The following is a 260,988-nucleotide window of genomic DNA, read 5'->3' on the forward strand; positions in this document are numbered from 1 at the left end:
GGAAAATTTTGACCACCTTTCATAAACAAATTCCACCTCAAATAGCTCTTCTAACATGTTGGAGTAGGGCTGCTTTAATAGTTGGTGACTGTTGGAAAACCCTGTTTTTCTTACACAGATGCATTCTTGCCCAATCTATATTAACCCAGTTACTGGTTCTGTTGTCTAGAATTATTGTTAACCTCTCAACTGCAGCAATTTCTAAACTGGGGTACCTCGGTCAGTCTTGGCAAGACAATTGTTAGTTCTTCAAATACATGTACATTATATGTTTCCCATGCCTTTTTTTTCTGACAGACCCAAAGGCATATGCAGTGTTGCAACCTGTATAAAGTATACAATTTTGTCTGGGCTGCTGAATTTTTTAATGGATTTGGTTGAGGTAAAACACTCATCAGAGATATTGATGTACCATTTTTTAGTGAACAGAGGGGGTGGTGGGGGTACACAGATTCATTGAATTCGAAGTCATAGTGGACCACCACTTTGTGAGGAAAGTGCATCGTGTTGTGACCCGATATGCTGTCAACGCGGCATAGGGGGTATGGGGATTTTGCACCCCCATCAGGAGAAAAAAAGAAAAGAAAAGAAAAAAAGAAAGAATGGACTGAAAGTCAATATTTGGCTTCACTTTTAACGTACTGTATATTGAAGTCTCCCCCCCCCCCCACGTTAAAAAGGATTTCCTTGACCCTTAAATGTTAAATGTTAGAGTTTGGTGCTACTATTGCGTGTTGTGTGTTTATAATTATTATAAGATGGAATTTTGGGAATTGTGTATTTATAATTATTAGATCACTCTGGAATTTAGATGTGCATGATAACATACACGTAGGTACATGTACACACGTTGAACCGTATTCGTGTGACAAGGAAAAGGACGTTAGCAGGCCAGGCACGCAAAAAGTGCTTTTGGAGATAATCGAGTTGAAAGTTTTTGTGCTGCCATTTCTTGATTCAAAATCACATAAGGTTGAAATTTTGACTGATGACTTTCGTTCATAATTAAATAATATTGGGCATTTTTTTTATGTCAAAATATTACTTAATTGTAAAGTTATTTCAATGCCAATGCCAACAACCTGTCACCGGGAACTTCCCAAGCCTTAAACGTACGCTTAAGCGGCATGTTTAATCCTTACGTCCTTTTGTCGGGAACAAAATTGGCTTTGCGTACCCACTTGGGTGGGATGTTAGCACGCTTTGAACATTTTTTGTTACATTAGTATTACATTTTAACATCCTTTTTGCCAGGCACAAAATCCCCCTTCCGTCTTTTGTTTACTGTTAATTACGTCAGAATGACGTCAAAAAGATATTTCCAAGCTCTTTTGATTATCCGAAAAATCTGAATTTAACCTTTTGACCCATTTTTTCGCCCGTACGACCTTCTTCCAGGCACCCGATTAACTAGTTAGCCTACTTACCCATGCTCTTTGGTGTAAGTCGTAGTGTTACCAAAATAATGTCATATAGGTTATGGGTTATGGGCCAATCACCATTATAAGCAATCAGCCACAAAATATAAAAATTGCAATTGTGGGCATAGTGAGTAGGCCCCTCACACCTCTAAAGGAAGGGTTTGCAGTGGCTCTACATCTGAATTTATTTTCCTTCACGAAGTCTGTGTGAACATTACTCATTTATGAAAGGTAGGCACAACTTTCCATGGTGGGCAAATGATAAGTAGCATCCCCCATTTTTTTTCAAATGGATGCCACACCTCTAAAAGAGTAAGTTTGTGATGGCTTCATATTAAAAAAAAAAGAATTCTCATGAATATATTGTCTGTGTGAGGTTTAATCCATTTATGAAAGGTAGGCACAGTTTTTTTTATAGGGGCATCATGACTACCCCCCTTATTTTAATATGGCTGCCGCGCCCCTAAAAGGGTGTGTTTGCGATGGCTTTATATCTGATTTTTTTTCTCATGAATATTAAAGTCTGTGGGAAGTTTCATTCATGTATGAGATGTGAGAATTTTTTTCCAAGGAAATAATGAGAATCCCGCCCCCTTTTTCAATATGGCTGCCACGCCCCTAAAGGATGTGTTCGCGATGGCTCCACATCTGCATTTTTTTCTCATGAATGTCAATGTCTGAGGGAAGTTTAATTTCTTTATGAATGTGGGAACAGTTTTTCCATGGTGGGCATATTGAAACCCCGCCCCCCCTTTTTTTTCTAATATGGTTGCCACGCCAGCATAGAGCTACAAACCCTATGTAGCTAGCCCAGGTTGGACGAAGTCTTCATTGCATTACGACTGACCGTAACATAGGGAGGAAAGGGAGTCCACCTGGGCTACCTATGTAGCTAGCTCTATGCACGGAGCTACGGCTACGAATTATTGTCAATGCGTCCCTGCGTATTTTCACTGGGCGTGAACGTGCTCTAGACAATTGATTCGGATGTGTAGCTTTCACTTTAAGCTTCACTGTACTGCGCCTTTAACGCATCTTGTATACATGTTACATGTAGTTCAGAGGTCAACCTTCGTGCATTCATTCATTCAGTGTCGTTTCGTTATCGTTCGTCTATACTAGTTTTCTGTCACACACACACGCAATTTTTACAGTGCATTTTCTATACTTTCGCTTGGAAGTTACAAGCTACCGTAGAATCAACACTATTCTTTACATGACTTAGTAAACATCGGCAGAGCTATTCCAGTGAGCAATCCAAGCTTCTCTCGTGGATGTTTGAGAGTGTTTATTGACCGAACTTTGTGTGCATATTCACCACGTGAGTTAAAACCAACTTGCCCTGCATTCACGGCGCGGGCAGTTGCCCCGTTCGCGTTGCGTTGTGCAGTTTTGGCTGTTTATATACTTCAACTTGGTGAGTCATTTAACTTGCAATAAACTCGGAGTTAAAGTAGGACAGTATAACCAATTCCTACAGATGCAACCTGTTTCATGTCAAAATGCAACTTTCCAGCCGTAAAAGCAAAAAAAAAAAAAAAAAAAGTCCCTGCCCCCCTCTAAAACTGATAATTTGAGAATAAGTTGAGAAATACAGGATTTTTTGGGGAAAATATGTTTTGCCCCCATCTAGAAAAAAAATCCTGGCAACGCCCATGTTTCCAGCTTTTGCACGAAACTTTACCCGAAACTGTTCATTTATTTAGCTCCACTGCGCATGTCTGTCATCACGCGAGGGGCCAGGCGCAAGTAAGCTGGGGGAAGTAATCGATCGCACTCTGTATAATTATGTCTTGGTGAAGTTTCCTGCTTTTGTGACAAGTGGGAACAACCGTTTTCACTGCAGGCATGATGAGTCCCGCCCCTTTTTTTAAATGGATGCCACACCCCTTAAAGAGTGAATTTGCGATGGCTCCACATCTTAAACGTTTTCTGGCATGAATATGAACATCTGTGCCAAGTTTCACGTTTTTATTTTTATGAAAAAGTGCACAATTCATCGATATTTTGTCACATATCCGCTGGACTAGTAGTTCCCATTTCCCCGAAAGTGGTATATGTAACCGATGTAACAGATTAACAGGTACCAGCAGGTTCAGTTGTACTTTGGGACCTGTGGCGATGATTTGGTGATTCTGACTGGACCTTACTTACATTGAATACATAAATAGCCAGCAGAACTGTTGGTGCTTGAAGAAAAAAATCCATTGGAGGTTGGAATCCCATGAACAAAATTGAAAGTGTAATTACCAGCATAGTCACTAATTGAGCACACAAAACATGGAACATGTTATCCCGAAACTTTAATATCAAAGAAATAGTGAGACCCATGAAAGCACTGTCTAATACCAAAAGGAATGAAAATACGTTGAAACCATGGAACAGCCCACATTTGACTGTGCGTTCCCAAAAGTTATTAATGGAGATTATTGACATGAAATTAACAAGCACCCCAAACAAGTAAAGTTTGGTGTTCTGAACATATATACTATCCTCAAATCCCTTGCCTTCCTTGAATATTTTTTCATTATAAATATTAGCTAATGATGAAATAAAGCATTGGAGAATCACCCACACATATCCCTGATATTTACCAATAATTGAAATACTGTCAATGTGATGCAATACATGCCATTTATTCTGCTTGGTGGAGCAGAGCTTTAAACTGCTGCAGTGATCAATCTGCGATGTATCAGTGACGCAGGTTACATGATGTGATGAAGGCAATTTAGTTGGATGTATCGCCTTCATGTTGTTTATTCCACTAGTTCTGTGACTTTCTGCTTCATGTGATTGATGGGATAGTGACATAATGGTTAAGAAGAGTATTACAAGAGAGGCCCACTGTACTTGACTCAGCTTTCTCCTGCATTAAAAGGACAACAAAATGAAGATGACATTAAAATACGCTGACACACATGTAAACACGTGTGGAACCAGAACCCCAAATGCATTTATTGTCACTGCAATGCATTGTGACTGTGAGCATTCTCAGTAGTAGTTGAGTGGTAAGACGCATTCTTAAGATGCTATTATACATTCTACGTTGCGCTTATGAAGTTTTGCTTTGTGTCTCAGTGAACTTAGCCAATCACAGACAATAATGGAGTCTCTGACTACTTGCTAAACATAGAAGTGAGTTCTAAAACCTACAGTAATAAGTTTCAAAAAGTGCTGATAACAACTGGAGGAAATGTAATTCTAAACATTTTGCTGGTACATGTACTTTGACGAGCAAAAATATCTGTAAGAATCCACTATATTTTATCATCTTATCAGTCTAAATCAGGTTAAAATTTTGTTGACTTTTCGATTGCAACTGGATCAGCTGAAACTTCAAATCCTGTGTAATGCTTTTAAACATTATTTTACTGCCCTGGATTCAATGGGAGTAGGGTTTCTCCAGCTTTAGTTGGGTTGTAGATTGACTGGTAAAAGAGGCAAGTCAGAGGGTTGCATGGAGTAGTTGTCCAGAGAGGGGAATTATATTTTTCTAAGCCTGTAGGATCATTCAGTGGGACACCCACCTTGATTTTCTATAAAATATAAATTTTCAATACTTGAAACAATATGGTGGCTGAAACATGGTTGCTGAAAGGCATGGTTGCTGATAATGACTATCCAATTCCTAGACGACAAAACCACTGCAGGCATTCAGCTTCACTCAACTTTGCCTATCATGAACTCTGTCACTTATTTAAATATCTATCCATCAGGGTAATGTCAATTCAATAACGGGTACATAGCTCTTAATCGACACAGTTTTTATAAACACTGTATACTCAGTGATGTCCCGAGTGACTGATATTTAAATATCAATGAAGCACTTCCATGTTTCTTTGAAATCAACAGGAAGAACAAAATTAACACTAGGTCCCAAAAAAACGCAATGGAAAAAAATGACTTCACCTGAAGCCCCCCCCCCCTCCAAATGGTTCTGCTTCCGGTTTCCCTACCTACTGTACCCTATTCTGACAGCCCCTACCCTATTTTTTAATGAGAAAATTGAGAAAAAAATACCCCAAAGCATCGAATTCTACCTTTTACCCTTGACTACACGTAGATGCCTCCCTATGATCGTACACAAAAATATTGCCCAAAACAAAACAATTCCCTACCTACCCTTTTTTCGAATGCCATGTAATCGGAAGCAGAACTCTTTTTTTTGGGGGGGGGGGGGTCTTATGTAAGTTTGCATCATTGGCAACATGATGCAGTATTCAAACTAGCCTTTAGTCAAGTCCCACGCGCCTATACCCGGACCATCTGAACACGTAACGCACCCCGGATGCAATGCACACGTGTACGTAGTTTTAGAGCCGTGGCAATCAAACTATAGAATGCGATCTCAGGACTATTAAACATCAATGCTTTGTTCCCATTTTCTGGTTTAGCAGTGAGTTAAAAGTATGCACTCCTTTATGCACTGACGACTCTGTCTGTCCATTTCATCTGTCTTTAGGGTCCAAAGTGTGACATTTTTTCTACCTCTGTTACCTAGAAACTTTGTCATTTGCCATTCAAGTGTTGTTAAAATAAATCCAAACTAATTTCTATTAGCTAAAAAGTGGACCCCAAATTTATAGAATGGGCCACATATTTTCTTTCAACAAATTTTTCAAATGTATTAAATGTGGATCTTTGAAAGTCCCTCTTAACTTTTGGTCAAACCACAGTAATCTCAAATGAAGAAATTATATGTAACCGACAAAAACACTAAAAACACAGCAACTACATACAGCGGCAGCAGAACAATTTTGAAAGGGGGGGGGGGGGGCAATTAACACCAAAGCACCACTGGTGCCAGCTGGATCTCCAACAGAATGTCTTGACCCAAGACTACCCCTCCCCACCCCCAGTCCCACTGCCATGTCAATTGCAGTGTAAATGTAAGAAGACCTTCCCGATGCTTGGAAGCGATCATTTGATCCTCTTATTTCCAGAAAAGGTCTGTTAACTACAGAACTTAATATTATTTTATGTCAATCCAGATCATACACTAATCTGGGACTTGCCAAGAGTGGCCGGGGTGGGGGGGAGGGGGGAGTGGAAAAAGTGGGGGCCCAGTTCAGCAGTCAGTGACTGCATGTATGTATAGCAGGAATCATAGCACACGTACCGGTATGTATGGCAGGAATCATAGTCAGCACCTATGCCCATGCACTTTAGATGTACATGTAGCTACATCTTATTCCACTCTTCAAAATTGATTCCAAAATGTTTAACCATACATTCATAAATACCTAAGACGGTTTACCTGTTCCCATTGGCTGAGAGCCCATCAAATGGCCAGTTTTAAATAAGGGAATAACAGTGTGAGGAGCCGGTCTTCACTGTGTGATAATGACCGGGTTTGGGGGTGACCGCTGTTAATGGACCGAGACGAAGTTTAACGAAATAAACAGTTAAAATGCTCCAATTTTGTGACTTTCTTTCGGCGATATTTCCAGACTTTTTTGTGTTCATGTTCATGGGCCATATTTTAACTTATGCGTGGTACCCTGTCTCTTCGATACGCGTTGTTATATACACCACAGCCGGGCCCAGGCTGTGCTGGACATTGCTGGACAATGTCTTCATTGCGAAGGCGCACGACGTCCAGGGTTTGGACTTCTGCTGCCGTAGCGAAACAAATTACAACAATGTTTTCATATTTTTACCTGATGGAGGAAGCTGAAATTTCGTTTACACCCTCCTTGTGTCCAGAATTACAAAGATGCTTGGTTTAGGAAAGGTAAATATGTCATTGGGCGAAGTGTTTAAAGAAAATAAATCGTAGATCTACCCTTTCGTCGTAAACATCCTCAGTATACTGCACTGCTGTATGTACGATGTCCAGTCGTTTTAAAACTTCCTTACGCGCGCGCGCACCCACAGCAACTGTGTTGCGTACGCTCGCGTCAGTCTCACGCGAAGGTGGTTGAGCGCATGTGCAGAGCTGTATTGTTACAAGCTGCCGTATGACTGTTTGGCCAATCATTGCCTTCCATGGGGCTGGATCAATTCTGGTTCAGGGGCCATTTTTTTCGCTTGTTCTTTGAAGCCGGTCTTTATATCACCGTTAATGCACGGCCACGTGATCGAGTCTCGACCAATCAGAAACCATCAACTCTCCAAGGTATTTATTAATGAGTGATAAGATCAGCTGGCTGGTCTTAAACACCTTTCCCAGTGTCACATGAAAATTTTGACTCCTTTGAAATCCGATGCCTTTTGGTTACAGTTTTATTGCTTGAACTTTCACAATAAAATAATAATAATAATAATAATCGGCATTTAAGAACGCTCTTATTAGTAAACTAAATCACAGCGCTTAAAGTATTATTATTACCTCTGATCATTGGGTCAATTAAACATTCCAAATACCATCTCAGCTCCCTGGGGAGTATATAGCTCGATGCTGCCTGTTAGGCGCAAGCAAGCTTATTCAATCACAATAACCATCTCTGCCCTCACAGGTACCCATTTACTCCTACATGTAGGTAGAAATGTGCATAACTACCAGTAAGTATGTGTGCCAATCTCCATGCAAGGAGTTGTTAACATGGATACTACCATAATATTGCAACAGGGGTGTTTCGAAAAACATGAAGTAAAAGTGCTGAAAACAAAATGTTGGAAATTTATAATTTTGACTTGTTTGGACTTTTGGACCGAAATGTTTTGATTTTTTTTTTTTACTGAAAAGGTATTTACATGTATGAATGGGAATAAATATGTGCTTGGCCGGCATTAAACACTCTGTTTAAGACAGCTTGAAATCTGGATGCTGATAATTTGGCTCGTGTAATTATCAGCATCCAGACTCATGCCGGTCTTTAAACAGAGTGTTTAAACCAGCCAAGCACACATTTATTCCCTTATTGTATGATAATGGTAAATAATAAAAACATGCTTACTTTAATATAAGTCTGAAGAGAAGAGCTGTAGATATGATGACAAAGTTGTTGAGCAACACAACCATTGCCTGAAAGACAATCAAGATAAAAGAAATGGTCAAATATAATATGACAACAGGCCTATACATGTTTGAACATACATGTAGGCCATTTGAAATAAGGCTATAGTGTAAATGTGCTTTGAAACCTTTCTTCAAAAGTAACTACATGCATAACAGTTACAGTTCACTTCTTCCTATTGGAGCCTGTCATTTGTACTTCATATACATGTACATTGTATATCATTATGTTAATTCCCTGACAAATCTGTAAACATATGTGCTTAGGTTGTTTAGGACAATACAGCAGGGAGTACATGTATGGCACATGTGGTTTGAGATGGTACACAGACTAACAGGTTCAACACAACTGAGATGTGCTTAAAACTGACAAGTAACAAATTTGACCCTTGAATCAGGAAAACAAATGTCTAGTAAGGGAAAAGCCTTTGGTTTTCTGGGGTTTTTTTGGGGGGGGGATGAGGGAGTTTCCTTTTTCTCATAGCTGCAGAAAACCTGTTTTTGTTCTGAAATGTTTCTGTTCTGATTTTTTTTTCTTTTCTTTTTATTCCACCCTAAATCCCATAAACTTTGAAAGCGGAAAAGCATTGTTTTTGTTCTGATTTTTTTTCTTTTTGCTTTTCCGCTTGAAAGTGGAAAAGCATTGTTTCTGTTCTGATTATTTTTCCTTTTTTTCTTTTTATTCCACCCCAAATCCAATAAACTTTGTACACGTTTTGTTCCCCGCGGCATTTTGGACCAAACTTGTATTCTTATGAAACTTGTCCCATGTAAAGACCCCATAGTGAGATAGTGTACCCAAGAGTGACATTACAATGACGTCATCATGAGTCACGTGATGTCATCTTCAATATGCAAACTTTAACACCCTATATTTTGAGAACTGTAAGTCCGATTGGGTTGAAACTTGATATGTAAGTAGACCGGGATGTGTTATAGATGAAAATTGAGGTGACGTCATCATGAAGTCATCATGTGGTTTTATATCGATTTTTGAAGTTTTGGACCTTTAAGCCATATCTCACGAACGCAATATGCTAAATTCAAAATTCTATTTGTATTATGTTTGTTAGGAAACAGGTACATACACAAAATTGTGAAAAATGTGTGACTTCATGATGACGTCATCAACAATAGGATTTTGTAAAACACATATAAGGGAATGAAACTTGGTAGGTGGGTAGATATTGTACTAGTACACAATATCTGAAATGACGTCATGATTACGACATCAGTAGATTTTTAACGATTTTTACATTACAATATTTACAATATTTACAATTTTATTCTGCTAAAAAATTTAACACTTTTATTCATCCGATTGGCTTCAAACTTGGCATAGACTAAAACCACAATGAAATAATGAGCACTGCCAAGTATTGTTACGATGACGTCGTCACGGGGCATGTCACGTCATCGTGAACGTACATTTTTGTAAGTTTCCTATTGAAAAAATATTTGACTGATTGGCTCAAAAGTCTGTATGAACGTAGTCCGACACGTGTTACGGAGGGAAATTAACCTAGAGTCAGGGTAAAATGATTTCTGCTCACTTTAACAGTTTCTGCCTGTTTGAACAACTTTGATCATGAACTTTACTAATAAAAGATGACACTGATTTCATACACAAGGGCTGGTTGGATAGTCATAAAACTTGGCGGGAAGTCAGATATTGTTATTAGTAGGCAAAATCCGAGGTGACCCCATCATGACGTAATCGGTTGATTTCTTTACAATTGTTTTTATGAATTTCCAAATATATTTCCTGAAGAGTGACGTCACGATGACATCATCATGGGTCACGTGACGTCATCTTAAATGTGCAAACTTTAAGACCTTACCAGTATATCTAGAGAACCGTAAGTTCGATTGGGTTGAAACTCGGTATGTAGGTAGACCGGGATGTGTTATAGACGAATTTGAGGTGACGTCATCATGACGTCATCGTGTCATTTTATATAGATTTTTGAAGTTTTGGACCTTTAAGCCATATCTCATGAACCCAATATGTGAAATTCAAAATTCTTTTTGTATTAGGTTTGTTAGGCAATAGGTATATGTACACAATTTTGAAAAATGTGTGACGTCATGATGACGTCCATCAAAAAGACGTTTTTTTGAAACACATACACGTATAAGAGAAAGTCCGACTGTCATGAAACTTGGTGGGTGGGTGGAAAATAACACTAGCATACAAAATCTTGAAGGATGTCATGATGACGTCATCAGTAGATTTTTGACGATTTTTTTAATATTGCCAATTTTATTCTGCTTACAAAATTTAACACTTTCATTAATCCGATTGTTTTCAAACTTGGTACAGACTAAAACCACAATAAAATAATGAGCACTGCCAAGTATTGTTATGATGACGCCATCATTAGACATGTGACGTCATCGTTAACGTGTATATTTTAAGCCCCTATATCTCATGAACAGTAAGTCAGATTGGGTTGAAACTTGGTATGGGGGTAGGCCGGGATGTGTTACAAATAAATATTGAGGTGACATCATCATGACGTCATCTTGTGATTATATATATATATTTTTTTTAATTTTGAAGACTTTTGCCGTGTCTAACAAACGCATTATTCCAAAATCAAAATTCTTTTTTAATTAGGTTTGTTAGACAAAAGGTAAATGCACACAGTTTTGCACAAAACAGAAAAACATGACCTCAATTTAAAAAAAAACATAATGCAGAAAAGCCCTATGTTCTGTTGGAAACAGACATAGACCTCTAGTTTTTTTTTTCTTTTTCTTTTTATTCCACCCCAAATCCCATTGACTTTGTACACGGTTATTCAGTGCGGCACTTTGGACCCAAAACACACTCGTATTCTAATGAAACTTAAAATATGACCCCATAGTGAGTTTGTGTCCCGAAGAGTGACGTCATGATTACGTCATCATGGGTCACATGACGTCATCTTATATGTGCAAACTTAAGACCCTATATCTTGAGAACTGTAAGTCCAATTGGGTTGAAACTAGGTATGTAAGTAGACCGGGATGTGTTATAGGTAAAAACTGAGGTGACGTCATCATGACGTCGTCGTGTGATTTTATATTGATTTTTGAAGTTTTGGACCTTTAAGCCATATCTCACGAACGCAATATGCTAAATTTAAAATTCTTTTTGTATTATGTTTGTTAGGTAACAGGTATATTCACAAAATTGTGAAAATTGTGTGACGTCATTATGACGTCATCAAAAATGTGATTTTTTAAAACACATATAAGGGAATGTCCAATCGTCATGAAACTTGGTGGTTGGGTAGATAATAGTACTACTAGTACACAAAATTTGAAATGACGTCACGATGACATAATCGGTCGATTTTTTACGATTTAAAAAAAATATTTACAATTTTATTCTGCTTACAAAATTAAACACTTTTATTCATCCAATTAGCTTCAACATGCTAAATTCAAAATTCTTTTTGTATTAGGTTTGTTATGTAATAGGTATCTGCACAATTTTTGTGGAAAATGTGTGACGTCTTGATGACGTCATCAAAAATGTGATTTTTAAAAACACTTTAATATAAGGGTAAGTCTGATTATCTTGAAATTTGGTGGGTAGGTACCCGGTAGATAGTGTTAATAGTATGCAAAATCTGAAGTAACGTCATGATGACGTCATCACCTAGTTTTTTTTATTAATTTATCAACTTTTTTACATTTTCTTCTGATACGAAAATTTGACAAAGTATTTTTTTGAAAGTATTTCTTTACACGTATTATTTTTAAAGTGCGGAAAAGACTGTGTCCTGTTCATCGAACAGGCATAGCTCTAGTTTCCTTTTTATTTCACTCCAAATCCCATAGACTTTGTACACGTTTATTCAGCACGGCATTTTCGACTTTAAACAAACTCGTATTCTAATGAAACCTAAGCTATGTAAAGACCCCATAGTGAGTTTGTGTCCCGAAGAGTGACGTCATGATTGCGTCATCATGGGTCACGTGACGTCATCTTAAATGTGCAAACGTTAAGACCCTATATCTACAGAACCGTAAGTCCCGATTGGGTTGAAACTTGGTATGTAGGTAGACTGAGATGTGTTATAGATAAAAATGGAGGTGACGTCATTATGACGTCATTATGTGATTTTATATAGATTTTTGAATTTTTGGACCTTTAAGCCATTTCTCATCAACAGAACAAGCTAATTTCCAAATTCCTTTTGTTAAAGTTATGTACATGTCAGGTCATACTTACATACATGTATGTGCGTACAAAAATGTAAGTGTGTGACTCATGATGACGTCATCAAAAAATTGAATTTTTGGCCCTTTAGCCACATATCATCAACAGAACAAGCTAATTTCAAAATTCTTGTAAGAGGTATGTAAGGTACCGGTAATATTTATGTGCACATCAATTGTTTAAGTGTGTGACGTCATGAAAACGTCATCAAAAATTGAATTTTTGGACCTTTCAGCCATATCTCATCAACAGAACAAGTTAATTTCAAAAATCTTTTAGTAATAGGTACTGATATGTAAGGTCATACTTATGTGCACAAAAAATGTATAAGTGTGTGATGTCATGATGATGTCATTAAAAATTCAATTTTTTAAATCACATATATGGCTCAGTCCTATCGTCTTGAAACTTGGTGGGTAGGTAGATATTATTATTAGTATTCAAAATCTGAAGTGTCGTAATGATGACGTCATCGACTGATGTACATGTATTAATGACATGTTCTTCTTATGCAAAAAATGGACAAAGAACATTTTTAAAAGTAATTTTTTTTACACATATATGCAGAAAAGCCTGTCTTCTGTTCATTGAACAGACATAGCTCTATTTCTTTTTCTTTTTGTTCCACCCCAAATCCAATAGATTTTGTACATGTTTCATTCAGCCCAACACTTTTGACGTAAAAGAAAGTCATATCCAAAGGAAACTTAACATCTTATTAAAGACCTTATAGGTAAGACCTACATGTATGTAGATGTTATGTGATGTCATAATGTCATCATCATGGGTCATGTGACGTCATCTTAAAGGTGCACTGTTTAATGGTCTGTATCTAGAGAACTAAAATTAAACAAGTCCGATTAGGTTGAGATTTTATATATTTTCCTTCCTGCATTACATGTACATATAATAAAGTATGTCTGTATGAAGTTTCACTTCTGTATGAAGAGTGTGAAATAAAGAATGCATTTATTGCCAAAAAAACCCCACTTTTTTGCTGTTTCGGCATCCGGTCGAAACAGCCATTGCTTTTGTTCTTTTATTGCGATTGTGAAGTTTAGGACACTTTCCCCGTGGCTGAACACATTCTACTTGTAAGTTGTTTGTTGTGCCACATTCTCAACGAACAGCCATGTCATAGATAAGATTGCGGCGATCGTATTAGTGAAGGGACCCTGTTTGGTTTTGATCAAATTAGAGTCAAAAATGTGTTTTACTGCTCAAAAATTACCTTTACAATCAAAAGCAGACTTTATCAATTCTAAGGACACCCGTTTTGCAAATTTGAACAGTTTTTTTGGGGGGTAGAAATCACGATTTTCTTGCACGGTTTGTGCCTTGCGATTCAGCGTGCCGTGCGTGCTCACGGTACATCGCTCGGTGATCGCCATCTTTATTTTTGGGTTGCGTGTTGTCGCCGCGCTGTCATCGTCATTTTACCCCCAAATTTCCATAAAAAAATCAAACCCTGCCCTCTATCTATGACATCCTGTTTATTGAGAATGTGGCCAACTAGTTTGGTCAGTCTAATAATTTTAAAGTGGATTTTGTTCCCTTATAGGCCTACAATAAACGATCACCCAGATTGCAGGCTTTTTGGGGGGAAATCTGAGGTTAACTGGTCAAGAAATATGAGATTGCACAATACCCCTTTATACACGTCAATGCGCCAACCAAAACTTAACCCGTGTAAGAAAATCGCATTTTCCACAAAAGCAGGATTCAGAGATGTCTACTAAAGGTCAGAATACTCCAGACAGTAATATGACCACAATGTAGTCAGCAATTCTAAACTACACAATAGCGTATATTTCCTTGCATTTCATGCTTTGAGTATAATTCTTTTTCAGTCATTTGCCCATAGCATTTGTACACGTTTTGTTGTCCAGGGCACTTTGGCCACTAAAATCAATCTGATTGCCTTCATACTTGGCACACACTTAGACCACCATCCACAGATGTGTGCCGAGCATTGACGTCATCATGACGTCATCACAAATCACGTGATGTCACAATATAGGCGCCTATTATAAAGACCTATATCTCCACAGCTACAGGTCCGATTGGGTTGAAGGTGGATATGAACCTAGACCGGGATGTGTTATACATGTAGATGAAAATTGAAGTGACGTCACGATGACATCATCATGGGTCACGTGACGTCACGTTATGGATTAATAGATTTAATATTTAAAAATCAATATAAAATCAACCATGAGAGACCTGAACTTGATTTTTGCGGGAATTGTTAGAATAATCCAGGGTCTTCATTTTTGATATTGCGTGCAAAATCAGGTGACCCTTCCTTCCGGTTGAAACCGGAAGTGCCTTGTAATTTAAAATTGATAAAAGATGTGAACTTGCTTTCAACGATGTATACTCTGGTTAAGTTATTTTCACAAAAACATTCACGGTGACATCATAAAATGTTAGAGCGCCCTCTAGCGGCAGGTTGAAAACTGTTTAAAATGAATAATTGGTTGATGAGTGTGGCAAGGTTTGCTGAAATCATTTTTAAAATTGATGTATACAACCAGCTTCATGCTAAGAACAAGTTTGGGGGATGGGGGGAGGAGATCCATGACATCACCAGACCGGAAGTTACAATAAAAATACCTTTAACCCTAAAAGGGCCGGGTTATTTTGACCCAGATCTCGGCTATCGAGTGACGAAAAATTTTGAAACTCAGTACATGCATAGAGCAACTCTTCCTAAACATACCCAAGAAATTTCATGACTATAGGTTAATAGGTTTTGCAATTATGGCTAATTAATTATTCATATGTCGAATGGCAATTCTGCTCGGTGTACATGACGCATATGGGAAAATTCAGTTTTCACGGCGCCTAGTGCCGGAAAATTTTTCGCTACGCGACAACCCGTGGCCCGATTTTTATGTTTTTGGTATCAAAAGATGCGCAAAGCTCAAGGCTAAAAAGTCATAACAGCTCGGGTTGCGAAATTTCTTTTTTTAGAGGCTATCGCGGAAAATGTTGAGGGGGGGGGTGAATTCCGCCCCCCCCGGCCCTTTAAGGGTTAAACCTTTAAAAATTGCTGAAAAATCAACCGCGAGAGATTTAATCCAGATCTTCGCTTCAAATCGCAGAGTTATCATACCGTAGCTCTCCAGCTTTCTGATAATGACGTCACCTTGACGTCATCAAGTATCAGATTACAAGCAACCAAAGATTTCTAGATTTAATCTTTGAAAATCAATATAATATCAACTGATCTGATTTTGCTTTTTACGGGAGTTGATAGAATAATCCAGGATCTTCATTTTTGATATTACGTGTAAAATCACGTGACCTTTCCTTCCAGTTGAAACCGAAAGTGCATTGTAATTTGAAATACAGGTCCGATTGGGTTCAAAGTTGGTATGTACCTAGACCGGGATGTAATATAGATGAAAATTGATGTGATGTCATGATGATGTCATCATGTGATATGTGACATCATAATTCAAAGTACTATGAGAATGTAATCACACAATATATAAGCCACAATTTATTATAAACAGAACGACACATCCCACAGTGGGCCAGTTCAAGGTCAAAATGGTCAAAAAGTGATTGTTTCAAAAATCAATACCCTCAATTTTTGTTAGTTCCCAATGGTCAAGGGTACTTTAAATGAATGAATTAGGAACAAAAATTGATTAAACATGGGCGATACTCTGACGTTTTCACTTAGAATTGTAACAATCCAAATTATAGCTGGTTAAACGTAATGCGTTATATAACTAGCTGTCTCGGTCGCTACGTAAAAGATATTGCCACGAAAATTTACTTGAATGTTGTTGATATCCTATATTTCATGGAAATAAAATTCATAATCCATCTAGTTTTGATTTACAGTTTCAAATAGCCTAAAAAAGTCATGTAAATCGTCTATTTAATGGTATTTTTTTATGCATAGGAAGAAAATATGTATTCCCGCCGTTTCCTGCTTCAGCTCTTGCAATTTTCAAAAGCCTGAACCTTAACAAAATTAAAAAAAAAAAATTGGCTGCGACTTTTTGCGACTTTTGGAGATATTCGATTTAAGCAGGTGCTTAAGCAGGCCTGTTTTGACTCAACCGCCCGTAACGACCTGTGCGTGTGACAGGTTTAAGCCTGCAAGTTTGCGGTTTTAAAATTATCCGTGTAACCGTATCTTTTGCAGTTACGGTTAACCGTAACCGACATTCAAAGAAAAACAAAGAAAAAAAATCTTATTTGTTACCACGTACGTGTGAACGTCGGGAATTGTTAAAACACCATCGCAAACGACGCAAATAAATGTACCAAGAACGGCCCCTGCCCCAGTACAATGCCGACAAACGATGTCAATGTGTACATGTACATTGTATTTACTCCTGATGAGCACCAAAAAAGTGATTGTTTACGGTGATTGCCTTGCCCTGTCACATCTCAGCCACCATCGTAGACTAGACAGTCCCGCCCCTAAATACAACCAATCATGATGCCCAGACAAGCACGTGGGAAGTATTTATCACGGTGATTACCCACTTCCTGATGCCCTATTGGCTCTCAGTCAACATCGTTGACAGCCCGTGCCCCCCCCCCCCAAAATAATTATCATCCAACCAATCACGATGTATTGCAAAAAGAGCCCAAACACGCGGGACAATAATGCTTTGTGTGTATTCTTATTGACGGCCCAGATCGATTTTTTTTCTGCGGTTGGGTTTTGTTATTAGGATGGCCACGGCGATGGGCGATATTGGAGGATTATTTTTATTATTATTTCGTTAGGCTTCGGGAGAAACATATACTGATGTCTGGGTCACATATGGTTTTAAACCACTGTGCTATGCCTATTAACTAATTTAAATTATGAATATTTGAAAGAAAGGGATAGCCATCATGATCGATTTTACTGTTCACAAGTAGACCCTCACCGGCAAAAAAAATATACACTTGGGGATGACCGAGCGACGCCCTCTTGCCTGCATTAATTATTTTGCCGCAAAGCACGTGCCACTGCACTGTGTACAACGTACATATACAAATCCCCTGGTGTACGTGCGTCACACACAAGAAACGGTGCGAGCGCGTCAACCAGCGAAAAGTACGCCCGCGTCGTTGCTAGGTAAAAGGGGGCCCTCTGTTGGTGGCGCACGGAGCCCATAATGCAGATTGTCCAGCGTGTGCACAATACACGCACATGGGGAACTTTTTCTGGGCCAGTACCATGCCAGTTCCGCCGTCAATTCTTTGATGTCTTATTCAGTAACAAGATGCCATCCACCCTAGTATAGTTGCAATTACAAAGACGGCATTTAAGGAGATGCGGCGACAAACGCCCGGCATTCTAAGTTCTATACGTGCGTCTGGCAATTGTCGGTTCACCCGCATTCTTGGTTGATTTTTCAAAAGATCGGATTTGTTTTGGTTTGTTTTCCCCAAATTGATCTTTTTTCTTCACAAACATGAAGTATTATTTCCTAATATTTCCATGAATTAAAAAACATACCCTGTTTATATTTTCCAGCGCGTGCAGCGGCGTGCACAATCACACAATGTTTTTTTTTTCTTGGCCAGTACCATGCTGGTTCGGCCGTCAATCCTTTGATGTCGGCATCCTTTGTCAGTCGCTTATCTCTGATAAAATGCCATCCATACTACAGTTGCTTCATAGAAAAGCAATTACATGTACAAAGACTTCACTTAAGGAGATGCGGCGATTACAAACACCAGTTGATCTAGCAAGGTCTGGCAACTGTCACCTCGTCTTCGCCGTCGATCTCCAAAAGATCGGGATTTTTTTGGTGCTCTCCCGCAACTTGATATTTTTTTAATTGGATTATGGTTAACAGAACCGAAAGAAAGCAAAGGTGTAACCGTTTGAGCGGTCGGTTAACCGTGTAACCGTTTCAAAGCTGCAGGCTTAGACAGGTTGTGTATTCCCATGAGGCTTCTACCACAGCAGCAAAGACAACGCTGCTCTGTTGACCTGGCTATCATTCACTTCAAGTTGTTTTAAGGTGGACAGAAAACCATATATTTGTAAATTACTTGGAGTCACCGCAAATACTAATTAAATAACAATAAAAAAATATCAACATATTACGTGCTTTATTTTCAATTATAGAGTAAATATGCATAACTCTGCTGCTTAACCGATTTGAAAATCCCCCCCCCCCCACAGTAGTGTGGTTGGGGTCTACGAGCGAATACTTACCTGTAGAGCAAATACTACCTATGCATTGTTCCCTATGCCGGCAGGCAATTTGCTAAGAGTTTTACACACAATAGCGCCCTCACGTGTCCTACCCACGACGCCTTGTGACATGCGCACTACGTTAGCGTCCTCTTTTTCTCAAGCGTTACCTGCGTAAGCACTCAAGGAATCGAGTATAGTGGGGAAGGAGGGAGGGGTGCTCTACAGGTAAGTATTCGCGCGTAGACCCCAACCACACTACTGTGGGGGGGGGGAACTCTACATCACTCTACTTACCTGTAGAGCGAATACTACCTATGCATAGACTCGCACCGAGTAAGGCGGTGGGTATACGCGAATTACCGTATGTCTACAGGGGTGTAGGACATGAGGCGTGTCCGAAGGCAAACAACACCAAACAAAAACCAAAAACCCCAGACGCTTTAGGCTTCACCTCGTAGGTGGAACCCAAAAAGCTCGTGTGCAAAAAGTCAGGGGGGGGTGTCACCATTATGGGGATAAACACATGATAGGTACACCTCATTAGACCTAATGCCCATAGAAATATATATTTATATGCTCACCCGTTAGTGCTTCTGTGAGGCTCGACTGGTCGCCTTCAGCACTTCTCTTCCAGCCTTGCCATCTGCCTGGAGGGCATTCGGAGAACGTGTTAGGGTTCTTCCAGCAGGCTGCCTTGACGATGTCACCTAGGGGGACACCCTTAAAAAAGGCCCACGAGGTGGACACTCCCCTGACTGCATGCGCTCGAATGGGGCCCTCGGTCGCTGGCCAGCCGCCCGGTACGGAACAGATGGCTGTCACGATCCAGCGGGTGATTGTATCGTGGGACGCCGGCCCATAGGGCGGGGTCGTTGTGATGAACAATTTTCCGTGTCCCATACGAAGTGACTTCGTTCGGTTGACATACCACTTAAGTGCTCGAACTGGGCTCCAAAGTTTGTCGTTTGTCTCGGTCGAAAAAGACTTGATGTCCGGGACAAAGATGTCTGGGGGCGTAAAGACTTCTGACTGGTTCTTTGCAAGAAAACCGGCCGTAGGGATCAGGCGGACACCCCCCGGTTCCCACCGGATGTGTCCTGTCTGTACCGATAATGAGTGTATTTCGCTACGTCGTTGGGACGTAGCGACAGCCAACAGAAAAGTTACTTTGATGGACAGTTGTAACAAAGTTGAGCAATCCATTGGTTCAAAAGGAGCCTTCGCCAGTGTGGATAGTACACTGAAGAGGTCCCAAGATGGGATTAATGTGCGTACTGGGGGACGAGTATTAAACATCCCCTTGATCAGTTGGCTAATTGCAGGGTTGCCGGAAACGGAAGAACCGTCCGGAAACCCCTAATGGATCGCGGCAACGGCCGATCAATAATTTTTGACCGTGGTCGTCGTGAGCCCACTGTTAAAAAGGTATAGGAGGAAATCCCCCACTTCCCCTACAGAAGTATTGGGGGGATGAATGGATTGCCGTCTACACCATTTAAAGAAATGGCGTAGTCAGCTATCGTACACCTTTCTGGTTGAGGCTCTGCGGGACTGGGCTGCAATTGTTGCAGCTCGTCGTGAAAGGCCTGCTGAGCAGAGGGATCGCGTGACAATACCCAGCACGTCAGGTGAAGATCCCCTGGAGCCTGGTGACTGATTCCCGAGCTGGGTTGATAAAGGAGATCGGCCCTCCTCGGTAGAATTACCGGGTGGTGAACCAAGAGACGGATGAGCCGGGGGAACCACGGCTGGCGGGGCCAAAACGGGGCTATGAGGAGGATTCGGCAATCCTCCTGCTCGATTTTGGTCAGCACTCGAGAAACGAGGGAGATGGGTGGGAAGGCGTAGGCCAGTAGGCCGTCCCACCGCACCGACAGTGCATCGGTCTGCCACGCGTTGGGATCTGGGCCCCTCGTGCAGTAGATCGGCAGCTGATTGTTCATTCGCGACGCGAATAGGTCCACATGAGGCCGGTCGATTAGTTGGAAGATCGACTGAGCCACCTGTGGGAGCAGTGACCACTCTGTCGGGGCGATCCAGCCTCTGGAGAGAGCGTGGGCTGTGACGTTCTCTTCGCCCGGGATGTGGACTGCCGACAGTGCTATCCCATGATGTATGCACCAGAGGGTGAGATCCCACGTTAGTGCACACAGATGGCCTGACCGAGTGCCCCCCTGGTGATTGATGTATGCCACCACTGTGGCGTTGTCGCATCGTACCAGGACTGCTTGCCCTCTGACGTCCGACTGGAAATGTTTTAGTGCGTTGGCGACTGCCAGCATTTCCAGGACGTTGATGTGGGGATGATTGATGTTCGGCGCCCCACACGCCCGCCACCTGTCGCGGGTGGAGGGTAGCCCCCAGCCGTACCCTGACGCGTCTGTCGTGAAAAGTACCGACGGGCGAGGCGGGCGGAAAACGCGGCCCTGCGTTATATGGGCCTCGACTAGCCACCAACGAAGGTGGGGGACTAGCAAAGACGTAGTGGGCACCAGATGGTCGATCGGGTGCCAACGAGGTTTGTAGAACGAAAGCAGGTGAAGTTGAATTGGTCTCATCCTCAACCTGCAAAAATCCACTGAGTCCACCAAACTGGCCATAAGGCCCAACAGCCTGAGCCAGGCTCGGGCCGGAGCCACTACCGTCGGGAGAAGGGGGACACGCACTGCCGAAGGTTCAGCAGGCGGTCCTCCGATGGGCGGGCCAGTCCCCTGCAAAGATCGAGGGATGCACCTAGAAAGGTGGGAACCTGCGAGGGGACTGGATGGGATTCTTGGTGTTGATGAGAAATTCGAGGTCGGAAGCAAGGTGCCACATTAGTTGGAGCGCCACATTAACCACCTCGTAAACTCGAGCGCGTAACCGCTGCTGATCGTTTCGAGGACCCACCGGTCGGAAGTCACCTGCTCCCAGGACCCCAAGAACTCCTGAAGGCTGCCTCCCACGGGTCCATCGGCGGGAGGCCGCTCGGAGACGCGTAAGTCACTTGCGCCACGCCCCGGTGTACTGGGGAGTGGGCACACGGAAACCGCGTCCCGACTGGGGACACTGTTGTCCGGTATGTGGCTGTGAAAAACACAGGCCGGCCGTCTTATCGGCGCGCCCACGAAATCCACCACGGGCCGCTCTGACCGGGGGGCGGCGCCGGGGAATGACAAAAGAGGGCTGCTTCTTTGTCTTATCCGCGGTTTTGGGCTCGGCCGGTTTCTTGAGATTTATTTTCTCAGTAGCCTTGAGGCGCTTTGCTTCGGCCTCCATGGACTCCTGGAACTTACCAGAAAATAAGTCTGGGCCTGAGAGCGGAAGGTCGTCGAGACGCTTACGTGCTCCAGGTGAAGGAAGGAAAAGCGCATCTAGCACATTGGCGCGGCGTGACGATGTTGCCAAGGTCGACACTCTAGCGAACTGGTCGAGAGCGGAGCATAGGCCGCAATCAAGGCAATGGAGAGCTGCCACCATCATGTCGGCTGGTATCACCGAGTCTTCTCCATACCCCAGGGCCAGGTACTCGGACAGGAGAAGAAGAAAAGACGTCGCACGCATACCCATGCGTGCCGACGAGTCCATTCGACGGGTGACATCCTCTAGCTTTCCACGGGTCTTGTCCGTAAAGGGAACCTTGGAGGAAGCGGTCCCTCAGTCAGCGGCGAGTTTGTCGATGGCCGAGTCCGGCAGGACTGGAGTTGAAATATATTTCTCAAAATCCCCTGGGGGAAAATGATAATAAGAGTCTACGCGCTTAGCGTAAGCACTCCATGTCTTTGCGTGCATTATCCCGTCTATGTGGTCAACGCACACACGGTCCAGCGGCATTGTGGGAAAAGCCCGAACCGGTTCTGCCGTCGGTCCCGATCTCTTCTTGAACGACTGACGCTCAGGAGGAGGAGGTTCAGTACCAGCAGGGAGATTCAGGACCCTGATCATATCCCCTTGAACCAAGCGGAGTTCGGTCTCAGCCACCGATAGGCGTTGCATGGTGCGGGTCAGTTCGCTCTCGTCCGCCGAGTTGTCAGAGTACAGGGGGCGAGTTGTCACCGGGGAATGGGAATCAGGCCTCGGGGGCGAAGCAGCGCCGTCACGGTGTCCCGGTATCGAGCCCCGCTCGGACTCTAGTGACGCCAATGGGTGTAAACTAATACCGGGCGGGGACGACGGTGCACGGCTCTCCGTGCGCGGCATTGTCCGCTGGTCTGTAGCCACCCCACCACGGCCGTGATGACTGGCGGGTGGGGGCTGTAATTCTGGAGGGGACTCCGGTGCACGGCTAACCGTGTGTGGTATGGCCCTTTGGCCCAGAGTCATCCAGCTGTGACCGTAGTGGCCAGTGTGTGAGTCAACTGGGCTGAATCCCAAGTCCCCCTGTCGGCCCGACAAGGAGGCCGCGAGGGAGTGAAAAGTCTCCAAAAATCATTGCGCGAAATTGGGTCGCCACCCTTGTGGCGTTTCCCACGGTGTGATCGACCGGATGACCCGCTAGAACTCGTCGAAGAACGGCGGGGACGGCGGTTCTTTTTCGCTTTTTTGTAGATCGGCTCCGAGTAATTTCCGAGGATTGCAGGGACACGGGGATGCCGAACAACGGATAAAATCCGATGTAGAGGCATGGCCCTCAGAGCGTAGCGTTAACGCTCCGGGGGAATCCCAGGGAGTCGGCTCTATGCGATCAATAGCCCGGGCGGCTGACAGCGCCCCCGCCCCGGTAACATAGGCGGGTGCTGCACGGTAGAGCCGGCCGTATAAAAGCCCATCAGCATCGTGGTAATCACGGGGCTGGGTGGGCCTGGGTGCACTGAGCCATGGAGGAGTACTTCCTCCGGCTGTGTGTGCCCCGTGGACGGGCCAGGGACGGGCATGGTGCGCCCCGTAGCGGAGCCACCTTTTGCCGCACGTCCCTTTTTGGGTACTGCCCCGGCTTCAGACAATTTCCTTGTCTTGCCGGTGCGTTTCCCCTTCAGCTGGGCGGACCCGTGAATATTGATCGAAGACGGTTGGGTTGTACGGCCCCCCGCTTGGTCAACGGGTCCGTCAGCTCCGACAGCCGGCAGTGGCTGAAGGGGCTGACTAGGGGACTGCTGCCGCGGTGACGTACCATCACGAGTGCAGTCCCCCTAGAACTCGGGCTTGTCTGGTGGGATGTACGTCCCTCCATTATCGACACACCCAGTCCTCCCCAACTTCCTTGATTTACTCATTTCCTACTTCACTTCACTTAGAATAACTCACTATAAACACTTTCTCTTTATTTCTTATAAATAGCTTTCTCACAGCAAAGAGGCATAAATAAAACAGTGAAATTCAGGTCGATTGAAATTTCACGATATACCTCGCCTGCGGCTAAGAGAAAAAGAGGACGCTAACGTAGTGCGCATGTCACAGGGCGTCGTGGGTAGGACACGTGAGGGCGCTATTGTGTGTAAAACTCTTAGCAAATTGCCTGCCAGCATAGGGAACAATGCATAGGTAGTATTCACTCTACAGGTAAGTAGAATGATGTAGACCCATTTTTTGACGCGCTCCTATATTGTTCAAGCATTTTTGTAAACTGTTAAATGGAAATAACAAACTGGCGTAAATAATTTACAGTAAATAAAACTGGAAAAAAAAAAGAAAAAAAAAAGAACTAGAGGTTTGCGTTTGTTGTTACAAAAGCAGGGTGGTCGGGCAGGCAATTCATCAGTTCATCAAAAACTGCCGAGTTGAGTTATGAAAATGGTTATGTAAGAACAAAGGAGCAGTACAATCAATTTTTTTTGTTTAAAAAAATGCATCTTTAACGGTGTGATAAATTTTAGTAAACATTCTACGTACACATACAAGTTATTCCTGGCTTGATGACGTCATTAATTCAAAAACGGGAAGTGAATACTGATTTAGTTCGGAGTGGATAAATGTTCGTTGTAAAGTTAAATAGCGTATGAAAATATGGAAAATATAACTGTATGTATTCATAACACCTAACTTCCGGTTTGAAGACGTCACAGTATTGGGAAGCAAAACGTGAACTTTGCAAGGGATATCGTTATTTGGGCTACGAAGATACACGACATGAATCAAATGATAGAATTAAGTTTAAATAAAATATTATCGTTTTCAAATTCTCATAGAAGTAACTTCCGGTCGGATGACATCATGAATTTGAAACCTTGCCAAATTATCTGTGGTTAATCAAAGAATATCAAGGGGCGATTTGGTGACATTTTAACAGATGGTTTTCAAATTAAAGAAAGCAAACACTATTTAATATGCCGCTAGGGGGCGCCCTTTCGAAAGATGACGTCATCACACTGTTTTGTGTATGGCAGTCCTCAATAAACACTTGCATAATATATGTGTGCAGTATTGCTTCCGCTTTTGAGTTATACTCGGTTTTTATTGCACTTCCGGTAACATCGGAAGTGAAGGTCAGGCGGTTTTGTGTCCGGGCACAAGACGTGTTTCTCACAGAATAGTTTACAACCTCACGAAAAAAACGAACATGATATTTTTGTCGTGTACGTGAACTCGCTTGACGTTTACTTCCGGGTCTACCGGAAGGTCACAGTTAGGTGAATTCAAAATGAAGACTTTAGCCTGAAATAAAAACAAAGCAGAATTTCTTCCAAACGGTTTGCGGTATGATCCAGAAACCTAGTGTGAACTTGTACCATGTTACGAAGATGTTATAAATGTTGTTATGTCATCATGACATCATCAGGTATCAAATTACAAGCGATTTCAGGGTAAATTCTTACAAAATAGTTTGCGCTATATCTTTCGAACTAAATTGAGTATCGTGTTCGTTTTTTTCGTGAGGTTGTAGACTCTGCCATGAGGAACATTTCTTGTCCCTGGGCATAAAACCGCTTGACCTTCACTTCCGGTGTTACCGAAAGTGCAATGAAAACCGAATATACATGTAATTCAAAGGCGGAAGCATTTTACTACACATATCATTTTGATAGTGTTTAGTGATGAATGCCAGACAAAAAACCCAGTGTGATGACGTCACCTTTCGAAAGGGCGCCCCCTAGCAACACATAAAACAGTGTTTGCTTTCTATAATTTGAAAATCATTCGTTCAAATTTTACTAAATCGCCCTTTGATATTCTTTCATGAACTGCAAATAAGTTGACAAGGTTTCAAATTCATGACGTCATGAGAATTTGAAAACAGCTAATTTTAAATTTAATTTATATCGATCCATGTCATATATCTTCGTAGCCCAAATAATGATATCCATTATAATGTTCACTTTTTGCTTCCAAATACTTTGACGTCATAAAACCGGAAGTTAGGTGTTATGAATGCAAACACTTATGTTTTCCATATTTTCATACGTTATTTAACTTCACAATGAACATTTATCCATTCCGAACTAAATCAGTATTCACTTCCGGATTTTGAATAATGTCGTCATCGAGCCAGAAATAACTTGTATGTGTACATAATTATAATGTTTACTGAATTTTATCTTTTGAACTAAAAAGAGTATCATGTTCGTTTTTTCGTGAGGTTGTAGACTATGCCGTGCCAAACATTCCTTGTTCCCAGCAGTGATGTAGTGCCTTGATGCTGGGCCTTGGCCTTAAGGCTGCCTTAAGGCTGGATTTTAGGGCCTTGGCCTTGGCCTCGAGGCTTGAGGGCAAAAGCCTTGGCCTTGGCCTTGAGGGTTCAGGGCCTTGCAATTTTGAGTCAAGGCTCTTCAAGGCCCATAGATTTTTGCATTTTCCAGATAAATCTGTTCGAAATTTTGCTGTTACCATATTAATCGTATTACCATGGAGGAGGGAAGCACCCTATAGATTTGTGTGTTGGGCACACTTCCACTTTTGTAGCATCACATTTTGTTACCATTGTAGTAGATTTGCTGCAAAAATATTCCGTACACTTGTGGGGCTAATGAGATGATCACTTTAATTGCATATAACTATGGAATATATCTGATTGGTTGTATATGTCTCCCTGATAAGTGCTAAAGATTTGCATGTATGTGTTTTAGATAATGCTGATATTTCTGACCATGTTGGGCCAGCAAATAAAAATTTCCCAAATCAGTTTCTTGGATCCCCCTTTTGTTACACTTGGGAGAATTGTGTGTCAATATAGAAGTAAATCATTATTTTGTTTAGTTAAACCATATTGAAGACCTAAACTTATACTTTAATAGATACAGTGCAGTCATAAAACGGTGTAGGCCTATGCGAGCATGTTGATTGCAATTAAAGAAATGTTGTTCTTCGTAACGAGCAATTCGTGATGATAAGGGCGGATCCAGGGGGGCCAAAAGGGGCCATGCCCCCCCCCCCCAAACGAAACCATTTTTTTTATTTGACGTCGTAATAAAGGCAGGAAATGAGTACACCACCATCTTTTCCTCAAAAAACATCGGTTAAAATGGTCAGAATTGCCTCAAATCGCACAACAGAGCATCTCGAATCCAATTTTTTTTCGGGGCCCTTAAGCGGGCCCCGAAGCCCAAGCCGTAATTTTTTGACCCACTTTTTTTTTGGGGGGGGACCAAAATTTCTTTGCCCCCCCCCCAAATTGTGTTCTGGATCTGCCCTTGCGTGATGATGTGTCACTCATGTGACTATAATTAGTTCTATATCAGTGGTCATTTCATAAAACAGGGCCTTGGCCTTGGCCTTGAGGGTTAAGCTTTGGCCTTGGCCCCGAGGCTTGAGGGTCAAAGCCTTGGCCTTGGCCTTAGCCTTGAGGGTCAAAGCCTTGGCCTTGGCCTTGGCCTTGAGGGTCAAAGCCTTTGCTCCAACACTGGTTCCCGGACACAAAACCACTTGACCTTCACTTCCGGTGTTACCGGAAGTGCAATTAAAACCGATTATAACTTAAAAGCGGAAGCATTTTATTACACACATATAAATTATGAAAGTGTTGAGTGAGGAATACCAAACACAAAAAAAGTGTGATGACGTCATCATCCGAAAGGGCGCCCCCTAGCGGCACATAATATAGCGTTTGCTATCTTTAATTTTAAAACCAGCCATCCACATATTACCAAATCACCCCTTGATAGTTTCTGGTAACCACAGATAACTTGGCAAGGTTTCAAATTCACGACGTCATCAGACCGGAAGTTACTTTAAGGAGAATTTGAAAAGTATCATATTTTTAATTTAATTCTATCATTTGATCCCTGTCATATCTTCGTAGTCCAAATAATGATATCCAATGTTCACCTTTGGATCTCTAATGCTGTGACGTCATTAAACCGTAAGTTAGGTGTTATTAATATGTCATCAAACCGGAAGTTAGGTGTTAATACATACAATTATATTTCCCATATTTTCATACATTATTTTAACTTCACAATGAAAATTTATCCTCTCCGAACTTTATTAGTATTCACTTACCGTTTTGACTGATGACGTCATCAAACCAGAAATAACTTTTTTGCGCACGAAGAATGTTAAAGATACATTTTTGTAACAAAATAATTGATTGTACTGGAAAGGATTTAATTTCGTGATTCTTTGTTCTACATAAACAAATAAAAGTGGGCAGTGTATAATCATGGAGGAAGGAATAGAATGAACAGCCTGTCCGCCCGACCACTCTGCGTTTGTAACTCAACAAACGCGAAGTGAAGACGGGAAACATCTTCCTGAATACTAATGGGCCAGCATGATCAGAAGCAGCAATGGGTAGGTTGTGTTCAATAGGAAAATCAACAAACATATTTTTTTTTATACCAATGTGTCCAAGCTGAAGCTGCTGAAGCTGCTGAAGCTGGTGAGTTTTGGTGTGTTTTTAACATTTTCTGCTGCCCGAGCATGTTCATCCGTTGCGATGTGCTTCTGGCAATCATTTCGGCCGGCGTGACTCACACAAAAATCCACATGACACAGCGTACAAATACCGAAATAATCTGAACATTTGCTGAATCAGAAGCAGAATTATTTTTTTGGCCTAATGTATGAAGGGCCCCCAATAGAAACCAGTTTTAAACTGTTTGAGCATACCCTGGGTAAAGAAATGGAATAAATATATGAAAAGAAATATAAACACTATACGTGCCATACAAAGTTTATTCTTATCAGAAAAAGTATCTTGAATGGAACCATGACAAATCACAAACATTACACTTTGTATAAATAAACAGATATTACATACTATATTAACTTACCGGTTCAAATGATGCAACAACGTAGAAGGCAATGAGGTTGTCAAGAAAGTACAACAGGCCTGGTATGCTCCACTTGAACAATCTCAAGACATCATAGACTGAGAATGCAAACACCCAACATTTCTTTAGCCTCTCTGTAACATGAATAGTAAAAGGACAGTTACTGCAACAATCATGCCAGCAAAAGTAGTGACCGCAATCAAGGGTAAAGGGTTAATTCAAACTCGCAATAGTCTTGAATTTTTTCTCTTTGTTTGGTTGGGATGTTAAATTTTTTGTTTCTGTGTAAAGGCATGCCTTCATACATGGTATATACATGTAGAGCTAATGCACAGACATTATTACAGCTTGGTACATGTACAATGAATATTCCTTGTAAGAATAGTTGGTCAATGTATTCTTATTTTCCACAGAGTTCCTTTTGAAATATCCAAGCATCAGTCAATTTTTTAATGCCAAGCGAGTACAAGGTTCTAAATAATTATGATTCAGAATTCAAATTTGTAGATTTTGGTTACATACTGTAACAAATAAAGGTCTTTTGTCAGTAGCCACTTGTTCAAATGATAAGTATTTTTCTTTGTGACAGTTTGGAATGTATTTCTTTTAAACTTTGTATGGGTTAAGCAAGGGCCAGCCTTGCTACCCCACCAAGGTTTTTGCAGTCATGTTGTTGCTAAGGCAAAACGTCTGCCATTGTTAAGCAAAGCTAATCCGATTCCGTACTTAGACGCTATAGCAGAGCAGTGAAATTCATGCACCACACAAAACATGGACTTTTGAACGTTGTATTTCTCAGAAAATATGCCGAGTATGATTGAAATGTTAAATTATAATAGATTAAAGGGAATATACATTATTTGCTTTTGCTGTAATTTTCAGAAATGGATGGAATTGGGGGTTGGAAATATATAGCAAATATAGTTACACTGACTTTTTTGAGGTTTTGGGTTCGAAAATGCTACAAAAACCAAGAAAAACAATCATTTTCCTGTAGTCTGGTTCCCTGACTCCATTTAAGAAGAAACAGAGCAGTTTACATAAATTGGGGAATTGTAAGGTCAGGGAACCAGTCTAGCTGGCTTGTACCCGTTCAGAGGTGTGTAATCGATTGCAAACAAGTGCGATGGTCAAATGGGGCCAGTATTTGAAAAAAGTTTTCTCCAACGCTGGTCGGCCGATCAGCGTTGGAAATTGATACAAAAATACCACTTTTCTTGAAAATGACAGTATACCAGGTGCCATGATTTTACAGGATGCTTTACAGTGTCATGCAAATGTTGTATTTTCCCTTTAAGAAATTCTAAACTTCATATCAGTGAAAAAATCGCCGTCATCGATGCCGAAACGGCAATACTGGTTACTGGTATTGCTGACCTTTAAGTCTGGAAGAAATCGTTCGAAAACTTCCCCAAATCTATGTATTTATATCAATTTCTAGGTATTTCTCCAAATTTTTATTTCACGATTAGTTGAACATTTATATCATCTAAGTATATTCCAAATTTCAGCTTAGTCTGTTGTTGCAAACGCTAGTATTCCACCTTGAACCATCTCTAAGGAGGATATTCTGCCAACCCAACCCACGTGCATTGTTGACGATTCCGGCCAAGCAACACAATAACGTATGATAGATTAGCATACTCATTAGCGTCACTGGGTGTGTTTTGGCGTGGATCTCGGTATCGACCAAAGAAGCAGGCAAAAAGGGTGATATTTATCAATTAATAACTCGTGAAGGAGGGTTTTCTCCAAATTTTCACTGCATACCATAATGGATAGGAACCTTATTAATATTCCTGAGGCTTGAAAAGATTGGCAGATATTGCCAACGCCGGTGTTGCAACTTCAATAAAAGCACGTAGCCAGGCCTATTTTCCAATTTCAACGAAAAGGGATGAACATATCACAACGATTTTTAGCACATACTTGGATCATTATAAGAGAAATAAATCCTGAAAGTTGCATGAAGAAACGGTCTTCCAAACTGGAGAAATTAATTATCAAAGATTTCACCTGCCAACGTGAACATGTCTGTGTACATGTACTTTCATTAAAAAAAAAGTTTTACGTAACCTTAAGAAATCGCCCTTCGCAACCACATGACTGTTTTGTATGCCTTAAGTTTGTATCTTAATTCCCGGGACATTCTTACTAAAGTCTTAACAAAGGATCTGTAGACTGCAGTCAGTGCTCAATGTAGGATCTGTAGACTGCAGTCAGTGCTCAATGCTTGAATGCATATAAACCTTTCTTGCAAAGTTGATCCTCGAAGACATTTCTTCAAAGCTGGATGTCAATCAGTATGGCAACGTCAAAGGCAGCGCCACTGTGCACTATCTCGTGGACATGCTTAACTTTGTGCATGAGGGACTTGATAGAACTGGTCATTTTGCTAACCTTTGTGCCATAGATTTTACGAAGGCTTTTGATCGGGTGAACCATAATATTGTTATTCGAAAGCTCATTCAACTTGGAGTTAGACATTCTATTGTTCCCACTGTCTGCAGTTTCCTCACTGAGCGTACCCATAATACTAAGCTCTGCGGTCATTTGTCAAAGACTCAGGGTATTTCTTGTGGGGTTCCCCAAGGCACCAAATTGGGTCCAATTCTGTTTCTGATTTTGGTTAATGATGCATCAGTTGAAAACTGCAGACATTGGAAATATGTTTATGATTTAACGATAGGTGAAGTAGTGAAGCATGGCCAAGCATCTCACATGCAAAGCTATCTTGATGACTTGTCGAGTTGGTGTTATGACAACAGTGTACTTCCGAAGCCATCTAAATGTCAGACCATGACAGTAAGTTTTTTGAAGCGTGACACACCTAGGTCCTCATTTAAACTTGATGACACAGCATTGAATTCTGTGACCTCTATGAAGTTACTCGGTGTTACTGTACAAAACGACCTGAAATGGGACATCCATACCACAGACATTGTCTCTCGGGCATCCCGTAGGTTGTACACTTTGTGTATTCTTAAGAAGGCTAATATACCCACCTCTCACATGGTTGCTGTGTACACTACATAAGGCCCATTTTAGAGTATGTAGTCAGGTTTGGCACAGCTCTATTAGTGTCCGCCAAAGTGATGCCATTGAAAACATACAGAAACGTGCAGTGCGTATCATTCTTGGCCATGGCTATGACTCCTACACCGCAGTACTCAGCGTGCTTGGTTTGCCTACTCTTAAATCTAGGAGGGAGGATCTGCTGCTTAAGTTTGGTAACAAACTGCTTAACTCTAATAGATTTAGAAACATGCTGCCACCACTTAGAGAAAGTGTGTGTAGCAGAGAGCTTAGATCATCCACCATCACTGGCATGCAGGTCCCTAAGTGTAGGTCTGTTAGATACAACAAGTCCACCATTCCATCATTAGTTAGCATATTAAATAGTATCAACTAGTGATTTAACTTGGGTATGTAGTACATGTACACGTGTATTTTAAAATATTGCAAATATTTCTAGTGATTTATATTATGGTTTTTGCCCTGCCTGCGAATATGTAGGGGGGGGGGGGGAGCTGTTCTGGGTTTGTTATTTGGCTTGCCGCTGTAGTCAGTTTTTTCTATTTGTGCTTTTGTTGGGTTATTGTATTGCTTGTTTGTTTGTTGCTTGCTTGTTTGTATTTTATCAATTTCTCTTTTTAAACCACTTGTATCTATATGGATCGTAAATGTAAACTTTGGTGTGTGTGAATAATTGTATGCCTTATATATCATGTCTGTTTGTTTGGTTCTCTCTTTTTAATTTAATTGTAACTGAAAGGACTTTTATGTAATGTTAAATGTGATGTGGGTAATGTTTATACACGTAATGCATGTCTGTTTGTTGTTTAGTTGTTTTTTGGGTGTGTTTGCTCGTTTGATGTTGGTGTTTTTTTTAGGGGGGGGGGTAAGGGTTGTGTTTGTGTTGGTGATCTAAATGGCTTGTGTGAAACTTTTTACCTTTTTTTTTTTTTTACAAAATCATCTGTTGTATGGAATGTAAATTTTCACCTTTGGTGTGTGAATTTTATGCTTTGTATCATGTCTGTTTGTTTGTTTCTCCCTTTTAAATTTTACTGTAAATGTGACGATATGAACTTTTAGACTTATTTTGTAAATATTGTAATTGTCAGCATTTATGCTGTTGTGTACAGTATATTTTGTTTTTAATAATAAACCAGAATAAATAAATAAATAAATAAAAATATAAAAGCCCATGGGCACTGGTTTGGGTGAGGCATTCCTTACATCAGAGTGGCTGGGGACACTTCGTTATCTTGGTGGGTGGCGGTTCTTTATTAGGTGTTGGGCCTAAGCCCAACACCTATTTAGTACGGCAGGAGAAATGGGTTCCCATGCACCCCCCCCAAAAAAAATAAAACTAAATTCCAAGATGATTTTTAGAATCCCTAGGACATCGGATTAAAGAATTTTGATGTTGCCAGCGAAAACAAATGTCCCATGATGCCCTAATTTGCATATTTCCAAGATGGCTGCCGTGCGAATAATTAAAGGGAATATACAACATTTGCAAACATCGAAAAATAAAACTACCAAGTTTTTACGAAATACCTTACTAGGATGTTGTTAAATGACAGTCAAAAGCATCCTGTAAAGTTTATATGGCACCTGGTGTGAAGTCATTTTCAAGAAAATGGTATTTTTGTATACGTTTCCAGCGCTGGTCGGCCGACCACCGTTGGAAAAACCTAACTATTTTGCAACTACTGCTCCAAATGTACCATTTTTTATTCAGTTCAAATTTTGTTTGCTATTGGTTACATATTCATGAACGGGTGCAGGCCAGCTAGACTTGTTCCCTTACCTTACAATTTTCCGGCATCTGGAAATTGATCCATTTTATCTTTAGTGGAGTCAGGGAACCAGACTACTTGAACATTTTTGTTTTTCTTGGTTTTTCCAGCATTTTCGAACAAAAACTTCAAACATGTCAGTGTAACAATATTTGATCTATTATACTCCCCCTTCAAATAGTTCATTTCTGAAAATTACAGCAAAAGCCAATGATGTACATTCCCTTTAAAATGCTAAGTGTCATATGTCAGTGACTGATGAGCCCATTTTGATGATCTTGGTGTCAAACTTATACATTTTTGGGGTGCTGAATCGATTTTTGAGGTTTCTAAAATAGCTGGAGGTCAAGGTCTCGTGATTCAGGCGAAAGTCAAGGTAATTTTGGTCAAAAATTCATCATATTCATTTTCCCACCGGAATTATTTTTTTACCTTGCTCCTACAGATAGAGGCCTACTTATTGCTTTACTAATTTCCCACATTATCCCAACTACCAAATCCATTTAATAAAAAAAAATGTTGCATTTTATTTTGGAGTTATTGCTCAATATTTGACCCCACCCCCTAAAGTTTTGTATATTGACCCAATATTATGGAAATCTTAGAATATAGCCGGTGGATAAAAAGCTTACCGTTTTTATTAATATTTTTATTAATAAAATGCAACATGTTTTTTTATTAAATGGATTTGGTAGTTGGGATAATGTGGGAAATTTGTAAAGCAATAAGTAGGCCTCTATCACCATGTCTATAGGAGCTAGGTAAAAAAGTAATTCCGGTGGGAAAAAGAAAATGAATTTTTGACCAAAATGACCTTGACTTTCGCCCGAATCACGAGACCTTGACCTCCAGCTATTTTAGAAACCTCAAAAATCGATTCAGCTCCCCAAAAATGTATAAGTTTGACACCAAGATCATCAAAATGGGCTTATTAGTCACTGACATATGACACTTAGCATTTTAATTATTAAAAAATCATCTTGGAATTTAGGGGTTTTTTTGGGGGGGGGGTGCATGGGAACCCATTTTTCCTGCCATACTAATTGTTATTCTACGAATTTACTATTATTCTCCTCAGCATTTTCAGCAAATTCTTCTCCAGAACTATTTGTCAAAATGAAAACATATATTAACTTCAATCAGTGGCGTAGCGCTGGGGGGAGGGGGGCTGGAACATTTCAGTGGGAGGGGGGGGCGCTGGAGGGGGCTGGAACATTTCATGGGGGGCGTCATGTAGATCAATGATAATTTTTTTAGAAACTCAAAATCTCAGTGGGGGGGCGACAAGGTTTCATGGGGGGCTGTCGCCCCCCCCCCCCCCCCCCCCCCCCGTGGCTATGCCACTGACTTCAATTGTCAATACATGAGTGCACAACCCACTGAAGATCTGCTTTTATAAGTAATCATTTTACAAGCAAATAAAGATTTCGTCATTTAATCTTTGAAAAGCAATATAAAAGCAACTGTTACAGATTTGATTTTTTTTTTTATTTATTGCAATCGATACAATATTGCAGAATCTTCATTTTTGGTATTATGTGCAAAATCACATGACCCTTCCTTCCGGTCGAAACTGGAAGTGCCTTATAATTTGAAATTGGCGAAAGATGCGAATTTGTTTTCAACGATGTGAGTCTATGCCTAGGCTGTACTTTACAATATATTACACGTGACGTCATACAATGTTAGAGCGCCCTCTAGCGGCATGTTGAAAAAGTCAAATATGCATTTTGAGTTGATGTGTGTGGCGAAGTATGCGGTAATCGCTTCAAACATGATAGCCCAACACCGTGTGTTTGTTCCTACAAACTCTAGTTTTGTATTTAGTACAAGCCGGACTGTAGCTACTTTTTATTTCTGTATAAATTTTTACCTGCCGTCCGTCGAGCTCCTCAACAGTTTATGTAAATGTACTTTTCTTTATATTTATTTGGTAAACTATGTCCGAGCGTCCTGGGCTCCTGGCCGAGCTGACTTTCCATTTACTATGGGCGTGGCCCTTTACATTTGTTTAATAATGCAACTATATTTTTTGTGGCTACATTTATTTGGGGCGTGTGATATCAATTTGTGATTGCCCAGAGAATTAATTATATTTTCCTGAGACCAAAATTTCTTGTCTCGTGTTTGATTTATTTTTGAGTTTGTGTTAATTCACTGGCGGGCGTGGACTCCATAAGGGGGTCCTGTTACAATATTGGTACCTTACATGTATTTCCTAATCACTAAACAAGCCTGCTTTTTTGGACCAGTTATCCTGGTATCAGTTATCAATGTGACTTAAAGATTTCAAAACTTAATTCAAAACATAACACATTAATGTGCATCTTTATATTTTAAGGATTAAAGACATGCATGATGATGTCATCATTTTAGTTAAATATTTTTTCTACATTAAATACATGTATGGCATGTGCCAAGTTTCAGTCACTATTTCAGTCCAGACATTGAAAACGCAGAAGCCATTATGACGTCACTTTGTACTTTTCATGAACAGAACATACATGTATTCTTCATGACAATCAGGCCCTTTATGATATTTAAAAAAATATCACCTTTTGATTATTATGTTATGACATTCAAACTTTCTCTCAATTTATGACATCTGTTTGACAAACCTAAGTTATTATAATACAAGGAAAGTAGCGATAAAAAATATAGATGCCCTGCATGTGATGTCATGATTACGTCATCATGGGTCACTTGACGTCATCTTAAATGTACAAACTTTAAAGGGAATGTTCAACATTTGCTGTTGCTGCAATTTTTAAAAAAAAATGGATTTGGAGGATCAGTATGTTAATATAGCAAATATTGTTAAACTGACTTGCTTCACGTTTTGGGTTCAGAGATGCTGGAAAATCCAAGAAAACCAACCATGTTGTTGTAGTCTGGTTCCCTGATCCCACTTAAGATAAAATGGAGCAATTTATAGCCTGGGGAATTGTAAGGTCAGAGAATCAGTCTAGCTCAGGCTTGTACCCCTTCACAAGTGTGTAATCAATCGCAAAGAAAATGCACAATAACCAAATATGAAAAATTAGTCGCAGTTTTTGAAAAAAGCCAGTTTTCTCCAATGCTGGTCGGCCAGCATTAAACCAGGATGTGTTATAGGTACAAATTAAGATGACGTTATCATGTGACTTTATATCGATATTTGAAGTTTTGAAGATTATCACCATATCTCTCGAACCCAACATGATAAGTTCAAAATTCTTTTGGTATTAGGTTTGTTAGGTAACAGGTCTTTGCACAACATTTTTGAAAAATGTTTGACGTTACGATGACGTCATCAAAAATGTGATTTTTCAAAACAATTGACTTGAAACTTAGCAGGTAGGTAGATACTACTGTTAATAGTAAGCAAAATCTGAAATGAATTCATGATGACGTCATCACCTATTTTTTATTAACTTATAATCTTTTTACATTTTTTTCTGAAATGCTTAATTATGCATTTTCAAATATATTTCTTGAATATACATATTTAAAAAAAATTGCAGAAAAGCCTATGTTCTGTTCATCAAACAGACAAAGCTCTAGTTTCTTCTTTTTGTTTCCTCAAAATCCCATAGACATTGTACATGTCTTTTCTGCCATTAACTTTTGCCATTTATCTTTGTCATGCATCATTCAAAGTCAGCATAGGCATACCGATGGTCCTTATAGCAAAATAGCATAGATGTGCCCTGATGACTGACTTCATGATGACTGACTTCATGATGACGTCATCGTTGGTCACATGAAGTCATCATGACAATATAAAATCAACCGTGACTAACTTGACTTTTGAAGGAATTGATAGAATCCAGGATCTTCATTGTTGTTACAGTGCAATCGAGAAACTTTGATTATTTTAACGTGTTCCGTGTGTTTATTGTGCCATGCGAGTTGAATGTTTTTTATGAGATGCCAAATGTATATGTTACACCCCGCATTGAATGGATCCGTCTTAAAGTTTTTAAATAATAATGTGTTATTCAATTCCCTCGTAGAGTTTTCGCAGCCACTTACAACCTAGGCGTAGTCGAGTCGTAAGAACGTTTTGTACATAGACCATGGTAATTGTGATGGAAAGCACATCTTAATTGCTGAACAAAACTGCACCAATTAGTAGATAAAAGATAGTATTGTATTGAACTGAATGCAGCGTTCAGGACCTTTTTTCTGTGGTTTGATGAAGTTAGTGTATTTTGTTGAGAGAGAGGGAAAAGACATTTGAGACCTGATCTAGAACAACAATCTAGAGTGAAGGTGGGAGAGTGATCATGTGTTTACAGAGACCAGTTTCAGCTTGCCCTGCACCTGAAATCTGATAACAGCAGATTCAGCTTCTGGATTAGTTTGATCCTGCGGGAAAACAGAAAGTTCAGTTTCGATTCCCAGAATTTGGCAAATCCAGGCCAAATTCCAGCGTCATAGTGTCCCAGTCATCTTGACATCTATAGCAACGTCCACCTCCCCAAGTATTAGCACAGTTAAATTACCATAAGTGTTGATCAAGTTATTATCATTGAGTTTTGCATAAATCTTTTTTGATACCCTCTGGCCACGAAATTGACTGATCTTTAAGACTGATGGTGACTATAAAGTTGATTTTGAAATGAAGATTTGATTGACCTTTAGAAGTTATTACAATGTATGTACCAGCATGATTTTGAAACGACCAAGAGAAGTCGGATCGTATTTCCATAGAATTTTGGATCATTAACACAAATCTTGAATTTGATGTTAAGAATTACTTTGAAGCCGAGAATTTTGATTGAAGATTTTAATAACAGAAAAGTCAGCTATTTTGATTAAGAATTTTGAAGTTAAAGATTTTAGTACATGAGATTTTTCTTGAGGATTTGGAAAGCAAACCAGATTTTGAAATTCATGTATTACGAGAAAACTCAAAAGGTTTTGGATCTTATTTTTATTTTGATGGTCTTCTTCATTGCTATTCAGTGATCCGTCGGCACTAACACCGACTGGAAAGGAGTCTACCATTGACTAGCAGCAGCCGAAGACAAAGCTTATCATGAAGCAGACTCATTGAAGCGTGGTACTGCGTATGAGTATGGAGATCAGTCCTGCAACCATGTGGGCAACTTGTGACCTCGCCTGCTATCATAGAGTTTGGAGAGTATTTAAAATAAGCTTTAATTAAATCTGTGAATCACATGAAATAAGTAAAACTGGTGGAGTTTGGAAAACTTAATGTAACACAGAACAGCAAGTTCTTCGTGTATTTTAAAATTATCCTGAGCAAAAAGACTATTGAAAAATTAGTTTGTGAATGAAGAAGAATATACCGGAGTGAAACCAAACGTTTAATCCTTAAATAATTGTTGGCAATAATAATTTTGAGTTGAAGTGAACTGAAGTGTAGATAAAAGTACAACTGACTTCAATTGAACTGAGAAGAATTGAATTGTAAGATATGTGTTGTATAAATGTAAAGAAGAAGATTGAAGTTTATTTTTAAATACAATTGAAGAAAGTTAGAAGTTGTTTAATTTCCGTCTTTTATTTTGTCTGTTGGTGTTTCCATAGGATCCAAGGTTGCCATTCCAGTTATAGGCTATTAAAGATATATAGCCAAATTCTGGAGTGGTGACAATTGTATCTTGTGTGAGCCAAATCACGTGACCCTTCCTTCTTGTCCAAATCAGAAGTGCTTTATAATCTAAAATTGGAAAAAGATATGAACTTGCTTTTAACGTTGATAGACTCTGGCTAGGTTCTAATTTCCAAAAAAAAATACCGATGATGTCATAAAATGTTAGAGTGCCCTCTAATGGCAGGTTGAAAATGTTGAAAATGAATTTTTAGTTGACGTCTGTGGTAATCACTTCAACTGAATATACAGTCGACTCTCGTTAATATGAGGTCCTTGGAACTTATGACATTATCTTGTATTATCCAACACCTCGTCTTAAGCAACAAGCATTTTTCGTGCACTCGCTGACATGCATCATAGATCATTTATGTAGCTATTGCATAGGTCACATGCTCTTGTTGAAATTGTAATGAATTTGCCTTCCAAAAGTTAAATCATGTTCTCCATGATATTGTGATGTATAAGGAATGAAGTCACAAAATCAAAAAACACAAATGCCCTGCAACCATGACTGTTTCCATGACATAACACCACTCTATTAACATCAACTTACCTGGGTCACATGGAACATTCTTTGGCATCGTTATTGTTTTCTTTAGGTTATATATGTAATGTATTGATGCCTATGATCCCAGAATAAATTTTTGTGTTTTTGCTTTTCTGTTGGGAAGTCATTGTACATGCATGTGATTTAAGCAAACTGACTGGATATTTTCAGTCCTAAGGGAGACTTTTCTCAAAGGTGAATCCTTTGACTTGAGCATACCGTATAATGCTTTGAGCATAAGGCCTACATGGAAATAAGAATTTTTAAATAATCAAAAGAAAATATGGTTATTTGAATAAGCTTGAGTTTATCATCATGACATCATTTCTTTTGTTTTTAATAATGAGAACACTTGGCCTATGGGATCCGAAAATGCCTATTGTCTGCCTAGTTCGTTCGGACGGCACGAGAGCCATCATAAAGAATCCCTCTGATAGCCCCAGAACCGCAAATGCCCATTGTCCGCTTTTAGCCCCATCATGCAGCGCGTGAAAACACAAACAATTGTGTGCTAGTGGTATAAAAAAATGCAGTGCTGAAGTTAGAAAGCATCATCACGGTGCCAATTAAAACTGATAAGGTTCATTGATTGACAAGTTGTTTTTCCAAATAAACTTGGAAATAGACAGATATATAACAATAAATCTGCACTTACCAGACCGCAAAAAGTGTTCGTCTTAACCGTCATCTCGTATCACCCAAGTTCATATTAAGCATTTTTTTCCTCATAGTCAAAAGCACACTTTGGTCGTGACTGGCGAAATATGCTCGTCTAAACCATAATGTCGTCTTAACCGTGCTCGTGTTAAGGAGTTTTGACTGTATATGACGACCTTTATGTAAACAATGTGTGGGGGAAAAAATCATGACGTCATCAGATTGGAAGTTATGATGAAAAAGATCTCTTCTTTTTTTTTAAATCAACCCTGACAGATATTATCTTGATTGTTGCTTTAAATGTCATCGTAAAAGTAGGTCTCGAGCTTCCCTGTGTCTCTTGGCAATCAGCTAAGTTGGACATGCACTGCACCCTCGAAATTTCAAGCTCAACACCCCCAGCCTTTAAAACGTTCTTTGCACAACATGTATGTGGATTGTATTGTGCATGTACAATGAAAGGGAAATTCCCTAGCATACTGCATGCCATCAAGGATTTCCCCTGACTCAGAGTTTATGCTTGCCAAAACTGAGAGGGCGGTACATAACTTTAATGGGTGTGCAATGTTTTCATAAGTGTTTACTAGTGTTTTGTACATGTTTATTTATAGTTTAGTCATATGAGACTCAGAAGTTGGGCTAGCAAAAGCGCCCAATTAACAATTTTAACAATTGGGCATTTTTTTTTTAAATATGTGCATTTGGGTAAATAGGGCGAGCCATACTTTGTATTGCGCTAATGGTGTGCGACCTTTACTTTAAGAGATATGATCTATTAAAAGTTGTTGTTTTTTACGATTGTACTTGATGAGTTTACAATACAGTAGCAAAGGCGTGCATATATGTTGAAACCACTTGATTAATCTTTGAAAATTAATATAAACTCAACCATGAGAGACCTGAACTTCACTTTTGTGGGAATTGATAGAATATTCCAGGATCTTCATTTTCTCTAGTGCCAAATCATGTGACCCTTCCTTCCGGTCCAAACCGGAAGTGCCCGTTAATTTGAAATCGGAAAAAGATGTGAACTTGCTTTCAATGATTACAAAAAAAAATTACCAGTGACGTCATAACATGTTGGAGTGCCCTCTAGCAGCAGGGTGGAAATGTTGAAAAGGACCGGAACAGTATATGGCCTGGCATAACAGGTTGAAATTGACATCGCGAAAATGGCATGCAAACATCGATGCAGAAGACCTCTGCTGCAAGTTTCTGTGTGGGCCTACTTGTATGTATTTTTCGTTTTCATATACTTATTTCAAGGTTGTAATGCTCGTACATGAAGCAATACATACACTGATACAGCCTAGCCTGTTTCCCCAAAAGTTTTCCGTCACCTGTTCAACCATGTAGAATGTACGTGGTTATTAAACTGCCCGCTACAAACTGCGCACACTACCATGTTGATATTCTTCTGGTATGTATCCAAGAGACTAAAACCAAACCCCAACGGGAATACCTCTTGCAGTCAGGACACAAATTCATGCTCATGTAAAAAAAAAAGGAAGCATCACACCGTGGACTTGGTTTTGTCATTGGCCTGAAGCTACCGGTACATGACCACATCATCATCACAAATACGTAAGTGACTGTGTAGCAAAACTCAACATCAGATGGAATTACTCAACATCGCTATCCCAACACGAAATGGAACACTAATAAACTGCCGATTCATCAATGCATACAGTCGCACTGCTGATGATCCATCCCTCCTGAACTCACTTTATGAAGAACTCAGTTCAACAGTTACAGTACCTGCAAGATGGCTGTACCTTTATATGTGGCGGCTTCAACACAAAACTGGGGAAACTATTACTCCAATGGAGATGCTCTATTGTCATTGTCTCCACCTAAGGATTCTTTGCCAGCAACACAGCTTTCAAACACCCAGTCAAGCATTGTACAACATGGACTGGTCATATAAAAGATCATACCCAAACATGACGAACCAGAACCAAAAGCCACTCGAACTGTATTCAGACAGATAGACTATGTGCTGTTAACATCCAGCTATCCCCCCCTCCCCCATCCCATTGATGAGAATGCTTGTCACGTCGCTGCTTTGTCAAGGGTAGTTCCTCCCACCTCTAAAACTGTAATTTCTTCTCATTGTCTTCTCTCCACAGGTTTCTTCAGGCTTGCGAGCTACAGTGCCTAGGGCGCTTTTGAGGAATCCTTGGTTTCATTACCAAAAATGATTAATAATAATAACAATAATAATGATAAAATAATTGTTGGTGTAGCATCCATCTTCAACCTCTTCAATGATCACAGACATATTAAATCAGAACTTAATTTTTTAAATACTTACATTGGTATATATTGTGAGGCATGGTCTGTGCATGTTTCAGTTATTTTTTTAAACCTTTTTTCCAAGGAAAGCTTTCCGGGTCAAAGTAAAGAATTTCACGCCAATAGTTATTTAATAAAATGTCCCACATGGTCTCAATCCAGTGGTTATGGTAAAATCACATTTATTTTTCATAAACAGAAGTCCACGAATTGGCTTGATGTAGCACCACCGCCCCCCCCCCCAAACACACACCCCATTCATCAAAACCCTGCCCCCAACAGTCTGAGTGTATATTTATTGTTCAAAAGATAAAATACACTTGTTGTTTTATCTTACTATAATTCCAGGAATCTCTGTCTGTCTGTCTGTCCGCCGATTATCTCCAGAACCGGGCACCGTATGAAGTTGAAAATCGGCGGGTATATTTTTCGGGACAACAGAATGTGCAGTGCAAAGTTTGAAGTTGTTTGGACCGGCGGTTCTCGAAAAAGCTGCAAAAAGCAGTATTTTCTGAGGCAAACGTGGCAGTATATAGCTTAGAACATGACACCCGCACGCACTGCCGTTCTTTTCAATTGTTTACGTCATGTTTAAGCTAAAGCGCGCGTGCTCAATATGACGTGCATTGCAGGGCGATATATAGTGTCCAGTATGAGTGAATACTAATGGATCAATGGGTGAATAGCACTGCATACTATGTTTTCGTATGTACACGGGCACATTATTTTTGCAGTCGACTGAGCGACCATTGTAGGTGGTCGAACTTCAAACTTGGCAAAAGTTTTGACGTAAGTGTGCGTTCAACCTGTGAAACCAACACCATTGAATCGCGTGCGTTGTTTGCATGGGCAGTTCTCCAAAAACTCTGCAAGTATGCAACCTATACCAGCGGCAAAGCAATTTGCGTTTCCTGAACATGCACATTTTAGACGGGCACTGCACTAGTTATATCAATGGACCAATGGGTAATGACAAATAATCCACAATGGCTCACAGTATTAAACTTTTGTTACTTGCTTGTTAACACAATGCAGCAAGCTGACAGAATCAGAGTCATCATTGCTGCCTGTGAAAATATTTTGGTCACCTGAATGACTACAGTACAATCACTTCGCTTTGTAAAATGATTCTACATGGTTCAAGATGAACGATGGTCCTCCCAAGTCTAGTTAGCCATTGCAATGTCACTTTAAGAACTTGCTCCATGCTAGGATTGAAGGATCAGTCAACTGTACCATAATTGTACTGAATCCCTTTCACAATGAGATATATATTTTTTGAAATCCATTGACCTATGGTTTTCCCAGTAACTTGGACATGGTCTGATTTGTAGTACTACTAGTAGTTACTTGGACTACTGTGGTTTACGCCTTTTTTCAGTACCACAAATTCTGAAATGCAATAGTCTACAAAACTTACAGTATTGTGGACATTCCCAAAGGCAGAATATTAGTATAATAGGGTGAAACCATTCCGACCTACCCCCATCATGTTTTGTCCACAGCGTTTTTGATCACTGATGATAACCCTAGTCTCCTGACATGACGGGGGAATTTCTTTTGTCAAAATAGCCTCATTTTCCACAGCTAGGGCTATTTCCTTATCACTACCCTCCAGTAAGTCTAGGGGCTAGACGTTGTTATTGTTTAATACGCGATAACCTGCCGCCGCGAGAGGGCGCTATCACGACCAACGAATATCACCCACAAACCCGTCAGAACGTCTAGGGAATCTGCTAATTTTTCCCCCTGAAAAATGGGGGAAACTAGTGCGCATGCACCAATTGTGTATGCACGAAACAGATCTGCGCAGTAGTCTGGTAGTGGTAGCTAAGAAGTTACGCTATTGGCTGGTGTACGACGGGGCCCGGCAGCTGCAGCGCTCGCGCTGCATCATCATCATTTGTATGTTTTGTATTCAGGAAATCTATGATTATCGGTATGGTGTTGCTTGGATTTTGGAAGATAAATTTCCGAACGGGCGGCAGGTTGACGAAACCGTTGTGGCCTCGAACTATCTGACGAAGAGCGGCTATTTGCTAATATTTCAGTTTTGATATACCCAACGTTTTTGCAGCGAATTCAACAGCCTCATCAAAAGCTGACTGTTCGGCCATTTATCAATCGCAGTATTTACACAGTACATACGTACATGTATGGTGTACATTCAATCATTCACCGTCAGTACGGTGTGGCGTGGTACAGGGGATTAGACCTATAAATATGTATGCATTTATGCAGGGCATATAAGGCGCGCTACATATATTAGGCAAAGCAGGTGTGTGGGCATAGCATGGCCAGAAGCAGATTCCCTAGACGTTGTTCTGACGGCTTCGTGGGTGATATTGGTTGGCCGTGATAGCGCCCTCTTGCGGCGGCTGGTTATCGCGTATCAAACAATAACAACGTCTAGCCCCTAGACTACCCTCCAGTTCCTTTCACTTCTGTCAATAAGTGGCAAATTTGCTCCATCTGCTTTTTGTAAAGTTGTCAATCCTACTTTTTTAAAGTCAACAACACGACACAGGCAGCCAGGGTGTCATGACACTGCCATGTTTACAAACTTGTGTGCAGAGATAAATTCCCTACGTGTGGCGTATGCACAGCGCGCGTTGACCCTGATCACGAGTTTGTGGCTGTTGTTTATCTCCTGCGCTGAGGGGGCTCAAATTTCGGGAATAGTCAGGGCCCAATTTCAGGGTGAGAATGCAACTTTTGAGTTGGGGAAAATCTAGGGTGGTGAAAGCTGTATACCGGTACAACCCAAAAATCAGGTTGCTTAAAATTTTTAAGTGGAACTTGAACGATACAGCCTTCAGCTGACGGCCTACTTTGCGTATACCAGAAGGTGATTTTACAATGACGTGTGGTTTGATTCTATTTATTTATTTTTACCTCTTGAAACTGACAATTTCCGGCGGTAAATTTGTGACTTTTTTTTATCTGATTTTTTCCCCCCAGCCTAACACTCACCTGCCGTCGGTGCAATACACGTTAAAGCCATCCTGCCTGCAGGCGAAGCCCAAATTATTTTGTGAACGAGTATTTCTGGCCAACCAGGTCTGCGATTTGGTGTGGCAAGCAAAATGAATATTCATTACTTACATATCCTGTACTAGATGCAAAAGCAGTGGTAACACATTATTATATCTCGTATATCGATCGTGAGATGTGTTCACACACGAGACACGTGGTCTGCCCACGTGCGTACTATTTTGGAAAATCACTGGTGTTACTTGGTCGTTATAAAAATGATGTACATTGTGCAATGGGACCAGCGAGTTTCCATTCTTTGTCCGTGTACTATAAATGCAGTGCATGCATGGCATACTAGCTGCTCTTGCTACAGCTATTTTGACGTTTTACATTTCTGAAATTGCCAGGAGCCATCCTGAAATTTGGACTTCGGTTTTGATTTACGTATGTATTGCTCCAAAATGAGGTGAACATTTTGCTGAAGTTGTGAAGTTATGACATCAGTGAAGTTGTGAGGAAACACGAAAGTATCGCCAATGTTTTTAAAGAATAGTGTGGGTTTAGTTTAAAATTGTCGATTTAAAAGCAATTCACCAATATCTTGATATTTTTCAAAACCGTTACGAATATCGTATCACCGCGACATTTTCGACCTATCGTCCAGCACCTCTGTATGATGTCACATGGCACAATGTTACATGATGAATTAATTAATGGGAAAAATTGATTCTTTTGATTGTTATCCGTCTTACTCTTTCAATAAGTTTTTAAGCTCTACAGTCATCTCCCATTGACTTGTGTGCAATTTCAAGCCGTAGCAGATATTTCGGACACGGCTTATAAGTAACTGATTTTTCAAAGTTTTGGTTCAGAAAATCACGGTATCTTATTTACAATGTAAACAATTTTGTGGAAATTCGAAACAAAAGGCAATAAATTTGTAATTTTGAAGACAGCTTGTATTTTCGTAATGATTCTGCTAAATTTGGAAAGGTTGCCAGGTATGTATAATGTACATTGGACTAATTCCCTAGTTATCATTCCAATTTAATCATTACTCATTTGTATACCTTTTGTGATGGTATTCAGTGAAAGCATACAGCAAACCAGGAGTTTGATGATCTCAGCACACAAGTTGACTGCAACGGGTAGGTAGTCAAACCCCCCATCTAACAGTGACACAGAGGAGAAAGAAAAAGATTTGCATTCAACTTTAGTGATACTATAAAATAAAAAAAAATAAAAATTAAATAAGAGTTACATGTAAATGATTTAAAAAAAAATATATTTTCCCATGAACTTTACTATAAAAAGCAATTGAGCTGTATAATTTCTGCCATCAGTAAAGGCCCTCAAACATGTCAAAGTAATTCATCAGTGGTTGATGCTTAGCCGCAATCTTTTAGCCACATGTAGTGTAAGTAACATTTCTAACTCAAGTTATTATCCGGAAACTAAGCTGCCCTGACGGACAGACATACGGCCCTACAGACATCCCAGCCAGAATGGGGGCTGCCCGATAGTCCGAAGGTCCGATAGTCCGAAGGTTCTTTAGTCCAAAGGTTAGATAGTCCGAATGCACAAAATTTCCATAAGAGGGGGCTCGTTAGTCCGAAAATGAAATAAGGTTCGTTAATCTGTACATTTGATGCAATAGTCCGAAGGTTCATTAATCCGAAGGTTCATTAGTCCGAAGGTTCATTTATCCGAAGGTTTGAAAGTCCGAATTTAGAATAAGGTTAATAAGTCCAAAGGTTCAATAGTCCTAAACGAAAATAAGGTTCATTAGTCCGAAGGTTCATTATTCCCAATTGACAATAAGGTTCGATAGTCCGAATCGACAATAAGGTCTGACAGTCCGAATCGACAATTAAGGTCCGATAGTCCGAAGTGTCATACTGACGAATCGTATTGCCCATTCGGACTATCGAACCTTATTCTCAATTCGGACTATCGAACCATATTGTCAATTCGGACTATCAAACCCTACAGTACATTCGGACTATCGAACCTTATCATCTATTCGGACTATCGAACCTTATCATCTATTCGGACTATCCAACCTTCGAATTAATTAACCTTATTCTATTTTCGGACTAATGGGCCCTTTGGACTATCGAACCTTCGGACTATTGAACCTTCGGACTAACAAACCTTTGGACTAATGACCCTTCGGACTAAAGAACCTTCTGACTATCAAACCTTCGGACTATCGGGCTGTAACTGCCAGACGGACGGACGACATAGGCGATGACAATACCCCTCGAGCCTCTCGGCTGAGGGGTAAAAACTAAACTAGCTGGAGTCATTAGTAATACAACTTTGGAGGGGATTTGGTGTCAACGAATCTGAATGTGATGTTATTTAAATGATTTGATGCAAGACGGAGGCCCTACGGGGTTGCCATATTTGAACAATCCTATATGGCTGCTACCCAGGTCAGAGGTCAATCGCAGTTTTAAAAATACTGCAAGTAAGACTTGCGCAATCCCCCTGGCATGCTAGCAGTTTGTTATTAAGTCAGTGTCCCTAACCAAAATGGAAGATATTTTTCTATTGTTTTAGCAATAGTGATCCTGACCTTTGACCTGTCGGCCCCAAAAGCAAAAGGCTTATTAAGACTACCAAGAACAACCGACAAAACCAAATTTCAAGTTCCCAAGTAAAGCATTTTTTTCAAGTTATCGCGTTGACAAGATTTTTATTATTTTAGCAATAGTGACCTTGACCTTTGACCTGTCTCCCCCAAAGCAACATGCTTCTTAAGACTAACAAGAACAACCCACAAACCAAATTTCAAGTTATTAAGTAAAGTAGGCCTATTTCTGAAGTTATCGCGTTGCCAAGATTTCTATTGTTTTTAGGGCAGTTTCACGGGAAAGGTTGCAAAATGAAAAATAGGAAATCGATGCTATATTTCATAGGAGACTTTGTTGGAATTTGCTGGTTTTTGTCTCACAAGGACCGTCATGTTGTAGCAGTCTCCAGAAAAAAATGTGCAGCTCTACGCATTACGGTTTTCAAATTATAAGCTCACATGGGTGCTAAAGCACAAGATTTGGAGTCTCATTCACATTTTCTAGAAACTGCAATTGATGAGAATTAAAAATAAATGCCATGGGAACCACCCAGACTTGCAAGGACATTGAAGTATGTCCCAACAATATGTACACCAAATTTCATTAAGATTGGCCAACTCGTTCTTTTGTAATGCCGTTTTGAGTGAGACATTGATGTGTTTGTTAAACGTTTTTTTCAAAATGTCCTTTCCTGAACATGGTATTTTTTTCCAGAATTAAAAGAAAGAATACACAACTTATTGCCTGTCAACATGATGCTACACACTCCAGTAATCAAGTATAAAAAGATAGGAATTGGATAATCACAAGTAAATTTGATACAGCAGCAGTCGCATATGCCATGCAAATGTTTGTTAAAAATGTCCTCTCCTGAACATGGCCCCCCTTTTTTTATAGGAAGTCAGAGATAAAACTTTTTTGACATAAACATGTACCTAGGGGTGTACTTACTAGATTTAACCAGGCGCGGTTCTAGAACCAATATTTTTGGGGGGCTAGCACGGTGGATCCAGAATTTTTTTCAGGGAGGCGTGCTGAAATGTTGACCGGTTATTTTTTCCAGACACTTAGGCCTTCTTTTTGCTAATGCAAATTTTTTTTACGGAATTTATTTTTTGGGGGGGGGGGGGGGGGCGCTAGACAAAATTTAGGGGGGGCTACAGCCCCCCCTAGCCCCCCCGTAGAACCGCGCCTGGATTTAACAGACTACAAAAAGAATCAGACTCAAACCTTGCTTGCTGTCATGACATTGTCGTTAAACTGCATTGTCCTCTCCTGAACATATAGTTTAACAGAGTGCTGGGCAAAACCATGGTTGCAGAAATTTGATGAAGTTTCTGCTTATATTGTCTGTAAAGTTTATGTTCTAAAATTAAAACCAACTAAATGGCAAGAAAGTGTTAATGTTTTGTTCTTACAGGTCATTTACTCACTCATGTTTACACACAATATGACTAAGCATATGCATATATACATTTATCTTTACAAGTCACACTTAAATCCAATATTTGTCAGGAATTGGCTAATTTACAGTTTAAAACCATCCCTTCCACAAAAAAACACACATGAGTTTGAGTAAATGTAATCAAAATTTACTGTTTTAGTCTAGTTTCTGTGTATTCAAGTGTTCAGGATAGGACTCTTTTTTTTTTAACAAGTTTAACAACATCTGTTATACATTGTACTGCACTGTTTTAACAACTCTCCTGTGTGCAGCCATTTCATTAGTTTAATTGCTATGAAAAATGGTACAGTCAAGCTTATCATGCACTGATCATGCACAACTTGTATGTTGATCCTTGTTAAAATGTGTGTCCTTTCCTGAACATGTTTGAAACATTTACGGTAACAAGGAACAAGTACAGATACACAAGAACCTTCCTCCGTGCATACATGCACTGTACGTGTGTACAAATTCTTTAAACTGTTTTGAGCTTGATGTGCCTACCGGTATTCCTTAGATCCCATTTTGTAAAAAGCACCATGCTGACTGAATTTTTTTTTTCACTGGATAGTACAGTGTAATTATCTAGGCATTTCTTTGTGGGGCATGTACATGTACATGTATATCTGTGTCTCAATACAAAATTATGTTTTCACCAGCAATAATTATAATCATTTGAATGGACATTACTTCAGACTAACTTTATTGTCATGCAGGAAATGCACGGTGCTACCAGTATGCTAAACATTGTTAAATAGTATGTCCTTTCCTGAACGTAAATTTAGTTAGGTGGAGCAATAACAAGGTACAAACTGATCTGCCTCACACATGTATAGCCTCCCAACTCTAGTTTTATGGTTATATTTCTTGTAATGTTGCTTCATAAGATCAGACTTGACTGAATGTAGTAATTGTTAAAATCGTTGTCCTTTCCTGAACAAAGTAAACCCTTTTCATAGCAATTATAAAGACCACGGTAACTCTATAACGCAGCACACTATAAACACAATTTCTTTGCCAATTGTTCTACCATGTATACAGCCCTTGGACAAAAGTGCAAATTAATAATCAGCAGGCTACATGGTTTTCTGTAAAACAGAAATGAAAGTTTGTGTTTCAAGGAAAAGAGAGCTATAAAATTGAATTTTTTGTCAGTATATGAAATAACGTGGTTTTTTCATAGCCTAGAGTGCATTAATATTCAAGACATGACTACTGTGATGACTGTCAATCATTTTAAAGCAACTCTAAGCATGTTTGAGATGTGGAATTAGTAGTTTATAATACCTACCTTTATTTGACAAATTTTATGGTCTGCAAAGTGTAAAGTGCCTTAAAATTGAAACGAAAAAATGTTTAAGCCTTGACTTTAACATTTTCTAATACCTTTATGTATGTACTTTCAACAAATAAACATGTTTTATGGATACAAGTTTCATTTTTGACCCCCCGTGAGACTTTTTTGCAACCTTTCCCGTGAAACTGCCCTTTAGCAATAGTGACCTTGACCTTTGAACTGTCACCCTAAAAGCAATATGCTTCTTAAGACTAACAAGAACAACCCACAAACCAAATTTCAAGTTCCTGAGTAAAGTATTTCTGAAGTTACTACATTCAAAAGATTTCTATTGTTTTAGCATTTTTATTGGGGGGGGGATTTAAAAATTTCTTTAAAAAGGGCACTTGCACATCCGTGGACAAATGTTTTTCTCCGGACACTTGGCCTCCATAAATCAAACAGTGGGGGGCTGGGGCTGTGGGGGGGGGGGGGGGGGGGACTGGGGCTGGTACTGTTTAACAACAACATGCACATGTACCAGTGATTCTGGCTCGCCCTCTATGATGCCAGAAATGAATACATGTACTGTACTCTACTGGGCATTTCCACGGTTACTCACATTACGTTTTTGATGTACTTTTGAGTTTCCTTGGGCTGTAATTAATATCGAAAAGGTTTAATAACTGTTATCCCCATGGTAGATAGAGTAGACCTAGACCTACATGTACCTAAGCACCAAAGATGACATCCAGAAAAATGTGTTATGTATGATAAACAAGACACACAAAATCGGTTACTCACGTTACATTTTCGGACATGCATAAAAACCAACCATGCTTTGATCAAAAAGTGTCCTCAAACAGGCAACCTGTGGCAATTTCTTTTAAATTGATAAAAGACCATGCCATGGAGCACACATAATAAGAGTAAAACAAATCCTCTAGAACCTTCCATTTTTTTGCAATCCACAAAAAAACATGGTTACTCACATTACGGTTACTCACGTTAAATTTTGTCCGACCCATCTCAGAATTTTATGGCATGATTTTTTTTGACTAAATTATCATAATTAGTATTTTTCTACCCAATAGGCATCAGAACTACTCAAAACTCTGACTTAAATTTGCATTTTGGATCTCCAATGGCAAGTACATGTACTCCAAGATAAAGGTTTTCATCTGATATTATTCTGATACTATTACAGTGCATACTGATCCCCTATCAGGAATTTGATGTTTCCTCTTAAGTCCAGCTGTAATTTAGGTGTTTTTTTTAACTAATGCTGAGCCATCAGAACAAACTTCCATTTTCTGAGAGTCTGCTAAAACTTAATGTATGCCGCTATAGCACAGAATATGGTGTGGAGAGTGGGTTCCAGCACCCGATTTCATCAAACTCTTCGTAACTTAAGATGCATCGCAGCGATGCGACGCGTCGTATCTCTACGATGCGTCGCAGCTGCGACGCGTCCTGCGATCCATTTCACAAAACACGTCGTAAGTGCAACGCGTCGTAGGTGTATTTATAGCACAACTCGGTGACTGTTTTATGTACACGTATTTAGTCAGCGTACAGTAAATAGTCGTCTGATATTCAGCAAAGAGTCGTCGGATCTCAGCTCGAAATCTGTTAAAACGTAAAACAAAATGGCGGCCGTGCGATGCAATTTTGAAGAAAAACAAGGTCTCATTGGACTGTATAGCTACTTTGAAATTTCAACTCATATTACGGTCTAATTCATAATTATTCAATGAATTTTCTATTTACAACTTTACACACATTGCCTCGGTATTATATTCTCGTTAATGTCATGTTTATGGCATAAAACTGCCTTAGAAATGACTCTTCTTATTTTGCGACGACCACTAGACACGTCGTAACTTGCGACGTGTTTTAAGCCGTTGTCAAGGAACTTACGACGCCTTTAACACATCGCAACTTTCGTGAAATGGAATTTCCCGCATCGCGAGTTGCGACGTGTTACACATCGTAACTCGAGTTGTGACGCGTCGCAGCGCTTCGTGAAATCGGGTGCAGGGCATACCACTGTACTGGTAGCTTAGTGTGAAGTGCCTACATGTAATGTAATTGAGCTTTTGTTGCAAACAAACATTTTAATTTCAATGTAAGGACGTACAGGTGTCTTCCTTATTCCATTAAACAATATTTACACTTGATAAAATACTGTAATTAGATTCAATTTCAAAATTATGCTGTCTCAAAGACCATTTTGCACCATAAACAGGATAAAATATCCTTAAAAGTATTTTTAATGCTTGAGGTTCTTTGGTTTTAGATGATCAGTTATCAACAAAATCAACATTATCCAGCAAAAGTCAGTTTGGGCATAGTTTGGGTGACTTGAGATAATAAACTTGGTTACTCACGTTACATTTTTGGTTACTCACATTACAAAAGTTACTCATGTTACCAAATTTAGTTGCCTTTTATTCTTAAATGCGTGTATTAGCGTCAACAAAACACTTATATTTATATCTATGTTCATGCACAGAATAATACATGTAATCCTAAATACCAAACTTTAATTCATTAGAAATGTTGGTGAGAAAAAACTTTTATATCTTTTTGGTTACTCACGCTACATTGACCCAAAAAAAAAGGCATAAAATGCTGCTTTTTGACATCTAAAAATGGATGACGGCTGTGAATTTACATATGTTTCAGAGATTAAGACTATCATACATGCTAGAAATAAGGTTATGATTGAAATATCTCTAATTGCATTAATAGCAATCAATTTTTAAACTTTACCAAATTTTTTGAGTTCTTTGTGGTAAAAAAATATTTTTCACTTTACGACATGATTTCTCAAAAAATGTGTGATAAAATTGGGTTTTCTTTGTTAATTTCTCATCCTTAAATGTATAATCTGTAATAAAAATGTGAAACTGGGTTTAAAATAAAAGTTTTTTTCTTTTTTCTTGTACAGGATCTTGCATATAGGACCCCAGTGCTTTGCATTTGCACATGTTTCCCTTGCATGAGGCAGCCTCAGTGCACGAGAATGGCACACGCCAATGACCCAACATTGAGAGTGTGGTCCATAGTGGTTACCATGTACTGGTACCATCTTTGTGCCAGCCCCACTCACTGAAGTCAGGAATTTCCTGCTGGACCGAGGTGGCCTAGTGGTTGCTTTACTTGTTGAAACAGCACAGCCAGTAGCTCGGATGCTTCCAGCAAGCTGCTTCCAGTAGTGAAGAGGCGATGTCTGGCCCCTTTGACACCTGCAGCTGCACCACACCCCTTGCTCTGCATGAGTATGGCGAAGCAAGTCGTGTCACACCCTGTTTAGGCTGTGGGACAGGGGTAGTGCCAAGGACTTTGTCGGACCGAGATTGGAGTAGATAATATGGACTAGTATGTCACTGTACTTTTTACCACTACCGAAACCCACCAAGTGCTCCAACAGGCTGAGGACCTTTAAACAAGCTTGAAATGATCTCGGAAGCTGCAGACAACAACTTTTTTTTGCATTTTGTGTGGACTGTGTACGTGCAGGCATTTGGCTGTTGTACCTTTGTCTATGAATGAGAGCTGCTATATAAAGCAGTGGTACACGGCTATTGCGGTACCACAGATTAATTATCGCCTTGAATTGAATGGTGGTTACCGCTATCAGCCAGCATTAAGGGCTACAATGTTTAATACCCATGCAACACCGAATGTTACTAACCAATAAACAGAGAAACACAGCGATTGAGCTTCTGTCCGCAGCTAAAAATGGATTGGCAAAACCACAACATCGCTGTCCACTGCGCGAACATACGCCATTGTAGGACCTTGCTCTACCGCAAATGCCAGATGCAGGAAGATCCTGTTGTCCGCCTCGGAATGGTTTCACGGCTGAGGTGTTGTGATGTCACAATGCTTGTTGGAGAGCACGGTCTCTAAGCAGGCACTCGATAAAGAGTTGCTTTCCGACCATGTCTTGGAGATCTGTGCTGCTGAATGAGAATAGCTCTTTTGTTTTCTTAGGAGGCCGCTGTTCCATTCATGCTTAGGGATTGGAGCTCTGCCATAGCCAACTCATTTTCTGTGGGCCATTCCCAGATTGTTGCTGCGTGCTAGTTTTGGGGTTATTTTTCTCAGGGTAATTATCCAAAAAAGTTGGGTACTACTTGTCATTTGGGCCTCCAGAAATGGTACAACGTTGAGCGACACATATCCATGTGGATAATTGCTGCCATAAATCACCACGACCGTGGTGTGTTTGGCAGCAGCTGTGCGGCCTCTGGGTGCATTGAGGCAGTGAAAATTGTTGAACTTCATCCCAGATCGCAGTGACTCTCAATCCTTCAGGCTCAGTGGCTCACATATCGAATGACTCCGGTGTGCCCATTACATTCTTGCAATGCTCTGAGTAGGAGGTCTATTTGACCAGGTAAAGTGACATGAGAGAGACTTAATGGGCGTACCTCATGCGGCTGATGTGATGCTCATTGAGTTCATACTGTGAGCGAATGTCAGGACCTCAGCCTTAGAAAGGACAGTGGCCCTCCTAGAGTGAGGCAGGTGCTTCCCTATTATATTGATGAATCTTGTCTTCAATGTGCAGCAAGCTGCACACCCATCATAAAGGAAAAAAACTTGTCTTCTCCTAAAAAATGGTGGTATTGAGAGTAGTTTGATGATATCATACAAGTGACTGAGTGACTGATCCAAAAATGCTGGTCTGGCCTGGGTTGAGGAATTCAGTGCCCTGCATCGTTACTAGTTCCATCGCGTGCATCGCGATCATTGAAGATGGGGATGCAGCCTTGTCTAGGAATAGGACGTAGATGCCGGTTTGGGAATGGGGCTTCGCCGACTCATTGTTCGCTAGCACTGAGTTTATTGTATTCCAACCAGGTGGATGATGTCACCATCTGCAAACGTGCCTTGCTTCAGCAAGCTGGTAGGCCTACATGTGCCATCCAAGCCTCATCCTTCCTTGACCTTGTTAACTCGCACATCAAGGGATGGTCTGACTTCGCTTGTCAAGTCTGGGTGCAAAAACGTGAGTTCAATTGGGGGAGGCTGGATCACGTACGAGTACGGTAGCTTTGGAGTCGATGTGTTGGAGGGGTCAAGCTTGATGGGAGCCCACTTCACTGCTGGGTTCTTATGCGAGAAATGGTAGTTTACGATCTGGTCATATAACTGGAACTCAGCAAGAGAGAAGTTGCCCTGTGCCTTGCTTATAAATCTGTTAACATCTTGGGTGGTGAAGACAATGAAACTGCCGTTGGCTGATAGGACCACCCATCCTCAGCATGGCGGGCACACCACACGCACCTATACATCCTCAAAATACGGTAACTTAAGACAATTTTCTCGCTCAAATTTAAGATTGTTTCTATGGGTATGTGTAGGGATATCAAACTTTGCAACATGTACCAGTACAGCTAATAATTGGAAAGGTTTTTCTATGGAATGACACACTGAGTTTGACCCAAATGACCTCGAGTAGTAAACTTGACCTCAAATCATTAAAGTAACATCAGAAGCAGATATTTCGACCTCAAAAACCCCTAAAGTTGTATTGTTTTAACTGCGAAGACCTCCAACCTGGGTGGCGGCCATATTGTTTTTTTTCTAACATGGTGGCCATATAGGGCACCCGTCTTGCCTCGAATCATTAAACTTACATCAGATTCAGATTCTGTTACCGAAAAAAAACATTTAAGGTGGTATTATTTATGATTTTAGCTTTTTAATTTTTTTAACTGTGATATGTGGCAAACATTTTGGATATTGCCAATATGGCCGTCCCTTGGGACATCTGTCTTGCCTCAAAACATTAAAATAACATCAGATTCAGATTGCTGGACCCCCAAAACACCTGAAAATTGGTATTATTTAAGATTCTAGCTCGTTTAGCTTGATTAACCTTTGACCTGGTTGGCGGTAACATTGGACTTTGCCAATTTGGCGGCCCTGTAGGGCATCCGTTTTGGCGCTTGTCCAAAATTTATGGTATGGACGACATGTGGGCTGAATGTGGTGCTTTTGTTAGAATCTGAACCAAAATATCCCTAACATGCCCGACTAAAAAAAATGTTGAAATTTGTACCTTATGTATTTTACATACGTGTACATGTGTAATTAATTAAGTAAAAACATGTTGTTCCTGTACATAGGGAAATGAGCTCTACTTTAAATCAGAAGTGAATAAATTCCAATTATCTTAAATGCAAGTATCAAAATGATCATGCCATCATTTCAACAAATTTCACTCCAGCCACATTTATTTTTGTCTGAGGAGTGCTTACAAAACAATTTTTTTTTAATGAACCATTTAAACTTTGACTCACTGTTACAGGGTTTCCTTTCAAGTCATTATCACAATAACCTCTTACTGAACAGTTGAGGGAAAAAAATCATACCTTGATTTGCAGACAGTTTGATGAGGAGCACACGAAATCCTGCAAGAGTAATAAAGATGGTTGCCAAGGCTACAGTGGTCAAAGTTTCCCAGCCGCCTGTCATTGCATTACGTATATCCTGCAGAAAAATCACAAACTGACATTATACTGTTTTGTCTAAGAAATGTTCTTGAGCAATGTCAAACCACAGATCTTGTTTGAGCATAAAGCCAGCAATGTCCTACTGTACATGTATTCTTTAGAAAGAACCTGTTCAGTGGTGGTTGCCAGACTGAAAGGCCTGTTGAAAGTCAACTTAGTTCCCATGGGTAAAAGTTTGCTGCACCAGATATTAAAAACTTAACTTTCAGTGCGGCACTTCTTAAGGCTGAACTACCGGTAAGCACCGTCGATATATCGATATTATCGATATTGGTTTGATATCGATATCGACGATGTTAGTTATGTGGTAATATCGATATATCGAAAAATATCGGATTTTGGAGAAATATTGAAAATATCGAAAATATCGAAACTTCCAAAACATCGATATTGAAAATATCCTATACCCAAGGTCCTTCCACTGTATCTCCCTCAGTCACTCTTCCTTACATAGGTCCAGCTTATCATCATCTGCAACGCATCCTCCGACAAGCTGGCGTCAAGGTGTACCACTCATCTGGCAACAAGCTCCAAGGCAGCCTCCATACTCACAAGGACAAGCAGGACTCCTCTTCCAAGGCGGGAGTCTACCGCATTCCATGTGAATGCGGCAAAGTCTACATCGGCGAAACCAGTCGGAACCTTCCCACTAGGCTCAAGGAACACAGAGCACATGGACGGCGAGGGGATTTTGACAAATCGGCCATTGTCAAACATTCCCACATCAACGACCACAAAGTTGATTGGGATGCGGCTGAACTCATCGTACCGATCCAGTTCTGGCATCCAAGACGCATACGGGAAGCCATCGAGATCCGCAAGCACAACACAGTTCCGCAAGACATCGGGTTTCACCTCAACGACATCTGGCTCCCACTTCTCCAGACTGATGGGTCTCCTATACCCTAGGTCCTCAGCTACCACCTTAGACTGATGGGTCTCCTATACCCTAGGTCCTCCCTCTACTGACACTGCAACCCTACTGTTCCACTTCAGTGGGCAATAAGCTTGTTCTAGGATCCTGTCTACTTGGCATCCTCCTGAAGACGGTCAGAGCATACTGACCGGAACGTCTAGTTTATACCTCTGGTTCTTTTCAGAACCATTCTCTTAGTTGAGAAATTATTCGCACATGGTGTTTCCGCAAACCTTTCATTATTTGTGAAAAACATATCGAAAATATCGCTACTGAGGAACGAACTTTATTAAAAAATACGAAAGTGCATCGTCACATTACCCTAATTTTGGATAAGCCACGGCTTACGTCGGTTCTCACACTGAGTGAAAAATGTCCCTGTAGCTTATATTCCAGGCGGCGTATACGGGGACATTTGAAGAATAAATTCAGTCACCTATCTCAGTCTCGCACTCAAAATTCGCGTACACTTTGCCTCGAAAATATCACCAAATTTATCCTCCAAAACAGAGAATTATTTGCTAACCAAACGTACGTACATGTAGACTAGCACCACGTGCTGATGATATCGCTATGCACGGCAGCGTGTATCCATCCCATGTAGGCAACCTACGTAATACGGACGCTAGAACATGTCGCCAAAGTGAATTGGATCACACCATTACGGTCTAGGGGTGTACCCTTAGAACAATTTACCAGCATTTCCACCATTTCGGAATTAAAATACCGAATCCCGGCGTCAGTTTTGTTTTTGATTGAGAATATATACGTTACGAAATGCCGAGCGGCAGAACTTTCTGTTGATATTTGCTGGAATTCACGGTCTCAAAGTAATGGAGTTGTGCTTTTGAAATCGTGAAGTTGTCAAATACATGTATTTTCCTGTTTTCTCATGTCAGTAATTTTTGGCTGTTGAAACTAAAGGCGGGTCAAGAAAAATACAGAGACTGGCATGGGAATTGCTTGGCCTAGATAATTTTCGGTGTTTGTCTTACTCGCTGCTTTTTCCCGGTGCCGTGATTGGTTGAAATAAAAGAAATCCAAAATTGGAATTAAAGAGTTAGAAAATTAATTAATGGTTTTTCTTTGAGTTGTTTGTTCGACATTTCCCCAACATTCTCATCAGCAAAACAAGGTGATAATAGTTGAACAATATAGAAACATGATCCTTTATTGTGAGGTTGGACTTCCCGAAAGACGAGAAATTTGGTTTACTTATATTTAGCAATTTGAAGAAGTTGCATCGTTTTGTATTTTCCCACACGCTCTCGCAGATTAAAATGAAGGTAGTGCCGCTTAGAAAATTGATATGGATGATGGCGTGGGAATTGATTTGCTTATATGTAGCGGTTTGAAGGAGTTCCGTTGTCTTGTATTTTCCCACGCTCTCGCCAGAAAAAAAATGCCCCATCAATCAGTAGCCCCTTTAAAATGCACTGTCACCATGGATATACAGTTGCCTAGCAACACCACGTCGGTAGGAAGTTTGTAGGCCCGCTTCATTGCCCTTCCCATACCAGTACTCAGAGCCCCTTGGTAATCAGTTGCAGTTAAATGTATTCTCCATTGACATCGGTCTGCAAACTCCACCCTTATTTGCATAATTATAAATATGCATTGGCTACTCTAAAAAAACATAATTCGTTGATAATATCTAAAATAACAATGATTGATTGAACATTTCAGACTTTATGTGTACAAAATTTAAGAAAGATAGTGCAGAACCACTATTTGACATCTGTTGCACTATCCTGGACATTTTGGTGCAAAAAATGAATTTCACTTTTTGTTATTGTGACTGGAAAGGTGTACTGTATGATATAGATTCCGAAACCACTCTAGCACAATTTAGCAGATGTCGTGAGATCTGTAAGTTAAGGGTCTGGTGTTGTCATTGACCACATCACCCGTCGTGTTTGGGGTTCACGACTTAATACGTCCCCACGCAGATTCGGTGTCAGCTATTTTTTTTAAGTGAGCGAAAAAGTAAATCCCGTGCACGTGCAATTCACGCCTGTTATAATAATTTGAAAATTAAAATGAATAAAATATCGATATATCGATAATATCGATAAAAAAACCCGATATATCAGTATCGGCCAAAATACGATATCGACGGTGCCTAGGCTGAACAAAAAAGTTCTGCTTCCGGTTACCCGACGTACCCTGATATGTGAGGTCCTAAGTGTGGTGCACTGTGAAACTGTGTGGTGCACTGTGAACCATCATGACCATATGTGTGTGCAGCGCCGTATGGCAGCTTTCACCACCAGTCTCTAGAAAAATCTCCATATTTTTCCTCAATGTTGGTATTTTTACCGGTCAGTTTCTACAAACGTGCCCAATTAGATCCATAGAGCACTATGAGGTCATCTGGATTCGACTACCAGCTACCAGTTGGAGGAATTTTAGGGTTGATGTTGGTATCCTGTTTGTACCAATACTCGAGTATACCTACATACACATCAGCCAGAGACACCAGTTCTCTATTGTCAGCTCATCCTTTTGTCTTGACATCTGTCATCCTATTGAAAGGCACGGATCTCCCCACTGTGAATCAGCCGGTCCAGTGCTTAACAATCATGAGGCATGATAATCTCCCCATCAAGACTACGCATCCGTCATCGACATTGGTTTTGCCACGTATTCAATATGCAGCCAGCTTTTTGCACGGATCGAGAACCAACTTCTCAAAATGTCCTCTTTCGGCTGAAAGCTGCCAGACTCTAGACTCCCTCAACCTTCTGCGTCAGCCATGCGAGACTCATCATTGTCAAGGTCAGATGTCTGCTAAGATCGGAAGACGAAAGCGATGGCGTCGTCGTGGAAAGCGAGGTGGAGTAAGTAGGCCCATAACTATCGATCACCGCAACCTCAGATATCTTGTTGGTTCGGCCCCACTAACTCAACAACAGAAATGTCAAAATACAAGGATTGACAGTAAAACACACCCCAGGAGAAATCCTCCGAACCTCATTCCACTGACAAGAGCCAAACCCCATACCAATCTGAATGTTCATACCTGGAATGCCAGCTCACTGCGCAATAAGACTGATATACTAGTTGATTATATCTTAGAGAACGATGTTGACATCATGTTCCTAACTGAAACTTGGCTTGCTGACAACAACACAGTCATTATTGGGGAATGTACTCCTCCAGGTTATGATTTCCTTCGCGTGCCCCGTGGAAAATCAAATTGTGGCGGCGGCATTGGTGTTCTTTTCAAAAGGCACTCAATCTGCTCATTACTCATACCAGCCTTGAAACCCCGAACTTTGAACACACTTGCATTACAAACAAGAGAAACTCCATTCAGTTTGTAGTCATCTATCGCCCTCCACCATCCCCTGCCAATGGCTTCAAGACTTCAGACTTCTTGGTAGAGTTTCAGAAATTCCTTGATGAACTTTCCATCCTCCCATGTCAGTTAGTGCTATTGGGAGACTTCAATTTGCATGTTGATAATCCGGATAAATGGGATGCAAAGCAATTTCTCTTGACTCTCCCTGCCTATGGTTTTCACCAACACATTACTGGTCCCACTCACAAATATGGCCATACTCTTGATTTATTGATCTCTCACTTCGATGACGACATAGTTCAAGAATGGCACACAAATCCAGTTCTGTACTCTGACCACCACATTATCAAGTGCATCTTAAGGTACATGAGACACCACCTCCCATGAAAGTAACAAAAACGTCTCGTGAATATGAACAGATCAACTTAGAGTTGTTCCAGAATCTTCTTGATGAGCGCCTCAAAGATACTGCGCAGACTGAAGATGATCCCAATCTTCTGTCTGAAACATACGAGTCCATCACAACATCTGTGCTTGATGAGATCTGCCCTGTCACAACCAGAGTTCGCACAGTCAAGTCCAGGCTACCGTGGTACGACAACACCATCCATGAAGAAAGACGAATCTGTAGACGGCTTGAGCGCAAATGGCGCAAAAGTCGTTTGGACACAGACTATGACGCGTTTCTAACTCAAAAGAATAATGTACAGCAGCTGATTGCTAGTGCCAAGAAAGCATACTACTCTGACAAATTCTGCAATGCCAGTTCCAAGGACATGTACACCACAATACGGGGTCTTCTGAACACCTGTCCTAAGACATTGCCAGTTTGTGACTCTGAAACTGAACTTGCAGATAGTTTTATGTCCTTCTTCAATGATAAAGTCGAGCAAATTAGGCCAAAGGTTGTACCTGAAACTTCACTATGTTCTGATACCGTTGTATGCGAGTCTCAGCTAGATCCTTGCATTAATCTACCCAATTTTAAGATGCTCAACAGACCCGACATTGAGAAACTCATTAGGCAATTCCCAAGCAAGTCCTGTTCACTAGACACGTTACCATCTTGGCTTGTAAAAAAATGCTTGCCTAGTTTGTTACCAATCATAACAAGAATTGTTAACGCCTCACTTGCATCTGGTGTTTTCCCTGAAACATTCAAACGGTCTATCATCAAACCAGGCAACTTGCAAGGGCACCAGACAAAAAGAATGATTCTGTGAAGGCCCGAGGCATAGACGGAAGAGTAAGGCAGTACTCCTTGGTCTATTGTACTAATAATCAACAAACCATCTCAACAGGCTGATGAATATAAACAGGCCAGCTGAGCAAGTTATTCAAGGGATAGATTATGAAGGAATCTGTAGAAGGAACGCTCATTCACAACATTCCCCAACACAATCGTATCTATAGGGAAGAAGCAGGGAAAGAATGCGGCATCCAGACACCAGTAAACGTTCGAGAACAAATCTATGGAGAGTCAAGACTTTTTTTTATCAATCTTGTAATGATATCAAACTAAAGTGGCATCACGTTGCAACATACTATCCAAAGGAAGCTGAGCGTAGATACATGTACATGTGAGCCTATAATATGAACATGCTCAATGGTACTAGTAGAAGACCAACCCACTGTCTAAGGATGAAAAAACTGAAAGCTTACCCTTAGCCGGTTGAGTGCTGCTAATGGAAAGGCCGTTAATGTCATCACATATTCACTGAATAAATCATATGGAATTAGAAGAGAAAACCCAGAAGGCAATCCCTGGGAGATGACACCAATGAGTAGTAAAGTAATCACAATCGAATTGGCCTGAACGTCCAAAGTCAATCCTCCGTCCCAGTCCAATTGAAATCGCGAGTTGAAACTGCGAACTGCGGTTAAGTTACCGAGTCATGTTAAGAAAAAAATCATGACGACGCATACATTGGATAAAAAATCCATGGTAGAATGGATATCTTTGTCTCGGAGTTAAAAAGGAACCCCAAAATCCTTCGAAGAATGTGGAGAAGTCAAACCTTATTATTTCTGAATTATGAAAATGATAAAATATATAAAATACATGTAGAAATCCACAAGGTGCTGATCGTGATGTAGAAAATCTTGGGGCTTGCTTGGAAAGCTTGATCATGGTGTGTACTTGCGAGTAGATATGATGGTGATGGCGGTGGTCAGGTGGTGCCCCGCCTCTGTGACCGGGCGGGCTGGTCGTTCAGGGACATACATTTATATGGTATCGAACGCCAAGCCTCACCTACCCGCAAGTACATGAGTGACGATCTCTGCTTCCTGGCATGTGCTCTGTCGAAGGCGGGATTTGTCGGGAATTTTGCAGTGACTCTCGCTGGAGAAGTGCCTGTTCCCGATGTATTTCCTACCATCAGACCCGGGATTAGACCCGGTTGTAGTGGTGGAAATACCGGTATCATGTTGGAGTCTTGGTTGGAGAGTGATTTTCCAGAAAAACCACTTGAGCTAGTAGTACTACATGTAGTAGTAGTAGTAACAGTTTCAGTTTCGTCTTGGCGTTTATGTTCGCCATTGTTACGAGCACAGCGATAACAATTTGTGTTTGTATGTAATTCACACGATGTTCACACTATGGTGTCCCTGAAAAAACTAAGAGGAGTCTTTGTGTAACAGGGCTATTTAAGGGACATGTACAATGTAGTGGGCGTGGAGGGTGAGGCTTGGGCGCTATTCTTTTCAGCGAATGTTTGAGCGCGCTGATATGCAAATGTAGGTAAACTAAGGTGAGATGTTTTCTGTAATGGAAATGTGGAATAACTACATATGAAAACATGAGAGGGTGAGAACGAAAATGATAACTACGTGAATAGTGAATACCTACCTACATCTGATGGATTCCAGATTATTCAGGCTTGTTTGGATCACGTTTTAATACAGTTCTTATCAACAGCCATTTTAGATTTGTTTGTAAATGAAAATATCCTTCAAGTTTGTTCCCAAAAAAATTGTCCGTTCCAAAATAAATTCTCCTGTTTAAGTTTAAGTTTTTACCCAATGACCACCACACAATCATTTCATAAATGTTCATGCTTGAACAAGAGATCGAGTTCCACGAGTCCACATGTAAGTTTTCGGAAGTGAAAGGTACGTGTAAGTTTTTGGCACGATATTTCTCTTTCATGTCATGCTATTTTTCAGTTTCCATTAAATGGAATGATTTCTTAAAAAATCAATGTACCAAAAATATTTCAAAAACTTTGACTTTTACACGTTGATTTTCCTTTTTGAGGGGCCCTGAAGCACGCCCCCAGGGGTCAACTTTCAGGCTCTACAACTTTTACATGTGCATATGCACATTGTTGTTTATGAGACACTGTATTTAAAAGAGAAAAGTTAAGGTTGAACCCTGGTCTTAGCTAAGATCAATCTTAGAATGGGGGCTTGTCTAAAGTCCTGAGATGAGTTTCAAGATAAGACAAGTTTTGTGAAATCGGCAAGTTACCGAAACAGTCATTGTTTTTCTGAAGATTTTGTTTAATATTTATTTTCTTTTGCTTTTTTATCCCCCAAACTTTTGGCTCCTTCATGATTGGTAGGGTCAGAATTATGAGCAGAAACCAGTTGAAGCTGCCTTAGTTCCGGACTCCCTATTGTCGTTCAATAATATCCAGATTGTAAGTAAACCTAAGTACCTCAATCTTAATTGCAGATCTCTACTTTTATTTCAGGTGGTGTATTTAGTAATTCTGTGGCTGTTTTGAAAATGAAATCTAATGTTTTTGTTTGCAAATGATTGGGTCGTAAATGATCGGGAACTATCGGTCCGATTTGGTTATAATGTAACTTGGTATTCACCTAGACTGGGATGTCTTAAATATGACAATTAAGGTGACATCATTGCTGCCTTTCCCATAAGCCTCGCAAATGCCTGGAGTACAGCGTTGTGTGCAAATCATGTGGTTCAAAAGGCCATTGGGCCAAGCTTTGCCGCAAATCCAAGTGTAGGCAGAATAGGGGCGAATCAAGAGGCATGGCACCGCAGCCTGTCTAGGGGAAAACCGCAAGCACGTAGCAAAAGCAACAAATCTCGGGCCCGCGGTGACCCCAAGCACGTGACCGGTGCCTCCTTGTCTGGTGACAGCACAGACTAGGAACCCCCTGAGAACCTGTTCTGTGGAATCCAGATTTCTGAAATCAGCATGACACCTATCAAGCAGTATAAAGATGATGAAGCCGTCACTGTCTTTGATGTCATGTGTCCCAACCTCCTGGGCGTGCACCATCTTAAGCTTAAGGTCGACACTGGCGCAGGTGCAAATACCTTACCTACCCGCACCGTCTAGCAAATAAATGGCGCCAATTGGAAACGTGTCACCAAAGAAATGTGTCACCAAACCAGTCAGAATTAAGCTCACGGCATGTAATGGCTCGGACATGTGTGGGCTACTTGTATGTCCAAATCATGTGCCGTTACAAAGATTCTCCCTGGTCTCGACAGCCGTTTTATATCATGCAGGTACTACGCCCAGCTATAGCCGGCCTGCCCCTCTTCTTGGTTGGAAATACTCCACGTGGAGTTTATACAGGAGGCCAGAAACACCGAGGCAAACCCCTTCTCTTAGCGATAAGTGTTTCCTGGGTTCTTTTACGTGCATTTATACAATACACAGCCCCTCTGCCAGCAGCTGAAAATCGTCACAATCCACAGCATTGGTCCCTGCCCAAACATGGCTGAAGTAAAGCCTGATTTGTCACGCCCTCCAGCCTCATCGGGAGCCACAGCTGACCAACCGGAGAAATCTCACACCAAACAGCTTCCAACACCTACCGGTAGCCCACCGATCAACTCTGTGATAATCTCAAGCGTCGCTTTCCAAAGCAATTCGACATGCTTTAAAACTTCCATGTGAAGGCCCACTTCTAAGATGCTAAGCCCAGATGCCAAGCCCAGCATTGATGCACCCTGTTAGTGCAGTATACACTTGAGCCCTACTTGAAGGCGCAGCTTGACAGCATGGAACAAACAGATGATATTCATCTAGTCGAATACCACACACACTGATGCAGTTCCGTAACAACCAGCATCAAAAAAGATGGCTCACCTCGACTTAGCCTTAGCCTCAAGCGATGCCCACATAAAATCCTGATGTTGGAAGAACTCAACCCGGAGTTTAAGCAACTCAACCCAGAGTTCTTCCGCTCTGTGAATTCTGACATGCATCCCACCGGATCCTGCACGTATAGAAGACATCCATGTGATTCCCACCTACATGTATGTGATTTGGCATGCCACAAATAAACAGAGTCCAACTGTTTATGATCAAAGTTTACAAGTGGTGTTGGGATTTGCAAGATTGAAGTACAGTAAACTCCGGCTAAACCGACATCGTATAAACCGTCATATCGCTTAAATCGGCCGTCTGACGAAAGTCACGATTGTCTCTAATGCATTTCCATTGAAATTTTCATTTCTAAGCCGGCCTTTGTAAGCCGCCATTTCGCCTAAATCGGCGTGTTCAGTCCCATTTCCTCAAAACCACACAAATTCCTCTGTATAAGTCGGCATCGTGCTCTGCGGTTTGCAAGAAGTGTCGAGTGAAAAGTCCCACTCACTGCTAACTGACATGCACAGCCCGTGATTGATGCATCGGCCAGCCTGTTCGTGTACACTGTTTCATGCACAGTCTGTACATGTGTGCATCGTTAACAGTAGATGCACACATATAGCACATCAATAACAGTACCCCCTCTCGACTGCACGCATGCGCTCTGTTCATTTTGGGGGTCCCCTTATTGTACCAGTACAATGCACACATTTAAGTTGTGACTGTACACGTACGCACGTGCTCAATGTACACTACATGGACGTACAGTATGCAAGCGATCTGTATATCGTACCACTGTTAACGCTTGCCGGCAACGCTATCCTTGCTTCGTACGTACGTACATGTATGACTTTTGGTGATCAATACCACAGCCTGTTTGTGATGATAAACATTGAGGATATATTTGCTGGAATCAACCATGGATGTAGAAAAAAACCGGGGTAAATCAAAGCCTTTGAATTTTAGCCATGAATCTTGTTTGCATGATCCAGATACAGATGCGCATAGGCCATTAATTCAATCTACATTTTTTTTTCACTCCGTGATTCAATTTGTGTATTTGTGTAAGTCGGCAAAAGACATTCCGACATTCGCGTTAAGGTTTGAAAAAATCCTGGGGAGAACCCTGGGACAGTACGAATTAATTTGGAATGAAATGTATCGATTGAGTATCTTGAATGCTTGAATAATGTTTTTATACAAATATTTTTGCGAAAGAACACGCAGGAGCCTGCAGAACTGAAATAAAAAAAATATTACAAAATAAAATTATTTCCCTACCTACCTACCTGGATTTTTCTCAGACCGTTACTGTAAACACACCATTTTTTTTGTTTGGCCTTATCAAACAAAATAAATGGCTAGGCTATACAATTTAATCAATTAATCATTCTTTAAGTATCAGTATAATTAAAAGATTACCAATCAATCTTAATTTGTCTTTTAGGAAAGTTTGATGGTGCCCAGCACAGGCCTGTTAAACATGCTGAACGATACATGTACATGACAATATAATTACTCTGAATATGTAATTTATGCAAATTTACTGATAACATTCCCTCATTAACTCTCAAATTTGCTCTAACTGTTTGTACATCAACATTAGATTGATTGTACACAATGTAATTTTATGCAGTAGGAATGAGAAAATCTGGGATAAAAAACCCTGAAAATTCTGCATGAGAAAAAACATCAGAAACATTCTCCTCTATTGACACAGTCAGAAACCTTTTCGCACGCAATGATTCGCTCGTACCCCCGCCCTGCAAACAGAACGAAACGCAATGAGTGCTTGCCAGATGATACTTCTTTCAAGTTTCACATTACCGGTACATGCATATTCTAGATTTTTGTTATTATTTCTCATCAGGATGCCAAACCTTTTTCATTACTTTTGTCCAACTTGAAATGTTTAAGTTTTAAGATCGAATGTTATGTATTAACTACATTAAAATATATATAGTTAAACCGTAGCCCAGATGAGAATCTCATTATAAGTTGAAGTGTCTTATTACAAAACCACAAAATCTCAAGTTCATGTACTAAGTTGATTTTAGTTTTGATTACACTTAAAAAAAATGACTCAAAAAAAAAAATAAAGATGACAATAACTGCAAATACTGTTTTGGTATGTTCTTATATTTTAGGAGCAATGTGGTTCAAGTATTCACAAAAAGAAATACAAATTTATTTAATACAAGCTGGTTTACCCGATCATAGATCGGGTAGGGCGTATAGTGTTGGGGATGAAAATGCGGGGAATTAAATGTAAATGGGGGATATAGTTGGGGAGACATGCAGTTAAAGAATAGCAATTTCTGTGGTGTGATCTGAGGCAATTTTTGATCACTAAAACCAATTTGAGCAAAAGATCATCTGTGAAAGTTTGGAGTTTTGAGTAATTGAATCAGCTACATGTATTCTGAGCAATAGAATCATTATTGTAGGCTACAATATTTTTATTCGGGGAAGAAAAAGTGTGTGTGGGGGGGGGAGACCAAACAATGTCCCCCCTCAAAATGTGTGTGTGTGTGTGTGGGGGGGGGGGGGGGAGGGGGGGTTCCCCTGTCCCCCGTTGATTTACGCACATGATAATTATGTACCATGGCAACTGTCTGTAAATGTTGCCGTTGGTCTGTTAAATTGGCTTTTTGTGAGGCAGTCGCATTTGGAAAACGTAGTGAAAAGGTTACTGTAGTACACAGGCGAAGGCTGGTTGTACAGTTTGACAATAAATCATAATGCAATAAAACGTGAAGGTGTCATTTAAAATGAAAATGTTGTTACCAAAAAATTGGAATCATGGAGGAAGGTCATAATTAAGTTTCAGTATTGGACTCTTCAACAAACGTAAACTTGAACTTCTTACAATTTGCGAGACCGTCTGCGATTCAACTTTTATTCAACTTCAAGTTGGTTCAACCATCTATATATAAGAGCAAGTTTTACTCGGCCTCCGAGAAATGTTTGCTTCTGAAAGGATCCGAAACCGCGGCTTCACGTCCGTGTAAAAATTGTGGGTGTCTTCCGCCGGGTCGGACACTTTTTCGTCGATTTTTTTTGTGACTTCGTTGAAGATCGCGATATTTGAAGCAATGCATCGATCCTTCGTTGACCCCAAACAGGCCCCGAAATTATAACGCGACACTGAACGCTCAGCCTTGGTGGTGGTGGAAGCATGGAGCTGTAAATACATTATGGAAGCAACAGCACTCTATCACGCGACGTCACATGCTTGCGCTTCAAATAGCGAGCACCGTAGACCCAACCGCGTTTCCAGGGTGTGGAGCAGGCTGCAGTACGCGTTGCCATCGACAGTTTTGCATAGCCCGGAAATACTACGCAGTGTAGACTTTCGATTGGTCAAACCGCGCAAGGCATACTTAATGTGTAGTCCTTCTGAGTATTCGTTGCACTCGGCGCAGGGGCGGCAAGCGAAGCATATGAAAGAATAGGGGCACTCGGTGGCCACGCACCATGGAGAAAAAATATTTTACCAAGGTCACCCCATCCACAATTTGGTGAACGCTTTTGCAGAACGGCTGAGTAGAACACGTAAACGAAACCCCTACGTTGACCTCGCTGACCTCGCACAGTCTAGACACGCAGAAAAAGCCAGCACAGGGGGCGGCCAGGCAGTCAACGTGAAAGCGCACACGACGGCAAATTCCTGCGCAAAATGCAGTCACGAAAAATAGACGAAAAGGATCGCCGGTCCGTACGGGAAAATCAGGACGACCCGAAGTGTCCGACCCGGCGGTAGACACCCTCCGTATTTTTCCACGGACGTGGAGCGATTTTGGCGCAGCGGGAGCCCGCGGTCTCGGATCCTTTCATGAGCAAACATCGTCTCGGAGGCCGAGTTAAACTCTCTCTTATATATATAGATAATCTAATTGTATTTCATTTATTTATTTTTTATTTTTTTTGGGGGGGGGGGCAATTTTAACCTTCACAGTTTTTTTCCCACACAAGTGTGTTTTAATCTGTACTGAATGTAGTTAATACTAGTTTATTTTCAACTGACAAAACGAGTTATGTGAGCACCTGTGTACATCACAGGCCGATTACATAATTGTTGTAACATGCATCAAAAGTCTCATCAAATTGAAGGACCCACTTTTTGTTTGCAAACTTTTTGAAGAAGAGAGCTTTGAGTGGTAGCATAACAACTGCAATTTATTTCAGTGGAAACCGTCTTACCCTTATTTTTTGAATATTGTTTTAAGAACCGATTCATATTTTGTTGTTGCTCCATCCATTCTGTAAGAACCACCAATAAACCCCAACGGCTCACCCGCTTCCTTTTTTTAGGCTGCATCAAAATTAATGTGCATTACTTCTTTTTTTTTAATTTCAGGCATAACATTTTTCATCAGAAGTTCAGATGCTCCACCAGATGCCACACACTTCTATTATTATTGAAAACATGTTACCCTGCGATAAGAGTTCTGGGGTTTATGTCGCCCGACTGCATCTGGCCGTACAGTACTATCGCAGGCTCTGTAGTACGGCCAGACGCCCAATGCCCCCCTAAACGCTGAACTCTGATGTAGCGATTTTACTACCGATTTTGATCAAGATTATCTTCTCATCCAGGACAGAAATTTCCAAAGTTAAGGTTTCTAGTCGTAAAGGAACTCATACCTTTGCGAAAATAAAACATTTTTTTATCTAAAAATCTTCATCCATCTGACCAAAAAATGACTTTCAATCATCATCTCCCACGAATATCATCCCAAAAATGTTCCTCCATGCGATTTCAAAATAGCGGCCGCATTGTAATGTTTGCATTATGCGGGCGCGCTTGAGCAAGGTTATGAATATGCATTATCAGTTCATGACCTCGTGTTTGTATTGCCAGCCGCCCCGCGCGCCTGGCAAATGTCATGAACTGAATGCATATTCATAATCTTGCCCAAGTGTGTCCACAAAATGCATACATTACAACGCGGCCGCCATTTTGAAATTGCATGGAGGGATATTTTCGAGACGATATTCGTGGGAGATGATGATTGAAAGTCGTATTTTGGCCAGATGGATGAAGATTTTTAGATAAAAGAAAGTTTTTTCGAAAAGGTATGAGTTCCTTTACGACTAGGAACCTTAACTTTGGAAATTTCTGTCCTGGATGAGAAGATAATCTCGATCAAAATCCGTAGCAAAATCGCTACATCAGAGTTCAGCGTTTAGGGGGGCATTGGGCGTCTGGCCGTACTACAGAGCTTGCGATAGTACTGTACGGCCAGATGCAGTCGGGCTAGGGTTTATCATACCAATCGATGTTTATGTGGCTAATACATTCAATCTTAAATTTAAAACTTGATCATTTCATGTTCGGGAAAACTGTAATGAAGATAGTTTGGCATCCCGATGAGAAATTACAAAAAAATCTAGAATATAATATGAAAGAAATATCATCTAGCAACTTGAGCAAGCACTCATTGGCCGATTTCGCGCGGGTCTTGTTCTTGACACAGGTATAATCCCGACGGATAGGTGGTGTGAGATCATGTTCCGAGTGCAGTATTCCTGAGTCGTGTTCCCGCCAACCCGAACAATTAAATACCCGCGTCACGCCAAGAACAGACCGCCCGAACCGGACAGCCGTTGTGTGAGAAAAGGTTTCGGTAATCCTTACTTTTAGGACCCTGTTCCTATATAGGAAGGGAAAGACTCACCAAAACAGTTGACTAAATGACACTCAAAATTGACATTCTGATACTTCTTGGCACATCTGAACAATTGGCAATGACACCTTCTTGAATATCAGCAGGTTTAATTTTGTGGAAAGAGGGCAGGGCTTTGATTTATGAGGGAAATTCAGGGGTAAAAGACGACGATGACAACCAGAAAACAGACTCAAAATCCAAGATGGCAAACGTGAAAGCTTGATGCGATGAAAGCTCGATGCTGATTGGCTGATAAAAAAAACCATCTTATTTATTTTTAGTCTGGTTCCCAGACCGCGTAATTTTTATTCCTAGGAGGGTTAGGGGCAATGTCATGAATAATTCATGTTTATCCATGAGAACGGACAATGACATCAACAGCATTGTTGTTAGTTACTCAACTAGTTACAATACATTAAAGCATTTTAAAGAACGGTTGTCGTCGAGCTATCACACAGTAGCCTAGTGGATAGCGAGATGAGCTATGGGTACAAAGATCCCTGGTTCGAATCCACGTCGTCGCTGCTCATTTTCATCAGCTATTTTTCTTCTCCAAATTTATCACTGAGATAATTTTAAATTAAGGGGAAAATAGAACGAGAACCTAAGTCTTGCAATGATTCAAAGGAAAAACTGAATTATTCATGACATTGCCCCTAACCCTCCTAGGAAAAAAAATTACGCTCCCAGACCAAAAGATTCAGGAATAGTCAGAATCTTTTGGTCTGAGAACCAGACTAACTTATTTATTTTTAGTCTGGTTCCCAGACCAAAAGATTCAGGAGTAGTCAGAATCTTTTGGTCTGGGAACCAGACTAATTAATTTTTTAGCAGCCAATCAGCATCGGGCTTTCATTATGTAGGGCTTTCACGCGTGTGAGAACTACAACATGCACGTCTGACTGCGCAAAAAGATAGGAAAGTCACATTTTCTTCGAAAGTGCTTTCAAAACTACAACTATCATGAGTTTATAATTATATGAAGAAACTAGAACGGCGAAGCCGCCATGGCTCGCTGTCCAAGGCAGGAAGGGAGGCTGAAGGTAGGGTTGGGGATGGGCATGATGGAAGGGGATCAGGATTCTTGTTGATGTGCCTATGTGTAGGGGTCAGTTTTTAAATGTCAACATAAAAAGTCAACAGATTACCTAATAAATACATGTGTATATAGGTTAGCCGTCACTGTATTATGGGGGAGTTTTCCATTGTTAGGGTAATTAGGACCCAGTTGTGGATTTTTGCAGCCCCAACAGTGTCTTCTGGTCCCCATACTTGTATTACCATGGGAAAACTCTTGTGTAGTCGCCACAAATGCAGAACAAGAATGGGTATACATGTACATGTAGACACAGCACCATCACCACCTCCCCCAAACCTTACCCCATCCCAAAACCTTACCTCCTCCCCCACCCAACCCCCAACCCACACCCATTCCATCCTCCCCTAACCATCCCCACCCAACCCCCAACCCACACCCATTCCATCCTCCCCTAACCATCCCCACCCTATCACCTACACATCCCAACCCCACCCAAACTCCAATCCCTATCTCCTTCCCCCTCCCCTGACCCGTACCCTCCCCTACCCCAACCCCTACACCCACCTACCCTATCTTCCCTTATCTGTCCTTACCCACCCTACACATCCCCATCCTAACCCTTACTCGAATTCCAATATCCCGCCCACCCCATTCCCCCACCCATACATCCCCACCTGACCCCATGCAACCCTACTCTGATCCCTATATACTGCCCCCTCCCCTTATCCAACCCCTACTACAACCCATCCCTACCCATCCCCAACCCAACCCCTACTCCGATCCTATATCCCGCCCCCTGCCCAACCTCCTCCTAACCCAACCCCTACATCCATGCCCATCCTCTCCCTACCTGTCTCCCCCTACCTGTCTCTCCCTACCTGTTCCCACCCCACCCCTACAAATCCCCACCCCACCCAAACCCAGTATTCCAACCCCTCTCCCCACCCCACCCCACCTCAACCCACCCCGCCCCACCCATCCTAGCTCCCCTACTCATCCTACTCACACAAACCCTAACTCCAACCCTATCCCCCAACCCACCCCACCCCACCCTCCCCTACCCCATCCCTACTCCAACCCCACAAACCAGAAGCTCATGCACATCCCCAAAATGCATAGTGTACATGTACATGTTATACCGGTATACACACACGTACATGTTATACCAGTATACATGTACATGTAACAATTAAAAACTTTAACATATCCTTGAATTAAAGTTCCTCAATAAGGCAAAGTAAAAAAAAAAACAAGTTTCTCGTCCCCGCCCGCTTCCTTTTTGGAGGCCGCCTGGATTTTTTTATTATTTTTTATTTTTGAAAAATGCAGTAAAAACACTGAAAAAGTCCACAAATTCATCGGAAAATAAATACTTGCGAAATATGGGAGTCGAAGTTTTCAGTATAGACTCTGTCGGTCACTTTGTACACCACATAATATCGACGTGTGATCGCTACCCCTGTGACAGTGCGAGCATGGCGAGTTCACAACAAAACTCACCCACTTGGTTCCCAGACCAAAAGATTCTGACTATCAGATGAATCTACGCGCCCATAGAGTCGAGGCTGAGACGTGAGCGTCAGGAATAATTGTCACGTCTAGGGAACCAGACTACGTACATGTCTATTGATAGTTTTAGACTACAGTCGTTTGAAAATTCCACCGGAATCTGTCTGCCGTACTGTATGCGGTAAATGCTGACTTCGAAGCCAGAATGCAACCGGTGTGAGACTAGCTCACGCTGGAGCATGTGTTTAAAGAATTCGCTCGCGCGGCCGATGTTTTCTGTCACTAGCGCTAGTAGTACTATAGTAGCAGTCACTCAGTGCATTCCATGCATTCATCAACAAGAAATTAAAGCCCGAATCTTAATTTTGTTTTGTTCGATTTCATCACAATGGTTTTCGTTTGCGTTTCCATATGAACCAAAATTAAAGTTATAAAACCGTGGTATGCACGGACAGTACTTGATGGCAAGACAACACTAGGTGATCTTTTCGCTGCATTCGCAGGTAAAGTCTGTGTAGTAGAATTAATATAGACTTGCAAAAATAAACTGACCAATTATATAGAATAAAAACATTGCCTCAAATATTTGCAAGCAATCTCCATATGTTTATGAGAAAAAAAACCCCAAACCCACATTCTTAATAGCTTGGCGTTTACTCTTTTAGGTTTTGAGAGTTGACATTTGGTGCTTGATTTTATCTGTAAAATCACTCATCCAAAATGAATCATGACTTTTGGTGGTTAAAGCAAATGCATCTAAAACTGTTCTTGGTAGACCAATACAACTCTAAAGGACACTGTAAATATCGTCACCGACACCACGAAGTAACACTCTACCGTGTTAAAGTTAACCATATTTTTTTCGATTTTCAGTTTTTTTTATTTTTAAACATTATTCATCAAGGCCTACCATTGCACGAAGTTTCAAAGCTTCCAGAGCTTTACTTTAATAATTACGCTAAGTATCCATGGCAACTTTTGTGTAAAAGTGACAATTTTTGTTTTCACGAAGTAACACTCAAGTTCCATTTACCATTGAAATGCATGGCGCGCACTCTGCTCATAAGTGAGCAAAAATGTTTTCACGAAGTAACACTCTTCTTGTAACAAGTTGTATGAGTGCGCGCGCGCTGACCTGAAGTTGCACTTTCCCCGTGTTGAATACATTGAAGAGTGTTACTTCGTGAAAATGAAAATTTACAGTTTCGCAGCCTTTTCGGTTTCACGAACTAACACTCATCTTTTTTCTCTTATTTCTTGTTTATTTAATACACAAACGGGTGAAAAACAGCAGATTTAATAAATTCAATTCATCAAGTGTCCACAACGAGAAACCCAACTGAAAATACTCTGTCGTTTTGACGCAAAGTGTTGTTTTAGAAGGCGTTCAACTTTAGTTGCCGTTTTATCCGATTGCTAGTTTTTACTGGTATGTAGATGGGTGTTACTTCGTGGTGTCGGTGACGATATGTTCAGTTCTCTTGTCCAACTTGTCTTTCATTTTAAAAGTGTCTTTGATCAGTGGAAACACCAACGGTTGCAGGAAATTTTAAAATGGCGGCCATCTTGAAAAAAATAAGAAATAAAAAATAAAAAGCCCCTCTTCCTCCTATTTTTCAAAAACCCGGACGAGAAACTTTTTTTTTTTTTTACTCTGCCTAAAATCTTAAAATTTACTGCAATGATATGAACCTAACTGAAGTTATAGAGATGATACATGACAACTGCATTTATTTTTTTCCCCATGTTAACTAGAACCAAAAACTTCAACATTTTTAACTGAACGCGGACGGCCGGACGTCCGTCCGTCTGTCCGTCCGGACGTACGGACGGACGCCCGGACAGACGGACGGAAATTGGTATTACATAGGCTCGCATCTGCTTCGCAGCTCGCCAAAAAAGACTGCTTTAGCCTGCAAAAGTCACTTTGGTACTGCTACTGCACAGTTATCTGCAAAAGTCAGTTTTGAACAGAACTTGTAAAAAATAGAGGTGTCCTAAAAGTAAGGATTACCAAGGTTTCTGACTATGTCAATAGAGGGCGCTGTTTTTACATTTTGTTATCATGTAGAATCGTCGGCGATTTTATCCCAGATTTTCTCATCCTCAAACAAACTGTGGATCGGAGAAGAAAGTTTTTTCGATATGGTACACGATAATCTACACGCCTATGTGAAGTTTTATAAAATTTGGTGAACCAGACCGCGTGGCGAGCGAAAAAAAGCCCTCGCCCCAAGGACTAGGCCTAATTGACTTTTAGAGATATTCTCACCCAAAGAAGACAACCTCTATTTTCCCCACGCACGCTTCTTGATCACTGACGTCTTCGGCCAAGACTATCCAGGTCCCAGTCTGATCTCACTAACACTAGTCACTACACTCTACAGTAACACTTCAGTCATGTCAGTCATGTGTCAGTGCATTTGCAACATACAATCCTCAACTTGTAAGAAACAAGCTAAGATTAGCTAGCCACACATTCAGCGGTTGAACCTATTGAAGTTTATACGAGTCAGTACTGTACGGCAGTGCGCGTTTTACTCCAGCCTGTCCTAGCTGGACGGTCCACTGAAAAAAAAAAATGAATCGGGCCGAAAGAAGTAAGTTTGCACAAATGGCATGAATGGACGGCGGTGCAATTTATACAAACACAGGGTGACCGTAAGGTCATGGCCAACTTCTGCTAAATGCGCTTCAAAAATCGGTCAGATTTATCAAAAATCTGCCAAATTCCCCAGAATTACTCAAAACATGGAGGAATTCCTCCATGCTCAAAATACACTCTAAACACTTAAAATCACATGCAGATTTGTAGTTTTGCCTTAATTAAGATTCAAATTACATTATAAACAAACATAAAGATGTTATGAAATTTTATGCAAATTTCATGCAAAACACAGTTGCGTCACAACATGGAGGAATAAGAACACATGTCACAACTATACTATGTCAGGTTCCCAGTGAACCTTAGCACCTAGACCAGCCAACCTGTCCCATTATGCATGGGCTTGTTTTAAAAAGATTGAAGCTTAATGTACAATATTTTTTCAAATTTGTGTTTCTGTCAAACAACTATTTATGCAGAATTCTGCTAAAAATCTGCCAAATACAATTCATTCCCTCAAATTTCTGTCAAACTCGTTTAACAAAAAAATCTGTCAAAGTTAGCCGAAAATCGGCTAAAACGGTCACCATGTGAATGACGAGCACTTGGGGAAGGGCGCCGCTAACGGCAGATTGGTAAACGCGCATGACGCATCTGCCGCGCCTGCTTTCTTTCGAGCGCAGGCGGTGAGGTACGCGAGCGAACAATATGGAGACGTATGGGGCGAACTCTTCGCTTCGCTCGTACCCCCCGCCCTGCAAACAGGACGCTGGGATACTCTGATGAGCTTCACAGAATCTTGTGAAGGAAGTGGCCTATTACCTATGTATAAAGCATCTGGCTGCAGCTGTTCAAGACCGCATGCAGTTAGACATGGTCAATGCTCTCGTCGTTATTCGTCCCGTACGCGGTCAATTGTCGGCATATATCCTCACGCGCTATGCACGTGCATGTACATAAAAATACAGCGCGAACAGCGACCTCACGCGGCCATTATTTTTATATGCAAATCAGTTGGGGACGATCGAGAGCCTTGGTTCAATCGTCCATGTGAGGTTTGGAGGTGTTGCTCATTATGTTAATAGCCTTAGCTGACCTTAAATGTCGTTTTCTTATTGGTCGATCGTTGCGTGGAAACTTGCATAGTGAAACGTGGCACCGTACGTAATCCATACACGTTGTGTGTCTCTGCACTCGGCACCAATGCACAAAAACTGTGGTTCCTGTCACGTCCGCAAAAGGCGAATAGCTGCAAATAATTTGATGACGTCCGGATTTACCAAGGTGTGATTGGACACTCCACATATTAGCACCGCCTACACTTATCTGTATTCGCATACGAGGTCGTGCGCTAGAAATCCAGCGCAAAATAAAGAAAAACATTTATAAACTTTTGCCGACGATTGAACCAAGGCTCTCGATCGTCCCCAACTGATTTGCATAAACAAAATAAAATAGTGGCCGCATGAGGTCGCTGTTCGCGCTGTATTTTTACATGCATGTGCATAGCGCGTGAGGATATACATGTATGCCGACGATTGACCGCGTGCGGGACGAATAACGACGAGAGCATTGACCAAGGCTAAGTTAGACAATGTGCGCAAATGCTATCCGAAATCTTCACATAGAAATTGCGAATTCCATGCCGGATGTGATTTCTGTTTCATTGCGCGCGGCCCATGTGGACAAACTTTTGAGCGTCGCATAACGCAATCCGACCGTTCGTGATTCGAAACGGAGCCTGAGCAAGTGACGGGAATTGTAAATTTACAACACAGATAAGTTTTAAAGAATTTCCTACATTATTACGCTTTTTCAACCAAAAAAAACACCTCTAAACTGAAATAAAAGGGTAATGAATCAGTCTTAACGGCCGTTTCAAACCTTGAAGCGTCATGACCGTGATGACGCGCAGGTCACAGGTCGCGCAAAATCCAACCAATCAGAGCGAGAATTCATCAGAGTATCCCAGCGTCCTGTTTGCAGGGCGGGCGGGGGGTACGAGCGAAACTCTTCGCTCGTACGAACGAAACTGCCAGCTAGCTATTTCCACACCAGGATCATGGTGGCGCCCTTCCCAATAACACATTGCACATTTTGATCATAGTGACCGTTTTAGCCGCTTTTCGGCTAACTTTGACAGATTTTTTGTTAAAAAACGAGTTTGACCGAAAATTTGACAGAATGGATTTTTTGGGCAGATTTCTAGCAGATTTCTGCAAAAAGGGTTATTTGACAGAAAAAACACCAAATTTGCAAAAAAATGGTACATTTGTTTTTACAAAAGTTTCAGTCTTTTCAAACCGAACCCTTGCAAAATAGGACAGGTTGCCTGGTCTAAGTGCTGAGGTTCACATGGGAACCGGATTTCGCCGTGACCCAACCACGTTTTGCCTGAAATTTGCGCAATTTATTATTATTATTATTATTATTATTATTTATTCGGCCAAATTACAAGGTACAACAAGCAATCCACAAAAGTAAACAAAACTAAACAAAAACAATCCAATCCAAGCTGGCCAGGATTGACAAAAGTATAATAAAACACTGTGACTCGAAAGCCTGTCAATCCTAACTTGAATGGTACATGTAACATACAAAATATATTAAAAATTAGGTATTAAATTCAATGAAAAATAAGACCGCCTTAAAAATAATACTTAAAAACGATAATTAGATTTAAAAGATTAACAGTTACAACAGTTTTCTCAAAGGCAAGAATAGCTGGCATAAAAACCTAAAAACTGCAGATTATACAAGACTGGGGAAAAACACTACAGACAAGCAAGCCAAAACAAAACTAACAAAAAAAAACAAACAAACAAACAAACAAACACCCCAACACCCCAACAAACAAAGAAACAAAACAAGACAGGATAAGACTAAACAAAATGAAACAAAACAAGTCAAGATAAGAGACAAGACAAGAGACAAGACAAGACGAAACAAACAAACAAACAAACAAACAAGACAAGACAAGACGAGACAATTAAGACAAGACAAGACAACAACAACCACACAACAACATAAAAACACGGAACGAAAGATTGATACAGTAGGCCTATCTTTATGTGACAATATATAGTTTATAATGTAATTTGAACATTAATTAAGGCAATATTAGAACATATACATGTGATTTAAATTGTTTATAGTGTATCTCGAGTAATTCTGGGGAATTTGGCAGATTTTTGATAAATCTGACAGATTTTTGAAGTGCATTTAGCAGAATTTAGTCATGACCTGTACGGTCACCCTGATTTTGATTGAGCTGGTTGCAACTTGCAATTAAGGGTTAAGGTTGCTGACAGAAAATGGATGTTGCAATCGGAAACGTCGGTGAGAAACTATTTTCTTCAGCCCCATACTGTTATGACTTTGGCTTGTGTTGTAATCAGGACTTTTTTTTTCACGGTGCCAGTGGCTATCGTGAAAGGGAAATTCATAGAGCTATATTAAATTGCTAGAGCACTAACTCCTCATTCTTGCGCGTACTCCTAGAAATAGTACTAGACTGAGGCTCCACGTAGTGTAGCCCCATAAATGTGGCCTATTTACTGGACTGCCTCCGTAAACATAGGCCACACATCCACATGTACAAAAACGTGTCGCATTTTGCCAAATTTTGATTTTCACATTTAGGCTTAGTTTGTAGGTTTTTTTTGCTTTAGAAGTATACTCGCCCTCTTTATAGGATAATCAGAAAGTGCTGCCTTTTTCAGGTGTCTATTTTTCGTGAAATTTCCAGATTCATTTGCACACGTTTGCGTATCAAAATTTCAACATAAAATTTCACAAAAATTAGACATCTGAAAAAGGCAGCACTTTCTAATTAGCCTATAAAGAGGGTGAGTATGCTTCTAAAGCAAAAAAACCCTACAAACTAAGCCAAAATGTGAAAATCAAAATTTGGATTTGGCTAAGTGTGACACGTTTTTGTACATGTGGATGTGTGGCCTATGTTTACGGAGGAAGTCCAGTAAACTGGCCACATTTATGGGGCTACACGTAGTGGAGCCTCATAGTCAGATAGTCATAGATTAAGAACCCCGCAAAATCGTTTTCAGCACAAAACACTAATTAAGTACAAAAACGTCCATCAAAATGCAGACATAAATTTTCCCACAGAACCGCTGCACAGTTTGCCCCCAAACTCCGTACTACACCACTGTACACCTCATGACATACTCACGTAATATGCGCAGAACAAACATCGCTGGATTTTGTCATTTTTTTTGGCCAAAATGATTAAAAATATGCCCTTTCCGCACTGAGCCAACCTGACACTTGAAACGTGCATGCATATGATCCAGCGATGATTTTCGGTTCGCTCGGAGCGCGCCGTGGGGGGTACGGTTCTTGTGCGTGTTTGTAGAACACAATCAAAATAGATGGATTGAATTTTAAAGTGTACAGTACTCTAAATGCAACGCGCAATTATAAGATACGCACACAACTTAAGCGCGTCATGACGCATCTGCAGCGGAGAGACGCGCACACACGTTGCGCTTTTTGCGCCGTAGAGCAAAATGAAACACTCATTTGCTGATCGTGTGTTTCGGTTTTGGGCGTATCGGCTTTGATGACGCACCGATGATGGAATACAAACGCAGATATGCAAATAGCCGTACAAAAGCCGTACAAAATTTCGAGTTTTCCATAGGTTTGTGCACAAACATGGATGCGCCCATCAGGCACTACTTTGTACGTCGAGTTAGCGCTCTAGTAATTTAATATAGTTCTATGGGGAAATTACAACATTTGCAATGGGTCATTCCACGAAGTTGAGATACATGTACAATTTATAGTGCCCAGGGTCAAATTTTCAAATTGCTTGTACTGTAGGCCTAGGCCTACAAGTTTTGTTTATGCATTTTTTGATAGCCCATACATTTGTGGTTTAACAATTCATTCAAATTTAAGTCACATGATTTTGGAAAGTTGGTAAATTTGTACACAATATATATTTACATGTAATGACTATGGAGAAGTTGTGGATATAACCGGACGCCACGTCCTGTTACATCCAAACCTTGTTTTTTCATAAATAATAGGCCCCCTAGGCTAGGTAAAAGGGGGCGTATTCGACCACTTAAGGAAAACCGGCACTGCTTTGTGTAAATGAGAATGTGGGATCTTATCCATAATTACTCATGACATGATCATGTACCGCTTCAAATTCACACCAAACTTGAATTTATCATCAAAAAGCTTTATTTAATAATATCCATACTTAGGCCTACATACTTTTAAAGACTGCTAAAATTGTTATTTCCAACCCCCCCCCAAAAAAACTGTTGTTTGTGTTTAGAAATGTAGTCCCCAAATCTCTGTTTCAAGGGCAATTGCAGATTACAGGTCCTGATTTTCATACTTATTTTAGGCATGACCATGTCAACCAGTTGTGGATGTATTATAAAACACGGGACACCATGTGCCCACAGGCATAAGATTTTCTTCATATTTGGCCAAAACATTTATTTGCATAGACTACAATCACATTATTTTACAAATAGCAGTTCAATCATGAAATATTGGGGTCAATCCGACCTAAATTGCTGCAAAAAAAAAACTTTACACAAGCCAGTTGTGGATGTAACATAATATGAAACATGGGACACCATATGTTACATCCACAATCCATTTTAAATTGTGCATGCCATTTTGGCAAAACATTTTAAAATCTGATATATATTTTTTCAATAAAAAGGGTACATCTTCTCACTATAATTTGTGTAAACCTCAACTCCAGTCCACTTGTTTTCTTTACAAAATGAGTTATTTTTGAACTGTAGGTTTCTTTGTCACCCTTTTTTCACATTTTTTTATGCCGGACGACATAACATTTACAGAATTTGGGTACGAAAAATATTTTTGAATATCATCGAGCATGGTATCATTTAAAAGCTTATAGCCTTATTGTCAAATGACATTTGTTATAGAAATAACCATTCCATAACAAAGAAAAAACAACTGTTTTATAATCAGACCTCAGAAAATTATGGCCTGTTCCTCAACTTCATGGAATGACCCAATTGCAACCATCAAAAAAGAAAACTACCAAATTATTTTGAAATAGTCTGAGCACCGGTCGGCCTAGGACTCTACGAATCACCTTTTTTTAAGGCAAACCTTTAGTAAACGTTAGCTTGCCAGATATGCACTAAACAGGAAATTGCTGGTTTTTTTTGTACTTTGACAAATTTTAGTCTGGCTCCATGCCAACATTAGGCCTATCGTTGTAACTTCGTATTCAGCTTTTTTTTCAAATACTGGCCCCAATTATTTTTGCCGCAATATCAGGTGTTTCACGGTCATATGTGCCATCTTGCCTGCAGGGCAATTTTACACGCGTTGCTGTGTACACATCGTCAGTGGAAAACTTTGGCGCTTCCAAGTCATTATGCAGTCATTCCAAAATGCGCCCGCGTCTAGCAACGCGTGTTCTTTTTGCCCCGTGAATAAGATGGCGCATATTATCATGAAACACCTTATTGACTAGGCCCACTTTTGTGACCTCAGTATTGCTGTGCTACAGCGCAGCAATACTGAGGCCACACAAGTGGGGCTACTCATTGACCATTTAGTTAGGCCTAGTCCGCATTTTTGTTTGCAATTGATTACACACCTATGAATGGGTATTCCTAGTCGAACTATGGACCTATGGCTGCTTCGCGTAGCAGAGCCCCATAGACAACATCACCAACGGATTTATTGACTACTACTACGAAACTAACTTGAGTAACTCAAGTTAGTTTCAACTAAAAGAACTACATATATTTCGAGGCACAACTAAAATTTAACTACATCGTAAGAGTCCCGAAATTCAGGACGGTATCCCAGTGCTTAACAAAAACGGTCCATTTTCCCTCTATTATCCCAACCCAGATTCCACAATCCATACGTCATACCATGCAGCAGTCATTCATGAAGCTAATGATCGATTTCAAACAGAACAAGACAAACTAGAGGTCTATGTCTGTTTCCAACAGAACATAGGGCTTTTCCGCATTATGTTTTTTTAAAAGTAAGGTCATGCAAAACTGTGTGCATTTACCTTTTGTCTAACAAACCTAATTTAAAAAGAATTTTGATTTTGGAACAATGCGTTTGTGAGAAACGGCAAAAGTCTTCACAATTTAAAAAAAAATAATATAAATATATAATCACAAGATGACGTCAATCATGACGTCACCTCAATATTTATTTGTAACACATCCTGGCCTACCCCCATACCAAGTTTCAACCCAATCTGACTTACTGTTCATGAGATATAGGGGCTTAAAATATACAAGTTAACGATGACGTCACATGTCTAATGATGACGTCATCGTAACAATACTTGGCAGTGCTCATTATTTTATTGTATTTTAATAAAAGTGTAAAATTTTGTAGGCAGAATAAAATTGGCAATATTAAAAAAAAAAAAATATTGCAAAAAATTTACCGATGACATCATCGTGACGTCATTCAAGATTTTGAGTACTAGTGTTATTATCTACCCACCCACTAAGTTTCATGACGATCGAACATTTCCTTATATGTGTTTCAAAAAAGCGCATTTTTGATGACGTCATCATGACGTCACACAAAAATTCCAAATTTTGTACACACCTATTGCATAACATAGCTAATGCAAAAAGAATTTTGAATTTAACATCTTGGGTTCGTGAGATATGGCTTAAAGGTCCAGAAATTCAAAAATCTATATAAAATCACTCAAAGACGTAATGATGACGTCACCTCAATTTGCATCTATAACACATCCCGGTCTACCTACACACCGAGTTTCAACCCAATCGGACTTAAGGTTCTCTAGATATAGGGTCTTAAAGTTTGCACATTTAAGATGATGTCACGTGACCCACAATGACGTCATCGTGACGTCACTCTTCGGGACACAATGTCACTATGGGGTCTTTACATGGGACAAGTTTCATTAAAATACGAGTTTGTTTTAGGTCCAAAATGCCGCAGTGAATAAACGTGTACAAAGTCTATGGGATTTGGGGGTGGAACAAAAAGAAAAAAAAGAAAAACTAGAGTTTGTGGAAACAAACACACGGTGTTGGGCCATTGTTGATTTTGACGTTGATTGTTGATTGTTGATGTTGATGTTAATTTTGATTGTTGATGTTGATGTTGAGGGTTGAGGGTTGAACAATAGCGCATGTAGTACGACGAAACAACATCAGAACGATCCAACGATTATAACTACAGCGATAAGTGAATTATTTGCAAATATTTAAGCGACGTAAAAGCAACCAGTGCAAAACCAAAATGGCACTTCTTACACAACCAATCAAAGTGATCTTACTCAGCTGATAGTAGAGACAATTACCAGTTCAGTTTGTGGCCTCAAACTACTACAGTTCTCCCAAAATGAAGTGATTTCGATCAATAATTCTCTACAAAATAACAGCCGTCATGTTGATTTTCACTTAGTGTTCATTACTTGGTTACTGGAAGAGCGCCCTCCATCGGCACTTGCAAGGATTGTAAACAAACGTTCATTCATAAATTTTTCTGTCCGAAATGTTTCAAGATGAAGGCGTTGTCAACTTCACATTTCAAGGGGGCTGCAGGAAATCTCAAAGTTCACTTAATACCACGAAACATGGGGAAGTTTTAGATCTATTTCTAAACTGCCAGTTAACCGACAAATCGAGATTAAATCCCTCATAAACTGCCAGTTAACCGACAAATCGAGATTAAATCCCTCAGGGTTGATTTCCCAGAAATTTTCAGAATTTTTTGCGCTCAGGTCTTTTTTGCATTGAGTTCATCATGTATATTCATTTTGAGGCGATTGCTGCAAATTTTGGCACAGACACCCACTGAAAATGCGGTTTTGACATTTTTGAACCTGCCGCTAGAGGGAGCTCGAACACTTGATGGCGTCACCGATCATTTTTATGAAAAGCCCAACCTACTCAGAGACTAACATCGTTAAAAGCAAGTTCATATCTTTTTCCACTTTCAAATTATTAGGCACTTCCGGTTTCGACCAGAAGGAAGGGTCACGTGATTTTACGCGCACAAGATAAAATAAAGAGCATGTATTATTATGTGGATTCCCGCAAAATTCAAGTTCCGGTCTCTAACAGTTGATTTTATATTGAATTTCAAAGATTAAATTTGTTATTTTCGCAGGTGACGTCACGTGACCCGTGATGACGTCATGATGACGTAACTGCAAAAAAGCACCTCTTCAGTGGATTGTGCATTCATGTATCGACAATTGAAGTTCATATATTTTTTTCATTTCGACAAACAATTCCGGAGATGAATTTGCAAATTTTTGCATAGGAGAATAGTCAACAAACCCCAAAATACACTAGAGGTTGTAGGAACAACCACACGGTGTTGGGCCATTGTAGATGTTGACGTTGATTGTTGATTGTTGATGTTGATGTTAATGTTGATTGTTGATTGTTGATGTTGATGTTAATGTTGATTGTTGATTGTTGATGTTGATGTCGATGTTGAGGGTTGAGGGTTGGAAAATAGCGCGTGTAGTCATGGTAGTAATTGTACAGAGGATAGTTTAAAAATGAGTCAGATGATGATCTGCAAGCGCGTATGCTGCTGTACTGTAAACTTATCAAGTACAATCGTTACAAAACCCATTAAATAGCTCATATCTCTAAAAGTAAAGGTCGCACACCATTAGCGCAATACAAAATATTGCTCGCCATACCCTCTTAACCCCATTGCACATGTTTTTAGAAAAAGCGCCCAATTTAAAAAAGCGCCCAATTGGGCGCTTTGTCCAGCCCAATTTTTGAGTATTATATGGCGTCATCAGAAGTCAAAAATTACTTGCATTAAGAAGTTGTCATATAAACGTGTACAAAACACTTGTAAACAAATAAATTGGTCCATCAAACAGCCGTTGCATGTAGCTCAATAGTTAACATACAACAGTCTTGAAACCAGACACTCAAGAAGTGAGCACGGGGAATTCCTTTTTGTACGCAATCATAGCACACTGTTTTCAGGATTTTCCCTTTTGTACGCAATCATCCCCGTTTCCTGTACGCACAATGTACGTGGCATTAAATGAGCGTTTCAAGGCGTAGGTGTGTTCAACTTCAAATTTCAAGGGGACTGCAGGGCATCTTCTAGTTAACGTATTGTAACGTAACCTTGGGAAGTTTTAGACCTATTTAAAGCGCCATGTAAAGCACAAAACTTGATTATATCTCTGACGGTTGATTTTTTAGCAATTTTCAAAAGAAAAGAGGTATTTTCTTTGTAACTTTCGGTTCGTTCGTTCGTGTCTCCTCCATAGATCATATAATGTCCCTCCATCTCTGGATGCTTGTGATGGCCATCTCAGTGACAAGGGTCAGGTCCTTGTCCGTGCAGTTTATTCCGCCGCACTCCAGAACATGGTCCATCGTTTGGATCTGTCCGCAGTCACAGAGGGTATCTTCTTTATCGGTATACCCCCATCTTGCCATGTTGGCCCTGCACCGCCCCATTCTGGTCCACAGCCGGTTCAGACATTGCCACTCTGGCCACTTCAAGTTGAGTCCTCTGATGGGTAGAGGCTTGACTGGTGGTGGGGGATTCTGCTCAGGTGGTAGGACAGAATCCAGAAAGCTGTGCCGGTGTCACATGAAAATCTGACTCCTATGAAAATTGGACCCCTTTTTCCCTTTTATTGGTTAATCCCTCGCACGTGACAGGTCACTCTCCCCAAACGATCCTAAAAATAGCGTAGTATCGTACTCACGCGTGCGCACTACTACCAATGAGTCCACATTTCATGGAGTCGGATATTCACGCTACACCGGGACAAAGCGCTTGTGAGGCGGTTGGTGTCCGTACAGCATGTGCCTGCCATCTGTGCACTGTTTCAGTCGTTCCTTTAGGCAGATGTTAGTGCGCCTTTGGTCTGGAGATCCGACCCCAGAGAGATGGTATATCTTCTCAACTTTTGTTGGTCTCAGGCAGCCTGTTATCTTTCGGTATGTGTTGTTGAGTGTGGTGTCAAGCTTTTTCACATGAGCTGATCTGCTCCATACGGGACAAGCGTATTCTGCGGATGACATACAGAGGGCAACAGCTGCTGTTTGTACGGTTTTGGGGTCAGCACCATAGTGTGATGTTGCGAGCTTCCCGATGATGGCATTTCGAGATCCCACTTTACCTATTGTCTTCTGGATGTGCTGCTTATAGGATAAGGTGCGATCGAGTTGCACGCCTAGGTACACTGGATGTTCGCAGTGTTTTAGCTGCACATTGTTCCATTCTATCTTCAGTTCCCTCTTGGCCTCCCTGTTCTTGAGGTGGATTACGTAATCAATTTTTTTTCGCGCACAGGTCTTGTCTGCATTAAGGTCATCATGTATATTAATTTTGAAGCAATGACCACAAAGTTCGCCACAGACATCAACTGAAAATGCGTTTTGGACATGTTTTAATCTGCCGCTAGAGGGCGCTCGAACACTTGATGGCGTCATCGATAATTTTTTTGGAAAGATCAACCCACCCACAGGCTAACATCAGTGAAAGCAAGTTCATATCTTTTTCCACTTTTAAATTATTAGGAACTTCCGGTTTCGACCGGAAGGAAGGGTCATGTGATTTGACGCGCACAAGATAAAATGAAGAGCATGTTTATGTCGTTATCATGTCGATTTCCGCAAAATTCAAGTTCCGGTCTCTCACGGTTGATTTTATATTGAATTTCAAAGATTAAATTTGTTATTTTCGCAGGTGACATCACGTGACCCGTGACGACGTCATTATGACGTAATTGCAAAAAAGCACATCTTCAGTGGGTTGTGCATTCATGTATTGACAATTGAAGTTCATATATGTTTTCAGTTTGACAAACAGTTCCAGAGAAGAATGTGTCTAGAAGAATAATAAAAAAACTAGAGTTTGAGGACAAACACACGGTGTTGGGCTAGAGGTTTGGCTTTTTTCGCATTGTTGATTATTGTTGTTGATTGTTGATGTTGGTTGTTGATGTTGATGTTGATGTTGATGTTGATTGTTGATGTTGATTGTTTATTGTTGATGTTAATGTTGATTGTTGATTGTTGATGTTTATTGTTGATGTTACTGTTGATTGTTGATGTTGGTGTTGATTGTTTATGTTGATTGTTGATGTTAATGTTGATTGTTGATGTTGCTGTTGATTGTTGATGTTGATGCTGATGGTTGATGTTGATTGTTGATGTTGATGTTGATTGTTGATGTTGATTGTTGATGTTGCTGTTGATTGTTGATGTTGATGTTGATTGTTGATGTTAATGTTAATGTTTATTGTTGATTGTTGATGTTGATTGTTGATGTTGATGTTGAGGGTTGAGGGTTGAAAAATAGCGCGTGTAGTAATTATACAGAGGATAGTTAAAAAGAGTCGGTGAGGATCTGCACGCGCGTATGCTGCTGTACTGTACACTCAGGCCCAACACCTAACTAGAGGTTGTAGGAACAACCACACGGTGTTGGGCCATGGATTACCGCATGTTTTGCCACACACATCTACTAAAAATGCATGTTTAAATCCATGTTTGACTTTTTCAACATACCGCCAGAGGGCGCTCTAACATTTGATGACGTACAATTTTCGGTACAGTACTGCCTAGGCAGACACTCACATCGTTGAAAGCAAGTTCGCATCTTCTGCCAATTTCAAATAATAAGGCACTTCCGGTTTCGACCGGAAGGAAGGGTCACGTGATTTTGCACTTAATACCAAAAATGAAGACCCTGCAATATTGTATCGATTGCCATAAAAAAACAAAATCAAATCTGTAGCAGTTGATTTTATATTGATTTTCAAAGATTAAATCTAGAAATCTTTGATTGCTTGTAATATGATACTTGATGACATCATTGTGACGTTATTACCAGAAAGTTCAAGAGCTATTTTAACTGTGCTATATTTAGCCAAATCTTGATTATATCTATCACGGTTGATTTTTTAGCAATTTTTGAAGGTTTAAAGGTCTTTCTATTGTAACTTCCGATCTGATGACGTAATCAATTTTTTTTTTGCGCATAGGCATGATAGGTGTTGTCTGCATTAAGGTCATCATGTACTTTAATTTTGAAGCGAATACCGCAAACCCTTCCTTGACGCGCACAGGATCAAAGGAAGAGCATGTATTATCATATCGATTCCTGCAAAATTCAAGTTCCGGTCTCTCACGGTTGATTTCTTATTGATTTTCAAAGATTAAATTTGTTATTTTTTGAAGTGACGTCACGTGACCCATGATGACGTCATGATGACGTAATTACAAAAAAGCACATCTTCAGTGGGTTGGGCATTCATGTATTGACGATTAAAATTCATATATGTTTTCATTTTGACAGACAGTTCTGGAAACGAATGTGTCTTGGAGAATAATAACAACAAGAATATTGAACTCATAGAATAACAGTAGGTGTTGGGCTCAAGCCCCAACACCTAATAATAGTAAATTCTTACAATAACAATAGGTGTTGGGCTTAAGGTCCAACACCTAACTAGAGGTCTATGCCTGTTTGATGAACAGGACATAGGCCTATGCTTTTCCGCATTTCTTTTTTTAAATATTTATATTCAAGAAATATATTTGGAAATGCAGCAAAGCATTAGGCCTATAGAAGAAAATGTTAAAAATTATAAATATAATAAAAAAAACTTTGATGATGACGTCATCATGAATTTATTTCAGATTTTGCTACTATTAACAGTATCTACCTACCCACCAAGTTTCAAGTCAATCAGATGTGTTTTGAAAAATCGGATTTTTGATGATGTCATCGTGACGTCACACATTTTTCCAAAAAAATGTGCAGATACCTATTACATAACAAACTTAATACAAAAAGAATTTTGAATTTAGCATGTTTGAAGCCATTCGGACGAATAAAAGTGTTGAAGTTTGTAAGCAGAATAAAATTGTAAATATTAAAAAAAATCGTAGAAAATCTACCGATGACGTCACGATGACGTCATTTCAGATTTTTAGTACTAGTACTATTATTTACCCACCCACCGAGTTTCATGACAATTGGACATTCCCTTATGTGTTTTTAAACATAGCATTTTTGATGACGTCATAATGACGGCACATTATTTTCACAATTTTGTGAGTATACCTGTCACCTAACAAACATAATACAAAAAGAATTTTGAATTTAGCATATTGCGTTTGTTAGATATGCCTTAAAGGTCCAAAAGTTCAAAAATCGATGTAAAATCACACAATGACATCATGATGACATCATTTCAATTTTCATCTATAACACATCCCCGTCTACCTACATACCCAGTTTCAAATCAAGTTTGCATATTGAAGATGACGTCACGTGACCCATGATGACGTCATCGTGACGTCACTCTTTGGTACTCAATGGCACTATGAGGTCTTTACATGGGACAAGTTTCATTACAATACAAGTTTGTTTTAGGTCCAAAATGCCGCGGGGAACAAAACGTGTATAAAGTCTATGGGATTTGGGATAGAACAAAAAGAGAAAAAAAGAAATAGGAAAAAAGCTTTTAAGCGGAAAAGCAACTAAATTATGAAAATTTTGGACGATTTTGGTGGGGATTCTCCAGAAAAATCGGTTGCAACGGCTGTCGTGCATGTCTTCTGTACGTATCATGAATAACCATGATGCGCATCATGCGATCACCGTAGATTTTCGGAATCTGGGTTGGGATAATAGAGGGAAAAAGGTTTTAATTGGTCGTTAACTTAGACTGATTCATTACTCTTTTATTCCTATTCGTAAATGCTCTTTTTCGTTGAAAAGCGTACTAGGAAAATCTGTTAACCTATCTGTGCTGTAAATTTTCAATTTCTGTCACTTGCTGAGGCTCCATTTCAAATTCATGAAGGGTCAATGATTGCATTATGCGACGCTCAAAATTTGTCCACACGGTCTGCGGTCTTTGAACAGCTGCAGCCAGATGCTTTATGCATAGGTCATGATAAATTACCCAGAATGCCATCCCCACTTCCTTCACAAGATTCTATGAAGCTCATCAACCCTTCCCAGCTTCCTGGTGGGTACGAGCGAACGGAGGAGTTTGTCCAAAAAAATTGCAAATTCTTTTACATACGGTTGCATTCTATGATGTCTCAGCTTCTTTCCTCCGGGTTGTTAAGTCGTCCTTATCAACATTTTTGAGAAATTTAGGCATCTTTCTGGAACCCATATGCACCCGAAAATTGTCTTTTAATGACAGCTATTTTGAATGTAAGACGTATTGACCCCAAAGCTGTGACGTTAAATTGATGCAAATCAATCTTGTCACTCAGGCCCGAGAATTGTGATACGACGGCTGTTTCATGTACAAATGGATTCGCTCAGACTGTATGGTTGCGCACTATTATATTGTACTATTATGCCATGGGACAAAATCTGTATTCCCCCATGGCCAGGGGTTGGAGGAACGCGCACGTGCCCATGGAGGTGAGGCTGGTACGCAATGGCAGCTATGCGTCACGATCGCCCTCATGTGATATAGTTACATTGGGAAAACAGTCCCCTTTATTTCTAATTCATAATACAGTTTACCTATTCCTATTGTTTCGAGAGCCTGTCACGTGGCCAGTTTTAAACAGATGATAAAGACATAGCTGGCTGGTCTCAAACAATTTTCCAGTGTCACATGAACATTGGACTCCTGAAATTCAGGGCCTTGTACCAATTTAATGGTTGAACGTTCACAGTCCTCACGTTGTCATGTGTAATACACCAGTGAGTCAGTATTTAATTGTTCTAAATTCACAACACACTCATATCACCAGAGCTGCATCTGTGCGTCGTCGCGCAGTACGCGCGCACCAAAAAAAGGAGTTGTTTGTGTCTTACTTGCGAGCTTGACAGTCCATTAAATAACAAGAGGGGTGTTTCAAAAAACGGAAAGTTGAATTGTTGAACAAAATCGTTGGAAAGTTTTAACTTCTGACTTTTGGACCGAAAAGTTTTGATTTGTTGACCGAAAAGATATGTATGAATGGAAATAAATATGTGCTTGGTCGGTATTAAACACTATTATTAAACAGCATTCCAGACTCCAACCAGTCTAAAACATAGAGTTTAACACCTCCCAAGCTTACATTTATTCCCGTAGTGAAATAATGCTCTTGTCTTGGTTACAAGTAGCCCAGGTGGACTCCCTTTCCTCCCTACGTAATGCAATGAAGACTTCGTCCAACCTGGGCTAGGTTACAAGTTGTTCGAAATGATTTGAAAAAATATGTCACTGGAGGTTACATTTTGCTTATGAAAAAAGCTTAATGACATACGAGTACATGTACATTAATTTTAGTTTGATGTTTTGACAGGATTGAACCAGTCTGCCTCATGGGAAAAAGAAATTGCATGTATCTAATTAATAACTTCATTGTTATTCTTGGGTAAACTACATGTTTGAGGCAATGACACATAACAATAAATGTATGGAAATATAAAAAAATGCCATGTAAGTCAAGAAAGTGTCATTTTGGGGGGAACAAATCATGACTTCAAAAACTCTGGAAAAAAAAGGTGCTTTTTAACCCTCCTGCTATTTAAACAGTCACAGAGAGTCAAAATTCACTTCCATTTCTCCTGCTATACTTTTACCAAAGGCTAGTCACCAGCAGTCAGATCATATGTCAAGCAAGCACTGTGACTAGTCAAACTGGGTCAATAGACAAAGCAAGCAAGTTGTCGTCACAGCTGTTTTATCACTCACCGGGAGTCAATTAAAGCACAGCTGTATCAAGCTACTTAACCAGCCCAGCCAGACATTCCTGCTTTATGTATGCTGGGAATTCTTAACTGTTGAAAACAGTCACTTGTTTGTTTGATTTTGACTGAATGTTTACATAGAAGGGGTTAATGGGTGATCACATTTTTATGAGGATCACTACTCTCGTTGCAGTTGTGTCTGGGAAGTATAGGTTTAGAGTCTTCGTCTTTGAGATTCTTGTTTTGGGTACTGAGTATAGCCTTGGTCAATGCTCTCGTCGTTATTCGTCCCGTACGCGGTCAATCGTCGGCATAATCACACGCTATGCACATGCATGTAAAAATACAGCGCGAACAGCGACCTCACGCGGCCACTATTTTTATATGCAAATCAGTTGGGGACGATCGAGAGCCTTGGTTCAATCGTCCATGTGAGGTTTTGGGGGTGGTGCTCATTATGTTAATATCCTTAGCTGACCTTAAATGTCGTTTTCTTATTGGTCGATCGTTGCGTGGAAACTTGCATAGTGAAACGTGGCACCGTACATAATCCATACACGTACACGTTGTGTGTCTCTGCACACGACACCAATGCACAAAAACCAGAGTTGTAACGAGTCACTGATTTTTGTGACTCGAGTCGAGTCGAGTCATTTTTAAGAAGTGACTCGAGTCGAGTCGAGTCATTAGGTCAACAAGGTCGAGTCGAGTCGAGTCGAGTCACAGAGTGTGGTCGAGTCGAGTCGAGTCGAGTCAAGTATTTAGCTCGAGTCAATTCGAGTCACAAATATTTGAACACTAAATTACAATAAAAAGCAACAAACACAAGAGAGAAAGAATACAAGGCACCAGTCTATTACGGAAATCCAAAGATATAAAGTATGCTGTATGGTACCCAACCACAGTTTCCATTGCTAGCTCACGTCACAGATAAGAAGATGTGAAACTTCGGTCTTATAACCGGCTTGGCTTCGGATCTAGATTTTGTTGTTCGCTGATCGCTGACAACGTTAAAACCTAATTGCATTATACAAAACTGTTTCTGATTATTTAAAGGTGGGCCCGTCCGTATCCATTTTTTGTGTGAAATCGGGACATGAATTTAGCCAGCGTTCCACCAAGAACTTCAAAATCGCCCGAAACCAATGATGAAACCACGGATTGAGAAATGCGTTTTAAGTCTGGTTCCGGGTTTAGCATTACATGCTATAGAACCACAAGGTGGGAGTCCGCGACACGGTGTATGTTTGTTGTTTCATTATGGAGGAGGAAACAGACTGCCGCTGTATATAAACGTACATTATTAGCGAACATTAACGTGACGTGAACAAAAACTGGCAACGCGAACGGCGCAGCGTAAGTCATTGCAAATATTTTTCGCAAGTAAGTTTTGCTTTTATTTTGGGACTCGAGTCTTATTAGCCTTCCTCGAGTCGAGTCGAGTCATTCTGATGAGGGACTCGAGTCGAGTCGAGTCATTTGCTCGCAGTGACTCGAGTCGAGTCGAGTCATTTACCCGTCGGGACTCGAGTCGAGTCGAGTCGCCAAAAAATGTGACTCAAGTCGGACTCGAGTCGAGTCATTGACTCGAGTCATTACAACTCTGACAAAAACTGTGGTTCCTGTCACGTCCGCAAAAGGCGAATAGCTGCAAATAATTTGATGACGTCTGGATTTACCAAGGTGTGATTGGACACTCCACATATTAGCCCCGCCTACACTTATCTGTATTCGCATACGAGGTCGCGCGCTAGAAATCCAGCGCAAAATAAAGAAAAACATAAGCTTTTGCCGACGATTGAACCAAGGCTCTCGATCGTCCCCAACTGATTTGCATAAAAAAATAGTGGCGGCATGAGGTCGCTGTTCGCGCTGTATTTTTACATGCATGTGCATAGCGCGTGAGGATATATGCCGACGATTGACCGCGTACGGGACGAATAACGATGAGAGCATTGACCAAGGCTATACTGAGTAGAGCTGGTGGTGTTTGGAATTAGTAATGCAATACAAATTTTCTGGATATATAATGAAGAGGAAAAGTCACACATGGTTGTCTCAGAAGCATCAAGAATATCAAAAAGGTTTGGTCAACAAATGTGGAGTTATAATGAAAACAATGTCCCACAGAGATAATTCCTGGATATCAATTCTGTCAACTCTGTGCTGTTAGTCTATAAACTAATGTCAAAGCATATTCACAGAAGATCCCACAGAAATTACGTGACAAGACTACACAAAGGAGGCCAACAAAATAATCTTCTGAACGTTTGGCAATATGCTTTTAAAAAAGGACATGGCAACAACTTACAATGTACATACTTTACCTTTGACAGTTTCCTCATGCTGTTCACAATAGTGCTCTTTAGTGCTCTTAAATCATTAGGGTGCAAGTCATATGCTGCTATAACAATAATTTCAAAAAATATCAAATCAAGCAAGAAATATCTACAGGGATATCTTAAGGTAACTCACGTTAGAGTTTGCATGGTTTGTCTGCCCATCTTTGGTGCAAGTTTAAACATACATATAAGAATCAAATGACCCAACCAAAAATCTTTTGGCTTAAAAATTAACATTTCTCTGCCTTAAAAAAAGAAACTTACAATCACAGATTGCATTTTGCCTGTACAAACAAGGTGCCAAAGTGACTCTGAAAATAAAAGGTTGTGTTATCCCCTTTAATGTGATACCACATTTGAAGTTGTGAAGCTTGTAGTTCTGAAGAATTCACAAATGTTCAACTTTTTAGCCATGTCCACTTTTTCGTGGCATTGCCCATCCAAATATTCTACACTACGTTATTTTCCCAACCCTTTTGTTCTTGCCCGTCAATTCTTGCAACATGAATGTTTTCCTCTCATAATGAACAAACTTGTAGCATGTCACAAATTTGTGATATACATGTAAAACATGGTCATAAAATATAGTTTGACGTCAATTTGGTATCTTTAATTTTCAGTGATGGTTTTTATTCATTACAGCATGTGTTACGTATGAAAGTGGAATGGTGTCTATTGAAGATTTTCCAACTGACAAAGGCCCTGTATGGATCATGGGCAGGAAGTATGATATGAAGAGACAACGGATGGAGGCAAAAAGAGATGTACGCTCCAGACTGTGGATGACATATCGCAAAGGATTTCCCAATATAGGTACTACAAGTACTGGTACCTGTCATATCTTTGTGTTCTTGACTGACATGTTACCCTAACCCTGTCGGACACAACACAGTAATATGTCCATAAACAGCCACATGTGAATGGAATGCCAAAGGGGTTTTTAATGTGATCATCAAATTGCTGATAGACTTTCACGCCTGGTAATAAGCTTTGCACCGGTGAAGCAAATTCATGATCAGTGATGGACTTTTGCGACCGGTGATTAACTTTGCAGTCGGTGATGGACATTCGCAATCAGTGATCAACTTTGTAACCGGTGATGGACTTTTGCGATCGGTGATCAACATGTGTGTCGCAAGGGGGTTGTCCCCCCCCCCCCCCCCCCCCCCCCCCCCGCCCTGGAAAAGCAAACCAAAATAAAACCCCAAAAAAGGAGTTTAAAAAAAGGGGGGAAAAAGAAAGAGAAGTCATATTGCTGTTAATTTAATAGGGTGGGGGGGGGGCCAAATGTCCCTGCCCCCTCGAAAAATGAAAATCGAGAATATGCTGGGAAAAGTACAGGGATTTCGGGGAAAAAAGTGCTTCGCCCCCTCTAGGAATAATCCTGGCGACGCCCATGGTGATCAACGTTGTAATTGGTGATGGTCTTTTGTGATCTGTGATCAACTTTGCAATCGGTGATGGTCTTATTTATTGTTGATGAATATTCTTGATTGGTGATCAAATTGTTCAATGGTGATGGACTTCCACAGTCGATGATCAACTTTGCAATCAGTGGTGGACTTTCATAACCATTGATCAGTTTTGCAATCGGTTTTAGGCCAAAAACAAAATAGTCGGTCTCTGGTGTCGGACGAAAGTTCCGGAATTGATGCGGCGACACCTTTTTTTTTTTTTTTTTATTTTTTTTTTTAGTCGGCTTTTTTTTTCCAAGCTTGGATTGTACAGACAAGGTGGATACTATTTTGCTTTTGTTGTGTCTTCATATACTTTGGTGACCTCCATCATTTGCCTTTGTGCAATTTCACCATTCCTTGGTGCTCTTTGGTACAACAATTTGAGGTGGTGCGGCAATAGAGATCGTTGTTGTAGCTACCGCGGAAAATTTGAAACAAAAAAAATTGACCCGCATGATTAAAATCGACGCGCGCGCTGACCGGAGACCGACTATTTTTGGGGGCCTTAAATGTTGCTTTTAATTATTAGCACTCATCACACTGGTCATCCACTGATTTGTTAGAAATTATATATGCAATGAAGAGTCCATTTCTAAAACTTTGTATTAGTTGTCAATATTTGTTAAAGTAGTTATTGTTACCATTGAAAATGTGCCAACATTTATTTAGCGCTTCTTGTTTTTCATTCTTTTTGCTCAAGTATTATAACTGTTTTTAATTTCACTTCATAAATTGATAGTTGAAAAACCTGTGATTATTCTTTAGTTGATTTCAAAGTTTGGTTTTAGGGGATGATTAATTTACAGATTGATTTCTAAAAAAAAATTAAAAAAATATTTTTTTAAGTTGATGGGTGAAGTGCAGAAACGAATTCACAGAAAATATGCTCTGATAGCCTCCTTAAAATATATTGTAAATACATGTGATTCTGCATACTATAACCAGCTTAGCTTATCACCAGCAGCGGCAACCAGCAAGCAAAATCAACAAAAAGCCTAGAAAGACACCAGCCGCCCCCAAAATACCACAACAAATAAAGGAAAGGGTTTTTTTGATGGGGATATTTTCATCCACTATTTTTGTGAAAGTCCATCAGTGATAGCAAAGTTGATCATTGACTGTGAAAGCGCATCACCAATTGCAAAGTTGATCAGCGATTGCAAAAGACCATCACCGATTGCAAAGTTGATTAATGATTGCAGAAGTCCATCACCAATTTCACCGTTGATCAAGGGTCATGAAAGTCCATCACCGATTGCAAAGTTTATCATCGACTGTGAAAGTTCATCACCAATATGATCACCATCACCGAATAAAAAGACACTCACCAATTTTGAATATATGCATCACCGGTGCAAAGTTGATCACCAGTCGTGAAAGTCCATTACAGATGATGAATATGCATCACTGCTTGCTAAAGTGCATCACCGATTCGATGATCGCATTACATGCCTCTTTAGCATTCCATACACTAAGACAATGAAAGCTAATCCCATTTAACAATCAAACACTAATTGGATCATACTGCAGTTGGTGACCAAAACTCTGAGGAATTTTGGCCTAGAAGTTTTTGACCTGATGGATCTTGCTACACTGGGAAGGCTTGTCATTTTGACAAGTGTTGTCAGCATACCTTGTGCCCATGGGTATGATCGTGCTGTGCCATGTTGGTTCCTACCAGGCCTTGCGTGATCTTATTAGCCCTTGGTATTGTGGTCACAATTGTGTCCCATGCTTATGCCTACCGGTGGCATCAGCAAGTGTTAATGATATTGGCATTTGTGCCCCAATCATTGTTAATGGGCTATTAGGCATGAACCCTGGATTTGAATAAAACAAGAGAATGAAAGGTTAAGGTAATTACAGGGGGAAAAAGTTCAGAACTTTCCCCCGTTTATTGAGAATTAGTTGCTTATCAACTCCAATCAAAATAGAGGTATGTTTTTAGATATATACATTTGTGATCTCAATTTTGTGTTTGTACTGGTATGCATGCTGTATAACTCAGTCGTTGGATCTAAAATCTTGGCTTAGTGGGGCATTTGTGTTTGTCAACACATCATTCTTTCTTTGTTTTGAAGGTGGAACAGGCCCCACGACAGATCAGGGCTGGGGCTGTATGTTACGATGTGGCCAAATGATGCTAGCTCAAGCACTTATCTGCAGACATCTTGGGAGAGGTACGTTGGTACAAGTTGCAACAATAATACAATCCAACACTACCCTAGTTGGGAGTTATCCTCGCTGCATTTTGCCATCTTTTCATGTCCCAATATAAATGTCCAATCCCTGTGCGAAAGGAATAATTTAAGTATGCAAGAAAGTTTTGTAAGATTTTTAAAAGTTTGGCAATCAACAATATTTAGGATTGAATTGTACATAGATTTTGTTGACTTTACTATCTACAGAGAATTACGAATCCAATTTGGTTGAACTTTGTACGAATGCACAAGGTACATGTAGATGTGTACAGGTATGTAAAAAATGGTGGTGTATAGATTTTCTCGATCAATTTCAGCAAATTAGCAGCCAATTTAAGTTTTGCGCGTTTAAGTTAAAGTGATTTGCCTCTTCAGTTTTTACTGTTTTTCATATTCAGAATTCAATTTTGTTTTGAGGCATTCAAATTCCTTTACGAATGTGTTCAATTTTGTCATTCCTGTTTGTCACACACAATCATTCAATTTAGCAAAGTTGGTTGGACTGGAAATTTTGTCTGATTTATTTTTTTGTTTTTGTTTTTATCCCCCTGGCTGTAAGCTGGAGGGGGATATTGTGATAGCGTATTCCTTCTGTTTGTATGTCTGTGCGTATGTCTGCATTTGTTTGCGATGTAAATCGAGGACACACACGTGCAACATCATTGGTGAATTGAGGACAGGAACCAAATCGAGGACGACCTCAATTTAATAGAAACCGTGTACAAACCAATGAGAGCTGTTGCGAAAAAGTTAGGCGTACAAAGAAAAGGGAAGAGGAAAAAAAGAAAATCTTCGATTCACACCATAAACAAACATGGGTGTACATGTTCATCTTTTCAAACCGTGGACGAAAAATACCAGAGAAGCATACGTCTGCGATTGGGGTCGTGTACTAAACATATGGAAGTCTTCCTAAAATGTTGGTACAAACAAAAGAGGGACAATATAGGACGTCCACGATCGACGGTGAACACACGTTTGGGTGAACGTATAAACACTGCCTTATGGGGTGCCGGAACAATGGGAGGTACCCCACAAGGAATGCCCACCGACTTGCGGGGTACCGTTTTGGTACCCCACAAGTATTGATGTGCAAACCCGACCCGAAACCGAAACCGACCCGACCCGAAACCGACTTCGGGTCCCGAAACCGACTTCGGGTCGGGTCGGGTCGATTTGTCCATCTTTTCGGTCGGGTCGGGTCGGTTTCGGTTTTGCATTTTCATTTTCAGGTCGGGTCGGGTCGGTTTAGCCATCTTTTGAAAACCCCGAAATAAACCGAAATAAATCGAAACAGTTGAGAAATTTAGGTGATACAATATTATTGACAGTCACTGTGACCGCAGCCCATTGTGTGGTGTGGCCACCGAGTGCACTATCAAGTTCCCACTGTATTAATTTCTCCAGTCGGATGGGACTGACAGTGAAATAGATACATAGTAACAGTTTTCATGATACCGCGTGATGATACCATGCATTTGTTCAGTAAGCGGAGTTACTCTCGATCAACCCACTGAGTATGACAGAGAGCTCTGGAGAGACATGGTTTTGCAAACAAATTCATGCCACGTGGGTAAGGGCAGGCACAAAAAAAAGGGATCACTTTGTCAAAGCAAGGGTATTCGGGGGTTTTTTCGGGTCGGGTCGGTTCGGGTCGGTTTTACCTTATTTTTTGTCGGGTCGGGTTAGGTCGGTTTGAGGGAGTAAAGATCGGTTTTGGTTTGGATTCGGTTTATAATCTCTAATGTTTCGGGTCGGTTTGGCCTCGTCCACATCATTACCCACAAGTTTTTCACAAAATGGATATATGGATTTTACTCAAAAACTAGGAATTTCCAAGGTGGGTTGATCCATTGTAAATGGAAGAGTTTTAGAAAAAGGGATATAAGTCCGAATTGCAGCCCAGGAAATTCATTCTTGTTAAAATAATAACATTTTGAAATAAGTGTGCGACATTGCAAAATTCTATGCCTGTGCAAGGGTGTGTGAGTGCGTGTGTGTGTGTTATGTATTGGTTAGGTTAACTCTTGTCAGCACGATAACTTGAGAAATACTTTACTTAGGCCAAACAAAAAAAATGGTGTGTTTACGGTAACGGTCTGAAAAAAATCCAGGTAGGTAGGGAAATAATTTTATTTTGTATTTTTTTTTTTTTTATTTCAGTTCTGCAGGCTCATGCGTGTTCTTTCGCTACTCAATCGATACATTTCATTCCAAATTAATTCGTACCGTCCCAGGGTTCTCCCCAGGATTTTTTCAAACCTGTGGGGGAAGTTTTGCTGTGATTCAACAACCTGCGAAGCCATGGCGTGGGGTTCGGGGCCCGCTTTTTAAAAGTCCTGAAAATTTTTGATAGAAGATCTTGTAGACCCCTATTTTTGTAATTAAAGAAAAAAATCAAAATTACATTAAAAAGTAAGTTTCAAATTAAGAAATTAAGGTGAAGAAAAAAATCATTTTGCTTCCGATTACATGCCTTTCAAAATAGCGTCAATAGGTCGGAAAAATTATTTCGCCAATTTTTTTGGGGTGCTGATTAATGGAGCATCATAGAGCAAGGAATCATGTTTATTTTGTGCCTGGATTATTTTCATTTGCGCCACGAAAATTGTCAAGACTGGCCATCAAAAGTGATTAAAACTTGCCTCACCTAATAAAAAATATTTTTAAAGGTGGGTGATTCCACTTTATGCTTAACATACATCACGGCCGCTGGCGCCGCCGACATTCAGTCTGGCCGGCCGTACATCGCGCCATGCACACGGCGCAGTGTCAGTGTGCATTACTGCACTGTGTACGGCCCATCCCACGTGGCCGAAAATCTTGCACTACTGCAGAAACACGTTACGATGTTACGCCACAAGTTCGAGCTTTGCAATCTCGTCATTTTAATGGAAAACACATACATAGAAAATAAAGATCACGTTCTGTGAATTAATTCGCAGAAATTCTCTTTCTCCACCGATGTTTGTTTGGTATTTTACGATCCAACTTCAGCCGACGGCTCAACATCATTGTGCTACAATGTTTGTACAGGCAGTAGTCACTGGTTCCGGTCCTTCATTATAGTATTGATTCCGTTAGTACGCGAAGGGACCAGTGTACCATGCTGTATGCGCTGCATGCCTGTCAGCTGGCGGTCGACAGAACCCGTCATCGTGTGCATTTTGATCACACATGCATCAGAAAAACAGGATTTTTGTCAAGATTTTGCATGTCAAGATGAAATAATTGGGTATGTAACAATTATATTGTGCATTTTAATGGCGTGAATAATAATTATATTGTGCGTAACGGGGGCTGAAAAATGTGATCGGCATTTTTGTCGGGCCGATTCGCAGTACGCACGTTTGTACGTGGGGAGAACCATGCCATCCGTCGGCCAGGCGCACCAGTTCACCCCGATGCGTTTGTGCAAAGATAATCGTACTTCATGTAGTTTGAGAATTCAAGTTTTGAGATCGTCGCGATTTTCGCACGTTTAACACAGGTATCTTTGTGTCAAATCATGGTCAGTTTCAAGTGTGGAAAATGGTCTATGTTCATGGCAAATAATTAAAAGTACTTGAAATTTTTGAAATTTGTTCATTAAAAATGATCAATATCAACCTTCAAAATGGCAATAAAGAGTTTGAGGTCGGCAATTTGGCCGAAAAAATTCCAGGTCGGTCGGGTTACCGTAAACACACCATTTTTTTTGTTTGGCCTTAGGAATGTAAAGTTTGGTTTGTGGGTTGTTCTTGATAGTCTTAACAAGCCTATAGATTTTGGGGCCATCAAGTCAAAGGTGAAGGGCACTATTGCTAACACAATAGAAATCTTGTCAACGTGATAACTTGAGAAATACTTTACTTTAAAAGGAACTTGAAATTTGGTTTGTGGGTTGTTCTTGGTAGTCTTAAGAAACCTATGGAGTACCAAAGTGTGACGTCATTTAGAACCAAAAGTGTAGTGCAAACAAATGGTGTACGCACGCATGTTGGTTCACGGGCTGAATCACGCGCTAATGTCTTTTACACACATTTTGTGCGCGTGACGTATTCACTTCGGAACTCCAAATGGAAATTTGGTTGATGGGTTGTTGATAGTCTTTAGAAACCTATTGATTTTGGGGCCGACAGGTCAAAGGTCAAGGTCACTATTGCTGAAACAATAGAAAACTTGTCAATGCAATGACTTGAGAAATACTTTACTTAGGGAATAGAAATTTGGTTTGAGGGTTGTTGAAAGTCTTAAGGGGCCTATTGATTTTGGGACCGACAGGTCAAGGGTCAAGGTCACTATTCTAAAACAATAGACATCTTCCATTTTGGTTAGGGACACTGATTTTATTTTTAAAAAAACTGCCAGCATAGCAGGGGCATTGCGCAAGTCTCACTTGCAGTATTTTTGTAATAGTTGCAGAAAAACCTTTCGTTTTGTCTCACTTGTGCTGATATTTGGCTTTTCTGCATTGTTGGCTATGTTGTACTTCACACAAAAAAATACCGATGATGTAATTACAGGTAAGAGCCCCCTCTAGCGGCAGGTTGAAAAACGTTTAAAACCAATAATGATTTTTTGTGTCTGGGGAAGTTTTCTGAAATCACTTTATAGTGATGTACATTGTACATGTATATAAGCAGCTTCATGCTAAGTAAAGTTGAGTGGGAGAAAGATTGATGACGTCACCAGACCGGAAGCTTTTTGTTTTTTGTTTGTTTGTTTGTTTTGTTTTTTTTTATACCCGTATAACACTGACATGTGTGTGCTTTTTGTAATTTGTATTCTTTGTATTTTGACCACACCAGGCGCGGTTCTCCGGGGGGGGGGGGGGGGGGGGGGGGGGGGGGGGGGGGGGGGGGGGGGGGGGGGGGGGGTGGGGGGGGGGGGGGGGGGGGGGGTCTAGCCCCCCAAATAAATTCTGTAAAAAGATTTTTGCTTTAGCAAAAAGAAGATTGTGATGTACATGCGAAAGACTCCCCCTAAAGAAATAGTCCTGACAAGGTTGCATTTGTAGTTAATAAAGTGTGAATGATTTTAGGATTTCATTGGTGCTCCCCATTGAAAATAGCATTTGTAGTTCAAATAGTGTGCCCCCCCCCCCCCCCCCCCCCCCCCCCCACCTATTGATTTTCGGAGCCTAAGTGTCTGGAGAAAATTACCGTCTACATTTCAGCACGCCTCCCTGAAAAAAATTCTGGATCCACCCTGCTAGCCCCCCAAAAATATTGGTTCTAGAACCGCGCCTGGACCACACTGCCGAATTCTCACACAGTGAGAATTGGCAGCTGGGCTGGCAGGTTGGCAGGAATAAATCGGCAGTCATTGAGGCAAGGAAGCTAACTATTCTCAAAGCGTCACCAGACCGGAAGTTAAAATAACAAGACCTTTGAACATTACAAAATTACTGAAAATCAACGGCGAGAGATGTAATCCAGATTTTTTCTTCAAATAGCACAGTTAATTGAACTCTCAAGCTTTCTGTGAATGACGTCATGATGATGTCATCAAAAATCGGATTACAAGCAATCAAAGATTTCTAGATTTTATCTTTGAAAATTAACTAAGACATCTGATTACAATAATCCAGTGTCTTAATTTTTTATATTACGTGTGTTCACGACCATTATGTCCGTTTGGTCGATAACGTCCGACAACAGATTTTGACGAGCGATGCCCGATTGTGTCCGACCCATTATGTCCGACAGCCGATTATGTCCGACCCATTGTGTCCGACAGCCGATTATGTCCAAACCATTATGTCCGACAACCGATTATGTCCGACCCATTATGCCCGACAGCCGATTATGTCCGACCCATTGTGTCTGAAGGCCGATTATGTCCGACCCATTGTGTCCGACAGCCGATTATGTCCGACCCATTATGTCCGACAACCGATTATGTCCGACCCATTATGCCCGACGGCCGATTATGTCCGACCCATTGTGTCTGAAGGCTGATTATGTCCGACCCATTGTGTCCGACAGCCGATTATGTCTGACCCATTGTGTCTGATGGACGATTATGTCCGACCCACATGTCCGACGGTCGATCAAGGATTTTGTTTAATTTGCATGTAGGTCTACATTGCTGATAATGTGGAAGACAAATCTTATCTTTACCCCGTAATGTGACAATGCGGCCGTATGTAGAAGCACTCACTCATAAAAGTGATTTTCCATGACCCAATTTTGTCCGGTAAACTCTGAAAGCTTGTTGTCATAATATGTCCTCTATTTTGGGCTCTAATTACTCTCATAAGTGTTTTTTTTTCAATGTTCTTATTTTGTTTTGCATTCTATGAAGGAATCTCTGCATACAGTGCAATTGCCTCACTGAGTGCAATTGCAACAATTATCGGAATCAGGACCCTGTTAATGTTATAAAGGGCGGTGGGTAAAAGTGAAAAAAAAATCCAGTGAAGCAACGCTCGAATGAGGGCGCCCTATCCCCAGGGCGTGCCGAGGACTGCAGGGTACACTACACGCCTGTAAATAGGCAAAAAATCCGTCCGCCGAGCTCATCAATACAAGTTATACCCTCAAAATATTCTATATTAGAGAGTTTTGAGAGCCATAAAATTGGGGAATTAAAGAGATATGGTAATGAACCTCTGGCCCGGACTTAGGGCTTCCAATTCTGAGCATTTTGGATGCTATTGGGCTCGAAAGTGGCGTTCTTTTGCCATGTTGTGGAGGGATCGTTTTTCAAGATGGCTACTTTTCCGCTTTGGAGAAAATAGGGGTCGTGTCCTTTGGGTGAGAATATCTCGAAAAGTCAATGGTCAACCCTCCAAAAAATGAAAAGAAAACAAAGATGACACATTGATCATCATTTTTCTGTGAGAGTTCTGAGTATTTTTAAAAGAATTTTGAAGCATGCGCATTTAGCACAAGTGTCTATGGGATTTTAACCAGAGGCAAGCTTTTTATACCACAAAGTCGGTCCTACATGGATAATTGCATTGTATGGCGCAATACATGTGCATTATGATGAATAACACAACTCAGTGGAAGGAGTCATTGATCTAGTCTACAAGATACTACATGAAATGTCATTGCTTTTCTTTTCATTCAATATTTGTGTAATTTTGTTCCCTTAAATAGGTTTTTACAGTAATTTAGGGAATTTTTCTTTTGTAGTATGGAAATGTTGTTTTGAAAATTTTGTTTCTCAAAGGAAAAAAAAATATCGATGAAGGTAATATCACTTCAATTGTGCATAATAGTAGTAAAGATCTGGCGATTTTTCCTTTAAACGGAGGGGCACAATTTTCAAAGTGAGAGACCTTAAATTAGAGATAATCTTTAAAAATGATAAGGGTACAATAAAAAAAATTTACGTATTGTAAGGTTGTGCGTTAACCTTTTTTTTTTAATGGATATGACCTTTTATCAGGAGTGAGGATTTGTATTGGAATATACAGAGGTGAAGGGAAACTATAGTGGCGAAAATGTGTAGGTACACGTTGACCTTTGGGCTATTTTTGCCCTGCTGGTAGCTACTTCGGGGCAACCTTATGACCCAAAATTAATATGGACAGTCCCACTCAAAATATTAAAGCTACTGACGACTTTGGGTATTCTGAATATTGATAACAGTAGTAATTGTATTTTAAATATTGATAACAGAAATAATAAAACGCAATTGACACATTTTTAAATTAAATCGGCTTTTTAATCCTTGCCAATAAGATCAAGAGTAAATATACAAATCATTCACTATAAATATCACTATCATCAACATCCACATTATCATCGCTGTATCATAATCGGGGTAGGGTACACGTCACAAAATGGCAGAAATCAGTCGTCCACTTTGCACAAAAAAACCCGATTTCTTTTTTGAATCGTACGTGGTGCTGGTTCCGACGCGGCGAAGCTAAAAGAAAGTTGTTTAATAAGTACGCGATCGCCTGCCGCAAGAGGGCGCTGCCTACGGCACGCAAAAAAAAAATCCAAATTATCACCAAACACAGAGGGCTACAACGCTATGTCAATAGAGATATTTGTTGTCTAATATTCTAAAAGAGATGTCTCTATCTCGCAAATAGAGGTCTTTTTTGTTTCTGGTCTCCGATGCTGTTTCAAGTGTACATCATTTGACACGTCTGGAAATAGATAGTTTATTAAAAAAAATGAGATATTATTATTAGATGATTTGATTTCGGGTATTGCATTTTACATTTGCGCGTCATCATGTCAAGATGAATCACTTTTACCCACGAACTGTGGGGAAAACAAGTGGGTAGAAATGAGGGGCAGACAGACAATTCAGGCAATTTGGATGATTCAGCTAATTTGTTATAGATTTGGGCACAGCTTTCCGCCGCCTTTACAAAGAACATAACACCATAAAAAAAAAGGGCAAACATATACTCGAATCATACGCAATACAAAACTACTGACCAGACAAACTAACAATTTCAAATGTCTCGCGCTGCAAATTTGTCCACAATCTCCCACAATGCATTAAGCAAAATGAATTCTCTGTGGCAAACTCTTCGTGGCGCCCTGCAATGTGAATCGCCCGATTGACCTATTGCCGTTTGCAAGTTAGCCACGCCCCTTAAACAACCCTATGGAATTTTGTACGTCAACTTTTGTTTGACTCAGATTCTGCGTGGGGATATTTTCAGAATTTTTCACGGTAATTTTGCGCGCGCACTGCAGTAACAATCCAAAGATAACTTAATAATGTCAGTACACAACCGAATGAATCCGGAGTAATCGACCATCTAAATACAATAGGTTGGACGTATCCCATCGTCGGACACAATGGGTCGGACATAATCGCCGTCGGACATAATGGGTCGGCAATAATCGGCCGTCGGACAATGGGTCGGACATAATCGACCGTCGGACACAATGGGTCGGACAAAATCGGCCGGTCAGACACAATGGGTCGGACATAATCGGCCATCGAACACAATGGGTCGGACATAATCGGTTGTCGGACATAATGGGTCGAACATAATCGGCCATCGAACACAATGGGTCGGACATAATCGGTTGTCAGACACAATGGGTCGGACATAATCGGCCATCGAACACAATGGGTCGAACATAATCGGCTGTCGGACACAATGGGTCGGACACAATCAGCTATCGGACACAATGGGTCGGACATAATCGGCTGTCGGACACAATGGGTTGGACATAATCGGCTGTCGGACATAATGGGTTGGACACAATCGGGCGTCGCTCGTCAAAATCTGTTGTCGGACGTTATCGACCAAACGGACATAATGGTCATGAACATACGTGTAAAGTCATGTGACCCTTCCTTCCAGTCCAAACCGGAAGTGCTTTATAATTTAAAATTGTAAAAAGACTTACATTCAATGATGTCAGTCTGTGGCCAGGGTGGGCTTTTCAAAAATGTGATCAGTGACGTCATGCATTTTTCCCACACACTCTGTTGGCAGGTGGTCTTGTGACGTAGTCTTAAAGGTGCATATTTTAAAAATACACATCTAAAGAAAAATAGGTCCGATTCGATTGCAGCGTTGTACATGCAAAGTCAGGGACGTGTTGTTGATAAAAAATAATCATATTGCGGAAAAACCTTACGTTCTGTTTAGTCCAGTGCTAGTGGCGAATAAGGAAAACATTGTGACTCGGGATTAAAGCACCAAATTTGGTACACTTACTGTATAGGTCCCAAGAAGTCATTCTAGAAGGGGTGCCCCGTTTTGGCGGCCTGGGTCAAGGCCAGGCCAAGGTCAAAGTTCACATGGTGCATTATATTGTACATAGTTGTAAATTTCCACAAAAGTCTGAAATTTTAAATTCTGAATATCTTAATTACAATTTTAGTTTGATTTAAAGCTGATTATGTCTGCACATGTATGTATTGAATCACATTTAACTCACAAGGCATGAAAGAATATGGTAAGTTTCTGGTATTCCATTCTGTTTTTCTTCTGAAAATCTATTGGTTGTTCAAGCTCACATGGGACACAGACGCACTACATTTTCCGTGTTCCGCGAGCGCGAGCGCGATAACGAATTTATCTTCAAGCAAACTTGACGTACAGTAAAGTTGGAACACGCAAGCTGTGTGACCTACGCGCAACTTTTGAATTCACAGTGAATTGTGCAGCACTAATCGCATCACGTAGGTTTAGAATAGCGCAATACGCGGAGTGCGGTATGGACCGTGGCCGTGCGGTATGGTTATATGTAGCACGGCTTGTTGCCATGGATTGACCGATCAGGATCGAGGAATCAAGTTTGCTTGAACATAAATATAAATATATATATAAGTATATATGAACTCAACAACTTTTTGGACTGGAGCCAATTGCTGGAGAAAAGCCAACTAATCTGTAGGTTGCTGAGATTTATGATGACATAAAGCTATTGATGAGGAATGATTGTAATCGTGCAGTGCGTTCTCTTGAGTTTAAAGGCCAGAGAATTATGAATATAATGTTAATCAGAAAATAAACCCTTATGAAAAGAACATGACAGTTTAAGAGCTTAGTATGCAGTAATGACATTTCTTGACATCCAAATAAATGCATTTATCTTCAAGTAAACTTGAATGCTCGATCCTGATTGGTCGATCTATGGCAACAAGCTGTGCTATATATAACCATGTAGCACAGCCACGGTCCATACCACACTCAGCGTGTTGCGCTATTCCAAGATGTGCGCGCCATTCCGTACAAACACGCACATGTATATGATAAGCGCTGAAGTTTGTGTATGTACAGCGTGCGTTTCATCTTTATTGTGCGTCCAGTTTGCTTGAAGATAAATTCATTATCACGCTCGCGCTCGTGGAACACGGAAAATGGTAACAGTTTTCATTGTAACCTATAGTATACCTTCCACACTGATATTCAAACACAGGTAACTACCGGTAGTAGCAATAGGACCAAGCTATTAAATACGTACTGGACCAAGATTAGAATACTGGAAACTGATTGTACGCCTTCATGCCTTGTGAGTTAAATGTGATGGGAATACATTCATACACGTTATGCAGACATAATGACAACTTTAAAACCATCATTTGAAGCAAACTGAGGCTTAATTAAGATAATTAATAAACCATAACTAATAAATAAAAGAATGGAAGAGCATTATTTATACTTTTAATTATTCACGTTCAAATGAAATAATGAAAAAATAACAAAGCTTTTTTTTTCTATCACATTAACATAACGGAAGGCAAACTTTCTAAAAAGTGCTTGACTCAGCAATTTTGGAAATGGCATGAAGTCACTGTTTTGTAGGGCCAAGATGTTTTTGATGGAACTTTTTCTGAAATGTTAGGTCTTATAGACCTAATTGTCAGACATCCTTTTATGCTATTCCAAATTTAAAATTTCAGACTTTTGTGGAAATTTACCACAACTATATATAATATATAATACACCGTGTGACCTTTGACCTTGGCCTGGCCTTGACCTAGGCCGCCAAAACCGGGCACCCCCTCTAGAATGACTTCTTGGGACCTATACAGTATGTGTACCAAATTAGCTCTAAGCCACCGGACTAGTTGCAAACGGTCATACCGGTAGATCTCCAGTTTTTCTTTCTTTCTTCTCTTTGTGCCACAAATCCCATAGTAGTGGGGCAGCTACATTGTAAGGTCCACAATTTGAAGATTTTTTGCACTTTTTGATAAAAGCATGAAATTTCACCAATGTTTCTATGTACCATGGGCTTTGATATTTGATGTGGGGACAAGTTATATCTGACCTCTGATGACCTCTAGAGGTCAATGAACTTTTTCAACAGATTTTTCTCAATATGGACTGATTTTTCACTGAATGTAATGATAAATTCCTCTGGTAACACTTCATTTAAAGTGGAATCGCACCACAATACATTTTTGATAATTGCACTTGACCTTCAATTACCTTTATCCCTACAGGGGGCGGGGTAAGTCGCCCTTTTTTCTTTGCTATCATCAGAGTAGATTGTTCACACACGACAAAACTCCTCAACGTTCATGCACTGATAGCAATCTTTTATTCCAGAATTGCACCACATTGCATTTCATATCATTACACTTGACCTTTGATGACCTATCCCCATTGGGGGTGGGGCAAGCCCCCCATTTTTCTCTTCTGTTATCACAACCCAGTTTGTCCCATATACCATAACAATTATGATGGATCCAGACTAAAGTAAACCCAGTTGGTCAACACGCTTTAAGGTGGCAGCTCTGCCAGTCGACTATCCAGTTGAGGGCTAACAACGACACCAACAAGACGAACAAATAACCGGACTGACCAAAATCAGAATCTTATGAACATTTGGACATCTTTGACCATGAGAAATGGACTTCATATCAAGAGGTACAGTGGAACGCCGCTATATCAAACACCGCTATAACGAACATTCGGCTGTACCGAACATCATCCTTGGCTCCCAATTTTTGTGTACAAAACCTACCAAACATTGTTGTTGAAAAAATTCAGCAGGTTTAAAAAAAAACGAAAAACCTACCGGTTACAATGTATATTAAATGCTGTTTGGGCCATTTTTTTTATTTCGAACGTCATAAACATTGTGTTTGAATGTTGAAGGGAAAAGCTGCCAGTTTTGTAACGACTCGGCGTGCAGCTGCGGGGTGTGAGAAATGCCAGTTCACTATTTGTCAAAAGAGGGCGCCGCTGATGTGAAATCCTGTGGTGAAAACCACCATAGTAGGGTTTTGTGCTCAAAGGTTCGATTTTGAAAAATAAAGTAAAAATAAAAACAAAAAATAGAAAACATTCCTTCATCCCAGCCAATCTGCTACCTTTTCCCGACTCCTCTCTTTTTCTTCGTGTTGTTTTGTTTATTGTGCAGATTTGATTAAGTTCTCCATTTGTAATTTTACTTAATACAACTTTCCAACCACAATCTTCAAAAATAAAGCCTTATATAATTATAAATAAACAACTTTTTATAATAATGAAAATATTACTTAAAATTAAATTTAAAAGTAAAGTTTAAGAAACAGTTTCGTACATCGAAACGGCAAAAAAGGGGGAAATGAATAAACACTTAACAAATCTAGTAAAAGCGGCGTTCCACTGTATTTAATAAATCTGCGGAAGGGTTTCCGCATCGCTATGTGGAATGTACAAACTCTTCTTCGTCCTATCTCAGCTACCCTCCTGTCACGGGAGTTGGCATCCTTCAATAATAGTTTGGCTGGTCTCTGTGAGTCACGCTGCCCAGACAATGTTGAAACCACTGCGGGCGACCACTAGTTTCATCAGGAGTGGCCCAAAATGATAGGTGAGGCTTATACGATGTTACCCTGGCCATACTCAAGACCATTCATTTAAGTCGCTTATCTGCTGGACTCCAATAAGTGACCGACTGCTCACTGCATGCCCGCTTTTTTCATCGTCACAGCAAGCTGACAGTCATTGTAGCCTATGCACCAACCAATGTTGCAGATGAAACATCAAAGACACCTTCTTCGATCAACTCCATGCTCTTGCCCAGCAAGCTCCACCACATGACATCACAGTAATTCTCACAGATGCTAATACCACCATCTCCTCCACCTCCCGTGACCCTACCATGACCACCACTGTTACTAGCACAACCTTCATTGACTCTACCACCAATGACAATGGTGACCTTCTACTACCCTTTTGTAGATCCATCAACCTCTACATTGCGGAAACCTGATTTGCATCGAAAGCAAATCCACCACTGGACATGGTATAGCCCTGATGGTTTGACATGGAAGGCTATTGATTATCATTATCTCCCGCCTTTGGCGATCTCTTAATTATTACAAAGTGTCATGTCTACAAGGGTGCACAGCTCAGCAGCACAGAGTACCACCTGCTAGCTGCACAGCTTACCCTGAAACTGAATTCTGACTTATCTGCAAAGAATCAGCCCCGCTTAGACCCATCTTGCTTCCTTGACCTTGAACTCAGATCTGTATTCTCCAGTGTTGTCTCCAACCAATTCAGTTTCTTATATAAGATTTTAGGCTTTGCATGGTGGGGTATCGGTATCGTTTTGGTTTGCGGTAACACCTTGTGGTAATAACTACTGCTTAGAAGATATTTAGTTCTGAAAAGAACTTGTCCTGCTTATTATCAACTTTCGCCAAGTAGTTTTAGTTCTGATAAAAACAGTCCTGCTTTAAGTTCTAAAAGAACTTGTCTTTGGTCTTTGTTCATTTTCTTGACGGAAGAAAACTTCACCAACTGGTAGCACTTCAAATAGGAAATCTGCAAGACAGCCACAGATACCATAGGACGCCCATGATCGCTCCCTAAAAAAAACATGGATCTTGCAAACATCGCTCTAGATCATTGAGCTCGCCATCGTGGCGACCTAGAAGAGAACCGCCACCTAGACGGCATACAAAATGAAATAAATCTATTGTAGATGACCGAGAGAAGTACTGGGAAGAGGAAGCCAGACATCGAAAAACAGCTGCACGGAACCACAGTCAAAGCTGGACCACAGCACAAGAACTCATAAATCAAGGACAGCAATGGATCCATCCTCTCCAGTGAAGCTGACTGTCTGGAGCGCTGGAAGGAGCATTTCAGCTCCTGAACCATACTCCAGTACCCCCAGACCCAACATTGACTACCACAGCAGACAGCACAATGTCATCGAATCCTGACTGCATCACCACCCCTGTTACCGCATATGAGGTCAAGGCTGCTTTGAAACTTCTGAAGAACGGTATTAGGCCCCTGGAATGAATCTGCTCTGTCACTGGAGAGATGAAGGCTGGTGGGGACTCTTTCTTCAAGTCGCCCACACGTATCATCAACCAAGTGTGGGTTCGAGAGCAGCTACCTGTAGACTGGACAATAGGAATAATCCTCACCTTCTGGAAGTATAAAGGTGACCAGCTTGTCTGTAGTAATCATAGAGGCATCACACTCTTGTCCATACTGGGCAAAATATTCACCTGTGTTCTACTAACTGGAGCCCTAGCATCAGAAGCAAAAGGCGTCTTCAGCAGGCAAGTTTCATGCCTGGCCGCTCCACTGTTGACCACATCCCGCCCTTTGTCTCATCAATGAGGAAACCTGTGAGTTCCGTAAGGACCACCACCTGTTTTTTTTGCTTTCATCGATCTCAAGGCCACCTTTGTTATAGTGGACCATGCTTCCCTGTGGAAGGTCCTGAAGATCCTTGGTGTCCTTCCTAAAATCTCCGCTCTTCTCCAGAGGCTCTACAGCACTGCCGGGAGCTGTGTCCATGTCAACGGTAAGACCTCCTGGTGGTTGTCCATCAATAGTGGAGTTAGACAAGGCTGTCAAGTAATATGCACCATTAGGGATAAGGGTCAATATATGTTAGAAGTTTGTACCATGTACTGTTTAGGAGAAAACTCGTGGAGAAGTATTGTCCTGAAAAATATTAAACAAAGAGTAATCCGAACAATTTTACCAACCACTCAAATAGGGTACAAAGTTCATTGACCTCTCAAAGGTCACCAGAGGTCAGATACTAAATGCCATTCTTTTCATGGTACGAAGAACCAAAAGTTAGACTTGGGTCATGAAAAAGAATGGTTTTGGTCAGATGTGAAAATGCCTGCACATCTGAAAATTGTCTTCATAACATGAAGACCTAACACGCGAAGTTTCATGCTTTATTCAAAAAGTGCCCAATTGCATCACATAATGACCTCAACAGCCCTACTGTTAGGCTTGAAATCAAGTTGGTAATTGGCTGGATTTAGTTTGCCTTCCACATTACAGACGGTGTAGATGTTGTTTGAGGTCATGTACGGTAAATTACACCCCTGCAATGTAGTACTTGTACAATAAAAATCGATTTAAATGTAACAAAACGGCATTTTGGAACTAAGTCTTAAAAATCTTACATCATTTTGCAATGAATGGGGATGCCTTTTCCCCTCCAAAACAGAAATAGCAGCACTAAACTGAAGACCAAAACATGCCACTTTTACACATCCTAATGACTTTTTCAATGGCTTAAATGTTTAGTAACTAAAATTAAAAATCAGCCGACAGTCTCTTTGTCTGTGAAATTGTGAAGAGTATGGCTTGTACATGCATACATGTATTTCAAGGATAATCCACTTCATGCCATTTTTTCACCCCTCGAACAGATCTGCCAAACAAGTAGACTGGTTGTGGGTCCCTTCGTTTTCAATATTTGAGAGAGGGCGAAAATCAGTGTAGCATGCAAGATATTTATTATTGTATGGCCCCCTCCCGGCCACCCCAAGCCATTGGAAATGTATAAGTTACATAACTTTAAGTGACCATGATTAACGAGTTTAACAGAAATTGGTCAATCCCCCCCCCCCACTGGCTACACGTCACAGCTAACAGGAATCATACTTGGATGATAAAAGTTGTAATATTTTTTTAACATGGTTTTGGAGATCTTAAGTGGTGTTCATGGAATTTTTTTATGGATGATATGGTTTGAGGTCGGAATTTGGGATAAAATGTGCTTGTAAGAACTGCAAATTTGTATCTTTCATAGTGTTATAAAGTGCATATCAAAAAGCATTTAACATGAAATATTTTATATGTATTGTAGACTGGAGATGGAATCCTGCACAACCAGAAGAGAACTATATAAGAACGTTAAAAATGTTCTTAGACAGAAAAGACAGCCCATACTCCATACAGCAAATTGGTAAGCACAAACACGTCTTTACTGCAAGACCATACTTGCATTGCATGGAAGAGTAGCTGATTTCTTACTGGTATACACGGAATTGAGGGAAAACCTCTAATACTACAATGTTCAAACATGTAACATATATACTCAACAGGGCCAGATTCAAGAGGTGTGGGGGGGGGGGGGGGGGGGCGGCGGCACGCCCCACACGCCCCTTTTTTTCTTCAGGAAAAAAGGTTTTTATACATTTTGTACGCTATTATTCATTTCACCTTTACATGCTAAATCTTGACGGAAATAGCCTGAATTTCTGATGCATGTGTCATCAAAATGCACATTCACGACATCAAAGCCATGCCGCTGTACGATGCTCCATACAGCGTGCAGTAGTGCTGTGCAGATTGTGCAATAGTCGTAGCCTTGTTGCCATTTTGTGATTGGTCAAAAGTTAAGATACTAATCAATGCACAAATATCTAAGGAATCATTGCAAAATGTTCTTTGGATAAAATCACTCCATATTACATTGAAATGTCAAGATCTACAGGTATGGGATTTGTAAAATGATCCCTCCGGTGTGTGTAACTTATACAAACAATTTATGTGCATACTAAACTACAAATCAAGTTCGAAATGATCTCAGAAACTAAAATGATGCAGTCCACTGCAGTCCACCGCATGCATTGTGTGTAAACCCTGGGTAACGAAGCACGCACTACCGCAGAAATTTCGCGGAAACAGGCAACGCTGTATCACTTAAGTTGGAGCAAAAAAACAAAAACAACCAGCCAGATAACTACATAAAAATGGAATATTACATATGATAATAATAGTGAGTATTTATAAAGCGTGCATATCCACCAGGACTGGTGCTCAAGGCGCCACATCATTGTTACCCCTGCTCATTGGGCACATGAAACATTCCAAATACCATCTCAGCTCCCTGGGGAGTAAACATGTACAGCTCGATGCTGCCTGTTAGGCGCAAGGAAGCCAATTCAATCACAACAACCATCTCTGCCCTCACAGGTACCCATTTACTCCTGGGTGGAGAGAAGCAATAAGTGACAAAGTGCCTTGTCCAAGGGCACACGCACCATGATCCCAGGCTGGACTCGAGCCCCCAACCTGCAGTTTGCCCGCAGACCACGAATCCAGTGCCCTGAATCACCATTGACCTCAGCACTCCACATACATGTACAGGATTGTTCATTATTGTGCGCGTGACCGACTTGAAACCATTTCGTGGTCGCTGATTGGTTTCCTAGGAGTGCCTAGATAATAAAGAAATAAACGACCAATACAGGATTCCCAAGACGTTAGTCAAGCAGGCGGGCTGGTGTAAGCATGCCATTAGATGGCGAACTACTGCCAAATAAACATGCAACGGGGCCGTATCATAAGTCCGACGCCTCATAGGTCCGACGCCTCATCAGTCCGAAATTTCGGACTTATGAAGCGTCGGACTTATGAGGCATAAAATTTATTTATTCCGCCTCATAGGTCCGAGGCCTCATAAGTCCGACGCCTCATAAGTCATACAACGGAAAAATGAGGCGTTTAATTTGTCGGACTTACGAAGCATCGGAGCTATGAGGCGTCGGACCTATGAGGCGTCGGACTTATGAGGCGTCGGACCTATGAGGCGTCGGACTTATGGGCCTTTATTTGGTTAGGGGATGCGATTCTGTCGGACCTATGAGGCGTCGGACCTATGAGGCGTCAGACTTATGAGTGGACCCCCATGCAACAATAGATACGATCAAGTACATGTACCTGTCACTAGCATCTTCGTCAAAGACTATAGCTGATAATTTAGTAAAACTAGCCCCCGTTTGTGATTCAGGGAGCCTTCATTTCCTTTGGGCAAAAAAAAATAATAATTCTGCTTCCAATGACATGGCATTTGAAAATAGGGTATGTAGGGGGAAAACAAGTTTTTGCAAATTTTTAATCAAGGGTAAAAGTGAAAAATTTGTGTTTGGGGTTTTTTAAAGCATTTTTCCCATCAAAAAAAATTAGGGTAGGGGCTGTCAGAGTAGGGTAGGTAGGGAAACCGGAAGCAGAACTCTTTTTTTTGGCCTTGGCTTTGCTTCAGGGGAAAAAAATAACCCGAAGAGGCTAGAATTCACCTCGACAGGCCCTAGAAGCAGTCAATTCTCATTTCATATCGGTATGATGTTAAAGTGACAGTTTATATTTGTTTCTCTGTCATTTCCTGTGTCAGCACAAATGGGTGTTGGTGAAGGCAAATCAGTAGGTATGTGGTTTGGACCCAATACTGTTGCTCAAGTACTCCGCAAGCTGGTTGCTTTCGACAGTTGGAGCAATATGGCAGTGCATGTGGCCCTTGATAACACTGTAGTGCAAGAAGACATAAGTAAGTAAAGTTTCATATTTTACACACATTTTGATGGCATGAATTTTGGGCATACATTTTTTTGAGACAATGAAATGTATGAAATATTTTATCAAAACTTGTGATTTATACAATGTAATAACAATTTTTCTAAAAAGTCAAAATTCAAAGTGGCTTAATATTGTATTTACAGGCACGCAGCTTTCCTCATAGCAGCTGATTTTGTCATTTTTGATTTCACACTTATGCCATTAAAAATTGAAAACACTGTACTGGCCTTATTATAAAAATGTGTATTTCTATCCACCATCTATTTTTGATCTATCTATTTTTATCCATCGCCGGTGATAGTTTCAACTTGTTGAATAACTGAATAATGCATGAGGTCAAACCCCATGCTGGGAAGTCATTAGCGCCATCGCTAGATGAAAGAAAGACACATTTCTATGGACCAGTGGTTTTTATTGAGCCCCCTCTAGACCTCAGACAGAAGAGTTAGGCATGGGCCATGGAGGGTTCACACTTCATCGGTTAATCAAAGAAACTTGTATTTCAATGGCCAGTGCTTTTCTATTGTAAACCAAGACCAGGGAAAGATGAGTTCCATGCAGTACTTGGAGAAGCGGGAGCATCTTTGTTGGAGATCACCTGTAGGTTTTAAATTACGTGATTGGAATGAAGTGGCTACGTATCAGTTTTGATTTTCATGTAGTGCTGCAGCTGAACTGCCGAACCGAACTAAAAATAGCCGCACTTGGCCTTCCGAACCGAACCCGAAGCAAACCGAACCCAAATGTTGGTTCGGAAGAGTTTGGCAAGTATTTGTTGATAGCACTAGGAATGCTAATGCTTGCAATGAAAGGGCAAAATTAACGTGCACGGATGATTGAATTTACCGTGTTGACAAGTCACTGTATTCATCAAAAAATCGTATGAACCTGCAATTCTCTCAATGAAAAGCGTGCTCTTTTCTTTTTACTTCCCTGTTGCGTGCCGGTACATGTATTTAAGGCTTGACGTGATAGAGTAAAGGTTTTTTTTATTGCATGAACATTAATTTAAATAATAAAAATTATTAAGACACATAAATAGAGAATATTTCATAACGCTTCACACAAGTGTTTGTATGCTTTTGTAACAGCCCAACATGCATAAGTGAAAATCATGGAAACCAAAAATAAGGATTCAAATGTACTACAAGTATTTGATGTTCAGAAGCCATGGGTGTATGGCTTCTGACTATGCAGTGCCCTTGAATAAAGTCATTTACAATCCAGGGAAATGTCTTCATATCGCTCAGTGGATAGATAGCTGAGTAGGTAGAGTACTGGTATGGTGTTCCAGGGGTAACAGGTTCAAACTCCCCTGCAATCAATTTCTTTGTTAAATTTTCTTATTTAGAATAATGATGTTCTTTATAAGGTAGTCTTGGTATTGCACCGAAACTTCTCACTAGTTTCATTTCAAATGATAATAAACAAATGTGCAGTGTATACAATACATTCAAAATTTAACAGTGTTTTCTCTACTCATGCTAATCGGATGTCGAAAGAATACATTTAATAAATATATTATAAAAAGTTATCAGAACTGAAGAAAAATAATGACCATTTGAATTGTTGGTTCTTCTTTCAGGAAAACTCTGTCGTGTGTCAACAGATGCACAGAATGGAAGATCCTCATCAACACAGCATCCACCAATGCATCTAACAAACAAATCGGCACATGGTACATGTAGTGGTGCATGTGCAGATGCAGTTTCACCAGACACGTGGAGACCTGTTTTGATATTTATACCTCTACGACTTGGACTGAATGAGATCAATGCAGTATACATAAGACGCTTGAAGAGATGTTTCACCTTACGTCAGTCTCTTGGTGTGATAGGAGGCAAGCCAAATCATGCCCATTATTTCATAGGCTTTGTTGGTGAGTCAAAATGTTCCACACTCCTTCCCCCCTGTCATGTGCCTGTCTCTTTTGTCACATAAATTGTCATGTAGACTGAAATTTCATATGTCTTGAACATAAATTCTCTTCACTAAATGTTCATGTATGACCATGCTCTTGCTTTGTTTTGAGGTAAAGTGAATTTAAAATGGTGGTGATGCCAGTTCACCAAAATATCCCTGGGTAAATATACATGTATCCCTTTGGTACAGACATTATGTGAAGCCCGGTTCATACTTCACGCGAATGCGAAGCGAATGTTACGTCATAAAACATTCGCTGTGCAATTCGCTCGAGTTCAAATGTAGTCAACTTTTACGAATTCGTAGCGCGAATACGTGCCACGACGTCACAAATTCACATTCGCTTTCACTTTCGCGCCGAGTATGAACTGGGCTTTACTGGTGTGAGTCTTCAGGTAGGATCAATTATTGGTTATCTGATTAAACGATTGAGTCAGGAACCACTGTGCAATGCCTGGTGAGATAAGGCTGTTGAAGGTAGCGTCCATCATTTGTAATTTGTGCATTATGTTTGTTTGAAGCAACAAAAGTAAGTCCAAATTCTCAAGAAGGGTTCTAAAAAACTAACCTGATGAAGTTTTAGCTCAGTATATTCCGACAAACAATATTTTAGGAACGCAATTTCAAATTAAAAGTTGCTGAGTCCTGTTTTGAATTGGGCAAGAATTCAGCGCTGAGATAAGTCTCAATGAGGTGATTGCAGCTACACAGTGTCACGCACTGAACCAACAAATTAAACAACTGAGCGTCGTGTCAGTGCTTGTGCACGCTTCACCAAATTAAAAACGAACTACTAACCTGTATTGTAGTCGAATACTTTTTTCCGAACACTTAGTTCTGCCGAGAACCTAGGTTACTGAGTACGAGTACTTGTACAAGAACAAGTACTTGTACTTTCGAGTACAAGAACAGGTCTCCGAGTACGAGTCCTTCTACTTCTGAGTACGAGTATGAGTACTTGTACTTCGAAGTACAAGTACAAGTACTTCTGAGTCAAGTACAAGTACTTCCATACAGCAAATGGCTCATTGTGTGTAATGAATGGTACTCGTACTCGGGCAGCAAAGTACTTGTACTTGATCATCAAGGCACGGATACTCAAATATCCATACCCGAAGAAAAAAAATGGTATAGCTTGACTCACCATGCCTTACTTTATCGATACTTTCAGTTTGAAATTGTAGATTGGCTTGCAGAGAAAAGCTTCCCGACTGTCATCTGGGCACGTCCGGACAAACACAATTACCAGCTAGCCGTGAGTGGGTCTGTATATCAGTCTGACTGGGCCTGGGCAGGCCAATTAGGCACAATGACCCATTTGCCATATGTGGGCACAATGGCCAAACATTTACGTGAAACGCCGAGGTTTTCCTCAAAATGGTCGTTCGATTAACTTTGGCAAGGCTGTTTTCCGAACCCCCTGTTTCGGCTCCTATCCGGGTCCAGCCCCATTGCCAACCTGCACGAATGGAGAAAGAGATGGAGCTGAAGCCGGGGTGGGGAAAACGGCCCCTTGTCTGGTTCCAGCATCAAGCCCACCGACACAAACACAGGCCTAGGCAAACACAGGCCTAGGATGGTCATGTCTTGGAAGCAGACTATGCGTAGTACATGTACATGTACGTTACCACGAATCTGCCACGTTGCACGTATTGATATCAGTATTGATATTCGAGTACACGAATCTATCACGTTGCACGTTGCACCGTCCAGGTTCACTTGTTAAAAAGTGTCGGCCTGTGAAGAATTTGTGGCACTTTTGTAACTTGTTCATGATAAAAATCATGAAATACGTCATCTGTATCCCCTGTCGTGCAGTTTGGCTTCAGAGATCACAAAGAATTTATGCAATATGGTATGAAACGCCACAACGCAGCTCACATGTTTTGTGCTGCTCGCATCACTGAAAAGTTTGGCACAACATTGGGACTGCTAAATAAAATAATAATTTCAAATAAATGCTACAAAGACGATTCCTAGTTTGTATCACAAGTGATTAACAGTGCACATAATTTTTCGGCTGTATTCGGAAATATAAGTTCTCTTGTACTCGTACTCGGAAGTACAAGTACTCGTACTCGGCAACCTAAGTACTCGGCAGTACTCAGTACTTCGAAAAAAAATACTTGACCACAACACCGCTACTAACAGATATTTCCAACATTGCGTCTCTAGGCGCATCTTTGGAAATTGCCTTCTTTCATTGATTTCTTCAAAATGACAGGATGTCAGAAAAAATAATTTCACAGGGAGTTTAATCCCATTACTATCTTGGCGGAACCAAGTGTGCTTTTCAACAATAATTGTGTCAGTTACTTGGATAGCTGCAAATGATGGACTGTAGCTTTAACCTGCATGGTTGCTAATTTTGTAGTATATACCTGTACCACTACAAACATATATTCAATGCATTTTAACATGCCAAAGGTGTGGCAACATTTAAATTACTGTACATACAAAGCAATGTCTTGCAGATAGCAGGGTTCTCCCCAGGATTTTTTTAAACCCATGGGGGAAGTTTTGCCATGGTTCAGCAACTTGCAAAGCAACAATGTGGTAAGCGGACCCCGAAAGTTTAACACTTGATTTCAGAAACTCTCTGTGCATTTTATAACAAATCTGGGGGTCTTTAAGATAGATTTTTCCTTAAAATTCACATAAGATTTATAATAGTTTTCAATAAAAAAGAATCAAAATTTCACAAACATTACAACTTCCTAAACTGGAAAAGTATGGATTGATAGGAAGTTTCAAATTCAGAAATAAGGACAAGAACAAAATTGCTTTTGCTTTTGATTACATGCTTTTCATAATAGGGTTGGTAAAGTCGGAAATTTGTGGTCTCCAGTATAATGCAAAACCTCAACAGAAGCTGCCTGTTTTTGGCTTGGAGCATCCGTCCAGCGCAAATTTTCGTACATTCTCTCGTCGGTAACACCCGGCACTTGATGAAACTAACTGATCAAGGGACAAGCAATGTGCTTTGGAAAAAGGCGTGGGAATTGATTTGTTTATTTTTTTTGGTGGTTTGAAGAAGTTCCATTGTCTGATGTTCCATGTTCCCATATATTTCTCGCCGGGTATTCCCCCACCCATCGGCGGTTCCTTTATGTGCACCGTCACCATGGATATACAAATGCCTAGCAACAGCATGACAGTGGGTAGGTGAGGGCACACTTCTGCGCCCACCTTAATGTGGTGGAAGAGCTCCAAGAAGGAGCCACATCCTCCCTGGAGCTCATGTATAAAGCAATACGGTGGTTTGAAATGCGACTAGTAGAAACTATTTGTTTTTCAGGCATGCATTCGCGGAATGGTTCAGTGTAAGACTCAATAGAGACCTTCTTAGGCACTTTGCAAGCGATGCCATTGTTCCTAGTAACTCCCTTGAATGGCTCGTCACCAGGGATATACATGGGTTTGGGTGGACCAGCCGTGCTCGCGCCTGGCTGGCTCACAATGCGCGTTTTTTTCATGGCGGCCAGCTTGGCAAGAGACGCAACAAACCACATCTAAAAATAAACCTGAAAATACATGAAAGGAACAGAAATATAGGCGGTGAGCATGATTAAACTAAGCCTATATACAATAAATAATACAAAGGTAAAGAAACAAGGACCTATTAGGTGTACCGGTATATTAATGCAAAAATGTAAGGACTTACTCAGGGCTCGAAGAAACCCCCGTCCACTAAATATGAAAAAAAGAAGTAAACCTTGTCCTTATCAGACTGGAATCGCAGATACATGAATTTTGTCCTGCATGACAAAATGTGAATTACAGCCTGTGGTGCCCTTCTTCTTGATGCCCAGACAGGATTCTCTTGTGCTCTTAACTGGAAAAAGAACTGCGTTCTGTTGTCACCTCAGTGTCAACAACGATGGAATTAGAAAAGCTCATCCAAAGTGGATTGGGATGATTGGATCTGTGGTAACTCTAACGTTTACTATTGCCCAGTATTAAACCTTACACAGATGTTTTCATGCACAGAGCTATGTCATACCCACGAAGAATGGTGTGTTGACATGAATCCTACCAGTTGGGAACTCAATCCAAGCACTACCATATAGGAGGACACAATGCTTGCAGTGACCCGTCACCTGCTGTGCTGAAACCACATCTTGGCATCCTACCATTCCTCACTTTTCTTTGAGCAACTTCTTAATGGGTAACTGAGCTCGAGAATGCCCTTGAGAATCTTGGGCATTGTGTCCCTGTGGTATCTAACATCAATGGTCCAGCTTTCTTCAATGCTTTCTCCAACTCCAGTGGGAAATGTTTTAGTATTACTCCAAAGAGAAACGAATGCTGCTAGAGGAGATAGACTCGTGGAATTTGCAGAGGTTAATCAACTCAAGATAACATTCAGTTAAATATCTGGGCATAACACTCGATCAGAGTCTAACTGGTGAGAACATTGCAAATTCTGTGATCAAGACATTAAGTGATGCGTGACGAGTAAGGTTGTGTACTATCCGCTCTCCCTCTTTTTACATACATTTTGCGTCATTTTGGAAGAAATATTGCCACTACTGTTTACAGTCATCTTAGAAAAACACATCTTACCATGACCGACAAGGATCCAGCAACGAAAGCACCTCGGAGTCGCGGAAAACCCAGCTCAAAAAAAGATCTCCCGAGCCCGAATGACAGCGACCAAGATGGCGGCTGTGTTGCGTCATGCGTATGCAGTGACAAGCTATCGATCATTGACGACAAGCTTGACAAGGTTCTGGCGTCAATCACCAACATCGAATCACGACTGAGCTCCCTAGAGCTTAAGCACCAACAGACCCACCAGCAGGTGTCTTCAAATGCCACAGACATCGCTAAACTCAAAACATCTGTAACGTTTGTCCAGGAAAGTCATGATGCCATCAAAACACTGATCAACACAAAAACCGAGTACAACCTGCAGATTATCAGGAACCTAGAAGACAAGATTGATGACATCCACAATCGAAGTCACCATAACAACGTTGTCATCCACAGCATTCCTGAGAGATCTGAGGCCGGATCGGAATCGTGCGAGGACTTCGTCCATGAGCTCTTGACCAGTCATCTGAAGCTCCAGGGTGCCGACGAGATTGAGATCGACCGGGCACATCGCACGGGTCCACCACCCGGTACAGGCTCAGCTGCAGCACTCGGCTCACCACGCCCAAGACCAATTCACTGCCGGCTTCTTCCATACAGCGATCGCCAATTCATCTTAAAGAATGCAGCAAAACATCTGAAGAACAACAAGTTCAAGGGCAACAACATCTTCATAACGGACGACGTCACACCCAAAGTCAGGGCCCAACGCAAGCAGCTGAGGGAAATGCACCTGCGACGCATTCAAAGAGAGGAGTGGGTCTACTTTGCGTACATTCCTTGGTCAGTACCAGCCATGATCAGGTACAAGATCCAAGATGGCCCGTTCAGATCATTCCGTCTTGAGGGAGACGCCTGAAGTCAATGATGCATCACAATGTACACTTACATTTAATCTTCACTGCTCTATTCATGTCCTTTGTTTTGTGTATTTATGTGTGTGTATTTGTGCCTCAGTGTGAGACAAGCCGACGTCACAAGTTTATCCTGCTTATTCTGGTGAGTTATATTTCGTGCTTGATATGTGTTTTTTTTTTTTTTTAATTAACCAATAAACATATCCTATCGAATGACTTCTGATATAGATCCAGATACAAATTTTGATATTCCCGAAAAAAATTGCTATTACTACGACCAGGATGAATTCAGTGATCATTTCATTACGAACACCGATATTAAATTATTACATTTCAATGCTCGTAGCTTACGAAAAAACGTATCAAGCATTAATCAGTATATTAACTTACTACGGAAGGATTTTGCGGTTATTGGAATATCGGAAACCTGGTTAAATGATATTCATGACCCTCTAATACAAATCCCAAACTATGTCATTGAGGGAACCTGTAGACAAAACAAGAGGGGTGGTGGGGTTGCACTCTATATACAAGGGGATTTGGTATATAAAGTTCGCAACGACTTATCAATTAAGAATTCTGATATTGAATCATGTTTTATTGAAGTTATAAATACAGGTAAAGCGAATGTTATTATTGGAACTGTCTATAAACCCCCCTGTGTTTTAACCAACAACTTTACAGAATGCTTTAGTACTGTTTTGTCACTTATATGTAGTGAAAATATAAAATGTTATATAATGGGTGACTATAATATCAACTTACTAGAGTATGATATTGACAATAGTATGCAGACCTTTATGAATACTATTTTATCTCAATCATTTTATCCGACTATTGACAAACCAACAAGGATCACTGCCGATAGTGCAACTCTTATTGATAACATTCTAACCAATGACCTTGCGAATCTTTCCTCTGGTGTTTTGATGACTGACGTCACAGACCATCTCCCCGTATTCTTAGTTACTTTTAATGCCAGTAATGTTGAAAACTTTATTTATGATCTAAATATGATTGATTGGGATTCTGTAATATCAATTAACGATATACATCGTATGTATAATGATTTCCTATCAAATGTCCAACAACTTCATAATAAAAAGTTTCCTTTACAAAATGTTAAATGCCGATACAATAAATGTAAATCCCCATGGTTATCTGATGGTATTTACATTTCTATCAGACGAAAAAATCATTTGTACCGAAAATTTACAAGGAACCCGACTGCGACTAATAAATCTGTTTATACTCTGTATAAAAACAAAAATGAATTCTTTAATCAAATTAGCCAAAGAAGAATATTTAATCACAAAATTTAGCGAAGTGCAAGGTAATATTAAGGGTACTTGGAAAGTTATTAATTCCTTACTTAACAAGCGCAAGCAAAATGTAAACACATCTTACTTCTTTCAGGATGGTAACGAAATTAACAATGACAAGGAAATTGCAGAAGCATTTAATGACTACTTTGTTAACATCGGCAGTGGCCTCTCCAGTGAGCTCCCGTTATGTAACACTTCCTTTGATTCATTTCTAAGCAACAAATGTCCAAATTCACTGTTTCTTACACCTATTACCAAGGAAGAGGTTGTTGATTATCTTAACAAAATACCTTCTGGGAAGGCCCCTGGATTTGATGGTTTAAGTTCTTCTGTCATCAAACAAGCACAGTATTCTTTATCTAAGCCTTTGTCTGACATCTTTAACAAGCGTTTGGCAGCTGGAGTTTTTCCCGATGATCTAAAAATAGCCCAAGTAACACCGATATATAAAAAAGGTTGTAAACATAACATTACCAACTATAGACCCATATCAGTCCTATGTACATTTTCAAAACTATTTGAAAAGCTTATTTATAAACGATTAGTGTAGATCTTTTATCACTAAAAATAATATTCTTTCTGAGTCTCAATTTGGATTTAGACAAAATCGTTCAACTGAAATAGCGATATCTTATGTAGTTAATAAATTATGTAATGCAATTGATCAAACTATCTTCTCCATAGGCATTTTCTTAGACTTATCAAAAGCATTTGATACTGTAAATCACGATATTCTTATAAGTAAATTAGATCATTATGGAGTGCGGGGAACAGCTTTGGACCTTCTGAAAAGTTATCTGTGTAACAGAAACCATTATGTATCGTTTCAATCTGTAACTTCAACTAGCCGATTCATTACGTGTGGGGTACCTCAGGGTTCCGTATTGGGTCCTCTACTATTTCTTCTTTATATTAATGATATATGTAATACTTCAGACACTGTAAAATTTTGTTTATTTGCAGATGATACAAGTTTGTTGTACACTCACGATAATGTAGATGAAGCAATTAGTAACCTAAATATGGAACTTGAAAAGATCAGTACATGGCTTCTCGCAAATAAATTATCTATTAATGTCGTCAAGTCAAATTATATGATTTTTTGTGCCAATCAGTACAAGTACACACAATCTGTTCCTCTGAATTTGAATAACTCAAGGCTTAATCAGGTTAAGATAACTAAATTCCTGGGTGTAACTATTGATGAAAATCTCACTTGGAAACATCATATTGATGAAGTAGCGACAAAAATATCAAAGAACGTTGGAATAATGAATCGTTTGAAATTGAGTAAGATTTTATTAACATTGTATAATTCATTTGTTTTACCATACTTAAATTACTCAATCTTGACCTGGGGCAGTTTGCCATCTAAGTGTAACAAATTACTTACTTTACAGAAGCGAGCAGTTCGTGTAACTTCAAATGCTGGCCACGTGATCATTCTGCTCCATTATTTGCTAAATTAAATGTATTAAAATGTAATGACTTATATTACCTTAATTTAGGAAAATTAATGTTTAAATTTAAGCATAATCTACTCCCGTCCTGTTTTGATTCTTGTTTTACCTTAGCATCTAACGTTCATGTATATAACACTCGAAGTAGTGCTAAGGGAAAATTGTTTGTCCAATTTAACAGAACGTCAATGTCAAAAAACAGTGTGATTCATCAAGGCACCTTGTACTGGAATAGTTTAGATGGCTCTCTTAAACTGTTACCCTCACTATCTGTCTTTGTCAAAAATTTAAAAACTCATTTTATCGAATCATATTCATAAATTGAAATGTTATATGTGCATTAATATTTAGGCCTTGTCTCACACACTTGTCCTGTCTGTCTACCGTTGTGTTTTGTTTGTCCCTTATTACAGTACTTTGGTTCTTGTTTGTCCATAGGTAAGGGCACAAAAGCGTCTGCTTAACCTTATACCTAACTGTTGTCATTTAATCTTACACTTTATTAGTAATCACTGTGTACATAACTGTCATATATATTACTACTGACCTTTCTTAATTTATACATGATTGTACATAATTGTAATGAATGACATCATTGAAATAAATGTTTCCAAACCAAAAAGGCCCCAATGCCTTGCCCATAAAAAAGATTGCCATTCCAGGTGTGTGTTCCCAGCTCCATGATTTGACGTACAAATGATTAAGTCGTCCGACCGGTCGAGATCAACGGTCGAGTTGTCCCGGTACTAGATTGCAATTTCTTTACAGACATGCTAACTGTTTGAATGAGAGATCCCGCAAAACACTTTGTTCTTCTCTAATACAATGTCATTTTGACTATTGTTGTTCATCCGGCCCTGTACTCTGACTTGTTGGTAAAATTGAAGAAAAGGCTCCAAATTACCCAAAATGTATTAGTCTGGTATTTATTAAACATGGATTCCAGATCACATTATTGGTCAAACTGAACTGAACAAGCTGGGCATGGGCAAGTGTCAATGACCGTGTTACACAACTCAAGCTGAATCGTGTTTATACAATTTTTCATGAAATGGCACCAGACTTCCCCTGTAATTAATTAAGGAAGGTTTCATATACATAATTATTCTACCAGGGGCAGTTCAACCAATTTTGTTTTTCCAAGAATAAAAGGGCCAGAATGCAATACATATTTTTATACCGGAATTCATGAATGGAATTTACTTCCCAACAGCATCAAATATTCCAACAATCATCCTCAATTTAAAATGGCAGTGAAAGAGCATCTCTCTTCTCAGTCATTTTTTTAAACAGCCATGTTTTTAATGATCATTTTTTAATGATCATTCTTTGCAATTTGCTATGTAATTTTTTTGAACTTTTTATAATGTACTTGTATGTTTGTTTGTTTTCTATGGACCCCAGTGGCAATAATCCGTCTTATAAACAGTTATTCTTGGCTTTGTATTTACATGTAACACGTTCATATTTTATGTACCACTGTATGTTTGTATTTGCCAAAATAATAAATAATTAAAGCACACACTTTTTTCAAGAAGAAAGACAGTCGCAAATGGACATGAAAAATCTAAATGGGTTGTGCACCGATGAAATAGACTACATAGTGAGTGTCAGTAACAGATTTAATACAGATAGTGAACACGATGGAGCAGGTGCAAAGCCAAATTCAACATCAGCAAAGAGAGGAAGAAAATCATGACAAAGAAAAGCAGATCACATGTAGATCTGAATCGACTAGAAACAAGAAAATTGACTTCAAGTTTAATAGAACTAGAAATGAAACACTCGAAGAAGAGGTATGTTTGGACAAACACCAGCTGTTTCGGCTGTTTGAAATGACCCTGTGACGTCATGATGACGTCACTTCAAATTCCATCTATAACACATCCCGGTTTAGATACATGTATACCAAGTTACAGTGAAATTGGACTTGCATGTACTTGTGTAGTTTCTAGATAAACACCATAGAAAAATGACCCTTTAAAGGGATATTTTGTCCTGGAAAATGCCTAAATGGGCTACAAATTGTGTTTTAAATGAAAGGATAATTGAAAATGAGCATTAAAAGTAGGATGTTAACGTCCACACAACTATCCTAAAACTGGTCCTTTTTGTGCATCACATTCTGCGGAGATTCAAGAACCAACACTTGTGGATTGGTGCTGTACCGGTATGTGTATTATGTGACACACACACAACATGTATGCCACAGTATATTGAATAGACATGGCTTGAAATGTTTTAGTCTGAATTTCAAGCCATGTCTATGGAGCCCTATTTCCGGTTGAATGTCTGATATATCTAGGAATGCAATTTTATGTCATGCCGTGTGCCAGCCAACCAGTATCGACGTTACTAGTTTGTGACAGTTCATTTTATTCCAAAATCAGGACTAAAACTGTGATTAGTCGATTCATATGCAGTGTTTTTGAAATACTAATCTACAAAACCTAGCCATGAGCGTGATTGGTCGGCTCTAATATTGCGGGCATATTGCGTAACATATCTTTACAGAACGTGTGACTGCAGACTTTTTTGCTCAGTTCACAGCATGTATAGGTATTATTTATAGATGTTCATGACAAGACCTGATATAGAAAGTGCCCGGTGAATGGTCGAAATCTAGAGGTCAAGAGATGGTTGTCTTGCATAATTAATCAGCAAATCAGTTCACTTTGTCAGCAACTTACTTTTCTAATTTTTAAAAAATGGCATGATAAACTTTATTACGTTAACTTTATAATGGGTACATATACCTAAACTCAAGATTTATGAAAGCGACTGCTTAAAGCTTGATGAAATTACGCTAGATCCTGTGAAATTTGAGGTGAATATAATAGCAATGTTAATACAGGTGAAAAATCAAGGTACGCCATGTTAGGGGATGCGTCACATTAGAAAATATCAAGCAGGAATTATTGCAAAACATGTTGCTGGCATACACTCGATGCACCTGTACTGGTACACCTGTATGTATACTGCAATATAGTCCCATAACAAGGCCATTGGTGGGCCCTTATGAAGAGGTGTCTCTGCCATGCTGCGTGGCGATATAAATAATAATTATGATCTTCATGTAGAACTGAGATCACAAAAATGCTTAGCCCTAAACACGAAACTTGTTTCCGTATTCTTTTCCTAAAAACAACCTTAAAAAAAGGGTTTTTTTTAGAACAATTTAGCATTAGGCATGTGAGTTACGGTTGTCCTACGTGCATGTGTGTGAATTGACTCAGAGGCGTGTGACACACGCCAAATACGTGAGACTTGGTGGGTCTGCATGACATGTACTAAGGCCATATCCAAATTACCTGGCTACAAAAGTATGTGAAGCAGATAAAGCATTACATTTAACACCTTGACTAGGAAGAGTTTTTTTTTATGATTGTCACAGGAGATGAACTTATTTATCTGGACCCTCACACCACCCAGCCAGCACTTACTACCGACAAATGGGGATTCCTGCAAGATGAAAGCTACCATTGCGATCATGCATGCCGTATGAATACCCATAATCTGGATCCTTCTATCGCACTGGTAAAATCATTTCTTTTGATTGCTAGCATTAACTCGTAAATGTATGTAGATCTTTACACTTTGATTCACCAATCTTCTGTTTTGGAATAAAAGCCTGTTTCATACTTAACACCAGGTGTGGATCCAGGTTTTTTTTTTAGAAAAGGGGGATCTGTGTTGAGGCATTTGCTCTGAGAACTAATGCAAGCGCAGAGGAATCCCTTTACGACATGAGGTCCAGGGCCAGCTGAACTCCAACTCCCTTGGCCTTTTTGCTAGGATATAGCCTCAATCCTGCAAAATTCTCCAACTGCCTCCTTGTAAAAATGGCATTTAGCCTCAATCCTGCAAATTCCTCCACTATTTCTTGAATATGGTCTGTGGAGGGTTGACCACTGCCTGAATCCTGTAAAATCCTGCGGCAGTGACTGTCAATATGTTGAGGCAGAGCCAGTGACATCCTGGAGCAGTACGGAGGATTTCAAGCATAATCCAGGCCTATATTGATGCATGGCTGAGCAAAAACAACACAAGGTCTGGCCCAAGTGCATCCTACGAAATCAGTAACGCACTTTTGCCATGTAACTTCAATCCTCCAAATTCCTCCACTTTGGCAAAGAGGATTTTGAAAGTTGGGAAAAAAATCACTCGGGTGGGACTCGAACCCACGACCTCCTGCTTTCTAGTGCAGACGTCGTACCACTCGACCACCGAGCTAATGGGATCGGTTGGCCGGTTCGGCCAACGAAACCGGCCAACTGATCCCGTTTTTTCCAACTTTCACTCGGGAGGTAACACACTGAGTATACAGTGAAGGGCAAAACCTAATTTGAAAGCAAACTTTCTTCCAAACGGTTTACAGTATGATCATTAAACCTAGTGTGAACTTCTACCATGTTACGAAGATGTTATACATTTTGTTACGTCATCATGATGTCATCAGGTATCAAATCACAAGCGATTTAAGGGCAAGTTGTGACAAACTAGTTTGCGTTATATCTTTTAACTATTAAATAGAGTATCATGTTTGGGTTTTTTTCGTGAGGTTGTAGACTATGCCGTGAGAAACGCGGCATATTAATTATGAAAGTGTTTAGAGAGGAATACCAGACTCAAAAAACAGTGTGATGACGTCATAATCCAAAAGGGCGCCCCCTAGCGGTACATAAAATAGTGTTTGTTTTCCTTAATTTTAAAACCACTGTTCAAATTTTCCAAATTGCCCCTTGTTTTTCTCTGATTAACCACAAATAACTTGGCAAGGTTTCAAATTTATGATGTCATCAGACCGGAAGTTACTTCAAGGAGAATTTGAAAATGATCATATTTCAAATTTTAATTCTTTCATTTGATCCATTGTTGTATACTTCGTAGCCCAAATAATGATATCCATTGCAATGTTGACCTTTGCTCCCAAATACTGTGATGTCATATAAACCGGAAGTTAGGTGTTATTAATACATACACTTACATTTTCCATATTTTCATACGTTATGTAACTTCACAATGAACATGTATCCACTCCAAACTATATCAGTATTCACTTCCCGTTTTTGACTATTGATGTCATCCAGCCAGAAATAGCATGTATGTGTACATAGAATTTTTTCTGAAATTTATCACACTGTTAAAGATACATTTTTTAAACAAAATAATTGATTGTACTAGAAAGGATTTGATTTTGTGATCCTTTGTTCTCACATAAACATATTCATAACTTAACTCAGCAGTGTTTATTGAAAAAATTGCCTGCCTGACCACTCCGTGTTTGTAACTCAACAAATGCAAACCTCTAGTTTTCCCTTTTTTTCTTTCTCAGACTCCTGCCCATAGCATTAGTACACATTGGTGCACTCTGGGCACTAAAATCAATCCAATTGCCTTTATACTTGGCACACACTTAAAGGGAATATACATCATTTGCTTTTGCTGTAATTTTCAGAAATGGATGGAATTGGGGGGTTGGAAATATAAAGCAAATATAGTTACACTGACTTTTTGGAGGTTTTGGGTTTGAAAATGCTATAAAAACCAAGAAAAACGATCATTTTCCTGTAGTCTGGTTCCCTGACTCCATATAAGAAGAAACAGAGCAGTTTACATACATTGGGGAATTGTAAGGTCAGGGAACCAGTCTAGCTGGCTCGTACCCGGTCATAGGTTTGTAATCGATTGCAAACAAGTGCAATGGTCAATTGGGGCCAGTATTTGAAAAAAGCCAGTTGTTTCCAACGCTGATCGGCCGATCAGCGTTGGAAATTGATACAAAAATACCACTTTTCTTGAAAATGACAGTATACCAGGTGCCATAATTTTACAGGATGCTTTAGACTGTCATTTACCAACATCCTATTAAGGTATTTCGCAAAAACTTGGTAGTTTTATTTTTCGATGTTTGCAAATGTTGTATATTCCCTTTAAACCTTCAGAGATGTGTGCTGCATATTGACTTCATCATGAGTCCTGTGACGTCACATTAACTGTGCATATTTTGAAGGCCCACATCTACAGAACTACAGGTCTGATTGGGTTGAACATTGGTACCCAGATCGGGATGTGTTATAGATGAAAATTGAAACGACGTCACAATGACTTCATCATGTGTCATGTGACGTCACATTAAATGTTCATTTTATATGGCCTATATCTACAGAATGACAGCTCCGATGGAGTTCAAAGTTGGTATGTACCTAGACAGGATATTAGATGAAAATTGAAGTGATGTCATGATGACGTCATCATGTGTCATGTGACGTCACTTTAAAATGCATATTTTGAAGGCCTATATCTGCAGAACTATAGATCGGACTGGGTTGTAACTTGGTATGTCCTAAAGGTGTCCCGATTACATCATCACATGACATGACGTCATATTTAAAGTGCATATCTTGAAGGCTTATATCTACAGAAGGACAGCTCCCATTGGGTTAAAATTTGGTATGTACCTAGACTGGGATGTGTTATAGATGAAGATTGACATTATTATTATTATTATTATTATTCTGGTTTATTAAAAATTTGAAACAGGCAGCCAGAAGGCTGACATTGCACAATTACATGGAGTGGAAAGGATAAATTCAAACAATTAGACCATACATTAACACACAAACAACAAATACACTTTTAAAGTAACATTGGAATGAACTAAAACATTTTGACCCATTATTTAAAAACAAACAACGGCATCTGGACAAACAACAGCATCTGGACGAAAAACTGAAAATGGACAAACACACAAACAACAGACCATGAGACAGACACATAAATAGCGATGAACAGAAAACAACCAACAAACAGGCAGAAACAAACAAACCGACTAACTGACCAATAAATAGACTGAGATAGACAAGCAGACCGACTGACCGAGACAAACAAGGACACAGCCCGCCTGACAAATAGATACAAGCAGATATATACATGTATGCAATGAAAACAAAACACATCCAATACTTAATCAAACTTTCAATAAAAAATCACAATATAAATTAATTTCAATGCTTATAAAAACTATTATGATAAACCAATCCAAATACTGAGATGTTAAACTGAACCCCGTATTCATCTGGTGCTTCCTACCCCCTCGACATTTAAGCTTCTTCTCATGGCAATTGTTTTAAAATGAACGTAAGTGCAGGAATTGTGGATCTCCTGTTCCTGGTGGTACGGCACTTTGGTATTTGGAGACCAGCAGTGGTGGTACTTCTCAAGTTCCTACTGCAAACACTGACTCTGTCAGGTGGGAGCATGCCCCTGAATCTAGTGGACCCCAGTAATTTGTCACCCAACTTAATCAGTAGCTCACTTCTCCTAGATTCCAGTGTTGGGAGATCTAGTGTGCTGAGTGCTGTGTATGAATCATGGCCTCACAGCGATGTCATCACATGAAATGTGACGAATATCATGAAAGAAGTTCATTAGGCTGGTGAAATTTCAACTTTGTAAATGAATGTTCTATAAACACAGCCAATTACTTACATAGTTTCATTTACGTTTCGACTAGTTTCACTAGTCATCCTCAGAACATAGCACCACCAGTCAGTTGGTGGCGCTGTTTCCTGTTGCTGCAACTAGATGGTGGTCTGGCTGCCGCTGTCCTCCCCCGGGATGGTACTTGGGGTATGAGGGGGTCCCATATTTGTGACAGTTCATACCCTCCCTCATTGCTCGTCATCTCCTTATCCATAGACTTTCCCGTATCCATGTCTAAATTTGTCGCCCTCACTGTGCAAGATTTCACTATCTGCCCAATTCATCACATGATTGTTGTCTCTAGCGCCACCAACCGACTGGTGGTGCTTCGTTCTGAGGATGACTAGTGAAACTAGTCGAAACGTAAACGAAACTACGTAAGTAATTGGCTGTGTTTATAGAAAATTCATTTACAAAGATGATATGTGACGTCATTTTAACCCAAAAAGTGGCCGGTTATTTTGACCATCTTTCAACTGGGACGGGGAGATCTTGTCCATCGAGTGACGAAAAATTTTGAAACTCGGTATATGCATAGAACAACTTAACCTGAACATAGCCAATAATATTCATGATTATAAACACAAATCCGGCAAGATTACTCAAACGCTTGAGGGTGCCCTACTAAAGGTCACTGCGGTGTATACCGCCCGTGATACCCCCCGGTTCGAATTCATTTATACTTGTTAAGTATGGAAGTCAACACAAAATTAGGAATTTTGACAGTTATATTTCTTCAAACTTATCATCTTGTAAACAAAATGGATACTTGGGTCGATGATGTACGTAAGTGGCCTTTCCTGACTGACGAAGGTATGTGCTTTCATTTGAGTTTTGACTTGCATAATTTGCATGACCTGATGATCGATCACCGATTAATAAAATTAAAACCACATATGATAATGGGGATTAAAGGGTGTGCATTGTGTTACTGTAGTCCAACGTTAATGTATATGTGCACCGTTTCATAAAGTTCATGAAAAATGATAGTTCTTTCACATGACAATCTAATAACTCCCTACCAACTTAACAAGTACATTAACATAATTTTGGGAACAAACATGACAAAAGAAATTATATGAGTTCTACCTTATTATTATATTTTCATAGGTATCCAAGACTACTTCCTGAACCATCTAGCATGTGAATCCCAACCAAATGCTAACTACCGGTCGCTCATAGAGGGCCAGAATTACCTGAGGTCTGGATGGGTCGGACGGCCGTACGACATTCACAGTCCATTGACTCCTCAATTGACAGTCCATCATTCTGTGGAGGTAACGCTACACAGACAGAATGCTGAAGTTGTTTGCATCAAGTGTGACTGCATGGCTAACCAGGGCAAATGTTGTAGTCATACAGCTGGTGTGCTCTACAAAGTGAACCAAGCTGCTATCAAAGGCTACACTGGTGTGTCATGTACTGATACAACATGTGTGTGGAACAACTCAACATCCCACAATGTTCTTCCTGACACAGTTGAGAACAAAGTGATCAGACATGAAAATGACTTTTTGCCCAAATACATGGCAACTATGCTGAAAAGCAACGCTACCTTTGCAGCGCTGTATTTGACAAATACGTGAAATGTGAAGAATAACACAGGGACAAGCTTGCTAGAGCAGCCAGGGACCAAAACTCTTCACTGTGGTGAGACCAGCGAAAAATCAAGATAACAAGCAGCGAGGCTTCAGATGTGCCAAAGAATCCAGACCCCAAAAAGTGGATTGACTGTAAGCTTAACAGCAGGTTTTTAGGCAACGCTGCCACAAGACATGGGCACAAGTGCAATTCCTTAGCTCGTAATTTCTGTGAACAAACATACCACAAGAAAGTAGAGACCACAGGACTTGTTGTCCACCCAGCAGAACAGTGGCTGGGTGCCAGCCTTGATGGAATCATTGATGATAACACTATCTTGGAAATGAAGTGTCCGACTTCCAAAAAACTGCAACCTAATGGTAATAGCCTAATCAGGATGATTGAATCAAATAAGTATGATGTTCGTAAGATTAATGGCAAGTATGTTCTTCACCAGACTGCTTCAGGGTTAGGTTACTTCTATCAAGTTCAAATCGCAATGCATTTGTGCCAACAAGGAGCTCTGTTAATTTCTTGTTTGGACAGCTGATGAGCATGTAATTGAAATGAAAATAGAAATGCGCTTAGATCATCTCAAAGTCGTGTACTTCCAACATTTGCTTCCTGCAGTCTCCACAAGAGTAGCTCATGGACATTTGAAAATTAAGCAACTGAAGTAGTACAGTACATGTAGTACTGTCGAAGGTTCCGACCAGAAGTAGATGTACTTGTAAGGCTTGAAATACCCCCTGGACTGACTCCAGTGTTGTATGTAAGTGCTGGTCTAGTGCTTGCTATGAGCAAACTAGACCGCTGGTCTCATGGGTTTTCACACAATTTCATTGAGCTGCCAAGTATGAAAAAATGCTGAGCAAAATGTTTTGGCTTTGAAAAAACAAGATTACCAGCCCAATTATCTTGTAATGTACATGTATATTGCCACTGACTGGTTCTCAGTTAAATATTGCTTAGCGAGTAAATTTAGTAAGCACCATTTTCTGCTAAGTAGCTGTATGAAATTGGGACCTGGTCATAATACATGTACATGTACTCTATTTCGAGTCCCATTCAAGTAAACTGTTTATCTTTATTCCGTTTTTAGTTCCCCATTTAACATTTTATAAGAATGAAAGAGAAAATCCTTATTACTTGGTTTTAACTTTCTCAAATAAACAGTTTTAAAATTCAAACCACATTATATTCCTTTTTTAAAATATTTTTTTGACACTAATCTCGTTGCAATAAACATCTGTTCTTGTACAATTTTTTTTGTGGTTTAGTAGATTTGTGCCTGAAATTCATGCCCTGATGTGTGTTTAATTAATATCATAAGGCGCTATGAATTGGAAAATGCAGGTCACCTGACTCTACACAGACCCTTTTCACTCGACAAAACTGCAACTGTTATCATTTTTATTTCAAAACAGAAAATATATAAAGAATAAAACATCTTCTGCCATGCTCTTGAACTGTGATGTTGTTTTCAAAATTCTTTATTTGATGTGTTGTACATGTACATTGTTTACTTGTAGATATACTGCACAAGGAATATGAGCAAATTCACCCCAAGCAAAGAAGCTACATGTAACTATTGCTACTTTTTACTACCAGAATGTTTGCCAAAAACAAACCTTGTAAAGCGTTTTCTGTGATTATTGTGTTTTAATTATCTGCACAACTTGACACTGGAATAAGACACAAACGTTTTCTGTTCCATACTGTAAACACAAGTGAAATTCTATTTGGTCTGAACTGAGCTTCAGACTGATTTTAGGTCATGGACATAATTTATGATTTACTAATTACTCTTCTACAATGTCCCACATGTATTGGGCAAATCCTTGTTCTTCTGTGTCTTCATGCACCTGTGTCTCCATTGGTTCTTCTTCATCTTCATGATTTTCCTCCTGTATCAGCTGTGGCTGTAAGTTGCACAATCCTGCACAGATTGTCACAATGTCATCCACATTTTGAACTCTACCGGGAATAACTGTACTCAAAATCTTGAAGCATTTTAAATGTCTAATTGCTCGCTCTACATGTACATGTATTCAAACATTAGCCAGGCGACGTGTTTCAGTAACAGCAAATTCAGGAAATTCTTCAAGACCTTTGGTAAATGCTGGGATGGCCAGCTTTACTCCATGAGGCAAAATATCATCCATTGTAAAACCGCCATCTGCTAAAACCTTGTCTCCCGGTAAAAGCTGGTCAATAAAGCCAGATTCTTTTGCAATAAAGACATCACTGGCTCTTCCTCCAAATCCATTTGGTGCAATACAGTATAAAGCCTATATGTATTGTGGCTTTCATAATTACTAAATGTTTGTGCTCTCTTTTTCAAGTTTTTGGCCTGTTGGACAAATACTTCTGTGCAATCAATGATGCACATTGCTCTTTGGTAATTTTTAGCAAAACTCTGAGGCCTAACCCTTTGAAGTTTGTCCCGTGGAAGCCATAAAATTATGTTAAGCTTCATGAACTTGGCCATCAATGGTATCCATGCAGCAAAAATGTCACATGCTGTAGTTCAACTCACAGCAAAGTGTTTGCCTAAGTCAGTGAACATTAAACCAAGACGCAGTCTCACCAACACTAGCAAACTTTGGTCAGGTACTGTCATTTTAAATGTCATAGGTAGTGGAATGAATGCCACAAGAGCACTAACCAAGCCCCAAAATACTACTTTGCTTTATTAGCATAGTTTTAGCATAACAAAGGCATATTGTCATGCGATGCAAATGACCTGGAGAGCTCGATGTTTACTCCTAACTTGGGATCAAAATTAATTCGCGAACCTTCGCTGACTTCGCGAACAGTCAATTTTGAAGCCTGCCCTTAGTCCTGTGAAGAACTTGCTGTCCCTATCATCCATGTCATGGGCAGGCATAGCTGGTGCTGGATCAGTCTGGGTTGCAGAGGTCTTTGTTCTGGTATTACTCTCATACATGTAGGTGTGGTCTGCAATATCTGGCCACTGGGTGCCAGCCTCGACTTTCTGAGGTGGCATATCTTGAGACGTACGTTGTTTCTCTTCAGGTGCGATGTACGGATTATCCTCAGCTGTAGTTTGTTCTGCTGCCTCAAGGTCGTGTGCTTGGTTTTTTGTCTCAGGTTTTCGATACTGAAGATCATCTCCTCTTTTGAGGAGCTCTGCCAACCGAAAGAGATTTCTAAGTAATGTAAAAGTAAAAATGGACTACAGGTTACATAGATTTGTGAAAGGGAAACTGAAAGAGCTCAGGAGGGTAACTTCAATATTTACACTTGTCTTTCTTTCATGCTTCCTTACTTACAGCAGTATGTTCAACCATAATACTACTACTAAAAAGCACTGATATTTTCATTTTCTTTCAGAGATGAAAGAAGACAAACAATATAAAGACAGTTAACCTTCATAGTACATCTGAGCCATACTCACATGAGGAGTGTATCCCAGGTTCAAAATAGGGTACGGGTGTTCTTTCGTAGGCATTCCATCTGGAAAGTGGATTCCACAAACCAAAATGAAAGAATGAAAGAATATAACATCAAGGCACAGAAGATTGTGGAAATACAATTCAAATAAGAGCCTAACTTTAGGCTCACTAGCACAAGGGGGGGGGGGGGAACCAAACATTTAGCCAACTGTACATGTAAGCATATAAAGGTACATGTAGGCCTACATTAAGGGGGTTAGACAAGTTGACCGTTGAGATAACTCGACTCGGGACAACTCGACTGTTGAGACAACTCGACCGTTGAGACAACTCGACCGTTGAGACAACTCAACCGTATGTGCGTTAAATGGAAAGACAAGTTGTCTGTTGAGACAAGTTGCCATACTGTGCATGGTGACTTCGAGTCGAGTTGTCTCAACGGTCGAGTTGTCCCGAGGTCGAGTTGTCTCAACGGTTGAGTTGTCTCAACGGTCGAGATGTCTTGAGTCGAGTTGTCTCAACGGGTGTTGTCTGACATTTCTTGCATTCTACACTAACATGTATATACATGTATGCAGGTCAACTTGGTCCCAAACCAACTCGGTTCTAGGTCAACTCGGTCCCAAGTCAACTTGGTCCCAAGTCAAATCTGTCCCAAGTCAGCTCAGTCCCAACGGAGAAAATTAATGTACCTCTCTTGTAAGTTGTAATATTGATGAATGCAATATGATTTTCGCCCCTAGTGCCTTGGTAGAGAATTGTTTCCATAAATTTCAAAGTTCACTCTTGGGACTGAGTTGACTAGGGACCGAGTTGACCTGGGGCCAAGTTGACCTGGGACCGAGTTGACTTGGACCGAGTTGGTTTGGGACCGAGTTGACTTTAAACCTATATGTTTAGCATGTTAAGTGCAAGTGCCTTTTTGTTCTCTTACTCTTACTAGTTTAGTCTTGTGGAACGGGGTCCTAGTATTTAAACTACACAATAACCAGTGCTTTGGGCCTTTGTTTGCAATTGCACGTTTTATTTTAGCATGTTTTGTTAGACTTTGGTCATGTTATTGTTAGTATAAATTTATATATAACTTATTTTTTATAACACGAACAATATGTAAAACAATTAACACATACCACACAATGTTTCTTGGGAACAAAGTGCTTTAGAGACATGTTTTGCATCCACTGCCGACAAATTTCTGCCTGATCTTCACGGTTAGGAAATCTGTGCAACGAAAACGGCTTCGTGCATGTACACTCGCTGTGTATCAAAGGCGGGTGAACATCACACCGAGTTTTTTCCAAATTTGGATCTTTTTACTGCTATTTGAGCAGTTGTAGACAGCACAGTTTCTTCCTGAGTGTCCCTTCTTACTTGCCTTGGCAATTTTAGTTCATGTGGTCATCCAGATTAATTCAAGAAATTAGGAGTAGGGCAAAATTTGTAATTTTGTGTTGACTTCAACATTATGACAAATAGGCCTTCACCGTCGCTCATCATGACCGTGTTTATATTATGAACTCGATGTACACAGCAGGGACCTGGTAGTAGGGCGCCCTCAAGCATTTTAGTAATCTGGCTGGAGTCGTGTATAGGTCAAAGGGTTTTGGAATTATTGCTAATTAATTATTCATATGCATGAATGGTAATTCTGCTTTGTGTACACTATGTATGGCATGCTGCGCCAGAAATTTTTTCGCTGCGCAGCAAGCCGTGGTCCAAATTTTATGTTTTTGTTATCAAAAAAGATGCGCAAGCCTCGAGGCTGAAAAGTCAGATTAGCTCAGGTTGTGAAACAGTTTTTTTCAAGGGTATTGCGGAAAAAGTTGAGGGGGTGGGGTGGAAATCCCCCCCCCCCCCCTTAGGGTTAATTGTGCATTTTTATGAGCCTAAAGCTACCAAAATGTTGGCACTGATCACTATGCGACTTTGTACTGCACATCTCTGTCCTATTTGTCTATAAGATGACATAAACATACAACAAAACTTTACCAAAACAGCCACATGTTTATCCACAAACAGCTAGTTTCAAGTTGAAATTTTCAGTTGATCAATGAGAACGAACCAGTTGAAGGTGTAAATTGAATTCAAGTATGATCAAATTGAAACAGAGGAGCAATTAGGTCTCCATACACATTGTAATGTCACAGCTCAGTTTTATCTCATGACTACAAAAACAAGTAAATAAATGAATAAATAAATTGTATAAAACAATCATCGCAGTTCGTATACACGCGACTGGTCTCTTGCAGAAAATAGGCATCGTTGAAGAACTCATTTAAAGAAAAAAATATTTATTTTAAAAAATGTTGACATCTTTTTTAAAATGTTGACATATGTTTAAAAAAAGTTGTGATGTATTTCATAATGTTGGCAGTTGCCATGTAGGGTTGAATAAATTCCGCTTCGGCGTGCCATAGCCTACTTCAATGAATAAGCCAGTCAATGTTTAGTGATACATGTACATTTACAATGAATAACAATCCTGAAATGCAAAAGGGGGGCCTAAGATCTTGGTCATCGAGGGACGAAAAATTGTGAAACTGGGTACATGCATAGAACAACTTAACATGAACATACCCAAGAAACTTCATGACTATAGGTCAGATGGTTTTGGAATTATGGCTAAGTAATTATTCATATGCATGAATAGTAATTCGGCTTTGTGTACACTATGAATATGGGAGAATGAAGTTTTTTCATGGCACGTAGCGCCGTAATTTTTTCGCTGCATGACAACCCTTGGTCGGAATTCTATTTTTTTGGTATCAAAAGATGCGCAAGACTTGGCGAAAAAGTCAGAACAACTCGGGTCGCTAAACATTTTTTTCAAGGGTGTCACAGAAACTCCCCCCCCCCCCCCGGCCCTTTAAGGGTTAATTGTATATTCTTTTAGGTATATTTGTATATTCAGATCATAATATGATGCAAATGCTTTGTAAGATGGAACTTGAGGGCAGAATACTTTAAAAATGCCCAGTTTCTAAAGTGGGGTTCATTTAAACATTTTTGAAATTTTGCAATAAAGTGTTTTTTTTCACGTTTCACAGTTATTGTATACATTAAAGTATACCATTTTGATGTTGCCTTGTAATGATCCTAAGTAGTAAAGCTCAGTACACACTTCATGCAAATGCAAAGCCAATGTGCTCAACTTTGCGATTTTGCCGAGCAAAACATTAGTATGACATCACATTGGCGTTCCCTTTTGCAGTGAGTATGAATCAGCCTTCATATATTTTTTTTCCTTCAGGGATACTATTGTCAAGATGAGGCTGACTTTGAAGCCTGGTGCAGAGACATACAACAGGTACATGTACATGTATAAACATACAGTCATTGTCATCAGTGCGAGAACATTCAACACTTTTGAAGGTGGGAGGGTCAAAGCGCGGGGGTGGGGGGGGGGGGAATAAACCTCATTCGTCGATAGGGCACGCCCTTTTCCATGAGTACACTATTGTGTGACCTACCAACAGTGGGGGGGGGGGGGGGTGCCATTCCCCCTTTGGATAAAGTGGGGGAGGGAGAATCAGCGGCTTTTCACAAAAACATAAACACTAAGCAAACAATAAGATTTGTAATGATCAGTTATGTAAAACTTTAATAAGGAACTTAAACAGGTTGCTTTATTTTTTTTAAAGATTGAATATATCATCTAAAGCCATCTTACTTTATAAATTTACTTCATACCTTGCAGGATATGTTGACATCTTCTAATGAGCTAACCATCAACACATTTCACATCCAGGATTATTTTTATTTGCAGGTAATAAAGGAGCAGGATTTAAGTCCAATGTTTGAGTTGACTGAGGAACGACCATCCCATTGGCCACCATTTGACCCTGGCCAATCCAGTATGGACACCAGCTTTGGTATGTCATTATGTAGTTTGTTTATTCAAACAAGAAGCAAATCAATATTGCATCTAATTGTTGTGAAAACATTCCTATGACATGAAACTAAGTCGTCCACTGTTTACCTTGTGAAATGAGTCACTCTTCTGACAAGCATTAATTTAATTGTTCTCATATGTTCTTTGAGATGGTTTATTCATTTATTCTTTTGAAAATCATCAAATTTTGTTTTTGTTGTTGCATGACAACTACTATTAATTTTTGCGACCTTTAGGAGGTACATAAATGATTATTTTATTTTTGATGGATTTCATGTACTCTGAAAAGCCATTGGGAATTGTGCAATCAAAATTGAGCTGTTAGATACATGTATTTAATGGGAAGCTGCAGTTCCCAGCTAAATTACTTATAAACATATTTTGTTTGCTGCTGTCTAGTGGTTGTTCATTTAACTGACCCGTTTTTTAATCAAGTTTTCCCCCTTAAATCAGTACAGATTTAAATAGATTTACATTTTGTGGTGAATGTCAGTAACACCGTATCAAAAAATGAATGGCTATTACAAGATTGTTTTTTAAAAAAAGCTTTAGAAAATGTCAATAATTCCTGGCCAGTTACCACCAGAAAATAATTTAATTGCTTATCTTGGTGATTTGATTTGATTTTAAAATAATAACTGTTGTACATCAGTATTCAGTGATTCCAAACAGTCATTCAAACTCATTGAGCATTTACTCCACAAATGAGATCTTCAAATTCAAATAGTTTTACCACATAGATTACATTCTTTCAATTTCGTCAAAGCAAGGGGCAAGAAGTACATCAAAAATTCACTAATCCATTGGCAAACATCGATAGTTGAAAAATTAATGAAAGGGATATTTCCAAATAAGAAAAACATTATGTACACTTTGATAACTTAGTTGCACCAAGCTGTAATAGTCGAGTGTTTCGAGTAAATGATGATGGAAAAGCAAAGACAGGTTATGGCCAGCTTTGGTATGTTATTCAAAATTGGTTTATATCAAATGGATGATAACATCCAAGTTAATTATCCTTGAAAAGAATGTGCACTAAATTGTCTTTTCAGAAATAAGAGATGAGGTAGAGGAGGACCCTACGTATGATTCTGATGAGGAGTTTGAGCTTTTGTAAGCAACAGGAGAAGTGCCTTGCAAAGTCTTTTCACAGTGCTAATGTCTTCAACATCCCAACAATGGGAAGCTCTTGACAACCGTAACCTGTGATGCACTACTACATCCCTCATTAAATGGTTATTGCTGACAGAAACCATGAGATACATACTAGATCACACGTTTGAAAAGAACTGGCTTTGGATTTATTTGGTCTTAATCCGTTTTTGAGACTTTGTTTAGCATTCCTTAATAATGTGTTAAGAGCAGGCAGCAAACAAGTGTGCAAAATCTTTGTACTTGTATTATCAAGAGGCATTAATTCCTATGTAAACTGGTGATGTTTAGGCTCTCCCTCCCACAATCCTGCACAATCCTGTTATTGCGCAATTTGATTTATTGCTTCAAGCTTTTGGTGTTTATGACTGCTAAGCCTCAACCACCCATCTCAACCCCCCCCCCCCCCCCCCCCCCGATTATCTTGGGATTTTAACACCCAAGTTACTCCCCATCAAAAATCCTGCATCTACCACTGACTGTATATGGGTGAATAAGACATAAATGCATTACATTTTTGTATTCCATGAATGTAAGAATAATTTGTTCCTGTGTTATTCATACTTAAAACTATTAAGCTCGGTGGTCGAATGGCAAGACGTCTGCACTAGAAAGCAGGAGGTCGTGGGTTTGGGTCCAACCGGAGTGATTTTTTCCAACGTTCACTCGGGAGGTAGCACACTGAGTATATTTATACGTCGGTAAAGGGCAAGACCTTATATTGAAAACTATTTCTGTGATGCCACACTATTGTTTAAACTGTAGATTATATTGCATATCTATATATAGACAAATCTACAGTTGACAAATCACGATTCTACAGCAACTTATCACTTTCAATATGGCTTGGTAAATACTAATATTTTCGTTAAGGATAATACACGCGGAGCGCACCGCTCGTGGGTGAATGCCGCGCTACCGTGTGTATTAACCTACTTAACACCCTCCAAGAATTCCTCATTATTGCTTGAACGAAGGCCTTTGTACATCTTCAGTGTTGAATTTGATAAAATGGGAAAATCAATTTTGTTTATTTATGAGAAAAGAACAATGACGTCACATCATTGTTATTATTTAGTGAATATCATTTAAAAGAACGGCAGTCGTCAAGCTGCCACAGTAGCCTAATGGTAAACGAGATGAGCTATGGATGCAATGGTCCCTGGTTTGAATCCTGCTATGTCTATTATCCAGCGACCATTTTTTTTTAAATGAAGGGAAAAAGGAGAACGAAAATATAAGTGTCTTGCTGTGATTCTGTAAAATTACTGAATTATACATAAGTGGCTACGCCATTCGTCAGATGCCGAATGGCGCGCCGTGCTCCATTCGTGCAAAATAATGACGAGGAAAAAACAAGTATGACGTCACAGGAGGGTGTTAATATTTAAGACAACACCTAGCACTGGATTAACGATCTCAGGCAGATAATATGACCTTTAATATCAAATGACTTAATATAATTGAAGTGCTTTTATGGTGCTTTCCATTGTATCAACAATCTCAAAGCCCTTTACAATTATTCCCCCAGTCATCAGGCCACGAGACCACTCGGCTGAAATTCATTCATCTGTCCTCACAGGTACCCATTCATACTCCTGTGTGGAGAGAGGCAATTGCACACCATCATACTGGAGTCATACACCTTAACCACGGGACCATGGCGTTTTGTTCCATAATGTCCTCCAAGCTTAATTCCAAATTATAAGACATACCATTTTCTCAAAGATGATCATTACAATCTTGAAAACATTTCCATTAAGTTTTCAAATGTGGTAAACATTTGTTCAAGAATTCTATACATTATACTTGGTGAATGTTGGAGCATCCATGATAGTTCTCTTGTACAGACGCATAGTAGAAGATGGATGACTGGTTGTTTAGCAGATCACCTGCTGTCTTTGTTGCTACTGGCGTGAAGCTACAGAGTCTCAAAGCAAGCCGGCCAGCTTTGTCACAGATGCCGCCACACGTCGTCTGTTGGTTTTGCAAGGGGCCCGGGGATGCAAGTAGAACACTTTGAGGATGTTGATGGGTGACTGATATACTCCTCATAATTATAATCTCAGAATACATTTATCAGTCATCTCAAGATTTTCATAGGCATCCACAACTTTTGAGATAAAATAAAAAGACTATCGTGATCATTTAGAACTTCTTTTCGTAGTAGTTGCGATGTCCTTAAATTTAAATTCACGGCCGTTTGTAAGGGACAACACCAAGAACATTGTTCTCCATTGTCTAATCATTTCTAGGCGCGGATCCAACCCCCCCCCCCAGCTCTGTCCAAAAAAAAAATTATCATACACATTTTTAAAATATAAGTCGGAACCCCCCCCCCCCCCCCTGCTGTGACACCCAAATAAAATTATACTGGTATAATGTCCGCCTGTTCAAAATACGGTACCCATTCTGTAATCTAGTGTTAATAATCGTCGAATTTGAACAGTGCCCCTATTGAAAGAATATGGTACCAGCCCCCCCCCCCCCCCCCCCCCCCCCCCAGTTTTTTATTTTACGGAGGCCAAGTGCCTGGAGAAAAAACCTGTGTACATTTTCAGATTTTTTTGGCTGATGAACCCCCCCCCTGCGAAAATTCCTGGATCCGCCCCTGATTTCACAATTTGCAGTGTAGTGTAGATTGTATAAGCAATAGTTGTATACTTAACTCATCCCTAAGTAAGTTAACTTTAGTGTACATGTAGTTGATTAAAATGCGTGATATACCAGTGCGAGACTGTGGCACATTCTTGGGTTATACTTTCTACACGAGTTTAAATTAAAACCATAACTAGGAAATTATGAGAAAAGGCATTTGATTACTGAATGTTAAAAAGTCACTTAAAAATACATGTACTATTACGAGCTTCCTTTTCGGAACTCAATGCATAACTTCAATCTCAGTTATAACACTCTAAACCATTACCATTACATAATGTTTATAAATGATGCGCGATAAATTTGTTTAGGAGTACATCATTGCGCGAAGATGCAAACCACTTTTGCAACTTGAGCACTTGCATTGCAGAATGTAACGATACACAGCGTACACTCTCTCGTTGTTTCTGCATCGAAGACGAACGGCCTTCATGGCAGATGTTCCGTCTTGGCAGCTTATGCACCGATATTGGAACGGATGTCTCAAGACACTTCTGAAGCCAATCACTGGGTCTGCTGAAGACGTGCCTTCACAGAAGCCAGCACACCGTGACATCAACACAACCTGAGACAACGAAGAAGCCAGTTTATTATCCACTAACACTAGTACACAAATAGTTGTTACGCATTAGAAACGGCTGAACGTTACATATAATATTGTTTTCCCGGCCAATTTCCGAATTTTTCTGATCAGTTTCATTATTGGCCATTCAATTTCGCGTGATTTTGACACATCGGATCAAATTGGGTTTACTTTATTGTTAGGGCATTCAATTTCAAGTTTTGTTCCTAATGTTTGTTTTCTTTTTGGGGGGCATTCTATTTGGTGCTTTCAAGACTTTATTTGCAGCATTCTTACATTAATCTTTTGGTCTGAAAACCAGACTAGTCACCGCCCCGCTGTTCGCGAGCACGGTGCTGTATACAGACACATACAACGTCAACCAGTTTATCGTACATTGAAAACGACAGGGAAAACGTATTCGTACTCCGTCGTGTCTGATGTAAACAACCAGGTTTTTTTTCGTTTTTTCTCGGGAACGGTAAGACATTAGGTTGTTTTCCTTTCCACAAGATGTTTGAAAAAGTATATAAGTAGACAATCCAAAACATGACATTTTCGGGGATTTCAGGACCCACCATCGGGCCTACCTTTTCGCTGCAATGTTTCTTTGGATGCCGGATGGTTTCTACGTTAAAATATCTTGTGCACATTCCGTTGTCTTCGAAAGCTGTCGCTGCTGAAACAAAGAAACTTAACGCCAGTAGAAAGTTCAATGCAAAGCATAATTGCTGACATCCCGCCATGACAGTTTTTCAATGTAGCGTACATTTACCAGTAGTTGTTTCTGCTCATTGGCGAGTGTGAGCGTTATCCCGTTTCATATCATTTAGTTGAGCTGTGCGATCACATCTTTCACGGTTTCCAACCTCGTCCACAAATAAACCTTGTGATTTTCTTGATCAATAAATATGCGCCCCACAGCGGCTGCCACTTAGTTCATTATGTGGACTTTTTAAGAGCTTATGCGCACAAGCAATTATCATCGTGATGCTTGGAACAGGTGGATTCACTTTTTAAAACTGGGAAACCTGAATGGAGATGTGATATGCACCCAGGATGGTATTACCAACCTTTATACTGTGCTACAATCGAAATTTCCCGCATGATTAATGTCACAACCTATTTCAAGTCGTTACACTATGATGTCTTCCAGTACTATAGCAACTATTTTTTTAAAACCCCAACTGGGCTATATTTTGATCTTTTATAAGAAAGAATGGCAAAAAGAAATGGGAAATATGGAAGAATGGGCAATCGGGAGGATCGCCGGAGGGTAAAACACTGCGGGAGTATGAACCGAGAGGTCAAATGTAATAAGGGGAATTCAAAATAAAGACACAATCCTCAAGGAAAGGTCAAGCTACTTTAAAATGCCCATGCAATTATTTTTTTTTATAAATACTTAATACAATTCCTGAAAATCAACTTTTGTGTCCCATTTAACCTTATTTTCAATTACCGTTTTGCCATTTCAAGGGTATTCTAAAGTGCCTTGTTTACTTCTATGCTAAAAATGCAATTTCCATATTCATGAACCAAAGTGCGATGTCATTTCAGGCAGAAACCTCAATCTTACAGATATTTCAGCACCAAAAGTTGCCAGAAATTTGTATGTTTTGCTGCTGGCGTAAAGGTTTTATTTGGCGATTCACTATTGTTTCAGTACACGGCAGTTCAATGAGTACAATTTTATCACGGATGTTTTCATTGATCAAAATTTTGGGTGCACAATTTGAACTGAAAACCCCCAAATTGAACGGTGCCTTCCTGAATTGACATCACAGCAATAACGCCCTCAATTGTCCGGAAAGTGTGCATTTCAAAAAAACAAAAAAAAAATGTTTAAAGAATTGTACTTTCAATCAAATTAACCATAAGGGAACGTCAAGTAGCTTTCATACATTTAAGAGGAGTTAGAAAGTTGCATAAAATGCGTTCCTAAGAATTATTCATTTCATGAACGCTTTAAAGCATTAACATGGTTTTTCATTATGTCCACAGGTAACTCATAAACAAAAAACACGTTCATAAAGAAAATCGCTTGTATTGTACTACCTGATGACGTCACATGATAATATTTACTACTCTGTAGGATTGATGTTCAGTACAAGTTCCAAGTTATAATACACTGTATGAAGCGTTTTGAAGAAAGGTTGCGGAAAATATATCGTCCAAATCGCACCCAAAAGGGAGATTAACAGCCAGATCGCCAAAAATTGGGTTCATTTGAGCTTTTTTGAGCTCAAATAGGCCTACTAATTCGCCCGGGCGAAATATAGTAATAGTCTTGGGCGGAATAGCCCTTATTTACGGGTCGGCCTTATTAAATTGAAAGAGAGGTAAAATCTTCATTTTGGAACTTGCGAATGGAGATGAAAGCGATGAAATTAAAGTTAATAAGGGGAAAATGTGTGTTTGGGAGGTATCAAACACCCTGTTTAGTGGAGTCTGGATGAGTGATAATAATTACCTGAGGCGTCTCGGGTAATTATCACCAATCCAGACTCCAACCGGTCTTAAACAGAGTGTTTAATACCGACCAAGCACATATTTATTCTCATTCATAAATACCTTTTCGGTAAAAAAAAAATGAATATTTTCGGTCCAAAAATCTAAACAAGTAAAAAACTAGACGTTTGTTCAACAATTTTACTTCATGTTTTATGCAACACCCCTCTGACTATAATAATTATGTCCTTCTACAACTCCTTACATTATAAGGAGATTGGCGTGTGCGTCGCGTAGCTTGGCTGACGTAGTGTGAATTTTGGACTATGAAATGCTGATTCACTGGTAGTATTGCGCATGCCTACATGAGGAATGTGAACGTTCACCCAATGAATCGTTAAAGCTATATTCCATCATTTGCAGCTATCCGAAAAGTAACTGACGAATTAGTGTTGAACATACTTGGGTTGAAAGATAGTAAGGGGACTAAACTCCCTGTGAAATTTATTCTTTCTGGCATGCTGTCATTTTGAATAAATCAACGAAAGAAGGTTTTCCAACGGTGCGTCTTAAGCTTAAGAGGCATGATATCGTTGGACATTTTCCGTTTATAGTAGTTCGGGTTTTTTTATTCAGCGAAGCACGCGCAAGCTTTGGCACGACGCACACGTACGAGCGCGCGGTTGCTATAATTCGTCGGATCCAGTGCGCGACGTCGCGTAGCTGGTCAAGGCCCACGCGTCTTGATCCGGACACGTGACGCGCCCCGGATGCTGGCACGTCAACCTCGTTCCCCATGGGTACGATCTTGCTGCGCCATGTTGTTTCCCATCATGCCTTGCGCGATCTTAACCCCTGGAATTGTGTAATTTAAATTTGTCAAAATATGGCAAATTATAATTAGGCTGCAGTTTATCCGTTTTACGTGCCGACGCCATCTTTAAAATGTTAAAAGTTGTGATTTTGAAGAATCAATCCTTTCAAACATAACGTTTGGACGTTGCGTTATTTAGCAAAGATTTGTATTAAATGTACGTACCCATTTCGTGCCTTTACAACCACAGATACGGGTGTTTTTTTAGCGAAAAACGAGGCTGCCATAATCCATATCGTACAGGCATCGCGACTTTTGAATAACATTTTTTTTCGTACGTGACGTTACCATTACGTGCAAAGCACAAATGCGCGCGCAGTACGCTGTGAATGGCCAATCAGCGTCATTTACGTCATCATCACAGCCAGGGGTTAGTGTAGGAACGCGCACGCGCCCATGGAGTCGAGGCTGCTGGCACGTAAAAAGACTTTGCCGCTCACTGGATAGTCTTTTTACGCGCCAGCATCCGGGACGCGTCACGTGTCCGGATCAAGACGCGTGGGCCTTCACTAAAGGCTAGACATCGCGTAGCTGCAGTCAGCTCAGCGAGAACGTGTCTCTGACGTAGTCTGGTTCCCAGACCTGACAATTATTCCCGACTCTCACGTCTAAATTGTAGGTCAGGCAGCGTCCGTGGCTAAAAATATACAAGACGGCATTGACGGCCCTTTTTCAAAGCTCGGCTTCGTTTCCGAATTCGCTTTATCGCTTAAAGGTGTAGTCCATCATTTGTAATTTGTGCATTTTGTTCGTTTGAAGCAACAAAAGTGCTCAAGATCTAAAGAAGGGTGCTGAACAACTAACCTGATGAAGTTTCAGCTCAGCTTTAGCTGTATATTTCGAGAAAAATAACATTCAAGGATATATTATATTATATTATTTCGACATTTCTGTCGCGGGTTGTGAAAAAGGTTATATAACCCATATAAAGTCCACAATCGTGTTAAAATATTAAAACGGGAATATTTATTCATAATGTAACTAAAATCGGGTGGTGCAATAAAAAATATTGAGGTAGAATATAGTAAAAATGAACTAAAACATACTTCTAAAGAATAAAAACCACAAAAGAATACAAGAAAGAATTAAAAATTTATCTTAAAAATTAAACAGCAAATGTAATAAAAATTTGTAAATCAAAAGCTAGGAAAAATAATTAGCTAAAATATAAACTATAAAATAGTGAACAACGAGAACGGGTACACAATTTTTTTTTTAAATAAACGATAAAACAGTTTTGAAACCTGGAGTTAAGTTAAAAGATAATCCATCAGTGAAGACTTAAAAATACTTAAGGAGGCGCTTTGAGTGATATTACCTGGAGTGGCATTCCAATCATTGGCAGTGCGAACATGCAAAATATTAATTCATAAAATAGTCAGTTTTAGCGAAGGGAACCTGGACTTTCAATGCATGGTCATTTCGGGAAATTCTGTTAGGAGGACTGAATTTACAAAGGCTATTGGCATCAATAAGGTTGTTCATTATTTTATAGGCCATTGCAAGTCTCAAGTACTTTCGTCTGTTTTCCAGTGACGTCCATCCTAACTGTTGTAGTAAGACATTGTATCCGGATTCCCAGTCCCTGCAAACCATTCTGGCACAACGTTTTTGAACGCGCTCAAGCGTGACACAGTGGGAACTACTATAAGGGTCCAAAGCCACGCTACAAAAGTCATTACACTGGTCGTTCCAGTTTAATTGCTTGTTTATCATCACTCCCAGGTATTTTTTCACGATCTGTCTCCTGAAATTTTTGACCCTGTAGAAAGTAAACGTAATCAGTGGAGTTGCGGTTTTTTTCGACATCTTCATAATTTTGCACTTGGTGATGTTGAAATCAAGCAACCACTTTTTAGACCAATCGCCTAAGACTTCTAAATCATACTGTAGAACATTACAATCTTCCAGAGACTTAATTGGCCGATAAACAATGCAGTCATCTGCATATAATCTAATAGTAGATTGCACATCTTTAGTTATGTCGTTAATAAAACAATTAAAAATAATAGGACCAAGGATTTTCCCTTGGGGACACCTGATTTGACGACACTCCATTTGGAAAATTCACCATTAAGAATGACACTCTGCGTTCTAGCTTCAAGAAAATTCATAATCCAATTCAGGTTACGATCACCAAGACACAAACTTTTTATTTTCTCACGAAGGAGAATGTGTGAAACGGAATCGAAGCAACCTCGTCCCCAGTGCTTTCTTTATTTCTAACGTTGTTTCCAATAGTAAACCCTGGATAGGAAACTTCCTTCTGCATCCTAATTCGATACCGCAATTGGCTAGAAATGGATTTAAATCGTGTACTTGGTGTTGTTATTCACAACGTGCAGTACGTGTTTTCGCGATCATTCGTCCACGCCTTTTCGAAAATATTCATTTCCTTTCCAGTTTGTTAATATTAATATGAAATGTGATACTGCATGTTGTCTCGATAAGATCGTAACTGTTAATTGAAAATAAAATCATGTTTTCGTAACTCACACCTTGCTCGCGCTGCGACGAATTGATTCAGTTTTTACCCCAGACACCGCATACAAAAACAAACGCAAATGTAACGCACAGGCAGGCACCAGACTACTCCTAATTTGCATACGTGTTCAAAAATCTTGCACATGCAAATGATCCAATACCAGGGTGAGAGAGCTGGTAGTGGTGGGCGCGTACTGCTGGACACCCTGGGGACGAGGTTGGAATCGAAGGCCTTGGAAAAATCCAAAAAAGCAATGTGAACGCTGGAGCCAGATTCTAAGGTGCTACTCCAATCATGGATTGCGTCAAGTAGTTGAGTCTCACAGGAGCGTTTCTTTCTAAAGCCATGTTCACATGATTAGGCCTATCATTAAGGAGGTTATTGTCATTCAAAATAATGCTTGGTGAGGTGATTGGAGACGATTCTTTCCAGTAATTTGCTTGTGACTGATGTAAGGGAAATAGTGATTATATGTTGTGTCAGTACATGGCAGTAAGCCAATGACCAACTCTTTCCCACAAATATTTTCAATTATAGGTTTTCCCGGACAATTTCGGAAAATGTGCGTTTGAATTTGAAAATCATAAATTCAATTTGGCGCTGAGTTTGAGAACGACGTACATCCTGGTTTCATTTTCGCAATAACTAGCATTCGATTTCATTTTGCACCAATCAAATGAATGAATGTGCATAACGTTTCATTTAAGGGATTTCAAATACGTGATTAGGTTTTCGGATTGACGGATGCGTTGCCGATTATTACGAATGTGCAATCCAATTCGCAGAAAGTCGATTGTCTATTGTGACACGGGCTGAATTGAACATTCTTTTTCATTTGTTACAATTTAAATTCGCATTTTCTGCATTCAATTTAAATAAATTATACGGGCCTATACAAATCATGATACAACTTTGATTCATTAATTAATCAAGGTATGCCTTATTGATCATTAATGTTTTTTTTTCTTATAAACACAAAGGCCTATGCGAAATGTAGGCAAATGAAATGTGAAAATGATATAAATATGACCAATATGAAATCAATCAAAATTATCTTGTAGCCATTTTATTGAAACGATAAAGGGACACATCACGTGTCATGTTACATGGGATCTGCATGAGGACTATCTGTTGGTTCTTTACCTTAATTGTATTTTAATTTCTTTATGTATTTCTTAAGCTTCTCTCTCGTTTTATCAGTTCGATTGTCTATCCTTCAATGACCTGTCTACCAAGACATCGATGGAGATATGTCTGAGAATGGTTGCACCAGGCGGTGCATTTCGCAGGTGTCACCTCTCCAATGTTCAATGTTGAGTGCAGCCACCTCCTGGAGACGGAGGGATCTCCAGACTTGCAGGTTCACACCAGCTTGGACTCTTGCGTCTTGGTCTCCAAATCTGTCCTGCGATTCAGGAAGCACCAGCGTGCGCTTCACTCCCGCCTTGAAAGCTGAGTGCGCCATTTCCGTTGGATTTAAGAATGGCGAGTTTGGTGGCAGCAGCTTGATGGTGAAATTGCTGGCATCAGGGGGTAGTTGGGCTCGGATATGAGGACGAGCGTTGTCATATATCAGATATATGCGTTCGCCTGCCGGGAATAACATACCACATTCTTGTACAGTCGTCGCTAAGAACTCCTCAAAAGTCGCTCTCGTCACAGTCTCTGATGATATTCTGTGAGCCACAAGTCCAACCTCACCAGAAAAAAATGGCAAACGTGATGTTGACTTGCTTGCCTCTCTGGCCATGGACGACACGCCTGCTGGCTCTCTACGAGGAGCGCGACCATAAGACCGACGGGTCGATATGTTGTACCCGGTCTCGTCAATGTACACAGTGTGGCCAAGGACACCAACCTGAAGAAACCAATTTCCAAATATGACTCGTGCATCTAATATGCGTGGCTCATTCCTCTGTTCTGGAACATCTTCCGCTAGTTTAAGAGTTATAAGCATACCATCTAGAGTTCTAGCGATGGTACTAGTGGTCACGAAGGGCTATTGGGAAGATCAGCTCGCATGCAGTTGAGTATAGAGTTGACGCAAAGTTAGAAGGGGGTTGTCATCTAGATATCCTTGAAGGGCATCTCTCATGTCGTCGTCAACCGTCTGGTTTATGGGTCCTCCTTTCGGCAGCTTGTTACGACGACCATCCCGGAGATAAAGGCCTACGCCAACGATTGATCTGGCCGCTGAGTGCTTGATACCCAGCGTATCTGCTACCTGCAGATAGTCAGCGTCGTCAGCCTCAAAGGCATCGATGAGGCGATTTCGGTCAACGGGCAGCCATTATTGGATATTTTAGGACTATGTGAACTGAGACACTAGGCTATATGATGCGATTGTGGCAAATTCTGAGCAGAAAAAAATTGATTTTCTTCAGTTTTGGTTTTTATATAGGATTTATTACAATAGTTGGTTTGTTTCTACACCACTAGGTTTTAGCTCAATCATCATGAATATTCAAAAATGCAATCATTCAATCAACCATTCCTCAAATGTTACTTTAACACATAAATGAATTCCAATGCTTGACCAGGCATACGTTAAATAACACTGCTAGGGAAATCGGCTGCACATTTAGCGAAAAAGATTGATGATAAATTAAAAGGAAAATAGGATTGCGGATGTGCCTTCGATTTCGCGCTAAAATGAATTGTCAATACACTAAATGCAGTGCACATTCGGGAAATCGTACGCTGATTTTTACGACTGAATGCACCTTCACCGAAAAAGACTTATCATTTGTTAAATAGAAACAGAGATTTGGAATGTTCATTCTATTTCGCACGAAAACGAATGCTTTTTTTACAAATTCGTGTACACATTTTCCGAAATTGTCCGGGAAAACCTATATAGTACAGGTTTTCCCGGCCAATTTCACCAAGTTTTCATTCAATTTAACGCCTGGCTCATTCGATTTAGATTGAAATTGAAAGATCACGAAGATCGGCATTCGACAATCAAAAAGAATCATTCTATTTCACTATCCGAGCATTCTATCGCCTTTTAGCTTTACTCGTCCCTATCAAAGATGCATTCATATTAAAGTATCGCGTTGTTCATTCAATTTCGTCTAAACCATTAGTTAGGGGTTGATCGGGCATTCGTTTTCATTAATGGCAAACATATTTCACATGTTGTCAAACATCTTTTAAGACTTCATACGTGTACGTATTCCTTAGCGTAAAGCATGAATTTTTCTCAGGAATTCTTTTCGTGCAACTCTTTACTACTGTTAAATGTACGAAAACTACAAATTTGACAACATTTTTGGGTTAATCTTATTGGAAAAGTGCACTTCTTTAACCCTAAAGGGACCGGGGGCGGAATCTGCCCCCCGGTTGAGAGATGGTAAAAAAAACCGGCCCTTTTAGAGTTAAACATTTAAAAGTTTCCATGCTTTTCCGGAATACGTAATGAGCGCGCTGTTACTGTCATGTCATTTCAGGAAGACACTGTTCAGTTTTGGGGGTTTTCTTTCAAATAATTCATCCAAAATTTGCTAATTGAAAACATTTTTGGGAAAGGGTTGCTCACTGGCTTACTGCCATGCGTACTGACACATCAAAGAATCACCAAATAAAAGAAATTTATGACACTGAAATATCCAAAATTCTAGCAACTTTTTGTGCTTAAATAGCCATGTAACATGAATCATGCCCGGAATGCCATCACAGGTATTTTAATGAATATGAAACTTTGCATTAGCATAAAAACGGAGAAGGCACCAAAAATATCCTTCAAAAATGGAAAAATAAAACTTGCAAATAAGGTTAAATGTGACTCAAAGACTGTATATTGTAAGGTTTGTATTGGAAACTAACTGTGCATGGCCCTTTAAATACGGTCAGTGTTCGGTCAGACATACGCAAGAAAACATTTACGAAATAACACAAGAGAAGTGTTCCCGATGATACAACCATTGCCAAACGTACCGATGTCTTGCACTTCAAAAAGTCGTCAACATAAAGATGCCCCTTGCTCAAACATTTAAACAAGTAGAAGAGATCAACAGTGAAAAAGAAATTATCTTACCCTTTCAAGGGAATATACAACATTTGCAAACATCGAAAAATAAAACTACAAAGTTTTTGCGAAATACTTAAAGCTAAAGTCCATCATTTGCAGCCATCCGAAAAGTAACTGGCGTAATTATTGTTGAAAAACATACTTAGTTGAAAGATAGTAAGGGAACTAAACTCCTGTGAAATTATTCTTCTGGGAAGCTGTCATTTTGAAGTAATCAACGAACATTTCCAACGGTGATCTTAAGAAGCACCGTAGGAAATTTAAATTAGTAGTTCGTTTTGTTATTCAGCGCAGCGCGCGCAAGTATTGGAACGACGCACACGCGCGCGCGGTTGTTATAATTCGTCGGATCAGTGCGCGACGTCGCGTATAGCTGCAATTCAAAACATGATTCAGTAACTTTTGATTTGAAATTGAGATCTTTGAATGCTGGTTTTTCTCGGAATGTACAGCTGAAGTTTAGCTGAAACTTTATCAGGTTAGTTGCTTAGTATCCTTTATTAGATTTTGAACTCTTTTGTTGCTTCAAACGAACAAAATGCACAAATTACAAATGATGGACTATAGCTTTAATAGGATGTTGGTAAATGACAGTCTAAAGCATCCTGTAAAATTATGGCACCTGGTATACTGTTATTTCAAGAAAAGTGGTATTTTTGTATCAATTTCCAACGCTGATCGGCCGATCAGCGTTGGAAACAACTGGCTTTTTTTCAAATACTGGCCCCAATTGACCATTGCACTTGTTTGCAATCGATTACAAACCTATGAACGGGTACGAGCCAGCTAGACTGGTTCCCTGACCTTACAATTCCCCAATGTATGTAAACTGCTCTGTTTCTTCTTATATGGAGTCAGGGAACCAGACTACAGGAATATGTTCGTTTTTCTAGGTTTTTATAGCATTTTCGAACCCAAAACCTCCAAAAAGTCAGTGTAACTATATTTGCTTTATATTTCCAACCCCCCAATTCCATCCATTTCTGAAAATTACAGCAAAAGCAAATGATGTATATTCTCTTTAATTATTTCGTTACATCTTGCTTCCATCATATCAGTTAATATGTAACATTGTAAATGTTACAGTCATCAAGATTGGTTTTTTTTTGGGGGGGGGGGTTGAACCTCGGAGGAAACTAGGAAAATGTATCGATTAAAAAAAACTTACTAATTAAAATGACCAAACGATGAAAGCGATTGCCCATAAACGAAAAAGAAACGAAAGCATATAGTTATACGTTATAAGCGCACAGATGTTCGCTAATTTGAATGCGTCAACCGCCAAAAGGTTGCAAAGACTTAATTTAAGACTGCTACAAATTAAGTCTTGAATGCAGCAAAACGAAATAGGATGCTCGAAAATGAAAATGAACATTCAGAGCAAAATCTTGGCTGCCTAAAAATGAAATTGAATGAACCCAAAATGAAAAAGAAACCCCAATTTGACCACATGTGCCAAACTCACGCGAAATTAGACGGCTGATAATGAAACTGATTAGAAAAATACCGAAATTCGCCGGGAAAACCTATAAATTTTGGATCAATAATTTGAAACCCCTAAACTGAACAGTGTCTTCCTGAAATAACATCACAGTAACAGTGCGCTCATATGTAGTCTGGAAAAGCATGGGAAAAGGTTTAAAGAAGTGCACTTTTGCAGTAAGATTAACCAATTTTTTTGTCAAATGTGTAGTTTTCTTACATTTCACAGTAGTAAAGAGTTGCACAATAAGATTTCCTGAAAAAAAATCATTGCACATGCCCTTTAATTAAGAAAGAAAGGCATCTACGGATTGAAGTCATCAAATATGATTTACGCTAAGGAATACGGACACGTGTGAAGTCTTAAAGATGTTTGACTAAATGTGAAATATGTTTGCCCATTAATGAAAACGAATGCCCGATCAACCCCTTACTAATGGTTTAGACGAAATTGAATGAACAACGCGATACTTTTCAAATGAATGCATCTTTGATAGGGACGAGTGAAGCTCAAAGGCGATAGAATGCTCGGATAGTGAAATTGAATGATTCTTTTCGATTGTCGAATGCCGATCTGCGTGATCTTCAATTTCAATCTAAATTGAATGAGCCAGGCGTTAAATTGAATGAAAACTTAGTGAAATTGACCGGGAAAACCTATATTACTTACTTTGGCACGCTTGAATAATCTGTTTCGTTTCCTCATCAAGCCTCTGATTTCTCTATTCATCCATGGTAAATCATAGTGGTGTTTACAACTGGACTGTTTTGAGGGGAAAAGAAAGATGACATTGTTCTGTAACAGATGGTGGTTACCATTTTCCTAAATAATTAGTCATACCCCAGAAATCAACAAAATAAGCTCGGTTTCCTTTATTTTATGAAACACCCTTAAAATTTCGTTCGGAAAAGAAAATCAAACTTTAGGAAAAGCACGAAAACACCAACGTTAGCATATTTTTCTTTCCCATTTTGTTCATGTTTTATAAATGAACAAAAATAACGTTAAAAACCCCTATGATTGTAATACCTGATGACGTCAAAATGACGTCCCGGTAACATGTACTACATTGTGTCGGAATGTTCATTCCCAGCTTCAAGTTTATGATATGTACCGTTTTGAAGAAAAGTTGCAGAGAATAATAATAGTGTCCACCCCCCCCCAACTTTAAAAAGTGTCGCTTACAGCCCGAATACCCGACAAAAAAGTATTTAAAAATTTTGATTTATATTAATTCCAAAATTGGATTAATTTGAGCAATTTTTGAGCTAAAAAAAAAAAAAAGCTCAAAATGTAATCCGCTCGGGCGAAATCCCTAGTAATCCGCCCGGACGAAATAGTAATCCGCCCGGGCGAAATAGTACTCCGCCTGGGCGAAATAGTACTCCGCCCGGGCGAAATATAGGTTTTCCCGGCCAATTTCACCAAGTTTTCATTCAATTTACCGCCTGGCTCATTCGATTTAGATTGAAATTGAAAGATCACGAAGATCGGCATTCGACAATCAAAAAGAATCATTCTATTTCACTATCCGGGCATTCTATCGCCTTTCATCTTCACTCGTCTCTATCAAAGATGCATTCATATTAAAAGTATCGCGTTGTTCATTCAATTTCGTCTTAACCATTAGTAAGGGTTGATCGGGCATTCATGTTCATTAATGGGCAAACATATTTCACATTTTGTCAAACATCTTTTAAGACTTCATACGTGTCCGTATTCCTTAGCGTAAATCATATTTGATGTCTTCAATCCGTAGATGCCTTTTCCCCCTTAATTAAAGGGTATGTGCAATGAATTGTTCTCATGTATTCTTTTTGTGCAACTTTTATGTAAAAAAACTACACATTTGACAACATTTTTTGGTCAATCTTATTGCAAAAGTGCACTTTAAACATTTAAAAGTATCCATGCTTTTTCGGACTACCTATGAGCGCGCTGTCACTGTGATGTCATTTCAGGGAGACACTGTTCAGTTTGGGGGTTTTCTTTCAAATTATTCATCCAAAACTTGCTAATTGAAAACATTCGTGTGAAAGCATGCATTAGCATAAAAATGGAGAGGGCACCAAAAAAACACCCTTCAAAATGGAAAATAAAATTTGCGATTAAGGTTAAATGTTACACAAAGATGTATTTTCAAGGTTTGCGTTGAAAACTTACTTTTGCATGGGCCCTTTGAATACGGTAAGTGTTCGGTCAGACATACACAAGAAAACATAAATAACGCAAGAGAAGTGTTCCCGATGGTTGCCAAACACACGTGTCCCGATGTCTTGCGCGTCAAAAAAGTGCCAACGTAAAAATACCCCTTGATCAAACGTTTAAACAAGTAGACAAGATCAACAGTGAAAAATAAATTATCTTAGTCACTTTCAATTAATTATTTTGTTACATCTTGTTTCCCTCATATCAGTTAATTTGTAACATTGTAAATTTTACAGTCATCAAGATATTTCTTTTTTTGGGGGGGGGGGATGAACCTTGGAGGAAAATAAGAAAACATATCGATTAAAACATCTTATTAATTTGAATGACCATACGATGAAAGCGATTGCCCATAAACAATAAGAAACGAAAAGCACGGTTATACGTTATAAGCGCACAAATGTTCGCTAATTTGAATGCGTCAACCGTCAAAAGGTTGCAAAGACTTAAGTTAAGACTGCTATACAAATTAAGTGTTGAATGCATCAAAACGAAATAGCATGCCCGAAAACGAACACGAACATTCAGAGCAAAATCTTGGCTGCCTAAAAATGAAATTGAATGAACCCAAAATGAAAAAGAAACCCCAATTTGACCACATGTGCAAAACTCACGTGAAATTGAATGGCTGATAATGAAACTGATTAGGAAAATTCGGAAATTCGCCGGGAAAACCTATAGTAATCTGCCCGGGCGGAAATACTAATCGGCCCGGGCGAAATAGTGAGCCGAAAAATATTTTCGGTCATGTCCTACATACGCTTCCGTATAATTACGCTAGAATCTTCATTGCGGATAGTTATATTCTTCAAGGACCTGTGTAGTGGTTATGCCGGGCAAGGTTTGAGTGAGTCCCTGGTGGAATTAGTGTGTTACGGGGGCGAAGTGGCACATTTTCGAAAGCAATTTGAATATCTGCTAGTCCATGTTGTTGATTCCCTCCAGCCCTATATGAAAACCCAATGATAATATAGGGCTGGGGTAACTCAAGCTACACCTCAAGAAGTTACTTCACACAGGAAAACAGGGGGGGGGGTGTAAATTGGGCTAAAAATTAGGCGAAAGTTGCCTAACGTGGGGGACTTGAACAACTTCAAGGAAATCTTGGATTGTTACTATGTCGTCATAATCATTCAGTCACTTATATGCTTAAAGCCCGGTTCATACTCTGCGCGAAAGCGAACGCGAATTTGTGACATCGTGGCAAGTATTCGCGCTGCGAATTCGTAAAAGTTGAACATATTTCATCTCGGGCGAATTTCGCAGCGAACGTTTCATGAATTCGCTTCGCATTCGCATTCGCACGAAGTATGAACCGGGCTTAAGAAAATGTTATTGAAGTCAGGAAGTGTAAGTAGAATCACCAAAATAAACTTTTCAAAAAATAAAATAACCAAAAATATACCAAAATATGGGAACAAATATATTACAAGACAGGTATTAAATATTTATGCAAATTAGGCATATTTCCACTAAAAATCCAGCTTGGTAACCATCATATTCGGATTCAGCACCCCGAAATTAGGTAAAATAGCAGCAGCGAGTAGTCACCTTGCAAGCCACACGCATGCCATAGAAAACTCATCCCTAGATAGAATCATTGAGTGGTCGGGCACAACCCGACCACTGATTGGAGTTGTTGCGATTAATCATCTTTCTTTCTTTCTTTCTTTGAGTGGTCGGGAACAACCCGACCACTCTTTGGATCTGCTATACGATTAATCTTTCTTTCTTTGAGTGGTCTGGCACAACCCGACCACTCTCTATTATTGTTACGGGTCGATTAATCTTTCTTTTTTTCCGTACAGCACGTTTCCGAGAGTTTTCTCCTAAACGGTTTATGATATGAACTTGTAACTTTCAATATATCGTCACCGACACCACGAAGTAACACCATCTACATACCAGTAAAAACTAACAGTCAGAGAAAACGGCAACTAAAGTTGAACGCTTTCTAAAACAACACTTTGCGTCAAAACGACAGAGTATTTTCAGTTGGGTTTCTAGTTGTGGACACTTGATGAATTGAATTGATTAAATCTGCTGTTTTTCACTCGTTTGTGTATTAAATAAACAAGAAATAAGAGAAAAAAAATGAGTGTTAGTTCGTGAAACCGAAAAAGCTGCGAAACTGTAAATTTTCGTTTTCACGAAGTAACACTCTTCAATGTATTTAACACGAGGAAAGTGCAATTTCAGGTCAGCGCGCGCGCGCTCATCATACAACTTGTTACAAGAAGAGTGTTACTTCGTGAAAACGTTTTTGCTCACTTATGAGCAGAGTGCGCGCCATGCATTGCAATGGAAAATGGAACTTGATGTTACTTCGTGAAAACGAACATTGTCACTTTTGCGCAAAAGTTGCCATGGATACTTAGCGTAATTATTAAAGTAAAGCTTTTGAAGCTTTGAAACTTCGTGCAATGGTAGGCCTTGATGAATAATGTTTAAAAATCCAAAAAACTGAAAATCGAAAAAACTAGGCTTTAACACGGTAGAGTGTTACTTCGTGGTGTCGGTGACGAGATATCGACCCTCATTCTAAGTGGTGCATATTACTCTGACGTCATTATGACGTCATCGGGTGTCAAATTACAAGCGATTTTCGTTAAAAAAAATGACGATCTTCTGTCACCTATAACTCTTGAACAGAATGATCAATCATGTTCCAACCTTGTAATCAGATAGACCATTATTTGATAAACATTTTATGTCACGTACGTGAACTAGCTTGATCTTGTCTTCCGGTTCTACCGGAAGGTCAAATTTAGGTGAATTCAAAATGAAGACATTAGCCTGAAATCAAAACAAAGCACCGTTTCTTCCAAACGGTTTACGGTATGATCCTAAAACCTAGTGTGAACTTGTACCATGTTACGAAGATGTTATAAATTTTGTAACGTCATCATGACGTCATCAGGTATCAAATTACAAGCGATTCAAGGGCAAATTTTGACAAAATAGTTGGCGCTATATCTTTTGAAGTAAATAGAGAATCGTGTTCGTTTTTTCCTGTGGTTGAAGACTATGCCGTGAGAAACATGTCTTGTTCCCGGACACAAAACCGCTTGACCTTCACTTCCGGTGTTACCGGAAGTGCAATGAAAACTTAATATAACGCAAAAGCGGAAGCATTTTTAATACAGACATATATATTATGCAAGTGTTTAGTGAGAAGTGCAAGTCCTAACAGTGTGATGACGTCATCATCCGAAAGGGAATAATAATTTATTGTGATAGAAAGGATTTAATTTCGTGATCCTTTGTTGATACATAAAGATATTCATAACTTAACTCGGCAGTGTTTCATGAACAAATTGCCTCCCGACCATTCTGCGTTACTATGCCGTGCGAAACATTTCTTGTCCCCGGACACAAAACCGCTTGACCTCCACTTCCGGTGTTACCGGAAGTGCAATCAAAACTGAATGTAACTCAAAACGGAAGCATTTTACTACACACATATAAATTATGAAAGTGTTTAGTGAGGAATGCCAGTCACAAAAAAAAGTGTGATGACGTCATCTTTCAAAAGGGCGCCCCCTAGCGGCACATAAAATAGTGTTTGCTTTCTTTAATTTGAAAACCATCCGTTCAAATTTTACAAAATTGCCCCTTGATATTCTCTGATTAACCACAGGTAAATTGGCAAGGTTTCAAATTCATGACGTCATCAGACCGGAAGTTACTTTTAGGAGAATTTGAAAAGGATCCTATTTTAAATTAAATTCTATCATTTGATCCCTGTCGTATCTTCGTAGTCCAAAGAATGATATCCATTACAATGTTCACCTTTGGATCTCTAATGCTGTGACGTCATCAAACCGCAAGTAAGGTGTTATTAATACGTCATCAAACCGGAAGTTAGGTGTTATTACAAACAATTATATTTCCCATATTTTCATACGTTATTTTAACGTCACAATCAAAATGTATCCTCTCCGAAGTTTATCAGTATACCATTTTTCACAGATGACGTCATCAAACCAGAAATAACGTTTTTGCGGGTATACAATGTTTACTGAAATTTATCACACCTTTAAAGATACATTTTTGTAACAAAATAATTTATTGTACTGGAGGGTTTTAATTTCGTGATCCTTCGTTCCACTAACTTAACTGGGCAGTGTATAATGAAAAGGCTGTCTGCCCAACCACTCTGCGTTTGTAACTCAACAAAGGCGAACCTCTAGTTATAGGTTTTTTGGTATATTATTATAGTATATAGAATTTTTTTAATGGTATTCATTCCTTCTATTGGTTATTCACATTGTTAATTAAGCTTTTGTTAGTCATAAGTTCAATTTAGTGTTTGATATATTTGCAAATGTACAATATTGCAAATGGGGGCAGTATCATAAGTCCGACGCCTCATAGGTCCGACGTCTCATAAGTCCGAAATTTCGGACTTATGAGGCGTCGGACTTATGAGGCATAACATTTATTTATTCCGCCTCATAGGTCCGACGCCTCATAAGTCCGACGTCGGAAAAACGAGGCGTTTAATTTGTCGAGGCGTCGGAGCTATGAGGCGTCGGACTTATGAGGCGTTGGACCTATGAGGCGTCTGACTTATGGGCCTTTATTTGGTTAGGGGATGCGATTTTACCGAACTTATGAGGCGTCTCGGACCTATGAGGCGTCGGTATTATGAGCGGACAATTAAGTATGTATGTATAGTATTATATGTTTATATATAAGCAAATTTCCGCATGCTTATTGTGGACAATAAATTATCATATATCATATACGCGTCAAAAACGGGTTTTGCGTTTCACGAAGTCACACAAAATGTCACGTGATATGCACGACTCACTTCTGGCGTTTTCTCGAAGTAACGCTAAGCCTATAGCTTATACACTCGGGTGCTAGCGTCACTTCGTGAAAACTCGAACACATGCAGCGTTATCTGATTTTTGTAGTTTTCACGAAGTGGACTTATCATTGGTTACTTTTGATAACTCATTGAGAGAGTCTTTTTTTGTTCAATACAAACCATACATTAACGTGTCAATCAAGATCCCCTCTTTCAGACAATGCAGCAAAATCATAGGCGTAGCCAACCGGGGGGGGGGCAGTGGCGTCACCAGACTTTTCAGTCTGGGGGGGCACAGGGGGGGGGCACCAGCATTTGATGGGGGGGGGGGGGCACTTAGGTGGATACGGATCGCCGTCCTGGGGAAGGGGTCTAAGGGGAGGGGGTGGAAAATTTTCGCATACGGAGGATGGGCTTGATGCAAAATGGTGCCACATTTGATGCTAAATTCGATCTGAAGATATCTCAAGAAATTGCTATTTTTGAGGTAATGATTTTTACAACGCGCAGAATTTTGCAGAGGATAGGGGGGCACCAGCATTTGATGGGGGGGCACTCGGGGGGGGCACTAGGTTTTCCAGGGGGGGGGGACGTGCCTCCCCCTGGCCCCCCCCCCCCTTGGCGACGCCACTGGGGGGGGGGGGGCCCTAATACTTTGTAAAGACTGTCTCTTTCTCTATTCAAATTCCCTTTTTTTCACCAGCGCTTACCCCCCCCCCCCTATTTTGTAAAGAGTGCCCGTCTTTAAACAAGTGCCTTTTTTTCCGAACAAGTGCCATTTTAAAAAAGAACTTGCTCCCTTTTTTGTCCCATCGGCCGTACTGGGTGCCCTTTTCTTTTTAATTTCGCGCATGTATCTCTCTGAAAAGCACCATTGTTGTCCGTTAGTGTGCATAATCATCGGCTTTGAACAGCGCCCCCATCGACAGATGGTACTAGCCTGCCCCTTCTCCCCCCCCCCCCCTTGATTTAACGGAGGCAAAGTGTCCGGAGAAAAAAATGGATGTATGGATGTGCAAGTGCCCTTCTCAAGAAATGTTTATCCCCCAAATAAAAATGAGTGCGGGATTAAGGTTACTTCGTGGTGACGGTGAGTTTACATGCATTATTGTCCAAACAATAACTTCACTGATCAAATACTGAATAAAAGTGTCATAAAAGCATTTAATAGTCACACATACAATAAGTTACAAAGTTAGTCATTTGAGATTTTCCCGTTGTTTTAAAACTTGGTTGAGATTACTTCTAATGTGTGTGGCACTATGAGGAAGAAAAATATTCTTTTATTATAGGTTTTCCCGGCCAATTTCCTAAAATGTTCACTCACTTCTGAAAATCTGTCATTCATTTTCGTATGAATTTGAGAATCGCTCTGAACACGCGTTTAATTTTCGCTACCAGAACATTCGATTCCATTTCAGTTCAATCAATACGTGATTGAGCAGCACCTTTCGTTTATGTCCATGCAGATTCGTTTACAAGACATCTGTGTCGCATTTAAAGGGCGATTTCAAACATTTACCATTCTATTTCACTTTTAGTTTAACCTTGCGCAGCGTTTACAAAAAAACTTTACAACAACTCGTCAACTGCTGCCCTTTGGGCAGCAGGTACTTTCCCGCACTACGCAAGACCCCATTCATAGCAATACAACAAAAAGCCACGTGCCAGACAGTGTCCAGACAGTTGCCAGACAGTGCGCTGGAAAGATAATTGACTGGCGGCTGTGGTATGCAGTTATGAAGGGAGATGACAGTGTCAAGTTACAGCTCTTTGTTGATGTTACAATGAGACTTGGCAGGAGGCCTGGTCGAAAGTTGACACGGCCTGGGTGTAGCCCTGGCTGCAAAGTTCATTGAACCAGCTTATTTGGCAAGGGTCGAATGAGGATTAGATGGAAGGTGACCGTCATTGGCCCTCAGTTTATTTATTTTTCCAAAAAATTCGGTTACCTGGGGCCCAAAGGGCAGCAGGTCACTCTGCGCAAGGTTGCATTTTGGCACCAGATACAATTAGGGGTTTTCATTTTTTCATTAACCGTCAATCAAATTAGCTGTACCTGAAATCAATTTAGAAAAGGTATGCTTGCGTTAATGAATGCACAGGTAACGGAATTGGCCGTCTGTTTCTCAAAACCGAATGCACGGACAATGAAAACGATTGAACTGTCGTTGAATTGAAACCGATTTTCAGAAGTGAATGAACGTTTCGGGAAATTGGTCAGGAAAACCTAAATTCCAGAAACACAGTTAATTCGAATGAAACATTTTTGGTACCATTTGATATGAAAGTGGAATTCCTGAACTTAAATTTTGACATTAATCAGACATGATACCTATAAAAAATGTTCTGACTGCAACTAAATACAGATGTTTTTACTTAATACCAGCAATTTGTCATGACGTAACTCATTTTTAAAAACTAATAGTTATGAATAGGGCCTTGGATTTGGCCTTCCCATCGAGGGTCAAGCCTTGGCCTTGAGGGCCATAGCTTTGGCTATTGGTATTGAGGGTCGAAACCTTTGCTATTAGCCTTAAGGGTCAAAGCCTTGGCCTTGCCGGTCAAAGCCTTGGAGTTGGCCTTGTACATTATGACTGAGCCTTTGCTCCAAAATTTTCTTGAGCAGGGCTTGAGAGCAAAACATCAAGGGTTGCAGAAATCGAATAATAAGGAGTAGTTGACTAAATACTTCAGACCCGTGTATATATATATATATTACAATGCATAAACTATCTGTACTTAGAACACGACATCGACCTTGACATTAGGGATGTATTATAATATTTACAGTACTGTTTTCGGAGTTAACGCGGATAATCATCTGGGTTTATATATATATATTTTTATATTTCTTTGCACAAAAAACGCTTACTCTTCTTTGAACCTTTCAGTACAATCGAATTACTTGCCATACAATAACATAACTCAATAAACAACTAAAGACTATTACTAACATTTTGCTTCAATTTCATTCACACATTTTAAACAATATCTGTGTCTTGGAACATAAATTTGGATTGACTTCACTATAAACAAAGATCTTTTAGCGCACTTATGATATGCAATACATTAATATACAATTACGCAATTGTTAAAAATACGGATGCATGGATTGAGCCTGCTAACTATTGCTATTGTATAAGTCTACAATTACAAGTATAACTGAGAAATAATGACCCCATTCAAAATCCACAATTAACAGTCTTTTGAACTTAAAAAAAAAATGAATTCATCTGAGCAATAAAGTAATAAAGCTATATACATGTAGGCCCTACCATTCCTTTAGTATGGCATGTGTTTATGTGCACGGGCTTAGGTCTGGATTGACCTCGACGTGCCTGTCTGGTGCCAACAAAAAAGCGCCAAAATAGCTGGTCTGTGCGATGCTATCCTGGTAGTCAAGTGGCACACTTTGGCCCGGTAGAGGGCGTACACCAAGCCTATCATTTGCTGCCAGATAAAATACGCCTCCTGCGTAGCCTGTGTTCTCAAGATCGGGCTCAACAGCATCCGTTCTGCAGATAAGTATACATAGAAAACTTGAAGGTTAATGCTTTGGCAATTAATAATTTCGTAGGCCCATGATGTCATTGTAGAGAGAATTATTCGGCGGAATGGAAAGGGCGCCAAACAATGTCTGGTTCATATTTCGTGCAAATTTGAAGGAAATGTGATGTCCTATGTATCATTACTTTGTTGCGATTTCGCTGGAATCGAAATGTGTAATTTGAGTAAATTGGCAGCGCGACTTTCCCTGCGCAAGCGATCACCGTCCCACTGAAAATGAAAACTGACGAAATGTCAGTGTTTTGATGAGACAACGTAAAGAAAGGCAAGCGAAAGTTAGGTTCATGATTCTGCTGTTAATTTTTGTACCTTCGATACATTCCCTTCCAAAATCCCATTTTGCAACAGCATGCACGCATGCGGGCTATTGAGAAACTGCGTATAAATTTAATTTTCCAGAACTCCACTGAAATAGAAGGGTCTTTGACTATCTTTGCAAGTAAGTTTAATCTTTCGGGCTTCCCTGCTTATGTACTGACCATCATACCACATAACGAGAAATGGATATAAATTAAGCTCTTTTGCGGAGAAAACCATAAATCAAGTAAATGACAAAACAGTCACTCACCTTTGTGTTGACTTGACTCGAAGAATGTGGAACCTGTCACCATTACCACAGTCGGGCGACACAGCTACATCGTGGCCATAAGTATAAGAACCATCCACTTTATAACATATCTGGCTGTACACATAGTAGTATCCTGGCGTGAGTACCTGTTTGCAATATGTAGAACAACAATAAAATGAATGAAGGTCCCCTATAATGATTTTTATGACATTCATTTGCTTACTTGGCAACATATAAATGTAAGACGTTGGTTCAGATGAACCAGACGTTGGTTCAGTGTAAAACGAGTGTCACACTGCCTCCTTTATAGTAGAACTGTTTGCTTACCATTGCAAAGACATTGTTCCATGATGCCAGTGGCGAAGCCAGGAATTTTTCGCTGGGGGGGGGGGGGGGGGGGGGGGGGGGACTGGAACATTTCATGGGGGGGGGGGGCGTCATGTAGATCAATGATAATTTTTTTAGAAACTCAAAATCTCATGGAGGGGGGGGGGGGCGACTGGGGGGCGACAAGGTTTCATGGGGGTGTGTCGCCCCCCCCCCGGCTACGGCATGATGCTGATACAAACCATTCACAATGCTAGTGTTCTTACTGATCTTATACAAGTGATTAATAATGCGAACAACATTATCGAACTAATACATCAGCAGCATAATATAACCAGAATACAGTCATGTTCATGGGAACAAAACGATGTTCAAATATTGAAAATATACAAAACTTACCTCAAAGAATTTGTTGTGGACAAATTTAAGGTTCTCGTGAGAATATTTGGAATATCCATCATTCATGCTTGTGTGGAAGGTGAACCAGTTTCCTTTAAAAAACAAAACAACGACAAAACGAAACAAAACTGTGAGGAAAAGCGTTATTGGGCCAGCGTACATTTCTTGAAGTTACATATGCACCTATTTTGTCAAAGCGCGTATACTAAGCTTACATGTATGAACCCCGTATTATAAAGCTAATGGACATGCACTGGTTGCAAAAAAAGATGTGTTTGCCGTTTTAAGGAACAAGAAATACAAAAATATCTGAAGAAGGTTCTTAATAAACAAACCTGTCGAACTTACAGCTCAGTAGATATCATACAGTGAAAACTGTGACAATACATGCTTCCGTTGAAAGCCCTCCCTCTCCAAAATGTTCATTAAAACGTTTTGACGTGCATACTACTGTGGCATGATCCCCAATTTGTCACCAGAGACATTCACTTCTCATTCACGGATATGCAAACGATTCCAAAGTTAATTGGGGCAGTATTTCGAGAGAAAAAAAATCCGAGACACCATTTGGTCTTTACTATCGCAAAGAAATTGATAAATTCCCCTTTCTCGAAAATGAGAGCATTCAAGGCGTTAGGATTTCACAGGCTGCTTGATCCTTTAACGTACAATCAAGCAGGATATTTCGTAATATTCTGTCAGTTCGAATTTTGAATGTTTGCACAGGGTGTGTCCATTAGGCCCAAACAAAAAAAATAAGTCGGTCTCTGGTCAGCGCGCGCGTCGATTTTAATCATGCGCGTCGATCTTTTTTTTTTCAAAATGTTCCGCGGTAGCTCCAACAGCGCCCTCTATTTCCGCACCTCCTCAATTTTTTTTTACCAAAGAGCACCAAGGAATGGGAAATTGCACCAAGGCAAATGATCGAAAGCACCAAGGCAAATTATGGAGGTCACCAATGTACATGAGGACACCAAAAAAGCAAAATAGTACATACCTTGTCTGTACAATCCAAGCTTGAAGAAGAAAAAAAAAGCAAAAAAAAAAAAAAAAAGCCGAGTGGCCGTCAATTCCGGAACTTTGGTCTGACCAGAGACCGAATTTTTTTTTTTTGGCCTGACCTTAGATTATCCCTAAACTAACCACACACAACACACACACAAGTGTGTATTTGCCTGCAATCGAGGACCCCCTATTGTCCCTCTTTTGTTTGTACTCATTAGGAAGACCTCCCATATGTTTGTACACGATCGCCAAATTGGGGACCCATCTTCATAAACTAAAGTTTTCGACTTATGTAAATTTTCACGTGTCTATAATAACCTAGCATATCAGCATGCAAATTTGAATACTTTTTATAAAAATAAGCTTTTTGTTTTCAAGCTTCTCTTTTTTCAAAGTAGGTTTTTTTTGCTTGTGATCTTATACTTATTACCTTTTCATAAACTGAAGTTGTCGACTAATGAAAATTGTTACGTGTCTAAAAATAACGTATATTGTTTTCATGTACACAATTGGGAAGAAGAATTTCACTTTTAAAGACTTTTAATTGTGATGAAATAAAATATGTATTGCATTGTATCTTTGTAAACACCGGAAATCGTGGACCCCCTATTGTCCCTAATCCTCATTCCTTTCTAACTTTTAGCAACAGCTCTCATTGGGGCAGTCCCCCCCCCCGGAAATTTAGCAACCAGGGAAAAGCACAGCGTATGAGTTACCATGATTAGCTGGAAGAACCTAATGTCCCTTCCGCGATTTTGTGCGTATTTTTCACCAATTAACCCTTTCTTTTCGCGACTGGATGTTTATTTTAAATGTTCGTGGAACAGAGCTCCCATGGGAAGATGGTGTCCAGCCCCCCCCCCCCCCCCCCCCCCCACACACACACACACACACTATTTGATTTTACGGAAGTCGGGTGTCTGGTGAAAAAAAAATCTGTCTATACCTTTCAGTACAGATGTAACCTTAAGCCCCCCACACCCTCTAGGATGAGAACCCTGGCTACGCCGCTGGGTTTTGTACACGAATTTCACTTGTGGACTATCGGTCAATCGTGGACCCTTGGTTTGTGCCCTGACCCTTCTGTCCCTAGTCCACGATTACCCGTGTTTACATACTCACTTAAAGGGAATATACAACATCTGTTTTTGCAGTAATTTTCAGAAATTGATGGATTTGGGGGTTGGTATTTCATAAAAAAAATATAGTTTCACTGACAAGTTTTGTGGAACAACCAAGAAAAACAACCATGTTCATGTAGTCTGGTTCCCTCCCTAACCCCACTTAAGATGAAACGGAGCAATTTATAGACTTTAGGGAATTGTAAGGGCATGGAACTAGCTAGCTGGCTTGCACCTGTTCCCAGACGTGTAACCAATTGCAAACAACATGTGAACTGAATAAATAAGGTAAATTGGGGGAAGTAGTTGGAAAACAGTCAGGTTTTTTCCAACACTGGTCGGCCGACCAGCGTTGGAAATTGATACAAAAATACCACTTTTCTTGAAAATGACAGCAAACCAGGTGCCGTGATTTTACAGGATGCTTTCGACTGTCATTCGCTAACAGTTTAGTAAGGTATTTCATACTAATTCGGTAGTTTGTTTTTTTGATGTTGCAATTGTTGTATATTCCCTTTAAAGACCTTCTACGCGTGGTTAGTAAAACAAACCACGGGTTGCCAAACTAAAAATGTACACTACTTAATATTAAAAAAATTCCAAAATGTTATTTTAATGTGAAAAATATGAAACGGTCGACAAAGCTACACAGTAATTCCTAAACATGCCGTTTTCTACGTATTAAGGGCGTTATGATGCCTTTCCTGGAAAAATATGTTGCCAACCACGAATTCACAAACAATAGAAAGGTCTATACTTAGTTCAAATTCCGTAGCGTCTAGATAGAACCTATTGTTCCATTGTGTTCCCTACCCATAAGGAACCTACATGTTCACAACCACGTGTGCATCTTCAATCGTTACTCGATTTTACAAACATGCGCCAGCACTTGCCTCATATCTTGAATACATGTCAAGATCAAGCCATTTTTTCCAGATTCAAAATGTATATGCCTTTTAGAAATACTTTATCCGGTCAAAAACAAGAATAATGCTACTGTTTTGGAAGCAAACAGGGAAGTAATGTGCACTATGATTTAACAAATGGTTAGGCTGAGAGTTGCGTTTTGTTTCCTCCAAAACGAGTTGTTCAAAGCAAATATGGCTTACCGGATGTTATTTCGGGCTGCTGAACACCGGTGACATGAAATGATGGGAAACCATCGCAACCGTAACAACCATCGCAACAATCCTGCAGCAAATTAAAAGTAAAGATGAAATTACATCGGCTGACCTATTTTCTTGGGGTGGGGCCGTGGGGAGGGGAGGGGGTGGGGTGGTGGTGGTGGCTAACCAGCAGCTGGGGATATTCGAAAAACGGGGAGGGAGGAGGGAGGAGGGAGGAGGGAGGAGGGATTAATGCTGTCGGTAATATTATAATATACTGTTCATAAATTAAATGTAAAAAAACCTTGCCATTGTTATATCGCTTGTAATTTGATGTATTATGACGTCATAATGGCATGCATGATCTGGCTTGTTCGTTCAAATGTTTATTAAAGTACAACTTACGCCATCACCGTAGCTCGAGCTCATGCCTGCAAATAAAAAAACAAACAAACAGTTTATACCTCAGTAATGGAACCACGAATTTAAGAAACTAAACTCCTATACACAAATGGGGAACAATGTAGAAACTTCGATGACGTCCTTAGAAGTGGGCGGGGTGTCTATGGTCTCTGCGCGCAAGTACCCCCTCAACGGTTAAAAAGGGAGACTTGAGATACAACATGCAGTTCTTATCGCTTGACCGATCACCGCTTATCGTATTGTTCACATACGTCTTTCTCAACCCTAAAAAGTAGATAAATTCTCAAAGAAAAAAAACCCGAGACATTTTGACAATTTCAAAAGGCCTCGTGAGAGTTACTCGAGGTATAGCCTCCGCTACTCGGTGGATTGAACTCGGTGGATTGATTTCTCAGTTAATACATTTACTGAGAAATCAATCCACCGAGTTCAATCCACCGAGTAGGCCTAAAGGTCACGATGACTTTGTCGAAAGGCTAGTCAAGTAAAACAAAACATCGCACAAGATCTACAAGGCGAGTCCAAAAAAAACCCCGGTACCTCCAAAAACCCCAAAATAATAGCGATTGGAAAGCCAAGTTTAAAAGCTACTTTTAGATAAAAAAAAAAATCTGAAATTGCTCAATCCGTTCAAAGAATATCACCATTTTAACGCAATGACCCTAAAAAACCTGTCTCGTCCAAAAAAAACCTATTTATTGTGTGTTTTGCTGCTTGGAACAAAGAAAATGACACAGAATATTTGTTTCATCAATTATCACCAACTGTACACACAATATCTGTATTAACAACCTTGGTTAGGCAAACAATATGATTTATAAAATCTACTTTTTTTTTTTTAAAAGACGGGCCTTCAGAAGGACTTTGTTGAATAGTTTTAACGTTTGCAGTTTATTGCTGAGATTTTATTGCTGGTGATGTTTAAAGACAATTGTGACAACGATTCTTGAAATCTTTATTTTTTAAACGAGACAGGTTTAGGGTCATTGTATTTAAATGATGATATTGTTTGAAAGGATTGACCAATTTCAGTAATTTCTTTTTCATCTAAAAGTAGCTATTGAAATTGGCTTTCCATTCATCATTATTATTTTGGTGCTCAAATTTTTTTCAAATATGAAATATAATTTTGGGGTTTGGGTACTGCTTTTTTTTATTTTACTCGCCCTGTAGTATATACTATGGGGAATGTTATTCTGCCACTTCCTAAAACCAAATCTGGCAGGAAAACTTTCCAATATCGGGTTGTCCAAGCCTGGAATAACCTGCCAGCTAGGGTAAAAGATCCATTTCCCACAACTGTCCGGACCATTATCAACCATTTTGACTCCGAACTAGCTGGGCTATTGATGATTTGTTTAATTGATTTTCTTTAATTTTGATCATCAAATATGCAATAGTGATGTCTGAGGGGTTGAATAATGTGCCTTTTGTTGGGCACTAGCTGTTAGATGAGTTGACTTTTAATGTTTATGTTTATTTGTTAGGTGCAATTTCTAACGCTAAATTTAAGCAACTTTTATGATCTTCGTTTTTAAAATAACGTTTGTTTCATACTGTGCAATGTGAATATATAATACATACATGTACATGTACTTAGAATTTGATTTTATCAATTTTATTATTCAAATCATGTTTTATTGTATTATTACTCCTACTGGGACCCATGGGAGATCAGTTCTGATAAAAGGACTGAATGGGCCGCCCAGTATAAAGAAGAAATAAATACATAAACGGAGAGGGGGATGTTGTTAACACTCTAAGCTCGATGTGCGCAATAATTATGTTATACGATGATTGTCCCATTGCTCACATTAGGGGAGTCAGGTTGGTGTTGCAGTACTTTCCTCACCGCTGTGACCAGGAGTTCGAATCCCGCCTGGGCCAAAATGTGGATTGGGTTTTGTGTCCCCGTCTGATTCCGTGGGATTTCCCCACAATATTCTTCTGGGCCTTTCCCACCTCTAAAACTGTTATTTCTTCTCATTGTCTCGTGTCTACAGGTTTCTTTAGGCTTGCGAGCTACAGTGCATAGGGAGCTTTGAGGAATCCTTGGTTTCATAATCGGAAATATCTCGGAAGCTGCGGGCCAACGAATTCGTGTTCATGCATGAGTCACTTGATTGTGTCATGTAATTTTGGAAGGAGTAGTGTTCTGAGAAAAAAAAAATCAGGTTTTTGACCCTAGTGACCCCGTGATTACCTTTGACCCCAGTTTGGTCACATGACATGTTGGGGCTGCGCAACTGATACTTTTGACTAAGTTTGATTGAAATCGGTAAAAATATGTAGGAGCAATAGACAATGTCAACGTTTGTTACTAACCAGTGGCGTAGCCTAGGGGGGGGGGGGGGGGCTTCAGCCCCCCATGAAACCTTCAAGTCGCCCCCCAGTCGCCCCCCACTGAGATTTTGAGTTTCTTAAAAAAATTATCATTGATCTACATGACGCCCCAATGAAATGTTCCAGCCCCCCAGCGCCCCCCCCCCCCCCACTGAAAAATTCATGGCTACGCCACTGTTACTAACTAACTAACTAACTAACTAACTAACTAACGAAGAAACATGATGATTTGTTGAGCTGCTATCCCGCAGCTATTAAAAGAACTTATCGCAAAAGGATGTCAACATGAGTGGTAAACGTAGAGGATTGGGTTTAAATCGCAGCCCTTTTTGGTTGACAGATATTCTATGCAACGAAGAAATTCTGAGGGTTGTAACCCAAAGAGATAATACAGACTTACCCTGTGAATTCCCGTAGCCGGTTTGACGTCTGATCCGAGACCCTTCGCCAATATCGTGGGGTTTCGTCTGTTATAAGTAAACAAGTGATTATATACACAAAATCACACTAAATACAAATGAAACATTACGTGCAGATTACGATTATCGTAATGAGATCGCCCTACAGGTAATCCCCTGGATGAATGAAGCTGCAGTGTCCCTCCTGGGTCCATACATTAAAGAAACTGGTTTTTGTTTTGTGGGGTGGGAACCAGGCTTCCCCACGAGAATGGAATTATTGTCTGACAGCCAAAAATTCGAAATAGTAAAGTAATAACAAAAACATTGATAACTCCTTCAAAAGTGAATAAGTTTTGTAGTGCTATACAAACCTTTAAAAAATGGGGCAAAAAGGACTTTTTTCGAGATGAAACTCTAAACTAGCACGGGGAAAGCAACTTGAACCGTTTTCAAATATCCAGGCTTTTTTCTGACATCTAAACGTCGGTTTACGCTCGGCGGTAAAGCGAACGCGAACAGGAATACGTTAGGATTAGGGGAGCTAGCCTATATACGACGGGCCTTCAAAAGGACTTTGTTGAATATGTTTAACTTTTAAACTGAGGTTTTATCGCTGGTAATATTTGAAGACAATCGTGACGACTATTCTTGAAATCGCATTTTTGGACGAAAGAGGTTTTAGGTTCATTGTGTTTAAATGGTGATATACCTTGAACAGATCAATCAATTTAAGTATTTGTTTTTTAATCTAAAAGTAGTTTATGAAGTTTATGAAATGGACTTTCCAGTCATCATACTTTGGTGCTGCATATTTTGTTGAAATATGAAATATTTTTTGAGGTTTGGGTTCCGCTTTTTAAAAAAACTTACCCTGTAGTATAATAATACTATACAAAGCGTTCCACGTGCTATTTAACAAATTTCACTTTTTTTCTTTACATGAATTTCAACTTGTATTTCATATTCCAACAACATATACGTACGCCTGCGACCTTCTGATTGGTCGGTGCATTTATATCGATACTAATTGTTGGGCGGCAAACAGCCTACACCACTCGAATGGAATGACTGTCTGATGGCAGCAGTGGCGTAGCCAGAGGGGAGGGGGCACCTTGCCCTCACTGGCGGAATTTTTTTTTTTAGAGTTCTGTCATGGAAAAAGAAAGAAAACGGAGCTCCAAAACTTTTACAATGCGCCTTGAAAATTGGCATTTATCTGCCAGTATGCACGGTCTGTTTTGAAAAGTGCCCCCATTTTTGGAAGAAGGGTACCAAACGGCCCCCCCCCCACTTTTTAATTTTACGGAGGCCAAGTGTACGGAGAAAAACAACATGTCCACATAATTATTAGTGCGAATGTGCGAGTGCAGTTGCCCCCCTGACGTCAAAAGCTGGATACGCCACTGTCTGGCAGCCAATAATAAGAAAATGTAAACTTTAATTCAATATCTAAACATGGGACGATTTTGGTCAGTCGATGTCTCATTTAAAAGGCAACAAATTTTGTATTGCTACAAAAAATGCTCTTTAGAAAAGGAGTATATTTTCGGGATGAAAATCGAACTACCAGCAGCACGGGGAACGCTACTTTAATTGTGTTTTTATGAAACACTCATCTAAAGAGAAACTGATACCTGTACCGTTTAGTTTTTACTTCTATGAATTGGTTCTGTTTTTTTTTCTACGAAGTATAGGGCCGGTCGGTCAAAAAAAAATCTCAGCCGTAAAGAAGGTCATAATAATGCGTGCTCATGTAAACACGGGCACAGCAGCCTATATGAATACAGTTTAACATTATGCACAAAAAGTACCAACACTTTTATGTCCAATGTTAAAAGCATTAAATGACTATTAACTTTTTAAAAACCCATGTCAACCCGCTGGAGTAAATTTCTATTGTCGATTGACGCTGATAAGACCTCAGAAAATGGCTTAGCCTATCAGACCCTGAAAATAAAGGGGAAAATCCACACAGTCACAGAGTATAAATGGGATTTGAGGTTTGGATTGATTGAATCCGTTCTCTTCGTGTAGGGCCTGTGTCAATTGAACCTCCATGGTTAGTAAGAAATGAGGTTGGGTTTTGGAAATTGTTGTATTTTATATAAAATGGTAAAATGTTTCCTTATGCTTACCAACATTTGATGCATTGTAATATTTTGCAGCACTTGAACATTTCACTTTTTTTTACCCTAAAAACCCATACCCAAAACTATTTTTTTTTTTAGAATACAACACTGAAGTTTGGAAATACATGTAGTAGCACAATTTCCCGATTTTCCCAAAAATCTTTAAAACGCAAGGTGAAAATTTAGCAAGAAATTATGCAACTACAGACCTGCAAACTGGTCAATGCAGTTAGCGATGGTCCCCGGAAGAATTTTGACAAATGAGACGAATTTCTTCTAGGTATTGTAGTGTCTCATCCACGCAGCGTATAGCGCTATTTTTATGATCTTAATTTGCCAGAATCAAAGTAGCAAAGGGCTTAACCTAACCATGAAACTTTGTTTCTAGTTCCAGTCACAAAAACTGCCCAATATATATACTTGGAACAATTATTTAGCGTTATGCGTGAGATAATGAGTGTGCCGGCGTGAGAGCGTGTGAATTGACTCTGAGGTGTGTGACTCACGCCAAATGCGTGAGGCTTGGTAGGTCTGCATCTTTCTTACAACCCAAATCGCTCGGATATTATGTTAAATAGTCGTTTTGCTTATGTCAGTGAAAACAAATTGTTGTATATAGCTGTATTAACGCATCTCACACAAAATATCCAGTGAGTTCCGCAATTTCTCAACATATTTTCAATTTAATTATACATGGGTATAATGTAACTACTGCAAATTGAAATTCCAATGGCAATTCTAGTAGGCCTACGGATGGTTATTTTACAGGCATATCGCCTAAGCAATGGACCTAGATATTTTGTTTATGGTATAAACGAAAGGCATCTTTCAGACCAGTTCCCATAACAACCATCCCATCTAACAAAGATCACGTCTATAAAGTTTCCTTTTAATTGTGAACTTGACTACAGAATTCCATGGCGTTGGTTCCTCCGATTAGGGCTATCGGGGGTACTTATTAGAACTCAACGGGTAAATATATTCAGGTGTTCAGGCTACTCACGTGATTGATACTAATTGGGTCACTTGAGTTGCCCTCCATCATACCGGACTGGCGCAAACTGACGGTGCTGAGCTGAACTAGTTCCTTTTGAAGGTGTAGCACCTGAACCACAAGCCAAATGATTGTTGCAAACGAGACTATGTGCAGGACCAGCTGAATCAGGTGCCATGCTCCAGGATGATTTTTGGATGCAACGTCTAAATTGTCATCTTGGGTCTCTGCTGTCTTCTCACTGACTGGCTTAACGAGGCACGCTTCGATATTGCTGTAGGATAATGCCATGTTTCTGTGAAATGCGTTTGCTGAACGAAGATTGCTGAATGAAATGCTAGAAGGTCCTTCATGCACAGTTTAAATACTTTTTAGGGCGCCAGATTTTTATTAATTTCACTTAAGGTATAAAAATAGATGTTAGAATACAAGGAAATCTCACGGATTGGCGTTAGGAGTTCCTTTGGATGAAGCAATTTTCAATAAGCAAAGGAAAGCAAGCCAGTGTCGAACGCAAGACACACAGACGGGAAAGTACCGAAATGTAGTCGCGCCGGTAGTTAGGCAATCGATACTATGAGTGAAGCTCGCCTGAACTACGCAGGCCAACCCTGGCCAACACACCAACATTGATGAGAAATATAGCAGAAGTAAATGGCCCCGAACGATGAGTAAAAACCAAACCAACACAATATAAATCAAGGGATCTAAAAATTGATTCTTGGTACCAGCAAAGCACAGCCTGAAATTCAGCTGAAATATGTACTGAAACCTGCCAGTTATTTTAAAAAGGTATTTAGTGTGCACACAAATTGTTTAATCAGATCATTGAATCTGAAAATTTCTTAGAATGAAATTTCGAACAAAAGTCATAGTGTGAAACTGTTAATTAAACAAGCATGTTCATGTGAATGTAAGGAACTATTTCAATATTGTTCGTTCTCCGCTTCTAATTGGACTCCTAGGTTTACCAAAGTAGGATTCACATTTTCCTTGGATTGACAGAGTGCATGATGATGGGAGCGGGGCAACACTTGGGGACAACTTCAAGTATGGGTCAAGAGGATCAACTCGTGTAGGCCTAGGACCTACCTTATTTAAAATGCATTTCAAAAAGTGTCATGATGAAATAGATGACACCTTCATTGTCTTGATTAAATAATATTAAAAAAGCCTCATTTTAATCATAAGAATATTTCAAACATTTCGTAAAATCTCATTTATTGGCATTTCAGATACTTCTGATATACCCATGCGAAAAAGTACGCATGTATTGCATTATTGTAATGTAAATAAACTACGATGTATTTCCATATTATGCAGTATATTTATAACCATTCTCTTTCATTTTCATGACTATGTTTATCAAGGAAATAGAGAAGCTGCATGATGTACAGGATGTTGCGGTCTCTCGGTTTCTAAGATGGCTAATGACGGTGCCATCAATTAATTTGAACACAAATGGCAGTGAGAAATAATTTGATATTAATATAATTTATTGATTTTTGTGTATAATTATCAAGTTACGAAAAGATCATATCAATGAAAACCGAAAACACTGACTGACAGAATTCAGTTCGTAAACTGTAAGGTTTCAACGGAAGAAACACAGAAACCGTCTTGGCGTGGCCTACATAGTAAATATCCGGAGGATGGTTATTGCTTAATAACCAATACAATATTCCATTGTCCTGTATAGCTGTTCATGGTGCCAGCACACGTATGTAGCAATTTGGGAAGAAGCAATGATAACTATTTAATTTATCTAAATAACGGTAGCTTTTTGTCGCCTATACACTCGAGCTAAAAATCTGCGTTCAAAAAAGAACAGAGGCCAAATCGCAAAACTCAAAAGTAAATACACCAGTTAAAAGATCCAGCTGGTATTTGTGCAAGGAAACCAACTCCCGAATGCGATACACACATTTCAAAACCTGACTTTGACGATTTTGGCTTTTACGCATACAAATATTGTTTATGATAAGCAGTGTGAATATTTTGCTGTGACGCCAATACACCTTAGGACTAAATATTACAAATCAGATCTGATAATTGGGCAAGACTAAACAAACACCAAGTAGGATATACAATAGGCTCTTTGCATAATAAGGAAGTAAACGCGTATGGCTGTTTCCGTCAGATTATGTAATAACGTGTCATGGTAACCAATGTTATTACTATATATGACAACAAAAGTGAATGTGAAATATGTTACATGTGGTTCTTCTGTGATCTTTGAACGACGTACGAAAAAATATTTCCTCAAAGTTATTGTTTCACCGATAGATTAAACCATCGTTCAATTTGAATGTGTTGCAATATAACGACCTCCATACTATGATGACAGACGTTCTACACGAGGCCAGTGTTCTTCAAGCAGTGTAGTAATACCACGCAATCGTAGCGGATTAGTCTCGCTAGGCCTGCAGCTAGCAGACGATCGTACGAGAAGGCAATAACTACTGTTGTAAATCACTGCACTGACAAATAGCCTTTACGTTGACTACATGCTCAATATTCTCAGAGTTGAGTAAATACACATCATTCCTGGGGAACAGAAATCAAAAGCGGTATCAAGGGGGAGCCCCTATTACACACAAAAAGCTTTCACAGGGACGGCCCCCTTTACGACTGGATGATTGTGCACAATCGTGCAAACCGTTTGTTGCAATGGTCTGTGGCATAAATGGCATTCTCAAAATAGCAACAGACATGCTCAAAATAGCAACGGGTAAGGTCGTTTACAATGATTATACTAGGTACGTGTCAATGTAGTCGAGATCCACCCAATTTATTTTGTACAGCCTATTGACGAAGGAGATTTCGTGAATGCGAATGTGAAATATGTTACATGTGAAATATATTTGTTACAGAAGAATATATTTGATTTATTTACTAAATTAAAAGCAGCCAACAGGCAGAAAACATTCAAATTTGTCAAATTTTATTTATTTTTTATTTAAAAAGTATTAGCCACATGCACATCAAACCATGAAAAAGGATAACTACATCTACATTGTAATTCAAAAAATACAAACTTTGACATCATTAATCATTATCGTTATTACTAAAAATAGATAGATCGCCAAGATAGTGATGAGATTAAAACAACGATAGAAAAAAACGGGAAAGGTTAAGGGAGTGGGGAATGGAATGAAAATAAGGAAATAAAAAACAAAACCAAAAGGAAGGGGAAACAGTTGGGGGAGGGACACGAGGGGCAAGTACATTGACAAAAGCCTTCAACTCGGAGAAACACAGGTTTATTACTTCTAGCCGTGGTTTATACGGCTCTATTTCAGAATTCACACTACCCTGTGTGGCCATTTACATTGACTCGGACAGCTTCATAGTATGATTTGCTAGTGTTCTGTTAGAACAATATTTTGTGCCCACTGTTGCATTGAAACACACGCAAACTTGAATTTTCTGCAAAAGTTGGGATTCTCAGCAGATTCTAGCAATAATTCTTCATGGTTTGGACCAATCACAAACAAGAAATTTAACCAATCAGGGGAATGATCGAAGCACTAACTATTCGCAACTTGGGACCAATCAGGGACGGTAGCTTTGGAACCCTGTACTGACTAGGAGGGAATGCACATTATTCTGTCACAGCTGTTTGAGCAAGCAGGACGATTCTATCTACCCCAGCACCTGCTGAGCGTGCAGGTTAACAGGATTCCAATACATTGGATCGGTATCAGCCACTCCCTATTATGTACCTTGAAATAATATACATGAATATCATGATGTCCCTTTTTTAAAGTTCGGCTTCGTTTCCACTTTGGCTTTGTCATTAAAAGCTTTTAATGTTCCGATCAGATTACAAAAAAAATCACTTGCTTCATATCATACAGTTCGATATTTCTGTAAGAAAACATTAAGTAATGTTGAGCTGGAATCTTCAAGTTAGTAATCCAATTAGCAGGCGAATCCGAGAGGACGCCGAGTTTTGGAATACACCTAGGTAACCATCGTCAGATTCAAAATAAGCAAGTTCGCGCTCGTACGATCCGAGTGCACAGGGCCTACTTGATGCACAAAGTCGTCGTTGAATATCAATTTTTTTATGCAAGTAAGGAATATTAATTGTCAACCCATTTCTTAAATTTTTTAATAAGCATGGCAAGTAAATAAAAATATTAAACCCGGAAATACCCGGGCGATATCCAAAATTCTCGACGAAAAACGGGAGGCATTTCTCCCGTTTTAGTCACGTGCCGTGGCGGTTACCTGACCTTAGATTCATCAGCAATAGTCAGAAACTTTTGGTCTGGGAGTCAGACTAGTCTTGGCCGAGGCGTTGGATAGTCTATGCAATAGACTAGCCAACGCCTCTATAATATCTATGATATGCAAGCAGATTCGGCGATTAATTGTATAATTATGCAAAACAAGACTGCATCTTGACCTCAAGATATATTCTGACCATTCAGCGGGCGCCTTCTATCGGGTCTTCCGTAACCTGTTGCTATATTACAAAAACATGGCATAAAATTTACCAATCCACAGCTTAGTCCACATTTCTGATCGAAATGACGTCACAGCCTCTCGGCGTGGGGTCGCATAAAATGTACATGCTATGATGTATCAGACGTCCAGTTGAGGCTTTGCCCACGTGAATGTCTGATCCTCCGACCATGCGTCGGCTAGCTTTTATCACCGATTCCCTCTTTTAAGGGGTGGGGTGACAAAATCGCAGAGCTGACATACCGTTTGCATGCTATTCGTCAGTTTGTCGGATCATGGAGCTATTAAACACAGTGTTTAATAGCTCCATGGTCGGATCGTGCGCGCACGCGCGCGCAATCTGACAAACTGACAAATAACATTCGTTGGTACTTTGAACGCATACCTTAGATTAGCTGGTTACCAGCGCAATTCCGTATTCTTAACTCTGTCATATCATGGATTTGACTGTCAGTAGCCGTGTCACGCACACAGCCCTGTTTAACCTCAGTTTCTCGTCCCGAGGTCAAGCACGCATGGCCCAAAAGCGTACGCGAGATTTTACGAGATTTATTCGAGACTACAGAAAAACAAAAAAAGTGCCTCGATACATGCACTGTTTGGCCAAGATGGCTAAATAAGTGAAAAGTTGAAATCGTGTGCTTTATTTTGATAACAAAAATAACTGCTTTTGACAAATATAAAGTGTTGTTATGGCCTGTCAAACAAAATCATATTTTTTATCAACAAAATCGAGCGCAGATAGTTTAAAGGTGTACATTCGATTCTTAAAACAGGCCGAAGCAAATGGCAAGGATTAGTAGATAGAGGAAAGTATACGCTTCATTTTCATGTGAAACACGTGCAGGAGACTTCTAATGTTTGGTCCAAATCGCCGGTTGAAAAATGAAGACTTTTGCGAGATTTAATGATTTGCAATCGCAATGTACACGTGTAAACCGTACGCTGACGTACGTTAGCCTGAAAACATTGTGAACAGTACGCGCTATTCGCGCAATGAAAGACATGAATATTATGCATCCGTTCAAGACCGCAGTAAGAAAATGCGCGCAAATGCTATCCAAAAACGTTCTAATAGTAATGTACACAATCTTATAGTAATGTACACAATCCATACCGGATGTGATTTCTTTTTCATTGCGGACCACTGCATGTGGACACATTTTGAGCGTCACATAATCATGACCATTCGTGAATTTGAAACGGAGCCTGAGCAAGTGACGGGAATTGCAAATTTACAACACAGTTAAGTTTTACAGATTTTCCTACATATTATTGCGCTTTTGAACGAAATCAAAGTATCTATAAATTGGAATAAAAGAGTAATGAATCAGTCTTAGGCCCAAAAAAAGTCTCCGGTTTCATATGCGCGCGCGTCGCCGTAGCCATGCGCGTCGGCATAATGAAAACGTTTTTTCAATGAAAGATGATGTCTCAAAACCGCCAAACTCACTGGTTTGACTGGAATCCTGCTACTTCACAATTTTAACGTGTTTTTAGATGGGGTTATGATCGAGAATGAGCTTTATGTGGCCTCTCTGGACTCCCATATATTTGCACTAAGTTTACTAGGGCACCATTTGCAGTCATCAGCCGACATTTGAAGGGAAAAAAACAGGTAAAAAAGAAAGCCGCGTCGCCGCACCACTTTTTGGGCAAGCTCCATACCAGAAACCGGAGACTTTTTTGGTCTTAACGGCCGTGTAAAACATTGCAGAGTCATGGCCGTGATGACTTGCAGGTCACAGGTCACGCAAAATCCATCCAATGAGAGCATGAATTCATCAGCGTATCCCAGCGTCCTGTTTGCAGGGCGAAGGTACGAGCGAAGGTATTGTACGGTTGGAAATCTGGCCCGCGCCGCTTGGGTTGACGTACGGACAGCTGCAATACTTGTGTCTAATCGCGAAATTACCAGACACTCGCGCGGGGGTTGTGGTAAGCACAGACAGTTTACTGCGTGTGCCTCCCGCGAATAGAAACCAAGACACCTTGGACAAGGCTATACGGCGATGACTCATGAATACCCGCGTGAACTAGTATTACATAATCATCTGTCTGTCTGTTGTGACGCCACAGTATTGTTTCCGGTAAGATCTCCGCCACATCAAGTAAAAAAATACCCGTATGCAATAATGTGGTTGTTTGGCACACGACAATACCGTTTCACAACGATTATGATGACATATAACGCGCAGTGCAGACGGTATAGAAGGGAGGGAGGTTTGGGAAAAACCCCGATGACTCACGCGTGTATTGATGTGAATTGCATGCTTGCATCCCGAGTCTTGCCTACTACATGTATACTGCGTTCAATGAGAAGAGACGCATTTCTCTCAGGCCATCACCTCGAAGTTCGAACTCAGTCTATAGGTTTCCCAGTTATTATAACACTTATATCACACAAATTCCCCAGAACGATACTTAAATAGCCACTAATATATAGATTTCATTTAAGGTACAGTATAATTCAAATGTGTAGCATTCTAATTTGTCCAGAATTTGGTAAATTCGTCTCGTGTGGCGTTCGGCGTTAAAAAGCAAATTTGTCTTTTGTCATTCATGTTAATGCTGCTGTCATTACATTTCGTTCCGCTATAATCTAAAATGATAGGGTTAGAAAAATATTTCCGATCCTATTTTCAAGGAATAAGCGTATTTATGAAATTTGTAAATTTTCAAGGCGCTGCTGTTGTGTAGTTGACCCAAGGTTTCATCCAGTTTCTTGATATAATTTGAACGTATTCTCCCTCATCTTGGTAATGTATTGCTTCTGTTCAGTGACGAAAGTTAGTTTGATGATGCCACGAGTATGGCGCTTCAACCCGAGAGTGTCATTGCCAGTATTAACATGTAGTCAAAATATTCTCCTTCGGAGATGTCTATGATACGGTCACTGCATGTCCGCGTTTGCTATTCTATCAGCCTTTCAGAACTATAACATTGTCACTTTGTCAGCTATATCTCCGCATCAATAGAGTCTCAGAAAAAAGTAAAAGACAATGTAGAAATATCTAGAACTCTGAATGTAACTCTCTAGTCTGAATTCAAACAACCAAAGCGTTAAAATGAACGAAAAAAACCCCCCGAATTTGCTGTTTCAATTCTACGCCGATCGCCACATTGAGACGAATTTACCGAATTTAGAACGAATTAGAATGGTACCAATTTGAATTATAGTGCACCTTAAATGGCAGCTATTGGTTGCTTTTTGAAATTGAAATTGAGAATTGAGCTCGACGATGTTCGGGGACGAAATGAAAGGATTTGTTATAGGGAATGTGTGGGATGCAAGTGTTAAAAGAACTGGGAAAACCTATAATAGCTCGATAGATTGTCTGATAGAAACAGAGATATCACAAATGTCGACTTTGCACGCGCATAAATGCAGAAATCTATCAGAAGAATTACATAACTTTCTTTAAAAAGAAAACCGAGACAAAACGAATTTCCGTTTGAAGAGTGCGTCATAAGTTATCTAGAGAAATTAAATTTACAATATAGGTTTTACCGGTTATAGGCCTACATCACACGAATTCCCTATATCGATACTTTAATTTCGTCCCCGAACATCGCCAAGCTCAATTCTCAATTTGAATGTCAGAAAGCCACGATATATTTCATTCAGGGTTCGATATAATTCAATTTATTTAGCATACCGATTCGTCCTAAATTTGTGAAATTCGTCTCGTGTAGCAATCGGTGTTCAATTGAAAAAGCAAATTCGTTTTTGTCGTTAACTTTAACGTTTTGGTCATTTAAATTCTGATCGTGCATTCTTTTCAGTTTCTAGCCCATGCATGGAAGCTATTTCTGAGTTGTCTTGTCACTCGTTGTTAAGAATCGGTCTGGAAAAAAGATGGCTGCCAATGGAGGGCTTCAAAGAGGCCGATACAATAAGGTTTTAAACGCGGTCAGAGGTCGCATCATAGATGCCTTCGAAGGAGAAAAACTCGACCGACTGTTGCTGAAACTCTCGGCGTGAAGCGCAGAACAGAAGAAATGTTCTACCAAGAGGAGGGAGAAAACGTTCAAAAACGGATCAAGGAATGAATGATGGTCTTCAACATTACTAGATGAAATGGCCACGTATAGTCAAGAGTACACTAGCTTGGACTATAGACGGCATGCTGACAGTGGCGTAGCCAGGAATTTTTCAGTGGGGGGGGGGGGGGGGGGGGCGCTGGGGGGGGCTGGAACATTTCATGGGGGGCGTCATGTAGATCAATGATAATTTTTTTCGAAACTCAAAATCTCAGGGGGGGGGGGCGACAAGGTTTCATGGGGGGGGGTTGCCCCCCCCCCCACGCCCTCCCTTGGCTACGCCACTGCATGCTGATCACACACAAGCTAGCTCAGGATGTACCTCAAGCCCGCAATGCTGACTGACAGAGTGCTCCTACAGCGGCAATAATATGCCAACTAGTTCTTAAGACATGGCGTCGTTGGTCACTGCATCATTATCGATGAATGTGGATATAACATTTGGACGCGACGTAGAGAGCAGTTAGAGGAAAACCCGTTCGCACAGTGGTGAACAATCAACGTGGAAACAACTATAATGTTGAATTTGCCATATCTCCAGGAGTTGGACCTGCACACCATAACACGTGCGCCATTTGAACACTTTCTGCAGGAAACAGCTGAAGCCTGCATGGAAATGTTTCCTCAAGAAGAGAACTTGTACGACAAGGCCTCATGTTCGGTGGTGAACTGAACAGGAGCGGATCCGGCGGGGGGGGGGGGAGGGTTAAAAATAAACCCAGCGGTCCAAAAAATGTTTTCCTTGAAATTCATCAAAAATAATGCGACCCCCCCCCCGCTCTGACACCCCAACAAAATTATACTGGTATAATGTCTGCCTGTTCAAAATACGGACAGAGGCAGCTTAGATAGGGGGTATTTGTACACCATTCTGTAATCTAGTGTTACTAATTGTCGAATTTGAACAGCGCCCCTTACTGAAATATGGTACGAGCCCCCCCCCCCCCAGTTTTTGATTTTACGGAGGGCAAGTGTACGGACAAAAAAACTGTCTACATTTCAGAATTTTTTTTGCTGATGAACCCCACCCTGCAAAAAATTCCTGGATCCGCCCCTGCTATACCACCAGGGAATGCATACTCCTTCTTTAATGCTGGTATAAAAACACTCATAGGACTTCCCAAATGGCAAGTAAGGATATCTGACCACAGGCCTGCTGCAAGAGAAGGCTTGATCATGACACCCGACAGGTGCCAGAGATGTATACAACCACTCCCAGACATACCTTACAAGATGCATAGCCAGAGAGGAGACTGAAGCTATCGTTTAATGCCACGTTTCTAAGTTTCGTGTTTTAATACGAATACTGATAAAAAAGAACATTAAATTTTCCTTTGTCCCTATATCATTATATAATGAATAAAACCACAAAAGTTGGGTTTGTATATCAAAGAGCAACATTACAAAGGTGTTTGATCTTAATGCTTAATTTTCATAAGTAAAGAGAATATTGTGAAAGGTCCATTGCGGATTCTAATGTTAACTGTGAAACACAGAAAAGAAGATTCAAAACTTACAGCTAACTACTTTTATTTATACATACCAGGAAATATATGTTGAAAGTATAACTTATGCGCACAGGTCCAAAGTTTGGGCACATTTTCTAATCTTATAACGTTTTAAGCCAACAGAAACGAAATACATTGTAATGACAACAACATTAAAACAAATGACAAAAAAACCCCCGAATTTGCTTTTTCAATTTAACGCCGATTGCTACACCAGACTCATTTTTCACACATTTAGGACGAATAGGTATGCTAAATATTTGAATTATATCAAACCTTAAATGAAATCTAGTGGTAGCTTTTTGAAATTCAAATTACGTTAACGTAATCAATTGGACAGACATTTTTGATAATTCAGAGCATCTTCCGATTCCAGCAATTATGATCTATAGTTGCAATGATAAAACTAGCAGACGACAGTAGGCCTTTGTTTGTATATGTTTTAATGTCCCACCGCCACCACCAACCCAGTTAGATCTTATTCCCCAGAAACTAAATTGCCAGGGATTATTCCAGGTGAAACACCGCAGCGTTCGATTAGCTTCGTTTTGTGGCTTCCTCGAGTGTAAAACCCGTGTATACACGGTGTATTCATGGGAAGCTACTCGAACGCACCCTTTATAAAGTGATTTCAAATCACGACATATTTATTTAATCACGTGATATCTTCCACGTATGCGTATTAAGGCAAATGACTTTTACCAGCCTGAAGAAGAAACAAAGAATTGCAGCCAGTGCGGTATAAAACCATGTTGGATAACAAAAACTAGGTTTATCACTATCGGCCAAACAGAGGGCGGTAGATCAATTTCATTGTTCTACAAGTTACACTTGATTTCTAGCGCAGCATGGGGTTATAATTAGTGTTAAAGAGCACCACACCCAGGCGCCGCGAATTCCACCCGGAAATAGCGACAGAAATACATACAAATGGACATTATCCATGCACAAGAATCGTTTTCCTTAGCATCAATGTTATTTGAAAAACAATCAATTTATAAACCGAATTAATGACGTCATCAAACGAGCAGACGTACTTAAATTTGTATACTGATTTTTTAATTTTTCAATTACAACACTGGTTTTTAAATATAAATAGCATCTTTTTGAAGAATTGAAATCTGACGTAATGTGTTTAATTCCGAGTTGATATCCTGACCAACATCCTTGATCATAAAAATCGATCATTCCTGACAATTTGCTTTTGGAAAACATGTAAGTTAAAGTTAAGCCTCCGCCACCCCCCATGAAACTCACCTAACTGTAAAACATCTCTGCTATCAGCTCTCCGTATGTATTCCGCCCAAAAAAAATATCCCACTCGTTCGTATGCCGTCCGTTTACTGTTACATGTTGGCTCCCAAACTCCAAACACACAATACATGCATTGTATATACATGTACTTAGTGATAGGAATTCACCAGAGTGTGGGAATTCACATTATTAATACTTATAAGCTTCACAGGAGAGATCCAAATGTGTTGTAGACTGTGAGCAGAACCACTTTGCTTATTAGAATTGACGGGGCGTTCAACTTCGCATTTCTGTACATATGCAAAATGGGAATTCCCGTTCTGAGAAATGGCTTCCCGGAATGTTATGCGTCAGGTCAATAGGCTTTTGTTAGTCGCAAAAGAAATCAGGTCACATTTATTTGTTTGAGTTCATGACAACGGAATCACAGACATCGACATCATAACAAAACATTGCCCGGTTTTTCGATTCTATATGCATACTGCCAATCGTACAGATTTAGACTGTAAGCTACGGATCTGCTGCCAAATATCAATTGTCTATCCCTACTTTTCGGTTTTGTAAAGAAAAGGTAGTTTCTAGTAAATCACTACTATTAATTAGGCATGTTTTAATGTATGCATCTTATAATGTAAAGATAAATAATTACCGTAGGAGTCTACATTAATATAAATTGGGTGACATCATGGCTATTGTAGAAGCAATCTAAAGCGATATATAGGCTGTCCATTTTCGAATAATTTAGTATGCGATTATTGGAAACTGCAATTGACCAAATATTCGAATTTTCGAAACTCGCAGATCAAGTCTTTACACACGCCAGCTAGCTACCGAGCCGCCTTCTCTGGTACGTGGTCAAATGGGTTGAATTCAAAGCGCGCCGGTTACAATGTGCATGCGGCGATGGATATTAGGCCTATGGGCCGCTGGAGTGTCTTGCAGTAAGTACTGTATAACTGTCCAGGGACTTTACCCAGCTAAAAGAATGGCACCAATCAATTATAGGTGTCGACAAAAAAAAATTACCGTGGACAAAAACATGGCATCTGACAATAAAAAAACCCGCAACTTTATGATTAAAAATAACACCACAGTCGTGTGTGCACGCGCATAGTTTTTCTTTTCGAATATTCAAACTGGCAACAAGCTATTCGAATATTTGGTTGATGGTCGAATATTCGGGAGCAATTTCACATGCCCACAATCCTTTCCGTTTCTATTTTAATTTTCTAAATTTGTTTTACGACAAAGTAATAGAAAGCAGTTAAAAATTGGCTGTGGTCGAACACAAGAGACTAAGGCCTGCTATATGATTGGTTTATTTGATGCTAGTACAATTGTTTCCTTAATACAAAAGTAAGTCATCTGAGTACTGAAAATGTAAATGCCAAAGGCGGCTGTACAAATGAATCTTTTAAAGGGAATGTACATCATTTGCTTTTGCTGTAATTTTCAGAAATGAACTATTTGAGGGGTTAGTATAATAGATCAAATATTGTTACACTGACATTTTTGAAGTTTTGTGTACGAAAAGGTTGATAAAACCAAGAAAAACAAAAATGTTCAAGTAGTCTGGTTCCCTGACTCCACAAAAGATAAAATGGATCAATGTATAGATGATGGAAAATTGTAAGGCAAGGGAACCAGTCTAGCTGGCCTGCACCCGTTCATGAACACGTAATCAATAGCAAACAAAATTTGGACTGAAAAATGGTAAATTTGGAGCAGTAGTTGAAAAATAGTTAGGTTTTTCCAACGCTGGTCGGCCGACCACCGTTGGAAATGTATACAAAAATACAATTTTCTTGAAAATGACTTCACACCAGGTGCCATAATTTTACAAGATGCTTGAGACTGTCATTTACCAACATCCTAGTAAGGTATTTCGTAAAAACTTGGTAGTTTTATTTTTCGATGTTTGCAAATGTTGTATATTCCCTTTAAATACAATGTAAATAAACATACTTAAATGAAGAATATTTCATAGGGCCTTTTACAAAACAGTCTACCTGTACAATGTCAAATGGCGCTTATTAGGAACATGGATTCGTCATGCATTTTAACCATAACATGGCACTTGACTTTGCAAGTCTCCGTAAGACATTATTTTATGAAACTTTACATATAAATTCTTTGTTACAAAAATCTCAAGTATAAACATTGTTTTAATTTTTACAAAATATACACATGGTATTTTTAAATAATTTATCAGTGAACAATGAACAGGAGTTTCGTTTGACTTTTATTTATACGTCCTGGCTGTTTTTTGATACGTCATTACTGCATTAAGTCGCACCCCCTTCCCCCGACGATCAATTCAAATACGAGTTTGAAACTCACAACTGCATGTTCTTTTGAATCTACCAGCGTCTCATGAGGTGCATATCATCAGTGCCTACCGAAAGAATACGCACCTCATGAGGTGCATATCATCAGTGCCTATACTGAACCGGGAGGATACAACCTAATGAGGTGCATATCATCAGTGCCTACAATTTCAAATTCAATCCAAATCAAAGATTCCATATTACGAAAAGATAGCTCCATAGGGCCTACTTCTTCACAAGTTCCCTTGAAGCGTGTGTTATGGTTGAGAGGATTACTCTATTTTTGTTAGCCCCAAAGACCCAACCTAGTGTCTTTTTTATCTCACTGACTGACTCGCTCACTGACTGTCACTAAGCCTTGCAGTGCTATTGTATAAATCGTAACATTGAATTGGCTAAATCCGACCCATTCTGTAGACCACATGCACGAGAAAAACAATTCCAGTGATGAGCCATTCGGAATCAATTAAATACAATGTTTACACTCTGGGACCAGCTTTACTATTCTTACCTTGTTTTGTTATATTTTAAGAAAGTCTTATCATCCCGAAATGAGTGCTATCAGGGTTCAAGTTAATGACTCTATTTGCATATGACACTTTGACTCCAACTTTATCTCCTGGGTTGATCTGCACCACTCCGCCTATATAGCATGTGTTAAACTTACGATCACGATCTACAGTGCATTCAGTGCAGCTGAAGCGTTTCTGGCCACCGATGTACAAACTGTGGCCCATGAACACACTTGGGTCATAATACAGCATCTAAAAAAAAGAGTTAAATGGAATAAATCAACAATCGCAACAACGTAACGTAAAATTCCATCTCAAGAATAATCACAGCAACATCAGTGATTGAATAATATATCGCAATATAAAAGCGGGGGATTCTTCAGAGGGTTGGTTTACGGAGAGGGAGAGAGAGGCTGGGGACGACACCATGGACACTGACGGCGCTGCAGCGCGCTGTTACGTACATGTATATGGAAATAAGTGCATTTTAGGCACATGGATGAATTTAAGGTCCGGCTTCGGCAGCTACACTTGGGATTTGTCGCATCTGCATTCTTCACAAATCATGCGCATCTTAGGGAATAGGCCCTAAATAATTATGTGCTTGGCCGGTTTCAAAAAAAGTACGTAAACCGGCTAGTGGCCTGGATGCGGATAATGGCCCGAGTCGAAATAACTTTCGGTCAAAAAGTCAAAACAAGTAAAAAAATATCACAAATTTCCAACGATTTTTTTCAAAATTTTTACTTCATGTTTTGTGAACACCTCGCGATCTTAGTGCTATAAATCTCCACACTCTGGCGAACTGCGCGATGTGGCGCAGAACGTGTAGCGGTGTTTTACCGACGGTTTAAAACCACTTACTTCATCGAGATTTGAACCTCAAAATGGAAGGAGCGTACAGAGTTACTCGCCGGATATTACAGAAATCTGTACAAAGGTCGTAGCCCTGTGAAAAGGGGCCTTAGCAACCACCATACAATAGACAACTTACTACATGGGGTTTCCCCAAAATGAATTTCTAGCCATGGCTTGCTTAAATAATACAAACACAAATATTTGTTGGATGTGGATAATAAATAAATAAAAAAAATACATGTAGCGTACATACTCCAAAAAACAACAAACATGTAGGGGGGGGGGGGGGAATTCATTCTGTCTCTTCTTTCTCAGAAAAAAACAGAAGTCATCTTAAATCGGCTTTAGTAACTTAATGATAATGAACACTAAATGAAATGCCGAGGAGACAAATCAGTTTGTCACCTATAAGACTATGCTATATCCTGTTTCTACAGTAAAACTGAAAGGTAATGCAAGACTTTACCTGGCTGTAAACATAGTAGATTCCTCCCTCTATTACAGTGACATTGCCGCGGTAATCCAGATAAAACTTGTCCCTTGTTTCAGCATCCATCCATTGAGCATATCTCCAGTATGGAACCCAACCGCCTGTAAGCAAATATAAACTCATCTATGAGTCACAATCACCATAGAGCAAGGATCCAAGGAGTTCGAGCTCCAAGACTTCAAAAGTAAAAGGATGGTCGCCGCGCTCGAAAGCAACAATAAAAAGCACCTGGACCCAGCTTGCTCAGTTGCTCCGCGCTCTAATGCTAAAAGAAAGAGTTTGCATTGCTTTGTAGACAATAACATGGTAAATACCGTACCCACGCGCAGTTGTCATGGGGTCCGCTTAAAGTCCGACGCCTCATAGGTCCGACGCCGCATAAGTCTGACGCCTCATAGGTCCGACATCTCATAAGTCCGAAACAGCGTTTGTCCATTGTCGGACTTATGAGGCGTCCGACTTGTGAGGCGTCGGACTAATGAAACGGCCCCGTTGTAATATACATTGCCAAAAATGAATGATTTAGAAGTGTTTGTTCGCAGTTGGATAATACTGTATATCAATGTGGTCAACATCACTGAAACAATCATTTCATGACGAACAAAATGCTCTATACCCTCTATACTCAAATCAGCAGTGGAAGAAAACCAAATACCTTGCAAGCTGTCTGGATACCACAGAAGATATAAAACGCCGGAAAATCACTCACAGAAACAACCATCAAGCAACTCAAACCAATACTATACAACAAGAAAATCAATCCTCAACTGAGAATAAGAATTTTCAATGCATATGCTGGAAGCGTCTTCCTGTATACAACAGTGAACTTTGGACTCTAACAAAAACCTTGGATAACCAAATTGATGCTTTCCACAGACGTCATCTTAGATACATACTAGGAATTCGCTGGCCAGAAAAGATATCAAATGATATCAAAAAATATCAAATGATATCAAAAAAGCCGTGGAGTCAAACATCAAAAACAGAAGATTGAGCTGGCTCAGTCATCTACTGCGTCTGCCACAAGACGCACCAGCAAAGATTGCTCATGACGAAATACAAAGAAAAGTGAAAAGACCGGCAGGGGGGGGGGGGGGGGCAAACGAACATGGTTAGACACATATCTATCTAATATTATACTAGTGACTTTTTCTAATGTATACATGTTTGTACATAATTGTAATGAATGACATCATTGAAATAAATGTTACTACTACTACTACTACTACTACCTTTAGTATGAAAACTTGTGAAATTTCCCAAAAAATCACATTCCATAAATGATATATTGCCAATTAAAATGTCCGAAAAGACATAACTTATTTGAAAAAAAAAATCCAATTTATCTTCAACTTACAGGGACAGATAGCGCTTTCAAGGACCAACAACTGCATATCGATAAGAATTCATTTAATCAAATGCGCAGTTGTTAAAACCTATCTTGTCGCAAAATGTATTTTTCAAAAAAGAGCAGCGACGTGACATTTATGCAGCATATAGCATGTATATGGAGGTTGTTGGTTACCAACTAAAAATGTGGCGACGATGATCGTGTTCAAAGGCCTCTTGCAGTCGCGCAATGAATGGTCGAGGCTTGCGGTCACAGTGCTTAACTATGGGACATTCCCGAGGGATTGGAATGTTAATGGTCAAAATGTAAATCGCCCAAGAGGTCTGACTCCTTGGGTCCTAGCTCTATGCAATAACTTTCGACCGGAGTAGGCCTATACCGTGGTTAGAGATCATTGGAATTCACCGACGATTTTCGCTAATTATGGCAACTGGGGGCGCGAATTTCTTTTTGACAGGCGGGATGCTCCAAAGTCATGAATAATTCAAGAGCATCGTTGTTATTTATTTAACCATTATACCTTTAAAGCAAAAGTTTTAAAGTACAGACGTCGTCGAGCTACCACACAGTAGCATATGGATAGCATGATGAACTATGGATACAAAGATCCCAGTGGTTCGAATCCACGTCGTCACTGCTCATTTTCATCGACTGTTTTTCTTCTCTAAATTTATCGTTCAGATAATTTAATTTTAAGGGAAAAAAGAGAACGAGAACCTAAGTGTCTTGCAACGATTCCAAGGAAAACTGAATTGCTTTTGGAGCATCCCGCCTACGGAAAAAAAAATCGCACCGCGCGCGCGCGCGCGCGCGTGTGTGCGTCGTGAGAGCGTGCTTGCACCACTGATCTCTATATAAAGACTGGATAGCTAATAAAGAGCCACACAATGTACGAATTTGACGCCATATTGGTGAGACCGGCTGGTGATCTACAAAGGACAAGTTTCCGTCTTTATAGACAGCATGATTTCTTTTGTAATGTCGCGGTTCACCTGACTTATATTTTGACCACCACCACTGACCAACTGACCAAGGTTTACTACAATTTTTCTAACGTTGTGGTTACTTTTATAATGCCGCAAATCACTTTTTCGGCGTTTTTGAAATAACAATCACTACGGAAATGTGTCCCTTTTAGAACATCATAATATGTGTACGTGACCAAAATGCGCGTCAACTGTTGATACAACGCGCGCGTATTTACGCGTAGAACGTTCGTATTATGCGCGGCCATCTTCGTGAGACCGGGGGCGAATTGATCAATATGCAAAGTTTACTGTGTGAATGTTGTATGCATATCCGCTATCCAGTCTTTATAGAGATCAGTGGCTTGCACCCAATCACGGAGACGCCCATTACAAACACAGGCCTACTGCCAACGGAAATGTCCAAAAATGTTTCACTTGACGCATCTTTGGGAATGACCTTCTTTTATTGTTTTTTTTTTCAAAATGACATCACGCCAGAACGAATAATTTCACAGGGAGTTAGGGTCGGTATAGGCCCTATACTACCGATATATCTTGGAACCAATTAGCAAGCTTTTTAAACAATAATTTAGTCGATTACTTTTTTTTTGATAGATGCAAATGGTCTACTCTACCTTTAATACTGTAGTAAAGTTGCAAATATTTTTTTCATAAGGATTCCTGTTGGTCTTCCTTAAACAAAAATACTCAAACAAAATGTTACAGTTACGATAACGTGGTTAATCAGGAAATAGGGAGTTATTGGACGAATTAATACGATTCCTTTAATGTCTCTGTTAAGGTTTTGTTAAGTTTCAAACCGTGAAGCCAATGTCTAGTTGCTCATCTTAACTGTTCGATATTTTTTCTCCTTAAGAATTTTCAACTAGAATGTTAAAGTTCAGCCAAAACACATTTTTTTTTATTGGGCGTCTGCAACCATTGATCTCCATATAATATACATATGTAGCCTACATATGGAAATCAATGTCTGCAACCCTCTCAAACGGGCTTGTTTTTGCCTTGCGAGTAGACTGGTTCTCAGTCACGAAATATCGATTCTGACAGAGGGCGGGAACCAGTCTACCCTGTGTAGCGTAATATTCTATAAATAACTAAATGTGGGTCTCATTCAAACTTGAATGACTGTTATATTGCTGTTATAAGCAAAATAGCAATTTCAGAAATACTCTATTTTGGACGGTATATCTTTAAAAACAGAGTTGTTTTGTGGCACGATGATGTCGGCGCTATTCAGCAGAATACGTTGAGCAGTACCGGAGGTGTACATGTATGTGCGTACCACAGTACGCCTATTTATTGGTTCAGTATGATCAGCGATCAACGTTCAAGTACTCACAATGTAATGTCAGACAAAGGTTGTTGCAACGACTAAAATTACGTGCTGAGGGGAATCCCATGTACATGTACGTGTTTGTGTATGGGTCTTATCAGCATTGTTACACATTTGGACAGTGGTATTGTGTTTTGTATGGAGCTGCACACGCCAGAATAAATTCTTCAATCTAGAAGGGTAAACTTCACTTGTTACGGTAACTTAGGCCTAATTTTGGATATGGGACTCTTCAAGGTGGTAACAGGGTTCCTATACGCAAATTCGATAACGCACATAGGTATTGAGCTTGGGCTGCACACGCAGATTATTACGAACTGGAAAATACATACTTTAGCCTGCAACTGTGCGATATTTTCTGAAACAACATAAACCTATACGAATGCAGTAAACAAATTCAACTTCATTAATAATTTCGGGTTCAAAGTACAAAATCAGTGGGTCTTTGTGTTAGATGATTATGAACTCCCTCGGCTTTGCGTTGGGATGTAATATTCAGAATTAGTTATCAACAATAAGTCAGCTTGTATTGGACCATTAATTACCCACAACTTTCACTCAAACCATTGTGTTTGTATACACACCGGAGTCATTACCAAGGGACCATAAGGTGTGTTGATTGTACTTCACAGACGTGTACTGGGCTATACCATTCGACTTCCTTTAATAATCAATAATGTATGACGCATGTACCATAACTCAATATAGCCCTTGTATTTACTGAAATACCTCATGTACATCCTGCGTTTCATATCAGTTTTTCTTCATTCAACTTACTTTATCGTTTCCTTTCATTTTAGTAACTGTTAACAAATCAAACCGACAGAATCATTTCCTGAATGGGATTCCTTGACGAATGTTTTTAAATAAGACTACTATAGAAGAAGATGTTGCAGATACCATAATGAAACTACTAAGCCTACATAGACGAAGATGTTGCGTTTTAGGGGATTCTCAATTTCTCATTTTTTTTTTTTTACGCAAGTTGTCCGACAAGATACTTAGCAAACAAACATTCGGATGCTGTTAACATAAGAAGTGGAACTGTTAGGTCTAAGGCTAAAACATTACGCGTTTTATAATTTGTAATATTGTAATTTTAGAAAAGCATACTATAGAAAAGCAATATCTCACAAACTTTTGTGTGCAAAATTTTGGTAAGTTGTACGGATCAAAGAATAAGATCTCTTGTGACTTATAAACTTGAGTTTAATCAGGCTAGTTTCAAATTGTTGGATTTTAATAAATCAATTTTCAGCTAGAAAAAAATGATTTAGCATGAAATAATAAAATACGTTATATAGTTCTTGCCTTAAACAATCAAGTTATTGGTTAAAAGCAAGAAAAAGTTGATATGTAAAAGCAGCATACTTAATATAATCCATGACTTAGGTCCATCAGTCAGACAATAATAGATGCTAGACAAAAGTTGGCAATGTATACACACATTTTTTACGCATGGTGCAAAGACATTTGATTTAAACTATGTATAAGTCTAGAAAAGACAATGACAACATACCATTGATTGCACTTAAGTCGACATATCCCCTGTTTATCGGATCCCGCGCTACAAGTAAACGAAAAGAACATAATGCAATTAATGTCTGCACATTATACTGTCGTATAAATAGCGAAATAATTATCAATTGCATTTCATAATTTTGTTAGCAAAGGGACCATTTCAAGTACATGTATAATTATTTAACTTTCATTGGGCACATCAGGTTCAAAAAGAGACAGACCTATAAGAGATATCCATGTCAGGGGTTGGCTATCTGCCTTTGTTTGTTAGCTGATAAGTATTAAAAGCTATTACCGCTTCATCTACAACACCCATGCACGCTTTGGTGGGTAAAGCCATTATTCTTATTACTCTAAATAGTTCTTGTTTAGAAAAAGGGCAGTTGTAAGCGGTTTATTTTATCCCATGCACGAACAAAACTTTAATGTGTATTTCAATTAATCGTATAGTTGAAATTTTAAGCTTTCTTAATGCTATGAATAATTACACGCATTTGTTTGGATGTGATGACTTGTCAGTAACCTTGTCAGAAAACTTGCGTGCGTTGACAACCATTTCCAAAGTAATAACGGTGCCCTTGCCAGTGAGTACTTGCCAGTGAGTGTCTCACTATTTGTAATTATAGGCCAAAAATACCCTGTAGCGTTGCCCTCACATGAAAAATATCAGGAGGGTCGGTCGGTCGGTGATTTTTTGTTTTTAATGGCCACTTAATTGTTAGTTACCAGTTCCCCTCTACCAACGTACACAAAACGTTTAGCCTCGGCTATAGTACATGTGACTGCAAGCGCGAACTATGCTGTGTACATGTACACATGTAGGCCTATACATATTCACATGTATACATGCTCACATGTATACGATGTATGCAGTAAATCACACCACATGCTCCAGGCCTCGGCCTCAGTAACACCGTGGAGGAATAAGAACGAACACGTACAAAATACGACAAATTCGAACTGTACGTTTGTAACAAAACGCAAACTTATGGCATTACAAAGAAACGGTAATGGCAAGGTTTAAGATACTTAAGATACTATTTTTCAAGTGAAAAAAAAAAACCAATTGGATATATCCAGGTTTTGGGGTCGGTCGGGTAAGGGCAAAAACCAACTTATTTTTGGCTTTGTGTATTTGTCAAGCCATTCTTTTGTCGCATCTTTATTGTCTGAGACAGGACAATCTATTAAAAGTGGAAAAACAATCTTGAACCACTACGATTTGTTTGTTTAATAGTACATGTTCATAAATAAATTCTTGAGTCGCAGCACCAGAATTAGATTGTGTAAATGACGGCGAACGAAAAGGCTTGGATGTCATGGTAGTAGTTATGTTCCATTAACCAGGGCTACGGTGGATTTGAAGTCCTCAAAATAACTGGGAATTCCCAGCGCTGACGCAATATGCAAGCACGGAGGTCATGCGTATATGGATACACAGCCTCATGGCCAGTCGAGTGTGATATCAGAGAGCAATATGCACATGAACTCTTGATCCATGAAACACACAGTACATACACGTACATTGTGTACTATGTTATGTGAGTCCTGGTAAAATACTGACACTACTAAACACGCTAAATGTAATCAGTCAATCTTATAATTTAAGCACTTCCAACCGAAATGTAGGCCTATACCTAATTTTGAGTGAAGCTTGCACCTTTTAAGGTGTCAGCGTCGATGCATAATACTTTTTGACAATACCAGACTTACTTGCAATGGATGCTATTGATTCTACATCGCCTTCAAAATGTGCTGCAAGTATCATGGTGTACTGTATAGGGTTGATAACATTAAAACAACGAAAATTAGACAAAATTACTGGGATGCTGTGTGTCTATTATAAGGTCATCAATGCAAAAAAACCCGAAATATTCGGGGCAGAAAGAAGGCATTAACTTATTTATTATACGCTTAAAATATTAAAGGATTGAAACAGCCGGCAAATTGTCTATCCACGTCCTCCCTTCAATATGATGACCTTAATGGCACACAGCACCCCTCCTTTGACTTACTTTCACCAGTATTGATAGTTGCAAGTCTACCTCCCTCAAAATGTGCGGCAAGTAAAGCTGCTGGCCGTGCATCGGACCAATGAGGCACCCCGGGGCCCTATATAGAAGGGAGGACATGGATGTCATCCAGCTGAATTCATTGATATTGCTCACCAAAAACCATTTCGGTTTAATAAAAGTACACAATACGAGAAAAAATGAACAGTCACAGTCCAGCTATACTCTTGTATTTAAAATCGTTGTCGAGCAGTGTTTAAACATTATTGTAAAAAAAAAGCAGCTCAATACACCATTCATTTTTATTGAAGTTAAGTTCACTGCAAAGTTCTGATGCCATTGGAATGTGCTGCAATTAATTTTAAGGCATGTCATTTGCTAAAAGATGTATTGTTCGTGCTATTTTGGAGTTTTACCAAATAAATTGATAAATTGCTATTTTTTCTAGCGCATTACAAGACACATCGACCGAAAAAGGCCCGCTTTTAGTTGTACAATAAATATTACAAAATGTCCAAGTATTAGCAGCCCAACAATTGGCCCTATTTTTCTCAGGGCAGACTGGTTTCCGCCCCTTCTAGAATCGAAAAATGTGGGGACCGGGAACCAGTCTACTCGCAGGGAGGTTCTGTTTGTACACCCCTCCCCCCCCCAAAAAAAAAACCCATTCAATACATGTATTCAGTAGCAGATTTAAAAATTGGAATTTCTTTAATAGTACGGCCAGTATACCTGTAAGCCATGCATGCAATTGCCAAAAACAACTGATCGCGAAGTTTTTTTAAAATATTTTTTAAACCGCAATATTTTAGGCCTATGGTATCTTCAATACATTTTTACTTAAGGTCAAGCGATTCCATTTGCCCACTTTTATTTAAAAATTCGTGATAATCAGTCACGTTGAAACAAGGTCACATGAAAGACAAACTTTATATTGGCAAATCTCGTTGTTGAAATCTGATAAACATGCACATACAACTATAAGTCTGGAGTTTTTTAGTCTATGAGATTGGAAACGACTGAGTGATGAGGGTTGAGATCTCGGGGCAGAAAAGATGTTTGCACTGCCACTATACGTAAACCACCTACCATAAATATGGCATATTCCTAAGGAGCTTTTCATGGAACTACAATGTACCCTGTTTTACAGGTACAACACTATGGTTCAGTGGATACTTCACTTTCCGAAAAATAGTGAAAAATGATGTACACATGTACTTTTTTTCGTGTAAAATCCGTATACTATTTTGTTGAAGCAAACTGAGATTCCCTGCTTCAGAAGCTATACTGAAACGTAATGTCCCATATGCTCAGCAACTTTCACCAAGGACGAGTCTCGAATCATTATTCAATTCCGACTTACGAGTCGTGCATGCATGTAGGCCAATACATGCACAATGAAGGTGCATGGACATGAACACACACGTATAAAGCGACATAAATTATTAAGTGATGTGCTGTGGCATGCAGGAAATAGGAAGGGCGCATTAAAGTTTAATAACAAACATCATTATTTGCAACACTACACCAGGTCCTGTGTGGTACCACTAGTGTGGTATGGTTTCCGCCTCAACGTCCATGAGTTACTTTCAGAATATAAACATTGGGATCATGTTTTCCAAAGGCTATTTTTGGTGGTGAAATGTGACTGGAGTCATGCACAAGTCATGATCGAGTCCAAGTCTTTTGCCGATGTGATTCAGGTCGAGTCCGACTGTCCGAGTCCCCAAAACTGCGACTCGAGTCAAGGATTCGGGTCCGAGTCCTTGACTCGAGTCCCATAACACTGGGAATTGGGATTCAGCTTATTGAAACGGCAAACGTTTTGAAAGAAATCCACACAATTTGAGGTAAAATATTCAAATTTGTTCGTAAACCTCAAACTTGACAGTCTCACGAGCCAAGTAAAGCGTTTAATATAGGATATGATCATGTGATCATGTGTCATGAAATCTACTAGATTGTGGACCCGTTCAACTTAACGCACGTAAGAAGCTGGCGTTGCACTGTAAAGAGGGAAACGAGATTTTAAGGCAACACCTTTAGGGAGCATCGTGTGCGGTTTCAGCTCAAGTAAGCGTTTGAAGTCTGTTTCCAATCTCACAAGCACTTTGATAGTATGTATTACGTTCAGTGATTTGAAGTCGTTGAAGGGAAAACTGGTAAAACATATCACACAGTCGAAAGATCAAATAGAAATCTTGGACATGCCCACAAATACGCATAGGCCTTTACGCTTGGTTGGCAAACTGCCTTTTTGCCAACCACGGGTTGCAAAACTATAGGAGGTCCAACAATGCAAAAATGAAGAAGACTTAATTACAGATAACCAACATATTATTTGATTGTTGGAAATACAACATTGTCAACAAAGCTACAACATAATTCCTAATCAATATGCCTTTTTACTTTGTATTGAGGGCGTTATGAGGACTTTTTTTGGAAAAAACAATATGTTGCCAACCACGGCTTCAATTTATGCGCTTGCGGTAGCCCATATAAAATGGCGCCAATGTTTACAAACAAAAGAAAGGTCTATAGGTAATGCTTTGACCCATCTTCTCTTCATGTCAATGAGTCATTGATTTCTCATAAACATGAGCACAATTTGGCTAATATGAACGCACATCATAAAATGCTAGTATACAAAATTATTGACGTGTAAAACATTAATTGCGGTACAGCTATACGTTCATATTTCTCAAACAAATTGTGCTGCCTGAGATTTACACTGTGGGTTCCGCCACAAACTGTGCCAACCTAGGAGTCTGCTTTACCTGCGTGGTGGTTCTTGTGGTGGTTGCGTAGGTTGTTTCTGGATCCATTGTCGGCTGGTGACATTCACATTGTCCAGCTGGTCCTGAAGAGAATGAGAGATCATAAAAAGACTCGTAAACCTTAAATCGACGTATAACACGATACTGATTTAACACAATGGTAATTGAATTTTTTAGATTTATTTATACAGTGTTAAGGCAAGATCCTAACTATATACAGTGTTTATAAATATACGTCAGGTAATGGAAAAAATATTGAAATGATTTGATCCTGTTATTCCGCGCGTTACACGGTGGCAAAGAAAATGTTGTATACATGTACTGATATGTTTAGTCGTAAACGGGTTCAGGGTTTTAATAATAATTTTAGAAAGAACAAAACCAACGAGTGGTCCCAATCGCCAATGCTCGAGATAGCAACTACAGTGCCGAGAAAAGGTGGCGAGAAAACACAGAATTATAAGTACCCATTGAATAAACTACTTGAACAAATTGCCATTACTTTTTTGTCTACAAAGATGTCATTCTCTCGGGAATGCTAATGACTGTAAGTTCCAGATTCCGATGAACCCCGTAGCAATAACACACTGTGAAATTGCAGACATTATTGTTACATTACATCTCTTTATTTCAAAGAGTAAACATTCACTCTATATCAGTGAGAATTCACTGCACCTGGCGATTTAGAGTGACCGATGTATTTTGTTTTAATTTCAATAAAAAATTAAATTTGTAGTACTTTTGACTTGTATGCGTGGTGTCCCTAGTTTGAATCCTTGGAAATTAGACAGCACCTGCACCGGAATAAATGTTGACTCAATTTCGGGAACAGTTTGTTTTATCGTTTGCTGTTTTAACGTACCACTCTCTCCTCTCTGTCCCTTTTGACCACCATACATTGTCGGACTCACGTCACCCTTGTCACCTTTCTCACCTGTTGGGAAATCAACGATGAGATATTAAAACTAGCTGGGCCTAAACTAAGTGATGTTAGAGTTACTTGTTACCGTCATAGTTAATCATAAACATCCTACCTTTACATCGCCTTGAGCACTGTTTAGGTTCCCTTTCCGGTCTTTCTGTAAAATGCAGTTAATAACAGTTTTAATTAGCAATAAATGCAAATTCAAAGCACTCAATGTGTTTATGAAAGTAATTCGTGTGAATGTCGACCAGAAATTCAATCACTCTTTTTTTTAACCAAAAGATACACCTAATTCAGCAAGAAAATTAAGTATTTTACAAGACTGCAGGATTGTATGAGGAGTAAAGTCATGCTTCACACACCTCGTTTACGTGTTTTATGTTGTCTGGTTGAGCGCAACCAGCGCGCTTTGATGTTATCTTCATCTTGCTCCTTGTATGCCTGCATGTGTGATGAACATAATTAGAAAACGGTTATTGACAAGAAGCACTTAAGTCGACTTACACCCAGATTATCTTTTCTATGCTTCCAACTCACCATGCTCCGGCGCTGAACGCCACTTTCCTGCAAGATGCCATCATCACCATTTCTTTGATTTCGGTTTATCTCTTCTGCATTTTCCACAGCTGCCGCATTATGAACAAGAGGCGGATCACGAGGACCGTCGCTGGAATTATTAGTACGTTGGTCGGAGATATGAATGGCTACCTGCTCAAGCTTATACAGCCTTTCCTCTGTCTTCTCTAGCACCGACCCCATATCCATAATTTGCCTCTCAAGTTGCCTCATTCGCGTATCGCACTCTTGTAGTTTTGAGCTTAAAGTACCTGTCTCGATCGACGACTGATTGGCGACTACCAATACTATGCAAAGCATTACGGCCGTGACGCCGCTGCTAAATAAGCACGCAACAACTAAGCTAAATAGCCAACTTCGTTGCACTTGCATGTTGGACTTCGATATTATCATAGCTTATATCGAAGATTTTAAAGCTTGAAAGCACCGCGCGAGTACTATCCAACAAGGCACGACCGTATTTGATCATCGAGGAACTGGTCTTTCTTTGCAGCCATGTCTGGCCAGCCACCGTGAACAGCCAGGGCAGTATATGTACTCGAGTCCCTGGTTGCTGGATTCACAGAACAGCTACCGGGACGGTTCTAACTTCAACCGGTGAGAGCGCGCCGGGCATTTTGTACACGTGAGGTACTTTGTTATGCTGAGGTCGGGGCCACTACGTCACTCTGCATAATTTTGAGGGGGTGAGGTGCCAGCGTGACCATTGAATCGTATACACGATATTGACAACGCCAATCAAAGTGTGGGCGGGATGAGTTTTCAACTTACCTGGATGCAGCGACGTTGCGTGTACAGTGGAAAATCTCCGCGGTTCATCCAACCATGATCAAACCAATCGGGATTGAGTCTAGTGAAGTTATTTGCATATCAACACTGAACAAGTCGGTGTGACGTGTGATTACGAAAACCACGTACACACCGAACCGATCCAGACAGGATCGACTTCACAGAAGCCCAATTTCAAGTACGCTTTAAATATAGCTTCGTGCTTGGAACTTGGGCTGGAATTCACTGAACTGTAATTTTGTTCAGGCGTAACACACCCCCGGTTGGAGACTATTTCCTTTGTATAGGAAACTGAAAAATCTGATTCACGTGCTTCTAGTTAGTTTTAAATGTTGATGCTGGATCCTAGGAATGTGAAGAAAGGATTCAAATTTAGGAAAAGTAATTGCAGAATGAACCTAAAACTTCAGCTGTGACGTTACATGTGCAAGGTGATTGTTTTGGTTCGGAAAGCTTTTGTTCATTGTCGTTTTACTCGTTTGATGTTTGATCTAGCATGGAGGCAAGCCCCGTGGCTATCTATATGCTGACTGCATAAAAATGCAAGTGCAGTGGTTTACCAACTACTTGCATTTCAATGTATTCCCTTGTATCTATATCTTCAGCAACTTTCAGGCCAACAGCGTAAGCTTTACTGGAATGCATGAACTGCCGTGAAGGATTTCGGAAGTTTGCGAGCCAAAAGTTTTATTTGCAAATAAAATCGGTTCAAACCTTAATACCAGCGTTGCTCATGTCGTAATCTGCCTTTATGTTGGTTTATGTTAAAGGTGCAGTCGGCCAGATTTGACCAAAATTCATACGTTAGATTGTTGACAAAATGATTTTAAAAGTTTGGGTCACAGAAAATCCACGTTAAATATGTATATTACGGAGAAAAACACTGAAAAACCCATTATGTTCACATCGATTTTTGAGCAAAAACTATCAACAGACTGGTGCCATAGAAAACGTATGTGACAATTTACCTTGAGATATCAGGTCCAACTATAGCTTCAGAATTACACATGCCAGGCTTTCTTATAAGCTCACGTGTTTGACAACCAAATGAAAAAGAAACACATCCGTCTGAGTCGACGATTGTATAGCGTTCTTTTAACGACTCGACTGTTGAGGACCAGAATTTTGTACCCCGAAATCCCTTGAGGCGGTGATTAATACACGAACACAACAACTTTCCATGGTAGTACACTAGTCTTCAATTTTTGAGCATTCATATACTACTTTAAACATCTTTCCATTTATATTATTTTTAACATTTCGTAGGGAACGCGTGTTGGGGGCCTGGTAGAAAAGGGCATCTCGAAATCGCTCCTTTTAACACAACCCGATGATAGCAAACCACCCGTCCTTTCCTGAGATCAGACTGGCGAATCCGACAAGTCCGAATGCGGAAGGTGGATCGATTGAAACAGAACCACCGGCCTTCAGTAAACTGGCACGCTACCGTTCCGCTTCATTCGTTGTATAAATAAACACTTAACAAAAAAGAAGTAAACCCCGCATGCTATGAACTTCGTACCTTGGACGTTGTACCTTTCGATAATGAAATCTTCACTTCAGAGGTCACGCATCACCGGGTCACGCTATATTTAACCCTGGAAGGCAATTTCTATTAACAGCGTAAACATAATATTCTATTGAAAAAAAAGAAAAAAGGGGGGGGGGGGAAGGCGAAGCAGCTTGGGACTGGTTTGATCATAGAGCAAGGACAAGGTTCCACCTTGCTCTATTACTATTAGTCTATGGTTTGATTTTCCCAGGTCGTGTGCCCCGCCTGCCGGTCTGTACCCAGCCTGGTCTGTAATGTATTTATTTTAGTATGCATTAGTTTTAACACCATTGTCTTGTCTATGGAACGTACCATATCAGACACAGACATGTCGATTCGCGATTTCATTATTCAAATCCATGAACTGAAACCCCCACAAAAAAGTGTTAGGACCCCAAGGGGCGCATAATAGACGAATCCATGCACGTGATCACTCTCACCATCAGGCCCTTTCAGCCTGCGTGGTGGGTGCAGACCAGTACATTGGCCAAAAATTGCCTACGCGGCCAAATCACGATTTGTATGCCCTCATTTTTTGCTATTCGAACATTTTGTGGACTATGAACTTGAAGGTTTGTAAAATGGATGGGTGGCAGTCATGCACAGGACTGCGAGCTCGTATTTTCATGAAATTCGGATGAAATTGTGCCCTAAAATTGGTCTATTTTGCAATGGAGCGCAGGCATCACTTTTCAAAATGGCGATGGGCCACGAGGCTACTTTTGCTAAAAAAATTTCATCCAAGGAATATCACTCCAAATGTGATTGGAAAACCACCCACAATTCCACAAATTATAAATTTAAAGATGATGAAATAAGCTTTAATTTGATGCATGTTTCAAATACCTTGGAGAGTTGTGAGTATTTTAAATTAAGTTTGTAAGTGCGCGTAATTATCACTGAGGTCTACGACTACGAGAGTCGATTTACTGTTCTGCACCCTTAGTATGTGCAAGTACACATTATTCAACTGCCCTGTGCATGTGACAGTTCATCTGAAGTGGCTTGCCTATGCTTTTGCCATCGAAGGGCGGAAGGGGGCAATTGGATCGGTCTTTATAGCACTCGCGAAATAGAAGACACAAGCAACTTGTTTTTCTGGTCCATGACGTAAAGTTTACACTGAAACTCATTTTGTAAAAATATCAATTTCTTCGTATTGTATAGAATCGATTTATTTAATTTCACTGCTAAGATGCAGCCTCACTTACAGACAAAATGCACAATAAACTATGGAGCCAGACAAGACCTGTAGGCCTACACAGGACAGTAGCACACATTGCGAAATGCGAGCAATGATATTGGTTGCGAGACAACGACCATTTTTACTATACTTATCCCATAATGTGACTCAATAGTTCCTCCCTATTGTGATACGGAGGAAGTCCAGTATTTCCCAACACGGAGGAAGTCCAGTCACATATGTGGCTAGTCCAACGACTGGATCCGTTCTGCAGTATAGGTACTCGTTCGTATGCGACTCTTTCAACCAGGCCCTGATGGATACACTTACCGTGTGTTGGTCCGCAGTGATGACTAAACCACTCACCCAATGTTTTCGCAATATGAATAATTATGCATGATCATACTTACTAGACGCTGGACAAATTCGGCTCTATTTGCCTAGAAGATGTCTACCACTGCTCCCCATCTGCCATCTACACGTACATACAGTACACTACATGTACAGTGTGTTCAGCACTATTGCGATGCCTTGGTCGCGCATGCAGGGCGTGTTATAGCACGGACTCGACTGCTTTCGCAATTCGTCAAGCATGACTCATGGGGATTCCTCTTTGATGTGAGCGTGATTACGCAATGGCGTTGGGGATACCCCGTTCATAAATACGGCATATTACGTATAGAGCTGGATTACTACCTGCGCTGTATTACCGGTAACCTCGTTTCCATGGTGTCGAGTAATATGCTACCACAAGCGTTTTCCCACTTATATTGAATCAGTTTGTATTATTGTGATACAGGAATTATGATTAGGTGTGGAATATTGCTTGTGGCTTTCCAATAGTGTTATGTTTTTGCCGAGTTTTGTATATACCCTTCGAAGTTCCAACCTGCACTTAATAGTCAGGCAGCTTAGACAAGCTTTTGGAATGGATGTGGACATTCCGGACAAAAGCGCTAAATTGTCCATACATGCTCCTTATTGCCTTAGCTTTCAATTTTTGATAGGAACCAACTTATCCAATAACAATATGGCGGCCATCTTGGATTTTAAAGATGGCTGCCTTTGAAAACCTATTTTTACCCATATCTTATCTTCTAAGCCACTAAGGATTAAAGTTTTGGTGTCTAAACACACATTTTCAGGGTCAAGGAATGCAACTGTACCATTTGGTATAGTGTCAAATGGTTTGTTTGTCCAGATACAGTATTGTTGCCATCTTATTTTTGAAGATGGCCGCCGGCATTGAAAACGACATGTATTGCATCTTTAAGCCGGCCACTTAACATTGAAATCCTAGTGTCTAAACATATAATTTCAGGGTCAAAGAACACAACCGAACCATTTGGGTTAGTGCTCAATGATTAATTTTTCCAGATACATTACGGTGGCCATCTTGGATTTTAAAGATGGCCAGGAAAAACAACTCTTTTATTCAGAAGAGACCAAGATGATTTTAGTTATACAATGTACATACAAAATAGTCAAACTAAAGATAAAATCTCTAACAGAATACCGTTGATATATACTGCAGTCACCGAAAATACTGTATAAAGTATAAGTAAAACGACAGTATGTGAGAATAAAATAATGTCATCACTCACAAAAGTTTAAAGTTTAAAAGTGCTCGCCCTTATTCTCACAGTTGCAAGCGCACTCAGCACGGTGCTGCATGCACGTCTTGCAACGCATACACGTTGATTCTTGAAGCCACATTAACTAGTTCACTGCAGGCTTCGGAGGCCACAGGTAACATGGTCCAGACAGGAACCCATCACTGTTTTTGTTCATGTTCGAGTGCCTGATCCTAAACAGGCTTGTCCCCGTTGCTGAAACATCCCTTACCCCCCAGAAACCTGGATTGCGACATTGCAAGTCAACAATAAGCCAACTCTTAATCTGGCACAGCAAGCTGAGGATGGGTTTGGAAGTAGAGCTATTTTTGTGGATCTTTCGGTCACATGTAATACTGTAAACCACTGCCGCCTCCTGAAAATGATCTTGAAGTTGACCCAATACCTCGCATTTACGGATCATATCGGAGCCCTTCTCAAAGACTGATGCTTCTTTGTTGTTCAGAACAAAACAAAACTACGCTGTCGACGGCAAGAAAACGGCCCACCTCAAGGCGCTGTGCTAGCTCCGTTGCTGTATAACGTCTACACAAAACAAATCACAATTTAATTTAGACCAGGACATTGAGCGTTTCATCTACGCAGACGATCTTTGTGTTACATCTCAAAAGATTCCGTTCGAAGCCATAGAAGCAAAACTTACCTCAGCACTTAGCCGTATCTATACTATGAGCACAATCACCTCCGTGTCAATCTCGCTTAGACCCAAGTCTGCTCGTTCCATCTCAGGAACGTTAACCGCGAAGCCAACCGACCCCTTAACATCAACTGATCCGGAACACCATTGGCCCCTTGTAGCCATCCTGTCTACCTTAGAGTGACCCTCCATATCGCATCCTGTCATTCAAGTCATCCAAATTTAGTTCCCCGTAACAACATCATAAAGAAATTGAACAACCTCCGTCCGAAAGGGGAGCCAAACCACACACCCTAAGATGAACCGTTTTGGCTCCGCGCAATTCTTCAGCAGAGTATGCGTGCCCCTCTGGGAGAGATCAGCCCATACCATGAAACCTGACCCAGCCTTAAACAACATGCAGTTTGATCACTGGATGCTTGAAACCCACCAACACAAGTAATTTGCACCTCCTTGCTGGCATTTCCTCTTCGGATTTCCGAAGGGAAGTTGCCAGCCGAGCTAAGATGTACAAATATTTATAAATGACAAGTGTCGCCTCCTCCAGGGACGGCAAGTTTCGGCACAAAGGCTGAAGTCAAGAAAAGCTTCCTCAGCCATGTCCACTCTTTCACAACATCCAGGGAAGTGGCAAGACTCCAACCCTGGAAAAAACGACTGGGAGCAAACGCCCACCGATTGTCATGGTTAGACTATAAAAACGGCGGAAACCTCCCAACAGGTGCTACATCGACATGGGTTCAATGGAAAACAGCCGCTTGAGAACAAGGACTAGACGATCACAGACCCGTCTTAATCAAATGGAGCTACAAAAGTGGTTAGCTGCATGTAGTTGTGGAGAGGCAGAGTTGTATCACATCGTGGAGTGCTAGAGATTTCTACCTGCCTAGGTTCAAAGATGGCATTGACCCAGTTAACAGGACGGTATTGAGCCGATACCAGCTAATCATGGGTTTGTTGTGGCAGTACCATACAGTTTAAACGGTACAAGACCAGAAGTGGGCTATGCTGGCTCGATTGCGCCAAAACGGTTCCGTGTTGACGGTACAGACGACACCACTGAGTCGGAATTGGTCCAGTGCTCGCCCTATTAAGTGGCAAACGGTAATGGTAAGACCGTTCAGAGCCTGCATTGGACCAGTGCTGGTCTTTTTAAAGCAAACAATAACTGCAGCAAGACGGCGCACAGCCTGAACCGTGCCATTGCAGGTCCTCTTACGATAAACCATGAAAAAAAGACGGTAAAAGGCCTGAATCGGGCCAGTGTCGGTCCCTTTTTGGGAAACCATATAGGCAAGATGGTACTCAACCTGAATGGAACCGGTGCCGGCCCGTTCAAGTCAAACCATAATAGCAAAAAGGTACATAGTGTAACGGCGGTGCCGGGCCGCCGGCAGAGGGCGCCAGCACGGACCCACGGTGCCCCTGCTGGGCCAGGGAGACCCGTTGCCAGACTGCGCCGACTCAGTAGTGTGACTTTTGTATAGCGTTCCTTTTTGTTGTGAGTTGTATAAAGGGAGAGCCTCGTGTAAAGAAAGTGGCAAGAATAAATGGCCGTAGAGCCCCGTCTATGCGGTGTGAGAACCCCAGATTCGTTCTACGTTACATTAGCCTGAATCGGGCCAGTGTTGGTCCTTTTACGGCAAACCATATGGTCGCCGTATTAAGTAATAATAAAATAATATGAATACAAGCAAATTAGCATAACAACCTCAGAACAAAACTAATCAAGCAAAGTAAAGGGGAAAATGGCATATGAGGGACCTATAGAAATAAGAAAGAAAGAATATAATACATATTTTGTTTGTAATAGAAATACAGACTTGACAACACACCCGGACGGAGTATTCTAGCAGCCACGCACATTAGTCTCATCCCTTTGACTATACAGTGTATATGAACGTTCATTTTGTTCATGAGTTATACATGACAGAAAATAGTCATATTTTGAACAAAAATCACTTGTAATTTGATATCTGATGACATCATCATGACGTCAGAGTAATATGCATACCTCAGGATTAGGGTTAATATATGTTGAAAGTTCCACTGAGTTTATAACATTAACAGATTAGAAGAAAAGTCCCAGACAATTATTATCCAGAAAAAAAAAGAAATAAGGAGAGAAAGAAACAAAGGGAGAATGAAACACATCGACCATTTCAAAAGGGTGATGGGGTTTAGCCCGATCACCACCCAAAACATGCAATACTGTTGCTGAACCTGTTGTGGCTCATTCTGAGAATCAAGTCCACAAGTGAAGAGTTGGATTTATAGAGCACTACCATCCAGTTTCTTCACATTGAACGTCATAGTTAGTATAGCACCTGCAAAACAGAAGAATAAACACATTGTTTTGAAATGCCTACTCTTCCTAATTTTGTTCACAACATACGCAAATAGTCAGGACACCGACAAAGCTGGTGATTAGTAATCTAGTACTGAGTTCAGCAAAAAGGTTTTGTGTTCACTGCCCAGGTCAACAAATATTCATGGCAGAATCTGGGATAAGCAAAATACAAAGCTTACATGATTTCTTTTCGGAAATTGATTAAGATTCTGTGCATTCAGCTAAGAAAAGGTTATAAAACATGTGTCCATGTGAAGTGTTTACTCACCAATGAAAGAGAAACCAGCCATCATGGCAAACATGCCAAACCAGCCAACAGTGTCACTCGGTGTAGTGGACAGCAGTACACCCACTGGGCCAGTTAGAGCTTGAGATGTAAATAGCAGACCATAGTTCAAGCCAACGTAGCTTGTGCCAAATGATCTAAAAACAAATCATACAGAAGATTGTGCAATGTTATAGTCAAAACCTTTTTTTGAACATTGGTACATAAGCATTCCGTTGTTTATCTTTGACTTAGATCATACCATTCAAAATTAGTATCATTTATGATCATTTCCAATGTTCGGAAGGAAAACATATTAACATTATGGCCCTTATTCACAACTTAATTATTTTTTTTAATACTAATTTCAACATTTAAAACTAGATTTGCGTTTATTGAGTTACAAACGCCGGGTGATCGGGCTCAAAACTATTTCACAGGTCATTGCCTAGTTGTGAATATTTTTATGTCAGAACAGATAAAGGATCATACAAATTCAGCCTTTCCAGTAAAATCATCTGTTTTAACCCTAATTCCCTAGGGGGTGTGCAAAATTATATTGACATTTTAGGATTCAGGACTGTTAGGGTTTATTTTAAAAAAAATATGCATCTTTTAGTGTGTGAAAAATTTCAGTACATTTTATGTACACGTTACATGTTATTTCCGGTTGGACAACGTCAGCCATTAAAATGTGCAAACTGAATACTGATTGATTCAGAGAGGATACATGTTCATCACAGGGTGAAAAGAACTTCTAAATATATGGAAATTATAATAATGTTTAAGTATATGTATTAAAAACACCTAACTTCCGGTTTGAAGAAAACAAATTAAATATAGGTTTTTATTGGTTATATAACTTGCTCCAAAGTTGAAATGTTGAAATGTGTAGGTCTTTATAGGTTTGATAGGTCAAAAGGCTTGGCTGTGAGGCCTGACACTTTATACTCAGCGTTGTCCCCAGTGATTTTGAGAACAATTTACAAACCGTTCTGATTGGAGTTGAAAACACAACCCCCTGCTTACTAGAGGAGATGCCTTGGAAACATGAGGACAGGGTCGTGGGACAACACTGAGTATATATACCCAATATTAAAAATACATCATCCAGACAAAAAATCCATCTTGTGAAAAAAGACTATACTACACTTGCTTTAACAATATTGCACTTGTCTTCGACGCCTGCAATATTGTTATAGCTTGTGCAATGTAATCTTGTATCCCCTTAAGGCTGTACAACACCTGAGCAAATCCCTGTAATCTGATTGGTGGGTCGTTGATCACATGTCCTGCCTATGCATGGCCTGGCCACACAGCAAAAATAGAAGTTCTATTCTGTTTTGGTGGTGGCTGTGTCCAATCAGATGACGAGGATTTATTCAGTGTTGTATAAAACAAATAATGACGGTTTCACATTCATGCAATGGAAAGAATATTTTCATTCGGTGACCGGTGGAATGTACACTCCATCCGTCACCTCATAAAATGATTGTTACCGTTGCACTCATAAACGTTATTTGTATAATAAAACACTATACCTGGCAGTTGCTGTGGGAAAAAGCGAGAAACTGCCGGAGAAAGTGAAGAATATGAAACATATCCAGACAATGAAAGAACATTGCTTCTCCCCCGGCAGGTGTTCTTATAAAGCTGAGCATGAGTGCCGACATACAACAGCACAGTGATGTCATTGCAACCTATATAAAAGTAAACATTATACACATAGAATTTATATCATCTGCACTTATACCAATATGCTAATTATACTACATGTTTAGCCATGCTGTGTTTATAAGTTTACACTCATATTGCATACTTTACAGGGTGACCCAAAAAACTGCACCCCTGAAACATTCATTGCACATGGCCGATCGAGTGTGATACACGTGTGTCGACGGGGGATCCGTTATCGTCGGGTTTATCCCCATTTTATCTTGAATTCTTTGGAAGAATTTCTACTGGACTTTGTAAACATTTATTGTCTCCAGCTCCAGGACAATTTTTTATCTTCCTAGCTGTGTGATTGTGCTCTTTATCGTCACGTTTTGCACGATTGTGGGATTGTGCTTCGCGGCCATGTTTTGATGCACAGCACAACGTTATTGTCACTCAGCGCGTGCGTTGTACATGTACATACTGTACGTACACACATTGTGCATTAACTTGATCAACGCACGTATAAGCTTGATTCATCTTCACACACTCGCCGTCAAACTAGCCGATATTTAATACTTCCTTTAAACTAGGATCATTTCCTAACATGTATAAATTAGCCAAAGTTGTCCCTGTATTTAAAAAAGGTAATCCTCAGGATCCAGGCAATTATCGCCCTATTTCATTACTTAATACCTGCTCCAAAGTATTAGAAAAACTTATGCATAGTAGAATGTTGTCTTTTCTTGATTTTAAAAATTTGCTTTCTACTAATCAATATGGTTTTCGTGCAGGTTGATCATCTGTTCATGCATTATTAGATTTTTATAATAATCTCTCAGATTCTGTTAACAAAGATCCTTCTGATTTTTTCTCTTGCTGATTTTTTTAGACATAAAGAAAGCTTTCGACACTGTCAATCGCCACATTTTATTATGTAAAATGCACTATTATGGTATGCGTGGAATTGCACTTAACTGGTTCACAAGTTATTTAAATGATCGAAAACAATATGTTGTTTTAGATGGTGTCAAATCCTGTACTTGTAATATCTCATGTGGAATACCTCAGGCGTCAAATCTAGGGCCATTGTTATTTTTGATTTACGTTAATGATATGCTATGTGTTGCTCATTGTTAAAACCGGTTCTCTTTGCTGATGATACAACTCTTTTTGCCTCCGGACAGAATTTACAGATACTGGCTAATGCTGTCAATGATGAATTGAGGATTCTGCAGGATTGGTTTAGAGCCAATAAGTTGACAATTCATCCTGATAAAGCGCATTACATCTGTTATTCATTGAAGCAAAGAGAACGGTTTTTACCAGATGTGTCACTGTGTCTAGAAAATGTTATTCTTAAAAAGGTTTCTTCCCTTACGTTTCTTGGCATTGTAACTGATAAGAACATGCTCTGGAAGGAGCAAATTAACCTTGTATGTAACAAAGTCTCCAAAAGTGATTATATTATCAATAGAACTAAGAACACTTTGAGACTAAAAGACAGTTTGGCCATTTATAATACTTTAGTTAACCCATATCTTAGCTATGGCCTCCTGGTCTGGGGTGGCATGATAAAGGTGTATCCCTCATTATTCAAAAGAATTACCACTCTTCAAAAAAAATGTATTCGTAACGCTTGGCATGCCAAGTACAATGCACATACCACTCCTCTTTGTTCCAAATATACAATTTTGAAGCTGGAAGATATTTTTCATGTTCAAATTGCCATTCATTATTTTGAATATATTAACAATCTGCTCCCGGATAATTTAAATTCTCTCTTATATTTTCCTTTAAATCGGGATTTTCATTCTTTTACTACAAGACAAGATAATCTTACCCGTACTTCTGATATTTGTAGAGTGAATGTTGTCTCCTCCAATTATCGTAAACAACTGCCTAAAATTGTTAACTCCCTTCCTGGTAGTCTGAAAAATGAATTTACCAGTGTGTCCAGGAAGCTTTTACTTAGTCATCTTACAGAGTTTTATTTGGACAAGTATAAAGGTTTTCTTTGTACTAACTTAACATGTTATTCATGTTCTAACGCAGCAGGACATTAATGTCTTGTTTTTTGTTTTTTTTTAAACATTATTATTATTAGTTGATTTAGGGATAGCATATTATCTATTACAATGCATTTTCACATGCAATATAGTATTGTTTAATACAATGTATCAACTGCAGTTTGGGTACTCCACTACAGGAGGGTTGGACCTCCTCAGGATGTTACCCCCATTTGTACCTCATTACAATGTATTGAATTATTAACAAACAGGTATATAGTACAGATGGAAATAAAACAAACAAACAAACAAACAAACATTTACCTTGACGGGATCTGTTAATTTTTGTGTTTTGGATATCAGATTGAAGCTGAGAGTTTTTTCTTTGAAATACTGAAAAAAATCATGAAAGCAGCACATTGGGTTGCTGAGAAAATACCAATTATGTAAAAGGAGTTACTTTTCATCCTTCCCAGTGGCGCTTCAAACAGTGAAACATGTTAATACTGTAAGCCCATTGTGCAATTGTCTTTCATTTGTGCAATTTCTTTAATATTTTTACATATTTATGATGCTGAAAAGGTTTAAAATAGGACTAAAAAGGATAAGATAGCTGTTTATGTGGAAAATTAAAGGTATTTCCATCATATTCATTTGTACACTGTCACATTATGTGCCGTGTTGTTTGTAAGAACTTGTCCACAGCGGCATAGCCTTATACAGATGCCGCGGAATGGGAAGCAGACTAAATGCATAGGCACCAAGAAACACGATTTTTTTTCTGCTGGGTTTTTCGCATACATGTACCGTCGACATTCGCTTTTGCTTGCCTGTGTGGCACTTTTACCCAAATTGTATACGTTGTTCATGCAAAGAACCCCAAAATACATGTGTCATGTCGTCTGTGTCCACAAGTTTGGGTTCAAGGATCACAGGGAATTTGTCCAAAATGGCGTGAACGTCACAGTGCAGCGTGCATGCTTTGTGCTGTTCGCATATCAGAAACATATGGGACAACTTCGAACCTTATTCGAAACTTCGAAACTTCATCAAGCATAGGCAGAAGAAACACCCTCCTTTGTAGGAACACTAAAAACAGTGGTTGAGACTAAGTACAAATAAAGAAATCTTTTCTCAGCCATTTGAATGCTTGTTGTACTTGTGTTTTTTAAGTCTTGAGGAATCCAAGGACCTGAAAAAAAAAACAGGAATAATAATATAAATTAAATGCACAACAATGTAGATTAATTTTATTAAATGACAGTTGACCTAAACGTTCATGTCTGTATCTCAGCTGTGTAGCATTTCCTTGGAAATTACATTCATCATCAAGATTCATCAATCATCATGAGTCCTTGCTCTGCGATGTTCTAGGGTGTCAAGCTGCAGAGTAGCCAAGGCCTCGTCATAGGATGAATATTTTTTAGAGAGGATACAGCAACTTATACTCTTTTCTGAATCTTTTCAACCTGAGATACCTGCCCCTGGGTAAGGCCTCCATTCCACAGTGGACTTGAATACACAACAACTGGTCGATTGTACCCTTTGTATACTGTTAACATTCTTGGGCATTAAGACCAGCTTCTCTTAATTTCCTACTGGATTTAGTAATTATAGTGTCCACTTGCCCATCCCATTGTTGGATAGTAACTCCGAGCAACTTTACCTTTTCTACTACAGCCAGTTTTTTTGCCACAGATACTTAAATCCAACGTAGGGGTATTTTTTTCCATATTAGAGTACCCATGTTCTATATGGGTACCCATTGCTGTCCCATGCACCTGTAGGTAGTTGTGAATCTTAGGGACGAGATAAAATCTGGCTGTCCTATAGTCAGTAGGAGAAAGAAATTAATGAGCTTTCTTATCGTCAAGCACCTTTTGTGTCTCTTTAGAGGGTGTACCTGGGGGGGGGGGGGGGGTTTCCCAGGTACTTTTTACGCAGAAGGGTTCTTCGTCACATGGGTCAGAATCAAGGAGAAACAAATGGAGACAGATCCTAAGGTAGGAGGATATGAATATTTATATTACATCTGGCATTCTGCTTTACAACAAATGTGCAAAATGGTGCATATTCAACCGTTTTTCCCCGAGCTGAATCAACTTCTTATGAACCAAACCATAACACAGGGTTTCTGTGTTATGGTTTGGAAGAACCCTTCTGCGTAAAAAGTACCTGGGAAACCCCCCCCCCCCAAAAAAAAAATGTTGTATCATCACTTGAGAGTTATGTTGAAGTTGTCAGTTTACAAGTCACTAACTCTGATAATGATAACCCCGAGAGGAGCGCTTGACACTTAATGCCTTGCGCTTTCATACCGACATTATCATCAAGCCAGTATAGTCGTGTTCCCTAACCGTGGCGCACTTCGAAGCTTACCCAACTTTCCTCGTGTAGTGTTGCCAAACCTCTTTGTTGACAAACCTCAAATTTATGCAGTGAAATACTGGTACTTTTACCTTATTAATGCTTGCTATTTAACCTCCGTGAACAATTTCGGTTTCATGAAATTTAAGCCGAAATTAAAAAACGGTGGCGTCCGGAAATTGGGCACAAATTGGCGGAGTGTTCCCTAACGTGGCGCACTTAAATAAATCTCGGAAAATTCCAAATTAACATTTAAGAATTTCTGTAAACTTGATCAATTCTGATAAATCATTATTATTTCTACTTACATACCCAGCCAGATGTTTGTCAGAAAATTATTTTCTTATTTTTCGGGGCATTTTCAAAGGTTTCACTTTGCACTTGAAAATAAAATCGGAAAATCACGCCAAAATAATTTTTTCTTTTAACTTTGTAGCGGGTAAATAAACTCGCAATTTATGAACGGGAGTGTTTAGAACTTTATGAAATTTCACTTTCTGTGAAATTTCAGTTAAAACTTTTGCTCTAGCTAGGCGCTACAGGCGAAAAATCAAAGTGCGCCACGTTAGGGGCCGCGCCACGTTAGGGTACATCAACAATAGATAAAGTTTCAGCTGTGGTAAAATTCACGGATCATCAGCAGTACATCGATGAGGCCCACCACCAGCTGGATAATCGCACTAACTATACCTGCTTTGATTCTGACCCAACAGGTACACCCTCTAAAGAGACACAAAAGGTGCTTGACGATAAGAAAGCTCATTAATTTCTTTCTCCTACTGACTATAGGACAGCCAGATTTTATCTCGTCCCTAAGATTCACAACTACCTACATGTGCATGGGACAGCAATGGGTACCCATATAGAACATGGGTACTCTAATATGGAAAAAAATACCCCTACGTTGGATGTAAGTATCTGTGGCAAAAAAACTGGCTGTAGTAGAAAAGGTAAAGTTGCTCGGAGTTACTATCCAACAATGGGATGGGCAAGTGGACACTATAATTACTAAATCCAGTAGGAAATTAAGAGAAGCTGGTCTTAATGCCCAAGAATGTTAACAGTATACAAAGGGTACAATCGACCAGTTGTTGTGTATTCAAGTCCACTGTGGAATGGAGGCCTTACCCAGGGGCAGGTATCTCAGGTTGAAAAGATTCAGAAAAGAGTATAAGTTGCTGTATCCTCTCTAAAAAATATTCATCCTATGACGAGGCCTTGGCTACTCTGCAGCTTGACGCCCTAGAACATCGCAGAGCAAGGACTCATGATGATTGATGAATCTTGATGATGAATGTAATTTCCAAGGAAATGCTACACAGCTGAGATACAGACATGAACGTTTAGGTCAACTGTCATTTAATAAAATTAATCTACATTGTTGTGCATTTAATTTATATTATTATTCCTGTTTTTTTTTCAGGTCCTTGGATTCCTCAAGACTTAAAAAACACAAGTACAACAAGCATTCAAATGGCTGAGAAAAGATTTCTTTATTTGTACTTAGTCTCAACCACTGTTTTTAGTGTTCCTACAAAGGAGGGTGTTTCTTCTGCCTATGCTTGATGAAGTTTCGAAGTTTCGAATAAGGTTCGAAGTTGTCCCATATGTTTCTGATATGCGAACAGCACAAAGCATGCACGCTGCACTGTGACGTTCACGCCATTTTGGACAAATTCCCTGTGATCCTTGAACCCAAACTTGTGGACACAGACGACATGACACATGTATTTTGGGGTTCTTTGCATGAACAACGTATACAATTTGGGTAAAAGTGCCACACAGGCAAGCAAAAGCGAATGTCGACGGTACATGTATGCGAAAAACCCAGCAGAAAAAAAATCGTGTTTCTTGGTGCCTATGCATTTAGTCTGCTTCCCATTCCGCGGCATCTGTATAAGGCTATGCCGCTGTGGACAAGTTCTTACAAACAACACGGCACATAATGTGACAGTGTACAAATGAATATGATGGAAATACCTTTAATTTTCCACATAAACAGCTATCTTATCCTTTTTAGTCCTATTTTAAACCTTTTCAGCATCATAAATATGTAAAAATATTAAAGAAATTGCACAAATGAAAGACAATTGCACAATGGGCTTACAGTATTAACATGTTTCACTGTTTGAAGCGCCACTGGGAAGGATGAAAAGTAACTCCTTTTACATAATTGGTATTTTCTCAGCAACCCAATGTGCTGCTTTCATGATTTTTTTCAGTATTTCAAAGAAAAAACTCTCAGCTTCAATCTGATATCCAAAACACAAAAATTAACAGATCCCGTCAAGGTAAATGTTTGTTTGTTTGTTTGTTTGTTTTATTTCCATCTGTACTATATACCTGTTTGTTAATAATTCAATACATTGTAATGAGGTACAAATGGGGGTAACATCCTGAGGAGGTCCAACCCTCCTGTAGTGGAGTACCCAAACTGCAGTTGATACATTGTATTAAACAATACTATATTGCATGTGAAAATGCATTATAATAGATAATATGCTATCCCTAAATCAACTAATAATAATAATGTTTAAAAAAAAACAAAAAACAAGACATTAATGTCCTGCTGCGTTAGAACATGAATAACATGTTAAGTTAGTACAAAGAAAACCTTTATACTTGTCCAAATAAAACTCTGTAAGATGACTAAGTAAAAGCTTCCTGGACACACTGGTAAATTCATTTTTCAGACTACCAGGAAGGGAGTTAACAATTTTAGGCAGTTGTTTACGATAATTGGAGGAGACAACATTCACTCTACAAATATCAGAAGTACGGGTAAGATTATCTTGTCTTGTAGTAAAAGAATGAAAATCCCGATTTAAAGGAAAATATAAGAGAGAATTTAAATTATCCGGGAGCAGATTGTTAATATATTCAAAATAATGAATGGCAATTTGAACATGAAAAATATCTTCCAGCTTCAAAATTGTATATTTGGAACAAAGAGGAGTGGTATGTGCATTGTACTTGGCATGCCAAGCGTTACGAATACATTTTTTTTTGAAGAGTGGTAATTCTTTTGAATAATGAGGGATACACCTTTATCATGCCACCCCAGACCAGGAGGCCATAGCTAAGATATGGGTTAACTAAAGTATTATAAATGGCCAAACTGTCTTTTAGTCTCAAAGTGTTCTTAGTTCTATTGATAATATAATCACTTTTGGAGACTTTGTTACATACAAGGTTAATTTGCTCCTTCCAGAGCATGTTCTTATCAGTTACAATGCCAAGAAACGTAAGGGAAGAAACCTTTTTAAGAATAACATTTTCTAGACACAGTGACACATCTGGTAAAAACCGTTCTCTTTGCTTCAATGAATAACAGATGTAATGCGCTTTATCAGGATGAATTGTCAACTTATTGGCTCTAAACCAATCCTGCAGAATCCTCAATTCATCATTGACAGCATTAGCCAGTATCTGTAAATTCTGTCCGGAGGCAAAAAGAGTTGTATCATCAGCAAAGAGAACCGGTTTTAACAATGAGCAACACATAGCATATCATTAACGTAAATCAAAAATAACAATGGCCCTAGATTTGACGCCTGAGGTATTCCACATGAGATATTACAAGTACAGGATTTGACACCATCTAAAACAACATATTGTTTTCGATCATTTAAATAACTTGTGAACCAGTTAAGTGCAATTCCACGCATACCATAATAGTGCATTTTACATAATAAAATGTGGCGATTGACAGTGTCGAAAGCTTTCTTTATGTCTAAAAAAATCAGCAAGAGAAAAAATCAGAAGGATCTTTGTTAACAGAATCTGAGAGATTATTATAAAAATCTAATAATGCATGAACAGATGATCAACCTGCACGAAAACCATATTGATTAGTAGAAAGCAAATTTTTAAAATCAAGAAAAGACAACATTCTACTATGCATAAGTTTTTCTAATACTTTGGAGCAGGTATTAAGTAATGAAATAGGGCGATAATTGCCTGGATCCTGAGGATTACCTTTTTTAAATACAGGGACAACTTTGGCTAATTTATACATGTTAGGAAATGATCCTAGTTTAAAGGAAGTATTAAATATCGGCTAGTTTGACGGCGAGTGTGTGAAGATGAATCAAGCTTATACGTGCGTTGATCAAGTTAATGCACAATGTGTGTACGTACAGTATGTACATGTACAACGCACGCGCTGAGTGACAATAACGTTGTGCTGTGCATCAAAACATGGCCGCGAAGCACAATCCCACAATCGTGCAAAACGTGACGATAAAGAGCACAATCACACAGCTAGGAAGATAAAAAATTGTCCTGGAGCTGGAGACAATAAATGTTTACAAAGTCCAGTAGAAATTCTTCCAAAGAATTCAAGATAAAATGGGGATAAACCCGACGATAACGGATCCCCCGTCGACACACGTGTATCACACTCGATCGGCCATGTGCAATGAATGTTTCAGGGGTGCAGTTTTTTGGGTCACCCTGTAAAGTATGCAATATGAGTGTAAACTTATAAACACAGCATGGCTAAACATGTAGTATAATTAGCATATTGGTATAAGTGCAGATGATATAAATTCTATGTGTATAATGTTTACTTTTATATAGGTTGCAATGACATCACTGTGCTGTTGTATGTCGGCACTCATGCTCAGCTTTATAAGAACACCTGCCGGGGGAGAAGCAATGTTCTTTCATTGTCTGGATATGTTTCATATTCTTCACTTTCTCCGGCAGTTTCTCGCTTTTTCCCACAGCAACTGCCAGGTATAGTGTTTTATTATACAAATAACGTTTATGAGTGCAACGGTAACAATCATTTTATGAGGTGACGGATGGAGTGTACATTCCACCGGTCACCGAATGAAAATATTCTTTCCATTGCATGAATGTGAAACCGTCATTATTTGTTTTATACAACACTGAATAAATCCTCGTCATCTGATTGGACACAGCCACCACCAAAACAGAATAGAACTTCTATTTTTGCTGTGTGGCCAGGCCATGCATAGGCAGGACATGTGATCAACGACCCACCAATCAGATTACAGGGATTTGCTCAGGTGTTGTACAGCCTTAAGGGGATACAAGATTACATTGCACAAGCTATAACAATATTGCAGGCGTCGAAGACAAGTGCAATATTGTTAAAGCAAGTGTAGTATAGTCTTTTTTCACAAGATGGATTTTTTGTCTGGATGATGTATTTTTAATATTGGGTATATATACTCAGTGTTGTCCCACGACCCTGTCCTCATGTTTCCAAGGCATCTCCTCTAGTAAGCAGGGGGTTGTGTTTTCAACTCCAATCAGAACGGTTTGTAAATTGTTCTCAAAATCACTGGGGACAACGCTGAGTATAAAGTGTCAGGCCTCACAGCCAAGCCTTTTGACCTATCAAACCTATAAAGACCTACACATTTCAACATTTCAACTTTGGAGCAAGTTATATAACCAATAAAAACCTATATTTAATTTGTTTTCTTCAAACCGGAAGTTAGGTGTTTTTAATACATATACTTAAACATTATTATAATTTCCATATATTTAGAAGTTCTTTTCACCCTGTGATGAACATGTATCCTCTCTGAATCAATCAGTATTCAGTTTGCACATTTTAATGGCTGACGTTGTCCAACCGGAAATAACATGTAACGTGTACATAAAATGTACTGAAATTTTTCACACACTAAAAGATGCATATTTTTTTTAAAATAAACCCTAACAGTCCTGAATCCTAAAATGTCAATATAATTTTGCACACCCCCTAGGGAATTAGGGTTAAAACAGATGATTTTACTGGAAAGGCTGAATTTGTATGATCCTTTATCTGTTCTGACATAAAAATATTCACAACTAGGCAATGACCTGTGAAATAGTTTTGAGCCCGATCACCCGGCGTTTGTAACTCAATAAACGCAAATCTAGTTTTAAATGTTGAAATTAGTATTAAAAAAAATAATTAAGTTGTGAATAAGGGCCATAATGTTAATATGTTTTCCTTCCGAACATTGGAAATGATCATAAATGATACTAATTTTGAATGGTATGATCTAAGTCAAAGATAAACAACGGAATGCTTATGTACCAATGTTCAAAAAAAGGTTTTGACTATAACATTGCACAATCTTCTGTATGATTTGTTTTTAGATCATTTGGCACAAGCTACGTTGGCTTGAACTATGGTCTGCTATTTACATCTCAAGCTCTAACTGGCCCAGTGGGTGTACTGCTGTCCACTACACCGAGTGACACTGTTGGCTGGTTTGGCATGTTTGCCATGATGGCTGGTTTCTCTTTCATTGGTGAGTAAACACTTCACATGGACACATGTTTTATAACCTTTTCTTAGCTGAATGCACAGAATCTTAATCAATTTCCGAAAAGAAATCATGTAAGCTTTGTATTTTGCTTATCCCAGATTCTGCCATGAATATTTGTTGACCTGGGCAGTGAACACAAAACCTTTTTGCTGAACTCAGTACTAGATTACTAATCACCAGCTTTGTCGGTGTCCTGACTATTTGCGTATGTTGTGAACAAAATTAGGAAGAGTAGGCATTTCAAAACAATGTGTTTATTCTTCTGTTTTGCAGGTGCTATACTAACTATGACGTTCAATGTGAAGAAACTGGATGGTAGTGCTCTATAAATCCAACTCTTCACTTGTGGACTTGATTCTCAGAATGAGCCACAACAGGTTCAGCAACAGTATTGCATGTTTTGGGTGGTGATCGGGCTAAACCCCATCACCCTTTTGAAATGGTCGATGTGTTTCATTCTCCCTTTGTTTCTTTCTCTCCTTATTTCTTTTTTTTTCTGGATAATAATTGTCTGGGACTTTTCTTCTAATCTGTTAATGTTATAAACTCAGTGGAACTTTCAACATATATTAACCCTAATCCTGAGGTATGCATATTACTCTGACGTCATGATGATGTCATCAGATATCAAATTACAAGTGATTTTTGTTCAAAATATGACTATTTTCTGTCATGTATAACTCATGAACAAAATGAACGTTCATATACACTGTATAGTCAAAGGGATGAGACTAATGTGCGTGGCTGCTAGAATACTCCGTCCGGGTGTGTTGTCAAGTCTGTATTTCTATTACAAACAAAATATGTATTATATTCTTTCTTTCTTATTTCTATAGGTCCCTCATATGCCATTTTCCCCTTTACTTTGCTTGATTAGTTTTGTTCTGAGGTTGTTATGCTAATTTGCTTGTATTCATATTATTTTATTATTACTTAATACGGCGACCATATGGTTTGCCGCAACTGTGTCTGCTTTTTGTGCCTGAACTTACCCGTTTCGCATGAAAATCGTCGTCTCCGAGTAATTAAACCATATAGACTGAGAGCTGGATAGGGTTTAATCAAAATTTTGAGAACAAATCACGTGATTGTGTCCAAATGTCCAAATGTTAACATTTCCTATTAAAACGTGCATGCACATAAAAGCGTGCATCTGAGTGCCGACTAACAGATCGAATAGAAGCTGTGCAAATGTACTTCAAATTAAAAATGGGAAAATGAAACAATTTTTATTGATGCCTTGGCACATGAGGAACATGAAAATATAACTTAAGAGTGATTTTTGGTCAGACTAATTAACTTAAAAGCGGTGCAAAGAGCACGGAGGGGGCGGGGCCGCAACCCCCTCCATGTACATTTTAGCTCCTATCGTCGCAATGCAATTTTTCAATTCTACCAAGTTTCTCTGATAGTTGTTCTGATGTCTTGCAGTTATTTTGACACCATGTTTATGGCAGTAGGGCATACCTTCGTCACAAAATGTCCAAATACCAAAACAGGTGTAAGCTTAAATGCTAACTTGTCCATTACATTGAGCATGTATAATGTCCATCAGAGGGCGCATGCATATGAGAGTGCCGACTTTAACTGACCACTATAACAAAACGTTTTAACAGGTTCAATTGAAACTTCACAGATGTACTACACATATTCTGGTGTCCATTTAAATAATGACCGATGTGGGAAGAGCATATCAGACCTCCGTTGCCTTCAGCTGGGACAGGTCAATTACTTTGTATACCTTGGTTAACTTCTCGCGAATATATTTTTTACTCTTGAAAACGCAACATTTTTCGTGAACCAAGCCACAACTATAAAGTGAACAAGAACGGCATTGCAACTATTATTCTATACTCATGTTATAAATTCAGACCCAAAAGACAATGGGGTGACCTCTGACCTCTATTTGTCTTTTTCTAGTGTTTTAATGTTTGTCCGGCTTGCCTCTTAAAATTCTATTTTGTTGCGCCTGCATGGGCATGAAAACAGGGGATCAGATGCTCTGAAGAAACAAAATCATCTCTGGATCTGAATTCATGACATCATGTGTAGAACAGTAGAGTAAACAATATTTCTATTCATTATTTAGACTTGGGACATGAACAGTTGGCATTTTAAAGTAATAGTGGAAAATGGTATACATAAGCTCGCTGACCTTTAAAACTTCACCATGGGTCAGATATGAACTTTCCCTACAAATGAAACTTATGTAATGGCAAGAACTCACATCGAGAGTTTAGATTTGGGTCGTGGAAAAGTAGGGTTAGAATAATACATCTTTAAAATATCAATAAACAGGGTATGCACAGTTAATAGACCCTTCACCAGAGGGCAAATGTGAAATTTTCTCACATCCGATCATTATATTCACTGTATGAAGAACCAACGTAAGAAGTTTTATGCTTTTATAGGCTCAAAGTGCCCAACTGGTTACGATATTTGACCTTAACAGCCCTGTCAGCCCACCCACTGCCCCTTAAGATTCAATTCTATAACTAGCTTCAAACCCGAAAACTGATACATGTACGTACAATGTACTAGGCCTTTAATAAAAAAAAATTTAATTCGCCAGCTACAGCTACCTGTGCTTTCGCATAATTACCCATTATTTTAAGTAAACGTTGATATCTGTTATGAAAGGACTCCCAAATATCTGTCGTACATCTGTGTAGTTTCAATTCAACTTTTGAAATATTTGCTTGTCATGATTATTTAAAGTCGGCACTCTCATGCGCCCCTTTCTGGCTTTTGCTGCCGGTCTTAAGGTAATTAGTCTGACCTAAAAGCCCTCTTACGTAATATTGTCATGTTCCACAAGTGCCAAGGCATCAATACAAACTGCTTTCATCTTCTTTCCTATCGTTGCGTAACAGTATCAGCGAACCACGCCCACCCTCTGCGCTTTTCGGGCCGCTCTTAAGTTAATTAGTCTGATCTAAAATCGCTCTTAAGTTATATTTCCATAATCTGCAAGTTCCAAGCCATCAAATGATACTGGTTTTGTTCTTGTTCTCAAAATTTTGATTAAATGCAAAATTGACCACATTTGTCATGGCGCCAACTGGGCCTTTGTCTGATCTAGCGAAACTTAAGAATGGCTATTCTGTGATCAGGGTCGATGAAACTATGCTTTAAGACAATCAGGTGATTTGTTCCCAAAATTTTGATTAAACCCTATCCAGCTCTCAGTCTAATAATGTATATTGTGGGCCTAGATGTTATAGGCCATGCGTGATAAGACAGCAAACCACATTTGGTCGTACCCGGCCGGGGCACAGTGACTCCGTGTGAATTTCCGAACTGTTTCTGGTTTTCGGTTTATTTCGTTTATTTCGTTTTTTTCCAAAATGGCTTAACCGACCCGACCCGACCCGACCTAACCAGAAATTCACGAACGCAAAACCGAAACCTATCCCACCCCAATGGCATGTAGGACAAACCGATTAGACCCGACCCGACGTCGGTTTCAGGTCGGGTCGGTTTGTTTGTCATGATGTTGGCGAGTCGAGCAAGCACATCTGGAGTCCGTACGCGGTAGTAAAACGATCAACGATTGGGATATAAACGATATATATAAACGATCGCCGATTGAAGAAATTTTAATCTGGAACGTCTCTAGTCCCTACTGAGTTTCCGACTGTCGGAATGAATCTTCACTCGAATGGAGAGAATGTTCACTCTTTGTAAATTAGAGAGTGAGTATCTGCCAAAAATTAGGTACTGGAGGCGCAGGAAATTATGTCTATTATTAAAGACAGGATTAATTTGTAGGATTCATGACCACATGCAAGTGAAGCAGACGACAGAACATCGGAAACTTTAAAATATATAATTAAGTGTGATAGCTGTTCTTTTTGGTTTTTATAGTGATTTATTTTAACCAATACATGTAAATAATTCAGGCAGTAAAACAACCCTCCAGCTTCTTGATTATTCTCAAGACAATACCCACAGTACTGCATGGCAAAAAGTAAATTCCCATGATTTTTAATAATTTGGTGGTACAAAAAAAAAAAAGTCGTCTGTTCCGACGGATCAGTCGTGTTTCTCGAAGTCTCATGCGTGCTGCGAACGGATTTTCTGGCGGGTAGCGGACGCCAAAGAAAACTTGGCGCCCTCCGTACGGTATGTTTAGTCTATATAATAGATAATGTAATTGCGAAAGCGACGACAAGCGCCCGACTGTTGTATTATTAAACAATGCATTCGAATTGTCCAATCACAGTTGTAGTCCTAATTTGGGAATGAAATGACGTCACGATTTAGTAAAGTCGACTCCGATTGGCTGAGACGCGAGATCGCATTATTCTGCATGCTTTGACAACGTTACAGGAGACTTGGCTCCGTGGATAATAGGTGATACTCAGACTATTCGTACAAGGTACGTGATGAAACATTTGTCGCGATAATAAAGTGAATAAAAAAAGTTTTCCACTCCTTGGATGAAATTAGATATTAGATAGTGATGCTTCCTTTGCGTGACGTACTAAACTAATTTCTATTGAAATTAGTTCTAGATCAGGCCCTGTTTTGTTGTGAATTGACTGGACTATACTGCGACTTTCATTGATAGATCACTGTTGAAGGAGTTCAGCTTGTTTGTTGATATATTTTACCGCCACCATTCAAGTCTTCAGTTCCATGTTTTTTTTGTCGCAGCTAGCAATTACAAAATTACAATAGCAGTAGCAGATAACTCCAGAATTATCTGGAAAAAGGTTATAATTATCCGTGCTGATTTGAGACATGTCACAAAGTTTCCCACTTTAAAACACGCTCTCAAAGTCACGCATATATATCTGATAATAATATTGTGTTCAAGTTGACTTTACTCATTCTTCTCCGTGTATACAGTACGCTCAAAATGTTGCATTTTAGTTGAATTTATACCAACTGGAGCCTGGCAGATTAGCTGGAATGAAGCCTTGGTTTTAGGAATTGCCCAGGTGAACGCACGTGATGACGAGTCAGGTGACTTTGTTATCGCACAAGATATACCATGCACAGTGCTTGCGGTAGATTCACAACCGGACAGAGGGTGTTTATGATAATGTATGCACAGTCACCGTGATAAAGATACGCGCGCTATTTCAAGGTAACGTTCCAAAGTCTTGATGCCCTGAATTTCCTGGGTAGCGTAATTAAAGCGTTACCCTTATTATTCCCCTGTGATTGGATTTGATTTATTTAATTCGTCATAGAACCTGAAAGAGTTTGCCCCTGGTGGCGCGCTTCTGGACCCCTTAAGTTGGAAATTCTAAATGTGCGATTCACATTTAGGTACATTCGCTCGTACCCCCCCCCCCTCGCCCTGCAAACAGGACGCTGGTCAGGACTGACGTCATTTGAGCTCTCATTAGATAGAATTTGCGTGACCTGTGACGTAGAACGCGTCACACAAACTAACTTCCGGTGCACATCATGCGTAGCGCGCGCTAGCTGCAAGCGAAGGTCAATACTTCCTTCACAATATTCTGTGAAGCTGGAATCAGCCCTTACCAGCGCCCTGTTTGCAGGGTGGGGGGTACGAGCGAATTTGGTACATTGATTTCTTACGAAAATCGCCCTCAAAAAAGGCCTTTGTGTAAAAGTGTTACCAGTATCTCAATGTATGGAAACTGAAAAATTGCATGACGTGAAAGAGAAATATCGTGCCAAAAATGTACCTCTCACTTCCGGAAATCTAAAATACATGTGGACTAGTGGAACTAACGGAAGCGTTAAAGGGACATAATTAAAAAAAAAAAAATAATAAGTCATAATTATGACTTATTATTAAGTCATAATTATGACTTATATCTCATTATTATGACTTAGGATATCTATTGATAATGACTTAATACTAATTCATTATTATAACATATCAGTCATAACAATGACTTAATAGTAAGTCGTAATTATGAGATATCTATATATATAAGAGAGAGTTTAACTCGGCCTCCGAGACGATGTTTGCTCATGAAAGGATCCGAGACCGCGGGCTCCCGCGGCGCCAAAATCGCTCCACGTCCGTGGAAAAATGCGGAGGGTGTCTTCCGCCGGGTCGGACACTTCGGGTCGTCCTGATTTTCCCGTACGGACCGGCGATCCGTTTAGTCGATTTTTCGTGACTGCGTTTTGCGCAAGAATTTGCCGTCGTGTGCGCTTTCACGTTGACTGCCTGGCCGCCCCCTGTGCTGGCTTTTTCTGCGTGTCTAGACTGTGCGAGGTCAGCGAGGTCAACGTAGGGGTTGCGTTTACGTGTTCTACTCGGCCGTTTTGCAAAAGAGTTCACCAAACGTTAGTATGGGGTGACCTTGGTAAAATATTTTTTGTCCATGGTGCGTGGCCACCAAGTGTCCCTATTCTTTCATATGCTTCGCTTGCCGCCCCTGTGCCGAGTGCAACGAATACTCAGAAGGACTACACATTAGTATGCCTAGCGCGGCGGTCTGACCAATCGAAAGTCTACACTGCGTGGTACTTCCCGGCTATGCGTAAAACCGTCACTGGCAACGCGTACTGCAGCCTGCTCCACACCCTGGAATCGAGGTTGAGTCTACGGTGCTCGCTATTTGAAGCACAAGCATGTGACGTCGCGTGATAGAGTGCTGTTGCTTCCATAATGTGTTTACAGCTCCATGCTTCCACCACCAAGGCTGAGCGTTGTGAGTTCGCTGCCCGCCACGTATAATTCAGTGTCGTGTTATAATTTCGGGGGCCTGTTTGGGGTCAACGAAGGATCGATGCATTCACAAAAAAATCGACGAAAAAGTGTCCGACCCGGCGGAAGACACCCACATTTTTCCACGGACGTGGAGCCATTTTGGTGTCGAGGGAGACCGCGGTCTCGGATCCTTTCAGGAGCAAACATTTCTCGGAGGCCGAGTAAAACTTGCTCTGATATAGATGGTTGAACCAACTTCAATAAAAGTTAAATCGACTTTTTCCTCGCAGACGGTCTCGCAAATTGTAAGAAGTTCAAGTTTACGTTTGTTGAAGAGTCCAATACTGAAACTTAATTATGACCTTCGTCCATGATTCAGACCGTTTGTAATTTTATGGTAACACTCAACATTTTCATTTCAAATGACACCTTTACGTTTTATTGCATTATGATTTATTGTCGAAACTGTACAATCAGCCTTCGCCTGTGTACTACGGTAACCTTTTCACTGCGTTTTCCAAATGCGACTGCCTCACAAAATGCCAATTTAACAGACCAACGGGAACATTTACAGACAGTTGCCATGGTACATAATTATCATGTGCGTAAATCGACGGGGGACAGGGGGACCCCCCCCCCTCCCCATTTTAAAGCGGGGACATTGTTTGGTTCTCCCCCCCCCCACACTTTTTCTTCCCCGAATAAAAATTGTAGCCTAAAACAATGATTCTATTGCTCAGAATACATGTAGCTGATTCAATTACTCCAAACTCAAAACTTTAAAAGATGATCTTTTGCTAAAATTGGTTTTAGTGGTCAGAAATTGCCTCAGATCACACCACAGAAATTGCTTTTCTATAACTGCATGTCTCCTTAACTATATCCCCATTTACATTTAACTCCCCAAATTTTCATCCCCAACACTACGCCCTACCCGATCTATGATCGGGTAAATCAGCTTGTAAGTCATAATTATGACTTAGTTTTTTTTTTAGTTTGTATTGTTCCTTTAACGCTTCCGTAGGAACTCGGTGAATACTTATAATAATAATTTTGTTGCAGTCACTGGGTAAAAACTGAAACTTCAATATGAGACTAAAATGTCTATACGTTTATAATAAACTTGAGGAACTCATTAGCATTTACCAAAAAAAATCTAAAAGTTAAAATGTTACAATCTCATCCCGCCAATATGCAGTATCACTCTTCATAAGTTAAAATGAACAAATTGGACAGGAAAGGGGTATTTTTGAGAAGGCCTGGACGTCATAATTACGTTCGTTCGTGAAAACACGTACTGCAGGTTGTAAGTAACAACACCAAGTACACGGTATAAATCTATTACCAGCCAATTGCAATGTCGAATCAGGATACAGGAAGAATGTTTCCTATCCAGGGCTTACTATTGGAAATGAGGTTGGAAATAAAGTAAGCACTGGGGACGAGGTTGGGATCAATGGTCTTAAACAGCTGCAACGAGATGCATTATACTAAGGTAATGATAAGTTCCCCAGAATGGCATCCCCACTTCCTTAACAGGATTCTGTGAAGCTCGTCAGCGTATCTCAGCGCCCTGTTTGCAGCGAGCGAATGTGAATATGGGGGAAAATATCAGTGCGCCCTCAATTGACATTTTGAGAGGTTTCGAAACGTTAAGGGGTTACATTTTATCATTAAGTTATGTTTTCCGTAACAGCGACACTTTTTGGAGCGTTTTCATGAGATAAAATTCCCCCAAAAAAGAAAAACAAAACAAAATACCGTGACTTCAGAGGACAGTAAAGCATGTTCACATCCCAGGGCTTACTATTGGAAACGAGGTTTCCAATAGTAAGTTTTCGCTCGTACCCCCGCCCTGCAAACAGGACGCTGGTAAGGGCTGATGAGCTTCACAGAATCTTGTGAAGGAAGTACAGATTGACCTTCGCATGCAGCTAGCGCGCGCTACGCCTGATGGGCACCGGAAGCTAGTTTGTGTGACGCGTTCTACGTCACAGGTCACGCAAATCTATCCAATGAGACGTCAAATGACGTCAGCCCTGACCAGCGTCCTGTTTGCAGGGCGGGGGTACGAGCGAATAGTAAGTTGATTAAAAAATAAACAATCGTGATGCCCGCGCAGAGGCGATCAAATTCGGTAAGGAATGTATGCGGCTTGCATTATACCTCGTCTCTGGAGACGAGGTTGACCAGGGGATTAAATGGAGACCGGTAAATAGCTACATTAAAGCCTTTGATTTGATCGCCTCTGCGCGCGCGCATCACGATTGTTTATTTTGTAATCAACTTTTGTGCATGGACGCCGGAGATTGAATCACGATTATCAAGAAACTCACGCTCGTCTAGTCTCAGTCTTACCACAAAAAAGTACACAAATCACCACTCTCTCCATGAAAGCAAATTTCAAGCTTCAACTGCATGGGTTGTAAATATTGAACAGCAATATCAATCTCTCTTTATTGAAATTTACCAGAGATACTTTCAAATTCAGCAAAACCGACGAAGCTCATTGCTTCCAAAACTCATTCGTGGCCATGCTTATTGTCATTTTGCAACAGGCTCGCGCGCAAGCATTACCGTTGTGATATAGAATTCACGAGGAGAGAGATTCAGACCAACACGTCATGCATATATAAAGAACATAACCTGGATTTCCGGGCAATATATGCCATATTCACCGGCGAATGCCGGCGAATGCCGTGGTCTATTATGCGCGAACAGATTCGCTGATTGATTACGCAAGACCCCGCCTCTAGACCTCCAGATAGGAAATAAGCGGGCGCTTTCTATATAGACAATGGTTAATAATTATGTGTCACGCGCTCTGTATCCCGTTACCGGTACGCGATGTCGCGCCCGGCTGTTGTATTACAAAACACAGCATTCGAATTGACAAATCAAACCATTAGTCCTGATTTAGGGATGAAATGACGTCACGATTTAGTAAAGTCAACTCCGATTGGCTGGCGCACGGCTAGGATTATATCTGCATGTCTAGACATATCAGACGTTAAGCCCGGTTCATACTCGGCGCGAATGCGAATGCGAAGCGAATTTGACATCAAGAAACGTTCGCTGCAAAATTCGCCCGAGTTGAAATGTGTTCAACTTTTACGAATTCGCAGCGCGAATACTTGCTATGACGTCACCAATTCGCGTTCGCTTTCGCTTTCGCACCGAGTATGAACCGGGCTTCATACAGGATACTTGCTCCGTGGATAACGGGTGATACTCAGACTATTATGACTATATACAATGTATGGTATGGGCTTAAAAACCTAAACACAAAAGAAATATTCAGATAAAGGCATGCTGTTGTAAATAAATGGGGGTGAGGCGGCAAAGGGGGCGAGTTGACTGACCCCGCCGAAAAGTTGAACCACGACGTTTGAAAAATTGAACGACGTTTGAAAGTTGAACCACGAGGTTCGAAAAGTTGAACCACGACGTTTTGAAAGTTGAACCACAACGTTTGAAAATTTGAACCACCGCGACATTTTGAAAGTTGACGACGTTTGAAAAGTTGAACCACGACATTTGAAAGTTGAACCACGACGTTTGCCTGTCCGTTTTAGTGACCATTAAGCCGTGTCCTCATTGGACTTTTTGGTTAACTTACTGTCGTATTATCCTCGCAGCGGATACAGTTTACCGTTCGTTAGAACGCAGGGTTCGAGGTCAAGATACAACAACTGACGGACAACGACACAGTTCTGCGATGTCTCTCTGATGAACTGTTATTGCTGACACGAAATTCGATGGACCTAGAGAGTCTAACGGACTCTACAGATGTTTAACGGACGGTCCTTGACGGAATTTACAAACGGTCCGTGACGGACTTTACGGACGGTCCATGACGGAATTTACAAACGGTCCTGGACGGAATTTACAGTCCATGACGGACCCCTGTACATTAAGAAATATTGCAAAACATGGGTTTAAAATACTACTACATGTACAGTCATTACACACTTTGCTCCTACTAATTGCTCATCATCATACAGAGATGGAACTGGCTCAGTGATACCGTACTGGGCTTAAATGTTACTACACTGAACAGGAAGAACGGTCTGCGTTCTAGCTGGCAACGATACATTACACACTGCTCTGACAGTCACTTTCTTTGCCTCTTTACCTACTAATAGAATCGAAGGTGCATCGGGAAACACTACGTGATTTTCCTCAAAACCACTGCTCTAGCTTGAAAAGAATCTAAGCGGTAAGATTAGTGGTATTGACGGCTTCGATAGATCAATAAATACATTAATACACAACATTGTATCAGTGAGAGAATCGGATCTAGAGAATTGAATAGTTGGATGAGGGCGGTATCTGTGGAGTGATTACTTTGAAAGCTATACTTATGATGGCAAAAAATATGAAAGTCACTCACAGATTTAAATACATGTTTATACATGAGTTTTCCCAGATTTTTAGAAAAGCAAGGAAGGATAGAGATGGGGTAATAGTTAGAGTCATTTTGAGGGTTTCCCTTTTTGAATACTGAAGTAACTTTGGCTATTTTAAGTTAGAGGGAAAAGATAAGAAAAGAAAACCTCCAAACCTTAAAATCTATACTTATGATGGCAAAAAAATATGAAAGTCACTCACAGATTTATATACATGTTTATACATGAGTTTTCCCAGAATTTTAGAAAAGCAAGGAAGGATAAAGATGGGGTAATAGTTAGAGTCATTTTGAGGGTTTCCCTTTTTGAATACTGAAGTAACTTTGGCTATTTTAAGTTAGAGGGAACAGATAAGATAAGAAAACCTCCAAACCTTAAAATCACCGTCAGTGGGTTAGGTTTTCATGCTTTTTCTGCTTGTCTGGCACTCCTTTCTGTTGCTCAGCACTTTTGCGATAGGCGAGATTTTTTCAAGATGCTGCCAGCCTTGCAACCCATGCCTTTTACATATAACAGCCAATTACAGCTTGTTCATAAGTACTGTCAGCGGCATTCAGTGAATCCACTCACTGCAACTCTGATTGCGATCAGGGACTTCCTTCTGTATCTCTTTAGTCTAGCCTGGCCATCAGCATCTGCAAACAACAAGCTTATCCAAAAAAATGTCATTAAGAAGCAGCATTTTGGAAAGTCAAAGATTTTGGAGGAGTAGCTAATTAGGCTTATTAACATGCATTTTTTTGTTTGCAGTTAGCATAACTTTTACTTTGTGGGTTTTCACGTGCAGTAAGAACCGCATACATGTAATTTGCTCTTCATTTTGATACAAGTATGTTTCACTCAGTTTGACATCAGCTGGGCCAATTTCATAGATCTGCTTAAGCACACATTTTGCTTTTTTATTTAATCACAAAAAAAATCCAAGCTTAATATGATCAGATTACCAGCCAAAATGCCATGCGATGTACATTGCTTGAGATTTAGCTGTTGTTTAAATACTTAGCATAAGAATCACATGGAGTTTTGGCGGGTAACTGATTTTACTAGGGGCAAGGGTTTTTGTGCTGAAGCAAATTTTGAGCGGCTCTATGAAATTGGCCCTGCAAGCAGCAGCTGCTTCAGCTGCAGCTGTACAGATGTTGATGAGTGGGTGGGTGAAAAGTATAGCTTGGGCAACTTGTGCTTCATTGTGATGGGCTGTGTCACAACTACATGTAGGCTAATTATAAGCATAATTAAAGAGGTTGTGGAATGCTCAAAGACATTTTTTTCGGGTATATGTAGCCTAAGGCGTGATGAAATAAAAACGACTATTGTGTCTGTCATGAAATGAGTACAATAGGTACTTTTGAGAGCTGTTTTTCAGGTCCTGTTTGGACCCGAACGTGCAATTTGTGTAAAAGTCGTCGTTGGGGCAGCAAACAAAACATAGTAAATCGTGACGTAATAAACAGGACTCCCGATGCAGCGTTGTGTAAACGAGTCCTGTTTATTACGTCACGATTTTTCTCATTTTACGAAGAATCCGACGACTGTTGATTTCAATAATTATGCGCTCGCCGACCAACAAATTACTCGATGAATTTTAGTTTTATAAACATATAATATAAATGCACATTACAAAAGAATGGGACTTTGTCATTATTATATAATGGGTCTACTCTACAATAAAAACAATATTTACAAAAACAAAACGACTTCCAGCATTCCACAACCTCTTTAACTAGTTCATGCCGGAAGTATTTTGACATTGACCGGACCCAGGCGTGGGATAGTTTTTCATGAACTTCGATGCCAGACGGGTTCAGACCATCATCTGTGGGTAGCAAACACTGCCATTTCCGGCCTCGCTCGCTAAGGGCGGGTCGCTGACAGATAATTCCGGCCTCGCTCGTTGCGTGTTTATCCATCATCTGTTCCCAATACCGCAAAACCTTTGCATATCCGACGTGAACTGGTTAACAGGTTGGGATGAAATGACCCTATGTAGATGTGTAAGATTTAGTTGGTTATTTGTCAATGAACATCTGTGCCAAGTTTCATGAATTATACATTTCTGCAGCATTTGACCAAGCTATTGATGCCAGATGAAATCCCAATTTGATCTTTCCTTCAAGGGGTTTATTATTTGCAAATCCTACAAATGAAGTTCAGACATGGATTAGATCCTGACTGTGCTTATATTTACACATCACCCTTCAATACCTGTGGCCAGATCTGATCATCCTTCAATGGGTGTGCATCAAAACCGGGTACATGGACCTGAGTACCCGGCCGCTGATGTCAGGTTCTGGTTCCAGATTATGATGACTAACTTTACAAAGTACTGAGTAAGTCTTCAGACAATGAAAAAGAAAGGTTTGGATGCCACTTGTGGGGAATTTTCAAAATGAAAACCAGGCTACATGGAAAACCAAAACCATGGATTTCCCGTTAATGTGCATTTTAACAACAAGTTGCGTTTTACACCATAAAGCTATGAAGCCCTTCAGACAACTTCCAGGATTTGAATTTGGGGCTTGGTTTTCTTTTACAGGTACCCGGGTAACCGTGTTTTAGTTCAGTAGGGTACCCGGTTCCCGTACTGCCCATAAATGCATACCACTACTTCAACCCCCCCCCCCTTGATTTGCTTATAGAGTTACCCACAGTCCAAATACTAATTGATTGTGTGAAAGATGGAAAGGTGATTACATTGATAAAGGAGACTTGGTGTTCTAGCAAGGATAAAATTTAAAACAGCAGATCAGCCTCATGGTGTACATGCAAAGCCCACTTGCTCCCTGAAAACCTAGATGCTACCGGAACATGGTATACCTTGCAATCTTAGCCTCCAAAATAGTTTTTCAGAAATATGTCTTGACACATTTTCTTGTACATGTTGGAGTCTGATAATTGTGATATTTGTGTGTAATTCTCAATGTGGCCTTGGTGTACTGCTGTCTTACTTCACCATTGAGCATTCATTCACTCTGATGACTCTAACCTATGGTGTACTTCAAGGCATTGGCATTGGTATCGCATATTCTCCACCACTTGTATGTGCCATGCGTGTAAGTATGCCAAAAATCTGCTTTATATTCATTGCAAAGCTAAGATGGGCCTGTGGTTAATGCAGGGTTTCTCCAGGTTAATACAAGGTTTCCTCCACTTAAACAAATGTACTGCAGTTTTACCTATCTAATGGATCTTCAAGATCACCTCTTTACATCTTGCGCAGGGAAGTGCATTTCATTTTTGAAAAAAAAAATTTTCAGCAGTTTCCAGTACAGTCCAAAATAAATTTATGATACCATATGAGCAGTTGAGCAGGCAGTCATGCATGCCTTCATTAAAAGTCTAGCCTGCAAGTGAAATGGTCTGGGCTGCAAATCAATGGAGCACGAGCTTCATGTAAATGCTGGTTATTACATGTTTAGCTGTTATAATGAGGCTATGCATATATGGGACATAAAACAAAGAGTCTCCAGGCTATGGCGTTGCATGGTGCATGCCATTTCTGAAACTGTTTCAGAAATGGCATGCACCATGCAACGCCAAGACATATTTGACATGTGTCAAGACATATTTCTGAAAAACTATTTTGGAGGCTAAGATTGCAAGGTATACCATGTTCCGGTAGCATCTAGGTTTTCAGGGAGCAAGTGGGCTTTGCATGTACACCATGAGGCTGATCTGCTGTTTTAAATTTTATCCTTGCTAGAACACCAAGTCTCCTTTATCAATGTAATCACCTTTCCATCTTTCACACAATCAATTAGTATTTGGACTGTGGGTAACTCTATAAGCAAATCAAGGGGGGGGGGTTGAAGTAGTGGTATGCATTTATGGGCAGTACGGGAACCGGGTACCCTACTGAACTAAAACACGGTTACCCGGGTACCTGTAAAAGAAAACCAAGCCCCAAATTCAAATCCTGGAAGTTGTCTGAAGGGCTTCATAGCTTTATGGTGTAAAACGCAACTTGTTGTTAAAATGCACATTAACGGGAAATCCATGGTTTTGGTTTTCCATGTAGCCTGGTTTTTAATTTTGAAAATTCCCCACAAGTGGCATCCAAACCTTTCTTTTTCATTGTCTGAAGACTTACTCAGTACTTTGTAAAGTTAGTCATCATAATCTGGAACCAGAACCTGACATCAGCGGCCGGGTACTCAGGTCCATGTACCCGGTTTTGATGCACACCCATTGAAGGATGATCAGATCTGGCCACAGGTATTGAAGGGTGATGTGTAAATATAAGCACAGTCAGGATCTAATCCATGTCTGAACTTCATTTGTAGGATTTGCAAATAATAAACCCCTTGAAGGAAAGATCAAATTGGGATTTCATCTGGCATCAATAGCTTGGTCAAATGCTGCAGAAATGTATAATTCATGAAACTTGGCACAGATGTTCATTGACAAATAACCAACTAAATCTTACACATGTACATAGGGTCATTTCATCCCAACCTGTTAACCAGTTCACGTCGGATATGCAAAGGTTTTGCGGTATTGGGAACAGATGATGGATAAACACGCAACGAGCGAGGCCGGAATTATCTGTCAGCGACCCGCCCTTAGCGAGCGAGGCCGGAAATGGCAGTGTTTGCTACCCACAGATGATGGTCTGAACCCGTCTGGCATCGAAGTTCATGAAAAACTATCCCACGCCTGGGTCCGGTCAATGTCAAAATACTTCCGGCATGAACTAGTTAAAGAGGTTGTGGAATGCTGGAAGTCGTTTTGTTTTTGTAAATATTGTTTTTATTGTAGAGTAGACCCATTATATAATAATGACAAAGTCCCATTCTTTTGTAATGTGCATTTATATTATATGTTTATAAAACTAAAATTCATCGAGTAATTTGTTGGTCGGCGAGCGCATAATTATTGAAATCAACAGTCGTCGGATTCTTCGTAAAATGAGAAAAATCGTGACGTAATAAACAGGACTCGTTTACACAACGCTGCATCGGGAGTCCTGTTTATTACGTCACGATTTACTATGTTTTGTTTGCTGCCCCAACGACGACTTTTACACAAATTGCACGTTCGGGTCCAAACAGGACCTGAAAAACAGCTCTCAAAAGTACCTATTGTACTCATTTCATGACAGACACAATAGTCGTTTTTATTTCATCACGCCTTAGGCTACATATACCCGAAAAAATGTCTTTGAGCATTCCACAACCTCTTTAATTATGCTTATAATTAGCCTACATGTAGTTGTGACACAGCCCATCACAATGAAGCACAAGTTGCCCAAGCTATACTTTTCACCCACCCACTCATCAACATCTGTACAGCTGCAGCTGAAGCAGCTGCTGCTTGCAGGGCCAATTTCATAGAGCCGCTCAAAATTTGCTTCAGCACAAAAACCCTTGCCCCTAGTAAAATCAGTTACCCGCCAAAACTCCATGTGATTCTTATGCTAAGTATTTAAACAACAGCTAAATCTCAAGCAATGTACATCGCATGGCATTTTGGCTGGTAATCTGATCATATTAAGCTTGGATTTTTTTTGTGATTAAATAAAAAAGCAAAATGTGTGCTTAAGCAGATCTATGAAATTGGCCCAGCTGATGTCAAACTGAGTGAAACATACTTGTATCAAAATGAAGAGCAAATTACATGTATGCGGTTCTTACTGCACGTGAAAACCCACAAAGTAAAAGTTATGCTAACTGCAAACAAAAAAATGCATGTTAATAAGCCTAATTAGCTACTCCTCCAAAATCTTTGACTTTCCAAAATGCTGCTTCTTAATGACATTTTTTTGGATAAGCTTGTTGTTTGCAGATGCTGATGGCCAGGCTAGACTAAAGAGATACAGAAGGAAGTCCCTGATCGCAATCAGAGTTGCAGTGAGTGGATTCACTGAATGCCGCTGACAGTACTTATGAACAAGCTGTAATTGGCTGTTATATGTAAAAGGCATGGGTTGCAAGGCTGGCAGCATCTTGAAAAAATCTCGCCTATCGCAAAAGTGCTGAGCAACAGAAAGGAGTGCCAGACAAGCAGAAAAAGCATGAAAACCTAACCCACTGACGGTGATTTTAAGGTTTGGAGGTTTTCTTATCTTATCTGTTCCCTCTAACTTAAAATAGCCAAAGTTACTTCAGTATTCAAAAAGGGAAACCCTCAAAATGACTCTAACTATTACCCCATCTTTATCCTTCCTTGCTTTTCTAAAATTCTGGGAAAACTCATGTATAAACATGTATATAAATCTGTGAGTGACTTTCATATTTTTTTGCCATCATAAGTATAGATTTTAAGGTTTGGAGGTTTTCTTTTCTTATCTTTTCCCTCTAACTTAAAATAGCCAAAGTTACTTCAGTATTCAAAAAGGGAAACCCTCAAAATGACTCTAACTATTACCCCATCTCTATCCTTCCTTGCTTTTCTAAAAATCTGGGAAAACTCATGTATAAACATGTATTTAAATCTGTGAGTGACTTTCATATTTTTTGCCATCATAAGTATAGCTTTCAAAGTAATCACTCCACAGATACCGCCCTCATCCAACTATTCAATTCTCTAGATCCGATTCTCTCACTGATACAATGTTGTGTATTAATGTATTTATTGATCTATCGAAGCCGTCAATACCACTAATCTTACCGCTTAGATTCTTTTCAAGCTAGAGCAGTGGTTTTGAGGAAAATCACGTAGTGTTTCCCGATGCACCTTCGATTCTATTAGTAGGTAAAGAGGCAAAGAAAGTGACTGTCAGAGCAGTGTGTAATGTATCGTTGCCAGCTAGAACGCAGACCGTTCTTCCTGTTCAGTGTAGTAACATTTAAGCCCAGTACGGTATCACTGAGCCAGTTCCATCTCTGTATGATGATGAGCAATTAGTAGGAGCAAAGTGTGTAATGACTGTACATGTAGTAGTATTTTAAACCCATGTTTTGCAATATTTCTTAATGTACAGGGGTCCGTCATGGACTGTAAATTCCGTCCAGGACCGTCCGTAAAGTCCGTCACGGACCGTTTGTAAATTCCGTCAAGGACCGTCCGTTAAACATCTGTAGAGTCCGTTAGACTCTCTAGGTCCATCGAATTTCGTGTCAGCAATAACAGTTCATCAGAGAGACATCGCAGAACTGTGTCGTTGTCCGTCAGTTGTTGTATCTTGACCTCGAACCCTGCGTTCTAACGAACGGTAAACTGTATCCGCTGCGAGGATAATACGACAGTAAGTTAACCAAAAAGTCCAATGAGGACACGGCTTAATGGTCACTAAAACGGACAGGCAAACGTCGTGGTTCAACTTTCAAATGTCGTGGTTCAACTTTTCAAACGTCGTCAACTTTCAAAATGTCGCGGTGGTTCAAATTTTCAAACGTTGTGGTTCAACTTTCAAAACGTCGTGGTTCAACTTTTCGAACCTCGTGGTTCAACTTTCAAACGTCGTTCAATTTTTCAAACGTCGTGGTTCAACTTTTCGGCGGGGTCAGTCAACTCGCCCCCTTTGCCGCCTCACCCCCATTTATTTACAACAGCATGCCTTTATCTGAATATTTCTTTTGTGTTTAGGTTTTTAAGCCCATACCATACATTGTATATAGTCATAATAGTCTGAGTATCACCCGTTATCCACGGAGCAAGTATCCTGTATGAAGCCCGGTTCATACTCGGTGCGAAAGCGAAAGCGAACGCGAATTGGTGACGTCATAGCAAGTATTCGCGCTGCGAATTCGTAAAAGTTGAACACATTTCAACTCGGGCGAATTTTGCAGCGAACGTTTCTTGATGTCAAATTCGCTTCGCATTCGCATTCGCGCCGAGTATGAACCGGGCTTAACGTCTGATATGTCTAGACATGCAGATATAATCCTAGCCGTGCGCCAGCCAATCGGAGTTGACTTTACTAAATCGTGACGTCATTTCATCCCTAAATCAGGACTAATGGTTTGATTTGTCAATTCGAATGCTGTGTTTTGTAATACAACAGCCGGGCGCGACATCGCGTACCGGTAACGGGATACAGAGCGCGTGACACATAATTATTAACCATTGTCTATATAGAAAGCGCCCGCTTATTTCCTATCTGGAGGTCTAGAGGCGGGGTCTTGCGTAATCAATCAGCGAATCTGTTCGCGCATAATAGACCACGGCATTCGCCGGCATTCGCCGGTGAATATGGCATATATTGCCCGGAAATCCAGGTTATGTTCTTTATATATGCATGACGTGTTGGTCTGAATCTCTCTCCTCGTGAATTCTATATCACAACGGTAATGCTTGCGCGCGAGCCTGTTGCAAAATGACAATAAGCATGGCCACGAATGAGTTTTGGAAGCAATGAGCTTCGTCGGTTTTGCTGAATTTGAAAGTATCTCTGGTAAATTTCAATAAAGAGAGATTGATATTGCTGTTCAATATTTACAACCCATGCAGTTGAAGCTTGAAATTTGCTTTCATGGAGAGAGTGGTGATTTGTGTACTTTTTTGTGGTAAGACTGAGACTAGACGAGCGTGAGTTTCTTGATAATCGTGATTCAATCTCCGGCGTCCATGCACAAAAGTTGATTACAAAATAAACAATCGTGATGCGCGCGCGCAGAGGCGATCAAATCAAAGGCTTTAATGTAGCTATTTACCGGTCTCCATTTAATCCCCTGGTCAACCTCGTCTCCAGAGACGAGGTATAATGCAAGCCGCATACATTCCTTACCGAATTTGATCGCCTCTGCGCGGGCATCACGATTGTTTATTTTTTAATCAACTTACTATTCGCTCGTACCCCCGCCCTGCAAACAGGACGCTGGTCAGGGCTGACGTCATTTGACGTCTCATTGGATAGATTTGCGTGACCTGTGACGTAGAACGCGTCACACAAACTAGCTTCCGGTGCCCATCAGGCGTAGCGCGCGCTAGCTGCATGCGAAGGTCAATCTGTACTTCCTTCACAAGATTCTGTGAAGCTCATCAGCCCTTACCAGCGTCCTGTTTGCAGGGCGGGGGTACGAGCGAAAACTTACTATTGGAAACCTCGTTTCCAATAGTAAGCCCTGGGATGTGAACATGCTTTACTGTCCTCTGAAGTCACGGTATTTTGTTTTGTTTTTCTTTTTTGGGGGAATTTTATCTCATGAAAACGCTCCAAAAAGTGTCGCTGTTACGGAAAACATAACTTAATGATAAAATGTAACCCCTTAACGTTTCGAAACCTCTCAAAATGTCAATTGAGGGCGCACTGATATTTTCCCCCATATTCACATTCGCTCGCTGCAAACAGGGCGCTGGGATACGCTGACGAGCTTCACAGAATCCTGTTAAGGAAGTGGGGATGCCATTCTGGGGAACTTATCATTACCTTAGTATAATGCATCTCGTTGCAGCTGTTTAAGACCATTGATCCCAACCTCGTCCCCAGTGCTTACTTTATTTCCAACCTCATTTCCAATAGTAAGCCCTGGATAGGAAACATTCTTCCTGTATCCTGATTCGACATTGCAATTGGCTGGTAATAGATTTATACCGTGTACTTGGTGTTGTTACTTACAACCTGCAGTACGTGTTTTCACGAACGAACGTAATTATGACGTCCAGGCCTTCTCAAAAATACCCCTTTCCTGTCCAATTTGTTCATTTTAACTTATGAAGAGTGATACTGCATATTGGCGGGATGAGATTGTAACATTTTAACTTTTAGATTTTTTTTGGTAAATGCTAATGAGTTCCTCAAGTTTATTATAAACGTATAGACATTTTAGTCTCATATTGAAGTTTCAGTTTTTACCCAGTGACTGCAACAAAATTATTATTATAAGTATTCACCGAGTTCCTACGGAAGCGTTAAAGGAACAATACAAACTAAAAAAAAAACTAAGTCATAATTATGACTTACAAGCTGATTTACCCGATCATAGATCGGGTAGGGCGTAGTGTTGGGGATGAAAATTTGGGGAGTTAAATGTAAATGGGGATATAGTTAAGGAGACATGCAGTTATAGAAAAGCAATTTCTGTGGTGTGATCTGAGGCAATTTCTGACCACTAAAACCAATTTTAGCAAAAGATCATCTTTTAAAGTTTTGAGTTTGGAGTAATTGAATCAGCTACATGTATTCTGAGCAATAGAATCATTGTTTTAGGCTACAATTTTTATTCGGGGAAGAAAAAGTGTGGGGGGGGGGAGAACCAAACAATGTCCCCGCTTTAAAATGGGGAGGGGGGGTCCCCCTGTCCCCCGTCGATTTACGCACATGATAATTATGTACCATGGCAACTGTCTGTAAATGTTCCCGTTGGTCTGTTAAATTGGCATTTTGTGAGGCAGTCGCATTTGGAAAACGCAGTGAAAAGGTTACCGTAGTACACAGGCGAAGGCTGATTGTACAGTTTCGACAATAAATCATAATGCAATAAAACGTAAAGGTGTCATTTGAAATGAAAATGTTGAGTGTTACCATAAAATTACAAACGGTCTGAATCATGGACGAAGGTCATAATTAAGTTTCAGTATTGGACTCTTCAACAAACGTAAACTTGAACTTCTTACAATTTGCGAGACCGTCTGCGAGGAAAAAGTCGATTTAACTTTTATTGAAGTTGGTTCAACCATCTATATAAGAGCAAGTTTTACTCGGCCTCCGAGAAATGTTTGCTCCTGAAAGGATCCGAGACCGCGGTCTCCCTCGACACCAAAATGGCTCCACGTCCGTGGAAAAATGTGGGTGTCTTCCGCCGGGTCGGACACTTTTTCGTCGATTTTTTTGTGAATGCATCGATCCTTCGTTGACCCCAAACAGGCCCCCGAAATTATAACACGACACTGAATTATACGTGGCGGGCAGCGAACTCACAACGCTCAGCCTTGGTGGTGGAAGCATGGAGCTGTAAACACATTATGGAAGCAACAGCACTCTATCACGCGACGTCACATGCTTGTGCTTCAAATAGCGAGCACCGTAGACTCAACCTCGATTCCAGGGTGTGGAGCAGGCTGCAGTACGCGTTGCCAGTGACGGTTTTACGCATAGCCGGGAAGTACCACGCAGTGTAGACTTTCGATTGGTCAGACCGCCGCGCTAGGCATACTAATGTGTAGTCCTTCTGAGTATTCGTTGCACTCGGCACAGGGGCGGCAAGCGAAGCATATGAAAGAATAGGGACACTTGGTGGCCACGCACCATGGACAAAAAATATTTTACCAAGGTCACCCCATACTAACGTTTGGTGAACTCTTTTGCAAAACGGCCGAGTAGAACACGTAAACGCAACCCCTACGTTGACCTCGCTGACCTCGCACAGTCTAGACACGCAGAAAAAGCCAGCACAGGGGGCGGCCAGGCAGTCAACGTGAAAGCGCACACGACGGCAAATTCTTGCGCAAAACGCAGTCACGAAAAATCGACTAAACGGATCGCCGGTCCGTACGGGAAAATCAGGACGACCCGAAGTGTCCGACCCGGCGGAAGACACCCTCCGCATTTTTCCACGGACGTGGAGCGATTTTGGCGCCGCGGGAGCCCGCGGTCTCGGATCCTTTCATGAGCAAACATCGTCTCGGAGGCCGAGTTAAACTCTCTCTTATATATATAGATATCTCATAATTACGACTTACTATTAAGTCATTGTTATGACTGATATGTTATAATAATGAATTAGTATTAAGTCATTATCAATAGATATCCTAAGTCATAATAATGAGATATAAGTCATAATTATGACTTAATAATAAGTCATAATTATGACTTATTATTTTTTTTTTTTTAATTATGTCCCTTTAACGCTTCCGTTAGTTCCACTAGTCCACATGTATTTTAGATTTCCGGAAGTGAGAGGTACATTTTTGGCACGATATTTCTCTTTCACGTCATGCAATTTTTCAGTTTCCATACATTGAGATACTGGTAACACTTTTACACAAAGGCCTTTTTTGAGGGCGATTTTCGTAAGAAATCAATGTACCAAATTCGCTCGTACCCCCCACCCTGCAAACAGGGCGCTGGTAAGGGCTGATTCCAGCTTCACAGAATATTGTGAAGGAAGTATTGACCTTCGCTTGCAGCTAGCGCGCGCTACGCATGATGTGCACCGGAAGTTAGTTTGTGTGACGCGTTCTACGTCACAGGTCACGCAAATTCTATCTAATGAGAGCTCAAATGACGTCAGTCCTGACCAGCGTCCTGTTTGCAGGGCGAGGGGGGGGGGTACGAGCGAATGTACCTAAATGTGAATCGCACAGTCAGGTGGCATATGGTCGGAATCGTGACCGACTGGTCCAAAGCACCAAACTTGGCAGATAGATTCTTATAGCCCTAGAGAAGATATTTAGAAGGGGTGACACCTGAAATTCTTTTGGGAAGGGTGCCTAATTTGCATAAATCGTTAATCCCTGCCATGTAATTTATTTATTCCCATATTTGGGTATATTTTTATTTTTTTTATTTTTTTGAAAAGTGTATTTTGGTGATTCTACTTGCATATTCTTATTTCAATAACATTTTGTAAAACATATAAGTGACTGAATAATAAGGAGGACATAGTAAAGAACCAAAATTGCTACTATTTTACCCTAAAGTTACGCTCATTTACCTTTTCCTCAGATATCATCATCTAGTCTCGCCAAACGTGGGTATTGATGAGCTTCAAATTCACAAAGTTACTTACTGGCATAGTTACCCTAACAAAAATAAGTGGGAAATCAAGTGAAAATTGATAACATCTTGATGTTTAGCCCAAAAGACCCAAAAAGGGGAGAAAATGTGGTGTCCGTAAATTGGGCTAGTACGGGAAGGGTAACGTTGGGACTTGAACAAGTTCAACGAAATCCCCCTAAATAAGAGATTATTGTTGTTTACAATAATTTTGTCTACGCCAAAACGTTTTCTCAACAATAATTTTGGGAATTTCCTTGAACTTGTTCCAGTCTTCCATGTTAGGCAACCCTTCACCTACTTGTTGGCCTAATTTATGGACACCTCGTTTTTTCCCAGTTTTTGTTTTCTGGGCTAAATATCACAATGCTATCATTGTTCACATGATTTTGCATAAGGTTTTAATAAGGTAACTGTACCAGTAAGCTACTTGGTGAATTTGAAGTTCATCCATGCTGATGTTTGGCAAGAGTAATAGATGATATCTGGAGACAAGGTAAATGCGCGCAATTTTTGTGCATAATAGTAGCCATTTTGGATCGTTACTATGTCCTCATAATTATTCGGTCACTTATATGATTTGGAAAATGTTATTTAAGTAAAGATATGTAAGTAGAATCCCCAAAATACACTTTTCAAAAAAATAAAAAAAATAGAAATATACCCAAATATGGGAATAAATATATTACACGACAGGGATTAACGATTTATGCAAATTAGGCACCCTTCCCAAACGAATTTCAGGTGTCACCCCTTCTAAATATCTTCTCTAGGTCTATAAGAATCTATCTGCCAAGTTTGGTGCTTTGAACCAGTCGGTCACGATCTTGACGAAAATTAGATCTAAGCCACCTGACTAATTGTAGAATTTCCAACTTAAGGGGTCCAGAAGCGCGCCACCAGGGGCAAACTCTTTCAGGTTCTATGACGAATTAAATAAATCAAATCCAATCACAGGGGAATAATAAGGGTAACGCTTTAATTACGCTACCCAGGAAATTCAGGGCATCAAGACTTTGGAACGTTACCTTGAAATAGCGCGCGTATCTTTATCACGGTGACTGTGCATACATTATCATAAACACCCTCTGTCCGGTTGTGAATCTACCGCAAGCACTGTGCATGGTATATCTTGTGCGATAACAAAGTCACCTGACTCGTCATCACGTGCGTTCACCTGGGCAATTCCTAAAACCAAGGCTTCATTCCAGCTAATCTGCCAGGCTCCAGTTGGTATAAATTCAACTAAAATGCAACATTTTGAGCGTACTGTATACACGGAGAAGAATGAGTAAAGTCAACTTGAACACAATATTATTATCAGATATATATGCGTGACTTTGAGAGCGTGTTTTAAAGTGGGAAACTTTGTGACATGTCTCAAATCAGCACGGATAATTATAACCTTTTTCCAGATAATTCTGGAGTTATCTGCTACTGCTATTGTAATTTTGTAATTGCTAGCTGCGACAAAAAAAACATGGAACTGAAGACTTGAATGGTGGCGGTAAAATATATCAACAAACAAGCTGAACTCCTTCAACAGTGATCTATCAATGAAAGTCGCAGTATAGTCCAGTCAATTCACAACAAAACAGGGCCTGATCTAGAACTAATTTCAATAGAAATTAGTTTAGTACGTCACGCAAAGGAAGTATCACTATCTAATATCTAATTTCATCCAAGGAGTGGAAAACTTTTTTTATTCACTTTATTATCGCGACAAATGTTTCATCACGTACCTTGTACGAATAGTCTGAGTATCACCTATTATCCACGGAGCCAAGTCTCCTGTAACGTTGTCAAAGCATGCAGAATAATGCGATCTCGCGTCTCAGCCAATCGGAGTCGACTTTACTAAATCGTGACGTCATTTCATTCCCAAATTAGGACTACAACTGTGATTGGACAATTCGAATGCATTGTTTAATAATACAACAGTCGGGCGCTTGTCGTCGCTTTCGCAATTACATTATCTATTATATAGACTAAACATACCGTACGGAGGGCGCCAAGTTTTCTTTGGCGTCCGCTACCCGCCAGAAAATCCGTTCGCAGCACGCATGAGACTTCGAGAAACACGACTGATCCGTCGGAACAGACGACTTTTTTTTTTGTACCACCAAATTATTAAAAATCATGGGAATTTACTTTTTGCCATGCAGTACTGTGGGTATTGTCTTGAGAATAATCAAGAAGCTGGAGGGTTGTTTTACTGCCTGAATTATTTACATGTATTGGTTAAAATAAATCACTATAAAAACCCAAAAGAACAGCTATCACACTTAATTATATATTTTAAAGTTTCCGATGTTCTGTCGTCTGCTTCACTTGCATGTGGTCATGAATCCTACAAATTAATCCTGTCTTTAATAATAGACATAATTTCCTGCGCCTCCAGTACCTAATTTTTGGCAGATACTCACTCTCTAATTTACAAAGAGTGAACATTCTCTCCATTCGAGTGAAGATTCATTCCGACAGTCGGAAACTCAGTAGGGACTAGAGACGTTCCAGATTAAAATTTCTTCAATCGGCGATCGTTTATATATATCGTTTATATCCCAATCGTTGATCGTTTTACTACCGCGTACGGACTCCAGATGTGCTTGCTCGACTCGCCAACATCATGACAAACAAACCGACCCGACCTGAAACCGACGTCGGGTCGGGTCTAATCGGTTTGTCCTACATGCCATTGGGGTGGGATAGGTTTCGGTTTTGCGTTCGTGAATTTCTGGTTAGGTCGGGTCGGGTCGGGTCGGTTAAGCCATTTTGGAAAAAAACGAAATAAACGAAATAAACCGAAAACCAGAAACAGTTCGGAAATTCACACGGAGTCACTGTGCCCCGGCCGGGTACGACCAAATGTGGTTTGCTGTCTTATCACGCATGGCCTATAACATCTAGGCCCACAATATACATTATTAGACTGAGAGCTGGATAGGGTTTAATCAAAATTTTGGGAACAAATCACCTGATTGTCTTAAAGCATAGTTTCATCGACCCTGATCACAGAATAGCCATTCTTAAGTTTCGCTAGATCAGACAAAGGCCCAGTTGGCGCCATGACAAATGTGGTCAATTTTGCATTTAATCAAAATTTTGAGAACAAGAACAAAACCAGTATCATTTGATGGCTTGGAACTTGCAGATTATGGAAATATAACTTAAGAGCGATTTTAGATCAGACTAATTAACTTAAGAGCGGCCCGAAAAGCGCAGAGGGTGGGCGTGGTTCGCTGATACTGTTACGCAACGATAGGAAAGAAGATGAAAGCAGTTTGTATTGATGCCTTGGCACTTGTGGAACATGACAATATTACGTAAGAGGGCTTTTAGGTCAGACTAATTACCTTAAGACCGGCAGCAAAAGCCAGAAAGGGGCGCATGAGAGTGCCGACTTTAAATAATCATGACAAGCAAATATTTCAAAAGTTGAATTGAAACTACACAGATGTACGACAGATATTTGGGAGTCCTTTCATAACAGATATCAACGTTTACTTAAAATAATGGATAATTATGCGAAAGCACAGGTAGCTGTAGCTGGCGAATTAAATTTTTTTTTATTAAAGGCCTAGTACATTGTACGTACATGTATCAGTTTTCGGGTTTGAAGCTAGTTATAGAATTGAATCTTAAGGGGCAGTGGGTGGGCTGACAGGGCTGTTAAGGTCAAATATCGTAACCAGTTGGGCACTTTGAGCCTATAAAAGCATAAAACTTCTTACGTTGGTTCTTCATACAGTGAATATAATGATCGGATGTGAGAAAATTTCACATTTGCCCTCTGGTGAAGGGTCTATTAACTGTGCATACCCTGTTTATTGATATTTTAAAGATGTATTATTCTAACCCTACTTTTCCACGACCCAAATCTAAACTCTCGATGTGAGTTCTTGCCATTACATAAGTTTCATTTGTAGGGAAAGTTCATATCTGACCCATGGTGAAGTTTTAAAGGTCAGCGAGCTTATGTATACCATTTTCCACTATTACTTTAAAATGCCAACTGTTCATGTCCCAAGTCTAAATAATGAATAGAAATTTTTTTTACTCTACTGTTCTACACATGATGTCATGAATTCAGATCCAGAGATGATTTTGTTTCTTCAGAGCATCTGATCCCCTGTTTTCATGCCCATGCAGGCGCAACAAAATAGAATTTTAAGAGGCAAGCCGGACAAACATTAAAACACTAGAAAAAGACAAAAAGAGGTCAGAGGTCACCCCATTGTCTTTTGGGTCTGAATTTATAACATGAGTATAGAATAATAGTTGCAATGCCGTTCTTGTTCACTTTATAGTTGTGGCTTGGTTCACGAAAAATGTTGCGTTTTCAAGAGTAAAAAATATATTCGCGAGAAGTTAACCAAGGTATACAAAGTAATTGACCTGTCCCAGCTGAAGGCAACGGAGGTCTGATATGCTCTTCCCACATCGGTCATTATTTAAATGGACACCAGAATATGTGTAGTACATCTGTGAAGTTTCAATTGAACCTGTTAAAACGTTTTGTTATAGTGGTCAGTTAAAGTCGGCACTCTCATATGCATGCGCCCTCTGATGGACATTATACATGCTCAATGAAATGGACAAGTTAGCATTTAAGCTTACACCTGTTTTGGTATTTGGACATTTTGTGACGAAGGTATGCCCTACTGCCATAAACATGGTGTCAAAATAACTGCAAGACATCAGAACAACTATCAGAGAAACTTGGTAGAATTGAAAAATTGCATTGCGACGATAGGAGCTAAAATGTACATGGAGGGGGTTGCGGCCCCGCCCCCTCCGTGCTCTTTGCACCGCTTTTAAGTTAATTAGTCTGACCAAAAATCACTCTTAAGTTATATTTTCATGTTCCTCATGTGCCAAGGCATCAATAAAAATTGTTTCATTTTCCCATTTTTAATTTGAAGTACATTTGCACAGCTTCTATTCGATCTGTTAGTCGGCACTCAGATGCACGCTTTTATGTGCATGCACGTTTTAATAGGAAATGTTAACATTTGGACATTTGGACACAATCACGTGATTTGTTCTCAAAATTTTGATTAAACCCTATCCAGCTCTCAGTCTATATGGTTTAATTACTCGGAGACGACGATTTTCATGCGAAACGGGCAAGTTCAGGCACAAAAAGCAGACACAGTTGCCCTTGAATCCAGATATTTGGTTTTGGTTCAGGTTCAGATTGGGTTTATTCTATAATGTTTCGGGTCGGTTTGGCCTGGTCACAGCTGTGCCTAATGGGCTTTCCGCGGGGTTCGCAAGCAAGTAGGCATGCCGCACCGACGCGAGCCCGCCTGTATTCCAGGGGCGGGGATATTTTTCATTATGCGTATTGTTAGATGACGCCGTTTGTTTTCATTCTATGTATTCAATAGTACGTGGCGCCATCCGGGTTTTCTCCCTAAAGTCTACTTCAGTTGGTACTCTCCTGCAATTAGCCTTTCCATAACGGTACTTTAGTGATTCGGATTAGTTTTTAAAGGGTAAGAAAATCCATGGGCGTCGCCAGGATTTTTTCCGGGGGGGGGGGCAAAGCAAATTTTCCCCCGAAATTCCTTAACTTTTTCATTATATTCTCGATTTATAATTTTGCCGAGCGTGAGCAGGGAAGCATTTGCCCTACCCCCCCCCAAGTGACAAATTAACAGCAATGTGGTTTCGCACCTCTTGTCCCCCCTTTTTTTCTTTTTCCTTTTTGTTTTCGTTTTTCTGGGGGGGGGGGGGGGGGGGGGGGCAAGCGCCGCCCCTTGCTATCCCCTTGCGACGCCCATAAAATCGTTACTTTCGTTATGATTGAGACACTGATAAATATCACAATCAGAGGTTAAGTTTTGGAAGTGTTTTCGCATCATATCAGTGTCTTGCCGAAATGTTCAGTCCTATCGCCCTTTTTTTCTGTCGAATGATTGTTATAACTTGATAAATAAATATATATAAATAAATATATCTTAAGTTATATTTTCATGTTCCTCATGTTATAACTTGAATATAAAAAGTGATCGAAAAGACGTCTTCCGGTGAGCTATTTTTTTTTTTATGCAAAACGAACTTCGCTCGTACCTCCCGCCCTGCAAACAGGGAGCTGGATGGAAAGGGCAGATGAGCTTCACAAAATCTTGTGAAGCAAGTGGTCATAGCATTCTGATTAATTTATCATGACCTATGTATGAGCTCCGTGCGCTACCAAAAGAGGGCGTCCTTTTACCTAGCAACGACGTCCCATGGGCGGGACATTTCGCTGGTTGACGCGCACCGTTCCTTGTGTGTGACGCACGTACACCAGGGGATTTGTACTATTTACACGCAGTGGCCGCGCTTCGCGGCAAATGAATTGCAGTCAGGCAAGATGGCGTCGGTCGGTCACCTCCAACTGTACTTCCTTTGCCGGTGAGGGGGGGGGGGAGGGCTTGTGAACAGAGCGGATAAAGCATCTGGCTGCAGCTGTAGACCGCGGTTAGCCAATGCGCGCAAATACTATCCGAAAAGTTTGCCATAGAAATGCATACACACACCATACTTGATGTGATTTCTTTTTCATTGCAGACCATGTGGAACATTTTTAGCTT

General features: G+C 39.9%; 4 protein-coding genes and 1 long non-coding RNA gene across 8 annotated transcripts; 2 read left to right on the forward strand and 3 right to left on the reverse strand.

The window, feature by feature from the left end:
* Window positions 1-3,120: 3,120 nt before the first annotated feature.
* On the reverse strand, window positions 3,121-77,594 carry LOC119723829 (probable UDP-sugar transporter protein SLC35A5). 2 transcript variants are annotated; one of them, XM_038194708.1, is made up of 6 exons: window positions 77,393-77,594; window positions 57,465-57,582; window positions 46,844-46,942; window positions 28,886-29,019; window positions 8,321-8,388; window positions 3,121-4,287 (listed from the first exon to the last, which is right to left on the reverse strand). In XM_038194708.1, exons 2-6 carry the CDS (start codon window positions 57,565-57,567, stop codon window positions 3,498-3,500), a joined length of 1,194 nt encoding a protein of 397 aa, XP_038050636.1. In that variant the 5' UTR covers window positions 57,568-57,582; window positions 77,393-77,594; the 3' UTR covers window positions 3,121-3,497. The 2 variants fall into 2 exon arrangements, with proteins under 2 accessions (XP_038050636.1, XP_038050635.1); XM_038194707.1 differs by lacking the exon at window positions 77,393-77,594 and adding an exon at window positions 58,056-58,338.
* On the forward strand, window positions 77,466-77,684 carry LOC119723830. The gene is made up of 2 exons (XR_005270585.1): window positions 77,466-77,533; window positions 77,589-77,684. It is a non-coding gene; the product is annotated as an uncharacterized LOC119723830 (long non-coding RNA).
* Window positions 77,685-80,956: 3,272 nt separating this feature from the next.
* On the forward strand, window positions 80,957-149,261 carry LOC119723831 (cysteine protease ATG4A-like). The gene is made up of 10 exons (XM_038194709.1): window positions 80,957-81,064; window positions 97,411-97,581; window positions 100,307-100,405; window positions 116,926-117,024; window positions 119,236-119,388; window positions 121,003-121,296; window positions 132,973-133,115; window positions 145,314-145,370; window positions 145,830-145,935; window positions 147,008-149,261. Exons 1-10 carry the CDS (start codon window positions 81,040-81,042, stop codon window positions 147,070-147,072), a joined length of 1,212 nt encoding a protein of 403 aa, XP_038050637.1. The 5' UTR covers window positions 80,957-81,039; the 3' UTR covers window positions 147,073-149,261.
* Window positions 149,262-170,962: 21,701 nt separating this feature from the next.
* Window positions 170,963-183,620, reverse strand: LOC119723834. The gene is made up of 7 exons (XM_038194713.1): window positions 183,073-183,620; window positions 179,940-180,006; window positions 177,179-177,204; window positions 176,777-176,858; window positions 173,542-173,633; window positions 172,816-172,961; window positions 170,963-172,195 (listed from the first exon to the last, which is right to left on the reverse strand). The coding sequence occupies exons 1-7, from the start codon at window positions 183,352-183,354 to the stop codon at window positions 171,979-171,981; spliced, it is 912 nt and encodes a 303-aa protein (XP_038050641.1). The 5' UTR covers window positions 183,355-183,620; the 3' UTR covers window positions 170,963-171,978.
* Window positions 183,621-196,228: 12,608 nt separating this feature from the next.
* LOC119723832 (ectodysplasin-A-like) lies at window positions 196,229-212,987 on the reverse strand. 3 transcript variants are annotated; one of them, XM_038194711.1, is made up of 9 exons: window positions 209,975-212,986; window positions 209,800-209,878; window positions 209,547-209,591; window positions 209,375-209,446; window positions 208,513-208,595; window positions 205,437-205,497; window positions 203,722-203,769; window positions 198,506-198,630; window positions 196,229-197,433 (listed from the first exon to the last, which is right to left on the reverse strand). In XM_038194711.1, exons 1-9 carry the CDS (start codon window positions 210,404-210,406, stop codon window positions 197,197-197,199), a joined length of 1,182 nt encoding a protein of 393 aa, XP_038050639.1. In that variant the 5' UTR covers window positions 210,407-212,986; the 3' UTR covers window positions 196,229-197,196. The 3 variants fall into 3 exon arrangements, with proteins under 3 accessions (XP_038050639.1, XP_038050638.1, XP_038050640.1); XM_038194710.1 differs by lacking the exon at window positions 205,437-205,497 and adding an exon at window positions 205,739-205,835; XM_038194712.1 differs by lacking the exons at window positions 203,722-203,769; window positions 205,437-205,497 and adding an exon at window positions 205,739-205,835 and having other exon boundaries at window positions 209,975-212,987.
* Between the last annotated feature and the right edge of the window lie 48,001 nt (window positions 212,988-260,988).

The sequence above is a fragment of the Patiria miniata genome, unplaced genomic scaffold (assembly GCF_015706575.1).
Source record: "Patiria miniata isolate m_02_andy unplaced genomic scaffold, ASM1570657v1 HiC_scaffold_17, whole genome shotgun sequence".
NCBI classification, from domain to species: Eukaryota; Metazoa; Echinodermata; class Asteroidea; order Valvatida; family Asterinidae; genus Patiria; species Patiria miniata.

Bases quoted from the DNA above. Each gene is read 5' to 3' on its own strand.
- LOC119723834 (XM_038194713.1), bottom strand. From the start codon at position 183,354: ATGGCATTATCCTACAGCAATATCGAAGCGTGCCTCGTTAAGCCAGTC. The intron at 180,007-183,072 runs GTGAGTAGCCTG...TACTTATAACAG, and splicing joins ACCCAATTAGTATCAATCAC to ACGAAACCCCACGATATTGG. The intron at 173,634-176,776 runs GTAAGCCATATT...TGTTTTTTAAAG, and splicing joins GCAGCCCGAAATAACATCCG to GAAACTGGTTCACCTTCCAC.
- LOC119723832 (XM_038194710.1), bottom strand. From the start codon at position 210,406: ATGATAATATCGAAGTCCAACATGCAAGTGCAACGAAGTTGGCTATTT. The intron at 209,592-209,799 runs GTGTGTGAAGCA...TGCATTTTACAG, and splicing joins ACATAAAACACGTAAACGAG to AAAGACCGGAAAGGGAACCT. The intron at 209,447-209,546 runs GTAGGATGTTTA...ATTTCCCAACAG, and splicing joins GTGCTCAAGGCGATGTAAAG to GTGAGAAAGGTGACAAGGGT.
- LOC119723831 (XM_038194709.1), top strand. From the start codon at position 81,040: ATGGATGTTGCAATCGGAAACGTCG. The intron at 100,406-116,925 runs GTACGTTGGTAC...TATGTATTGTAG, and splicing joins CTGCAGACATCTTGGGAGAG to ACTGGAGATGGAATCCTGCA. The intron at 117,025-119,235 runs GTAAGCACAAAC...TTCCTGTGTCAG, and splicing joins ATACTCCATACAGCAAATTG to CACAAATGGGTGTTGGTGAA.
- LOC119723829 (XM_038194707.1), bottom strand. From the start codon at position 58,076: ATGATGATAAGCTGGACCTAT. The intron at 8,389-28,885 runs GTAAGTTAATAT...ATTGTCTTTCAG, and splicing joins TTGTTGCATCATTTGAACCG to GCAATGGTTGTGTTGCTCAA. The intron at 4,288-8,320 runs GTAAGCATGTTT...CTTTTAATGCAG, and splicing joins CTCTTCAGACTTATATTAAA to GAGAAAGCTGAGTCAAGTAC.